A 288,358-nucleotide genomic window follows, 5' to 3' on the forward strand; every position below is an offset into this window, starting at 1 on the left:
ACACACACACACACACACACACACATATAAAGAAAAGATGCTCTCTGCCCCTTTTCACTCTCTCCCTCAGGGATTCTCGTCACCCCAAACCGTAAATCAGTTTGTCTCACTCACATCAGTCTCCTTGGCTACGACTCGCTGTCCATTCTAACAAGCCCTTCAGGGCTTTCTTAGTGTAACACTGACACAGTTTAGCTAGGGACATTCAAACGAATCAGGTCTTTCTTCTTTGATATATAAAAAAAAGACATGAAAAGAAGCAGGAAAAACACAGTCAAGCCGTGTTACATCGAGTTGGTCTTCAACACTCTACAGTGAAGCTTCACAGAGAATTACTGCCTGTTGAAGGTTAGGCACTTGGAAAGAAAATTTTTGATTTTATATTTATGGATATGTTTTGACAACTTAAGAAGACAGTAGCGCTGATTTAGCAAGAGCTGTGAGTAATATGAGAACAAGGTTACAAGCTTACAGTATATCCAAAGATAAAAATGTATGAGGCATAAACTATCTTCTATGCATGAATTTGAGATAAATGTAAATGAACGGAGCATAAATTCAACATCTCATACATTTTCGAAGACATAGGGTGTCTTGTGATACTGAGAAGTGGACTATGGAGTATTTCTTCAGCAACACTTTTCACAGCTTGGTTATTGGTGAGAGGTTGAGAGAATAAGTGCATGGTGTGTGTGTGTGTGTGTGTGTGTGTGTGTGTGTGTGTGTGTGTGTGTGTGTGTGTGTGTGTGTGTGTGTGTGTGTGTGTGTGTGTATGTGTGTGTGTCAATACATGTCAACGTCAACACATGGTGTAAAGTTCAGGCTGAAAATCTGTGTTTCACTGCCCTCTTTGTTTTAAAGTCTGTTGCACACAGGCGTTTGCCCAGCGTTTGCCCTAATTGTACATGCATTGAGAAGCTACTGTACCAAATAATTAAGAAACTCAGCAAACCAACACCCACCAAAACACCAGCACAGTAACCTTTAGTATACTGTGCACTGCGGATTTCACGTCAGAGTTCAGCAGTTTCCCTTTACACAAAAAAAAATAATAATAATATAATTATAATAAATATAATTGTGCAACACAATGTCACCTGTTACAACCTCTACAAAAAGATTAAAGAAAACTGGGACAAAAATTCAATTCAATTTGAATTTTGATATGATCCTACACGTTCCTACTATTATCGCTAATATACGTTTGAGGCACTATTCAGATGTGCCTATTTTGTTTTTCAAACCATTTGTTTGCTACTGGTCACTTTTCACCACATTTGTGCCCTCTGTATTTCTTGGATAGGCCTACTCACCAGCAACAATAAAAAAGGGAGGCTTTCGAGAAATACCTCATACATAGTCTCACATTGACAGACCTACCTCGAAAGCGCTGTGTCAGCGAATGAGTATGGTCTGGCTACATCGCCTATCTATTCGGGGATAGGAGAAAAAAACGCTCTTACTTGTTCGTATTTCTTTAAACTAATTAACAGCCTTCCTGGGCGGCGCTAAGCCCAGATAGCAGAGATAGCAAGAGAGGAGGAACATCCGGCTTTCGAGAGACTCGTTCGGATGTCAGGCTGTATCCCAGCAATGTACTTACATCTGTTGAGTCAGACTACCTTATGCAAGGTCATTCTCATTTACATCAGCAGTGATGTCTAGCACTTTTCATAACCAATCATGAGCCTTTAATGTTGTAAATGTTTTGTAAAGCAAAAAGCTCCGGAAATGTTTCTCATCATACAATAAGAAATGACTTTGAAATTGTAAAGATGTGTTTTATTTTCTAAAGTAATCTTTTTTGACATGACATTTCAGGAGAATCTGGTGTGTCTCTTCCTTTGCCTTTATGTGTCCTTTAAGTGTTTGATGTAAATACAAACAGAACGCCAAGGACAGAAGACAAATTAAGAGAGAGAGAGCCCATTACTTTACTTCCCAACTACTTATTATTAAGTGTGAAATGATGGTTAATTGATCACAGAGAATTAATAGAAGGTTTCAGGATTCACTGTGAGAATGAATCCAAACAGAGAAACATAGAACGCTCAAGCACACAGCCTTAAACTTAAGCATCTTAAACTGTAGTAGTTTACACACATTATTGAGACAAATCTTGGAGTTTTTCACAGTGACTGAATAAAATCCTCGGCTTTCACTTCTTGGCGAAACTCACCTTATGAGCACAGACACCCCCACGTCCTCGCAGTTCTTGTAGACGTGCCCCCACGTGTCCTGGATGATCTCCCTCTCGGTGTCGGACAGCGGCTCGGCACGCTCCGGACGATCCTCCTCTCCTCTCTGCACTCCCAGCAGCTGCGGAGCTAGAGGTGGGGAGGGCGGCGGCGGAGACTCCCTACGAGACATCCTCCTGCGGCGCAGCAGCCCGGAGGCTCCCAGCAGCACCCGGGGGAGGTAGGGAGCAAGGGAGGGGGGGAGGGAGATGGAGAGCTGAGACCCCACGGCGGGAGCTGGGAGAAGAGAGTCGGGATGAGAAGAGGAGGAATGGGAGGGGGGGAAGGGGGGGAGGGGGAGAAGGAGAAGAGGTGGCAAGTGGCGCTCACAACCAAAAAAAGAAAAGGGAAAATAGATCTCCCAATCCCCCCACTGCCACCCACCAAGCTCTCACACTCCAAACTCTCCCTCGCTTGTCCTCCTTCCAACTGAAAACTTATTTCTCTCACTGGTTTGCTCTCTCCCCTTTTCTTTTCTCCTCACTTTTTCCACTTCTCCTCTCCCCACCTCTCTCTCTCTCTCTTTCTCCCTCTCTCCCACAGTGAGGGAGATGCTTGTCAGTGATGCTGCTGTTCTCCCGTCACTACTCTCCCTCTCTCTGATCCTCTCGCTCTGGTGGAGGAGATGAGGTGTTCGGAGTGTGGTGTGTGTGTTGTGAGGACCTGATGGAATGAGAGCAGAGTGGGGAGGAAAACAGAGAGAGAGAGAGAGAGAGAGAGGCGTGGAGAAATCGAGAGATAAAGAGGGGGAGACAGAGAGAGAGAGCATCAAGGGTCTCTGACAACACCTCCCCAACGCACACAACTACATTGTCTCTGCACGTCTGACACACATCCAGTGAGTAAGAATGTGTTTGTCTATTTCTCTGTCTGTTTAAGAGACACATATCAACATCAAAATAGATATATAAAGCACTTATAATAACATTCCCTCTGCATGTGTCCAAAAAACGTTTTAAGAATTTGACGTAAATATTTTTAATAATGTATAGATGACAATAATTTCTTCACGATCAAAGAGTCACAGAATCTAAATGTCTTGGAAATCTGGCTTGATAAGAAATGTAAATTTATTGTAGCAAACCTTGTTGGCAGAAACTGTAACAGATGCTTGGCCTATTGTCGGAAACAGAAGCAGCTTCCCTCTGACTTGTAAAAATAAGATTGTTGCACCAGTTTTCCTTTTAGTTCTGGATTATGTCAAATATCGACATGCTGCTGCCTCCGCTCTGAAGCCCCTAGATTTCATTTACCACTCTGCCTTCAGGTTCAATACTGGTGATAACAACACTCACCACTGCTTTCTATCTCATCTTTGGTGCTCTGGCATTCCATATTATTCCAGTGACTGGTTTAATGCTCCAGGAGCCCTGAACCAGAACTGGAGACCAGACTGCCGCTGCCAGCGGTCTCATGGAATAAAATAAAAATCCAATCACTTCTCTGTAACATCAATAACATACTCAATCTCTACCTGCCTGTGATTGATTTGACTGAGCCTGCACCTTGTTTTTTTTGCCAGTTTTCTGTTTTTTTTTACTTTGTCTGTTCTTTCTATTTTGTTTCTGTTGTTCTATTAAACTGTTGTTGACATAAAAGCTCAGCCAACCTACCCTGTATACATAAAGGTTACATAAATAAATAAAAATAAAACATCAATGTTTTGAAAAAACTATTTCAGGCTTTATGACCCTGCTAGATTATGAAAAACGTCCTTCTTTGTTTAGCTAAAACAGAAACAGTGTAGGACTAGCAGCTCAGATCATTGCCTGCAGACCATTACCACAGACAGATGACTAATAACCAGTGGACAGACATGAAACTGTCTTTAATGACGTATAATATGTGTAATGTATAAAATGACCACACATGGAGCTTCTGACGTGACAGTATTTGTATAATCAAACTGCAGGGACATATTAAGAACATTACAAAAGATGGATACCCAAAATACTGTACATACAGATCTTTTTTAATCTTCACTTATATAACTGCTTCATATTATAATTTCCATTGCTTTTTTATTATTTTTCTCTATCCACTATATTCCATTATATGCCATGGAAACATATATCTGTTTACATGACGTGCCAAAAAAATGCACATTTAAATTTGGAAGAGGGGAATTATAGCTACTTCTGCTGAAGAGGTGCACCTGCAATGGTCAGGGCACAGGCTGAGAAATAAAGATGTGTGTGAGCAGGTTCTGCTTCTCCACAAACTCTCTCTGGACATTGCAGCGGACAGTTTGTCGGGTAAAGAGGAAACTAACCGGGGGTAAGAGAGGAAATAGATCAGAATTGCATTACTGTCAATGCACTGGCTGCTACATAATCACAATATTTCATTGCTTTTTTAATCACTCCCGTTTTACTCAATACCCGTTGTTGATAACATATTCAAAACGAAATTTCTTCAAAAGCTCTAATTAACCAGTACTTTTGAATCTGATGTTGTACCCAGGATTTTAGAAATACTGAAGTCATGAGTCCAATTAATCACTGCTAACACCCAATGTTCTCAAGACAGCGAAAGTCAAGTCTCTGTTAAAATGATGTGGCTTTTTCATTTTTTTTTAAATTAATTTAATTAACTGTTCAATTATATTTCTCTTACTTGGATCTCCTCACATGATACAATCTCAATCCTATAGGGTTGCAAAATTCCAGAAATAAGGTGGAAACTTTCCATTGGAATTTGTGGGAATTAACTGGAAATAAAGGGGTTATTTGCTCAGGCTGTATTTACCATGTCATGTGCGGATAGAAAGAAAGCTTTTACCAAATCATAAGAAGATATAATCCATTCATTTGCCAAAAAAACTCAATTAACTTGTCAAATACATACAATTTGAAATGTGCCATGTGGTGAGTTAGCTACATGTAGCTAACAAGTGAACTAATGGGGAAAGGTACTTTGACATTTTGAGCCAACATTGTAGGCTGTGTGCAAACTTAAGGGTTTAAAGTGAACAACTAATTTATCAAATAAATGATTTACAATAAAAAGAATGAATGGAAATAGATTCGTTAAAAACTCTTCAAATAGCAGGCTCAATCAAGCTACATCCCACATGACATTAACCCTTCACAACTCAATCCTGTCAGGAATATAACAGTCTGGAAAAACACTGGAATCAGTAAAACAATAACCATAAAGTATAATGTAATGTAATGTAACGTAAAGTGTAAAGTGTAAACTGACTTTTTCCAGGATGCTTAAAATGCCCAAATTCCATGGAAAGTACTGTGGACAGACAGTTAAGTGTCCTTCACTAATAGCTATTACCCTATTTTATTGAGTCCTAAAAGGAATAAAAACATCTAAATATGGGTTCAGACTATTTCACCTGTTTCCAATAGACATTTGCTTGCTTTGAGAACTAAAAATGACCATAACAAAAGGACAGACCAACAAATACAATTAAGAGGAATGACACTTAAGCAAGATGATTTGTTTTGGAAATAGGTTAAATCATTTCACCCCACTGAAGAAAATATGATTTTTAGAACTCAATGATAGACAAATTACTTATTAAGATGGAGATTTTTGCAGCAAGCAAGCTCAAAGACAGCACATCAATCTATAACTTGTGCAGAAAACTGAAGAGAGTGCCCAAGGAGGTCAAACATGTATCTTTATCCAATCTGGCACTTTGGTATTGAAAATGTCACATTTGACATTCCTTATCTGTGCTTGCAAAAAAAAAGATGGAGATGTTTGATAAACTGCTGTCCAGACAAAAGTAGGAGAGGGATGGTGGAGGACGATGCTGATGACAGGTCTATTATGCCACAGAGGCGACTGGAGAAGCCAACAATTGAGAGATGGAGCTGTCACAGCATTTTGCAAAATGCACCACACCAAAGGGTGTCACTCTGTCACTCGTCAAGACAAGATGAAATAACTCACTCAGACATCTTGCATCTGTCACTCTAGCTATGCCAGTGCTCAGTATGTGACATCAAATTTAGAAAGAAATATACTCAGTGATACTATTTTGTGATGCTGTAAGTGAACATAGAGGAAGAGTATGAGGACAAATGGACAGAAAATACGATCAGTTACTTGACAGACAGTTTGACTATAATAAGTTTGAACACTGAATGAATTATAGTTTTACTGTGTTACATACAGTGTGTATGTCATACTGTATGAGTAAATATGTGATAAACAAATGCCTAAGACAGCTGTTCAGTAACCTCAACTGGATCTCTGGTAAGCTAGAGGTCTGCAAAGCTTTACCTTTACTGTTGCTGCCCTCTACTGTCTGCTGCACGTCATATAACATAAGGCAATCTTGTGTTGTCAAATAATTTGAGTAATAGGGGCATGTAAGGTGAAATGGTATGATGACTGCTTTTAGGAGGCTCATACTAAGGTGTGCAAGTTGCCATTTTCAGTAGTAACTCATTTTAAAATTGTCTCTTTGTAATGATGTCATTTTTGAATGCACAGACCACGTAGCTGCAAAGCATAATATGCATATTTAAGGAAAGAAATATAGTAACGGACACTCAGAATCAAGAGGGAGCTAAGCTAAAGCGTCAGTTAGGTCTGAAGACTACAAGTTAGTAAATGAAAAAGACAAAGCTAAGGAAGTACACCTCAAAATGTTACATAACATATACTCTACTAATCACCTTGTTGCTAAATTTGCCGACATTGACTCTTCCTGTACATTTTGTAAACAGAATATTGAAACAATATCTCACCTTTTTTTTAATTGTGAAATATCCAAAAGATTTTGGACAGATTTGGAGTCTTACTTTTTGAACCCACCAACTTTGTCTACTCCTTTAATCTTAAAGATATCATCTGTTTCTATGATAATTCAGGAAATGATGCTCTTAAGTATCTAATCAATTTCATCATTCTGTATGCCAAATTTTATATTCAAGCAGACATTTTCTAATTAATCACCTAATTTTGTTCCTTTTCTTGTAGAATTTAAATCTCTACTGAAGTCACTTAGATCGTTGGATAACAAGAAAAGTATTGAAATTGTGGAAACTGTAGAGCTTTTTTCCCCTGAAACCTCTGACTAATTGTAAATTTATGTTTACATGTACCTCATTTTATTTTTTCTATGTAATTATTCTGTTATTTCATCATTTGTATTGCTTCGTATGTTTTTTATTTTTATCTTCATAAGTTTGTGCACTTGATGTATATGTGCTATTGTTTACCTGATTCTTTGTATACTACATTTTGTCAATAAAAAATAATAAAACAAAATGTTGTGTTGTGTTGTGTGTGGAGTACGGTTGTAAAATAAGAACGGTCTGCAGAGTTATAACAGAGTGAGCTTACCAGACCTCTGCAGCCCGCTCATATCTGCTGCAGGCTAGCAGCTGGAGGCTACATTAGCTGCTACTAGCATCACACACCCAACTCTCAGACTTTTGTCCCCAGTGGCGTTGCATTGTGGGTAATGCAGGCACCAGGTTTAAACAAGAAAGAAGAATGTGTGGAATAAAGCAAACATGATACCTCTGGTTCAATAGATATAGTGTAATAAGACCACTGTACATGTAACTTACTGACTCAAAAAAGTGGATTTAGTGTCAAGCTCTTTTGACGGGGACAAAATGTTTAATTTAATAAAGTGGAAAAAAATACACAATCTTGCCGAGCCCAATTTTTTTAATTTATTGGCCAAGTTCCAGTAACGTACTTACTGGATGATGACTCAATAACAAGCTGCAACACTTTTCACACTTTTGTTCATAAATTCATCCTGTCTGTGTTGCCAGTCACCTAGGGACAACAACACAGTTGCTTGGCGGTCATTCTCTGCGAAAATTTGAAATTAACTAATATAAATCACTATGGGAGATATGAAACGGAAAGGAACTTAAACTACACTCTTTCAGTGTTTTGGTAAGCCTGCCCCTGAAGCTATAGTGCCGCTTTGGGTGACACTGCATGCAGACATTAACGTTACAGAAACTACAGAAAATGAGCCAGATGAGGCTGATGCTATACACGGTATTGTTGCAAAAAAGTATGGGGTTGTCATTTTGGGATGCGTCGCTCTGGGACAGTATGAAGCTGGGAGGGAAAAATAACAGTATACTCACTACAAAAAACAAGAGTACACCACTGGGTCTCCCAACATCTAAGAATCTCTTCACCAGCCACTGATTTTCTAGCTTGCTTCTTGGCATTACACACTGGGCATTTAGCCTAGCATAAAGTTAGCTAATCTAGCTTGTGTTCGTCAGCAGACCTAGTTAAGTCACCATTAGCCCAAGTCTGTGCCTCTTATGTATTAGCACAGTGGTTTCCAAACTTTTCATAACAAGGGCATCTTAAATGACACAAATAAGACCACATATCCCTTTTTAAAAGATCTTGTCCTAGGGTCCCCCATCTGATATTTTATTACAGATAGTGTATGCAACCCATGACCAAAATAGTCATACATTCTGTCATTGTGTTACTTATGAATGGAATTATAGTGAAAATAAATGATTCCCCTTTTTGCTGGGGATCCCGGAACCCCCTCAAGGACCCCTGGGGGTCCCCGGACCACACTTTGAAAACCACTGTATTAGCATACATTCCGGTCACATAGGAAACGATCAGTTTCTCAAAAAGACCGACAATGTTGGAAAAACCTGGTACGTTGTTTAACTGAAGCTAAATTACAATTTCATAACGTTAATTTACCTGGATGATTTAAGATCTTCATAAGCATCACAATGAATAACGTTAGTTTCATTTCCCACATGTACTTTGAATTAAATCATGTTTTATCAAGTGATAATATCCCAAAAAAATAATTTTGTAATGTAAAGCAATCTGCCAGGGTGTCCTCACCATGGCAACTGCTTCACTTCTGTCACTGAACAGCGGCTCTCTGGCTCTATCTTGTGGCCAGTCAGAGTTAACGCAATTTAAAGAGAAGAGGTACATTAGTCCTTTTTTCAAATGTGGACATGTGTGGTCACATCAAATTATTATTATATATATTTCTTTTGGCGCTACAATGCCATTTAATAACGTAATTATAGCCACATTCACTAACTTGCATCATCAAAGACTGTTCTCACCCCAACCACAGCCTGTTCACCCTACTCCACGTCCGGGAGGCGTTTCACGTCTCTCCGCACCCGTACCAGCAGGTTCAGAGGAAGCTTCTTCCCTGCGGCTGTCACCCTACTGAACTCTAACTCTGCATCCCGGTGATAATTAACCCACCAACCCCCTATATCTATATTATTCTTACTACTAGTATAATGTCACTGCTACTACATTGCACATATCTGTACATGTTGTTCATACACTGTTCATATTACATAGCCATATTTATTCTGCTCTTATAACACTGCAATATATTTCTTGTCCTACCTATGCACCACTTGTCTATACTTGAATATCGCATTGCACTTTTCTGCTTTATTTTATTTTTTTGCACTTCTGGTTGGACGCAAACTGCATTTCGCTGTTTCGCCATTACTTACTCACATAGCATTTTTTTTGCTGCTATATTAATGTCCTAAAATAAGGGTAACAAAAATGGAAACAAGTCAGACAATTTTTGTTTAGACAAGACAGATTTTCCCCCTTGGTTTAAGAAAAAAAAATGTCGTGAAGGTTAAATCTGAGACGAATTGACTTGTTAAAACTGATGGTTTTTTTTGCAGTGATAAAGTAGCCTATGTAGTTGAGCTGAATGCAAGTTCAGTAACTCCAGTTTAATAAGCGCACATACTGTATGTAGAGAATGCAATAAACGTTGATTAAGTTTCAGTCAGTTACAATAATTGATTTTAGTGCCAGAGAAACAAACCTTCCTCTACACTCTTGTTTTGTTTAGTTTATTCGGACATCAACTAACAAAATAACTTATTGCTCTTTTACAGCCCTCATCATCAATCTATTTTACACGGAGGCACATGGTCAGTATTAGTAATGTCTGTCTTTATGCAACAGAGGGCACTATTTCAACACAATTAAAAAAAGCAAAGTATAACCAAATATAAAATACATAATTAGTGCCTGTGTTTGCAGGATATGTTAGATTCCTGGGTGTTGGCTGCATGGTGACAAAGGTTGACTGAGCTTTTGCAATTAAAGCTCCCAGGATCTGAAACACTATTGCCATTTCTTTCTTTTAAGTCCCTTCTTTACATTTTTTCTAATAAGACATTTTTTGTAAAATACCTAATATGGTTCTTGTGGTTTACCTTTCCATATATTGCAGTCTTCTCTTCTTTCACTTTTTAGTTGTATCCTCCTGTATCTGTTGATCTCATGGTTTGTTATGATCTCATAGTATTGATAATATTTGCATTTTCCCTTTTAAATTATATGCAATGTTTGCTTTTTTCTTTTTCCTGTAAAAACTTTACAACTTTGGTAAGACAAGTGCTATACAAATAAAAAATAATTTAATATATAGTAGGCCTATACTATACTATATTATTTAAAATTAGAAAAAAATTATTAGATAAGATATACAAAAGTCATATACAATTAAACTAAGATAACACGTTATTAATCCCCAGGGGAGAAATTGGATGTTGCAGCATAACAAAGATACAAAAAGGATAAAAACAGAGATAAAACAAAATAGAACCGCACAATACATCTAAATGTAATTAAAGTTAATTTAATTATAATTTAATTAGAAGATGAGAGTGAACCGTAAGTAGAACAAACAGCAAGAAATGAAATAGTACAATAAGATAAAGTGTGTATTCAGTCTTTTATTTGTGTCTATATGAAAATGACAAATACAAATATGGTCCGACTATTCAGACGTTGACTATAATATGATTGCTTTGAATGCCCTACAACCATGTAAAGCCGCAGCAGCATCCATCGGTCTGCAGGTGTTGACATCTTGGGCGGCAGTCGTCAATTATCAAAGTTTTGGGATGGAAATTATTTCGGACCAATTGCGGTTAGGCATCAGACTCTGAGAGCCAATCACATTCCAGATTTGTATTGTGGGTGTGTCCCACAAAGAGTGCGGCGGTGCGGTGCAACCTCCCTGGCCGGCGAGAGTTCGGTTGAGAGGGTGCTGGATGGTGAGTACCACTGATGAGAGAGCGGGCAAAAGAAGAGACTATTTTAGCACGCATTACAGGACTATTACATTTATCTACTGGATACTGCTAAGCACCTGGGCAGAGTTTCTTCATCTACTGCGTGTGGTAAGTTAAGCAGAAAAGACAGGGCCGTTCATTGTGGTGAGGATGTAAGTGGTTAGCAACAGTAACGTTAGCTAGCGGATTATTGTTCCATGACTTTTCAATGATGGAGGACCATCAGCTTTGCTAGTAGCCAGCGCCGCAGAGCCAATGTGCTTTTTGTATCAGTCTATATAGTTTTCTATCTAGTCTTGAATTAACATTTGTGATGTATGTATCTGTTTTAGAAGTGTACTCTTTAGGAGCTACCGTAAAACGGAGTGGTCATTGTCCGCTTGCTTTTATCCCCACCCAGCCGTCTTTGAGACACCCACACCCATGATGGGATTTTGCGTCATCCCTAAAACTCTTATTTTAATAGAAATGAGACTATTTTGGATTTGTGTTCACCTTCTACATGCTTTAAAGTCAACAAAACCGCCAGCATAGACCCACAGTTGTGTTTGGTTGGTTAACCAGAGCTTTGGAGTCCCTGCAGGCATCATTTCGAGCGGGTGGAATATAAAGCACAGCACGCCAACTTTGAGCTAACGTTAGCAGGCTAACCTAGCCGATGCAGCGGTTTGGCCCAGCCGGTGTATGTCGTGCTGCATTTAATTGGTGCCAGAATAATCGGGAAAATGAATTCCTGTCTGGGAAATTAACGTTACTGGTGCAGCTAAACGTCTGAGACAAAATCACTAATATAGAGCTTCAAACTGGAAATAAATACTGGAAACGGGTATTGTTTAAACGCTCTGAGCAATGACATAAAACACATTCTTTGTAGCATCCATGTTTTTCCCCCCACATTACGAATTAAAGCTCATGAACATACACAGAAACTCGGGAAATGGGACCATCCAAAGACCACGTGAATGCAGCATTAGTCCCTAACGAGCAATTTCACAGCTAATTATTGGCCCTCTGTTGGAATATCCTACCAGAGGTGTAGTGTGCTATATATTCCAGTGGTGTAGAGCTGAATGAGGAGTAGAAGTGTACAACTGTTTTCCAACTCCAAGTGAGTGGATGCAGTGACATGGCAGCCAGCGGCCACACTGATCCCCGGTCTCTTGCCCTGACCTAGATTCGTGTCTAATCAGCGCCTGATTTAAGTATTGGACTTGATTTTAGGTTAAATATCTCTGATCATTCGTCAGCTGATGTCTCAGATTAATTAGAAGCATGCAGGGTTGGTGCTTTCAGTCATGGCTAACATTCAGACTGGTCTGTGTATCAGCTGTTGAGGGCATCAAGTGCCAGATTTTACTGAGTTGACGCTTCTGTCTTTTTTTAGCTCAGTTTATGGAAGTAGGCCTATATGCATTTATTATTGATAGTGTATTTCTATCTTCATTTGGATGATATAGTGAGCATAAAACCACTCAGTCTTTTGTATTATATGCAGGACTGCAGCTAATGATTATTTTCATTATTACAGCAGTTATTATAGAGTATTTTCTTGATTACTTATTTGGGCAATGTCCAAAAATGCCCTCACTGTTTCTTTAAGCCCAAGGAGATATCGTCAAATTATTTTCCACTACTAATCTGCCAAATTGTTTTTCCGAAGAAGAATAGTTTGCCCTGTAAAATGTCAGATGATCTTAAAAAAAATAAACTAGTCACATTTACACCTTATTGCATAACACAGTCAGGGTTTGACTTGGCTTCAAATGGTGAAGTTACTGTACATGTGGGTTGGTTTTGTATAGGGATGGAGGTGTAAAGGCTTGAGCACACAAGTCTGTGTGGGCCAAACAAGTCCTTCTGGAAAAATTGCAAAGTAATGACAGCAAATGAATCCAACTAAAAGACAGAATACACATAATTCACATTACATTTGATTTGGTATATTTCTGAAAAAATAAATGTGCTTTTATTAAAAGAGGAACCTAAGGAGTTTGTAAGGGGGGGGGGGGGGTCTTCCAGGTACTCCCTCTCATTCGGTCACTGTTTATAAGAGATGCTTTAGAAGGCTCTGCTGTAAATGCTGATTGAGACTCTAGTTTCGGTGTATTTTATACTCACTCGCCTTTTTCTCCACACAATACATACTTACTGTATATACGCACAAGTACACAGTATGGAGCTAATGTTTTCGGATGACCACCATTTTTCCACTATCCATCCATCTTCAACCGCTTATCCGGGGTCGGGTCGCGGGGGTAGCAGCTCCAGCAGGGGACCCCAAACTTCCCTTTCCCGGGCCACATTAACCAGCTCCGACTGGGGGATCCCGAGGCGTTCCCAGGCCAGGTTAGAGATATAATCCCTCCACCTAGTCCTGGGTCTCCCCCGAGGCCTCCTCCCAGCTGGACATGCCTGGAACACCTCCCTAGGGAGGCGCCCAGGGGGCATCCTTACCAGATGCCCGAACCACCTCAACTGGCTCCTTTCCACTAGTAGTACTTTAATATAAGGTTACAAGTCCCTGCTGAGTTATGACAGGCAAGGAGCAACTACCATGGGGGACTGTGATAAGCTGTAACACTTGACAATTAACATTAGACATGCCCTTAAATATACTTAAACCTGGTGTTCAAAATTGTCATCAAGCAAGCAAACAGCATTAGCCATTGAAAGCCTGACTTGTTATTTGAAAGATTCTAGTCATTTAAATTAAAATACAAGTTTTTTTGGAGCCAGCATTTAGCAGCCATTAGAGAAGCTGCATCATCTTTAAAGCACTTAACCATCAGCTTCAACATTCAGCTGCTTCGATTGCAGCTTGGTTGAATTGTCTTACCTGAAAGGGTCAAAATGTTTGTCATGGTGCTACCACGGTTGGCATTAACAAAATTATATAATTGGCTGTTGTGGTCAATTTAGAAATTCGATGAGCAGGACTGCTTTATGGCAAGATTGGAATTTTTTTTTTTTTATTTTATTTTTTACACTGTAGTTTATTGAATTTTCAGTACATTATAACTGAACACAGTCACCTCAATTATTGAGTGATATGGAAAAAAACTGTCAACTCTGGAGTCAAACTTCAAAACATTTCATTCTGGGTACAACCCTACACCTAACACACAATGAAATGATTGCTGTAACACAGATAGGCCTTTTGTCACAGAAGACATTTTGACATTTCACAGCAGGAAAAGCACAGGTGTTATGCTAAAGTCTTAATTCCATTTAGCTGCTTCAGTTTTCAGGGTCCTGGTATTGTGCATGCCTGTCACAGATAGATGAGGCTTGGACCCAAATGCAGAGTTAGTAGTTTATTAATGAAGAGAAATTCCAAAAACGAAGAGGATAGCAGGGCAAAAAAAACTTACAAACGAGAAGTCCAAAATGCACGCAGGCCAGGAAGCCAGGAATAAGCAGGTCCACACAGTACACCACTCAAAAAACAACTCGAGCAAAACCAAACACAGAACAACAACACATGCCGCACACAGAACAAAACATAATGATCCCACAAGATACAAGGGAAACACAGAGACTAAATACACAGGGTAATGAGGAAACAAGGGACAGGTGACACTAGGGCTGGGGAACAGGTGAAACACATCAGACAATCACAAGGGCAGGAAAACCAAAAGACAGGAAGTAAAACCAGACAAGACTAGGGAGAAAAGACAGACTTCAAAATAAAACAGGAAATGGGAAAACCAACAGAAAACATGAAACCAACTAAACAAAGAAACTTGACACAGGGACTAGACATGACAGCCTGTGCTTTTCCTACTATGACAAGTCAAAATATCCACAGTAAAAAAAGCCTATTTAAAGTACCAACAGTCTTGAGTCACAGTGGTCACATCTGTGCTCTATAAGGTAAACGGTGTGACATTAGTCAGCTGCATGGGTTTTAAATGTAGCATATTTTTTTTGTTGGTCAGGTTAACATTACACTTTCTCTCCTTCCCCCAGGTGGCGTAGTGTGTTCTGCTTCTGGTTTCTAGCAGAAATGTCACAGAGGAGTGGGCAGGAGGACCCGGAGCGGTACCTCTTTGTGGACCGTGCCGTGGTCTACAACCCGGCCGCACAGGCCGACTGGACTGCCAAGAGGCTAGTATGGATCCCATCAGAACGCAATGGCTTTGAGGCTGCCAGTGTTCGTGAGGAGCGTGGAGATGAGGTGGTGGTGGAGCTGGCAGAGAATGGGAAGAAGGCGGTGGTCAACAAGGATGACATCCAGAAGATGAACCCGCCAAAGTTCAGCAAAGTAGAGGACATGGCGGAACTCACCTGCCTAAATGAAGCCTCTGTGCTTTACAACCTCAAAGACCGCTACTACTCTGGCCTCATCTATGTAAGTATTTGTCATTCACTCATAACAACTACCTGTAACCTCTACAAATACTAACTTTGTTATAAATGTATTTCTTTTTTGTCAGACTTGATTTACATTTAGTAATCTCAGTGTACAGTAATGCCTTGGAAAGCCAAGTCAATGGTAGGGTTGTGTACCGAAATCGGTACTTTTGTGGACTGTACCGACCGGATTGTGTCGGTACAACTGAGGACCGATTCACGTTAAATCAATCAGTGCGGCGGGCACTTCGACAACCACACACACACACACACACACACACACACACACACACACACACACACACAGAGCTGAGCGAAACTAGGTTGACTCAGCAGTTTTTTAAAGTCACAGTGAGTCACGGCAATGCCGGTTAAGCGGTTGCAAGTGTCGTTACACTTTTCAAATATAATAATGGCGAGCCAAAAGCAGTCGCGGTGCAGTTACACTTTCTCTGGGAAAGGCAGGCACACCACTGTTCTCTATGCCCTGCCAAGAATAATAGTTACAGTGCAGTGTGAGGAATTAATAATTATTTGTTTTAATAGGTTGTAGGGAGGGCAGGGGGAGGTGTGTTATTTTTGTGTGGATTGTAAAATCTTCTAAATAAATAAGAAAATGTTCTAAGTAAATAGGATAAATAGGTTTAGACTTATTTTTACAACTGAAATTAATGTTTTTAATTTTGAGCTTGAGCCCCCTCTTTCACTGAAGTGTGTGAAAGTGTGGAAGTATTTTGGATTTCCAGTGAGTTAGGTTGACAACGTTCGCGTTGTCGACAAAACAGCCACAGTTTGCAAGCTCTGCTATGTGCGTGTACCATATTCTGTGTGTTTACCATTGCACATTAGCCTAGCAGCTAGCGGATATTCCTTCTTTTTATAGCTTTATCCCAACAAAACCGCAAGGTTGAATTTTAGCCTGCATGCACGTTTTGTAACCTAAATAGAGCAGCTTATATTGGTTATATTAGAGAGAGCAACAAGTTAGCGGACTGCCAAGTCGCCCTCTTTGCTATCGGTCTGCTCAGCTGCTGTGCTGGCTCGATGGTGTTTTAAGCCCCCAACTAAGCCTTCAAGGCAGTGCTGCGACCGTCGTCTTCAACCATAACCATTGCCTAATCCTCATGCCTTCCAGGCAGCGCTGTCTGGAAGACGACGTTGGGGGCTTAAACACCATCACCAAAGCGTCTGCCCTCAGGATTGTCAGTAAACTTTTTTTTTTCGGTAGCACTTCAAATTACGGCTCGGTAATAAGATGGTAATAGTGAGGTAACAGTGTGATAATAAAGAGGTAATATATAGGTAATAACATGTAATTACCAAAGTAATAACTGGGTAATACATCACGGTAATAATATGTAATACTGGGGTAATAAGGTGATAAGAAGGTAACAGATGTAATAACATGCAATTACCAATGTAATAAGTAGGAAAAGGTTCAATAATAACATATGTATATCTGGGTAATGGTAATATAGTTATATTAATATTGTAATAACATGGTAATAATTGGGTAATATATGTTGATGTTTTCACAGTATTATAGGCTACTATCAGCGTAATACCTTCCAAATTAGATAAACTTCTTGGAATTTAAAATATAATAAAATAAATAATAAAATTATAATGCTGAAATGCATCCACCCTTTATGTTCCAAACATTTCGCTTTTGTTTCAAGGTAATACTTTACAAATTATATGTTTAATCTTGTGACTTCTTACCTGGAAACACATCTGGTAGTTTCTTTGTAATAACCATGAATCACTGCTGCAAAATGTAAAACTGCCTGTTTCTATTGTATTACATGGTAATATTAGAATAACAGAGGTGTCGAGATGACCTGGAAATGCTTCTGGTAGTTTCTGTGTAACAACCATAAATCAGTCTTTTGTATATATACTTTTGTATATCCTTTTTTAGAAAAAGCAACATTTTTTATTGCCAAAAACCAATTTTCCCTTAAAAAAAAGTACATTTTTGGTGGCCCAAATGTTAATATTTTTCACCCCTTTCCCCTTCTTGCCTCTGGCTCTTTGCACTGGATATGCAAAAGAGCTGTTCACTAACCAGAGGGTAAATGTGACTGTACAAAGCTTACAGCAGGGGGTATTCAACTACACTGTTCTGGGGGACACATTTTCACAATACACAGCGAGGAGAAAGAATAAAGAATGCAGACATCACCGGCATGATGACGTCATTCACGTGCATATTAAGTGGCCATGCTGGGAGGAGGAGCCGGTTTGTCTCCAGCAGAAGCTAAGTTTCCAAAGATTAGTTGCAAACTAATAAACAGACTACAAACTGACAGCTTTCGTTTTAGCTTGTTGGTAAAACATCGCTATTTGCAGAGTAGCATGCTGTAGCCTAGTTGTGTAAAACAGCGCGGTGGACGATAGCAGCAGACGTTAGTTAGCTATCTTGTGTCGGGTTCGCTCCATGGAATGGATGAGTAGACTGCATGTTTTCTACAGAGACAATGTAGCAGCATGTTTGCAGCTTAAAATTATCCCAAACTTTCTGTCGTTTTCTCTCGCCTGTCTTTTCTCTTAGACCCTCGCTATTTTCGTCTTCCTTCATTTGTAATCTGGGCCGTCAGTCTTGTGTCCACAGAAGAGCCAATGTGTTGTGCGCTAGTAATAATCCTCTGTGCGGAAACACAGTGAGCCGTACAACCTTAATTACGTTGATTTAACGAAACTTCGAGGCAAAGAATTTTGCTTCGAGGATTTTTTGTAATCGAATTATTCGAGTTATTCGAAGAATCGTTTCAGTCCTAGCTGATAGTAGTCTATAATACTGTGAAAACATATATTACCCCATTATTACCATGTTATTACAATATTAATATAACTATATTATCATTACCCAGATATACATATGGTTATTATTGAACCCTTTCCTACTTATTACATTGGTAATTGCATGTTATTACATCTGTTACCTTCTTATCACCTTATTACCCCAGTTTAACATCTTATTACTGTGATGTATTACCCAGTTATTAATTTGGTAATTAGATGTTATTACCTATATATTACCTCTTTATTATCACACTGTTACCCCACTATTACCATCTTATTACCAAGCCTTTTTTTCTTTTTACTTTATTGACAAATTGTCAAGTTTCAAATTGACTGAAGATATGTTATTGTTACATTATGTTGTTAATAAATGTTTTAAATTTGACAATGTAATGTAGTACATTACAAACAGGTCCGATATTATACAAGTCAGGTCAGATATCTAAGTCTAGTCTAAAAATGGCATAGCAACCTGTGCTTTAAAAAAAAGAAATTTAAAAATCGAGAATCGAATCGAACCATGACCTTAAAATTGAAAATGTAATCGAACAGAGGATTTGGAGAATCGTGACACTCCTAGCATTATACCATATTACTGAATCCCCCCAGGATTCCTTTATTCATATAGTCTAAAATCTGAAGCAAGTAACCTTCATTGTCTTAAAATCAACAATTCATCTACAAATCTTATCCATTACATTTCATACTTGATTCTCTAAATTCAAGAGACTAAAAAACACATTTCCTTTTAATGAACATGCCAGCATGTCCTACATAAGCTGCCGATTTCCCCTGTGATTATGACCCATTTAGTGACATGCATTCCTGGAATAGCCCTGACACAGAGCTTGTGGGCCACCTGAAACTCTTGGCGAGGCAGGGGCTGAGAAGTTCACACTCAGAGGCCCGGGCACAAAGACAGAAATGAGCTTTGCTAAACTAGATTTTACTTGGGGCATATTGTGAAAATTATGGTTTGTTTCCTTATCCAGTCATATTGGTTGATTACTTAGTAGAGCTGGGCAATATATCGATATTATATCGATATTGTGATATGAGACTAGATGTCGTCTTAGATTTTGGATATCGTAATATTGTAATATGGCATAAGTGGTGTCTTTTCCTGGTTTTAAAGGCTGCATTACAGTAAAGTTATGTAATTTTCTGAACTTACCAGACTGTTCTATGTAACTGTTCTATTATTTGCCTTACCCACTTAGTCATTATATCCATATTACTGATGATTATTTATCAAAAATCTCATTGTGTAAATATTTTGTGAAAACACCAATAGTCAACAATACAATATCGTTGCGGTATCGATATCGAGGTATTTGGTCAAAAACATTGTGATATATATATAGCCCTATTACTTAGTTTGTAGATGATTAGGATTTACACTGCAGAACATCTCTCCACTCAGTAATAGGGGTGTCACGATTCTCCAAATCCTCGATTCAATTATATTATAAGGTCACGGTTCGATTCGATTCTCGATTTTTTTTTTAAAGCACAGGTTGCTATAACATTTTAGACTTGTATGCAATATAATATCTGACCTTTGTTTCAAATGTACGACATTACATTGTCAAATTTAAAACATTTATTAACAACATAATATAACAATAACATATCTTCAGTCAATTGGAAACTTGACAATTTGTCAATAAAGTAAAAAGAAAAAAAAGGTTTACCGACAATCCTGGGTTTGGTGTTTGAAGCCCCCAACGTCGTCTTCCAGGCAGCGCTGCCTGCAAACTTGTTGCTCTCTCTAATATAACCAATATAAGCTGCTCTGTTTAGGTTACAAAACGTGCATGCAGGCTAAAATTCAACCTTGCAGTTTTGTTGGAACAAAGCTATAAGCAGAAGGAATATCCACTAGCTGCTAGGCTAATGTGCAATGGTAAACACACAGAATATGGTACACGCTAGGGGTGGAACAGTACATGTATTCGTATTGAACCGAAACGGTACGGGCGTCTCGGTTCGGTACATGAATTTACACGGAGAATACACGGTATAAAAATAAATAAAACTTGTGTGCAAATTAATTAATGTAATGCGGAACGACTGTTAGATACGCATTTCTTTAGGGACACCTAAAGAAGCCCCCCCTTAGCTCTGAAGCTCCCGAGCTCCGCCTACAATACATCCATGCCTACCTACATGTCGAGTCGGTCCAGTGAATCCACACACCATGGGCCACATGAGGCAAACTAGTCCCTTCCAAACAAAAATGGACGTAGCTGTATCCCTTCTTGCCTCGACCACAAATGGCCTTCAGGCCCGTTTGCTTCGCTATTTGCTCCGCTGTTAGCTGTTAGCTCCCCCGTTAGCTGTTAGCTCCACTGTTAGCTCCACTGTTAGCTCCGCTGTTTGCTGTTAGCTCGGCTGTTAAGCTAATGCCAAAACTCGTCAACTGCTCTGTGTAACCGAAGCTGCTTTTTTAACATCCCTGCTCTGTGCATTCACATATGAGAGCAGCGCTTGTCTAGTTAGCTGATGGAGTCTGGAGATGATGTGGGGTACTTACTGTTTACATCTTACTTGATACACTCAGGCTGTTGCAGCTAGCTCAGGGGATAGACTGTATGACACTAGGTGGTACAGCCTGAGACATGCACAATAAAATAAATTGCCTTCTGCGTTTTTGTTTTGCTTTTCCCTCCATTGTACCGAACCGTGATGTCTGAACCGAGGTATGAACTGAACCGTGACTTCTGTGTACCGTTCCACCCCTAGTACACGCACATAGCAGATCTTGCAAACTGTGGCTTTTTTGTCGACAACGTGAACGTTGTCAACATAACTCACTGGAAATCCAAAATACTTCCACACTTTCACACACTTCAGTGAAAGAGGAGGGGACTCAAGTTCTGTTGATGGGTCTCCAGCATCTGCAGTTGCCATGCTAACTTTTGACTGGCTCTAGCTAAGTTACAGGAGGTTGACTGCCTCGCAGCACTTTAACACGTGTGTTTTTTTTCTGCTTGACAAGCCAACTGGACGTGACATGGGGGCATGGCATGGGGGCGTGGCAGTATCGACGATTCCATTTTTTAATTCAAAATTCAAGATTGTGACTTCATTTCGGTCGATTTCGATCGTGACACCCTTACTCAGTAAGAGATTTACATTAAATAATATCAGACACAAATGGTTACAGCTGGGATTGTCTGAAATCATTTACATCCTACATGTACAGCTTTTCAAAACAATCTTTCCCTTTAGGTCAGGGGATTATTCATCAGTTGTTCCAATTACATTAGTTTTTAAGGGAAATGACCTGCCATTGAAAGTACATTTGTGGTTTTCTGCACTTAGCCATTCAGGGCTCAACGCTAACTTTTTAAAGTGGTTGCCGGCTTGGCAACCGGGCATCAGCTTTGGTTGCCGAAATTGACATTACGGTTGCCATGTTTTAAACTGCCTGTATTTGGAGCAATTCATTTCTTATGTAACTATACCACACATTTTAATAATGTTGGAATATAATTTCCCATCCCTCTCAAATAGGAGTGCAACGGATCACAAAACTCACGGATCGGATCACCGTTTTGAGTCACGGATCGGATCAATTTTTGGATCAGCACAAAAAAGGGGGGAATTTAAACGATGATTAAAAATGTAATAACAATAATTACTTATTTCGCCAGTAAATTGCTGTTAATAGACAAAAACAGGTGAGAAAAGGGTATTATACAATAACTTTGAATGCACCAGGAGGTTTACCAATTTACCAGTAAACGCAGCATTTAGTCCCGTCCTAGTGCTAGTTTGTGTCTTTAAGCTCATAATTTTAGCGGCAGACTGTTGTACGTCCCGCTGTTGGAATCCTCTACAGTGAAATACAGTCACACTTTATTTTACTGTCAGCATTTTAACCGTGTTTGATCCAGTTACTGCTGTAGCTAATGGTAGGCTAACGTTACCTGCTGCCAAGCAAAACGTGTTATTAGTGTTTTCTAGCGTGATGTGTATGTGTATGCAGCGATATTTCTGTTGCCTGTAACGTTTGTTTCGGATCATCAGAGAGCAGTGCAGACATTTAGGTGGCACCGTAATGAGGCACCGAAAACCGCGTTGCTATTCCCTCCGGTAGATACCGGGCACCAGTGCCATATTAGCACCGGATTTTAACATGCAGCGTTAACGTGAACAGAAAATTGCGTTGCCTGTATCTTTTCACGGCAAATGCGCGTGTGGAAAGAAGTCGCACAACAGCTGAAATGTTGTGTTGCACACAAACGTAGTGTTTAAACTTTACGGAGACTCCTTTTATATATATAAAAAAACACAAATATTGAACAAGTGGTTGCCAAAGGGGGCAACCAGAGGCCACGAAACGGTTGCCAATTGACTCAATCTCAACCATTACTGTCGAGTTTGGAGGCTTTATGGATGAAGTCGTGACATTTGAAATCTTAATGAAGACACTATGTATTTTTTGTGTTGATGAGGCATAATTACATAATTGTCATCATTTAGTAGATTACCTGCCAAACCACCAGCATTATGGCATTATCTTCCTCAGTGGAATAATCACAGGAAAGAATTTGCAGGTATTTTTTACTCTGTTGGGATTCGAACGGTCTGTGATATTCCAAGAGCTATTTGGCATTAGTGTATGCACTTTATTATTATTTTTTATTTATTTTTTTATGAACTTTGTTTATTGGTTTTTTTTTTACACAAATTGACAATACAGTCACAGTGCTTGTGAGTGACAGTGCAATTTTATATGATAAAATAAAACCACATCAAAATAAATAAATAATAGTAAGACAGACAAACAAAACAATCAACAGCTAAAGCTGCAAGTTACTAAGAATGTCTTTTATCCACAAAGCGTGAGATGGTGGTCTTGATGATTTCCATCTCAATAATACTAATGTCTAGCCAGCAATGTTACAAAAACTATCAGCTCTGCTTGTAGCTTAGATAAAGGTAACCGAGAGATGCCAAAAAGAGCATTAATAGCATCTGGCTCGATAAGTGAATGTGGTTTGCTGATGTCTTTTGACATTTTTCACAGGGGGTGTCATTACATTTTTGAAGGTCTAACTTTGGTCCAATAAGTGCGATGAATAACTTTGCATTGGATCTACCCATGTTTGGCGCAAACAGATGAAGTACACACCCGTTTAAGAATATCCCCCCCAAACTTTGTCTGATATGGCCTCCCCTAAATCCTTTTAGAGTTAAGAGAAGTTGAAGATAACCCTAGACCATATAGAAAATGCACCATTCAATAAAGAAGGTGGAAAAACATGGTTCGGAGCTGAGGTAGAAAAAGACTGTAAACCAAAAAAAACTGTTAATTGGTTCCACATTCTTCAGGAGGTTTCTACCATTATATTTCTAGCATATGGGGAGATGGGGCAGTTGATGGGAGAGTGGACAAGAGATATCAACGACACTGGTTTAGAGGAGAAGGACTCCATAGCCAGCCATGCAGGAAGAGGATCAAATGTGATTTTCTACTTTTCCTGGATGTTTTTTTGACAACTCTTAGTATATCTTATGGATCAGTGTAGGTAGGGCTACAACTGATAATTATTTTCATAATTGATAAATATGAAATATATGGTCTATAGAATGTCAGACAATGGTAAAAAAAAAATGTTGATAATAGTCCAAGGTGATGTCATTCAGTTTACCATACAGAGAACAGAAGACTATGAGAATCAGCAAATATTCCTATATAAGAAGCTGGAACCAGTAAATGTGTAATTTTTAAATTTTTGCTTTAAAAATTCCTTATTGATTATCAACACTGTTGCAGTATGTGACAAATGATAAAGTATCTAATTTATCTAAATCTATTTGTAAAGAGCTTCACAACGCACAAATGTGACAAAGTAATGAGAATGGCATCCTCCAACATGACAGAATCAAAACTAAAATCTAATACCCTCATTTAATGTTTGGGATACTTGTTTCTGATATTCTACTGTATTTTAGCTAAATATAACATTTAACCACTATATAATTAATGTAGCGAAGGGGTGGATGTTGTGATGATGTGACCAGGCAAGGTGTACCAGTGTGAGCTCAGCTATGTGGTTACTGTCTACTGATGGTCCATGCCAAGAGACTGCTTGCAGTCCGTTTGTATTACTTGAGAGCAGAAGTTGTTTGCCACCGTATTAGAACAATGATGTCCTTACTGAGCACCACCTTACAAGAATTTTCAAAGAATATTTAGTAACATAAATCATAGGTAATCTCTGTTGACAAAAGTTAATAATTTGTTCCAGGTTCTAATTCTTCATGAGCTGTAACAAAACGTTCCCTTCTTCCTACTCAAGCTGCAACAGCGTACATGTAGTCATCAAATTCACTTTGTTTTTATTTCAATTGAAAATTCAGCCAAAGTATAAAGAACATCTTTGTATTTTTCTGTATTTTTAGAGGGCTTAAGGGAAAAAGAAGTGACTCCAGCCCTATCTCTTAGCTCAGGGAAGCCTGTGCTGAGTCACACTGTAACCAAACCGCCCTAACAGAGTTCTTTTTGTTCCCTGATAAGCAACAGCTGTCTGCTCAAATAACTTTTTATTCTTCAGTTTTCTGTCAGAAAACCAATGTGTAATTAACAGCCAATCCATGTCAACTTTTGAATGTTTTTGCTGTTCTGCAGTGTTACAGACATGTCTTTCCTCTGATACACATGCTTAGTGAACTTTTGTGCTGCTAATTGATCATCTTTTTTATTTCTCTTCAATGCCAGAGGCCCCAAATGTGAAGCTAATGAACAAGGAGTTTTAAGAGATTTGAGTTGCATTGCATGCAGGTCTCTGCTGGTCATTTGCATTAGCATTCCTGACTCTGCATGTTTTCCTGTCCTGTTTTTGAGGATGGTGTGACCTTTTAAGTCAGACCAGCATAGCATAGCGCTGACATAAACCACTTTGATTGTTTCTGTCCACACAGCAGGCAGTAGATGTATAGGTGATAATCATTAGGGGTGCACGATTCAGAAAATGTCACGATTCGATTCAATATCGATTTTTAGGCTCAAGATTCGATTCAAAATCGATTCTCGATTCAAAAACGATTCTCGATTTAAAAAAAAAAAAACGATTCACAGTATGTAAATGTAGTTACTTTTCACATGTGATTGCAGCAGACACAATTAAAAAAATTTTATGAATCGATTTTGAATCGGTAGAGCTTGAATCGCGATACGAATGTGAATCGATTTTTTTGCACACCCCTAATAATCATGCTTCAAACTTTGTTGACCTTAGATCATAAAAGAGAAAATAATTAAGAAGGACTTTATGGAAATTGATATACCATGTCATGCCTGGCTTTGCTGATTGAACAAATAGTGTTTAACCCAGTAGCTCAGGAGCATGAAGGACTGTATATAGTAATGCCACTGGGATGTATTATTGAATGCCACTATTTGCTCATCCTTTGTTGCATTGGTGGTGCAGAGTGCACATGAAGAGGATGGTTGGCAGCTCCAGGCTGAGAGCTTTATGTGGATACTTGTATGCAGGCTGTCTCTCTGTTAATTAAGCCTGCCTCTTACTGGAGCATGGGTGTCTTTGTTCACAACTGAAACTGGGACACAAAATCTTATTTCTCCTGAATGTCTTCATCAAGAAAATTAACATCAGGCCTGTCAAAGATTAAAAATGTTTTGTCCACATCATGACAATGTTATAAGTTGTTATTTTCACATTCGCTGGTCTCCATTCACATCTAGACCATGATGCTGCACAATGCACAGCCACAGAATTAGAAATCACCTTTAATTGTAATTACATCTCTATTTCATCCATAATTAAAATGTGTTGTTTGAGGGTCGCCATGGTAGCTCACCTGGTTGAGCGTGCGTGTACTAAGGCTCAGTCCTTACCGCAGCAGCCTGGGTTTGAGTCCAACCCGCGGCTGCATGTCATTTCCCCTCTCTCTCCCCTGTTTCCTTTCAACTGTCCTGTCAAATAAAGGCCAAACATGCCCAACAAATAATCATTTTTTAATTTCCCTGGGAAGACACTTGCATGCTTTTTGGGATTTACAAAACAGGGTAAAGCAGGCCAGTTAGCCCAGTTATGTCAGAATGGAGGCCACTGATTCATGCAAAAGCAGAGACCCCAGAAAATGTTTCCCCTTTTTCCATTGAGAGAGGCTGAGGCCCTGTTGCTAAGCACTGCTTGGTTCACAGACATTTACTTGGACATTTCCGGAGGGCTGGGAACCCTTTCAACTGTGTCAGAGTCCCCCTCTGTTCACCATAGTTTCCCTGGGTTGTGGGCTCAAGAAGATTCATATGTAGTTCAGCTATTAGCATATGCGTATTGTTGATAGTACTTTCAACAATAGAAGATACTTTCTTTCCAGAGAGTACACATTCTTTTGTGCAAACTCTGCATTTTGAGAACTGTTGACCACAACATGCTGGCTGGCTGTCTTGTTATGCCTGGTTGTGTAGGTGTCCAACCCCTTGCCCTCAGAGCCCCACTAATCCTTCAAATACCCCCTGGGGTACACCGTCGAGGACAGCCAGCTGAGTCATCTCTCTCCCCACTGCCTGTGACCCATGCTGGTCAGGAGCGCTGATCTGTCTGCCTGGCGCTGTGCCCACCATGGGGGGCTTGAGAAGGGGTTATTATTGTGAGGGCCCTATAGTACATCCTGAGCTGCATGAAGTTTATGTTTTTACAGGCAATTCCAGTTAGCATGGTGTGAGTACTGGCCTCAGTAATGTAGTTCAGGGTTGCTGCTGGTGATTCCAGAGTAACAAATCTCCATGTGGCCAGGTTGTTACACAGAGCTGTGACCAACATCACCAGAGATACCTGTGTGTTACTCTTGTATATGCATGTCTGAGATGGTTTCAATTTTAGCCCCATTTAAGCAACTTTGGGCTCCATTGCTAGCAGCGTTAATTAGAATCTTTTTTTAATGAATTTAAATGAAGGTTTGGACAATATTGAATACTTTATTATTATAATAATCATTCTGTTGATATTTAGCCTCTATCTATATATATATATATATATATATATATATATATATATATATATATATATATATAAAAATGGTTTGCCAGAATCACAATGCAATATTAGGCTCCACAGTATCAGACTACAGATATGTAGTGTGTGTATGTGTGGTGTGAACCTTCAGCCAGGTGACAGTTATCATGTTTTTGTCAGAGGTCTTTCTCCACACACACACACACACACACACACACACACACACTGGCCGTCAGAGACAACATCATTTAAAGGATGTGGTTTTGTTTCCCAGCCAAACACAAAAATCCAAACGGTGAAAAAAGAGTGAGGGATGCAGCATGAAGGAATAAAAAGCACAAGAAAAGTTGGTACAACTACTAGACGATAGTCAGCAGAGGGAGGATAAACACCCTCTTGCCATCTTAATTTAAAGCCTGATCATGACTGGATAGATGGCTGCAATTTATCCACCAAAAAAGTTTGTATTGGCGTTACGTATCGAGACATTTGATCCCAGTCATTGATGCGTGATTTAAAAAGCCATAATCCGACAGTGTCTACTGTATACTGTGTACCCCATGCGCTCTTGAGATAATGGAGTGCTCCAGCAGCAGACATGTCAGGGATTAACCCTATCCTGTCTGTCTGTCTGCATTGTACAGCTGTGGGACCTATATGCTGTTGTGGATTAAAATCTCCACCTCTCGCATCTGATTTCTGGAGTCAGTCAAAGAATGTTGGGGTGAAATTGCCACCGGTTTAATGAATAGAAAAAGTATGAGGAATTGCCACATATAAGGATAATAAGTGAGTGGAGCAATTTAAATACTGTAGGATGCTTGGCAGTGTGCCAGCAAGCTGCAGTTGTGCACAGTTTTCTGGCATGATCTGTGAATTCATAATTTGCACAACACATTTGTTCTCATGCAAGAACCACTTGCAAGTGGCAGGTAGTGAACTAGTGATATAAGAGAATCTGTGTCATTCACCAAGTTTGTTGTACTCTGAATTTTCTGTGTGGTAGTGGTCCAGACCTGTTGTACAAGTTATGTAAAGACTGGCTGCCTTTCTCCACAGGGCAAAAAACACAAATTTACCTGAAATCATAATGCTTTAATCTGAATGAATTTGGAGTTTAAATATGATACCGAAATTTACAAAAATGAACTGAAAAACACTTTAGTTTTTTAGTTTAGAAAGGTTTAGATTTTTAGTATGTTTTTTTAGCATACTGTATTTTCTAATTGTTTTGGATCCTCTAATACCTCCACTGACTATGTTTTGTCTAATGATTTCAGAAAGCTGGGCTTGAAACTCTGCAGTGTTTACTCTTACTTGTTTACTTGTGAACTTGGTAACATTTTAAGCCCATTTCCTTAATGAAAAGGTGGCATTTATCAGGCTGAAACAGGTGATTAACGACAAGTTTGGTGAATCTGGCTTGGAACAGCTTATAGGAACAAGTCTCTCAGAAAAAAAGTAACAAGTTCAGGATAAAAGTACGAAAATGTTCTTAAATAAGGCCCATTGGGGTTTTTGTGAACAGAAAAAACAAAGCATGATGATAGCATTGATAATAGGACACACATGTACTGTACTTCGATTTGTTGATAACCAATGCATACAAAAAATACTATAACATATTAACTGTGACATAATGGTGATGTAAGGGCTGCTGTGTGTGATGAAATAACATCAACCATGATTTCATTTCTTTTTTTTTATAGACATACTCTGGTCTCTTCTGTGTGGTCATAAATCCCTACAAAAACCTGCCCATCTACTCAGAGAACATCATTGAGATGTACAGGGGCAAAAAGAGGCATGAAATCCCCCCTCACATCTATGCTATCTCAGAGTCTGCATACAGATGTATGCTGCAAGGTAAGTCTGAGTGTTAAAGTATATGGTTGCCACCACTCAACGTACATTAAAATGCCATTTAATGTCAATGTATTGGCTTCAAAGGTTTTGTGGGAAATTATGGCTTGTTTAAATTATCACATCCTGCCTGGGTCACCTTTTAAAGGTCACATCTATTTCTACTAATCATCCTATTTTCTATGTCAAATTAGCCATGATGTGATTATCACTCTCGCCAAAGTTTTTTCTGTGCGTGTCATGTTACGTGGAAATGTCACAGCCAATTTACAAGGGTGTCTCTTTCTACTTTCTATTAAGAGCTGATTGTTCTTGGACTGTCTGTGCTGCAGTGTCTGAAAAGTGTTCAAAAAGTTACTCCCTAAATGGGTTTTATTCCCCAAAATACATCTTTTCAGTTAATTTGTCAATGCTACCTGGACTTTTAGAAGACCGAGAACCTAATGTCTTCGTAGCATTTTGGTGGCACATTTCTGTTTTCCACATCAGCATTGTGATTTTGCTAGTAATTTGAGGAATGCACAGAACAGGGGCCCAAAATATGCAGAGAAAAGCTAGACATGTGGGTACAACATGAATTCACCTACAGAAAAAGCGTACAGTTGAAGTCTCTTGGATAACAAAACCATGAAAATGTAGCCACAATATTCAGATTTTTTCAAATTCAATTCAGGCCTTCATACAGTCAAAGTTATGTATCACAGTTATTTTCAAGCATCTGTCTCTATTAATCGATACAAATATGACTAGTGTTTTAGCTCTGTCTTTCAACTTTTTTTGCATATGTTTCCAAGTTAATTATTTAAGTTGCATCTTTTGGAGTAAAAGTGACCCTCTAACATGCATATGTTCAATTTAAGTGCATGACACTGTTGTCATCTGTGGCATCCAGTCTGCCCTAGTTGTCACGTTAACAATTCATTAGGAACGTACAATCTTGTAAGTGAAGACAGTCAACTCAGAACGATGTCTTCAAAGATCCTTGCCTGGTGGTTGGCGAGCTTCCAGGCTCTTTGAGCAGTGACTGACTGGGATCAGAACAGCAAGAACAGAGAGGGTGACCCCATTGTGCTCAACAATAGGTCCTTTGTGTGATTGCGAGGGCCGACCAGTGGGGGTAGTGACAAACTGGACAGTTCCGTCAGTCCTTTTACGATTTGCTTTCCCCACGTTGGTACACAGGAGAAGTTTCATTAGTGTCATTAAGAAGCTTGATGATAGCTTTGCCCTCTTTAAACAAAAAAATCCCTGTTTTACCCCCTGCTTTTTTTTATCAAAAATGTTCAGATTTGTCACACAGTTTTCTTGTAGTTGTGTTTTCTAAGCTTTGGTCTAAAGATGCTTGTTGTGATGTTGATTAATAGGTAATTTCTCTTCACAGCTGATGATGTACAAGCACAGGAATACAGTTTCAGTTGAAGCTCCACTGTAGCTGTTGTTGAACTCTGTCAGCTCGTCATTTAGTCCATCTAGTTTCTTGTTGTCACCTCCTCTTCTTTTCTTCACACCCTCTATTCTCTACACACTGCGTTTCTACATGGATGGACATAGGGGGCAGGGCTGGGAGACCTGTCAGTTAGTAACACGTTCAACATATTTGTGCGTTTTACTTATTTCTTGAAGCAATGACCTCAAGCTTTTCAACATGCTGCATGTATTTACTGTATTTCTCAGAGTACACAAGCCTGATTTGTAATTTGTAATGCATTCCTACTCCAACCCATTTTCAGTTGTTGTTGTTGTAACGGAATTAACAGTGTTGTTGTTCAAAAGGAGGTTTTTAGGTTGGAGATTAGTGGAGGCCAGCTGCTATTCAGCTGTAGCCCTGAGCATTTCAGCAACCTGGTTAACATTATATTATCCAGCTGTATAGATTAGCACTAGTGTTTTTTTTCTTCTTCTCTTTTCTCCAAGTGGCCAATAAAGACCCTGGAAAAGCAAACACCATCCATCCATCCATCCATCTTCAGATATGGATGACATTGTCTATCAGGGTATATATAATTGTCTATTGCTGTAATTATATACACTGTGATGTAGTAAGGTTTCTGGAAAAATAACATTAAAATTTTTTTATAGAAAGTTTTATAGATAAAACAACCATACAGGGAAGTTGCTGTTTTTGTCTCATTCAGCAAATGAAATAACTAACAAGTGACGATGCTTCATCACTTTGATGCAGGAATTGTAGAAATATCCAATACAGCCATAAAACAGTCTTGCAACATTGTCTACAGTGGTCCAGTATAATGCTGAAACAATTTATTCTTCAGGTCGATCTCCAGAAAACTGTCAGCAATTTGGATAAAAATCAATTAACATTTAAGTCATTTTCCACTTATCAAATATGAGGATCATTGCAAATTGCATATCTTGGGTTTGGGTGGGACGAAACAAGTAATGTTTAAGATGTCCCTTTGAGTTGTTAAAATTATAATCACCATTTTTCACACACATTTATAGAATAAACAATTAATTGATAAATCTTAAAATGAATAAATAGATTAATCCAAAAAAATTTAATAATCGTTAGTTATAGCCCTAGTCTAATACAACCAAATATATTAAAGAGATGACTACCAGGGTGTAAATGGTCTGGCAACATTTTTAACAAACTTGTATCTTCTCACATTATAATTAATCATATTGCCCAACCCAGTCCCTGTTAACGCAGAATGTTTCATTAAATTTCAGTGATTAATGACAGATCTTTCACACATCATGTTTAGATTTTGCAGTCAGTTGCCATCTGAACAAGAAAGAACACTTGAGACAAATAATTTGTTGTCTCTAATTTATGAGCTTTGGAGCTGAACAGATTGGCCAATCATATTTACGGCTAAAGGTCTAAATCTCACAGGGATCTGTTAATTACCTCAGCGTTGCTGTGAAGCCAGTCAGTATTCAGATGGGAGGTTAAATGAGGTGTTACCTAACCGTGACAGGGTGTGTAAGCAGACCTCTAGAACTTACTGCACATCTGTCATTGATTAGCGGTCCAGATACTTTACATAATTGCCCTCGCTGCTCAGCCGAGGTGAACTCACTGACATACAAGAAGCTAATTTTATCATATCTGGAAATGTACTGCAAGAAAATGCTGATGCTTGCTTGAATGAAAACATTTGTTGAAGGACTGCTCGTGTCAGCAGCTGCGATGGTTTTCAAGAGTGGACATGCATCAACAGCACTGTAGATGTCTCTAGGTGGGGTTTTGAAACAGGGGGTCTTTGTTTTTGTGGAAATGGTGAAACACCCCCCTTCTCAAGTCTCTCCCTGGTGTCTAATCAGGGCGTTAGGTCAAGTCCAGCTAGATCCATCTTAGCTTAGTGAGGTTTTTCTCAAAGCACAGCTCTCTGATTTTTCTCATAAAGTTCAATTTTATTATGAACAAAGCACTTCTCATCTCACATGGCAGCAGCATTACTGATATTGATAAAAGATTAAATTAATTGTTTGAAGAATGCAACGCATGTTCCATGAAGTTTTCAGTCACGTGCAAAGTGTAATCTATATTGTCAGTGTTGGGATTTTAACCCTGTGAATGCTGGATGGTGTGTGTTAACTGCTTCAGGGCTCCTATCAGAGAGCACGAGTCACCAGGTGGAGTTCAACCTTTTACTTGGTAGTGCATTACAGGCAGTCACAAACTGTACATTGTTGCATGTATGAAGGAAGTTTCTGAAATAACCCCAAAAAGGTACATTAATGTCACAGCTGTTATAACTACTATTATCTGACATAACAGTGGGTTATTAATCACTTAGTAACAAGTGCTGAAATAAAATGTACAATTATCACACTGTGCAAGTAAAATGAAAATCCTACCCAGCACAGTAACAATTATAGCCCCAAAAAACAGATCACACACTAGCTAGTAACATGTGTGATGTACAGTGAAAAGTTAGCAAGCTAGCAAAATACAGATAAACTAGCAGCTTCATATCACAGGGTAAAATTATGTAAAAAATCACAGTACATTCAGTACTCATTTCAGACTGAAACAACTCAGGAATAGCTTACTCTGCTGCCACAATAGCTAAATATAAAGAGTACCAACTTACATCGTCTCTGACTTCTGTACAGGCAACCGCCGTAATGAAAAGAAACGGCGATCTCAGGGATTTCTTACGTAACTTACATAATTAGCGTACGTAACTAATGTAGCCGTAACTACACACACTCTAACCTACACAGTCTCCGTAGCGTGAGGAATTTACAATAGTCAGGAATGTTTGATAAAATGAGCTCAGGAATGTTTATAATGGTAGAGTGTACACTCTCTGCTAGTCTCGCTTTGCCAGACCATCCACACGGAGCGGAGGAGGGTCTGGTTAGTCGACATAGCATTCCAGGATGGGAGAAAAATGTGCTCTGGTTTATTGCTGTTTCTTTTCTTTAGGATTATTTTTTTTGGGGCATTTTTAGGCCTTTATTTGACAGGACAGCTGAAGACATGAAAGGGGAGAGAGGGGGAAATGACATGCAGCAAAGGGCCACAGGTCAGAGTTGAACCTGGGCCTGCTGCGTTGAGGAGTAAACCTCTATATATGTGTGCCAGCTCTACCAACTGAGCTATCCGGGGACCCCGTAGTGGTGTTTCTTTAAACCAATCACAATCGTCATGGGTGGCGCAAAGCTCCGCACTGAGCCGCTGTAAAATGGTTGTGCGAGAGAAAACTCAGATTTGACAGATGGTCTAGCTAGCTGTCTCAATTTTCCATGCAGAGATCTGAGGAGCAGTCAACCACAGTCCTCGTAAATCCCCCGGAGTTTTAAATTCCAACACAAAGAAAACAGAAGGAAACTGACATCGGCGAAAATACATGCATCTGCCGATATTTCCTGCGGCACCGGAGCAATCCCGGAAGTGGAACATCAAGGATATAGACTAACTCTCAGCAATCACTGGCCCACCTGGCACAAATGAGGTCTATAGCAAACCATAATGGCTTAGATGGCCTTTTGAACTGAGGCTTGATGCCAGGCTCATTCAACCTCAAACCCCCTCCTGGGCACACCAGAGCATGTTTAACATATACAGGACATTTTTGCTAATCTTTTGAAAAAGCGATCCACAACATTTCAAAAATATGCTGCAAGTTGCTGTGAGTGAGTGACAGGTTTGTTTGTTTTGTTAAGTTTTTTGGGGGGCTTTTCTTTATTAGCTAGTAAGGACAGATAGAAAGGGGGGAGAGAGAGGGGATGACATGCAGCAAAGGGCTGCAGGTTGGATTTGAACCTGGGCCGCTGCAATGGACTTAGCTTACATGGGGTGCACACTCTACCGGGGGAGCTAGAGGTCGCACTGTGAGTGATTGATATTTTTCTCCCAGTAGGGCTGGACGATATGATCACAATTAATTGGAACATTTTACCTTGATTACGATTAATCAACAATTATTTTTTTTGTTTGTTTTTGCCCTCATAGTTCACTGACAAGGTTTGTATTGTTAATATTACAGGTGGGATTTTTATTTTAATTTTTTTTATAAAAGAGTACATATCTTATCTTTGTGATTTTTAAATAATTGAAGGAAACACACAGATAAACTATTTATGGTTAGTTATTGAATATTTGAACAATTGAAATGAAAGCACACATTGCTTAAAAAGAAAATGTCTTATGAAAAAAGTCACATTTTAGTTTTTATGTAAAAAGCAAGTTTCTTAAAATTCTTTGCAAACAAAATAAATGATTTTAAATATTGCCATGTCAAATGTGAGACGCGGCTTTCAAGTGGGGGAGCGGAGTTGGTGTTGGTGTCCCAGAAAAGTTAACACGAGACTTTCACTTTAAGGGGACCAGGGTTTTAACCCAAACCACAATCTTTTTTTCTAATCTTAACTAGTTGTTTTGATCTAACTTTATTTTCGTCGCTGCATGACGGTCACCTTTTATCAGCTTAGTGTTTCTTTACAGTGTTTCCCATACAAATGAATCAATGTATGGGAAACACTGTCTTGCTTGTAAAGTTCACCTGGTGGCTATTTTCTTTACATCAGCTACTGGAAGGGAGACAGCTTATCGGATCAATATTCCATGGTACAATATTATGAGCCAAAGTAGATTTATTTCTGCTTTGTCTTTTTCCTCTTGTCAATATTAAATATATAACCTTCAGTATGTCTTAATTTGCCTTTCACATTCAATGATTTTCCAGCTTCTTCACTCCAGCTGCCTCTTTTTGGCTGCCACACTACCTGTCACCACTGATTTATTTTGCACCTAATGTAGATATTAATCACATTTTCTGGACTAGTTTCGAAACTTCAGTTTGCCTTGAATACAAATCAAAATCCTGTTGTCAGTGTTTCTCAACCACAGTTAATCTCCCTATTAGATTTCATTACAGATTTTCCTTCTCATAAATGCTCCACATAGGAAACCAAATACTTTGGACCTCCATTGCATTTATTTCCATCTGTAAGTCCTGGGCTGAAGCATCAGTCCCAGTTCTGCCCACACCAGAGATCTTTGCCATTATAGCTTAAAACGGATGGCTTGAAATGATTGACTTTGCTGTGACTTTTAAAACCATATTGACAGACACCTCTGTGTCAAGGGGTAGTCCACTCCCTTTGGACCAATAGTAAATGGTTTTCTTTTATTTGGAAGGTGCAGTAAGATGACCAAGTAGTGGTTCATGCCACTGCAAACACAACCGTAACCTTCTTTTAATAGGCTGTCATAAGTGTAACTGCTCTGAGGTGTTAAACTAATAAACAATCACAAGCCCCTCTGTGTTATGAGATAGCTTTTTCCATTCCAGGACACTACAGACACCCAGAATTCTTCAAAATCAGCAATGCTTAACATTTCTGTTATAGTTAAGTTTCATGCCAACACTCCATCCAAGTGTGCTTCGAAGCAAATCCCATAATTGCCACATGAGATACATAACCCACTACTTTATTTTACTTGGAAAATCAAATATATGTGGTAGGCCATGCATAGTCATTATGCATTATGCAGTAGTTTTTTTTTTTTTGTCATTGATATTGGTCATCACAGCCTTAAACCAGCGTTGTGTCATAGGATGTATGGCTAGATTTGCAGGATTGCACTTGTTTTTTAGATTATCACTTAAAAATATATGGCATTGAAATATCATGACAGTAGTTATAATTTACTACAGACCTTGCAGCTCACGCATTGCAATATTTCCTGACATTTGCCTTGTTGCCGGTGCGCTTTGGGTTCGACTTTCGTGGACTTCGCGGGTCGTGGGGGGCGACTTGCGCCGGGGAGGCTTGGCTTCCTTCATAACTGCTTGCATTCTCTAGTTTAAAATGAAATTAAAGCTGAGTTTTCTGTGGATTTGGTGGATTTGATTGTGGCGTAAAGGTTAAAAACCCTGAATTGTGACCAAAAGGTTGGTGGTTGCTACCCAGGTTTATAAAAAACAATGTTGGCAGAAAATAATGTTTTAAATAAGTTGAGTCAGAGTCAGTGGCAGTTTTAAACCCTCAACACCTATACAGATGTTTTTTATAATTATGTTGCCTGATAAGACCTTCTCAGGACATTGCTGGTGTGTACAAACTGTTCTTGATTGACATCTCCCTGGCACCATTCTTATTGGCCCATACTAGTGCAGTCCCCGTTCAAAACGTGCCTGTTTGGAACAGGCCGATTGCTTGGCCTGTGGTATTGCTGCTTGTACAGTAGCTTTCTCCAGAACCATTGTGCCCCAAAATAACTTACTGAAGGCCCCCAAAGCAATCCAACTGTGTACTGTACTCCTGATGTACTGTGTACTTCTACTTCAGAGGAAAACATTATACTACTACATTTATCTGACAGAGAAATGTTAATGTTACATTGCAGATTCAGATTTTACATACAAAATATCACAATTAAAATATGATGCATTATTATTCAATAAACTATCCAGCATTAAATTAGAGTTGAAAGTTCCACCTTAAACAGGCGTTCAGTAAATGTAAGTACATTGTGCTGATATAATGCCTCTCTTTTACTTGAAGTAAACATTTTAATGCGGGACTTGTACTGTGCGGAATCAATACCAACATTCCCGGTTAGAGAAATGGTGAAAAGTAAAGTAAGAAGTTGTTTGCCTGGGGGTCCCAAATCATTATATTATTATATTAAACATTTAAGTCAATCTAGTCTCACCAAAAACTAATAATTTTGTAATTTTAGTCGAACTGATTTCACATAAGATTTTATCTGATATATCTTATCATGATCTGATGAAAAACACAGGTGCCTATCCACAACATCATCTGGAGAGAGAGTGATCGAGAGGGGAAGAAAAGGTGGGAGGCAATGAAAATAAAGAGTTTTTAACAATTGAGCAGAGGTATTAATTTCCAAACAGGCTTATTGGCTTGACGGCGCTGTTCCTGTAGGCTATCCGCTTGTGACTCCAGGAAAGTATAGAAAAGTTTGGTTTGTATACAGCAATCATGTAACTTGGTAGCAGCAAAAAGTGAACCACAGCTATGCTATTGCTGCACAGTTCATTGCTGATTTGTAATTAGAATTTAGGTCTAGACATAAGAATAACATTTTGTGTAATGGTGTGTTTGTTGTAGATATTTACTGTAGGAGAAAGGACTAAGTAAGCCATGGACAGCCCTGGATGGTACTGAAGAGGAAATTAGTTGTTTTTTTTTAAAGATTTTTTCTTTTGGGGCATTTTTCAGCCTTTATTTCGATAGGACAGCTGAAGACATGAAAGGGGAGAGAGAAAGAGAGGGGGGAAGCACATGCAGCAAAGGGCTGCAGGTCGGAGCGAACCCTGGTCCGCTGCGTTGAGGAGTAAACCTCTATATATGGGCGCCCGCTCTATCGGGTGAGCTATCCAGGTGCCCGAGGTCTTTGATTTTAATTTCATACTTGAGTGGATGCTCATATACTGAAAACACTTTTACAGCTACCAGTTGATTGCAGTATATTATACTTATCTGTAGCTAAGCAAACGTCATTATTAACTTATAGCTCCCTTTTTCTTCACAGACAGCACATAGGCAAAGCTCTACTGTATATCCTCCTCTTAATGAGACAGCATCATAGTGCTCATCGATTTGTCTTCATTATCATGAACATTCAGCTAATGTGTTGTACTATTTACATCACTGTGGTTTTGTGGAAGTTTTTGTCTCGCTGTGACACTTAAGGAACAGCTAGATCAGAGTGCAGGACTGGTTCCTGAGGTGAGTGTTTGCACTTCAAATACAGGCATCAGCCATCAGTGGCAGACACTAGCCCAGGCCCAGCGTGCCACAGCCTCACAATGAGCTCACTGTCGTGAGATCAGCTTTCCCTCTGCCCCATCCCCTCCTCCTCTCTCCTTAGCGGGAGAAATGCCACATGCAGAGCCGCTGTGTTTATGTCAAAGCTGCAAGACATCCTCAAATTTTTCACTGTCACCAATTTTTAAGACCATTGCCACAGTCTTTTTCTCTCTGAGGGCTACTTTTATCGACCTCTCTGTAGCCTGTGACAAGTGACTAAATGTCAGTTATGTTTTTGCCCTTAAAGTCTGGATTCAGTATTTAAAATTATATTCAAACTTCAGAGCTTTCACTGAACTAAAAATGTTCTATACCCTGAGGGAATCTTCACTGACTACCCAACATAATGGAGTCACGTGAAGCTGGCAAGAGTTTTACCAATCACGCGAAATGCACAAAACAGTCCTTATGACCATCAAGTAATGTAACGGAAATAACAGCCCCTGTTAGTTCTCATCTGCACAGAGCCACAGTCCTCTGCCAGTAATCAGCGCTTTACAGTCTGGAGAGGTTGTTAAGGTTGCAGCAGTGCTGGCAAATTGGTGAATGGAAGTGAGAGGTCTCACAATGACTGGATCACATCTTTCCACTGTCTGCAGCCAGTCTGATAAAGGAGACACTAACTTTCTGAGGGGTGTTGTTTCGGTCTGATTCAGATTGGGATGAGAAATAGGTGGGGGCTAATGATGGATTGTGTTTGCATGTGTGCTGTCATTTAGGTCAGTTTATTTACACAAAGATATACAGTACATATAATAGATTAAAAAAAAAAAAAGAAAGAAGCAATTTCAGTGCAGGAGATGAAAGAAGCCTAAAAGGCTTATTCAGAGTCCTCCCCTTATACAAAAGAGGACATGATAATTCCTAATAATAAAGCAAGTAAAAAGACAAACAGAAATACAAACCATAGAGTCAGACAATAAATGCAACCAACAGAATTATCCCAACATAAGGTTTAAGATGAAATGAGAAACTTAACTGTGACCTAAGGGCTGGAAAGGAAGTTAAATGTTTTTAGTGATCCGTTCAATGAATTCCATAGCAGTAGACCTCTATATCTAAAAAATGTATGTCTTGTTGTACGACAAATAGGCAACTGGAAATCATTTTTTTGCCTAGTTGAATGTGAGTGAATATCTGAAGCGTGTGTGTGTGTGTGTGTGTGTGTGTGTGTGTGTGTGTGTGTGTGTGTGTGTGTGTGTGTGTGTGTGTGTGTGTGTGTGTGTGTGTGTGTGTGTGAGACCAATTTCCTTGTTACATTACTTAACTGCAGGAAGTTCCTGGTCAAAGCCAGGAAACCCAGGTTGTCCCTGATGAGCCATTCAGCTGTGTCCTTATTCAAATAACGTTCCATCACTTTAGCCCAAAAGAGCACAGTCAGCACTTCAGTCCAGGAAACCTTCACCTCTGGCAGAACGGTCCAGCCTGGGACTCAGCATGTACAAAATGAGTTGAAATAATCACAGCATGTTTTAGAGCACTGGTTCCTAAACATTTTGGCTTTACCTGACCCCATTAAAATTAAGCAATGTTTACTTGTGACCTCTCATCACATGTTAAGGCCTTTGAGTGCCAACTTGGGTTGTGAGCAGTTCAGCCAGAGTGTGGTTTTTCTTAAGTTATGTTAATTTATATAATTTTAGAGGCCTGTTTTTCGATCGATTGTCCCTTAAATCCTTATATTACCCCTCAGATTAATCTTGGGACTCCTGGGGCGGTTCTCGATCTGCAGATTGTATACATTTGAGGCTCCCTACATATTTTTAAAATAATGTGAAAGTTTGAATACAAAATGTGAGTCTTCCTTCCTCTTTCATGGCGATTAGATCAAGGAGCCATCAGACTAACCAGCTGAACCGAATTAGATCACAATCTAGGATTGGACCATTTGCATCTCTGGTGCTCCGCATTGTTAAATGATCAGCTCGCTTCCATCCATCTCTACTTCTTGGATTTTAATATCTTGTTAGCTTGTTGCTGGAATGGCAGAGAAACCCATCCACAACAGCGGGAACTATCATTCCTTTGCCATGGATCTTATTTGTATGCTGACATAGAGTGGGTTGCATCCACTGAATCAGGAACAGATAAATTATATGTAATCACTGCATTGCATTTTTTTGGTAACACTTCAGATCCAAAGTAAATTAACTTGCAAGCTCTTGTTGCCCTGCAACCATTTGCCCAGGGCAAACTTGAACAGGCATTTTTCAGGCTGTTGGTAAGCTACTGGATGAATTTTAGAAACCTAAAAAGACATCTTTAGATAAATGTGTTAAACCTAAAGTTGGATTGTTCAGTCATACAGCTATACATAAAGCTTACAGTCCGTAAAAGATTAGGGCTGCACGATATGAGGAAAATATCTAATTGCGATTATTTTGACTGATATTGCGATATGATTCAAGATATTAGAGGGAATGATCATTTTTGTATCGTTATTCTCATTTTCATAGAAAAGTGTTACAAAAATTAAATTAAAATGATTATAGTGTGATTTTTAGCGAGGATCTATACAAAACAAAGAAATTTTCTTTAGTCTGTACAATTTGTAGTTTGACACATATTTTGCCTTTAACAAAAATTCCCTGCAATTTGGATATTGCACTAGTCCATATTGCGATTTCGATAAAATTGCGATTAATTGTGCAGCCCTAGAAAAGACAGGCTTACCTCTCCCAAGTCAATCTACTAATGTACCAATGCCAATCACCAATTACCGGTAACTCCGTCAATTAGCAAAAGTGTTGACTTTGCAATACAGTTACAGTATTAATGGCCTCTGAGATCAGCCCCCTTGATGAACAGGCACTTACTCATCAATTACAGGAAACTGTCTTAGCTAGAATGAAATGAGATGGATGCCAACCTGCAAATATAGTGTACCTGCAATTTGTATTTGGGGATAAATCCATATAATTTGATTTCATGTTCTGTTAACATCATTATAATTAAAAAGAATTGTATATTTACATTTTTAAGATGACGTTTAAAAAAACAAAAAAACATTTGAAACAAATTTCATTCAGATATGTAAACGTAATGAGATTGAAGGCAGTCAATTTAAAATGTTCAAGTACAATACAACTGTCTCCAAATATGAATGGATAATCTTGACAACTAAAGGCTGTTACACACAGGGGGGCGTGATAAATAAACAACACGAAAATGCGAAATAATCAAAACTATTCATACCGGCAGCGATGCAAATTTGCGACAGTTTTCAATAAAGGTTTTGAATATTCGCGCCAGCTCATCTACCATGTCGGTGGGACAGTTTGAGGTCCTCTGGGGACGCTGACGAAGTGAGAGAGAAAGTGACAGGAGATGCGGTGGCGAGGAGAGTTAACGTTTACCGGTGAAGATTTCACATGAATGTACAGTAGCTAGAGTATGCAGTTTGAGCATAAATAAATGCTGCAGCTCCTCAAAACGAGGTGTCCTGTCTTGTTTCCCCGGCTGCTGAGTGGAGTGATGGGGAATCGATCCGGAGACTCCAGCCCTATCTCCCCCTGTGCTTTCTGACCACGGTCAGGAAGCTGAAGCAGGGAAAAGCTAACACTAAGTTACTGTAAGCTATTTGAGTTTCCTTTTAGCGAAATATTTCCCTCTGGTAAATACTATGCAGTGTAGGTTATATGTCTAAGGCTTTTATTGTGAAAGGTAAGAACGAAAAGATGAGCTGGTAACTGCTCATCTTTTCATAAAGTTTGCCATCTACAGTCTATCGTTAGGACAGCAGCCTCCGTGTTGTTGTATTATGATCCTCATAAGCCAACAACACAACATGATTGGTTGATGTCTTTATTCGTGGTGCGAAAGCTCAGAAAAATCGACCTTGTTTCGGAAAAAAATTGCATTGCTTTATCGCTGCGTAATATTCGCGTTCTGTGTGAAGTACACTTGACAAAAAGTTGTTCGAAAAAATATATATGGACGTGCAAATTAATCTAATGAAAAAAACGTCCCAGGTGTGTAAAGACCTTAATCCTGATCTCAATATTAACTTAATAATGATATAGCTTCTGTTCTTACTGAATGAATCGAGCCAAAGTGTTAGCTCTGTATGAACAGTGCAACATAAGGTCATTAGAGTGAAGGGAGTCTGATAACTTTTATCTAATCTTTGGACTTCTTGCTGCTCAGCCAGCCATGTGACTTGACAGGAGGCCATATCCATGTGGGGGGCATTGACTGGAAGACAAAGTACTGCTTTCTCATGACATCATCAACTTATTTTACCCTATTGGGTCTCTAGATGACTCCGATTTGCTTCACTCCAAGCTCACAAGACACACTAAACTGGAATACCCCGGAGGTTAATTGAGATGCATTAGATGTCATATTTTATTGCCACATGACCACAGTGCAAATTGCCCTCAGCACAGCACACATTAACATTTTTCGACAAGAAAATAATTGGATCACTCTTTGTGTCACACTTTGGGTCATGCTGTGAATGATTGAGGCAATGTCTAGTCAAACTTGTGCACATTATTATAATTTCATTCTTTCATTATAATAGTCAACATTTTGAATATCCCGAACACATGACTTCTTTAACCTAATTCAAATCTGGTAGATAGTTTAGACTTTCTGCCAAGTATGGCCCAGGGGGACACTTGGGGACGTAAGAATGTTCTTATTTGTGTAGATAACAAATGAGCACTGTTGGTCTAAATGTGTGTAATGGGGCTGGATGCAGAGTTGATCCATGTGGGCCCTGCCTTTTACACTTATGGCCATAGAGGTGAAAAGTCTATTACCTTGATTTGGATTCAACAGTTATACTAGATTTACCAAGGCTTGAAATGCAAAGAGGGATGGAGGAAAGTGATAGTGTAGGCATGTCAAATTTGATCAGGCACTCTGTTGTGTAAGGGGTTGCATTCTGCAAGATAAGAATAAGACTGCAGTTGTTACTATCAACAGAGGAAACGCCAAGTTGTCCTGATATGTCAAATATGAAATGAAAAACAGACTATAGACAGACTACAGAGGGTAGTCAAGCAACTCATCCTATTAAATCTTTCAAAGCTGACCAAATGGTCATCATTCTAACAGTCATACTAGATAAACCTGCCATCATACAGACACAACAATTGTTATATTATACAGGTACAAATACAAATATTATTCAACTATTTGTTCCTTTTTTCCTCAGGTATTCAGTATCAATATCTTTAATAAAACTGCCAGATTTTTGAACGTGGTTTCGGCAGGACGTTCAGGGTGAAGACGTTCATGTAATAAAATAAACAAACCAAGTTAGCCCTCCTAGCTAATGAGTGCTAACTACTGTAGCGTAGTAAAATAAAAACACGGAGGCTCTGTAATTTGAACTAGCATGACCCAAGACGATCAACACACTTTTATTAACTCCCATATTGACCAAGGCAGCGCAATTGCTACAGCTTCACTTCTACCGTTTTTACCTTTCACAATAATAGCCCAACTTAAATCCACTCAGAGCTCAAGCCAGAAAGTTGCTGTTAGCTGTAAGTTCACCACTTCTAAGGAGAAGACAGAAGATAACATTATCTCAGGGCCTGACAAGGCAAGGCCTCTCTTCCTCCGGGCAGCTGCCTCAGTCTCACTTAGACTCACTTATGTTTTTTAAAAAGTACTCTCGCCAGATATCTGGATCGGTCAGGCTTCAGCAGTGAAGAATGTGTGTGTGTGTGTGTGTGTGTGTGTGTGTGTGTGTGTGTGTGTGTGTGTTGTAATGTAATAGATTTGTGTGTGAAATAAAGTTCCCCCACAGCAGTTTTGTAAAAATAATATATATTTTTTTAAATTAAGTAATCTGTACTGGCCCTCGTCCAAGTCTCAACTATACTCGGAGTTAGCACCCTCTATTTAAAAATGTAAAGCTGACATTACTGTTGCCTTATCTCTTCCATGCAGTGATTTGACTTTACAGTGCTGCTTCTCTGCATTTCTGACATTGCACTCCAGGGAATACTGTGGTGAAATGTTGTGAAGCCTTAGCCTACTGAAAAATACGCCCTACAAAAATTGGCTGTGAAAACATGATATTTAAAACATTTGATGGCACATGCATACGCTAAGCTTGACTTCAACCTTCAAATCCACAATGTGATGAAAAGACTTTACTTTGGGTGGATGGTGTTTTGGTGATAAGGTTGTCAATCAAACCTTGTGAAAGCACAGTGGAGACTGAATCAAAGACAGACTGCTGAGGTTTGACTTTTTCTTCTCCTCCTCCCCCTTTCCCCCTCTTCTCGTCTCCCACAGATCGAGAGGACCAATCCATTCTTTGCACGTGAGTATACAGGCTCATTCCACCACTGTATTAACTCTATTTTATATTTTCAATTTCATATTGAACTAACTATAAAAAAATAACTGTTGTTATTTCAGCATATTAAAGTTATTGTTGATAAAACAATTTTTAGGTACCCAGGGCCCATACTTGCCTCTGTGTCTTATATTGCTCTGATAAACTGAGCCCTTTGTCCTAAATTAATAGCATAAGGTTCATGGTTGATTCATTACCCTCACGCATGTCTCTTTTCCCCTTTATATTCACGGAAATAACATCACGTGGTGCAGTATATTTCCCTGTGGCATTTTTTTGGTCTGAATTAAATAATGTGACAATAATGCATTTGATGGTAATTACACAGTTCAGGAGCAGTACAAGTGAACCAGCTGCCCAGGGGCCTTCACAATCATTTTAAATTGTGTTTCTCAGTGACACTGACCAGACTGTCACTACTTGAGAGAAACATGGGACATGTGGGTCTAAGAAATGCCTGACATTTCTGCTACACAGCCCCTTGGCGTCTTTTCAGTGACAAGTGTCAACAGATGACAGGAATGTCACCAAAGAAAATACCAGAGAGGGTATCAAGACATAAACCATGCAACAGCCCTTTTACTCATGCAAGGTGAATAGTGAGGTGTTCATGTTGTATGTCCCTTCTATATACACACAGGGGGTCGAAATAACTTGAATTGCACACCTTCCAAAATACTTCACTGTACTACAACATCACCAAACACAAAGCTGAAGACATATTGTAGGGCAGTCACTTAAAAAAAATCCAGTTTGAACAAATTAGAGCTAAGACGTAAATCAAAAGAATTCAAATTCAACCCAGGTAACAGTAATCCTTAAACAATGATGTAAAATTGACATTCATTCCCTTCATTGATGGTGTCTCTGCTGCCCTAAAATACGGTTAAAGTACCAAAAAGCTAGGTAGTGGACTTTAATTTGAAAAAGACATTAATTTGTAACACATCTGTGAATTTGAACAGATCGTTACAGATCTAATATTTCTTTTTCTATTTTTGAATGGTGGTTCGTATTTAAAATAAAAAGTATCAGCCCTGACATACTCTCTAGACAGTTAGAAATATTGTACTCGGTTTTATTGGATTGAATTGTATTGTTGTGTTAAACAAAATATGGATATAGTCATGCTTGCACACTCTTACTGTATACACACAGACATTACAATATAGATTATGCACATCATCAAGGGCTTTGGCACTGATATACACAAACTGCTAAAAGTATGACACACTAAAACACTAAATCATGATTAAGTCAGCACTACCTGTTAATATGGCATGAGTTTAGGACTCTAACACCCAGCAGTCCAAGGGCAACAACAGAGACATTGTCATGATTACCTTCCGTTCACAGTAGCCAAAAAGATTGACATTTGCACACCACTCTCCCAGTCTTCACTCTCAGTCACATCCCACTCTGAAAGCAAAACAATATTTTGTGCATACTTGGTGTATGCAAATTTGCACTTACTGTAAAACCTCAGGTATGCTCTAAATCTCAACGGCTCCCTCAACGTTTGTGCCTGGCTTGGAGATTTCGTCCCTGTTTTTCTATGCCATGGTCACTGTATGACAGAGCAGGGATAAGCAGGCTGCACATCAACACGCCAGCAACCACAGGCCTAAACTTGACTGACACTGAAAAAATATCGCAGAGAAAGACACACAAGATCAGATACACACCAGAATTTTGTTTTAGTCAGATTATATTTGTGCATTTTCTTTGTCGTGGAAAGGAGGACAGGGATTGTGTTCTGTCCTCGCCCACAAGCACCTGCAAATCTGTAAAGCTAAAGGAGGACAGTGCGTCTGAGCTTTATTGATTTATTGATAGTTTAAAGGGTTCATTCTAAAGAGTTTAGTGTTTCACACATACTATTCTGAGGATGTCTGTTTTGGTGTGCATTGTCATCTTTTGTCCCACAGAGGTGAGTCAGGAGCTGGCAAGACGGAAAACACAAAAAAGGTCATTCAGTACCTGGCACACGTTGCCTCCTCCCACAAAGGAAGAAAAGACCACAACATTCCTGTGAGTATTCTCCTTTCTCATCTCTCTCAGGTTAGCAATGCCTGCTCGAAGCCTAAATCTGAACTGAATGAGTCCATAAAAATGTGTTAAAATACTATAGTTAATGTTGGAGTTGTATAAAAAATGAATCACTACCACTATGCCCCATCATGTCTTTGTATGCCCCCCGTAACCCCTTAAGACCAGGTATTGACCTTATATAACACTGTAATTAAGTATTAAGTAAGGATTAGAAATAACTAATGAGTATAGTTTGGCTGAGGTGGGATTGTTGTGGTATAAGTATAGATACCAATACGTGTAGTAGGCAACATGGCTTTGTGCACTAAATGTTTGTACACAATCTAACAATTTGCATTTGTTTATCTGTAACAAACAGCCAGAATCACCCAAACCAGTGAAACTACAGGCAAGTATTTCTGCTTTCATATACACCATGTTCATGTGCGTTCTACACTAACACTTTCTTCTCAAACAAACTTACTTTGTCTAAAATGGGCTCATAGAATATCTGTTTGACATGAGCTCATGAAATGGTGTAAATAAGTTCAAAGCCAGTTGACACTTAGTGTGCTGTATTTAGTTAAAATATCTTAAAACAGCATATTGTAAAAATAAACATTGTCTCTCTCTGGCAGGCACAACATGCTGTTGTAAGTACATTTAAAAACTTTTATATTATTCAGACTCCCTTTAGTGTGTGTTTTTGTGACTTTGTTCAGATGTGCCACACTGTAAAGTTGCTTGTCATTATTGTGATTCACACTCAGGGTAAACATAGTCACATGCATTTGTGGTAGCCACATGTTGAGCCTCGGCTGTCATCCTTGCTGTATGAAACTGAGCAATGTCAACGGCAAAAAAAATAGTTACAATGCTATGTGCTTCTATTATAGCAAGTTATATATCTTATCTGTGTTTTAGACGGTTGTAAGTTAAGATCAGTCCTGGCCTGCAGATAGTCCAACCTGTGACTGAATTACAGCATGCCTGAGATGCACAGTACAAACCATTAGCTGTTAACCTAGAACACCAGCAGTAATCTGGGTTTTGAAGACCAGGATTACACTGAGCTATAATAAAAATACCTGTTGTTAATTCCATCCATAGACTGCTGCAGGTTGTACTTAGTTTCAGACACTAAGGCATCATTAAAATGTTTATCCTGAACTTCAGGTTAATTTGTATCTGTGACATTAATGCAATTTATTATTTTCAATAATAACAATTGAATCTCCCCATTCCTACAGAGTGGACCCCTGTTTTATGTGAGTAGTATGTAGTTTCTCACCTATCTCACCTCACTTATAATATAAAAGGGGTGCTTTACCTGCTCTGTTGCCACCTCCTCTTTAGCTTTAAATCTAACTAACTATTTTATGTTGCCTGATACTGGGCTGTAGATGTTTTTCATCCACCTTAATCCACCTGCCGTGGTTTTGATTTAACTTTTTTGCATTGCATGATCTGCACTTCCTGTCCTCACTGAATTAATAACATGTACAGTACTTACAGTGTGAGGACAGCTCTTCCCATAGAAATCAGTCATTGCTTTAATTTTCATTTATTAACTAATGGGCTACCATGAAGCTGATTATTTGCCTGCATAATGAAGCACTCTACTGTTTAATATGTTCCACTCTGTCTCACTAAAAAAACTTGTTGAGCCGATGCAGAACCACTTTCGACCTTTCTTTCATTACCTTCGATTCAGCCTAAAAGCTCTATCAGCCCAGATTAGTTCTCCACGTTGGCTTGTTCCTGTCCACATTTAAATACTTTTTGCCATTTCCAAAGCGCTGTTCTCCTTTTTCTTGCTGATGAAAAGAGCGACTTGTAATGTTTATCTTGCCTCGTGACCTCTGGAGCAGATGTTGAGCAGCGAGTACTCATCCAGGCCTCATAAGATTTATTGGAACAGTTTTGACTGATCCTCTTTGAATCCACTCAATCTGTCCTAAAGTACTGCTTCATGGCCTGCCAAACAACCTCCACTCAGATGAGAGACACGCTTGTAGCTATGACCTGTAAATGTTTTCTATAAAGGCAGAAACAATTACTTTGAAGGCAATGATAAGGATTCTTTCTATTTTTAGTTAGAAAGTTACTGGGTGAATGTGTAGTGACTGATAATGTGTCTCTCAGTAGTTTTGAAGCGTCTCAGGTTGCTTAAATTGTATCCCTGCTACAAAACAATTGGCCAGCTCATCTTTGCAACAGGAATGTGGGTCAACTTCTAAATGCTGCTAAATTGGACCCCCACCGGTGTTTGTAATCTGCTCTTTGTTTTTATGTGCGTACAGCAGACTACACAGATGGGTAGAGGATGCCAATGAACAATTTCAGCTACCAAGTTGCACCACAGGCCTATGTTTATATAGAAACAAAGGCTTTTGGTTTGAATTCTCTGCCCTCTGTGGGCTCTGCCATCGCTCCAATAGCTGGAAAAGGATCAGGTTTATCCAGTTCAGCTCTGCTTTATTCCAGCTGCTCAAAAACTCAATTAAAAGCAGCCCATCATGCTCTACTGCCAAAGATCACATTACATGTCTCACATCCTGAGTGCAATGCTGATTCCTCATCCCACAGAGTGCCCTTTTGTGGAAAATGGCCTCCTCCTCAGTGTGTGCAGCTATTTTTGACGTAATGGGAAAATATTCCACTCAGCCACAAGAAGAGAAGTAACATTCTAGAAGAAATAGTTTTTCTCTCAGCCATTGTGGATTCTCTGGTCATGACAAAGCTCACAATGTGGCTTAGATGAAAACACAGTCACCACCTGTCCAAACATCTGCATAAATCACTTATTTATTTATTCAGCCTTTAAAAAAAATAAAATAATCAAAAGTGTTTCTTTTGTGTGTTGTGGACACATTTGTCCTGACATGATAAAGTAGCTGACTGGCTTTTCTCGAAACAAAAGGCCCAATTTTTCCCCAGAAGTGTTCTTCCAATCACGATCAACTTTAAAAGAAAAATACTCCTGCAAATTGAATTAACCAGGTTATGAAAGATTTTATGATTACCGGATTAGTTTATATTTTATGTGCTTTACAAAAGTCCTACAGCCCCAAGTCAACGGCCAAGAACTAATGGTTTCAGCATTTAGATTTCTTAAATAGTTTTTGCTTGTTAAATGACTTACACGAATAATCGTTTATCAGAATAGTTGGTGATTCATATTTTGTCAAACGACTAATAGTTTCATCACAGATCAGTTCAGAATTTTTAACTGATCTACAAACAAGGATTTCATTAACATTTGAATTTATTTTGATGATTGAGAAGTGATACAGTATGATGATCTTGCGACCAAGCTTTTACTAACTGGAGTAAGGTGTCTTTTTGTCATTTGAATCTTCTATCACATAAAGATGTTACCTTCTTATGCTGGTTTTCAAATGGTGTGGTTAAATAGTTTCTGCTTGGTCTTGCTTTGGATGAACATTTGTTAGTAAAAAGCTCTCAATTCAAACACTAATTTAACATTGTGAACAACTGCAAAACATTTCAAAACATAAGAACCGCTGTACAAAGGTAAACTTTGTACGATAAAGGTTTTTTAGGAGTATGACTGTCACACTTGCTGTCACCATCTTCTCTCTGGTTTTGTTTGCTGAGTTGACCAACACAGGGATAATGTATGTGAGGTCTGTCTGTATAAAACACTTGTGAAATGTCTTCTTGTTCTGCTGTCTTTGTCTGCATGTTTATGTTCGGGTTCAGTTAACCGTGATTCACAGTTCATTTCTCAACCTTTTTTGTTTGTTGGCTCATGTGGTGACAAAGGACTGCTGCAACATCCCTCCGTTTGTTTGCAGGGTGAATTGGAACGTCAGCTTTTACAAGCCAACCCCATCCTTGAATCTTTTGGGAATGCTAAGACAGTGAAAAATGACAACTCATCACGTTTTGTAAGTACAGAACAGTGCTATTCATGTAGACGGGCTGCATTTTTAATGTGCATCTCACAAAGTCTACTACAACATCACAGCACCAACTGGGCTGATCCTATTTCGGCACCTAAATCAGATTTAGATGATGTGTTTGTATTGTTTGTATCGTCTACTCTAGAATGTTCTTTTTTGTTGTTGAGAATAAGCAGAGGTAAAACTGATGAAAGTAATTTAATTATCCTACTCTTCCTGTAAGCAATTACACAGGTCATATAGCCAGACACAGGCGCCTGCTAGTCATTAATGATGCCTTTGATGTACTGGGTCCTTTCAGACTCGAGGCAACTCTTCTTTATAGCGACGTACAACAGGACTTGGCTTAAGCATTACTGTGGTGAATGAATCTGTCAAATGTAAGGGGCATTATTATCTAATTACGAAACTACTGTGTTGCCACATAAAAGGACCCTCGTAAAACTTTTTTCAGATGTCACGTTCTGTATGGCTCAGGTCCTGTATCCAAAAATACTTAAAGTAAAATTTATTGGTGCTAATGTGAGTCCAGTGTGTCAAAATAAAGTTATGTTGTAAATATAATGAATATCATTTTGTAATTTTAATTAGTTTTTTTTTAAATATTGCTTTGTACTGTATAACATGTGGTATAATGTAGATGATCTGTATTCAGTGTTCATGTTTATGGAGGATTCATCCTGACTCTTATTATGGTTCTGTAAACATCAAATTTATCAGATGCTACAGCAGAGTCATTATGTTAGCGATTGATTTCTGTATATCTCGTCTTGTGCACTTCCTGAGCATTTATCTTATGTTCATCTCTGCAGGGGAAATTCATCCGGATCAACTTTGATGTCATAGGATACATTGTTGGAGCCAATATTGAAACCTGTATCCTGTTTTGAAACGATTGACTAGAACAGAGTAGCATTCTGCATATTATCACTAACGGTGGATGAGATATTTACAAAGAGGCTAGCCAGGGTTGTTTATCGGAAGCACACACACACACACACACACACACACACACACACATCATTTTTATCATAGAATGCTTTAGAATTTGTTGGCAATTGAAACAACTTTATTATTTTTGAAATAAAAATGATCTCTAAACCAAACAAGAACTGAAGTTTTAGGTTTTGATTCCATATCAAAATGACCCACCAAAAAGATTTTTCTTTGACCATTCTGTGTCAGACTTACTGGAGAAATCCAGAGCTATTCGTCAAGCCAAAGATGAGCGCACCTTTCACATTTTCTACCAGCTGCTGGCTGGAGCTGGAGAGCACCTCAAATGTAAGTAGACAAAGCTTTTATTCTACCAGGGTATTTCTTATCCTCTGAGACTGTGGACCTCCTCAGACCAAGCTTGGAAAAAAGCACCCCCTTAACTTGACTTCAGACTACACCAAATACATAAAAAATGTCTGTCCAAAGGCTTTTATCAGTTTTCCGACGGGAAAAACAGTAAAATTCCCCCAAACTACTGTATCTCTGAGCTATCTCTTTAACCAAATCGCACACATTTAGGCTATGTTTTTTCACTTTCATTCACTGAGCCTCCTCTGAAACGGTTTGGAGCCCCCCAGGGGCGGCTCGCCTCCCACTTTGAAAACCTCTGCTCTAGGCCATAGCTGATTTTGGCAGCTTAACTAGGTAAAAAATAAGTTTTGTTAGGCAACAGTATAAACTCTAACATTATATATTTCATTTTCAATTCATATTCTTACTAGGAGTTGCCAACAATTCCACTAAAACCCAGTCCACAAAAAAAAACAAAAAACATTTCTCTCCACAGCGGACCTGCTTTTGGAAGGATTCAACAGCTACCGTTTCCTGTCTAACGGTAACATCACAATCCCAGGTCAGCAGGACAAAGACAACTTCCAGGAGACCATGGAGGCCATGCACATCATGAGCTTTGGCCATGAGGAGATTCTGGGTATGTTATTAATAACAGCAAAATGAAACCTACATAAACATAATGCGTTTATCAAGGAGGTTGCTTTCACTTGTTCGATTTTAGATTACTTTAGAAGGCTATTACCCTGATTTTATGGTTTTAGAAATTGAAATCACAGTGAAATGACATTATATTCTGTAATGTGACATCTCTCAGAATTAACAGCAGTGTGTCTTTTCAGAAGGGATTTGATCAAAATCGGGCATGATGTAAAACAGAACATATGGAGCTGTAGAGGACTGTTGGCCTCCACACGAGAGACGGGGGAGAAATTAATATATTAGACCCCAACCATCCTCTTTTGGAAATGTAAATACAATACAACCCACAAGTTAACAGTTAAGGATGGTTTTATATGATGGGTGGGGTTAGCTAGTAGCGCCAAATCACATTGAATTGGATGAATGTATGCATGAATTTATCTACTTAGGGACGGTTCGTTATTTATTTAAGGGGCCACCGGAGGAGTTTTGGGACCTTTAGGCTAAAAAGATTTGACCCTCCCCTCACCAGTAATAATTTTTCTATGACCCTCCAAAATGATTTGAAAAAGAGGCATAACCCTCCCCTTATGTGCTAGTTTGCGCTTAGAAAGATATACAGATGCCATTTGATTTTTTACAGCCATGACATACACAAGTTAACCTCTACATTCTCATCTTACACATCACACTCCTCTGTTATGGTGTGGTGGCCATTTCAGTAGATTTACTCACTAACATTGTTGTGAAAACACAATAAGCACGGAAACTAAATGCACACTTCTTGCATTACTGCATTACTTCAAATACTAAGTTACTCCTCTAGTAAACTAGTATTCATATGAAATAAAACAATAAAACATTGAGACCATTCAGCAAAGGACACTGGGAAATAATCAATTCAACACTGGTTGCTATGGACTCGTCACTAGGCTTCCTCAGTCATTGTATATTTTAGCACTAAGGTAAAGCTGCTGAAGCTCAACATTATATTCCAAAACATATATGTTTATTTTTAAAGCAGATTTTAAATTACATTGTAACAATTTAACAATTCGCCCTTATGAAATCCAATCGCGGCACGGCTGTCTTGGAACGCAACAGACAGACGGTGGCAGAATGCCCCGACACTTAAATTCAACTAAAATGTAACAGTGAATCAAGTGTTGGACCTACAGTCTGTTGAGATGCCTCTCCAAACGCAGAAACCAAGCGCAGTCACACCATAAAACGTTAAGACACGCCATAATCCAGTGACACGAAAAAAAAGTAATCCACAGCGATCAGCAGATCCACAAAAAGGTAAATGACACGGTGTATCCAGCAAGGCCTATACAAGCGTCACATTCACCAGCCAGCTCCGAACAGGTGAACGAGGCCTCTCCACTTTGCCGTTTAAACAAAGTGGAATAAACGTATAAAAGTCCAAATCTACACAAAACCCGCAATCAATTAGTAAGCTGACATCACATTTATATACATGGCATTTAGGAAACCTTTATTGCAACGTTGGCACGGCAAGATGTCCAGACTAGTGCCACAGTAACTGTCGTTTTTTGCGTCCTGCTGCTCCCATCGTCAGCCAGGTAATACAGTATATGTAATCTGATTTATTATCTACCACCATTTAGTTGTTTTGTGTTATTTAAGATATTTATAAAATATCTGGTCATGCCAGATATAATTAATTATTCCACTCATTTTTTAAACAATGCAATTACCGGTACCCGTTTCAACCACCTATGCCCCCCAGCAAACTCATGGATCAGGGCAGGAGGGAAGGAGGGCAGAGACTAAGAGCTACATGAAAAAATATGCACCAAACAAGCCACTTTGAAACGTTGCTTTTTTCATGAATACAAAAGTTGGGTGACCCACCCCTCAACAAAGAATCAAAAGACATGACCCTTCCCTATTTTCCTCCGGTGGTCCATTCCTTAAATACTGAACGGTCCCTTATGAGTGCAGCACGAGTCTTCAAAATGTCTTAATATTTTACAGGAAGATAAAAGAGGGTTTTTGATATTAAAATATTCAAATTATTGTTGCACATTTTTTATTATTTAACACAGGACACAGGATTTGAATTTGGAAAATGTATTTTGTATTTCTCTAGGTGTTAAACATTTGTTAGAAAGTACTAATTGTGTTTCTTTTAATTGATAATCTCCAATGAGATTAAGCTTTAATCACGGTCCCCTCTTAATACACATGACCATGAAACCAACCTGTTTTTGTCAGTTTCACTGCTTAAACACATGCATGTAATGCCAAAGTGATGTCTTAATATTGTTTTTTTTTCTCTCTTTATATCTGTAGCCATGTTGAAGGTGGTGTCCTCAGTTCTTCAGTTTGGTAACATTAACTTTAAGAAGGAGAGGAACTCTGACCAAGCTTCTATGCCTGATAATACTGGTAGGTATCACACACACACACACACACACACACACACACACACACACACACACACACACACACACACACACACACACACACACACACCTGTATCTCAAAATCAGCGATCTTCTGCCTGAGTTCAGCCATGGCAGCCATGCTGTCTGCTTCCCTCAGTCTCACCGCCATCACCTCCTCTGTACTCTACATGTATGAGGGGAGAGAGAAGATTTCTTGCTTAAGCTTATCACACACACACACACACACACACTGCAATCTTTTTACATCTGCTTCATAACCTTGTAGCTTGGAGCGCTCAGGTCAAGACATTATTCTCCTCCTTTTCCTCTCCCCATATATACTTCAACTCCTTTCCTCCCCTTCTCCTCACACTGCATATTTGGTTCACACTGCGTCCTCATCCACAGAACAGAGGAACTGGTGATTTATGTCCTTTCTCTCCCTGAGCCTTGTCAACCTGCCATTAAGCTACATTATTATGAGGATTTACTCCTGAAGGAAATGGGGCACAGTCTTCCAGTTTCTCCACGTGGCACTGCATATTTGGCAATTAAATGAGGGAGACAGGGAAAGAGAATGAGTCTAATGCCAGTAATGCAGCTCGGCCAAATATTCCCAAATGCGACAAGCAGAATCCATGACTGAAGCAGATGGGTTTTTTTTAGTAGTGAGACTTGGCTGATTGAGACCAAATTCTGCCTTTTCTAATTTTCCACAATCTCCAGCCATGTAAAATAGGATATTTTCCCTGTTCTTCATAAGAAAACAACTTTGAAAGATTTGTGATAAATCTTAATATAATCAGTAATAGGCAAATATACGAATTCTGTTTTCTATGGTTTATTAGAGAGCTTTGTAATAATTGATTAAATTATTTAATTGTCAAAATAATACTAGGAAAGATCCTCATCTCTATTAAATCACACTTGAAAAACAAAAAAAATTTAATAATAATAATCATAATTTCTCTAATCAGTTTATTTCTTGTCTTGACAAGACAATTAAACATACATGTATATACTGTATATTGTTTGAAATATATTGTGGCCTCCTTTTATTCTCATTTAAATAAACTTTTTTTTCCCCATTGTGTGTTTTTTCCATCTCTGTTTCCCAGCTGCTCAGAAGCTGTGTCATCTACTGGGTTTGAATGTAATGGAGTTTACCAGAGCCATCCTGTCCCCAAGAATCAAAGTGGGAAGAGACTACGTCCAGAAAGCACAGACTAAAGAGCAGGTCAGTTAGCTATCACCATGTATATCCTCTTTTGTTGCTAGCGGAAATCCTTAATAACACTAATTTTGTAGTCAGTAGGTCTTTTTTAGTGCTAGGTTAATTTCATTGTGGAGTAATAGAGTTGCATAGTTGGAGGAGTTATATTTCTGGCATCCAGGGTTCCAGTAGTAAGAGTCTGTTTTGTTTTCAGCTTTGATGGGCATAAACTCCCTCATTTAAATCTTCAGTACACATTAACAGCAAGCAACTGCATTAGAAAATACATTGTTCTTTCATTTAAAAAAAGCCTGTGGACATAAAAGCATGGGAAGAGGAGTTGATCACCAATCACAGTTTTTAAATTTTTAAATTTTGAAAACTGGTATCACAATCTGCATTTTAAATTAATTAACTTCTGAGTCAGTTTTGGTTTAAAATCTGTATTTATGGCGTGTTGTTTTGTTCCCACTTGCAACAACAAAGTTTTTTGGATTCTCTATAGCTCAGTTTCGAGTCTCTGACTGGATTCTTCTTCAGACAATAGTGGCTGAGCTCCATAGGGATTGTTGTGTTAAGAGCTATCAGTAAATACATACTCTAAATAATTTCAAAAACTGATGGCCATAACATTGAAGATGTGCTGTCAAAAACCGATATCTTGCTTTGTTTCACATTGTACTGGGCACAAGGAAAGGTTAGTTTTACCTTCTGTGAAAACACTCCAAAGTATGTCTCCTGTTTATGAATCAGTGCAGTATTCTTGTAGGCTCCTGATCATTATGGCTACAGCTCAATGGATACACTTTTGCCTCAACTGTTTTAGATATTAATACAAGTCTGACTCAGAAAACATGTGGAACATTAACGGTATACAGTCTTGCCAAGATGTGTGAGTCCATTTGTCCATTGAAAATCTGGAAGCGTTTCTGAATTCTACTGACTCAAGCTCTGACCTGCCTGTGCTCGCTCTCTGCCATGTCAGCTCTCTATTTCCTTATGTTGTCTCACCATTCTTTTCCCTCTCCCCTCTTCTCTCTCTCCTGCCAGGCTGACTTTGCTGTCGAGGCCTTGGCCAAAGCGACATATGAGCGTCTGTTCCGCTGGCTGGTCCATCGCATTAACAAAGCTCTGGACAGAACCAAACGGCAGGGTGCCTCCTTCATCGGCATCCTGGACATTGCGGGTTTTGAAATTTTCCAGGTTTGGATTAAAATCTTTTCAATCTTTTAAAGCTTTAGTGCGCAACTTTTTGAAATTAATGAACGTCCGTTACATTCAAGCCTTTGACAAATGAGTTGCTACAAAGCTAATAAGACTACACAGTAGATCAGCTACACACAACTCTCTCTGTATTTCTCAGTATGGCTATGTTCAGAAGATTGTGGCGTCCGGATACTTTCCTGCGTAGAAGCTTGAGTGAAAATAATTACTTCTTTTGAGGAGACAATCATGTTCCTCCGTGTCCTCCTTGGCTACTAGCAACTGTGTGGAGGAGGGGTGGGGGTGCGTGCGCGATCACATAAGGCTTGTATCATGTGGTTGTTGTCATTACTATAATTTTTCATTGGGATGACAGAAACTACGCCCTATAGCTTTAATCTTTAAAGAAGACAATTTGTCCAGTTGTGGCTAGATGAAATGTTCTGGTTTTGTACAGTTGATGAAAATGTTTGTTTTGGTTGCTGTTGTTGTCTTATGAGCTATCTACATTTGAGGTTTTGAGTCATCTACACACATTTTTTGTAAAAGTATTGTTCTTCCTTGTATTTCTCCCCAACTACAGTTGAACTCATTTGAGCAGATGTGTATCAACTACACCAATGAGAAGCTGCAGCAGCTCTTCAACCACACCATGTTCATCCTGGAGCAGGAGGAGTACCAGAGGGAGGGCATCGAGTGGAGCTTCATCGACTTCGGCCTCGACCTGCAGCCCTGCATCGACCTCATTGAGAGGCCGGTCAGTGTGAATGATTAAATAGTATCAATAAGATGAATATTATGTTTAAAACAAAATCCTACTTAAACTCTTATTTTGTACTTATTCTTGAATTATTCAGCTATGCTGACAAACGATTTAGCAACTAAATAATATTCACTCAACATTTCTTTTAAACCACGTGCTACATGTTTCGCCTAAATTGGAAAGGAAAAGTTACTTATGCCTTTACTCGCTTACTAACATCTGCATTGAGAAAAAGTTGTTGTTATGGCATCCTGGTGGCCTAGAATACGGGTTTAAGATGCTAACCACAATGCTCCTATCTCATATCACATAAAAAATACTTGTGGTTGTTGTCTTGCTGGGGTAGTACAGTTCACTCCCTCTGAAGTCTAGTTCTGTCCTGTGTTGATATTCCTTCAGGCAAACCCTCCAGGAGTGTTGGCTCTTCTGGATGAAGAGTGCTGGTTCCCCAAGGCCACGGACAAGACCTTCGTAGACAAGCTGATCCAGGAGCAGGGCACACACACTAAGTTCCAGAAGCCCCGCCAGCTCAAAGATAAGGCTGACTTCTGCATCATCCACTACGCTGGCAAAGTAAGCTCGTTTTTAACTTTTTTAGAATCACACTCAGCAGGTGTCTGTCGCTGCTTAAATACACGGTTGATGTGTGTTTCTTTTCACACTGGAACTCCACTCCTAGTGGGTCTTAAACAACAACAAAAAAAATAATAATAATAATGGGTTTTTCATTTAAAATGACTTGCTTGCTTAAGGATAAATCTTTCATTTTATGGAGCTTGTTTTTATAGCATAGGTCAGGCTCTCTTCTAAAAAGCACTCACCAAGACAGACACAACAAAAAGGTAATTATTGGTATCTGTTACATCGGATACTACTAAAGCCATCATACTAATGTTGCATTGCTTCTGTACAAACGTTTGGTTGCTTTAAATTAGCTTACATTTCTAAGGTACTTCAACACATGCCTTTTAAATTAAGGCAGTTCCTGGAAGGCTGGTGCGTACTGAAATGAATGTTCTGTTTTACATCCATATTATTTAGAAATATATGTGATATATACTGTATATCTCTCCCTTGCTTCTTATTGTACTGTAGTTCTGGGTCAGACCAGCTGCTTTATTTCTGTCACATTCATATTTTCCTATATATCTCTTTTCCTCCCTGATGTTCTTCTGCAAATGTTAAACAGCAAATGAAAAGTTGCAGCCGGTTAGCACTCAGATAAAACAATGACGCAAGGTTCTCCTGTGGTGGGAATACTGAGTCCTGGTCTGATTTATATGCCATTGTATTGGAGTGGATTTGGATGTTGTGAGTGGTGTTATGCAACAGAACTCAGTCTGCAGGGAGACCTGCTAAGTAGAACATCTGTTTACCATTATGTGGACTGTGTCGTTTTACACCTCAAAAACTCAGTGATTTAATTGATATTTGAGAGTTAAAAATTTTTTTTATCTTCACATATATATGCCAATATTCTTCTCTTTCTTTTTTTTTTTTACAGAATTACATAACATAAACAAACTTTTTTTGGTAATGATTTTCATAAAATTCCTTAATTCTTTTTATTTATTTATTTTTTTAAAGAATATGTGACCAGTTCAAAAAGCTAATGTTTACTTGAAGAATTTAATCCTTACTTCATCCAAATCCTTAAACCTACTGTAGGTGCGGATGATCAGTATTATTGTCTCTCTCTCTCCATTAAATATAATTACAAAATGTTCATATTGAGAAATTTTATTTGCAGCTCTCCTGTGTAAATAAGTAATACATTACATTTTACCAAAATCTGTCAAAGATTGATATCTTAAATAAATACTCAAGAACACATATTTTTAAAAGCTTTGTGGGACTAACTTAATTTTACGTTTTACCAGGTTATTGCCAGGTTATAAGGACACAACATTTTACATAATGTGGCCCTTGATAAATAGGCCGCCCCCGTAAATCAGCCAATAATAGCCTATCAAAGATATTATATTAGTATCTGCTGTGGGGCCAACATATATGACATACATGCTCCACGTTTATATGCTATACTTATCGGTGTATACATCATATGACAATTACAAAAATGTAAGTACAATATGCTAAAGACATGCTTTAGATCCTACTCACAATTCTTTAAAAACAAAAACAAATATAAGGGGTTTTTAATTTAAAAAAAAAAAAACTGTTAATGTAAAAAAAAAAGGTGTATTATTATTGGATTTATTCAGAATCATTTTGTATTGCCTTAAAAAAAAATCCAGAATTAGACAGCCAATACTTGTGGTATTAGTTTTGTCCATATAGCTGAGTTCTTTGTTATTACAGGTGGACTATAAGGCAGATGAGTGGCTAATGAAGAACATGGACCCCCTGAATGACAATGTGGCCACACTTCTGCATCAGTCAACTGACAAATTTGTGGGTGAACTTTGGAAAGATGGTAAGCTGCCACCTTCTTATCTCTAAACATTTGAAATTGTACTAGATACTAGAAGGACTCAGTTTTAGTAACTCATCATTTTAGCTTCATTATCTATGTACTTGTTTGCTTATTCAGTTAACAAGCACGTTGATATGTCTCTCACTCAAGCCTACTAACAACAGCTGTCTGCCTTGTTGACCCAGGCCTATACATATATCATTTCTAAGAATACATTTAACATCACCCTCCCCTCCCTGTCTTTTTCTCTGTGTTGTAGAGATTCAGACCATTCAAAGGGCTTCATTCTATGACAATGTCACTAGTCTGGATGAGCCGGCAGGTGAATGACTGGGTCGTGCTGTAGCAGACCTGGGCCAAAATAATAATGAAAGAGTTTTGGCTTGTGAAACCAAGCTGCTCAAGGTGCTTGATAGGCTAAATGTAAGAACTTTCCCAGCAGGTTAACTTCTTGAAAGTGTACTGGTATATTTTGCCCAGATCTGGCTGTATGTTTCATGCTTGAGCCAGTGCTGTGTCTTTCATAGCTACAATGGCTCCCATTTGCTTCCAGGCTGCATGGCTCCTTTGTCTCAGCCAAAAGCATTAGTGCCAAATTCCTTAATAAGCTAAAGTAGAATATAGTCAAGTGCTTCCTCTAGTCAAACTAGTGTGCTTTAATTTGTGTCAATAGCCCTGAAGCAAGCGTTAAGGATCTAATGCAGCTTTTTGGAGTCTTCATAGCCTTTTTCTCTTTTTGTCCCCCCTCTGTGATGTGATACATCCATGAGCAAATTAAGGATTAGTAGCTTGACTGAAGAGAATTTTCTAACATTAATTTCCCGCCTTCCTCCTTTCTTGATAGGGTCACAGTAGCTTGGAATTGAAAGCAGATGTTAGTATTTGTTTTGGCTCTGAGCTCAGAGGTCAGTGTAAAGGGTCCAGACAGCAGGCCATACATCATCACCCCAGTATAAACTCCAGCACCCTGTGACTCGCTACATACTTGTAACTTTAATTTAGTCAGTTGGACATTAATCAATGTATATTTAATTGAGTGTGGCTTAATAGTTCCCAACATTCACACACATTTAAAAAAAGAAAAACCCACTAAACAGTACATTTCCCAGCTGTTTAAGCTACGGTAATTATTTACTTTGACATCTCTCCATTTGTGCATGTATAGTTCGTGAGCATGTGTATGTATTTCAGGCCTGTGTGTTACTAACAACAGAGTGGAAAAAATAATAATTTCCCTTGCGGGGAAATTGATAAAGTATGTTTAAAAAAAAAATATATATAATCGTAGTTAGTAGAGTAGGACTAACCATGACTAGTCAACTGATCTTCATGGGTAAAATTGCAGTAGTGCTCCTTTAATATAGGTCATGAACAGTTATATTGTAATATTTTTTGCATCCAGTATTTGCAACCCCTTAAATGTTAACATGTTAAGAGGAGATGATTTTTACTGGCAATAGGTTGATGCAGGTTTTGTGTCATAAGCAGTAAAATATAGAAAAACTTTCATGTATCTGCCATCAAGCATCTTATCGCATCCAATAGGACCAGAGAAGAACATTTTAGATCTTGCAATTAAATTTTGTTAATGCTTAGTGAGTGAATCATATCAAAAATGGTGCTTCTCTCCAAGGTAACAGTACATATAGAGCCCTGTATGTACAGACCCTTAGGAATAGATAGGCTACGCGCTCCATTTCTATCTGCAGAAGCTAGTGGTAGTTCTAGTGTTTGAATGCTACTTTGTTAGACTGCCGTTGTTTGACTGTAGTGTGTAATGTTTTTTTCGTCCATCTGCACTGTAGCTACATTATGTCACTGTGTGGCTGCTGCTGTTTTTTCTCTGCTCCCCATCCATGAAGTCTTCTCGCTCTTACCAGTTCTCCCCATCTCCCCACCAGTCGACCGTATCGTTGGCCTGGACCAGGTGGCAGGGATGAACGAGACAGCCTTTGGCGCCACCTACAAAACGAAAAAAGGCATGTTTCGTACTGTTGGACAGCTCTACAAGGAGTCGCTTACCAAGCTCATGGCCACACTGAGGAACACCAACCCCAACTTTGTCCGATGCATCATTCCCAACCACGAAAAAAGAGTAAATAAATAATCTAATCTAAATGTATTAGAAGCTGAGTGTCAAGCAGTGGAAAGGGGACCTATAACTCTTTTTATTATATTATGATTGATTATCCCTGTTGCATGTTGTATCTACTGTCACTTGATTCTCCCAGTATATAGTGTTCATTGCAATGAAATCCAGTAATGCTAACCTGTAGACCAAAAAGAAAAGAAAATGAATTTCAGAGTTTTTGCCGTAATTGTACGATTGAAATCTAGAAGTATACAAATACTTGTTTCTGGTCTTAATGGTGTATTTGTTTTTTCTTTAGGCTGGTAAACTGGAGCCTCATCTGGTTCTGGACCAGCTAAGGTGTAATGGAGTCCTAGAGGGGATTCGCATCTGCAGACAGGGCTTCCCCAACCGCATCGTCTTCCAGGAGTTCAGACAGAGGTGACAAACAACAAAGATACCCTTTGAGCTATGTAATTTCTTTTTACACAGAGGAAAAGTTTATATTAATGTTCTTTTTGTTCACAGATATGAGATCCTGACACCTAACGCTATCCCCAAGGGATTCATGGATGGGAAACAAGCCTGTGAGAGAATGGTAGTGCTTTTTTCTTTGTTGCTATATTTCTGTTTTAAAACTGCTTAATATGTGACCGTCATAAAAATCTGAATATTAAGTTTTTTTTACTATAATTTAATTGTTTTGTTCTTTGCACCCCAGCTCACTCTTATTCACACCCTAGCTCGCTAAACTGCAGCAAAATGCAGGTTTAGTTCCTCTAAGGGTTCGTGGTCCCCTGGGAAAGTTCCTGCGGTGGAAACACCCTACACAAATACTTACTTGCAATATGAAAACTGTTTTCCAGTAAGTAAATTCTTAATAACTGTTTATGTGCCCTTTATAGATCCAAGCCCTGGAGTTGGACCCCAACCTGTTCCGTATTGGTCAGAGTAAGATCTTCTTCAGAACTGGTGTTCTGGCTCACCTGGAAGAGGAGAGGGATCTGAAGATCACTGACATCATCATCTACTTCCAGTCTGTTTGCCGTGGATACTTGGCACGCAAGTACGTTTCAGATTTCTTTTAATTCAAATTTCTCACATATGAACATATATTTGCGTTTGGATACCCAAGATGCATTTACGGATAGTGATCCAATTGATCAAACCCCCAGAGGTGGTCTGAGACACAAAGCATTCAGATGTTTGACAAGTGTTAATGCATCTGTCATGTCAAGTCACATGTGTATGCTAGAAGCTCTTCCCAGTAGTTCACATAAATAAACAAATCACAAGTACTGAAGTGCATGTCGTGATTAACATTTAAGCAGCACAATAAGGGAAAAGACTGTTTGTACGTCTGGTGCATTTATAGCGCATCTGTACACTTAATGCAGCCCAACCTTGGTCTTCAAAAAAACGGAACACTTTAAAAACCCTGCTATACCCAAACATTGATTTTCCACCTGTTATTGTACCATTTCTTCCCTTAGGGCCTTTGCTAAGAAGCAGCAGCAGTTGAGTGCCCTAAAGGTCCTCCAGAGGAACTGTGCTGCCTATTTGAAGCTGCGACACTGGCAGTGGTGGAGGCTCTTCACCAAGGTCAGAACTCTTGACAGCTACGTATTCCAACAAAGTAGTTAATGTGCTACGCAGATGATACACAGCTCTATATCTCTGCTTCACCTGACGATCTGAGCATTTTTTAGAAATTAGTAAGTAATTAGTAATTTCTTTCTTATTAGTAGTAATTGGATGCCTGACAAATGTCTTCAATTAAATAAGGACTAAACAGACAATAGAGAATACTAAAAATCTATCCTTTAGACTTCATCAGAGTTTATTCTTGCCAAGTTTCACTGGGCTTATTAGCCTTGAAAAGTCTTAACAAACCTAAACCTTTCCTAAAGAAATAGGCCTTAGAAGGTATTAAAAATCTTATATAGAGCTGTAAAAATTCCAAATTTTGCTGTACAATTAATTGTCTCAGAAATAATTGCGATTAACAATATAATCGTCTCTTTCAGGCAAATTTAAAAATATTTATTTATTTATCACTTTTTTTTATATTAAAGTTTTGAATAAATCGCAGGATACATATTATGGCTATATCACTGTTATGTGACCCAGATAATGTAATAAAACAAATACACAGCCTATGAAGCAAACAATGCCTCTTCATTATCATAAAACATTTCAAGTGCCAACAACACTGCAGAAACCCCTAAGAGGTTCTCTCTCTCTCTCTGTCTCTCTCTCTCTCTCTCTCTCTCTCTCTCTCTCTCTCTCTCTCTCTCTCTCTCTCTCTCTCTCTCTCTGTCTCTCTTTTTCTTTCTCAATTTCAATTTTCAATTTGCTTTATTGGCATGAGGAAATTAATCAATTTGTGTTGCCAAAGCATAGAAACAAACAAACAACAACAAGGAGTAATTACATGAACAAGTTTAATTTATCTCTCTCTGTCAGGTGAAGCCTCTACTGCAGGTCACCAGGCAGGAGGAAGAGCTGCAAGCCAAAGATGAGGAGCTGGTAAAGGTGAAGGAGAGACAGCTCAAGGTGGAGAATGAGCTCGTGGAGATGGAGAGGAAACATCAACAGGTAAACATGCTATACCTCAGCTAAGTTATGGAAAGTAAATATTTTTTACCTCCTATAAGCTGATATAATTGTGGCCCCAATAAAGGCTTAGGGAACTTTATTTTTCAAAAATTGTGATAAGTTTATCATTGTTACATGCTTTTATTTCTGTAGTAGTGTTTGTATTTACTGTGCTCTATCGATTATTGATAACATTTGAAGAAAGCAATATTGCAGCTAAGAAGGCTGGATATATTTTGATACATGTATGTATATATATATATATATAAACTGTTCCCTTTCTCCAGCTCGTAGAGGAGAAGAATATTCTAGCAGAACAACTCCACGCGGAGACAGAGCTCTTTGCCGAGGCCGAAGAGATGAGAGTTCGTCTGCTTTCTAGGAAGCAAGAGCTGGAGGAGATCCTTCATGACCTGGAGTCTAGAGTGGAGGAGGAGGAGGAGAGGAACCAGAGCCTGCAGAATGAGAAGAAAAAGATGCAGTCACACATCCAGGTTCATATCTTCACCTATTTAACTTGTACTTACAGAAACCTGTCTCCTATTTTTGTTTTGATGTGCTGACATCCACATTGTTAGTACTTGCCTTTCAAGAACATTACACACTATCATAATTGTCCTCATTTGAACATTTAAAGGGTCTTTCTGTCATGTATATAGAGGTTGAAGAGAGTCCACAGCCTTGTCTTAACAAATCTGATCAAACTACACTAATGAAGCCGTTCACCTTAAAGTGTTAAACTCTTAAGTAATAACTTAAAATGTTTTTTGTTTTTTTTACTTTGATCATTGCTTATTTATATTGTTAATGTTGTAGAGTAATACTTTTACGATTTAAAGCCAAGTGTTGATGTGCTTTAAAGAGTTTCATTTGTCAAACTCCCATCACTTTGAGCCACACCGGGCGGCTGTGGCTCAGTGGTTGCCTGCCGAAGGTTGGTGGTTCGATCCCTGGCCCTGCAGTCCCATGTTGAAGTGTCCTTGGGCAAGACACTGAACCTGAGTTACCCCTGATGCTGCGCCTGTGTGTGTGTATGTTTATCTGAAGAGCAGGTGGCACCTTGTACAGCAGTCTTGGCCACAGTGTATGAATGTGTGTGAATGGTTCCTGTACAATGTAAAAGCGCTTTGAGTAGTCGTTAAGACTAGAAAAGCGCTATATAAAAACAGTCCATTTACTTTATAATAACTTCATTGTTCCGCCTTCAGCATTAGATTGGTTATGAATCGTTATCTGTGTGTGTTTCCCTCTCCATAGGACCTGGAGGAGCAGCTTGATGAGGAGGAAGCTGCGAGACAGAAGCTGCAGCTAGATAAAGTGACAGCTGAAGCGAAGATCAAGAAAATGGAGGAGGATATTCTCCTGTTGGAGGACCAAAACTCCAAGTTCCTTAAGGTGAGAGGATTAGATCTGCAAATGATGTGTCAAACAAGAACATGAAAGCAGAAAAGGTAAAACATAAATAAAATAAGGTGATGGATATTGGTGCGTAATACAAAAATAGTGTATTTTGACCTTTTCACCTCCATATAGTAGTCGTGTGTCTTAAAGCTTCCAGTCTAACCCACACTTGGATTTCATCCAACAGGAGAAAAAGCTGCTGGAGGACAGGATCGGCGAGATGACCTCCCAGCTGACAGAGGAGGAGGAGAAAGCAAAGAACCTCGGCAAGATCAAGAACAAACAGGAGATGATGATGGTTGACCTGGAGGGTAAGGGACTCTGACTCCCAGCAAGCTTCTGTTACTGGCTCCATTTACACAGCAATTTGATTTTAATATGGCTTCATCTGCGTTAATTGAGTGCAGGGTTGCTACAGACCCGAGGAATGTTGGAATGTTTGAAAAAAACACCTGTGCATTTAAGCAAAGCAACTAATGGGATTACAGTTAGTTGTGTCAGGCTGTTAGTAATTAGGTGTTTGCGGTTTCTCACTTTCTGTGACCTCGTTATGCCTCATATGAACCCTCTGTAACTCGTAACTCGTTTATGAATCTTGTTTCTGAGACATGTGATTGTGCCTCCCTTTAGAGCGTTTAAAGAAGGAAGAGAAAACGCGCCAGGAGCTGGAGAAGGCCAAACGCAAACTGGATGCTGAGACGACGGACCTGCAGGACCAGATTGTTGAGCTTCAGGCCCAGATAGAGGAGCTGAAGTTCCAACTGACCAAGAAGGAGGAGGAGCTGCAGGCTGCTCTGGCCAGGTCAGTGGTAGACACCTGCAAAATATTAAACACTGATCAACTAAATCCAAACATCAGAATCAGAAAGGGTTTTATTGCCAAGTATGTTTTTTAACACATACAAGGAATTTGTTTTGGTGTTGTTGGTCACACATTCTCTAGATGGAATATTAAACAATATAAGTATAGGTATAAACAATATAAGTATAAGTATATGTACACAGTATGTATTAAATAAAAAATAAAGAATAAATAAAGATATAAATAAAAAAGAGCAAAGAGCATTACAGCAGAGAGAGACCAGTGGCATGAAGAGTCAGGGGTGGAGAGTCAGGGTGGTTTCCGGGCCTTGTTAATAAGGCTAGTGGCGGAGGGGGAAAAGCTGTTCATGTGACGTGAGGTTTTGGTCCTGATGGACCTCAGCCTCCTGCCAGAGGGGAGTGTCTCAAAGAGTTTGTGTCCGGGGTGGGAGGGGTCGGCCTTTCCAGCACGCTTCAGAGTCCTGGTGGCATACAGGTCCTGGAGCGGCGGCAGATTGCAGCCAATCACCTTCTCTGCTGACCGAATGACACGCTGCAGTCTACCCTTGTCCTTGGCAGTGGCAGCAGCATACATGATGGGGATGGACGATGTGAGGATGGACTCGATGATGGCTGTGTAGAAGTGCACCATCATTGTCTTTGGCAGGTTGAATTTCTTCAGCTGCCGCAGAAAGTACATCCTCTGTTGTGCTTTCTTGACGGGGGAGCAGATGTTCAGCTCCCACTTGAGATCTTGGGAGATGGTAGTTCCCAGGAAGCCGAAAGACTCCACAATGTCAATTGTGGAGCCAAAGAGGGTGATGGGGGCAGGTGGGGCAACCAACTCCACTGTCTTTAGAGCGTTGAGCTCTAGATTGTTTTGCTTGCACCAGGTCACCAGGTGGTCAGCCTATCCTAAATTTCTAAACATAATGTTACAATTACTGAAAAAAGGAAGCGAAGATACAAAAAAAAAGAAAATTGGAATTAAATAATGGAATGTATTAGATCATATGACCCTAGTGCAATAAATAAATCTGTCTTCTTGACAATAATGAAGCCAATGCTATACTCGAAGTCCAAAGATAGCTGTCATGTGGCAATTCACAATGATACAGATATTGTCTTAGCTGAAGAAAGCACATTAATTATTTTGTATGAAATCAAAAGCCTGTATTTTTGCAGCTACTACCGGCTACCGACTCCTCTGAACTCGCACCACTACGAACCTAAACTGGTGTGATAAAATATCACTAGTCCATCAATGTATTTTTATGTGCATTTGGAAGTATCACATTAGAAAATGTTGATGGAAATGACAAATCTTGAACAAAAATTCAAAATTCAAATTCGCAAAAAAGTTTTTACGCTCGCTTGAGATGGTTTTTGCCTTTTTTGGAAAAAGAGTTAATGCGCAAAATGGGAGCTAGAAACAGGTTTGTCGAATAAGTTGTGACGTAGCGAACATGTATCTCACATGACTATAGTCCCGGTATCCATCAGATGGGGGGAAGGATCGGGATATGGGTCCCATCCAGTGTGCCGTACACTTGTGGCACAAGGTGCGTAGTGGAGTTGCGGTGCGCTATAGCCTGTTCCTCAGCCACGTCGTGTAAATTGACAAAGTGGTTCAACAGCTTGAACCGTATGGCCCTGCACACCGCATATACACAGCGGTGAACGGTTGTCTTACTGACACCAAATGTCTCTGCCACAACTCTGTATTATGCACAGGTGGCCAACTTGTACAAATGCTACCTTGCTCCATTTAGCCAAAGAACTTAGCTTCTAAACACTTTGATTTAGCAAGCCGGTTTGCAATCTACAACCATGTGTAATGTCAACTTGTGACGAAACTACGCTTTTGCGTAGTCTAGTTTATTCGCTCTAAACCAGTTGATGGAAACACTTTTAATTTGCATTTTCTTTTTTTCTTTTTTTTTGCGACATTTTAAGGTTCGCTTAAAATTCGCTTGACAATTAGATGGAAACCTGACTACCGTTAGTGGTATTACTCATTTTCAGTATGTAATATACAACCTCACACACATCCTCTCGCTAGTGCAGTACATCCTATTTCCATGACAACTGCACTCCAAGGAAGACCTAAAATAGACGCTACAACACAAACGAACACTGAGTCAACTATGAACTTAAAGCAGCTAACATCCCCTTCAGCTGCTGCAGTTGGTGTTTCAGCACAAATACACACTTTGTATCTATCTCTTCTTTCTATCTATCACTTACCTCAGTCCCTGTCTATTTTCCTCTGCAGCTCCCAGCTGCAGTTTTTCTGTTTGCCTTCAGCGACACTGGCTGAGACCTTTCATCTTGGAGGCAGCCGTGTCTGATTACAGGCAAATTGATGTTGACTGATGCTCTCTGTCCTGGGCTTTGCAGTAGTTTTTCCAAATGAAGCAATAAAGAGCTGGGCTAAATCAGGCTGTCATTTCACAGTGGAGGAGAAACCGTTAACAAACCTGTTTTTACCATCAGAAGATTTTTGTTTTTATTGTGCAGAGTGTGAAAAACGTTGCCAGCTATTGCTTAGACGACCTGCGTCTTACCACTCTATCCCCACAACAAAATATTTTCTTAATATAGCTCACTCCTCTGTTAATCTGGATTTTCCACAAAATTATTCATGTTTGGTGTTAAATTTAATTATATTCCTATTTAGCCGTCACGAGACTGCATGCAGATGAGGTAAACAGCTGTGGAGGTCGTTGCTCTGGAGGTCAGCTCAGATTATTTGAATGAGTCTTCTCATCAGTTTCCTCCTTACAGCAGACCAATAGTCCAGACAACAGGGGTCATTGGTTAATGTCTGTCTGACTAATTTCACACACAGAGATCATCAGTTTAGTCACAGCTCCAGATAATTAAGCTTTCATTAAACTTGATGTGCCCCATTTTAAATGCAGAAGCTATTCTGAGAGCAATTGTATTATTATTTCTTTTTTTTTGGAAAATGGCGAATTACTTTTATATGGTAGTCATTAGTGCCTTTAATCAACGCTGTGGCGTTGTGTTAATGATGAATCATTACATTCGGTGGGTTTAATCATTGGGTTTCTTCAAAAGTGAGGATTGTTATGGGAGTGTTGGGAGCTAGCATGAATTTGACTTGGGCCCTTACTTGCAGCAGCAAACATTTCAACAGTCTCATTAACATGTTCATCTTCTCACAGTATGTGGAAAGCTTCAGCCGTTTACAGTTCACCACACTGCCACCCTGTGTGCACTGGTGGCCTCATTTCAGTTTTAAAAATGACATTACTGACTTGCCTTTTCTTTAATGTTCATATCATTACAGACAAAAGTTAATACATTTACATCACTGCATTCTTGCACTTGTGCTGTCATTTTGAGGACCAAAATATTTCTCATAGATTTCTGGGGTAAAACTAAAATATTGAAACGGCAAAGTAAGTAGGGAAAAAAAGCTAAGTTTTCTGAATAGAATTTATTTTTGCTCACTGCTAAAAATATTCAATTGAAACTAAAAACACTGAAAAACGTTAAAGTGGCAGTTAAAATGTGGAAGAACATGAAAAATTAAAAAGTGCTGACAGAAGATGAAAAGTTGTAGTGTCCATTTAAGTGTGAACACTGAGTGAGGTTGAAGTGAATGTGCTGAAAGGAGTTGAAGTTTCAGTGAATGTTAAAGCACTAAAAGGAGTTAAAAATAAATAGTGTAAACACTCAAAGCAGTTGAAGTGTATTAACAGTGGAAGTTGTGGAACTTTAAGGGGCTGTAGAAGGTTTTTTTGTTTGTTTAAAAGTGAAGATCTGAGGACTGAAAGGGGTTGAAGTGTTGCAGTGTAAACATTAAAAGGAGTTAAAGTGTACAAGAACATACTCTATATTCTTGTGCTTGTCCTGTTATTTTGAGGACCAACATATTCTTATATATTCTTATGGTAAAACTAAAATATTAAATTTAAAAAACTAAGATTTTGATTTGGTGTAGAAGAAATTGTTTTAAATTATTATTAAGGTAATTATAAATTCTGATCCTCAGCTTAGGTTAGCCTAAACAGATGTTTTCACTGTTTTCAATACAAGGAAGACTAAGTTGTAGGATAAGGATCTACTCTGAAAAACTGACTTGTGTTCTTTTGTGTTGCCAACCAGGAGTGATGAGGAGACGCTCCAGAAGAACAACGCCTTGAAGCAGGTTCGGGAGCTACAGGCCCACCTAGCTGAGCTTCAGGAGGACCTGGAGTCGGAGAAGATGTGTCGAAGTAAAGCTGAAAAACTTAAAAGGGACCTGAGTGAGGAGCTTGAGGCCCTGAAGACGGAGCTGGAGGACACTCTGGATACCACCGCTGCCCAGCAGGAGCTCCGGTGCTTATTTAAAGCTGGTTTATCAATGATAATTACGGGGAACTCCACCGATTTTACACATCAAAGTCTGTTTGCAGGTTTTGGGGAGTAGAGCTGCATATGTGAAAAAAAAGTTGAAACCTCCTTGTGGCTCCAGAGGGAGCTGATCGAAATCTGATCAATTGATTCAGCGTCAGTTGGGGCTGACAACTACGAGTTCTAAAAACAACTAGCAAAACACATCTGAATTTCCAACCGAACTATTGAGGGTCGCGTTGCATTATAGATAATGTAGGCGCTAGCTTTTGACAAAGAAGAAAAGCCAAAATCACTGGTTCTGCCCATTGTGAGTCCGACAATGTTTTGTCAGTGCAATATTAAATCGGTGGAGCACTCTTTTAAGTCATGATGGTTTTCATACTGGTGTTGTTTAAGAACTGCAGGGTTTGACAATAGCATAACTTTTTGTGAACATATTCATTTACACATCATTCAAGACACGCTGTGTTTGATATTTTCCACTAATATGCTGCAAACGTGCAGAATTTATTTTAGTTCCAACCTCGAAACATTTTTGTATAGTTTTTCACCCTCTTTCACACGTCAGTTACCTCCTACAATATAACATGCTCGTTCCTTAGTGGACATTCATTGGGATTTTATTAAGACGACCCTGTGTATTAGAATGTTTTTGTATTGTATCTTAGAATGTCCGCTCCTCTTAACCCTCTCCCTTGTGTCCGAAACTCCAGGTCCAAGCGAGAGCAAGAGGTGGCAGAGCTGAAGAAGGCCATAGATGAGGAGACCAAAAACCACGAGGCTCAGATCCAGGAAATGAGACAGAGGCAAGCCACAGCGCTGGAAGAACTGTCCGAACAGCTGGAACAGGCCAAGAGGGTGAGTGGGTCATACCTAGTTACACTCGCAGGGCTTGTACACATCAGTCTATATCAGTTGTATGATATGCAGATAGAAAATTAAATAAAATTTGCAATTAACAGACAGGATCCCAGAATCAACTGCCAATTTAGATAATATGGCTATGAAACCATAAAACATTGTTATTATTTCTCTGTGCAGTTCAAGTCCAACTTGGAGAAGAATAAGCAGAGTCTGGAGAATGAAAACAAAGAGTTGTCCTGTGATGTGAAGACTCTGCAGCAGGCAAAGACAGAGTCCGAACATAAGAGGAAAAAACTGGAGGCCCAGCTGCAGGAGTTTATGGCCAGGGCCACCGAGGCTGAGAGGACCAAGGGAGAGCTGGCTGAACGCTCACACAAACTCCAGGTGAACACAAAGCAGCAAATATTTGGAGCATCTTTGCTATGAAATGAAGGGATATAGCCGGGAAACTCTAGAAACCAAACGTATATTTTAAGAGGGAATATTCATGCAACGCTTTGGATTTGTTTATTGTGCTTTCCTCATAATCCCATCTTCGTTAGACGGAGCTGGACAATGCGTGCACTATGCTTGAGGGGGCAGAGAAGAAGGGCCTCAAACTGGCCAAGGAAGTCGACAAACTGAACAGCAAACTGCAAGACTCAGAGGTATGAAAGACAGCATCAACATCAGCCAAATTAAAGCTACAGGAAACTTAATCTAGAATCAATTTTCAACCGTGTGTGTGTGTGTGTGTGTGTGTGTGTGTGAGAGAGACAATGCTTCTTACCTGCATTGTTAGGTATTGAAAAAAATGTGTTCTTGTTCTGTGATCACACCTCACTAATCAGCCCATAACAGTCATAAAAGTTATAACAGGTACATCTCCCTGATTTTTTTTTTTTTGTTTGTCTGATCCTCATTTCTGGTGTGTAGGAGTTGCGACAGGAGGAGACGCGTCAGAAGCTGAACCTAAGCACCCAAATCCGCCAGCTGGAGGTGGATAGGAACACCTTGCTGGAGCAGCAGGAGGAGGAGGAGGAGGCACGACGCAACCTGGAGAAACAGCTGCAGATGGTACAATCTCAGGTACAGTCATTCATTTTAACAAATGTTATTGGGTTTCATAAACATGTACAGCACATAAAGACACATTTACTTAGATATTTGTACACATACACATCGGAAGGTGTCACAAACATATGAGGCAGGCACACTTTTCAGGTACCTCTGATACCCGACAGAGTGCCAAGAGAAGGGCCAGGCCAAAGTTTCCAGCTGTTTACCAGCTGTGAACACCTGCCATTGATGTGCAGTGCGGCATGCGGACAGCTGTAAAGCAGCAAATTAAAGACCACATGAAGTGAAGATCTGTTTGACTGGAGGTAGATGATTCAGTAGGGAACTGAAATGTTACAGATACACTTCTGTTAAACAGTGAAATATGTATTATATCAGTAGCTAAGATTGCTGTTAGGACAAATCACACAGCTCATTATTTCTAATAAGCCCCATCTTTTCAGCTGTGTTACCACCGACTTTGCACATAGCGCTGCTGATCATTTCGCCAGCACACACCGGTGTGACACTAAAGGCCAAAATGACCACAAGAAGCAAAATGATCACTTGTTGAAATGTTGTATTATCTTTATGTATTCACTGATCTAAAAAAAATGGCCTTCCTTTAGATGTTTGAGACAAAGAAGAAGCTAGAGGAGGACATGGGATCAATGGAGGGCCTGGAGGAGGTGAAGAGAAAACTCCAGAAGGACGTGGAGCTGACCAGCCAGTGTCTGGAGGAGAAGACCATGGCCATGGACAAGATGGAGAAGACCAAGAACAGACTGCAGCAGGAGCTGGATGACCTGATGGTGGACCTGGACCACCAGCGACAGATAGTCTCAAACCTTGAAAAAAAACAAAAGAAGTTCGACCAGGTACGCTGGGCCGCCAAAATGTTTTAGAAATGATAGATTGAGGTCAGATGTATGTCGGTGTATTGAAGGCCATTGTTTGTTTGTCTACGCCAGCTGCTCGCCGAAGAGAAGACCATCTCAGCTCAGTACGCTGAGGAGCGTGACCGTGCGGAGGCCGAAGCCAGAGAGAAGGACACCAAAGCTCTGTCTATGGCCAGAGCTCTGGAGGAGGCCTTGGAGGCCAAAGAGGAACTGGAGAGGTTTAACAAGCAGCTCCGTGCTGAAATGGAGGACCTGATGAGCTCCAAGGATGACGTTGGGAAGAATGTGAGTGACCTTTGACCTCTTAAATGACACTGCTGAATGAAATCTTTATAAGTAAAGAAAAATTTTTTTTTAAAAACATATTTACACCTGGTACTTCGCAGCAGATAGACGTGTCCAGATTACGGCTACATCCACACTACTACGTTTTCGTTTTGAAACGCATAACTTTTGCTTCGTTTACGCCTCGCGTCCACACCACTAGAACCGCTCGTGAGGACGGAGATCGTTTAAACGCCAGTTTAAAACTAAAACGTAGTAGTGTGGCTATAGCCTAAATCTATCTGGATTTTATTTACAGCTGAAATGAAATTATAGCTTCTAGGTCTGGCTTTGCCGTACCATACAGATGATGCTTATTAGATATGATTTATTTTCATCTTTTTTAGTATCCGTCTGATCAGCCAGGATAGTTTCATTGTTAAGTACACAAATCACTCAAATCTCAAAATCAAAATCCACACAGGGTTTTCCGTGGACCTTTGATCTGGCTCCGTACAGCCTGTTTTGCTGACGTTATGGTTTCTCCCGATGCTGCGTACAGGTCCATGAACTGGAGAAGTCCAAGCGAACATTGGAGCAACAGGTGGAGGAGATGAGAGTTCAGCTGGAGGAGCTGGAGGATGAGCTGCAGGCCACGGAGGACGCCAAGCTGCGTCTGGAGGTCAACATGCAGGCCATGAAGGCCCAGTTTGACCGAGACCTGCAGGCCAGAGATGAGCAGGGAGAGGAGAAGAAGAGGTCGCTTGTCAAACAGGTACATATGTTTTTATTGTTATTATTATTCTTAAAATACGAAACTTTGACCTGAAAAATTCTGCTCGTGCAATATACACATTTTCTTTCACAGCTCTGTTTTCATTGTAGAATGACAACATTTGTATTGAGTGCTGAAACATTTGGGGTAACCTGACATGCTGTGTGTTGTTTTACTCCACCAGGTGCGTGAGATGGAGGCAGAGTTGGAGGACGAGAGGAAGCAGAGAACTCTGGCTGTTGCCTCTAAGAAGAAGCTGGAGATGGACCTGAACGAGCTGGAGGGACAGATCGAAGCCGCCAACAAAGGCAGGGACGAGGCTGTTAAACAACTCCGAAAACTACAGGTACACACTCAACACACACACACACACACACACACACCTGTTCAGTTCAGTGCTTCTAGAAGCCTTTAAAGCTGCTTTTTAAAGGTTAACAGGTTTTCTGTATTTATTACACAGACTTGTTGAATACTTGAGTCGGCATTCTGCAGTCTGTTTTTCTTTCTAACAGACCGTTGCTAAGTATAACAGGCCATTGCCATGGACGGAGTTTTGATCACAGACTCTGGTGGACCATTTTTGAATTAATAAAATAGTTTTTTAAATACATATTTGTGCTCATACGGAGCTCATACCGCTGATCAGCGGATCAAAGGGAGAGAGAGGGTGGAGGAAACGGGGATTGCTAGCAGCGTTATTGGCAACAGTGCAGCTCCATGGTTAGCTCAGTTACCGGGGCGACCTGGCATCCGCCGAAGAGCCATGCTCATCAGCGGTAAAGTTACCGTCCCAACCAAGACTCAGGCAGGTAACCTCTGTATGAGTAGCCATGTAATAAGCCGTGTAATAAGCGGGATAACTTAGAGCGAGCCGGTCATTATTACTAATGAAACCCCTTCAGGCTGATTCAAGACCTGCATCACCGTGTCAGGGTTCTAATTCGCGATAATGACCAGCTACATTGTCCCTTACATGAATGGACAGAGTAGAGTCAGATCAGTTTTCCAGGAATCTAAGAACATTATTGGTTAGACCATGCTGTTAACACAATATTGATGGTGCAGCAGGGAAAATGTTATTTTTTGTCTTACTTCTGTTTGGGGGACAATCATGCTCTTAAGTTTTAGAACTACAGCTCGCATGATGCTTTGGGGGATATAAACATTGTATACAAATTTTGGCAAATTGGCACCATTGTTGCAACTGCTGACCGTGTTGATAAGCTGACCAAATCAATGGTCCCAACTAACTTTATTATTTTCGCTGGCATGCACCTGCACATCTCACAGTTTGAAAACACCTGGCCTGAGTGGTCTCTTTTATGCTGTGTCAGCCTTTGACTTGGTCCACTTTGTCTCTGTTCTGTTAGGCTCAGATGAAGGACTATCAGAGGGAGCTGGAGGAGGCCAGAGCCTCCAGGGATGAGATCTTCACCCAGTCCAAGGAGAACGAGAAGAAACTCAAGGGCCTAGAAGCTGAAATCCTACAGCTACAGGAGGTCAAATTCCAGATTTTATTTTAAATTGAAAATTGCTTTTAATTAGAGATCAGCTAATTGTCTGATATGAGCCATTAATATGCCTTTTATTTATGACAAGCAAAGTGACTTTAAGAAAAAGATTGAATATCAACTTTTTATCAGACTTGTGGCCCGCTCAAACCAGATGGTCATGCTGATCCTAATGTGTTGTTTGTGTAGGACCACGCAGCGTCCGAGAGGGCCCGTCGACATGCTGAACAGGAGAGGGATGAGCTTGCAGATGAGATCTCCAACAGTGCTTCTGGAAAGTCAGTGTCATCTTGTTTATACTGATTATTTTTAGGCATTTTAGGCCTTTATTTATATAGGACAGCTGAAGACATGAAAGGGGAGAGAGAGTGGGGGAATGGCATGCAGCAAACGGCCGCAGGTCGGAGTAGAACCTGCGGCCGCTGCGTGGAGGAGTAAACCTCTATACATGGGCGCCTGCTCTACCAGGTGAGCTACCCAGGCGCCCTGTATACTGAGATTTTAAAAATATTTGCCCACCTTAATATTCGACCAACAGGTCCTTTTCCACACTTGGTCATCTTTTGCAAAAGTAGATAGTAGTAGTAGATAGCTTTAGTGAAAACTGGTGAAGAAGTCACTCTGGACCTTGATCCGAATTTTTTTTGTTTGTTCATTTAAATTAGGAATTCAGCAGTCAGTGTAAATCAGTAGATTGGTAAAGTGTGTGTGTGTGTCTCAGGTCATCACTGCTGGAAGAGAAGAGGAGGCTGGAGGCTCGTATCGCCCAGCTGGAAGAGGAGCTGGAGGAGGAGCAGGGCAACATGGAGCTGCTCAATGACCGTTTCAGAAAGACCAACATCCAGGTAAACTGACTGGAAATGAGATAAAAGTCATGAACTCGTTTCCAAAATGCTAGAGTGCTTCCATTAATGTTACGCAAGACAATGAACACACTCAAACACTCTCGCCGTCATCTCTTTTCCTCAGGTGGACAACCTGAACACAGAGTTGGCCGGAGAACGCAGCACTGCACAGAAGAGTGAGAACGCTCGGCAACAGATGGAGAGGCAGAACAAGGTCTTGTACACATTAGCATATATGATATACGTGCTCATATGCATACAGAGTTTGGCTTTGTATACATGTCAAATGTTGGCCTTAAAAAACACCTCAACTATGTGAAAGGAAGTCAATTTCAACATGTTTCACCTCTACAGTTAGTAAATATATATATATATATATTTTATAAAATGCTTATGATCCTGACAGTTACATATTATAAACGCAGGATTTGAAAGCCAAGCTGGCAGAGCTGGAGGGGACTGTCAAGTCAAAGTTTAAGGCGTCCATCGCTGCCCTGGAGGCAAAGATCCTGCAGCTGGAGGATCAGCTGGAGCAGGAAGCAAAGTAAGTGACTAAATAAATCATCATGACATATACTTTTTTTCCCTCAGTTTAGTTTATTTTGAACATGTTAAAAAAATGTTTTTTTTAAAAAAAAAATAGATAAATAAGAACATGTACATTTCAGCACAATCTTCCAATTTTTTTGTAAATGATTCAAATAAGGAATTCCCATGTTCAGAAAGGAGTAGGAAGAAGTTAAAAAATACTTTTCTGGTCCTACCCACTTTTTCTATTTTTATACTTTAGTTAAATACAAAACAATTTGTTGCTTCACTTATTTATATACAGTATGTATACATACACCTATGTATATATACATGTACAGTATATCTTTTACACGCACATATACACATGCATACACACATACATATACAAATTTTTTTTCTTTTCCATCTAACTACTTCTTTCCCTTCTATCTCCCTTCAAACCGAATAATAAGAGATTAATGGTGGTAGATGGTGCTAGTGAGAGTCGTGTGAAAGATGTATCTGCTTTTGTTACATAAAGTTGGACTAAGCAGTAAATGCAGATAGTAATGAGCTACTGTCTTACCCATTTCTGTTTTAAACTTGCAGGGAGAGAGCAGCAGCCAACAAGATCGTCCGTCGGACAGAGAAGAAGCTGAAGGAGGTGATGATGCAGGTGGAGGATGAGCGTCGTCATGCTGACCAGTACAAGGAGCAGGTATTGACTCATGAGAAGCAAAGTGACACTTACTTTACTCAGGATGGTTATCCAGCCAAGCACCCACGACCTCTCACTGTCTCCGTCTGTGTCCCCATGTGTCCGCCCTCCCGTCAGATGGAGAAAGCCAACTCTCGTATGAAGCAGCTGAAGCGTCAGCTGGAGGAGGCGGAGGAGGAGGCCACCAGGGCCAACGCCACCCGCAGGAAGCTGCAGAGGGAGCTGGACGACGCCACCGAGGCCAGCGAGGGTCTCACCCGGGAGGTCAGCTCCCTCAAGAACCGCCTCAGGTACGTGTTAGAGATTCCCTGTGTACTTCCACCAAAACGCTTCAAGAAAAATAAACTGTAGTAAGCACAAGGTAATATTTAAAAAAAATATATATTAATATGTGATCTCTGCATGACGCAATCATACAGTATTGTGTATTTTCTGTAAGGTGTCAAGCTATTTTAGTGGCATTGGTTTCCAGTAATGTAATTCTTATATCTTAGTATTGATGTCTTTAGCTTATTGGCAATGCTAATCTAACAGTTGTTTGATTAAAGGAATAGTTTGACATTTTTGGGAAACATTCCTATTAGTTTTCTTGGCAGAAGTTAGATGAGGAGATCGACTCATGTCTGAACGCTAAATATGGTGCTAGAGCCACGAGGTGGTTAGCTTAGCATAAAGACTGGAAACAGCTAGCCGGACTCAGTCCAAAGTAAAAACGTGTGTACCAACATCTTTAATGTTCACTAATTAAGAGGCATCCAGTTTGTGTAATCTGTACACAAACAGAAATGTAAAGTTCTGGTTTTACAGGGAGTTACGTGCTGCAACTATTTCACTGCGTCTGGCTGCCGATCGTCGGAAAACAGTTCCAGAATTTGTACATTGTCCGTTTGTTTACGGATTACGCAAGCAGGATTTACCAGAATGCAAATCAGTGAGCTCTGGGAGGTGCTGGTAGGCATATTTTATTTTTACTTTGAGTCAGGCTAGCGGTTTCCCCCTGCTTCCAGTCTTTATGCTAATCTGAGCTAACGCTGATCTTCTCATCACACTCAGCAAATTTCTCAAAAATATTGAATTACTCCTTAAAGTAGCAGTGGTTTAAGTTGTTTTGTCGTTTTGTTCCAACCAGGCGTGGTGGTCCGGTCAGCAGCTTCTCCTCCAGCCGTTCAGGCCGCCGCAACCTGAATCTGGACGGTGCCTCCGGCGATATGTCAGACGACGACGCCGACAGCCGTGCCGGCGACTTCAACGAGACTCAAACTGCCAACGCCGAGTAAACACAGAGACCCTCTCATTCCTCATTCTTCCCCTCCCCTCGTCACTACCCACCTGTGACCTGCGCCCGGTTTTTCCCTTTTTAAAAAAACAAAAGAATAATATGATCCTAGGCGTCACCATCGTCTATATTCATTTCAAACCACTGACTGGACAGAAGATTGGAGCGATGAGCGTTTTTGGTAATGCTGGCCAGGTGCGCCTCACAGCCCTTTTTATATCGGTTAACACTGCAGGGAAAATCCACCGCCCTCCCTGAAGCCAAGCCTAAAGTACTGGAGAGCCACAGGGGCAAACGGACTATTCTGCCTTACTCTGTTCTCCTCCGGCAAGCTGCTAGTCCTGGCTCGTCTCTCGGCCATGTTTCATCTCATCACCCTGACGTAACACTCTCCCTCCTCCCATCAGGCGTAAAGTTATCTGCTCAGCTTATTGAGAAAGTATGCATAGGTGCAAAGTGCTTTTTATACATATGAAACTGTAGGTGGTGGCTGTGAAGTGTACACACATCAAGTAACGTATGTGAACGCGCCCCATACTGGAAATGCAGGACTACAAGGAAACGTGTTTCAGTCTTGTGTTGTTATAAGTGTTCTGCTCACTAGTTGTGTAAAAGCCATCTCATACCCAACACACTCCCTTCTCTCAAAACCAGGGTCACTGTGGCCTTCGGACCGCCACACCGGCTGCTTTTGTTGCATGAGTCTCCTTCAGATGTACAAACTGTTTGTCAGCTTCTACACTACAGCACTCCAGGAACAACTAACATCGCGGGACATGCAATAGAACACAGACTCTGAATTGAAAGTGCTTTACTGTGGGAAAAACAGAAGGTATAATTTTCTCTGTTCTCTGCTTCATCTCAACATTTAATGAAGGAAAGCCTCGCTGGGTTTTAACTAGAAATCTCTTGGCTCACAAGGTTAACGTTTTGTATTGTTGACTATTTATCCTCTACTGTGTATTGGCGTGAGCTGTGAACGATGACGCTGGAACATGCACAAAACTGCACAGCAAGGTGTGTGAATTTTTAACTTGAAACCAACGGGGGGAAAAGCTCTTACTTGAAGCACTAAAGTGACGCTCAGTCCATGTTTTCAATGTGACACTAAATGGTTAAACATGTTATTTAATTAGAAATGCAGGCAGATTGAAAATAGTCATATTCTCACTACACTTGTTTGTTCCAAGCCCCCATTTGCATTATCACTACATTTGAGTCACAGCGATGAAGCACCAGTTTTTCTGAAAAATCCAGCCGACCTATAAGAAACAATTTTATTTTTTGAAATCTGGCTGAAACAAATAATATGCCGTTTGTCGCACAATAAAAAAAGAGGTTTTAACTTTTAAGGACTTCTCATCCATGCTGGCTGATCATCCATGAACACTGTTTTTAACTAATTTCACAAGTTACAACTCTATTTCCTAATTCATAATGGGAGACAACATTAAACTAAAATTGTAATTTTTTTCTTATTTGTTCATATTCATGTCACATTTTGTTTTATATTTTCATAAATTAAAACCATGGTAATTTTCTTGTGAAGTACAAAATAGGCATGGAGATTTCCACATTTCCGGTTACCTGGATAGGAATCTGGTTAAACAAAAATCCAAACAATCTCACCACAAGGTCCAACAAGAGTACTGGAGCTGCATGTTACAATGTTACAGGAGTACTCCACAAATGTAGCGTTTATTTGAAGGACTTCTCATCCACGCTAGCTAAAAGAACTGGATCATAATTTGCGCAAACAAAAATTTTTCACCAGACGGTTAGAAGTGTCGTTGGGATTTTAGAAATATCTTCAGAAGAGCTGTTAAGGTGTTTTTCAGAGATCGCTCTATTAATTTTTCAGCAAAAACTCTTAGCTCTGAGACTCAAATGTAACAGTAAGATGATAGTGAACACACTGGGGCTGGTTTCTGAGTTAGAGCCTGACTCTTCAGTCTACTGACAGACCTGGTTAAGCACTTAGTATTCACAGGTAACGGGTTATCTGAAAATAAGGTTTGGTTCTGTCCTTGCAATTTTAGCCCAAGTTCCTTTCATAGTGTTTTTAGCAAAAGTGAAGTAAGGTTCTGTTTGGAAAAACAGCAGCCACCTTAAAAGTTAAACCACTACAGTGTGAAAACGACATGCCAGGGTGCTCATAGCAATCCTATCAACTTGGTGGGTCATGGTCTGCAGATTGGGATGGTTGTCTACAGCAGATTTATTTGGGTTAGGGTTACCCTTCTCCTAAATGTAAAATGGTATGTTTCTTTAAAAGTGCCTTAGACACTATATAAGAACATAAGCAGCCAATGACTTCATTACAGATGTGAAAAAGAGATGAAACGGTACACCAAGGAGATATTCAACACGTTATCTTTATTTTTCCCTTTTGTATTATTGCTGTGCTTCATATCATATCAGCTCTGTACCTCCGTGTTCATAATAACCTAGCTAGAGTGTTGGGTCAAAATCAGTATTCCATTATTTTAACTCGGCTACAAGCGGAGCCCTCTGCAGCTGCATTTCCCAAAATTATTTTTGTAGTAAGATGTATCTGTGTAACCACTCACAGGTGAAGCTTTGTACTGAATTTATTTTGGGAAAAGATGCTGTGCACGGGATTTCATTTGGTTGGAAGCTTTAACATCACAAGTAGTTAACTCATATTATTCATCTGTCTGTGGACAACAAGGCATTCAACTGCAAATACTCCCATCATATAATTTCTTGTATAGACCTACCTGTATTTCTAGACAGTAATTTTTTGTTTTGTTTGTTTTTGTAAAAGGAAAATAAAAGCATATTCGTTGTAGCTGTGGCCATTTTGGTTTGTTTTCGGGGGGGGGAGCAGAGCTGCAGTACTGGAGTTGGGTCTTTTATTTTTTTAATTCCAAAAACTCAGACTTGTCTCTCTAGTACAGGGATCTTCAACAGGTGGTACGGGACCCTTAAGGTGTCCTCTGAGTCAATGCAGGGGGGCCTCAAAATTATTAATTTTTCAAAAAAAAGTTTGTTTCAAAAATTGAAAAGTCTTTACATGAATCCAACATATTATTAGCAAATATAAATCCCCACTGTTTACTGGCCTATAGGTGAGGTGGTCACTAAGGTAGCCACCCACAGATACAGTTAATAAGGATTCACTGTGCCACATGTATCTGTAACATTAAAACATGATTTATAAAATCATGCCAACAATTATTAATTTAATAGCTTAGTATTCTATGCACTAAAAAGGTATGTATAAAGGCTTTAGGCTGCACAGACATTATCGTAGGCCCAGTTTAATATGCAACATGTTATACAATATTAGTAGTAGGGGGTCCCTGCTCAGTCTCTCTTTTAGTTAAGGGGTCCTTGGCTTAAAAAAACAAACATTGAAGACTAGTGTTTTAGTCTTTGGTCTCAACAGGGTCCCGTTCTTTTTTTTTTTGCCACTCTGCTGTCAGTCTGATATTAAACTTTCATAGTTTGTAACATTGTGCAGTTTCATTTTTTATATATAATATTTTTTTTCTCAAGAGTTATAATCATGATTTAGCAAATAATGACCATTTAGGGAAATTATTATTTTTTTTTTACTGTAGAGCTGCAATGATTAGTCGACAGAAAATCAAGCGACGCCTCTCAAAGATTGTTTTGCTGTTCTTTATTTTCTATCATTTTAAATTGTTGGTCAGAAAAAAAAAAAAACGGGCATATTAAGAGGTCACCTTGGACGGTCAGAAAATAAGACATTTTCTCACTATTATCGGACATTTCAAGGACTAATTGATTAATCGAGAAAATAATCTGAGGATTAATCAATACTGAAAATAATCGTTAGCTGCATATCCAGTTTCCTGTTCTTGTCACTTATTTTTAAATCCAAAGGGTTATCATTCTTACAGCAATTCCAGTGAAACGACCAAAACCAGTAAATTGATTCTACCAAGTATTGTCTTTCCAAGAACACACAAGGAGCCTTGCTGTTTGCACTGTCCAGCTGCTGTAAATACTCACTGGAGCGCCAAACGTATTAATGTGAAAACACAAACCAAACAATTGCCCCATTTACTGCAGACTGAGTAACGTTTGCGAAAAACTACAGTGACCAGCCGTTTTAAGAAATTTTCAGCCTTTTTTTCAAATTTAAATCTTTGTTGTGGCCTTAACTGGTTGGTGACGATACTCGATGAGCGTGCTGCTGCTCCGATTTTCGCTGTTTCCACGACAGGCCAAGCAGAGAAACTGCATCTCCATGTCAGCGTTGAAGGTTTAGGAGTTTGATCCTTTTCTTTAGAAACCAAAATGACACCACAGAGGCATCAGTTATAAAACTGCGCGTAGAATCCCAACTGAATGTTTGAGTACGTACAAATCTGCGCAACTTCCCAGTATAAATCCCAAATCAACTGGAATTGTGCGCACGTGGATCAGCCTCACATCCTGCCCTCTACACACCCACAGTCAACCATTTAATGGTTAATGTAAAGCACCTTATGCATGTTGATGCATATACACTCACCTAAAGGATTATTAGGAACACCATACTAATACCGTGTTTGACCCCCTTTCGCCTTCAGAACTGCCTTAATTCAACAAGGTGCTGGAAGCATTCTTTTGAAATGTTGGCCCACATTGATAGGATAGCATCCCCCACACCATTACACCAGCACCACCACCAGCCTGCCCAGTGGTAACAAGGCATGACGGATCCAGGTTCTCATTCTGTTTACGCCAAATTCTGACTCTTACCATCTGAATGTCTCAACAGAAATCAAGACTCATCAGACCAGGCAACATTTTTCCAGTCTTTAACTGTCCAATTTTGGTGAGCTCGTGCAAATTGTAGCCTCATTTTCCTATTTTTAGTGGAGATGAGTGGTAGCCGGTGGGGTCTTCTGCTGGTGTAGCCCATCCACCTCAAGGTTGTGCGTGTTGTGACTTCACAAATGCTTTGCTGCATACCTCGGTTGTAACGAGTGGTTATTTGAGTCAAAGTTGATCTTCTATCAGCTTGAATCACTCGGCCCATAACGTTCTCCTCTGACCTCTAGCATCAAAAAGGCATTTTCGCTCACAGGACTGCTGCATACTGGATGTTTTTCCTTTTTCAGACCATTCTTTGCAAACCCTAGAAATGGTTGTGCATGAAAATCCCAGTAACTGAGCAGACTTTAAAATACTTAGACCAGCCCGTCTGGCACCAATAACCATGCCACGCTCAACGTTGCTTAGATCACCGTTCTTTCCCATTCTGACATTCAGTTTGGAGTTCAGGAGATTGTCTTGACCAGGACCACACCCCTAAATGCATTGAAGCAGCTGCCATGTGATTGGTTGATTAGATAATTGCATTAACGAGAAATTTAACCGGTGTTCCTAATAATCCTTTAGGTGAGTGTACACGAGCCTGCTGATCGATGTATTTCTTTAACAGTAAATTGGAAGACACAGAAAACGAGTTGCTTAGACCCTAGACCATTGTCCTGTGCACGCTTCGAATTTGTAACTTTAAAAGATGGAGAAAGAAACAAGTTTGTTTGAAGGAAAAAAAAGTCTAGAAGAGTCTTCATGAAAACCACCTGTTTTGTTTAATTTCATATTTGACACACAAAAATAATCTACAAAAAGACCAAATAAGTAACCAGTTAACCACGTAATGTCATTTTTATCCTTCCCAAACCCCAAAGAAAGCACAATTTATAAGATGTCACCCACTGCTCCAGTCACAAGACTTCACAATGACATCCTGAAGGACCGCACATCGACACTCGGGTTTACATTTTGGGGGGAGATGTCAGAATAATCCCGTACACACGCACGCACACACACACACACACCAGCAACACCCCATCTAAATGAGCTAACGTTAAAGAACAATCTTTGGCGCCGTTCTCGGTGCAGCTGGTCAGTCAGACACACATGGAACTAGTTGGGGAAGGACAGCGAGAGACTCAGGAAGAACGGTTTTGTTAACGGAGGTATTCAGCCGAGGAAAGGTAATGTGATCTCTACAGGTGTGTTCAGACAGACAATGTAACGTTACTGACTGTACAACAGTAGTTGAACTAGCTAGCAACGGACGTAACCGTTTCTAAGGGAGTGTGGCTTTGTTTGTGTTCAGCTCGGCCTCTGAACTCACCAGAAACTATTTTTTGTCATTTCGCTCTAGTCCCTGTATGTTTATTCAGTAGATGCATAAACACACACCCGAAAAAAATAAGTCTTGAGTGACATACATAGACTGTAAAAATAGTAGACGAAGCTTCTGGGCCTGAAAAGTGAAGCCAATGCGGAACTGCATTTATCTAATTTCCTGCAAGCGGTGACTCCACTGGTTGCAAAAAGAAGTCCATTTCTATAAAAGTCTATGGGAAAAGGACCCTACTTCTCACTTGTTTTATTACTTCAGTAAACATTTTCATAATAAGTTTATGGCCTAAATTGCTACTTTCAAGTCTTCAATACATCATGATGTTCATTTTGTAAATTATTTATTTGAAAATTGAAACATCAGGGGATGCTCTACACGCCGACCTGTCAATCATGGTAGAGGCTTAGCAATGCATATCGATGGCCCTGTGTACATTAAAATAGCCATGAACTTGTTTTTGGGTGCTCTTCGTGTTTTCATCTTAAACTTTGACCCTCTCACTTTGTGTTTTCACTTCATTAAATTTAAAAGGTGCTGTAGGTAGGATTGTGAAGATCCAGGACTTAGCCAAAAGATTTGAACATCGACAACTTCTCAGTCCCTCCCCCCTTTCCACTAAAGCCCAAAACGGTCTCCTAAGCCCCTCCCCCCACAAGGGAGAATGAATGTGTGTGCATGAGCAGTGATTGACACGCAGTTAGACACCCCCGGCTCTGATTGGTGCATCTCAACAGGGAGCGATGGATTTTTGCAAATGGCACTACAGGCTGTAGGTGGTGCTAGAGGATTTTTTTTATTATTTTTTTTATTACCTGCTTCATGTAGTTCTACTGGAACATAGGGTCAGTTTCAGCAAATATGACAGAAAGGTAGTTTTATAAGTCTTACCTACTGCATCTTTAATTGGAACATTTGGTCGCCTAAAAGTGTCTTGTTCAGCGTTATGCCAACTAAGCTAGCTAGCTACCCCTAGCTGATAACTTAAGGGAAAGTTTGCCAATTTTCTGTACTGACGTACGGGGAGATAAATGGCGGCAGTACATGGAGGTCCGCGTTTACCCGTGGGTAAATCTCCACTGCATGATTTGCTTCAGAAGGGTTGAAAATCGGCACCTTTCCCTGTTTAGTATTTAGCGCAGCGCCATTGCAACCATAAACACTGGCTTGGCCGCGTCATTTCCCCCAGACCCACCCTCCCGTCAAAAATAGTCACATCCGGTTGCAAAAAAAACAAGACGGTGACGCCTGTATTGCCAAACTTGAAGCTTCAAAACGGCAGTCCACAAACCAATGGGTAACATCATGGATGCTACGTCTTCTATTTTTACAGTCTATGGTGACAGAACATCTACAAACATTCACAACTCCAGAAATGCGTTGACAAGTGGAGTAGAGGTTGAAAGCCAAGCAACGACTTGCACTTTTGCATTGAGCGTTTTACAGTCCTGCATAGATCTTTTTCATACTTTTTCAATACAAACTAAGGCGTTGTGTTATATTAAGTTGGTTTGAGTTATATTAAGTTGGTTTGAGTCAATAAGCAGAAAACGAAAATAAAAAATCTTAACTCACATAAAAAAACTAAAACAATTCAAGTAGGCTACAATCTTGACGATTCTCCCCTCTCTCACAGCTGACTCGCCTCTTCAGAAGAGGAGCCCAAAACTTTTTCGATTCAAGTCTTTTTTCCAGAAAAGGTCCAGTGTGATTTAACAGCACCAAAAACACACTGAGCAAGAGAGGGGCATCAAACTTACACTCGCTCATTATTGTGAATAGGGGATATACGGCTTTACCCATTCATACAGAATAATCTGGAAAGATTAACAGTATAATGTGTTTTTTTTTTTATGTACATACACACATTCAAAACAACCTACACACACACATTCAAAACAACCTACACACGCATTCAAAACCACACACACACACACACACACACACACACACACACACACACCCCTGTGTAAATTACAAATAATTTATCAATATTAATTTAAGCTACTACTTAACAGTCATTTGTGGGAGCAGAGGTGACCAACAATACAATTTCTATGGACACAACGATTCCCAAAAAGACAGAAAAATAAAAATTCATAACTCTGTCTGTTTTTTTCTTCTTTTTGTACTGCAAGAACAAGAGTCCTGTTATTCCACAATAGCTTAAATACAAATTATATTACGTAGCGTACTACTACTCTCATCTGTACCACCACCTCGCTCACACTCATTCCACAGTGATCAAGGTCAGTCATATGTAAACATGTTGACAAAAAATAAAAATAAGCTGAACAAAAATAAAAGTGTTCTCGTCATTCACTCAGTCTTGTTCTCATACCCGGTTCATTAGAAAATACAGTTAAATTAATTCATCATTGCCACTTGTAGCGAGGATAAACGGATTCTTCTTTAGGTCCATTTTAAAAGAGGCAGTGGAGCCCCGCTCCCTCATACCACATCACTGTGTCAGTCAATCAATCAGAGTGAAGATTCCTGTTGGTAGATGTGTCCAGGAGGCTGTGATGTCACCCTGCTGGTGTCGGCCTCCTGCGCCTTTATTGGTCAGTGGGATTTCCTCTTCATGTCTCCACCCTGGCTTTGGTTTGCATCTGAGATGAGAGGATGGGAGATTTTTTAACAACTCTGGCATCAGATAGTAAATGCCATAAACATTCCTTGGAAATCTTTACAATCATTCCCTGAAATAACAAAGAAGGCCTGCCTTATTGCACGATCCAAATTTTCTTCAAAACATGTCATTTTCAGAGTGTGGCTTGCTAGCTCGAAGTTTGTTGTTTGCGTGAGATTTTGAGAACGGCAACACATAGAAAGCGGAAGGTGAGGAGTGAAGCCTGACATCGGGCGTGTGGCACATGTGCGTGATATCAGGCTTTATCCTGGAAATGTACTTTCTTTGATCCAGACTATTCATTATGTAATATTTATAATGTATATAACGTACACTGAAAGCCTCCACCTCAAAGTTTAACAAGCTCTGGCAACCTTATTTCCATGTGGAAAAGCTTTCTTCTTGTACAATCTGCATAATACAGTAGCCCTGAGAGGCAAGTGAGAATAAATAATACATGTTGAGAGAGGTCCGGCAATGAGAGACTTCATCACACAGTGAGCTGTAGAACAAGATAAGCTGTGTTTGAGTTTGTGTCTCCTGGTTTAGATTTTCAGATGGTTCTTTGACTTGAGTGAGACTGAACTGAACTCAGCCACAGATGAAGCTACATACATTCATGGTGGACAGAATTCAAACCACATGTCACTGAGACATCAACTACCAAATGTTTTGAATTTTTCATTATTATGCCAAATCACGCAATGCAGTTTCACATGTTAATCAGACTGCTGCTCTCAAATCAAAGAACCATCTGTACATCACAGGAAAAAAAACTGAATCATCACTATGTATTCTGCAAACTACTGAAACAACAATATATCCCCGAATAACATCAGTAGCTTTACTACATGAGTCTATTTTGCTACAACTACAGGGGACAAACCTGTTGCATGCTAAACACCAAATATACTGAAGCAAGCAGGTAGTTACAGAGCAATCAACACAGCAGCCGAGGAGAGGACGACAGGTCGTCTTGACACAGACAGATGGAGGATGAAGAGGAGGAGTAGGAATGCAGATTACCTGAGAAAGCAAGCTGCAAGTGAGGAGGTAGGGCTGCCTGCGACCCTGACTGGAGACTCTTATACAGATCTGAGGAGAGATGGAGGAAGGTGAGAGGGAAAAAGGCAACAACGACAATCAGGGGGAACATGGAAAATATGACGGGGGGGGACCAGCACCAAGAGAGAGGAGAGGATCAAAGTGAGGCAGCGAGGTACAAAAGGTTGAGATGATGGACGGACACAAAAGATGGAGAGAACAAAGGAGGGAGACGGTGGTTTATAAAACAAAATGGAGACCGGGCGAGAGGGTCACAGCGAGAGATGTGGAGCACAGCAGGCACAGTGGAGGTGCTGCTGGTACACTTTAGTATGAGCGCACACACATAAACCTACACAAGGCTGGAATAAAACGCCTATGAATATGTAAATGGTTCCCATTTAATATCACTTTCTTACATCTATCCTGCTTTATATACCGTACACATCCTCTTCTGCTTCATATAGAGCTGAACGAGTTGAGGAAAATAATTATTTCTATTGTTCTGACAAATGTTGCGGTTATGATTTAAATTGCAATTTTAAACTTCAGCCCTGTATAGTTTTAAACCAAGTTTGTACCAATCATAGTCAAATTTATTTCTCTATGAAAAGAAGAAAAAAAAACAACATAAAAATGATGAATTGCTTGTAATGGGTTTCTTTTTGGGTGTACATTTGAAAAAAAACTAACAACAATTTACAGATAATTTAAATTGTTAAACTGCTTAACTACAGCTGACTAAATGTGCGGGCTCTTTGCAGACGGCACAGTCGAAGTGACGTCAACTGCATTCTTTTAAATTGCAATTTTGATACAAAAACCATTATTCCTTACAGCCTTCATCTGTATAATCACAGCTGCAAGTATATTCATGAGGCTAATCATTAAAACAAAAACAATAAAATCAGGGTTAAAATGTTTTTTGAAACTATAAAAAAAGGTCAAGAAATTTAATAGGAGGTGATATTCTATATTTTGCTTTTTGTCAACAAATCCCATGAAAAGACAATAAACAATGATGAATTGATTCAACAAGTATTGTCTGTGTATCCAAAACCTGACATGGCTTAATATTCTGTGCCATAGAGCTGCACTGTCCAAAAACTATTAAAAACACATCTATGAGTTCCTTTTTAAAATGATGGTACATCACCAATATTATCCTTTAAAACAATAAAGCCAAGAAGTTTTACTATTACCGTTCAACTGTGTCTGTTTTGTGTCCCTTAATGTTGATGTGCTTCCCCCTGAATTATTTTGTCTAAAATCAGAAATAGAACTCCCTTTTTTCTCTTAATCAATGCTAAGCAACAAATCTGAAAAAAAAAATGCTTTCACAAGTTGTGTGCCAACTCACCCATTAGGTCGCTCTGTGCTAGGGTGTATCCTGAGTTGGAGCTGGGGACTGAGCCCATGCCAGCGGCCCCTGGGGCTCCAGGTGAGCTGAAATTGAGCAACGAGGGGAACTGAAAGGGCAGCGAGACGGGCACCAGGCCTCCCAACATCCCAAAGCCCAAGGGCAGAGCTGAGGGGCTGCCCAGGAGGGAAGTGCCTGCTGTTGATACCTGCGGAAACAAGATGCAATGAAAAGGGAGATACAAAATGCTTCCTTTTATTGAGAAATGTAACTCCATTGTCCAATAAAATGTTTTTGTTCAATATTCTTGTTCCTAAAGGAACTAACCTGTGAGAGGTGTGACGTTGTGGAGGACGTGGCCAAAGTTCCTGAAGCCGCCCAACCGTTTCCGGTCTTTGAGCTTTGAGCCCCGCCCACCACCCGCTGCCTCTGCCCGTGGTTGGCTGAGACTGAAGATGCAGAAGACAGGGGAGTTTTGTCTGGGCGACTGCAGAGAGCTGATATCACTCCCTTGTTGTTGATGGAGTTGTTGTTGATGCTGCTGTTGCTCGTCGTGGACTGAGCTTTCTGGCCTCCGGCAAAGCTGAAGCTGCCCTGCGTCTGCTTCACCTGCCCGCCACCCGATACACTGAAGGGGGGCCGAAAAGGTTTGGGAGTTTTGGGGGAGTACTGGTGTTGTTGCTGTTGGCTAGGGATCATCTGATGGGAGAGCGCGTGTGAGGGCGAGGATGACGGGGAGGGTGAGGGAGGTGGGGTGGGTGCAGGAGGCCGAGGGGTGAGCTTGATGATGGGAGAGGAGTTGCTGCTGTGGGAGGACTTGGTAAGGGTGGCCTGCATGGGCGTGATGAAGTTGGCCTGGTGGTGGTGGTGGTGGTGGTGTGTGTGGGATTTACCTTGAGAGGAGTGCGACGTATGGGAGGTGGGGGATGGCGAGGAGGCCACCGGGGAGGGAGGGCAGAAGGACTGCAGGCCAGGGTGGGTGGTAGAGTTGGAGCGGGACAGTGAGGAGGGGGAGGAACAAGGTGTGATGCTGCTGCTCATGCTGCCATTGCTGTTGATGCCACTGCCTTTGGCACTGTTCTTGGCCAGTCCTTGAGGGGCTCCCATAGCTCCCAGCATGCCCACCGGGTTAACAAAGCCCTTCTGATGGGGGGGCAGCAGAGGAGAAGCTGTGGGAGGAGGCCGCTGCTTCGGAGGCGACGGGGATGGGTGCGGATGCATCTTGCCACTCCCACACATGACCAAGCTTGGCCTGTGATTGGATGATGCCATGGTAACAATTCTCTGAGTCTGGGTTTGGCCCATGGTGCCAGATGCTTTAATCAGGCTGTAGGGGCCACCTGCAGTCCTGGAGGCCAGCGACAGGCCTGCTGCCTGCACACGAGCCAAGGAGGAAACAGTGGGAGACGAGGAAGAGGAGGTAGAAGAGGAGGTTGGTAGCGTTGTGGTTGGCAAGTTCCCAGCAGATGCAGCCGACAGCGGAGTGCTCTCCACCTTAGACGACAGGGAATGTTGCTGCGTTGTGGATGCGATCGAGGCAGAGAGCTGAGAGGCTGAGGGATAGTGAGGGGTGACGGGGGGAGGTGAGGAGGTGGGCATTTGCAGGGGTGGGGGCGACAAGGGACTGTCTGAGAGGCTTATGCCCTTAGATGCATTGTTGAGGAGGGCCAGAGCGTGGGAGATGGAGTCCAGAGAGGGAGCAGTCAGATCCTCATCCAGTGAGTCCGACAGACAGATGGGCTCTGGGGGCGAAGAGGAGAAGGGGGGCTGGCGGTTGGAGGTCAGAGCTACTGCGGAGGTGGGCAGAGACGGAGTGGAGGTCATGGTGAGAGGTGATTTGTGGATCCAAACACCCTCCTAGAGAACAGAAGACTCGTGATCAGTGTCAGAACTTCAGAGCCAGAGAGGACCGGGCCTTTCTTTTTTTTATTCCCCCTGTTCCCCCAATGCAAACTCAAAACAGACTACAATTATGAAAGACTCAAAATGGCAACATGCAAATAAGTAAATCCTTCAACAGTACTGTATATAAGGATGGAAAAATTGTGAATGAATTTCACAAACGAAGAAACTATTTATAATTATGAAACATTATTTCTGTTAAAAGAGTGAAACTCGGAACTGCAGAGTGGAGAGTATAACAGGACTCTAAATTCACCATGTGAGCTGTGGTAGTTTTTTTTTTTTTTTTTTACCTGGCCTTTATTTGTTAATGTTGGCTAAGCCCCTGCTATTGTTTGAATACCAGCAGCTTTTATACGACAGTAACAAAGACAAAAACATGGTAATAATAAAATATGACACTTCAGACGTCAAATACTGTAGATCTTTTTTAGTTTTATCAGTCATACAAAATGAAATTTATATTAAATAACAATTCTGTCTTCAGAAATGAGCAAATATGATACTAGCAGCCAGGACACATTATGAGGTAGTGAGTACAGTATATTATATTGTTGCCTCATGATAGAATGCTGTTCGGAAAATGATTTCAGATTTAATTATCACTGTGGGTTTAAAAAACGAATTCAGCTAGCTATTTTTTAGAAACAATGTAGAGTACATGATCTGAGCGGTCACTCACCTTGGCTTTGGCCTTGGGCCCAGGCACCATTCTCCTCTTGACTCTGTATGGAAAAACGCAGGCAAATATTCAGCCTCTTCCATTTACATTTTGCATTCAAGCCCGATCTTGGAGAAACCCCTGAGTTGTTATTGAGGAAACATGACCTTTGTGAGATAAAGAAAATACTTACAGGTTTCCAGTGAGGTGACTGTGAACAGAAAGACTCTCCTTGAGCAGAATCCTGAGCAGAGGAAACACAGCGGTAAGAAACACACAGCCAGAAGATAAGAATGGCTGGATTAATGTTGGGTTACATTTCTCAAGTGAGTTTATATGCACAAGTTCGCAGAGTTTAAAGAACATCACTGTAACTGGATGTCATAGAGGCAAAGATTTGAGAACTAACACAACATTACTGATTTAAGTTAACAAGTAGGGAAAAACATGCGACACCTGTGAAAAAAACGTAATTCTAGTTTTAAGGTGAACTCCCTTGTTCTAACCCTGAACATGTTTCAGTAATTGTCTTATCACCATGAAGGAATTTGTTCTTCAGCTGTTATATAAATATAAAGGCTATGTAAGCACAAGAACACAGAAACACAAAGACACACACAGACCTGGCCTGCATCCAGCCCTTGGGCCATAGTGGTTTGACCTCATTATCTAAGAAGGCCTTGAGGTAGTCCTCCACAGACAGAGAACACTGGTTTTCCATCTCGTAGCAGCTCAGCTTCACTCGCACCAAGCCGCACAGCAGGTTCCTGCACAAACACAAATGTTCAATCAACACGGAACACGGAATCTAAATTTGGCTGAAGGTGTTGCGCACATAATGACTGAGGAGACTGTTTTTGGCAATTATGACCTCCTGAAAATGTGGAAACTGTTATGAAAACAAATGATTTAAAAGCAGCGGTGAGTCAGTCCCAAGGTTTTTGTAATTCCATTAGGACACCAACTCTTTACTCATGGTTTTCCCAATTTTGCAGGCACAAAATTCAGGGCCTTCCTCGGTAATTTTAAAGGGGAACCAATTTTACACATCAAACGTCTGTTTACAGGTCTTGGGGAGTACTATTGCATATGTGAAAAAAGTTTTCCAAAGCCTTTTGTGGCTCCAGAGGGAGCTGTGCAAAGTTTTGCCTAAAGTGATGTCACTTGAGTCAGCGATGAGTGGCATTGGGGGTAATGTAAGCACCAGGTTTTGACAAAGAAGAAGAACGAGTAGAAGACTAAGAGGATATCTGGTTCTGTTGCATTCATTTTGAGTGCAATGCTAAGTCTGTGGAATACTCTTTTAAAGGTGTATACATTACTTATATTTAAGGCCAAAAATCACATCTAAAAATCACAAACTAATTTTATTGCATGATTAAGTGAAGAGAGTGACATTAGACACCAACAGTGGAAAGCAAGAGAATAGATGCAACAATGAATACAATGGACAGGGTAGGAGAAAATGAGTGAGGATACAAAGTCAAACCTGCAGCATCACAAACACGTAGCACACCATCCAGCCAGCTATTCCAGCAGGACAGTCCTGGATCTTTACCTGAGCTTGTCATCCCAGATAAACTTCTTCCGTGGGCCCATCACCCTTTTCCCAGGCTTTTCCTCATCTTCTTCCTCTGAGCCGTTCTTATCCCCCTCTTCCGACTGCTGCCTGCAGGACACACACATACAGTCAGTAATATGTAAATTAACATGCATACATTTACAAACAAACAGCTTAAATTAACACTATTGTATAATCTTAGCAATAATTACTACATTCGTGTAGGTTTATGGTGTGTGTTCAGTTACAAGGGCTTTAGTTCACCTGTTTGTTTCTAACTTGCCTGTTTTCTGAAACAAAACAAAAAAAATGTACTTACTTTGCAACCTTGGCCATGCAGTCCATGTTGTATCTGGCTATTTGCTCTGGCATCACACTACACACTGCCAGCTTCAGCTTTAACAGCGGCGTCCGTAGGCGATCATCCTGTGAGAGAGAGAAAGGGTGGTTGTGTTAAGGACAGAGGAAGACCGAGACAACGGGAGAACAAAAGGAATGAAAAGTGGGGGGAACAAAAAAGTTTGAGGGAGAGAAAAAAAAAAAAAAAAGAGAAGAAGCAGGGGTATCAAGAGGAAGAGTCAAAGGGGGAGAGAGTGAGGGAGTATGTTGATGTATTTTGTCAACAATGCAACTTTAATACAACTGCAACTAAAAGACATTTAAAAACCCATTTTCAGTGGCAGCCCTCATTGAACTAGATCCCTGCATATTATCAACTGAAGCAGTGACGATGGTGGAGGATTAAAAGCTATATGAAAAGGCACAAATAATGTGGAAAAAGTAGTGGATCAGCAAGAGCTGAACAAAGCAGCTCAAATGCTCAGAAATATCGCTGAAAATCAGACAGTTTGAAGGAAAAACTTGGAATATGTTGTTGCTTCCCTGATTTGTTTGTTATGAAAAATCCCCAAATAATCTTGTGTTCACAGATGAGCACCAGTGGGTGGCCAAATAAGCCACAAGGGACCATAACAAATCACTGGTATGATGCAAAACCAATAAAAACACAAATAGAAAGTAGTTAAATGAGTAGAAAAACAAGGTACAGATCTTGTACAACCTCAAAGTCCATTTACTGCAAAGATGTACAGAGGATTGTGAGAGATACTACTAGAAGATTCATAGTTTCTGTCGTCTTAGATCATTTTCATCCGAAATTGAATAGGTACTTGAATTTTTCCCAGCACAGTTTCACTTCTAATTCATCTACACAATAGTTTTATATATATATATATATATATATAAAAAAGTTTGAATATATTTAATGAACCTTGACTATATACTGTATATAAATGAAAGTCTGAATATATTGAATGGAAATCAGAATATATTGAATGGATGTCTGAATATATTGAATGGATGTCTGAATATATTGAATGGAAGTTGAAATGGAATCTGATGTCATTGTCTGCCACCATCTTGTGTTTTCATTGTGATTAATCCTAACTGAAGTGTGACACTATGAGTGAATCAGCAAGAAATCTACTGTCAGCAATTTTGAGCAATGAAGAGATTATTAAAACACTGGCGAATGCATGTACGGGCCAAAACACTGTTTACGGTAACCATATCCAGTACCGTTCTCCCCAAAGAAGTAGTTTATTCACTTTTTCATCATGTAAGACCGAATGAAAAGGAACCTCTCTTGTCAGGCAGGTCCCTTTCATCAGGCTAACATCAACACGCCTTTCATTCAATATATTCATACTTTCATTCACTATATTCAGACTTTCATTCAATATTCAGACTTTCATTCAATATATTCAGACTTTCAATATATTCAAGGTTCATTCAATATATTCGAGGTTCATTGAATATATATTTAAGGTTCATTCAATATATTCAGACTTTCATTCAATATATTCAAACTTCACATATATATAATAATTTCCTAAACGGCATGCCATAATAAATAAATAAATAAATATAAATTACAGGCTGCACTTATGATGTCAACCAATGACAATTTGTTATAGTCTTATTTCTTGCATGACACAATGTTCTTTATTATAAATTTAAAAAAACAATAGCTGTGCGCTTTATGTTCAACAGAGTTCAGGTATTCATTACAAGGTTATAGCCTGCACTTGTATCAGGTTGACTCTTTGTTATTATTAATAGAAGTTGCTGTAATAAATTATAACGTTATAACTGTTGTTATAACTTTCTGTAAACAACAATCCAACTATACACCTACTTCACGCAGCAATTGGCCAGGTGTGCAGAGGTGTGAAAGTATGCAGGATCTAAACTACTCGCATCCTCCTTTTTCATTCTTCACACAACCACCACAACCATCACTTTTCATGTCTTCAACTGAGTGAAACAGTTTCAATGCCTTGAAGGAGACTGTCCATGTCCACAAGGTGTGCACCATCATCCCCTTTCAGACAATTATGTCTCACCCCTCTCTACGACAGCCGCGTTTGCCTTCAGATGTGGTTGGACGACTTTGATACAAACTAGTTCTTTGAAGAATCCTAAATCCTGAAGTGCAGTTATTGTTGTGATTGCAATTTTTAGATGGTCATGATGAGTGTTTTCAACTGAGAACAGGTTTTACAAAAAAATATTTTGTGATTAGGTTTGATACTGCACATGTACAGAAGAGTCTTTCTGAATCTGGCTTTTAATGACCACAGAGGAATCAAAAAGGTGAATCAGATTCTAGACCGAGGGGATTTCTCACTTCCTCCACAGATATGCCTCACTCACCTGGATGTTGAGACTGAGCTTCTTCAGGCGCTTGAGGAGGGCTTCTTTGTTGCACGGCACAAATGCCTCCATGTGCGAGTAGATGCCTGATCGCACCTCAGGAGGTTGCTCCTGGACCTGCAGCTCAATGCTGAGAGGAGGAAGAGGAGGGAGAAATAGTCATGATTGTGAAATACAGAAGAAGTCGAAAGATCAAGAAGATGGACAGTTATGGCGGTGAAGTTAGAAAAACATGGTGGGATATAGAGAGACAGAACAAACATGAGATGGTAGATCAATGCAAAAGAATAAAGAGCAGTTGCACAGAATGAAAGGCGGGTGAACATAAAGTTGATGAAACAAGAGAGGAATGGAAATGAGAAGAATGCCACTAACACAGACAATGAGAGACAGAGAGAAAGCAAAACACTTAAAGACAGCAGGAGAGGTGTCAAGGGAAATCTGCTGAAAATGAGTGAGAAACACTGAAAGGGAGGAGGAAAGTGAGCTGGGATTTGGCTGACAGTGATTTAAAAGCTGTCCTACTCACTCCAGGAGAATGTTATTCATGTCCAAGGTGAAAAATTTCTTCCTCCCCTCTTGATCAAACTGCCGCGAGGCCTGTGTGAGAAAAGACTGAGTCAGCATACCAGCTGCACTGTTCCATACAGTACAAAATACATATATCTGTGATGTGGTGCTTTGAGGACTTTGTACCAACAGAAACATTTCCTCCTCTACTTGAAACGGACCTTCACCTGACTCTAATTTTATCCATACATTTCTAAGGATGCTTTTTTTTTGGCTGGTGTGAAAGCGGTCAATTGAACTCAGAATAACAACCAGATATTTCAGGAGGCAGTAATTTTAGCATGAATTAAAAATAAACTACTGTTAAATCCACCTGTTGATCACAGGAACCATCAAGGATCTTCTGGTCTGTGTAAGTGAACGTCATGTAGTAATAAGCATGGTTTAAACAACATTAAAAAGTGAGTGCACAAAAGTGTTTTTACTGGCCTGATCATTTAGAAAGTATGAGCTTATTACAACAGCAAGTCTTGTGTTTCTGTCCTGCTCTGTATTTTGAAATTTCCCTCAAAAAAGAAATATAACAGCCACACAATAACTATCCTCTCGTAATAGTCAGGTACAAAATGCCTCTTTTCTGTTGTTTACCTGTCCATTTATAACATATAAGCAGTTACAGTCTTGATGAACATTGCTCATGATTAACTATTTCTTTGCAAGCGTGTGTGACGACGAGCTAAGAAAAATAAACCAAAAAAAACGGAAATAAACTAAAAGGTCACAATGAACATTTTTATCTCGGGCCAGACCAAATAATTTAAACTACAGGTCAAGTGACCTAAGTGACACTTCCTTTAATGAATTTCCTATAAGAAAATACTCTTTACTAATGTTGAATCTCTGAAGCTTTATCCATATCTTTAAAAGCAACAACAAAATCTATTTCTTTATTCATTTTTCTGCCTCCCTCCTCCTCACTCTTCTCTTCTTCACCTCTGTATACTTCACTTGAGTCATAGTTTTCAATTGCCTCTCTTTACATTGTTACCAAAAGAACAATTCTCTGCTACGGATGGACTCTGTGGCTGCAAAATATAAAAGCAACAAGAAAATAAGAACTTCTTTAAAAAGGCAGTGATGCCAACCCTGCTGTTTTAGTTCCATAAAAAGCTTCAGGGTTCAGCTTGGAGCCATGTTTCTCCAATGCTTGAAAAGAGACTATTCTCGTTGGACTAAAAAATAATAATAAACATTTTGTGCCACTTCCTGAGCTGATGGGCATTTGTGGTTAACTTAAGTAAAGAATCTTCACATGTAACTACAGCCGCCACATACATACAGAGGCTACAGCTGACTCACCGCCCGCAGGTCCTCGATGCGTTTAATAAGAGGAGCAGGCAGTCCATCAGGCAGCGGAGGCGGAGAAAACAGTCCGCTGGAAGAACCCAGGCCTCGCCCTTGGCCACCTCCACCTGCTGCTGCTTTAGGGGCCGGAACACCTACTCCCAGAATGCCATTCTCCCTGGCCGCCACCATGACGTGCTGCTGGTCAGTGTCCAACACGCTAAAGTCCAGGTCGCCTAGGAGATCCTGCAGCTCCTTCTCATTGGCCGAGCCCAGCAGTGACATTACAGCGGGGTCAGAGGTGAGGTCTGCCAGTGAGAAGTCGTTGCTGGCTGTGTTGCCTTGTGAGTGGGTGGAGTTAGAGGCTAACGGGTGGTTCGTTGAGTTGGCGGAGTGGGGCTTGTTAGCCACACCTCCTACCAGGCCGGGGTGAGCCATGTTCGGGTGTTGTTTCCTCATCTCCTCCTTCTCCCGGGTGAAGCGGCGGAGCATGGCCGCCAGGTACAGAGAGTCCTTCATCAGCTTCTTCCTCTTCTTCTTCTCTGGCCGGTGGAGATTGAGGGCTGTCGCTCTGTTGGAGGAAAGTACAGCAATGCCTTGTTCTTAGCAAAATGCTTTGATGTTTTGAATGAAAGGCAATACAATGCCTCCGACTGACTCAGCATTTAGTTTCACTTCATTCATTCAGCCTGACATTGAGTATGCGTACATAAACTTTAGCATCCAAGTTATTGATTATTATTTGATTATTCAGGATATTACGTTTACATGGAACGTGAGAAACCCAGTTAGCAATTTCTGATAATCTGTGAGCAGTTGTGTCTTGATGTGTCAACATCTCAGTCCCTATGTTCTGTACCAACAGAGAATGATCAGAAACCTTGATAAACTGTTTACATCTCACAGTGTCCCGGTACCTGGGGCCCATTTCAGGAAGGAGGTTTAACAAACTGAGTCTAAGCCTGAACTCTGAGTTGATTTACCCTGAGATGGGAAACAACCACAAACAAAGTGGTCGGTGGAAATACTCCACGGTAGAAATATGCGCACATACAGCGAGTTTGAACATACATTTCGTTAAAAAAAAGCAACACAGCGGCTGCTGCAAAACAGAGAGAATTTGCATGGGAGAAAATTGCTGCTAGAGTCAATGCGTAAGTTCCAATGTAGTGTATTCATTTCATATTTAATCACAAGTATAATACTACTGGTGAAAAGGTATTATTTTTACCTATAATCTATTTCATTTAGGCCTAGGTACAATCCTGCAGGCGAAAACGTCCTAGGCCTACTAATCCCATTCTGAGGCTGCAGCATTATCATTAACAGAATTATAATTCATCATTCACCTGCAACCTTGTGGAACTCATTTTTAATGGCTCTTACTACCATTGTAACTGTCTCTGAGGTTAAGTTACCTCTCTTTCTGAAATGGGCTGGAATTACCCCTCTCTCTCTCTCAGGTTTGATTAACCTCTCTTTCTGAAACAGAAAACCCAGAGTTTCCCTCATTTCAGGGTTAACAAAGTCAGAGTTTTCACCAAACATGCTTTCTGAAACCGGTCTCTGGAATACTCCAGGTATGCTACATTGTTATTTTGGTGTTCGTTTTTTACATTGATCACATAAATATGTCCATTTAAGAGTATCAAGTATTTGTAAAATTCGACTTAAAGCAACAGCTGTGTCAATCGCATCCACGCTTCTTGCCATTTTTCTATTACTGTTTTTCATTAATGGAGTTAGCTAGCTATGTTGGAAGAGGATATCCCCATTATTAGTCCTGCCCACTAAGCTCTAATTGGTTGACTGACATGACCATAAATGGGCACAACAAAAGACCTTTTTGAATCGCTGAACAAATCTGAGATAGACATCCTAAAAACAAACAACAAAGACCATTTCGGTTCCATTTAAGAGGAACCGAAAAGTGGAAAGTTGGAGGTAAAAAAGCCCAAGATGAAGAATAAATAAAACCCATGCTACAAATAGAAGACATTTTCACTGGCAAACTGAGGTATCAACACACACTAAAGAAGACGACTGAGAATTGTGGGAGGAGGAACTGTGGGGGTTAACTTGCAGTATGTTCTGAAAGATCTGACACACATACAAACACATAAACATAATCTGTTTTATAATGGCACAATGGCAATAGCAGCTTGTTAAAGTATTGGGCGTATCAGATCGTGGATCATGGAGTGTTTCCTGGAAGGTGGTTGGCTTGTCACACCAACTAAGAGCAATTCACAGTCAGCATCCCTGCCTCATGATAGATGTATAAGAGGATCCGCAGAAAAGCACAGGAGTATAATGTCACACAGGGTGGTGGATTATAAGCACTGTAAAGAGTGGACAAATGAGTCATCACATATTCACAGTGGCCCAATTGGTGTCTAAAAGGTTAACTTTTCAACCACAGTAGAGAAACATGTCCATTTACATAACAGTGTCTGTGCGACACATTTTTTTAAATAGCTTGGCTTAACGGTAATGAATAATTTGATGAAGTGGGAGATTGTTATAGGTTTAGTTTACAGATCCGTGGAAAGTAATGGCCTCCTGACGAGAGATAAGGCAGCTTGCTAGCTACTCAGGAGCCATTTACTTGTATTTAGCTTTTAATTAACATAAACCTAAAAATCCTTCACATGAACCAACTTAGACAAGACAACCACAAAAATAAACACAGACAGTAATATTATACTGCCATGATTCTCACCCTTGTTGAGGTCCTCTGTTCTTCTTCGCGTTCTTCTCTTCCAGATTGTTCACTTCCTTCTTTTTCCTCTTCTTAATCACCTGTTCCTTGTTGTCATTCAGCTTCTGAAACGAGCATAAACATAAACTCCTTAACTCAAATAAGCAGAAGTGAAAATCGATGGAACACACACTGTGCTTCTGTGTGTGTGTGTGTGTGTGTGTGTGTGTGTGTGTGTGTGTGTGTGAGCGTGCACGCTTGATGTGGTGACAGATAACGTCTACATCATGAATCACTAAAACTAATGAAAATCAAGCTCCTGTTGGGAGGACATTCATGTGCCTGTTGAGATCCTGCTGTGTCATATGTTGCACAAACAAAGGGACAAGCACAATTCTAGTAATATTTACCAAAATATATACATGTCACACAACTCTTCTCCAGGAAACCTTACTACTGAATAAAGCATGGTTTGGTATCACACTTCTTAAAGTCAAATTAAAACATAATTTATAACTTCTACTATGACACATTACAATTGTCTAGACTGCCATTTGTCCACAGTGTCCAACTGTGTTTTGCCTCACTGAACTTGACACAGGCTGATCAAGAATTTTTTTTTATCAGCAGTACTATAAAAACAAGACATGAGCAGCTCTGTGAGGCTGTACTAACACACATGGGTGTATTAAGCTAAATACTAACGTCAGCATGCAAACATGCGCACAGTGACAATGCCAACATGCTGATGTTAATTAGATAGAATGTTTACTATGGTCACCATCTTTGTTTAGCATGTTAGCATGCTAACGTCTGCCAATTAGCAAAGGCAGGAAAAGTCAGGGGATCACCAAAATCATTGGGATTTATCTTCCAATGCACCATGAATGTCTGTAAAAACGTTGTGCCAAACCATCCAATAGTTGCTGAGATATTTCAGTCTGGACCAATTGACATTGCCACCCCTAGATCCAGGCCACTTGCATGGCCTAGAAAGACATATCTTTATTTTTTCTTTATATTTCCAACATTGATACTTGATCCTTTAGGTTTGGTAGTGCAAATGATTGGAATAAGTTACCTTTGCATATCAAAATATAAGCAGCTATTAATTACAGAATAGCAACAATTTGAAGGTATAAGCTTATCATCCTAGTTTTTGTTATTGTATGTAATTTATTTTCTGAGGTTTTGACTTGGAGTGATTTTAATGGTGATAACATAAGTATGTAATGTATTGGCTTGTTGGTAGTATAATGTTGCTAGGCCACCTGCATTCCTGCAGCTTTGCTAGTTTTACATCAAGAATTATAATGGCAATAAGTCTTGGACTTTGTGTCATCCACATCATAATTTTTTGTTAGTATGTAATTTCATGCACTTTTTCACAATGTCAAATAAACTCATAACCCATTTCTGAGGCCTGAAAGTGATTTTGATATAACAATAATTTCTTCATGTTCCGTTATGAACGTGTTATGGTATTCTCACCTTGTCCTCCTCGCCCTCGGAGTCGGAGGTCGCTCTGAACTGCAGCGTGCCAGTGTTGATGTAAAATCCCCCGAGCTTTGTAGTTAAAGAGGCAGGAACCAGCTCATCATACTGAGAAACATAACAAAAGAAAAGAGTGTGTGCTATAACTTCAGATAAAACAGTAAATCCTCTTACACAACAAAAGTGGATTTTGTGATAATGTTTCTTGGTAACATTTTACAAATAAGCCTGGCCTCTCATGTTGGTCAGTGAAAACGGATGACGTGTTGTGCATCAAAATAAATAAATAAAAATCACAAAAAAAAAAATGAATCCCTCCAGGCCACAGATGAAAAACTTTTCCATCACGGAGCATGTCAAAACAAAAGGAAAAAAGGGTCAAACAGGCGCTGACAATTTGTGAGTGCAGAGAGGACAGCTATCAAAACAACAAAAGAAATATATATTGGCAGAGACTCCATAAAAAGAGCGTAAGTCTAGCAATTACAGTCAGACAGAGAGTGATACCCTCTGAATACTGAGCAACCATCAGTATCAAACAAAAACAATGACATGTCCCTGTGTGGACACAAGCAGCACGTACGTCGTATGCATGAGTCATGAGGATGATTTTAGACCGTAGTCTCAGGTTGGTTTTAAAAAGGGATAAGCGTCTATCTTTAGAAGTGCCGCTGAATGCACAGATTGAAACATCAAGCCAGGAAATAAATATTTAACCACAGAGGAATAAAGTCTACCTCAACAAAACACAAGAACAGCAGTTCAGGAATGTGACGATGACAGCAAATTGATCAGCAGATAATAAGGGAGAAGAGAACCATGTGCAATGTTATTATAAAGACTAAAAGGGAGACAAAATGAAAGTGACATCCTCGAAAAAACAATAACCGTAGGTGAAAAATCACCTCATTATTAATAAAGGGACACTCACAGCTTCTGAGTTGTCAATAAAGGGGTCTGTCTCGTCGTAGCCAAAGCCTATATCAATCAAATCTTGCATTCTGTCCTTCTTCTTCTTCTTCTCTGCGTTACCCTGAAAAATAATTTAAAAATATTACATAATATTAAGTTTTAATTTTGATTCACATGAAAAATCCTCACGTTTATTCTAACCTTAATCTTAAAATGTTTAGAGTAAGGATTTACAAAATGTCCTCACTTTCTCCACGTGGCTGTTTTATGGGCATTATGGGCAACTACAGCCTGACTGATTAACTCGACCATGTTTCTTACAGATATATTCTTATTGGCAATTATGTTGGCCAATAAGAAGAAATAAATTGCACTACAGAAAAGCCAAAGATGTGTTCAGGTCATTCAGAAACATTTTCTCCATTACATAATCTGTCCACTGGAGCGCAATGACTAGGTTATTAACTGTAAAATGTCACTCAGTACAGATCTCAGCCACCAGTCTTTAAAAACAAAACAACAAAAAAGGGAACTCCATTAAAAAATGTTTATGGTCTGCGTTAATGTAAAAACAATAAGCCATTGCAATGTTATTGGATACTTTAAATTCTCAAATATCGGCCTCAAATATCCCATTTCAGTCAAGCTATAGCAACAGTCAATAAGTGACTAAAAATATTACTAAACATTATGCACAACTGTCTCTGTCGCTCCTGAGGTTTGTCCCTTAGTCCCTCTTTCCCACAGATCTAAGGATAAAGGGTGTCACCTGTTGTTCTACTTGGAATATATATATATATATATATATATATATATATATATATATATATATATATATAAACTAAATTTACTTGACTTTACCAAGTCAGTTACTTAACAAACCAATAGATAGAACCGTCAGCATGCAAACATGCGCACAGTTACAACCAAGATAGATAGATAGATATATATGATATAGATATAGATATATATATATATATATATATATATATATATATATATATATGGTAATTTTTGTGTCACCATTACATTGATCGTCTCCCAGAGAGCACGCACAAATTGATTTTTTTAACTGTAAAATGTCCAGCTCATGTTTGTTTATGTTTTGTGTTCATCGGGTGCTATATCATTGTGGGATTTTTGAAACTCAAATATCAATATTGGTATTGGCCTCAAAAATCCCGTATCGGTCAGGCTATAATTCTAAGATGACCAAATTAGAAACACTTCAAATGAAAAACTCACATATTTATTTTCAAACTTTTTTGCCAGGGCCTCAATGTGGAGCCGCTCTCTCTCGTCATCGTCGAAGGGGTCGTTGGGATTGTGGGCTGAAGTCAGACTTGGAGGATTATTCTTTGCCTGGAACAAATGGTGATAAACATTCATATTAAAGATAATGAACAGGAATAATCAGATGTCAGAGCTTTGGTTAGACCGTTTTTTATGCCTCGGGCCCTCACACTGGAACACAACCTGACTATGTTCAAACCTAGAATAAAAGTCAAAATCGGTCAAATATAAATAGTTTACATTATCCCAATATTCGCAGCAAACTGTAAATAATTTAATCCAAAACAAAAACGAACAAATAAAGGGCTAAACATGGTGCTGGCAAGGCCACCGTTTGTACTAAAATAAGACATATTTAATTATACTGTAGTTTGCAAACTTCATCCCCGCAATGTACCACTCATGTAAAACATAATAGCAAAAACTGGATTGCCCCAAACTGCACAGTATCAAAATGAGGCGAGCTTATCTCTCAGCTTTGACATTTGCCTTGTTCCCATGCTACATCCTGGTACTTCCATCAGCAATGCTCTATCATCTATCACCCACAGCCAGAGGGCCAAACTGCATGTGGCATTTCCAAGTGCTGTAATGGCTGTGTGGCTGGGCTGTTGCTGGGCAAGCCTGCGTGAACAGGACACAGGTAGCAAGCAGCACGAGATAAGCTTTCTCTCTACATGTTTAAAAAGAGGAGGTCCCTCGAAAAAAAAAGCTAACGTTACACTTTGATAGAGCGCAACTGAAGTTGCAAAGCACAGAGTGGACTGGCTGGCTGCGTGGTAAAAAAACTGCTGCTGTCTTTTGTGTTGAGTCGTACTAATGGTCAGTTTCAACCACGCCAGTCCACGGAAGGACAAGGTGCACTTCCCCCTCTTACTTAGCAATGACAAGTCCACACAAACACTTGCAAGAGCAAATAAAATGAACTCCATGACCACACTCACCCGGCATGGAAATGTTAAGTCAAACTGGGACATCCTACCTGGAGGTTTTGGATGATTTCGCCGTAATTAAACTCGGCGGAGGAGCGGTCGTCAGGCTCGGGTAGGGACAGGTTGAGCCGCACCGTCGCCCTCTTCTCAGCTACAGCCGTGTCCCTGTCGCCGGTTTTGCCGAGACGACCGTTGCTGGCAGCAGCCCCTGCCCCGGTCGCTGCCTCGACCTCCCCGGCTCCACCGAAGTTGAAGTCGGCCTCATCCTCCAGCCGGCGTTTCCTAGACTCCGTGGCTGCTCCAGCTGCGAAGGCCGAGAGGGTGACAAATTGCACTTTTCTCGGTTCGGCCATTTGGATGAGCTGCCTGAACCTCTCTCCGGACAGACAGCGAGGAGAAGAGCTAACGTTACTTCGCGAAACTACTCCAAATTGGTGGATTGAAGAAGGTTTCGCGAAGCTCCGACGGCTGCTCAATGCCTAGACGGATGTTAGGGCCTCCTCCGCACCATACGAATTGAACTCCAGGGGATGCGACGGTCGGGGAAAAGTTGTATTTACGACAGCTACTTGCATCCTCAATTTGCTATGGGACCGAGACATTCACAGGAGCCATCTTGGGTTTCGGGAGTAAATAAAATATCAGAACAGAGGGGTCGCTGCGCCTGCGCGTACGCACAAAACTGAAGCATCGTGACACAGGGGGCTCGTCACATCCAATCACCGCGTGCCCCGATCCTAAACCCGCCTCTGTCACAACAGGCGATAATAACAACACTGCTAGTTCTATTATGACCTTTATATAGTGTCTGAGTGAAGGACAGGCTGTGGGATACATACACCACACGCTGTGTATCCAGATATCGATAATCGACAGCTTTCAGTTGAAGCCTTTCTTTATGTCTATTCAGGAAAATGCTGAATTGTGCATTTTTCTACAATGGCACCAGCACACACTCAATGTACAATGTAACGTTACTTACAGCAAATCCCAAACGGAAGAAAGCAAGCCAGATGGTTGGCTGTTTGTGAGCCAGCCTAACACATTGATTTAGTTACAGGCACTACTGACCACCTGTTGATATTCAATTTAAGTGTAGCAGCTCCTTATTACAAGAAACTTTGTGAACTCATTTAAATTTGACATTGATGCTTGTATTGTCTGTACTTCTGTGATAGAAACCATAGCTGGATTAACCTGTTAGAAAGACGCAGAGCAAAGTTTGGTTTTGGGCCCCTATCCCCCACCTACCGCCCTGTGTGCAATGTAGCCAGTTCTGCCAAGTTGCCAAATTTGCAATTGAAAGAGCACTTCACAGATTTTGGCAACAATGATCAGTTTAATCATGAGGAGTAAAACTTAGAATACTAAAGTGGCTACATTTTCAAATAGCATTTAAGTGTTTAAACGATTTGCGTCCACCTACAGTATAGCCAGAGATATACTTGCTGTTAACTACAGGTACGTGAAAACATGATGGCTGCCTTACGTATCCTGCGTCCATTTGGAGCGCTGGTTGTGTACGTACTATACAGTATACGTATATCAGGCTTCCACATTAGCGTTTCCAGGTCGTTTTTGTGGAGACCTCTGTCACAATAAAACAATATAAAAAGGCTAAATATCCACCTCTTTGTCCTATTTTCAGTTGGTCAACAACATAACTGCATCATAGCCAACATCTGGTAAAGAGTGGGATAAAATTCTTATTTTATAATTGTGAGGTCTTCTGACAAAATCAACATAAATATAGGTTAATGACAATAGCTCTGGTCTGTATTTTGCTGTATTCAAATTTAAAATGAACGATTAAGGTTGTCTTCCGAACTTTACTGGCACTGTGGCACTTTAGTATTCTTAATTCAGTTACTTTTTACCGCTGTCAATACACTACATACTCAACTCCTGCTTACAGTTATGTAGAATATAAATGGTTCACAGGTCACATGTAGCAGCCATGCTTCTAATTATATTAAACTGTGTGAAGAAATTTAGGTTGCGGATGAACCCTTTTATTTTATTTTATTTTATTCTTTAATATAAACTTTTGAGCATGCTCCTTTATACATACACATGCATTTTGGAAAGATGTACAGAACTTGGTGTCCTGATACTCACTCGCTGGATTTGATTAATTTTTTAATTTCACTGGGCAAATATCACATTCACAGAAGCATCTTTTATTTCTACTTGCTTTGTTATCATTTCATTCATATAAATAAATAAATAAATATATATATATATATATTGTCTTGCTCCCGTTTCTTTTTTTTCCTGCCTTTACAGTATACACTCATATCTTGTGCCTAATTTCTTTATCTTTATTGTTCTGTTCTTTCTTGTTCTGCTAATAGTTTTTGTATTTTGTATTGCTTGAAAAAAGCTGAGAAAAAACTGTGTGAGGTAAATTACTGTACTGAATTTCATAGAAATCATTTAAAAGGCATTTAAAAAGTTGTTTAGTCGTTTAATAATAAAAATACAGTCCCATTTTAATACAAATATACGAGTATATAGAGAATTGCAATTCAAAACTTACATATTTTAACAACAGTGTGGCAGAAATAACAGCTCCATATTTCTTCTTTGGGGGGGAAAAGATTTCATAAATATGATTTAATCAAGTGAAATGACCAAATGCACTATGACTGATGATGTCTGCATAATGTAGCTACTCTTGATGTAGTGAGCTGAAGTTCAGTGCCCAAAGTTGTCATGAGAGGAGGACTCTGTTGTCTTTGGCCCACTTCCTCAGAACTCGGATGATGTATTCAACCTGGGGGTTTCCTGAATTTCGCAGCAGAGACAACACCTCTTTAAGTGTCTCCCTAGAACACAAACAGGATGCATGAGGAAACGAGATTAGATCAAGAATGCACCATCTCTCATGTTTTTATTTATTTATACATCACACCAAAACAAACAGACCACAGAAGTCCAGATGTTAATACGTTTTACTGGTTAATGACAGGGATCTCTTTGACATGTGATGTTTTGCATAAACTTTCTCTTTCCTCGAGACTACAGAGGGTGGGGGATGGGAGAGGGTTTTTGTTCTTGTTCAATTTGTGTTCATCTGTTCTATGCACCACTTGACTTAACCTGGTACATATTGTGGAATTTGTTTTGTAAGTCTGTATGATAAATGGTTCTAAAAAATAATAAAAAATTGATCCCAAAAAAAACAACAAAACAACTAGACAACATTGTTAAATGTGTGATGTGAACACATTATTGCAGAGGAAATCTCTTGTTTCTAAAATGTAGCACTTGAAGCAGCTTTGCTTTTGCTTATATGATGAATTGTATGTACTCGCATGACTCTTGCAATTTTTGGGTGGTATCTTGATGGTTGAATGCACTTATTGTAAGTTGCTTTGGATAGAAGCGGCAGCTAAATGAATGTAATGTAATGAAACAAATCATACTTGGACTCCTTGTTTGCTAGTATGAGCTGGAAGATGCCAACACATGCCCCTCTCTTGCCCTCCCAGTAGTTGGATCCTGGGTCCAGTTTCTCCAGTGCATCAAATGCTTTAGCTGCATAGTAGAACTGGCCCATCTGGAACAACAGGCTGTGATCATGAGCACTGGTATTCAACATATTGACTTCCCATGCACAGATTAAATCACCTCTTTACCAAATAAGCCTTTTGTCTTAGATTAAAGAATTTATCCAGAACAAAGTTAGATGCGGAGATAAAAAAAAAAGTATGTTCGCTGCTTGTGCACTCTCATGAATAGGCATAGTTGGTGCGATATTCTACTGCACACCTGGTGGCTTGGTGTGAAGTGCAGCCTTTCACGAGATAATATGGTGCGTAGTTCTTGGAAAACCTGTTTCTTTTAGTGTATTTATCTTGTTAAAGAAAATTATACCAATCACATTGAAAAATGCATTATTTGTGATTAAAATAATAGTTGTTGGCACTGTATTAGCGACCCCTACATAGGTTTGATTTTACTGCTTTCATGAGAGCTCGGACCTCACTGCTGCTCACACTTTCGGTTGCATTTCAAAGATATGGTGAGAAAACTGAGGGTATTTTGATAGACAACACCTCTAACAACATACACTAACCACAGCTTAGCTAAAAAGTGCTTATGCAAGTTGTGACAATTATGACAGAGATAAAACTTGAATAAGACAAAAGCAGGCAGGTAGAGAATGAAATGTTCAATTTCTCCATTTAAAGGTGCCATTTGGAATCATGCTTAAATATACAAAGGACATATTTGAGTTCAGGAAACGGTAATTTGTTGCATTGAAGTACCCTGGCCTTTAGCAATAAATGATTGTATTCTAATAAAGAAACAGCCAGAAGAAGACATTAAATAGAGCTTAAACAATTAGTCAATTGACAGAAAAGTAACCAGCAACAATTTGGAAATACAATACAATGAAACAGTAGCTGGAACCAGAGTGTTTGGCATTTTTGCTTGAAAAATGACTGAAACAATTAATTGATTATCAAAAAGTTGGCAATTCATTTTCTGTCGATCCACTAAGCAATTCATTGACTAATTGTTTCAGCAATAGTTCATACATTTACGCATGTATTCCCATTTGAGTGGTCATCACAGATCATACATGAGGCAGAAAACAGAGGATGATGTCACCTTGTAGCAGTCGTTGGCAATGAGCTGCAGCAGACTAAAGGAATCGGAGGAAGTGCCCATCTTCAGATAGAGCTCCCAGGCAAGCCGACCCCTCTGGTTCATTATGTCTGACAAGAACAAGACGAGTGTTCAATAATCCATCATTAATAGGCAGTTTCAGCAACTTTTATAGATGAAGATTTGGAAAATATCAAACGCCTGTGGGCAGGTTTTATTGATGTGGATTAAGCCAAGGAAGGGGAGAAAAATCTTTTAATGGAGAAATCCATTTCTTAGAGCTGTTGAGAGTGACAGCGTCTAGGTGCAGGAGTTCAGTTCAGGAGTGAACCTGAATTCTTTACAAACCTAAGGCTAGAAATCTGGCATTGATGTTGAATTCAGATCTCAGCCTCAGTGAACAAGTATAAAGCCTTCCTCAGTCTTTCTCCAACTTAAGATCTCTGAGAGTATTCTTCATGCTTTATCTCATCAGGTGTAGCCTACTGCAACTTTTTTCATGTCTACCTAAAAAGGCCTCTCCTTTCTGCAGCTGGTGCCAAATGCAGCAAGCATGTTGGCGAACACTGATGGACTAGAAGATATTGCTCTGGTTTTGGTAATTACATGCTAGTTAACAATCAATCGATCAGTCACCAGTAATTAGTGAACTACTGTTATTTTTACTGCCTTCTAATGTTCTTTTAGTTTGTATTTATGTCTGTATTCACTCTTTTAAAGTGTTTACAATTCCTTTTAAAGTTGAAATGTATGTTAAATTGAAAGAGATGTGTAAGAATTGTTCTACATGAATGAATTTGACCTACAGAAATATTTTTGTAATTAAATATACAATCATCGGTACGACTACTATACATACAGCATCGTGCCAGCCAGCTGAGGTAGACATAGTCATTCTTGATCTTTTCACTCTGAATCAGCAGAAAAATCTGAAAGAAATATTGAGTCCAAAACAATTTGTCAGCAACTAATCAGAAGTGATCAAAGTCTATAAAAAGCAGTTGTGTAGATGTACGATGAAGTAAGGTACCTCTTCTGCTTCTTTGTAGTTGCCAAGGGCTGCTTTAGCTTGAGCATAGTTGAAGTTGAACGTATCATCATTATAGAAGTAACCCTGAGAAAAAAAGCACACTTATGCCTACCCAAAAGTGTCCACATGTTCAAAAGAAAAGTGCATACAAAAGTCCATACACCTGAATAAATGTACTGCATCTGTAAAGCACCACTTGTAATCTGAAGTGACACTTGTCACCCAGTGTGTGGGAGTCTTTTTTAAACATCTTACATACTAATATCACAGTAAAGTCATCTCACTGCGATTCTTCACCGCTTTTGTGAGCCTTGTACTGAGCAACACTAACCTTGACTGAGTTTAGATATATGAGAACATCTTCAAACAGTCTCAAGAGGAAGAAGCAGGAGGCCATGCACTGCCTGCCAGGAATAGTGTCTGAAAGGGAGAACAATATTACACACATTCTCACACAGTTTTGCTATAAAAGCTCATATTGATCAAATGTCTACTCAATGTACCACACTCGCTGGCCGAGCCTCCAACTAACTGAAAGAACTGCTGAGCAATTTTCAGATGATCCCTCTGAAAGAGAAAAGCGCAAACATATTTGTCTCTTAGACTCACTCTTATCACATTTGATTGAGTGTGACTATATTTATTTAACAAAAATACTCACTGATCCAATTTCTTGTCCCAACGCCGCATTTACCACTCCTTTCAAAATATACTCCTGAGAAAGTGAATCATCAAAGTTTAAATATATATATACACACATATGGTCAAAGAACTCAAAAAGGGAGAAAGGCAACACTGATTATCTTGAAAAAAGGCATATAAAGACTTACAAGCAATAATTCACTTTCTGGTAAAACATAAACAAGTTTATAAATAAAGAGTTTATCAATCATTTGATATATTTTCTATTATTATCATTGCTGCTTCAAACCCTCATCAAAATCCACTTTAACAAGTACAAAAATGCATAAAAGAGATACAAAAGCCAGCTTCACAGGCTTTTAGATCCAGGCCACATTGAAGTGCTTTACATAAAAGAAAAGGCTCTCCAGGAACTCTTAAATGGAGCGAGGACAGGAGGTTTATTAACAGGCTTCGTTTAATCTGGCACGATTCTGGTTTTCATTGTACATTTTCTTTCCTGTAAAAAAAGTGTAACCTTGAATGCAAACAAGTCAAGATTAGCACTAGTGGTAGCTAAACACAGCTACTGTATTATTTTTCATTATTTTGAAGTTTCTTTTTGAGACCAAATAGTTGCATCGCGCTTTAAAGAATGAGTGTGATATCACATGAAAACCCAATGTCACTTCAAATCATTACCTGAGGTGTTGTGGGCACCAAATCTTGGATGAGGTTGTAGGCTTCCTGGACATCATCTGGAAGTATGAAATGCATGTGAATCCATGAGCTAGGGTAGGTGTTCTCTGAAATCTGAGACTTAAAACAACTACAGCAACATTTAATTAACAGCAACGTGACAACGGCGATGATGCATTTACTTTGCATGTCACATGATATAATGAAGAAGGGAGTTATCTTAGGTTTTCTATATTTATATATTTCGTAACTATATTAAATAAAGCTAAGTATTACATAGGAAAGTGATCTCATTGTGTTGTATATCATTACATTGTTTTCAGATTACATAAAAATGATGAGAGAGTACAGTTAATAGAAATATGTTCTTGCATTGTATTTGTGTATAAACATTTGTTGCATTTAAATAGAAATATGTTGTTGTTGTTCCAGAAAACTGCAATGCCATGGCTACACACCTTGTCTGAGATAGTAGATGACCAGGTTGAGTCTGGCCTCGGGGATCACATCGATCAGAGGAGGCAGCACCTGCAACGCCCCCTCCCCACCGCGGAACACCACCTGCAATACACAGGAGAGAGATTCAGAGTGTGGAAAAGTAGCATGTAAGTCACTAGTGTATGAACACACACTCACACACACACTGGCACACACCTACACTACATACTCACAGATAGAGTTTGTGAAGAGCTTACCAGGTTGTGTCGGATAAGCTCCTTAGCAAACTCAAAGGAGCAGGAGGAGATGTCGATTAGGTTCTTCAACTCAGCCTAAGAGGGAGAGAGAGCACACAGAAGTTAAACCATCCACTAGCTACTCTCCCCAAAGAAAACTGGTGCAACTGTAATGGTGCATGCATGGCTAATACATAAATTAAATGTTTAAAAAAAACAACTAACACCACTAAAAATATATTAAATTAGTTCCTTCTTACTAAAAGTTACAGTACTGCTAGCTGTTGCTTTGTATTATTTGTTGGAGTTTTTATGTTAACCTATTGGTGCATGTTGACAGAACCACAGACCTGGATGGAGATTTAAAAAAATAAAAATGCTTTTCATTTATTAACCTTTTGGACAATCTATATTTACACAGATAGCGACAGTCTTCACAGACCGAACAAAACCTAATAATGTATGTATGAAAATGTGAAAACACATATGAAGAACAACAACATATGCAGCAATCAAACACTGAGTACCTCAGCTGCCTTGCCATTGTAGAGTCTGAAGTGGTTGCAGGCCTTGAGGTTGAGGGCAATAGTGGAGTCTGGCATGCTCTGCAGGTACACAGCCAACACCTCCTGGGACACATCGTAGTAGTCCAGCTTGTAGTAACACAGAGCCACGTAAACTTTCAGGGCGAGGTAATCTCTGAAAGACAAGATGCAATGAGGGTGTGAAACTAGCTTTCAGAAGTATTACTTGTAGCTGGACACATTATATTGTGTTTTTTTAATTAACATATGATGTTTAGAACAGTACATTTTGTAATTGTTGTTCACTATGATCTTATATTGCTTGACATACTAGTGAGTATACAGATTTAATTTAATTATTACTCAAATTAGATAAGTAAATCAGGAATTCCTTCCAATTCATGGCCGAGTAAAAGTGGTTGGTGATTTGACCGCATTGACTCAAATATGATCCGTTTTAAGTATATATATATGTTGTTAATAATATCTACAATCTATTAACAACATAAATGTTTCTTTTATAGTCAACATGGCATTTCAGCAAATAACAGATCTTATTATTATTGTATATTAGGATAACAAATATCTTTATAAATTGACATATTTTCTTTATAGATTTTTAATGAACGAAAAAGTCAAAAAAGTCAAAAAGTCAGAGACAAGAAGTTATCACAGGAACAAACAAGGGAACACCTGAATGCCAGAAAAGAGTTTAAAAGGAATGGATATTTGCAAGTTATCAAACACAAGGAACATCAAGCCAAAATGGGCTGGTACTCTGGGTTTTTCTGCAATCTTTGCATAGAGCTATTTTGATATTTTTGCATTTTTCTGTCAGCATTTGGAAGAAGTAGTAGGCATGCAACTAAAAGGCCAAGGGGCATCTGAGGTTTTCTTACTAGGTTGACAGCAGAGCCTAGTAAAAAAAACCTCAGATGCACCTTGGCCTACAGATGCCACAAAGCCAACAATAGATCTCTGAGAAGTGGCACTATGAAATCAAAGTCTTTCATTTTCTTACCCTTGCTACTTCAGATATTATCAGTGTTAGAGGAAGCTAGCTCAGCAGACCAGCTGCACTGACACTTATTATTATCTTTATGGTTCCATAAGGCATGAAGCTCAAATTAACAACTCACACCTGTCAAGGTGGCGTGAGGATGGCACAGGACTGTGAAACTAATGTAAGAGAGTGGAAAAGAACGAACCTGTTCTGCAGTAGAAGGCGTTTATAGATGTCTATAGCCTCCTGGTAGTGGGAGCGCATGTAGTGGATGGATGCCAGGCTCAGCTGGTCCTCTGTCACATCCTCCAGGTTCTGGTGGAAACCCATCAGCTTCTTCTCATCATTGAACTGAAGATAACAGGCAATGAAGGAATACATCATTCAGAAATGTGATCACGATGACGCAAAAAACTAAAAAGACTGGGGGGGGGGCAAGATGATATGAATCACCCAAGGAATAAAAAGTCATGAGAAGTTTAAATACTCAACTCTATTACACTAGAAATGCCACCAAGTTTTCCTCATTGTTGAGCTCAGATGACACAAGATGGAATTAACTATAACATCAGTATTATATGACATGAATACAGACCTGTATGTTTCTTTCATATTTTACACTTAAACCTGTATCTACGGTGCAGGGCAGCTCAGCAGTGAATTGTTAGTGTGTAAGTGAAGGCACAGAGGAAAAGTAAACATAATATAATAAAATAATATAGTAGTGTTCTAACCTTGTGAGCCAAGTGGAAGAGTAATCGATTTTGGAGGGGGGACATTGGCGCTACAGACAGCAAAAGAAAGCAAATTTAGTTAGATGCAAAATGTATTAATATCATAAACGTTCTCTCAACAATTACATAACTGACTGAACAGCACTGTATGTGATATGGCAAAAAAAAAACATTTCTTTGTGTTTCTCAAGCTGCAAAAAAGTCTTCACAATAAAATCCTGCAGACTTCTTGAATACAACCTGGTGCACAATAACTATTTTAATTGAAGGTTGTCCAAGTATGTGGACAACCCTATGCACAAAAATGGCGGGCTTTCATAATTAGTGATGTTTGGATTATGTTTTGGTGAGCTACAAAATAAAAAAAATCCAAAATGACTTTGTATCTGGTAAATATGATTTTTCACTGAAATAATATGAATGAGAAACATAATTGAAAAATAAACCAATAATTATTGATAATTAGAACTCACAGCATCTTTACACCAATTTGCTACAATTCAATAGCAAAAATGTTTCGCCTTATTAAAAAAAACTTCAAAGTGAAAATATAAGTTTAATAATGTCGACTGGCTGTCATAGCGGATATGCATATACCATATTTTGTTCATATTTTGATAATGTTTTGATGAGCTAGAGACAATCAAATACTTAATAGTGCGAGGGTTGCATGCCGTGGTTAGCATACAGTACAAAAAAGGAATTTACTAATGTAACAGCTGGAAAACCTACCCTTAGATGCAGCCTCCTCAGCCTCTTTATAGAGCCCCAGAAAAAACAGTGCACAGGCCAGAAAGACCCACACCTGAGCAGGACATTCAGGCTTCATGGTCAGAGACTTGTACTCCTGTCACAACATGATGAGGAAATATTGCAAATGTGATCAGACTCTACGAAAAATAGTCAGTCGCATCCTTGCATTTATCCGACAGGTATTCAGTATTATTGGTTATTTAAATTATTGCATCTGGGGTACTATTTTTGCACCAAACTACACACACTTATTCAGACATATATACAACAAAAAATACCTCCATAGCTCTCTTGTAATCACCCAAGTGAAAGGCGCAGTAGCCAATCCATTGGTCCGTATGCTCCTCTTTCTCGCCGATACTTCTTTGAAACTAGAGATGACACAGCAACAAATTATCAGCAGCAGCAGCAGCAGCACTCAGTAATAAAGAGAGGTCTGTAGCAGAGATGTGGGAGTTTCAGGCCATGACACAGGATAAACTGCAAGAGGCATTGCAGTAGAACAAACAGATCTCTCAACTGAATCATCACATTTGGATATTTTGTATTATAGGATATATTGCTGCTTAATTCCTAACTTTTGAAAAAGCATGGTCAAATCGATCACAGGCAGGCACAAGACAGTAACTAACAGACCACTTACTTTAAAAATCCAATAACGATATGACAAACAATCTTGATATTATGGACCCTTAGATTTTGTTTTGATTTCTGTGTGACCACAACAATACATACTAAGCAGGATATTTTACAGTTGAAAAATAAAGATATTGGTCAGCTGCAGTACAGCACACAATTAATTCAATTGATTCCATTAATTGTGGTCCATGAATGCATGTCAGCATGGAAACACTAAACCTTTCCCCTCTAGTGAAGGATGGTCCTTATACCCAAAAGCCTTATTAGCAAGCAATTATTATATATTATATATATTATCTTTATTAACTCATGTGTTATGTGTTTAAGTACCTCTAACAGTGTCAAAGCCCCAAGGTAGTCTCTCTGTTGCAGGTATTCCTCCAAGTTAGGAACTTTTGTCTTGTTTTTCCTCTTTTTCTCACTGATGCTCAACGTTGTCTCTCCTCCCACGGCTGGCTTCACGCGAGAAAGGATCTGCCAAGGTACACAATTTGGATTTCCAAAGTTATCACAGACTTGAGTTGGTTGGGGCCAACATGTACGACCATTTCAGAGATATATTAGCTAAGTTATGATGAGACAGCATTAATAATGGTCCTGGCATAAGGTATAAAAAATGATAACTCACCATGTCGACGAGTCTTTCTAGAGGCACCTAACGTTAGCGCTAGCTAGCTAAGATTTGTTTATCTCTAACCTAGGTAACGTTGGGTGTTTCTATCAACGAAAACACCAATTGTTAACGTTAGCTTTTACCTGTAACGCACGATTCCTAACGTTTTAGCAATCTAGCTAGTTTCATCTTTCATTGAAATCAGCCAGATAACGCTACCAACGTAAACTGAATTCCCTGACGACTAACAGGGCATTGATAAAATTACAGTTAAAGTTAACACGTTTTTAGACTGGAGAATAATGTACAATCCTCCTGGTTAACGTTAGCTAGCTGATGCTGATAATTTAAAGATTGCATAGATTAATTTTTCCGCTCTCAAACTTTCAAATTAAAGGCAAAAGCAAAGGACCTGACAATGTAGTGAGGCAATTAAACACATATTAAAGTTAAATCGTTGATGTTATCTAGCTATTCATGGCCCTTATCTAAAAACCTCGGACAGGGCTGAACCCCAGGTTGGAGATGACAACTGAAGGAAACGTTGGGACATTGCAACCGTTTTAGAATACAGCGCTCGAATGACATTTATTTTGTAGTCAAACAGAGTTTAGGGCTCAACAGGAAACAGCTCGACCCTTCAGTGTTGAACTTGATTAAGTGGTTTGTTCGTTGTTGCCTAGCAACGGAACACGACGGATTTTTAATTTTGACAAAAATATATGTATCATACAAGACCATGTAAAAGATTCTGCCATAAAATCCATCCATAAATCAAGTATGTTCATCAACATGTATATCACTTTTCATTAGAAATAATGTATTCTGCGTTGATACACTGTAGTTGCCCCAGTGGCCTAATGGATAAGGCACTGGCCTCCTAAGCCAGGGATTGTGGGTTCGAGTCCCATCTGGGGTGGACTGTTTTAAATCAATCATCCTCAAATTACTCTTGTTCCCAATTATTCATTGAATTTCATCTAAATGACTCACACAAGGCATACGTGCATATTCATATCTATGTATAATGACTGTATCTTGCTCTCAATATCAAGTTCTTCAGTTTCTAATAGGATATGTGTATTACTTGATCACTCATTCTGAATCTCAACCGGCACATCAAACTTGCAATGCAGTGGATAAATCTTATCCACAGAACTCTATTAATGGTGGCAGTAACAAATAATTGATAAAAGCAGGGCAGTAAAAATGCATGCGATTTAAAAAGTTATCAATTATCAAGGGATTTGATTTAAGCAGTCGTGATATCATCGGTCATGATTCATAATTTCCCGTCTTACCTTCATCATTCACAACACAAAATTGCCATTAATCATTTAACATGCATTTAATGGCGGAAGCAACAAAGTAAAGTGAAATGATGAAAATGCATGTGAAAAATTAAGCAGTAATTTAACAAAGTGATGATTAACTTGATTGACATTTTATTTTAAAGTGTTGCTCTGATAATCAACTGGGCTGTGTTACGGTCTACTAGTAATAATTCACAATACCCAACTGACATTTATAGCCATATATCTATGGTTTACACATGGCTGTATAAGTGCATTTTCATTACCTCTATTTTCAATTATTTTGTTACGTCCACCCCTCATAGAACTCAACATGGATAATTAATTGGATCATTTTAAATTATACATTTAAGGAGGAATTATTGATGTAGTCATGAAAGACCAGGCTCTTTTTAATATGTTTGATCGTATTCCCCCATACGGACCTAAGTATGTATGTGGATTGGTAGCTGGCGAGATGGCATGTCAGTTCACCTCCTGGGCACTGCCAAGGTGCTCTTGAGCAAGGCACCATACCCCATCCAGCCACTCAGGGCGCTGGTCCAGCACTGGCAGCCCACTCACTCTGACATCTCTCCATCTGTGCATGAGCATGTGTGTGTATTTCAGGCCTGTGTTGTGATTTCTAACAAGAGCGTAAATTGTAACTTCCCCCCCTGAGAATCAATAAATAGTATAAATTAAATAAATTTCAAACGCGTCATTTGCATTTCGTATGCGTTTTCCTGTTGGGTTTTGTCCTTAAGAAAACAGGTGGCAGGTGTCGCACATAAGCTCTATTAATACTGTAGTATATGGCATTGAACCATGCATGTACCATGTACTTTTATCTAAATATTTTAGAAGTTACCATTATATTATGCATGTGCAAACATTATGCATATATTCAATAAAGTCAAGTAAAAAAAAAAAAACAAGTTGTATGAAAAACCAGCCAACTTTATTGATTTCTCAGCTCAGTGCTTTGCCTTTCGTGTGTTTTGATGGACATGACTTTGGATCAGTCAGAGCTAGCACCGTCCCAGTCGGAGGCCTGTGCTGTGGGAGTTGCAGACCAGTCTTCAGTGGCAGTTTGGGCACTCCAGTCCTCTGAGGAAACTGAGTGAGAAATGTGTCATTAATATGCATTCTGTTTAACTGTTTTTACATTCCTCCACCGACAGCTGCCGAAGATCAACCCGACAATTTCCTGTACAAGATGGTAGGATCCTACAACTCAGTCCAAGATAAATCCTAAGTGAAAGGTGGAAAAATTCTATACATTCACACTAAAAACTACATACAAATTGTCAGTAGTAAAGAAATCATGTCATAACGCCACCCAAAAATGTTCCTCCTTGGCAAGTGCCTTTTCAGCTGCCAACAATTCTTCTCTTAATCTAAGACAGGAATTATCCGCCCAACAAAAGAATAGCTCTTCAGTCTGTAAAATCTCCGTTTTTGATGATGAAAAACTATACAGTGCAACGACAGCCCCAGCATCTGTTTATGTCATTTTACACCACTCACCTCCTCTGGGTCTCTGTAGAACTAGAGATCAGGCATAACTTCCCAGGGGAGCTACCTGGAGATTTTTCACAACAGCCCCTGGGGCAAAGGATGACATCGTCCTCAACTGTAGTTTCTGCACCCCTCATCCTTTTTCCTGTGAAAGACACCAGCAAAAGCTCACAGATAACAGCCTAACAATGTGCCTGCACATGGGTCTAATCCTGTCACTGAAGAATGTGCCGATTCATTGAAGCAGAATACAATTGAAGTAACCTGAGGCAGTGCTTTGTGGTTCCCAAATGGAAATGGGCTGCCATTTGCTTTGAAGAAACAAGGCAACAAATACTGCAAAGGTTATAACATTTAGGGCGTACGCACACTCACATGCAGCTAAACAGTGCCCGAGCACATTTGACCCTAAAGTCCAATTCGCTTGACTAGTGTGATCACTCCATACCCGCTTGAAAGAGGTGGGCCAGGGCAGGGTTCGATTGGACTCGGGCACGGGACGCATCAGTGCGATCGCTAAACGTGCCCGGTACTTAACCTACAGATGAACATGAATTGTAGTCGGTGAGTCCCGTAACGTAATGACGTAAGCTTGCTCTGGCCCTGAATGAGTTATTCCAGTGTGAGTGCGGGGCAGTGGGGAGGTTCAAGGCAACCGGGCCAAGTGTGAGTACGCCGTTAGAGTGAGTGAGTGAGTCTGCAGAAGGTACCCAGTTAGTAGAGGATGAGAGGAATAAAAAAGGAACTTTAGTATACAATGTTCAAATGTGGCCCAGGTCACTATCAAACCCCAGTCATGGGACAGCAGTCCTAATGGTGTTAGCGAAAACCCAGCCAAATCACTCTGGCACACTTCCGACACCTAAACACAGACGAGATCAGTGCCAGGCTTTAATGGTGTGCTGCATGTTTAGCGAAATGTTATAAGCTTAAAATAAAAATACATTCCATCTATTTTAATGCCAACATTTGCTGAGCAGTGACCATAAGTGCCACTTAGACGATATTGGTAAATGATAAAAATGCAACAATAGTACAAATAGCTCAAGAGGAAAAGAAAGCCGGCAAACTGACTCCGTAATATCTGTCGTACAGGAGAGTTTGCCAACATTAGCCACCATAAACTAGTGGTCATACCAGACCAAATGAGGCTGCAGCAGAAGTACAGAGTTAAGCATTTTAATGCTTATGTTTCCAACTTTTAAATTTGGAAGACTGAGAAAGTGTTTTTTTGTTTTCTTTAAGAGTGAGTCTTGCTTTACCAGAACATCTCATCGAGACCAAACTGATGGAATATTCTATGTAGAATCACTTAGTAGCTAAAGTTGCTTTGTCTATAAAAACAGACCTGTCCTGTATTCCTGGAGGAGATACACCAACGTCGCCTGGATTCTCGATGGCAACAATGGCCTTGGCTGCTACCAGGTCGTTCTCATGTTAATAATGTACACACCTGGAGAGGGAAAGACAAAAAGGAAGTCACATGACCTGCCACACTCATGTCCCAGACATCTGAATCAATGCAGTTCGGTCAAGGTCCTGTGATCTGACGGTCAAGCCTGTTCTAATACTGTGAACAGTGTCCACTGGCAGCAGAAAATAAAACCGCTAAAACCAGAATCTGTTTAAAACTACAGAATACATTGCAATGTTTAAGTTTTTTTTGCACTAACAACCTATTTCTACCAACAAATTTCAGGTTGGATGTGTAGGAACCATTTTGTATGTGCATGTATGAAGTAATGTCTTCACTTTTTTTAATTCACCTTTTTGCACAGTAGGTGGGGTATGTGGAGTACAGGGAAAGCACAAATGGATAAAACAGTAATCACTAGGTGTGCAGGATTCAGAAAATGTCACGATTCAATATCGATTTTTAGGCTCAAGATTTGATTCAAAAATCGATTTGATATATTAAAAAAAAAAAAAAAAAAACACGATTCACAGTATGTAAATATAGTTACTTTTCCCATGTGTTTGCAGTAGACATACAATTATAAAACATTTTAAATAAATAAAAAAAAAAAAAAAAAAAAAAAAAAAAACCCCGAGGTCAGTGACTCGAGTCTGTTCGGTGTGTTCCGTGCCGTCGTCAGAGGAGCCATCGGCATTCATTTGGGCCGATTTGACATGTTGACTCGGCCAGTCGGACTCAATGACCAATTACCAGAAGTGACGAGCAGGATGAGCGTGACAAACGTCTCTCAAAAGCTGACGAAAAATCTTTTTAAAAACTGACCTTTGTAGATCTGAAATAAAGACAGATTCAGCAACTGCATGGCCTGTTTCTCGCTTAAAAATGTTTTCAGAAACACGTTTAGGTGAACTATTTCTGTAAAATAGGAGATCGTATTCCGAACGGGCTGCCATTATGGTCTGGCTTTGAAATTCGGGAGAAGCCAGACCCACGTGACACGTTCGTCCAATCAGCTGCTGGTTTTCACTTTTTTGGGCGACAACACAGATTAGCGCCGCCTGCTGTTATGGAGACGTATTACGTCTCGCGCACGCATAGAACGTACGCTCAAATCAGTGTCGCTTCGGTGTGTTCCGAGGCACTTTTTTGACCAGTTCGGGGAGACCGATCAGTCCTTTTCTGCGGGTTGGGGAGTCAGAGCCTTAAGGTATATTTAGCAGGGGATCTGTCATTTGCCTTTTACAAAAACTTGGGTATGAAGGCCACAATACACAAGATATAGTTTTTGGCAGCTTAACATAACTCCTTTAAACTACCCTAAACAAACAACAAAGGATCCAGGGTTGTATAAACAAGCAAAAGTAGATATACTGTATATAAATTGATGACACTAAAATCATAAATTTTTTATTTAATAGTTTCACATGTAACTTGACATTAATGCTATGATCTCAAAAGCTTGGACCACTACAGCTACCAAATAAAATCATTCATCTGAAGAGTCATCGTGTGATAATTTGTTTAAGAGACACAATTTGGATGTGACACTTTCATCTGAGGTCATATTAATAGAGACATGCAAGAACATTTCAGCTGGTGACTGAATTTGGTCTTAGTGTCAGATGCATCAGAGGCTTTTACACAGAGGCGAATAGGAAGAATAGAAAAACACAATTTCATTAAACTAAGAATGTGGCCCAGGTCACTATCAAACCCCAGTCATGGGACAGCAGTCCTAATGGTGTTAGCGAAAACCCAGCCAAATCACTCTGGCACACTTCCGACACCTAAACACAGACGAGATCAGTGCCAGGCTTTAATGGTGTGCTGCATGTTTAGTGTAATGGAAAAAAGCTTTAAATAAAAAAATAAAATAGGCATTACATTTATTTTAATGCTAACTTTTGCTGAGCGGTGACCATAAGTGCCACTTACATGATATTGGTAAATGACAACAGTGCAACAATAGTACAAAAAGCTCAAAAGGAAAAGAAAGCCGGCAAACTGACTCAGTAATAGCCGTTGTATGGGAGTGTTTGCCAACATTAGCCACCTTAAACCAGTGGCCAAATGAGGCTGTAGCAGTGAGTCAGTAAAGGACAGTTAGACTATGATGAGTGTTTCCAGGCACAGCCATGAATCCACAAGGATACAAATTCTCATAACTGTACCTACAACAGAAATGGACATAAAGACTCAATTAGTTTAGAAAAGATGAAACCAAAAAAAGTCCAACTTACAGTCAGTCTTCCTCTTGCAGACACTGCTCTACCTGGAAGTACAGGTTGGTTCCTGCGGCAAAGAACTCCAGCACATCCTCCTCCTCCTCGATCTGCAGCACATCTGGACATCTTATGTGTTATGAGTTTAGCGGAAGAGCTAGAAGAGGAGAAGACAACATTTACAGTCAGATAGCAGCGAGCAGACCACAACTGTACAATCATTTTTGGCTGCTGATATGACCAATAAATCTAAAGGTTTTAAAAAAAATAAAAATCAAGAGAACCTCCAGGGAACGTTCTGTGATGGTTCTCTGAAGAAAATGAAAAAATAACCTGGAGGTTATTCAAAAGACTGTTCCCAGAAGGTTCTCTTAATATTTATTAAAAATAATATTTACTGTTAATTGTTTGTAGTAAATAAGTAAAGTATTAAGTAAAGTTTATTTCTCATTGAAACACAGCTGGAGGTTTATGTTGATTCATTGGTTTTATAATCTCTAAAAAAAAAAACAAAAAAAAAAAAATCAACACAGCAGGTACGCACGGACAACCGTCGAAACTCCAGGACCCATATAATTTAATCAGGAAGTTAGAACAAAGAGTATAGAAGTACCAAGAGTACACAGAGGTAGTAGAAGGTACTTATACTCTTTGGTTAGAACATACACTCAGGCAAAGATGGCAGCATAGACTAGTCAACAGGGTCCGCTGTCAATTTAAAATGAATATTTGGTGCACAAACATTTCACTTTTCATATCATACTATGATTGTGTGTAAACTATGGAGAGATGAAAAGCTAAACTTTTCTTTAGGTCACTTATTTTTATATTTGGAATTATTTAAAGCCGTCCAAATTGCATATTTACCCACGGAGACCAACATACTGCAGATGACATGTTAGTTTTCTTATTTAATTGAAATGCAGTGACTAGCCCAATGCGTCACAGTGTAACGTTAACGTCACAGAGCAGACACACCGCAGCACGAGCATGTACCTATTCCTAATATTGAGTCCTTTACACCGGTTGTAATAACGTATTTAATTAATGTAGCCCTGCAGCATAGTGGCAGCTTTACTAACATATAAGTCCTCATAATGTAAGGATAATAATGAGACAATAGTATCAGATTTGTATCTCACCACGTGAATATCCGCCGTATGAAGACACCTCGCGGTCAAAAAAGACCGGAAAAGGGAAGTGTCGTCAAATTTATAGTGAGATTTACTTCCGTTTATGTAGGCAAATTAAAGCACCGAGTCTTGCCTGTCAGGTACGCTGCGCACAGTATGGATTTATCGATTATAAGTAAAAAAAAAATAAATAAATACATCCATGGGAGGCATTCTCTTAATACATAAATGATGGGATGTATTAGAACGTCATGGATGTATTAAGAAAAGGTACAAACATGAGTACAAAGCCTGAGCGGCTGAATTCAGGAAGAAAGAGACCATACTGACCAGAGGTCTCGCATAGACAGCACCTATTTTATATATATATATATATATATATATATATATATACACACACACACACACACACACACACACACACACAGCCTCCCTAAAAGTTAAACCATAAAATTCTTAGAAAAGTCTTACTTAAAATCCACTTACTTGCCTTTGCTAGAGTTTTTAACTGCATCTCATGATCTTCTATAGCATGCCGGTCTTTTGGTTTATGTGAATCACCCTCATGCATGAGTCATACATCAATAATAGCCTCAATTTACTTATCATCCATGACGATGAAGTTACAGAAAAATAGAAATGCATGGCAAGAATAGCATATTGTCAATATTTTAGAGAACATCCATAGTTTCACAAATCATGTTGCAAAACGTTCTATGAAAATGGGAGGAGGCTTTACTAACTTCAGATGATGAATTGCAAACCACTGTCATTCTATATTTTACTTCTGGCAGTCAAGCACGGCTACAGCCTTTGTGTGGCCTCTACTGAACATTGTATGGACGGGTCCTCTTCAGTTAGACAACTATATTTCCAGTTATATGGAGCTGGGCCATTGTGTCACTTTGTAAAACATTTGACACACAGTGCATCTGTCTGGTCCATCATCCAATTTTACTTTTGCATTTTTTTGGGGTATTTAATTTGTTCCTAACAGGAAACATTGGGCGAGAGGGGGTTAACAAGCATCAAAGAATTAAACCAAGGATGTTGCAAACACATGGTCTGTCTCTTAACAACTAGGCTTTCAGGACACGCCAGATTTAATTTTGCATAATCTCACATGTATGAAAACAAGCAGTAGGCATTCACTGACTTCAATGAAGAGGCAACAGAAATCTGAAACGCTTCACCTTGAACTCTTTGTTCTCATCTCTACAATTATCTGTAAACTTGTTTTGGAAAATGCTCTTCATTGTAAGTGTGTCAGGGCAGTATGGAAAGCATGTTTATGTGCCAAATGCCTACACATGGCCTGAGGCTCAACAGCACTGCAGACAGACACTGATCTGTCCCCCAGCACTAAACTGTTAGTTGAAGAGAGACTGAAAAATGCAACAATTAATGTTAAAGGCCCCTTGTGGATCGGTCTCCACATCGAGGCAACACAGTGGAGATGGTCAGGAGGTAATGCAACAAATATATCTTGGGCTGCGACCCAACCAAATTACATTGTGAATGAGAGGGTTGCTTGTGTTTGTTGGCACAACTGTAATTGGAATGGATGGCACGATGCCAGCTCATCTCTGCATCTGCCCTTCCTCTGTTTCAACCTGATCGTGGTGGAGTACAAGAGGTGCTGGGAGCAGGCGATGCGGTACTGCAAACAGAGCCACAAGCCTGGCCTCTGAGTCCGAGCACCTTCTGGCCCTGAGCAAGATCCAAAAAGTTGGCATCACTGAGCGGGTGTGGATCGGCCTGCGTTACCTGGAGGACCGCTGAACAGTGACCCTCTGGAGTATGAGGCCTGGCCCAAAGGAGGAGATCAAGACCACCAGCGTCCAATACGGAACCGCTGTGGAGCTTTAACCAAAGAGGGACTGTGGGAGAACTGGAACTGTGAGGACAAACTCAACTTTATCTGCTATTAAATCTCATTCATGTTATGAAAGTTTTCAACAGCTCACTCTTGCTGGAGGTAACATTTTAGATTTAGTTTGAAAGTGCTTAGTCCAAATGTAATTAAAATTGGTGGTTGTAATGGCTGGTTTTGGCTGTGCAACAGTCATATCTCATGGCTCTCTTACAATGTTTAGTTGCAACATGCAAATGTAACTTCAATAAATCAACAATAAAGCATAGTCCACTTCTTAATTTCCAATACAGAAAAAAAGTCAAAATCATTTTTAAAAAACAGGAAGATTTATTGACATTAAAACCCGGCAGGCACGGCGTCTGTCTGAGCAAACACATGCACAGACCAAATATCTACGAACAATAACAATGACCGTAAACAAAATAGTCACAACAGAGAATCAATGGAGATAATCAACGAGGTCAAACCTCCATATGTGAATCACGGCACATTTAGATACAGTTTGTGTTACACAGCAAACACTGAAATCAACTCTTGTCATTAAACATCTCTTTTTGCTACACCACCTTCTCTGTTACATCACACTGGACATTAGTGACCTTGCTGTCACAACTTTCAAAATTCTTCCGTGTGTTTACACTTTGGGTGTGTAATGATCCTTTTTGTTCAGTCTTTCAATCTCCTCCATTAATGAGATCTTCTATTTGGCATTATTTCTATAAACACTTTCCTCACTCAATTTACGTATATCATCTCTTTTTCATATCACTAATAAATAACATTTATAGCTATGGGCAGATTGAACAATGAACATAAAAATACAGCCTTCATTTGTTACAACCAATAATTCTAAATTTGTGGAATAAAATGTTAATATTTACATCCGTCCAGCGCTGATAAGGATTCTGTATAACTTTTATAAACACAGTGGCACAATGATTAAGCAATGCTTCACTTGCAAGCTTAATGTTCTGAAAATATGCTCACAGGAGGTGATTGACAACAAAATCCAAAGATTGCAAATACACCCAGTCATTAAAATATTTACTTAAAGGTACATTATGCAGGATTTATGGATTGGTGTTCGTAATCACACAGAGTAATTAGCCAGAGAGAGAGAGAGAGAGAGAGAGAGAGAGAGAGAGAGACTCTGCAGGAAGGTGCTGCATTTGCATTGCCTGAATGTATTTAAATGCAGAGCTTCATCCTGTCGCTGCATGTGTGTCTGTGTCTGTCGAACAGACGCAGCACAAGCACACAGGGACAGCGATCACAATGACATGTGAATGTCATTGGCTGGGTGTTACACACCCACCTGGGGCCCAAAGACTATAGTTGATGCCCAGATTCATCTCGAACACAGCAAAATAAGAAGAATATGGGGCCGACATCGCCACACACTTCTTGTGGGTCGTTATTGATAGGGATTACTTTTATATTGGTCTATACATTGTGTTTTTAGGGCAATCCTGCATATAATACCTTTAATGTGTAGGGAAAAAAACTAATTATACGAAAGTGTTAAATTAAACACAGGAATTGCAAATTGCATTGCTGTTTTTATCCTAAAAAATAAGAATTAAGCATTTCAATTACAAAACCTATAAACTGACTGAAATGATATTACAGGTCTGAATATTTTTAAACCCAGATGTGACAGACCTTCATTACTTCTTTAAAAAGCACATCTGGTTTCACTATGCTGAGTCACAAAATGCATCACAGTGGCAACAAAGGCTTTCTTTGGACTTTCTTCCCATAATGCAGCTGTGTGAGTACTTGTGATTGTCTGAGCCTGAAACAAATTAGATATAGAAGCAGATAAAGTATGCTTGTTATTGGCAAGTAAGAAGCATTGCTCAATCTTAGGCAAGTTTTGTAAATATGGCGGAAGCCAGAGCTCCTCTCTCTGCAGTGCTTTGCTTTTGGTTACCTCAGCAGATGTACGGAACACCAGCTTGCTGAGAGTCCCGTTTGTATTGACAGCATTTTGAAACTCCATGTCAAAGGCAACAATGCTGCCCAGCACAGTCACAGACCCTCGGCAGCCAGACCTCAGGGTGTCCAAAGATAAATAGTCACAGGAGGAGTAAGTTCACTTCACCGCAGGGAGTGTCACTTCAGACTTACAGACACAAACTGGCACATTTTCATAAACATTTAAATATCTCACACACACACACACACACACACACACACACACGGAAGTGTTAAACCTTTCTCATATTTGCTTAATGTGATGGTGTTAAAGGCGGCTTCAGTTAAAAAGACAACACCAACAAAACAAAGGGTGGTAATGCTTATGTAAGCTGAAAGACAGTACGTGGATTGGTGCTGGAGAACAAACACCCTCACGGATTACGGACTACATACATGCAACAACAGGCAAAATAACACACACACACACACACACACACACACACACACACCTGGTTCCTCTTCTCAAAATCTTGGTAGTGTTGGTTCACAGCTCCTCGGCTCCCTTTTCTTCTTTCATGGGGCTTTCAGTGAGAAGAAAATGTACATCCTAATACCCTCATATTTCATTATTGTGGTTCAACCCTGATGCTCTTCAGGATTTGAGGCCCATTCTTGCCATCAGCTGTTCGTAGACAGTCCAAGCCATGGCAGCCATCAGAGTGCGTCTCAGAGACCTGGGTACAGCCCCACGGAAAAACCCGCCCATGCCATGCTCCTGGGGGAGAGGACAGAGCAGGAAAGTTCTGAATGAAATGTTACTGATGTAGTTGCCATGCTACAACCTAGCCAGCAAGAATGAGCTGCTTCTCCCTGAAAATGGCATGCGCATGCAGCAAGAGAAAAACTGACAGCTGTGATTAAATGAGCACACACCATGTAGATGTAGCGGACAGCATCTCTCGTGCTCCAGTGGGATGGGCTGATTTGAATATGGGTCTTCACGACGTCCGCTGGCTGTGTGGCCAGCGACGCCATGACACCTGCCACCACCCCACAGCTAAAGTTCACCAGCGGAGCATAGGGCGACGAAGTTACCTCTGAGAGAAGAGAAACCAGGGATCAGGAGAAAGTAGAAGAACATGTTTCAATAAAGAGTGGAGCTCTTTGTTGTTGTACTCATTGAAAGAAATACAAACAGCAGTTTCTATCCAAATTTAGCACAAATATCCACACAATTTTCAGAAAAACTGGCAAAAGAAAATGCAAAATAATGTGCGTGCCCATCCACTACTGCTATGCAAATATTAGGAGTTGGGCACATTCAGATAAACAGGGCGCGATGAGATGGCTCCAGTCAAATCTCAAATAATAGAAAACTGTGTGAAAAACACAACACAATATTGAATTTATTTTAATGTATTTGAGAAATGTTCCTGTCTTCATGTCGATCCCCACAGATCTGATGTTTTCATCTGCCACAATTTTTCGTCTCTCCAGTGACGAGTGCCATTTAAGTTCATGTACATTATGATTTAGTTTTAAGCATTTAGTTTTTAATCGATATACCAACTTTTTCACCTCAGCTAAGCCTTTTTGGCATTTAGTACATAAAAACAGGTGGATGAAAATGCACTTTATGTTGTTGGCCATCTGGGGGCATCAAAAAAACCTTTAGGTTTAAGGCATACAGTACAAGCAGGTAAAAGCCACCTTTGGAGGCCAAATATTCAAAAAGCACTAAACCTTTCATTAAACACTTAACTGATTTTCCTGCTGCTCATAGCGTCTATAGAAAACATTGGTTCACATTTTAATGACCTCCATTTTAATTTGCTGATGCCGTGTGGCTCTCACCTTGAGACATCGCCTTCTTGGCCTGGCTGTAGAACATGACGTAGATGCCGGAGAACGGAGCGTCTCGGAGCAGCGTGGCAGTCAGCCCTGAGAACAGGGCCCTGATTCCCTCCGTCTCATACACACTCCTCAGAGCCCCTGCCACACTCACATAGTTGTAGCAGCCACTCTAAAACAACATATGAACATGGAAAAGGAATATGGTTTATTTACACCGTTGCTTTACAGCAGTGATACAGATGGCCGCTGTGGACTATGAGTTGTGGAATTTGGTAATTCATTTATGGATCCTAGGTGTTATGGTCATTCATTGGGTACAATGTCTCACAGATACTTCATGGTTCATTCATTGGTCACCATATTTGTTATGCTCAGCTATGCAGTGTCATGTCAGTCAATGAGTGCTATAACTAAGCAGAACACCTGATTAATGAATATGATGAAGGTGGACATATCATTAAGGGACATTCTCACTTTTTGTTGAATATCATAAATCAATAGCAAAATTGAGAAGAGGATTAAGAATGGGAAAGTCATATTTCTGTGTCATAACCAGAAAAATAGCGACATCTTACCGGATGTAATTTTAAATTTTTTTTAATGAAAACTGTACTTTTTTTCTAGGTCTTTATTATTTATTAAAGGAAGACTCCATACACAAGTATTACTAGACTCCTCCAACACAAAAAGTAGCTTCTAGCTTCTTTCCTGTCGCTTGAGTGTTCATAAAATACTTTTGTTGGTTCAATACTTTTAGATTTTTGTCGCCTATTTCAAACATCTGTCTGCTAAAGGCCTTTTATTCCAGGATTAAATCTCAGCAGAAAAAAAGTGTCTCAAACCAAAATACCCGAAACAGGTCAAAAACAGATTACAAAGACAAATCATTGCCTAAATGCAATCATACATTAACAACTGTCTTGCATTGTAAACTGCCCAGTTAACAATTCAAAAACGCCAATTAAACTTGACTGTGAGATCAAGTTTAATTGAGATGATCAGAAAAGTAGTAACGTCCACAAATCATATAGCACATCTCAGGTCATATGGGCTCTGAGCAGAGGTCGCGTTAACCAAATATTTTCTGTCATTGACAACGACGGAAAAATCTGAAGGCTGTTTGTCATTTTGACAGATGAGAATACTGAGGGCGATCTACCATAACTGTCAAGCTGGCTTTAGCCATCAAACTGTAAAATGTCACGGCAGCTGAGTGTCCAAAGAGTCTTTAAAAAGCTCAATAATTGTGATAGCGATAACAAACTAGGTGAAAAAAAAGAGGGATTGATGCGGTGGAGGATGAAGGACAAGCAAGTTATACTGATAATGTTTATTAGACAGCAGCAGCTAATGTAAAATTAAATCATGTCAATCATAAATGAAATATGTCTTATCATTAAAAAAATATTTATTAATGATTAATTATGACAGAATATTTACAAAATGACGGCAGCGAGAAAGTCTAACACAACTTCTGGCTCTGATGTCTCTCAGTATGTAAAGAAACTGCTGCTCACCTCGAAGCGTGTCTTGATGACTGTGAATGGCAGCATGCAGACGCCAGCCACAGTTCTGGCACCCGCTCCAAGCAGAACAGCCTCGCCAGCGTTGGGTGCCCGCTCTAGGAAGTAATGCTGCTTTAGGGAGTAGAAGGTGCTGAAGTAGATGCCCACCCCAGGGATGCAGCGCACAAATGACTGCCAAAGAGAAACGGAAGTCTTAAACCTTTCTCATGTTTGCTTAATGTGATGGTGTTAAAGGCGGCTTTAGCTAAAAAGACAACACCAACCAAACAAAACAGAGTGTCTGTCTGGTTCTTAGAGCTAGACAGAGAGGTAATGCTTATGTCAGCTGAAAGACAGAAAGACTGTACGTGGATTGGTGCTGGAGAACAAACACCCTCACGGACTACTGACTACATACATACGTGCAACAACAGGCAAAATAACTGCAGGAACTCTTGTAAATGTTGAAAAAGATAAACAGGTTCACTAACTCACTGGTGACACTCCCTTCCACAGACTGAAGAAATTCTCTGTCCTGATAACGTTGATTAAAACGTTGAACATCCCCACCTTTGGTGCACTGCAGGATGAAATTTAGTAATGGTCACAGACACATTCGAAGGTGCAAAAATGTAACAAAACAAAGACACTCAAAGACAGACAAAAGATAACCAGTTTGGATTTTCATAGTGTGAACAATAAACCGTAGAACAATAATTAAATACAGAAAGTATCTGCTGGAAATTGGTACTAAGGCCTCCTCCACCTGTGGATTGTTGTTTAAAATGAAATTCCACTTTTAGCCGTTACCATCTCCTGGTCCTGTTTTCAGTTGGGGGCAATTGTAACCTAGCAGCCTGACAGTATGATTACATAGTGCTGGTGTGACTAATTGCCCTATATGGGTCATAACAGCAGATTCAGGCTGGCACTGCTTGCAAATTGTGTCCTGCCATGCTGTGTATGTATGTGTTGTTTTGTGTCTGGAGAGCATGTTGTGTGTGTGAGTAACTCGGTAAGTCTGAGAGAGAAAAAACAAAAGCAGAGCAAAAGAAAGGGGGACATGCATGTACATGCGTCTAATGGCGTTTGGAGGCAAAATGTGTAGTGGGTGTCTTTCCATGTTCATACACATGAGATGTGTATGAACACACACACACACCCCAGTTTGGCATTGTTCTGTAGGGTCTGCAGCCGTGTCTTGACCAGATCCAGAGGCTGGAAGAGTAGTGTAGAGCAGGTGCCGCTGAGAGAGCCACACAAAAAGGCTTTGAGAGCTGGATGAGCCTGAGGATGAGGACAGAGGGATGGAAAGAAAGAGAGGATGGGGGAATGGCAAAGAGAGGAGGACATAAGGGAGAGAAGTGACGAGAGAAAGAAATGGCAGACAGAGAGTAGACCAGGAGAGAAGGAGAAGGGATTAGTCACAGTGTAAAAAGCATAATGTGGAAATGTACCATTCAACATCTTTCTCGGCATTGATCACCTCTTGTTGAATGCCACAGATTCTCTCGAAAAGGGCAGGAAGATATTATCCAAACAAATATCTGCATTAACAAATCCTGACACGACAGAAATGTGTCACCAAGTAATGAACATTATCTTATATACATATAAAGGACTTACATTTTAACATAAATATGTTTGTATGACATTTCCGTTACAAAAAACAAGCCTGTAGCTCAGAGCAGAGGCCAGGTTCCCACAGAGTGAAGATGATGGAGATGTGCAGAGACAGTCCACACACGCACAAACACACACACGCAAACACACACACACACACACACACACACACACACACACACACACACAGACTGTTGGGTAGAATTAAACATGGACAGACACTAAATGTAGCTGCATTTGAACAGTTACACAGAAAAAACATGTAAAAACAGAAAAGAAAATGCTTATAATAAGGTAATAACCACATTTATAGCAACAAATACAAAATAAAATGTCTGCACCATACATAAGCTGTCTGCAGTACACACAAAATTCAATACATACCATATGTAGCTTCTACATACATACATACATACATATATATACACATACGTGCCACTTTAATGCACACATTACGCACAAACACACACTCCTACCTTCCTGCCTGGGGCTCGGCTCGGAGAATCCTGTTTTTCCTGCATTTTGCCCTCTTTCACCTCCCTCTCTCTGTGATGCTGCTATTACATATTATAAAATAAACGTCCATCTCTCTTACAAACCTTACTCACACCCCCATCTGTCTCCCCCCCAATGGCGTTGTGCTGCTTCTTGTGCTCCCTCCCCTGTTTTACAGCCAAATAAGAAGCTTAATCCAGCCTGCGTTTTTCTATGGGCTCCTATATTATCTTTCAGAGACACACTTACACATCTGTATTCCCCCCCTCTGCAAAGCTCACTGCTAAATTGCATCTTTGTCAAACAGCATGAGTCATGAAGTGGCTGTGTGTGTGTGAGTGTGTGTTAGGTGGTTTCAGGCACTTTCACTAAATCTACAGCAGCCATTTCAAAATAAAGCACATGGCTTTCTCATTACAATGGGCGGGAAGATAAGTCATGTTGTTCTGGATAGGCAACTCTCAACAATTTATCTTAATATATATAGATATCATGAAATAAAATCTCACACACACACACACACACACACACACACACACTGTAACAGAGGATTTTCTATCAGTATTTGCCGACATGTAGTTGTAACTGCTGAGCCATTTTCAATCATTAATCAACCACTAGTAACTTAGTTGGACAATCAAATGGTTAACGGTGAAAATGTGTAACTGCGTAACAGAATAGCAGAATGTTAAAATATGTAATATAAATGCTACATTTCAAATGTTTAGAATCACTAGATTGACTCATGATTATAGTGTATGATTATTTTAGGAATTGTAATGCATGATTGATATTTTTGTAATTAACTAAATCTCACGTACCCCCTGCAGTACTCAAAGTACACCTATTTGAGAAACACGATAGATATAAATACCAAAATACTGCTCTAACTGACAGACGGAGTAGCCTACACTGGCTGTATGATGACCACAATAAACAGAGGCAGTAGCCTACAGGTGCACTCACCGATGTGAACTCCATCTTTGACCTGGATGCGGAGTCCAGTTTCTCCCCTGGTGTTGCCGTCTTGAAGCTGGTTAATTTTAGCCAACGTTACTAAAAATCAGATGGCAGCCATGAGTAACATTTCAAAACAATAAGGTCGTTTGCAAAGTCTCTATGAAGCCTGTAGCAGCAAGCTAGTTTAGCTAATTAGCTAGCTAGTTGTCAGAGTAGGTAGCGGGTAACGTTAGTATGACATCAGCCTCTCAGGAGGACAGGTTACTTCCAAGTCAGATACAGCGACACATTCCGCTAACGTTACTTTGAAGGCAAACGCCGTAAAACCTGCCAGCTATGACAGCCAGTTTGTTTTAAAAAAAAGATCGCCAAAGCTTCGACATAGATAGCTATCTAGCTATGAGCTTCACTCGGCCAGATAACGTTAACTTAACACTACTTGACTAGCTAGCTAGACTTAGCATGCCAGCATCTCTTACCTGCCTTTGAAGTGCGTTAAGGAGTGATGAAGGTGATAGTCACACGTGCCAGCTTCAGGAACACCATGTTTAGTATTTACTGTGACGATCTGTGAACGTTTCTTAAGAGAAATAATGGTAGTAACTTTAGACACTGATATTGCCGGGATGAATACAGAACTTTCTGGCAATGCCCGTCAGCTAGCTAACGTTAGTTAACTCACTCTCGTTAAGTTATTTAACTTTAGTCTGGCTCTCTTCTGCTGTTAGTGTCCCGACGTGGGTCGTGTCCCAAAAGATGTTTTTCTTAGAACATTTTTAACTGCAGTAATAACTCTTATACAACAGTGACTGGCGTAATCGCGACTTGCTGTGCTGCTGCGACTGTTAGCATCTGGCTAGCAAAGTTCACCTCCAGTGTCAACACCCATCATCTCACTGCTACACACTTACAAAGTAGCTAACTTACCACAACATTCCACAGGGTGCATTGGTTGGTTTAGTCAGTGATGAAAATTGTGTTCGTGTGCGAGATCTGCATTATAAGGCACACACATATGTATAATATGGAGTTTACATTCTGCAGTTTTAGTTAGAATGTTTTGGAAAACAAGCCAGGGTGACGATGTGATTCAATGCAGTGACCTAAGGGTGTCGCTGTTGTTCCGTTTGTAGGTATAAAAATGTATCTTTCAACCAGTTATTCAGTGTATTATGCGAGTGTTGTTTGAAGACACACTCGAAAAAAAATATCTACCCATCCTTTAAACCAACAACTTAACATGAAGTAACACACAAGACACAAGGAAGTCAAATGCATTTGATAATTTCAATTTATTGCATTAAAGGCATTTGATAAAATATAGATTAGCCTTAAAATGTTGGCAGCATTTTGTCTGACAATACAGTGTTAAGGTATCATACTAATCATCTAAAATATGCATGAAAACATTCAGAGGATGTGCTAATAGAAACCACCTAAGCTGTGCAAAGCATATACCATAGTACAGTGAGAGCAACTACATGATGACCCACCACCAACAATCAATAATTATGAAAACCAGTAAACAATTAAACATCAACCAAGCTATCATAGATGGTACAAAATTTGTACCAACATTTTCACCAATATTACTGCATTTCGACTACACCATCTATGATGAACTGAACAATTTCCATTCTTGTGTCTGTTTTGTCTGTGTTGGCATTGTGCAAAATTGGTTGAGGTAATAACATTAAAAGGATGACAGTGAGAGGAAAAGCATACAGTACAGATTTATACTGACACTAGCAAATATGAACCACAGCTTGTAACTGCATCAAAACTCCCAAAAAGACTGTTTGTGTGAAGCAAGCATAAAATGTCCAGTGGTTTTCCCAAGAATGGTACAGTAATAAACCTCAAGCACAAATAAAATTGCAATGGCTTGTAACAAGCGCAATATTTTATGATATGATATACCTAATAAGTAGAAAAATAGACCAAGAAAAATGTAAAGCCATAGAAAAACACCACTCACATTCACTGAGACGAAGATGATTCTTTGGCCAAAAAATATAAATGTATTTTATGGAAAGTAATGATAAGGCTATAAGATGAATGTCAAGGGAAACAAGGCTAAAACCTCTCAGAAAAAGTCTTACTTAATAGCTTGCATGGCTTTTTTTAAATTTTTTTTAAATTTTTTTTTTTTTTACACTATATCTGCATGTTGACTGTGGTCATTGTTTTATTTCCTCTTGGCTCTCCTCCGTTCACTCAGCTGCAGGCTCAGGTGCCTCAGTCTTCACATCCACATCCTCATCGCTGTCCAGGCCAGAGCGATTCATGGTACGCGTTACATTGAAAGGCATGTCCCGTCTTTAAAACAAACAATGGTTTAAACACAGCCAGGTGCTGCACACAAGTATAAAACATGAGACACACAGTATTAATGAATATATATTAAAGACTAAAAATGAAGAGTATAATAAAAAAATTGAAGCCTAAACAAATATGCAAATTCAGCAAATCAGACTTCACACAGCTGTTGTTTTTTCGATAGACCTTCCCTGCCTACGTTTTTTTTTATTTTTTAAATTCATATGCCCAGCATGCATTGCAGGCTTTCCATGCATGAGAACCCTGCTTACATCACTCCGGTTTAGGGATGTTAATGATTAATCGTTAACTGACAATAAGAGTTTTGACTAATTAATACTATCCATTAAAACAATAAACAGTTTTTTTAAGTAATTACAAAAGTTTGTTGCATTGTAAAAGAAATAAGGCTATACAATCTTTCTTAATTTGCTAGTACAATCTTTGCACTAGCAAGTCGGTTTTAAGCTGTTAACGACCGACTGCTGAAAGGAGCTCACAATGGCCAGCTACGTGACACATGCCACTATATCGATGAGGACTAGCGGGTTAAATCGGCCGTCCTAAACACACTACACGCACTGAGTATGCCAGGCAGACACCCGGCTGACAACCTTGCAGCTAAACTCGGTGCGGTGGAGACAGGACTTGTACCGGTTGCACGGACTAGGAAAGTGGCTGAATGTGTCCACGACAATGCACGCAACATCATGGCTGCGCAACCGGTGGTACAAGTACACAGTGGTCTGCGGATGCTGAATGCAGAAAGTATGTCCGAGCTTCCCGGGCAGGTGAACTGGGACTCAGTTGCCTGCTTGGTTTATGGTTAATGATCCGTTAATGGAGGGTCAGTTCTGGGTCAAAGATAAAAAAATTAGCATTCCTACTCAGGTTATTTTCTCAGACTTGACAGAGCTCCAACGTTATCCACAGAAGACTGAGTTTTACAGTCATGACAAGTCAACCGATCTCCATGTGTAAAACTGATCCTTTTTCAACTTTGACATGAAAAGTATTACGCACTCAGAGGAAGGCCCTTTGGGTACACAAATGTTGAAAGCCTCTACCTGAGCTTGCTCTTCAGAGTGCTGACTTCACGGTTCATAAGGTCTGCTGACTCAGCGGCATCATCCAGCTCCCTCTGCAGCTTTCTACGGTAGGCGTTGGCTCGCGTCACCTCCTCCTCTGCCTCCTCTAGCTGACGCTTTAACTGACGCATTCGGGTGTTCGTCTTCTCCACCTGCAGAGAGAGAGAGAGTTCACTTAGTGTGGAGAGCACCAATAGAGGTACAAGTGGCAAAAAAACTAACACAACAAACTACACAACAAGATTCCTCTTGCTTCCCTTTAATAATCTGGAAAAAGTAAAAAAGGAGATTAGTGCTGAAGTTTACCTGGTCTTTGAATTGCTCTGTGTTGCGCCTCTCGTCATCAACCTGTAGCATCACCTCTTTTAGCTTCTTCTCTGTTCGCTTGTTCAACCTACAGGCCTGTTGGCGCTCCCTGAAGTGAGTAGGAAAAGCAAATTCAGTGAGGAAACGCAACACAGTCTCAGGGCTTTATTGATTAACTCACTAGACATATGTCTGTACTGAAACAGGAATAAAGAAACAATTACTGAAACTTTTTTGGATCTAGGGATTTGTAACACCAAACAAATGAAGAAAATAATCTCTTGTTAAACAATTATAGCTACAATTAATGGTGGTAAAGAAGAAATGGAGTGTTCATGACACAGAAAAACTGTTTTGGTTTTCCTTGATAACTATTGGAGTTGGTCGGTAAACCACTCACTTTGACTCTAGGTCGAGCTGTTCTTCCAGCTGAGCTATCTTGGCCTCCAGGGAGGTGATGGAGAATTTATACTTTGACTTGATGGCCCCCTCGAGCTCCTGCAGCTTCAGTTTCATCTCCTTGTTCTGGCGATCCAGCTGGGAACGAGCCCCCTCCAGCCGCTGGGAGCTGCTGCGCTCTGCAGCCACCTCTGTGGTCAGCTGCTCCGTCTAGTCAGAAACATACAGCGGAGAGGCATTGTTAAAGACTTCAGTCACCCTGTGTTCCTTTTTTCTTCACTGCAACCCTCAGAGTCCACCTGACATTAACTGAAAAGTATTTTTCCAACGATTTTATCAATTTTTTTATCTATTCAACCGTGATGTCATTACTGATGCCAAAAATGTAAACTCATTTCTTTCTTCCCGCTGAACACTAAACGTTTCCTCCTACATCAAACAAAAAGATAAAATCATCAGCTGCTATGATCAACATATCGGAGATGCTGTGTGTCTGTACCTGCAGTGCCATTCTCTTCAGTCGATCATTGACCATCTCAGTGTTAAGATGCTCTTCCTCCAGCTCCTCCTCCAGCTGGGTGATACGAGCCTCCAGCCTCCTCTTCTCATCTGCCAGCTGAGAACTGAAAACAACGAGTTAGGGAGAGGCGCGACAGTTAATGTTGGAGACAAACTTGTAGATTTCCTTTGTTGCTGTGGATTGCATTTGGTTGCACATGTATCTATATTAATGGGTGCATCTTAAGTTAATTTACTGGAATACTATCTTTTGGTGCATACTTTTTCGTGTTGTTGCTGCTAATCTGTTCCTGGAGCTCGTCTCTCTCACTCTGAGCCTGTCTCTTAAATCTCTCTGCAGTGGCCAGATCCTGGAGGAAGCAGAAGACATAACTATATGAAGTATTTCAAAGTATTTCAAAAGACATAGAAACAATGTAGCAATTTGAGCTAATTTAATTACATTCAGTGGACATGGTCCTAACAAAAAAAATGTTAAAACAATGGTATTCCAGTGAAATCCATTGTGCTGAATTACGTATGTCAGTGTCATAAGCAAACACAGTTGTACAGATGGTTTATTAGATATTATTTTTTGTACAATTACCATCCTATAATATTCTATGTAACATACCTAATCTATACAGTAATATCTAGTTGAGTCTAAGAAATTGTCCAGCCATTTTGAGTTGTTAGTTGTCCTTAATTACTTTCATACCTCCTGGATGTGTAGGGCGTCTGCCTCCATGGCCTTGAGCTTCTTCTCGGTCTCCTTGGCCCCGTTGATAACTTCGTCTCTGGACAAACGCAGATCGTCCAGCTCTTTCATCTGCTCTTTCATTAGGGACTGGACAGTAGACACGCAGACAACAGTGCTGCAGTAAGTATTTTTCCAACGATTTTAGACTTAGTATTATAAGAACTGTCAAATAATTTGGAAGTCATGATGCTCATTTTTTTTGTTTTAATTACTAATGAGTGAGTGAGTGAGTGAGCATGGAGGACTATTTTACCTGGATTTTTTTCAGCTGTTTAAGGGCTTCATCACGGCCCTTGTTGGCAGCATCGATCTGGAGTCCAAGCTCTCCCAGGTCCATCTCCAGTTTCTTCTTGGACGAGAGAGCCTGAGAACGCTGCCTACGTTCATCTTCCAGCTCAACCTCCATCTCACGCACCTGAAGTAGAGCAAAATATCTTTACTTCATTTGCGATTTAGTCAAACTATAATTCATTCTTGCAAGCGACTGTATGCAATAATTGAACCTAAAACTGTGCAATGCTTTGTGGAAAACTTCAACTTAGGATACCTGTTTAACCAGCTGTTTCCTCTTCTCCTCTCCCTGCTCATCTCTGGCCTGCAGGTCTCGGTCAAACTGGGCCTTCATGGCCTGCATGTTGACCTCCAGACGCAGTTTGGCGTCCTCCGTGGCCTGCAGCTCATCCTCCAGCTCCTCCAGCTGAACTCTCATCTCCTCCAGCTGCTGCTCCATGGCACGCTTTGACCTCTCCAGCTCATGAACCTGCAGACAAGGAGGTTACACATTCAGTGTGACAGTGAAGAGGGTCAATGCTGCCAATGATTACAACAATCTTCTCTCATTTTAACTGCTAAGAGAAATAATGCAATCTTTATTGCTTTGATAAACAAATGAAATGTTGACACTTTTAGCTAAACCAATGTCTGACCTAATCCAGACTCAGTTCTCTCATCCCAGCCCTTTTTTCTTACACTCTTGCCAACATCATCCTTGGACGAGACCAAGCCTTCCATCTCCGCTTTGAGCAGCTTATTGGCCCGGTCCAACTCGTTTTTAAGGTCTGACATGGTCTCCAACTCGCGGGCCAGTGTCAGTGCTCGCGTTTCCTTCTCCCTGGCCTCAGCCTCGGCCTTGTCACGCTCCTCTGCGTACTTAGTAGAAATTGTTTTCTCTTCGGCCAGCATCTAGGGAAATCAAGAGACCAGGAGAGGCAGTTAGGGGTCTACATCACACAAAAAAATGTTTAAGACCAAATGCCGCTTAATTAAGGGGACTTTTTGTGGTGAAATGAACAGTGCATCGAAGATTGTTTGAGGAAATCATCTTTGTTCATTCTAATATCATCTTTGTTCTGTGCACAAAATAAACTGTTGACATGATACCTGGTCAAACTTCTTTTGCTTCTTCTCCAGGTTGGAGACAGTCTGCCTCAGGTTATCCTGGTCCCTGATGAGGTCATCCAGCTCCTGCTGTAAACGGATTTTTGTCTTGTCCAGTTTGTCATAGGCTGCAGTCTTCTCCTCCAGCTGCTGCATCACACTGTCAAATTCCCTCTGGATTCGCTTGCGCCCCTCCTCTGCCCCCTCCAGGGACGAGGCCTCCTGTTCCAGCTTCTTTTTTATGTCTGCCAGCTGAAGACCGAAGAAAAGAGAGGGGAATAGGTGAGAATTGAATGTGTGCAAGTTGGGGGACATTGTGGACTCATAATGAATGAGTCAAGGCTATGGTAGTCCTTTTTCTCTATTACTGATCTAACGTCCCTTTTTAAAAGGCAACTCTCTTGAATGATAAAGATCTGAGAATACAGCACAATTTCAGTGCACAGATAGAGCCTGACACCGTGCACCAACCTGGGTCTGCAGAGTGGTGAGCTGCTTCTCTACGTTCTTCTTGTTCTCTTCCTCTTCCTCCAGCATCTCCCGCATGTTGTGCTGCTCATCCTCCAGCTGCCTCAGGCGGCTGGAGAGGGCGAGCTTCTGACGGGTCTCCTCTTGGAGCAATGCCTGGAGGTAAGAAAAGGAAAAGAAAAAAAACGTCAGAAAAACATGCTATAAACTTCTTTTTTGCTCAGATTTTATTCCATGTATTTTGTTTTTTTGCCTATATTTGTTAACATATTTGGACATTTGCACTATGAAAACTCATGCTGAAGTAGCTCGACAGGTCCTATTTGCAATGTCACCATTAATGTGCAGAAACACTCACTGGATTACATTTAACAGTTAAGAAAGTGTTCAAGTGTGATCATTATCAGGAACGTTATAACACTGACACTGGGGATAATGATAACCTTGAAAAGTGTGAGTCAAACTGCATCTACAAACGTGAATCACTTCTGTGTTCTGTGTTTGACTGAGAAAAAGGTGTGATGTTCGATGCATGGGAGCTGTGTGGCAAATACCGTGTTGCTCGTACGCCTATATAGGGCGAAACAATTTTCAAAACAATTAATCAATCAAGTACTTGTTTCAGCTTTATTTGAGTTTAGAAGACAGACAAGGGTGCATTAGACAAACATGTATGCATTTGTGTTTGTACCTGTGCATCCTGCAAATGAGACTCTGTAGAAGAAAGGTCTTTGCTGAATTTGATGTTCTTGCCCTCTGCTTTACTCAGGAGGCTGTTCACATTGTCTAGCTCCGACTAGATAGAAAGAAAATGAATAATGGACACAATCAATCAAACAAACCAATCAGCCACTCCGCCAGACATATCACCACAAACTGTCTTCCTTTCAACCACCAACTCCTTTACTTCCCGTTCACTCAGTCCCCCACCCTATAAATCACTGACCATACTGTACCTGCATCTTGACTATCTTGTCAGCCACCTCCTGCCGATGTCGTTCACTTTCTGCATATTTGACCTGCAGTTCTTGAACCTGGGCTTCGGCCTTCTTGCGACGGTGTTCAGAGTCCCCTTTGCCTTGTGTCAGAGTCTTCATCTCTATCTGCAACTCGTTCAGCTCGCTCTCCAGGGCCTGCTTGGTTTTCTCCACCGACACCTTGTTCTGCAGGAGCAGCACACATGACGCATGTTACTGGTGTTCTTCAAATGCTTGTTAAGCATTGAGCATTTTTCTCTTCCTACCACCCTGTTCATTACCCTCTTGGCCTGTTCCAGCTGTTCGTTGAGCTCTTCGAATGCCTGGTTGTGTTTTTGTCTCATGTCAGCCATCTGCTGCTCGTGGATCTTGGCCTCTTCGTCCAGACTCTTCTTCAGTTGGGTGACCTCCGTCTCACGCTTGGACCTTGAGAGACAGAATGAGGAAGTAAATTAACAAACGAGACATGACAAGAACAAAAGAGAAATGTATACTGTCTTTGCAAATCGTGTTCTCAGAGCCTTCCACATAAACACTTTAACCTGTCCATCTAACACTTTTTCCACACAACCCCCCCCCACAAAACACACTTCTGGCAGCAAGACTACATAAGTTTGACTGTTACCTCAGCTCCTGCTGTGCTGCGGTGGAATCCAAAGTGTCCTCCAGCTCGGTCTTGAGGGCCTCCAGCTCCTCTCCCAGGTCCCTGCGGTGTTTCTCAGCCTTGGCACGTGCCTGCCTCTCCAGCTCTAGATCCTCCTGCAGCTCCGAGATCTGAGCCTCCAGCTCCCTGATCGTCTTCTGGGCCGCGTTCTTGGCTGCAGCCTCCTCCTCGATCCTGAAGGTGAAATAAAAAGGGATGAGATCAACATACAGGTACTCGGTTTGTTCTCACTTCAAATAACCTTCACACCGAGTGCATCTAAAGCTAAAACTGATCCTTTTAGGTAGACTATGACAATAGGTCAGCAATCACAATCTTTTTTGTTGTTTTTAAAATATTTTTTATTTTTTTAAACCTGGCCAATGCAGCGTGGAGTTCCTCCTCCTTCTTAGCCAGCTGAGCTCGGAGCTCAGCGATCTGAGCCTGGAGGTCTGCAATCTGGTCATTGAGTTCAGATGAGTCTCCCTCAAGTTTACGACGGTTCTTCTCCAACTCTTGACGCACTTTCTCCTCTTTTCTTAGACGATCTGTGTACGAGAAGGCCGAGAAACCCAAATTCGTTACTTACCTTGTAATTATTTGCAAAAGGTAAAAGGATTTAAAAATCTGGACACAGAGCTGCACATCAATTAAAATTTGCTTTCTTGATTTAATATTGTTTTTGGCGTGACACATCGGATTTCCATCTCTGTCTCTCACACCACCCAAACAAAAAAAAAAGAAGCAACAAAGCCACTCCTTGATGAAAAATACACAGTAGTTAGCTGTATGTAGGTGACCTGCATCCATGCCCCCCCCACGATAATGTTCAGAAACATCCCTATTTCTGAACATCATCAGTAAGCCTGGGAGTGCGAATCTTCTGTCAAAAATTAGCAAACAATGTCAAATTAAGAGCACTTATTTAAATCGTATGCACAAATTAGGTTTTTTCCCCCCCTCCTTCTCCATGACACCTTCCTGGCTCAGTAAAAAGGAATTGTGATGGTAAGGTTAAAAAGGACAACATTAATTATGAAACAACAAATACTTGCCCTCCAAATCTGTGATCATGGCTTCATGTTTATTCTTGAGTTTCTGCAGGCTCTTGGACTTCTCTTCCTCCTCAGCCAAGTTGGTGGTGAACTCGGAGATCCTCTCCTCAAACTGTTTCTTCTCCTGAGGTTAAAAAAAAGAAAGAAAATTAATGGTTAACCTAGATGTAATGGTTTTGTTTTATTTATGCTGCATTTGTCCTTCATACATTGCATGGTGACTGGAATATTGGTTGTATAATGATCAGTACTGAAATCCACTTGGCTAAGTTAACACACAGTTGTAGGAGACCTTGTTGAGCTTGCTGTTCTGGTCTTCTAGCACCATGACGTCCTCCTCTAGCTTCTTCAGCTTGGCGTCCGTCGTGACCTTTTCCATCTGGAGCTTCTGTCTGGCTGCTTCCTCCTCGTCCAGCTGCTGCTCCAGGTCCTAGATGAACAAAAAAAACAAAACAAAATTTTTTTTTGCTATGTTCTCTCTAATAAATTGGGGAACGTACATACATACATACGTACGTATGTGTCTTTGAAATATCCCATGAACCGTTCATCCGATCTACTTCACACTTAGTTTCCTGGGTACCCAATGCACTTGGGGTTTGGAATTTGGAACAGTTTGGACAGTACTGGATATAAATAAAATGTGAATTAAACTAAACGACCGAAAAATAAAGGTTGAGGAAAAAATGGTGAGAAAGATGCTGCCTCTTCACAATAAAAGCCCAACTTAAATTCACTCAGAGCATTTCGCTAAGAGGAGTTGCTGTGAGCTGGAAATTCACCACTTCTAAGCACACAACAGAACATAACTTTGTATCAGAGCTGATGGGCAAAGAGAGCAGTCTTCCTCATGCAGACTCACCCTGGGTCCGGTTGTTTAAGTGTGGCGTTAACTTAGGCTATAACACTAATAACATTATTATCGGCAAAATACCCCGCGAATCAAATCCATACTTCAATGTCAAGCCACTTAGCCTGTTTGGAAATGAACACCTCTGCTTAAGTGTTAAATTCGTTAACAATAATAATGACAAGACAGCACCGCCGTCATTAAACGCTGACTGTCTAGTGTCTACATACAATATTGTTGACGAAAAAGAAGACAGTAAAATGTTGTTAAACTAAAACTCTTTATTTGCATTGCCTTCCACCTTATCTCCCCCCTTCTCTCTCAAGCAACACAATCACACTCCCGTCTTTATTAGTTTGTTTCTGTAGGCTACTCTGTTCAGTTCTGGCGGTTAATTAACGCGTTTTTTTTGGGGCTCTCATAACGGGCCAGATTGGGTGGCCAGGAGTCCATGAGGCAAATGTCTGGGATTACTCCACATTTTAATTGAGATATTTTGTTAATAAAATCTGAATCTGCAATGTTCTCTGTCAGGTGAATGTAGTACAATTTTCCTCTGGATACAGACTAAGTCAGTAGCAGGATATACAGTGTGGTTGCATATTAATTGCTTTGGGGTCCTTTGGAACAAGTTCATTTTGGGGTAGGCCTACAATGGTTCTAGAGAAAGCTACAAGCAGCAATGCCACAGGCCAAGCTATCGGCCCGTTCCAAACGGGCACATTTTGAACGGGCACTGTACTAGTGCATTTAAAAACAAAAAAAGTTTTTCCTCATGTTACATTCTGTATCCCGCAGGACTTAACTGACCGTGATGTTCTGCTGCATCTTTTTTTTCTCTGTATGCATCTGAGTGACCCTCTCTTCTTCCTCCTCCAGGCGAGATTCCAGGTCATGCAAGATCTCCTCCAGCTCCTGCTTCTTGGTGGCCAGACGGGATCTCATCTCCTCAGCCTCGGCACACAGCTCCGTCTCTGCCTGGAGCTGCTCTTGAAGAGCCAACTTCTCAGCGTTCAGCTACAGTGGGGAGTCAAAGTAAGACTGGATAATAACATCTCCGAGCTGCATCATTCAGAAGTAAGACTACTTACGACCTAATGCAGATCTACAAATTAATTAACCCACTTCAGATTTTTTTTAGCTTAATCTTACTCCAGTGTTATTTTGGAGACTTTACCTGTTGCTGCTTGGACTCAAATTCTTTGAGCTGCTCTTCAGCCAGCTGTTGCCTCTCCTTCACCTTGACCAGCTCCTCTTCTCTGGCCAGCATGTCCTCCTCCTGCCGAGTCACTTGCAGCAGAGGCTTTACCTGAAATAAAAATTGACCCTAACTTATTAAAACAGATAGTGATATTTGGACTTTCTTGGGGTGGATGAAATGGCACTCTCATGAGAAACCGTGAAGACTGAGCAAAAATCCTTCAGTCAAATTAATTTATTTTGCATTTTCTTATTTACCATTAGAGCAGCTACAGTACAATAAAAAGTTGAGCGTTCCACAGACAGTCGATAGTTGTCAATATTTCTCAAATGACATCAAGGTAGGTAGTCAAAAAGACTTGAATGGAGAAGCGAAAATGAGAACTTGCAACTCTAATTGAACATGTCTCCAATAGTTTCCTTATTTATGTGCTTATTAAAAAAGGACCTCTCTTTAGTTCTTATAAAATATTGAAGATTAGTATTATTGTATTTTGCAGGAAGCACCATTTAGCTGCCACCCAAGTAATCCATGGTTTGATTGACAGCACAGAAATCACTGCTCAGCTTTATCCCAGATTCATAATATTCCAAGAATAATTTATGAAATAAAAAAAAATAAAAAGTCTGCGGAGCAAGTGATATAGAACAGGACTATCAGCATGTTTAAATACGTATACAAGTAAAAACAGGGTGCCATGTATTAATATGGCTACCATTATTTATATATTTTATTTTTAATAGTTATAATAGTAACCATGGAAACAGCATGGTTTAACTACTGCTTTCCTGTTATTGGGTTGTCTAAACCTTTTAGTGACACAATGATAAAAAGCAACTTCATTGCCTCCAACCTTGGTGAAAAGCCTCCACCACTGCCAGTTCTTGAGTTTGAGGTAAGCAACACAGTTCCTCTGGATTACTTTCATGGCGGTCAGCTGCTGCTGTCTCTTAGTAAAGGCTCTGAAGTAAAAACAAAAACAACGTAAATAACATATTTGCCATTTTGTCTAGACGTGTGCATGTTAGGTTACATTTATTCATATGCAGAAAAAGTAAAAATATTTGTTAATATAGGTTAATCCTAATCTTACTTGCGGGCCACATATCCTCTGCACCAGGCCTGGAAGCTGATGATCACATCAGTTATCTTTATGTCTCTCTCCTCCTCCAGGTGGGCCAGGACACCAGCTCTAAAGAACACTTTACTTTGACCGATGCGGAACAGGTTTGAGTCCAGCTCCAGAGCTTTGATCTGACATGAAGAAGACATGAACACATGAAGTCCTAAAGCTTGATATGCAGAACAATGAGCATTTTTTTCTTCTTGATGAACTGCTTACTTCTAAAACTGATTAATTATTCTTACCATGAGCACGCAGGCTTGCTTGCCATCCATAAAGCCCTTTGGGATGGCATTTGGAGTCAGGATTTCATACCTGACAGACAGACAAGAATTAAATTACTCAAGTTTACATTTGTTTTTGGAATTAAAATGTGCCATTTCTTTTGTGTAATGACTTGCTTTAGTAGTTGTACAACACTTAAAGCACGTTGGTCAACCGTTTTTAAACGTGCTTTATAAATAAATTTAGATTGGATTATAGGCACATTCACTGTTGAGGATGTAAGTCTTATGTGTTTACATTATCTCTTTCATGGTCCAATTTGTTTTTCAAAAACGTCTGTAGGTTTCCAAATAGCCATTATTTGGATAAACTGATACCATATTGAGAATCTAAACGGTTACTTTCTTGCCTGGAAAATTATTTAACTAAAAAAAAAGCTTTTTCGCAAGGATAATAAAGCTGGCAACATGAAGCAAAGTAATCGCACTTCTGCTCTAAAACAGAAGTAAGATTACAAAACGATGCAACATGGACATGCTCCAGTTCAGGCAAAGAATAAGGTCATGTTTGGTCTAAAAATGCTCTGGTGGGAGGATGATTACTTTAGAGGGGAGAACATATGTAGGGGGAGGGGAGGGGAATTATGTTGCGGAATTAGTCTTAGTATTATACTTTCTAAAATTAAGGGACATATTGAAAAAAAAGAATGAAGTTCATAAGTTTGCTATTTGTCACCTCTGTCTGAACTCCTGGAAGACGATGCGGTTGGGAAAGCCCTGTCTGCAGATGCGAATCCCCTCTAGGACTCCATTACACCTCAGCTGGTCCAGAACCAGATGAGGCTCCAGTTTACCAGCCTGAAGAAGAAACAAATACATAAAGCACCATTGTGTGTTTCTTTCTTTTTTACCATAATTTATCATCAACTCAAAATCTAGCAATTGTCTATAAATGTTTTATTGTGGAGTTTTTTCATATCTGAATCAAGCATCAAAAGATAGAGGGTGTCATACGTTATATGATATTAGGCCGTATAAATACAACTTGTCTAATCTCCTGTCTAATACACCATGTGTCAGATTTGTCTTTTACTGGTGGATCCCCACGTTAAGTAAAGCAGAACACTTTTATTCCCCAGCATTCAAAGTTCATTAATCTCTCGTTCTTTTCTTCTTTGTTATAGTTGAAGTTGGGTCTTATACAGGCACCAGCATGCCAGTGCACATTAGTAGTTCATTATATTTAAATGTGCCAGGATTGCGTCCTTTGTTCTGTACCTTCTTCTCGTGGTTGGGGATGATGCAGCGGACAAAGTTCGGGTTGGTGTTCCTGAGTGTGGTCATGAGGTTACCCAGCTGCTCCTTGTACAGCTGGCCCACAGTGCGGAACATACCTTTACGGGTTTTGAACGCACCGTGCATGGAGTCCGCCATTCCTGCCACCTTATCCAAGCCGACAATATGGTCCACTGTGAGGACACAGAGAAAGTGGAAAGCAATTTTATCAGTGTGTTTTATAACACGGAAATGTATCATTATTTGTCATAATGAAACGTGTTTGTCACATCTTTTACATGTGGATAACGAATAACTATCAGCTCCTTTGACAAAACACCAGAAGGAGCTAACCGCATGTGCCATTGTGTGACTCTTCCACTATTGCTTCACTTCAGTGTGTGTGTGTGTGTATATATATATATATTTATATTTTATTTCAGTTAGCCTAATAGCTGGTTTGATTTGCATTGAGAGATGATTTTATGGAAAGTACCCCATGCCAATCTCTAGGTATGGTGAAGGGGATGTGATGATGTGGGGCTATTTTAATTCCAAAGGCCAAGGGAACTTTATCAGGATGCATAGTATCCTGGATCCATGAAATAACTGGCCTTTAAAAATAAAAATCTGCCTGCCTCTATGGGAATTTAACATAGGGGTGTACTATTAATTATTATTTTGAGGAAAAACATTTATTTACGCTACATTATTCATTCACAAATTTGGTGTCCTTAAAGATTGGATTTTTCCTCTTATTAATTAAGGCATTAAGATCAATTTCCAAAAGATGATTTTTTTTTTTATTCCTCTTTTTAGTCAACTTTAGCATGGGTGTCCTAATTTTTTCACATGACTGTATGTATGTCACACACACAAGTTTTGCCTGAAATGTTTGTCATTTTTTTAAACTGGTGCATTTCTAATACCTTTTGTACCAACAGTAACTTACAGCAGTAAACATTATGAGATTTTGGATCAATTCAGTTACACCACTTACTGTCTCTCCACAAGTCAGCAGTAAATTTGTCTGTTGACTGGTTGAACAAAGTGGCCACACACTCATTCAGAGGATCCATGTTCTTCATCAGCCACTCGTCTGCTTTGTAGTCCACCTGCAACAGAGGACAGCCACATTTGTAATGAAGAACTGCAGTTGAGGTCACACCCAAACCATTGTTACTTTAAAAAGGAGCTGTACTCAATATTCAGAAAAAAGTGGTGATCTCGGATTAACTCCACGCGGCTCTTACAGACCGTTCCAAATCGCCAAATAGCGACACTTTGTCACGGCCCTCTGCGTCTGATACCAGCACACAAGACACTGACATGCACATGGGCCGGACTGGCTTTCAAAACAAAGAACAGAGAAGCTCAGATTGCAACAGAGCACACCGAGATTGGGACTTCATTCTCTGCTCAGGACACCATTACTCCACTATATCTTTACATAGCAAATAGTTGTTTGCTGCTATATCAATGTACAGCCCATTGAAGTTAATGATACTCAATGCCCCATTTTATTCTGAAGCACAGTGCAAGTATTTATGAGATTTATAAACAGTGTAATTAGCAAAGAAGTTCCTCTTCAAGCCAAACTTTGTGTAATCAGAATTGAGCCAGAGGACTAGTTGTTACTTTGCAGCCATCTAGAGGTGGAAAGCAACGAAGTACATTTACTCAAGTAAAATTTTCTGCTACTTTTTACTTCTACTTCACTACATTTAAGGAAGAAAATATACTTTTTACTCGTTGTATACATTTATGACAGATGTAAATTATTAGTTAAACTAACTCTTTGATTCTTCAAATAAAAGTATATCAGTTAAGAAAATATGATTTCTTATATATCAAACTAACAGTATACAAAGCAGCTAATATTTGTCCCCCCTCCACCAACTACAACTTTGAAATACTACCTTCATGTTAATGCATCAATAATAATCCACTATAATAATACAGAGGCCATTCTGCATGAGTGATGTGACTTTAACTACACTTTGCTGATACTATTACTGTATTAAAAAAAAAAGTGACAAATCCAACAAAACAAACAAAGTATTCATCAATGACCTTTCCAGCATAGTGCATAATGCAGAAATCAGCGTTGTCCTTGAGTTTCTTGGGTCTCTGGTACTTGGGGTGTGTTCCCTGCTCCTGATGCACTTTCTCCACAAAGCTCTTGTCTGTGGCTTTAGGGAACCAGCACTCCTCATCCAGCAGAGCCAGGATGCCTGGAGGGCCGGCCTGTGAAGAACAGCGGGGGGAAAAACACAAACACAGATGATTAAATTAGCTTTTGAACTGCAGACTGACCTATGTGCAGTTGACATGTCTCGCTTGTGTTACACACCTGTTCTGCAGACAATACAGCCATTGACTTCTGCAGAAGTCTTGTAAACGACCCTTCATCTCAAGTGTTACTTCAGGCTAAGACAAGTACTGTGAGTTGTTATTTGTAGGAGGAATAGTAACTAGGAGACGTCTTACAGGTTTTTCAATGAGGTCGATGCAGGGCTGCAGGTCAAGGCCGAAGTCTATGAAGCTCCACTCGATGCCCTCCCTCTGGTACTCCTCCTGCTCCAGGATGAACATGGTGTGGTTGAAGAGCTGCTGCAGCTTCTCATTGGTGTAGTTGATACACAGCTGCTCAAATGAGTTCAACTGTAAGAGAGAATTAAAGAAACAATTAAATTGAAGAAAATGTAATCTGCAACTTTATTCAGAAACCCTTGATGCCTGGAGAGCAATGGGGCTGCAGACATCAAGTTTTACCTGCTGTATATTTCCGGGCTTCTCCAGAGTCTAACAGTCCAGTGACACTGTTAAATACCCTACCAACACAGTACATATTTTGCATAATTGGACCTCCTCTTTAGGTGCAGTCCCACTGGATGTTGCTGCCCCTTTATTTCTATGAGGAATTGGGTAATATGTATTCACCTCTGGTTGTGAATTAAACCTGCATCTTTTAATCAGATTGAACTTTGTCAGCAATACAGGAGTCATGCTATAGAGTGGTGTCAAACACACAGAGTGGCTGAGCCAATAGAGCCCCATCAGTGCGTCCTGTGTGATCACAGAACTAGAGGTACGATGAATAACTATCAATCTGTCAAGCTCCAACACCTCACCTCAAAGATCTCAAATCCAGCGATATCAAGGATGCCAATGAAGGAGGCTCCCTGTCTCTTGGTCTTGTCCAGGGCCTTATTGATCCTCATGACCAGCCAGCGGAACATCCTCTCATAAGAGGCTTTAGCCAGAGCCTCAACAGCAAACTCAGCCTGTTCCTGGGTCTGTGCCTTCTGGACATAGTCCCTGCCAACCTGCAAAAAGAAATAGTCCACTGTCATCCTGCGATACTAAAATTATCAATACACAAGAAGCTGGCTAATTGAAAAACAACAGGTGACACACAATGAGGTCCACATTTTCTATTATTGATGTCAATGAAACAAATAATGTTTTGACTGGTATGCAGACCTTGATTCTGGGGGACAGGATGGCTCGTATAAAGTCGGTCACATTAATGCTCAGCAGGTGACACGCTTTCTGGGCAGCTGGGGGTGAAACATGGGGGTCAGATTGGAGGATGTAAAAGTTGGATTAATTGGAAAGGTTTAAACAAATGGCAGTGAAACAAATAGCATGCACAGAGGAAATTATGATGATGATGATGATGATGATGATGATGATGATGATGAGTCTGTGTAAATGTGTGTACCAGTGTCGTCGGGCATGGAGGCCTGGTCAGAGTGACGCTCCTTCTTGAAGGTCATGTTCCCTAACTGCAGCACTGCCGACATCACCTTCAACAGACCTGCCAAACAGACAGAATAAGTCACTCTGTGCTGCAGTCAGAGGAAATAATCACATGAAGAATAATAAGTGCCATCTAACCATATGTTTGATAATCTCACTATTAAAAAAAACTCCCCTGGAAACTCTATTATAATAGAATTTAAAAAACTCTTCAAATGTTGTGTCACCTGTGTGTGTGCATGTATCGTCCTCCACGAGATAAACAAAACGGAGGACCAACTCTTAGTAATACAGGTCTAAAACTCCACAGGGAACTTTTAATCGATAATGAAAATAATCCTTTTAAAACCTATAAACAAGTTAAAAAAACAAGATGATATGTACCAATTCTTTCATCTTCTGGGATGCTCATGATCTGAAAGGCATCCATGGTCTCAGTAAACATGTCTGTGTCCTGCTGGCCAGGTATCGTCACTTTTCCATTGGACAGGAAACGGTACTTGCTGTAATCCTCCAGACACAACTCGGCTAGATGGTGAAAAAGAGGAGAGAAATTACCATTTTAATAGACTTGTTCAGCTGAGAGGGATCTGGCAGTACGTTTTCATTGTGCTGCTAAACTCTTTGGCTTATATGCATACGACAGCACTATTGTATTGCACAAATAACTAAACTGAGAAATGGGAAGCTCAGTTTCCAATATTGGTGGACTTCCTGTGTAGGTGAGTGCTTAACAAATGTCTTGGCTCTTGAACTGCAAGTCCACACATTTACTTTGCTACTCTGCAACTTTCATTCACGTAGCTCAATTTGATGCATTTACGCTGTAATAAAATTGTCTTACAGCGCAGCTTGTCCCCTGCTCCTGTCAGCATGTAGTAGAAGATGTGGAAGCTCCTCTCATCTTTTGCTTGTCGGATGGCTCGAGACTTCTCCAGCAGATCTGGTAACATTTCAGTCAAGGACAAACAAATGCAAACGCAGCGGGAAAACAGCATCTTTAAAATGTACAAAAGCAAAGCTGGTCAAAACCACAGGCTATTTTTGTGGTACTTTGTAATGTGCTGGTAATATGCACTAAAGTAGAATTAAACTGAAAGGAACCTAATGTTGCTCTTGCAGCTGCATTTTTACCCAACCTTGTGGCCTAGTCTTAAAGTTAATTTTTAGGCCTTTATTTGAAAGGACAGCTTAGACTTTAAAGGGGAGAGAGAGGGAATGACATGCTGAAAAGGGTCGCAGGTTGGAATTGAACCCGCGGCCACTGCGGCGAGGACCTAGCCTCTGTACATGGGGCGCATGCTCTACCAGGTGACCTACCCAGGCATCCCAGAATGCCATTTTTATAGTTTTTATTAATGCCTTTGCCCGGGTCTAATTTTTCCCGCAAAGTCAAAATAATTTACAGCATGCAGACCGGCTCCACAGTAACACATTCTGAAGGGTCATAGATTTCAGTGTAACACCAGAAAAGCCTGTGTTCTAGTGAGTATCCAGCCAGGTAAAAGGTAGCAGGAGATGTCTTTATACAGGCCTAATGTATTTTAAATTTAAATTTAGAAGTTGGCTGATACTGGGGCAGGACCATCACAGAAAAAAGGAAATTAAACAACTAAAAGCTAAAAGGGAGAGTGACAGACATCCATCAGTCTTTCAACAGACGGAGACAATTACGTTATTGTAAAGGATTCAAAACCGACCCTGAATTGGCCCCCTTTCTCCTAGACAGGTATATAATGTCTATTTCAGTCATAAAATTTGCTACAATAAACTCTTGCTAATGCTCGTGACACAGTTACAGTGACACCCGGTTTAGCTCACGATACATCCAAAGCAGGCCAAGTTACCATATGCAACACTTGAAATGCAACAGAGAACGGTAACTTATTCTCTCATTTGAAATTAATGCTTTTCTATCCAAGCAAAACATCGCAACTATATGACCTACCGGAAACGCTAACCAGTAATACAGTAGGTAGTACATGCTTTCCTCCCGTGGACATTACATTACGGCACGCGCTAGAAAAGATGTTTACAACAGCAGGTGTGGTAAAAACACTACCGCTTTTGTCCAACGGGGCTAGAATCAACACAAACTGAAAGTTCCTCATAGCCACTTTAAACAAATTTGCTGAGTCAAATTATGAAACTAATTACAGCATGGACATTTTGACTGGTTTCTGTCACCCTTGGAAAAATGGGGTTGGGTAAGCTTATTTTTGCCTTGGAGCCACCTAGCAAGTTAATCCCTTTACAGAACAATTTAGTAATAAAGCATATTTCTAAAAAAGGATGCAAGTTTCAATGTTGGCTCCAACGATGTATCCATTGACGTCAAAGTTGATCCTGATGAATTTTCCCTACAAGAGAAAACAAATCAAACCATTTTCATATGTAGCACTAAACACTGTAATGTTTAAGTTTGAATGTGATACATTTAAAAACTTCCTCCTGAAAACCTGTTTTCTAAGTGGGCAGCACGAGTTGTTAAACTCATAATATCTAATGAAGTTTATCACACCTTTATTTTGATTGGTGCTTAGACATTAATGTTATGTTACATGAATGTTAAGGAAAAAAAGTAAGCTTTCAGGTGCATCAAGTCGGTCTTACGAATCTTGAGGAGTTGTCGTTCTTGACGGTCTTTGCGTTGCCAAAGGCCTCCAGGATGGGGTTTGCTTGCAGCAGCTGTTTCTCTAGTTCCCCCTGACAAAGAGAAGACACAGTTTCAGAAACTACAGACTTCAATAACACTGTATCATGACTCTAAGCTGCACATTAGTCAGGCGAACACAGCTTTAAATCATGCATTTTTCTTAAAGCGCTGCAGAACTTTCATTGGCTAATACAAACATAAGATCTGTGCAACAAAAACACAATTATTCCAAAGGTTTACCTCAGGGGATGTTATCATTGCCCAATCAACCACACACACAAGCCAATACTGAATCATGCACATTCCAACACACATACCAGCAAGCTCACTCAAGCACAAAACCCCTGTAAGACCATCCCTGTCCATGCAGGCACAAACAAGAGAACACAGGAAGCACACAGGCTGGTTAGCCAAGATCGCCCAAGGAAATGCAGGAGTGCACCTTAACACCCCCAAACATATTCATTACTACTACATAACAATGACAAAATCAGGAATGACCAGATTGAGGAAAAATAGCTGCTGGGTGAAGTAGATTACCAATACGGCATTTAAACTACAGGCACACACCGAGGCATATTTTAGCATTTGAGACAAACCTCAGATAATGTTACTGCTCAACTGGTCTTCTGTGTCACAAGCGAAATAATCGTTGAGCAATCATGTCTCTTGATCCTTTAAACCCATACCAGACTCTTGTTTTTAAATTGTTGTTTTTTTTTTGTTTTTTTTTGCTTTTTAAAAGAAAATCTAAAATGTATCTAAAACATATGAGGGATAAATCTTTGTAACATTGTAGTTTTTTTGCTCATTTTTTCTTATATTTAAAAAAGGTAGTTTGACATTTTGGGAAATCCACTTCTTTGCTTTTGTGCCAAGAGTATGATGAGAGGATTGATAATACTTTTATATTTGTATGGTCAATTTGAAGCTAGCACCAGTCGCCAGAAGCTGCTTGGTTTAAAGACAGGGGGAAACAGCTAGCCTTTGTCTAGTCTTTGGTCAATGGTAACTACCTCCACCTTCCAGCTCCTCTAAAGCTCACAAATTAACAAGTTATATGTTGTTTGTTTGTCTTTAACCATGTATTGTCAGGTTCATTTTGTTATTTTAGCCAGGCTAGCTGTTTCCTCTCCAGGAACCATCACCTTATCATGGTGGAGAGGTTTGTGCATGAACCTGAGGGCTACCTTGACTGGAAGAAGCCCGGGGCCCCCGTCTTGAGCCAGGCCCAGACGGAGGGGCTCGTCAGCGAGCGCCTGGTGGCTGGGTTTGCCGTGGAGCCCAAACATCAAGTTGTGATTTAAGGTGCTAGCCGTTTCCAGGCTTTCTGTTGAGCTAAGCTAACCAGCTGCAGATGGCCAGTCATATTTAACAAACATGAACAAAAATGATCTTCTCGTCCAACTCTCGTTAAGAAAATGAGTAAACATATTTCTTAAAATGTCAAACTATTCCTAAAAAGCCATAGACCTTAATTATTTGAATGCATTCCTTCAAAACCCAGACAAAGACAATAAAACATTTCCCAAGAGTAGAGTGCATGTGCATAAACAGACACCATGCATGGAGTCAGAGAGATTAACTCACATGTGACAAAGCTGCAATTCCCTGTAAGAGGTGAAAAAGGAGTGAGTTCAACACATTTGATACCAACTTCAGCACACAAACTAGATAACTGCAGAGGAAACCTGGTGTCACCTGATGAATCATGAAGTGATTTATCAAACATTTCCTGTAAAAACTTGTGAAATGACCGCCATATAAAGAATACAAGTACACACACACTGCAAGTAAAAAGGTGAGGCCAGCACGTCGAGGCCTGAAAGAGGAATGTGCAATAGTTGCCACATCGTTCAGGTAGACTACATTATAGAGATGGACTAATCAGGGGAAGAACTATCCATTTATACATCATGGAGAAGAACACAGAGGCAGTAACGATTATGGAACATTAGAGCAGATATCTTCAACAGGGAGTCCGGGGCCTCTAGAGGGCCCTCAAAGTTACTGAATTGGCCTACCATGAATCCAACATATTATTAGCAAATGTAAATCTGCCTATTTGATAATAGGCTTACTGGCCCCTAAGTAAGGTAGTCACTAAGGCCATCCACAGTTATTTCAAAGGATTCACTGTGCCACATGTATGTTTAACATCAAAACATGATTTATGAAATCATGCCAACAATTATTATTTTAATAGCTTAGTATTGTATGCAAAGAAAGGTATGTATAAAAAAGGTGTTAGGCTGCCTTACAGGTTACTGTAGGCCCAGATTAATTGTATACAATTATGTAGTAGGGGTTCCATCAAGGAAATAAAAAGTTTAAAGTTTTTACTGACCTGGTCTTTCTTGGACTTGAAAGAGGATGCAACATGGGCAAGATACTGAATGACTTTCTTGGTATTTTCTGTTTTCCCTGCTCCTGATTCCCCACTGCAGAGAAAGACGCAGTACATGGAAATATTTAGACACCATATGTACTAATTAGGGGGTTAGTATACTGAACGTCATGATCCTAAGGCATTAAAAGCAACACATCACACAACAATTAAAAAGGTGGAGTCTGTGATTCTAATGCAATACATGTTTTTTGTCAAAATTAAGGGAACATCTCTTCATGGTCCACTAGCTGTCCGTTGTGTAGCGCTGAAAAATTATCTGGTGTTCATTAACAGCCCTAGCTCTTTAAATGGGGAAACAAAATGGCTCTGACCGAGCCACACATCGCAATTCTGTTCGTGGTCATGCAGAGGACAGGGTCATTGTGTTTTTGTGTTGCAAAAACACACAACTACTTTCGGGCACTCCAGTGCTGCGTGCGACCCAGCAGCTTGCCCATCCATCGCTTTCTTTTTTACTTTCTTATCGTTTATTGAGTGTCTATTGAGGAGGTTAATGTTTATCCGTGAATGAAAGCACCAGTGACCCAGAGATGCGGCTTCTAAGGACTTTCGATCAACTGTTCGCAATATTTATTGTGATAACGCTACTGCTGGAATTCTCCACCTGCCACGGTTGGGAGTACGGAGTACTTGGAAAGTTATTTCACAGCCGAGAGTTTCTGATCTCCCCTACGAACATTGTCTGCCGGTATTATACCAGATATTCAGGGCGGAGCTGTGCCGATTGCATGCATGGAGCAAACATCGGAGGGATGCAGAGGGAGAAGAGGAGGCCTGCATTGGAGACTTAAAAATCTCAAGCTCGACAACCGCCATAGGCTACCCCCACTCCCCACAATCCTGCTGTCAAACGTTCAGTCATTGAGACACAAAACAGATGAGCTGGAAGCTAGGATCAGGTGCAAACCCGGAATAAAAGACACTTTTTCTTCTCGCCTTTTTCGGAAACATGGCTGAGGGAGTCAGACCGACAAGGACTTAATCATAAGTGGGTTTGGAAGCCCAATTCACCTGGACCGAGACCCAAATACAACTGGGATAAGTCGGGAGGAGTGTGCCTCTACGTAAATAAAAAAGGTACTGTAATACTGTCGTAGTGAGAGATAGAATATGCACTTCGGACATCGAACTGTTGACTGTGTCTCTCCGGCCGTTTCTATTGACCTCGAGAATTCCAACAGCTGTTTTATACGCATGTGTATATACAATGCTTCAATCGCAGCGCAGTGATCGCTGACGTCACTAATAGACTGGATTCCATTTGCCCAGAGGCTCCCAAGTTTTTTTATGGGAGATTTTAATCACTGCATCTTAGACAAGACCCTAAGATCATATGAACAGTATATAACTTGCTCTACAATGCAGAGGAATACCACCTTAGATCTCTGCTATGGCTCAATAAATGGGGCCTATAGATCCATGCCCATGCCGCCCCTGGTGCCTCCTACCACAATAGTATATATCTGATGCCTGTGTACAAGCCCGCTTTCAGACGCCTTGAGCGTGAGGAGAAAACCATAAAACTCTGGACAGAAGACAGTATTTCCTGCATCCTTGCTTTTTATATTATACACTGACAACTGCAGGTCTTCTTGGGAGAACTGCTACTCGTGAAGTTTTCAGATGACTTAGCCCCGTTGTCCCTTCTCCAGGGCAACCAATCTGATCATAACAGTGCCCTTAGGGAATTTGTCAGATGGTGTCTGGGACGACAGCTTCTTGATTTAAATGCGTCTAAAACTAAATAATTAATTATAGACTTTAGAAGGCACAGTGATGAACCAAAACTGGTGTAATACACAATGAAAATGTTCAAATAGTCCAAACATATAAGTACTTAGGCACAGTGTTTGACTCACAACTGAAATTCAGTGAGAACACGGATAGCATTATTAAGCGAGCAAACCAAAGAATATACCTACTGAGGAAGCTTAACTCTTTAAAAGAATTCTATACATATTTTATCAAGCCTTCATTGAGAGCCTATTAACATTTTCTTTCTTATGTTGGTTTAATGGACTATTCATGAAAGACAAAAAAGAGGTTGAGCGACATTGTAAGGTATGCTCAAAAATCACTGGTACCCAGTTAAAAGATCACTGTTCTCTCTGGGAAACACGAGTGGTCCAGAAAGCAGACAGAATATTGTGCCAACCAGATCATGTACTCAGTAATGGATTTGTTATCATGCAGTCAGGTTGGCGGTACTATGTGCCAATACGGAAAACTAACCGCTATGCCAACTCATTCATTCCCTCTGCTATAAGACTGTTAAATGAACAACATACAAGACTGTTAAATGAAAACACATAACTATAACAAAACTGGTTCTTGCACTCCGCTGCTCTGTTCTGTCACTGGCAGGTGAATGTGAAAATGTGTGTGTGTGTGTGGGGTGTGTGGGTGTGGGTGTGGGTGTGTGGGTGGGTGTGGGTGGGTGTAATGATTGGGTCATGTGTAAATGTGTGGATGTTAGAGGAGAGAGAGAAGCATCTGTATACAGGGGGATGTATGACTGCTGCAGTACTATTTATTGTTTATTTGAAATTATTTTATTATAACATTACATTATATACATTGCGTGCTAATGCACTTTTAAAGTTTAACCCTTAATGGATGGGTTGGCTGTAAAACTGAATTGCCCCCTTAGGGACTAATAAAAGTTATCTGAATTAATGTATATAGAGAAAGGCAGCGGGAGCGAGAGGGACAGTAAATCTGACTGATGGGAGGGGTGTATTTGTTCAGGTGTTGAGTTCAAATATCAACAATCTTTCTCCAGAATCACAGATTCCACCTTTAAGACAAGGTTTCCAATAAATGGAAGAGTTTGACCTCTTTTCACATATAACTATAAAAAAAAAGAAAAATGCTTCTACGGAGAATCAAGAATGAACCCAATTTTTTAGTTTGTTCACAAAACAATAACTTCTACAGTTCCTGGCAAATGTAAACTACTGATTAAGATCATATGATATGTTCAAAAGCTTGCGGACTGCAACTAAATAAAGCTTGAAGTGAGACCGTTGTTAAATTTTGCTCAATTACAATTTAATTTTGACTTAAGTCTATACAGTCTTGAGAAGAACAATCAATTCAAGCTTGATCCTACAACCAACAGATACCATCTGTATGAATCTGTGCAAAAGAAAGACTGATTACTGAAGAAAAGACTGTACACTGTTCTAAACCAAGTTATTATGAAGATACTAAGAGGACAGAGTAACCTACGTGCAGAGGATGGACTGGTCCTCACGATCTGAGAGGAAGAGAAAGAGGAAAAATCTTAAAATCGGGGGGGGGGAGTCGACATAACATACACAAGCAGCTGAAGTGAAGCTCAGCAATAACACAGCATGCGATTGATTGTTCAACTCCGTAGCTTTAATGTCGGGCTGAAACGACTGGTTGGTTAATCAATTGATGAATCAATTCTCTGGATCCAGCTGCTCAAATGTGAAGATTTGTTTACATCATTGTGAATTAAATATCATTTTTTTCCTGATGGTGAAACAAAACAAATGCAATTTAAAGTCACTTTGGGCTTTAGGGAAAATTGTGATTAATTATTATCCTAGATAGAGCCTAAATTATGTACATTTATTTGGTGTCCATGTGTGATGCACATATCAGTGGCAAAAAATACTTCTCATTTCTGTACTGTATATATCCTGTAGCAAAAACTGTTTTCCTTAACAAACATAACTGTAGTACCCTGCATCATGCTCCTGTAGGCCGTGTCTGTGATAGCGTAGATGTGAGGGGGCATCTCATGTCTCTTCTTGCCCTTGTACATGTTCACTATGTCCTCAGAGTAGATGGGCAAGTTTTTGTACGGGTTGACCACCACACAGAAGAGACCAGAGTACGTCTGGGTAAGATAGAGGATGGTTACTGTCAGAGAGGAGTGTCAGGAGTGCACACAAAAGAAATAAAAAAACATTTGCCATGAAGACAGATCTGTAACATGAGATTGTATCGAAATGTGTATCCAGCCAAACTCACATAGATGAGTCCAGAGTAGTATCTCTCTTTGAGGTTGTGCAGCACGGAGGCCTCGTTCAGGCAGGTGAGCTCCGCCATGTCCTCCACCTTGCTGAACTTAGGTGGGTTCATCTTTTGAATGTCATCCTTGTTTATCTTCACCTGAGATTTCAAGAGACAAGACACCTGTCAGAAGGGTGCCCTGAACAACAACAGATAGCAGAAACCTATTACAAGCACATTTTAACATCAATAATCAAATGGAAATGCTGGTTGGTTGCTTGTAAAAGGACGGTGTTCAACAACTTAAAAAAAAAAAAAAAAAACAACAGACAAACAAATTACTCAAAAGAGAATGTTTTCACTTTCACCTTCTTGCCAGAGTCCGTCAACTCCACCACACACTCGTCTCCCTGCTCCTCCTTGACGGAGCCAGCCTCGAAGCCCAGCTTCTCCGAGGGGACCCACACCAGCTTCTTGGTGGACCAGTCGGCCTGGGCCAGAGGGTTGCACGCCCCACTGCGGTCCCCATACAGGAACTTGTCTGCGTCCGTCATGTTAGCTTTAGGACAGAGCAAGAGAACATTTTAAACCAAAATGAAGCCATTTTGAGGAGTCTGACCTTTGAAAGAGACCTAGCATCAAAACATGTCCAATAATTTATTTTTTACTGTGAACATTATTGGTTTACTGAAGAGAAGCTTCACTGTGTGAACTAAATATTTTGGTGTGAAGGAGAGGAACATTTTTCACTGTAGGCCATCAATATATGCCACGCTCATTTCGGATTTAGATTTTCTACCATTTTGCATTCTTTGTACAACAGTTTTTTCACCGACAAATTAAATGTATTCTTCATCAAAAGGTTCAATTTATGAATCCATAAAATAATGGAATATTAGAATAATGATGACTGAATGACAGGGCTCCCATCCCACCAAACACTAATCACCAAAACACAGAACACAAACAAACATCCATAAAACCAAAGATAAAAACACAAAATAAGACTCTTTTGTCCTGAAATTGAATTTCCTCTCCAAATTTGGCAACATATTTAGATGAACCAGAAAAAAAGATATTCACTAGTTTGATATTCTATATCATTTTGAACTAACGGTTTACCAATATTGTTGTAGTGGTCGACAAGCCTCGACATAAACTGCCTTAAGTTTTGAATTATAAACTTCAAAATGGTGCAAAAGCATCATGAAGAATTCCAATGGAAGAAACCCCTTTCATTCTTAAGAATCAGGAATAAGGTATTCTTTGAAAACCAATGACACAAACAGCAAATTATCATTACGGTATTACTGTGTACTTTGATGCAGATCAACATTAAACATGGGGTGTGTCCATGGGGTGAGGCCAGTCCTCCCTCTTTCCTCGTTTCTCTAAATGCCCCAAAACATATTCACACAAAAAAATTTTTTGTCTTTTGAACAATTAAAAACAGTAGCTTACGTCGAGCTCTTTATAGTGCTGGTGTTGTACTGGCCTCCATTGAATTGAGAACAGTTTGCCCACCCTCCAATTACATGCAGAAGGGAGACACAAAACTATAAACATTATTTAATGTAACATTCAACTATGTACAACACGAGACGTAAAGTGCACTTTGCATTCGCTGCTCGCATGAGTGTGGGATTATAAGCCTATGTTGAGTTTGTAGAATGACTTTAAACTTTGATATGCGAATTAAACTTCTCACATAAATATTTAGAACCGATATGAACTCCTCAAGGCGATAAAATATACTGCTGTCAGAAGGTAACAGGAGGTATAGCACAGGTTTGGTCACATTATCATAACAACAGTCATTTCATGTTGTTTCACTGTATTATTATTATTATTATTATTATTATTATTATTATTATTATTATAATAACCTCTTTACCGATGACCTAAAGCTAAATGTGCACTAAAGTGCTTCAAAACAGACATGTACAGATAATGGTAAAACCTACAGTAGCAATATGTCACTTATCAGTGAAAAAAAATCCCATAAAGTTATACATGGGTCATTTCAGTCCTTGCCAGTGTTTTCATTAATTGAGGCTCAAAACAGTCAGACAAAACAATTAGCCGCTTTTCACCTGAGCTCTACAGTAGGACTCTTGCTTTCTACATTTCCACTTGTCCATCCTTCAGTCCCTGTCTGACTCACATTCTTTCCTCACCAGCTCATTACACAGCATTCCACAGATTCCCGAATCCTTTTCCCACTCCTCATTACCCCCAACCCTCTCTTTAGACCTGCAATTTCCGCCATAGGTGATAAATGTGCAGTGATTACATATTCGGCTTCAGGACATTGAGACTCTAAGCATTTAAAGCCTTTAGCAGTGTAAGGTCGGTGGAGGGGATACTTTGCAGTCAGAGAGGCAGAGAAGAATGTCGGGAGCAAGTCTGGGCAGAGACAGACATTGCCATTATTTCCCAACCACACCCTGGAGTAGAATCACAAAAAATGAAAAAAAACCAAAAAAAAAACAGATAAGATCCATCACCTTCAATCTGCTTTCACTACCCCTTGAGATGCAAATTCTCATTTTCAAGAAGGTCCTACAAATGATTGTTTAATCAAATACATTCACAGAAAAATGCAAAAAAAAACAAAAGCAAAAAAAAAAAAATATATATATATATTCCAAATCAATGGGAGCCTTACAGAAAAGTTTTTTTTAATATATATTTTTATATATTAAAAGTGTTTCTCTTCTCAAACAATAGGCTACATTAATTATACAAATACTCGCATAAATGTTTTCAATAGGAATGTTTTTACAGGAGCAGCTGCCTCCTCTCAGGTAGAGGACAGATGATTAAAAAAACAGCTGAGTATGTGTGTGTGTGTGTGTGTGTGTGTGTGTAGAGAGGGATAAAGACAGTGTGTTGTGTGTGTTTATAGAGTGAGGGATAAAGCGATCAGTGCACAAGGTGTCATCCGTATCTCTTTTAAGTTCATTATGTGCTCAGACTCTAACATCAGTGGGGGAGGAGGAAGAGGAACACAGTCACATTTCTTATCATACAGCACTAAAATCAAAACTGCAGCACAGGTCAGAGAAAACTAAGAGCATCACGTATTTACAGTAAGTACACAAGGTCCTGAATGCATCAGCCATTCTCAGACTGAAACCACAAAAGCATTAAAACACAAAGCCCACACAAAACTTGTGACATTCACATGTATGGCTTCACTGTTAAAGCCATCCATGGGCTAACTTCCTCAGGAAGTTGCACACACTCAGCCTCTGCACATTTCAAAACGAACTGCTTCAATCTTCACGCCCACTTTTCTGTATCAATTCTTGTCTTTAGATTCAGAGTACCCAACACATGCCTAACCTCAGGATGACGAATTAAGTCTTAGTGTCTGACTGGAAGGGTTTTCCCACAAGACTATTTAACCATGTCTGGAAACAGAATCACCTTGTTAACCTTACAACTCCTATTGTCTGCATGGACCCGTTTAATCTGCATCTCCTGTGTTCTTTGCACGCTTCTCTCATCATCGCCACGCCCCTGCTCTCTCCTGTTCTTGGCTGCCAGTCAATCCCTGCTTTATCCAGGCTTCCATGGCTCTTACCTCAGAGAGAGCCAGGCCCGGCCATCTGCAGCCAGGCTGCTGGTACGAGGCCGGTGGGGTGAGGGACTCATAAGATATCAACAATGTTGAGGCACCGACGTAAGGGATTAATCAAAGTATGAGTACAGTGAATGAGAAGATGCATTTAAATGGACAGGGGTAGATACCTGTTAAGTATGCAAGCTGAAGACATCAAAAAAGTGGAGAAAGGTCTGCATTTTCAGCGCAACAAGAGGTCTGCATTTGACTTTATGTATAAAAGGTGATGAGAGCAGAATTAAGAGGGCTGAGAGGGTTCCAGATGTGGCAAAGCTGTTTCTTTTTCAAGCAGTTTATTTTTCAAGCTGAACCACTACATTTTGATCTGCAAACTATTTCTACAAGTCATGAGTATAATTATGCCCCAGCTGAAACAGTCTTATCTTGTCAGACACACTTCATCATCCCCACAAAGCCAAGTCCTCTTGTGACTGCTTGTCAATTTTGTTGTATATTTTGTACACCCACTGGTTTGTGGAATGCCATTTTAAGTTTGCATTCAGGGTGTCGGCATCTTGGTATTTTGGAGCCAGAAGTGAGCATCTTTAGACAAGAAGGCGGAGCTAAGGGGGGAGCTTGCCGCAGGTAAGCCAGTGTCATCAGAGGTGGTTTAGGACCAGGGACGTCCTGCGATATTTTTTTTTCCTACTATGGCCACACCAAGACCCACCCTTCAATAGCATTCACACACTACTATTGGCCAGGCGTCCATGCTTACGCAACCGGCTATCCTAACGTTAACCACTCAAAGTCAATGCCGAACCCCAAACAATCGAGCTGCTATTGAAGGGCGGGTCTTGGCGTGGCCATAGTAGAAAAAAAAAATGTTTACTGAGGTAATAAAATCAAGTGAGAAGTACAGTCATTTCCTTATGCAATGGGACTTCTTTTTGCAACCAGTGGAGTCGCCCTCTGCTGGAAATTAGATAGAATGCAGTTTTATAAAAGGCACTTCCGCATTGCCTCCACTTGACAGACCTGAAGTTTCTGCTTGGTAGACAAGCAGCAGCAGCAGCAGCAGCAGCAGCGTGTGTGCAGTTTGTTTTATGAAAAAAAAAAAAAAAGATCATCTCATGTTTACCTGAACAAAACAAAAGTACACCGCAGGATCCAAACGGTAAATATAACAGACATAAGCTAAAGTCCAAACAGTAAACACCTTTATGCTATTTGTGTCACAGTGCATATTATTATTATTATTACCTGGTAAATAAAGAAAACATGCAATCAGTCTTTACATGTCAAATTCAAAGTAGTGTGTCCATACAGGTATACTAAACTATGAATTTAACTTTTAATTTACAATTAAAGAGTTTATCAAACAAGCTATCTTTATATACATTTATGTAGGAAATATAAGTGGTTGAGGTCTGTAGGCTACATATGGTTATACTGGGAGTCTTTAGTCTTGTGAGCATCACAAGGAGAAGTGACTTCGTGAGCTGTAAATGAATGTCACAACAGTCTTGACTCAGCAAAAGTCCCATAGAAAGGTTTAGCACACTAACGCACAACTTATAATACAAATAAATCAATATTCAAAGACAAGCCGCTGAAGATTGAGCATGCGCGGGTTTAAAAGACTCCTCTGTGTCGCCTGATGAGTTCACCTGGGCATCTTGAGTAAAACAAATACATTCCTACTTGTCTTTCTTAAACTAAAAGTCTTTTTTTCTTCATTACCCTTTAAAATGTCAAGTTAATAACAATTCCCATCTGCTGAAGACACAGTTAATACCACCCAGCTCTATATAAAAACGACAACACACCTGGTTTTCAGCTGCAGGCACTGTAGGTGAGCTCAGTTCGTCTGTTTGTGTCCTTGTTTCGACGATACTTTCTTCAAAAGAAGCCACTCAGTGAAAAAGCCTCTTCTGTATTCAGCCGCGTCTCACCTCTCTGTCATGCGGTCCAGCTGCTCAGGCGTGTCTCTGCGTATGGAACCTGCGAGGACGGACGGTCTTCACCTTTAATCCGCCCAGTTTTATTTTTCGCAGGTAAATTAAAACGCCCCGCCCACCTCCCTCCCTCCCCGCGGTACATGCTGCGTTCAAGAGCTCACCAGCAAACGTGGAGGTATGAGTAGTGCCTGCAAAGTACCTCTGAATCAAAAAGTAGACCCTTAATAAAAAGGCATTCTTTTCTTGGCTCTAGTTTGAAAATCAAACGGCACAAGAAGAAGATGATTTTGATATCATGTATCATCCAGGAAACAGTCTCAACACTTTGTTAGATGTGTCATGCTTATATATATATTATATTATATAATATAATGAATAATAAAATAACAATTACATATGTATCAATAACAATAAAATAGCAAATAGCTGTGGCACCATTTTGAATACACATATACACTTAAAAATGTTTCATATTCGTATTTTTACTTTCAGATATATCTGGAAACCTAGTGTACACTTTTTTTCAAATAAAAATATGCACCTTGATCCCACCATCACAAAGCAATCAATATATAGACACAAACACATTCATCACTCGGGTGATTGTGATTGTGCATGATTGAAAGTCAATCTACTCTCAAGTTGGTCCAATCAGAGCAGAGCTGAACAACACTGTCTGATACTACCAGACAGTAATGGTGATATGACAATGCCTTAGTCTGATACTTTGACCGAGCGTTTTGGATGTGAGTAGCCTACACCCTGTTTGTCTACTGTTGAGAGAGAGCCAGTGATTATCTTTTTACGATTGGAGCAACTGGGCAGATTGTGTGTGTGTGTGTGTGTGTGTGTGTGTGTGTGTGTGTGTGTGTGTGTGTTTGTGTGTGTGTGTGTCTCGTCTGTACCTGCAGGGGTGTGGCACTGCTGATGTGTCCAACGTGGAAATATGACACAAAAAACATAACGCTTGTGGAGAGAGGAAGCAAATGTAAAGGGGGCAAACCAACATGCAAGAGTGTATTCATATATTTATGTTTATTAGTAGAGAGAAGGCAATGGGTCTGTCAGCCATGTCAGTGCAAGCATGTACATGCAGTACAGTGCAGTATACTCTCAGTAGGTCTTTGCACTTCTGGTATTGTATCTCTCTGTAAAAACAAATTAAAGAGTAACTAATATTTACTTGACAACAAAACATAAATGAAGGAAAAATGATTTTACTATAACACATCCCAAACAAGGGAAATGTCTACCTGCACATTGTCTCCCATGTACCAATGAGCTTTTGGTTTCATTTCCTACCATATATGGTCAGAGAGAGGAGACAGAGAAAGAAAAAGATCTCCAAAAAGAGCAGAGAAGTGGAGGGAGGTGTGGTCTATTGTTGTGTTTTTGCTGTGTGTGGTGTAAAGTTTCTTTTCAACCCCTGTCATTACCCCAAGCTCCGGTCCTCCTGCTGTTTCAAATCTGTCCCACATCAAAGATGGGCTGATAGAAATGTAGTGGCAGCATGTTGCAGCATGAATGAAACAGAGCAAGGACTCACACACTGTTGGTATTACAAGGTGTGTACATACACTATTTTTTATGACTGTAGGCAATAAAATAAAACAGTAATACACATGAACTTTAGATTAATGTTGATTCAGTCCAAGTTCTGATGCAGTTACTTGTTTCAGGGAGAGATTAAAACAATCTTGTTCGAATAACAATAATAATAGATTCACATTATATTAAAACTGTCATTAAACAATACTTGCATGGCCACAGGTACAGTACATTATACTAAAACACTAAATATTGTCTATGGAGAGAATGATAATAAAATCTACCTTGTACGGAAAGGAGGAATGATTTTATCAACCAATACTGCTTTCAATGTACATATGGGCGTGTGAGTATTGTTTTCAGACAGAATTGAAAAAGCAATTCATTTTTTAGCCTCCGTCCATCCTGATTGGGCTCAGTGGCGCCCCCAGAAATATTTTTCATAGATCCAAAACAAAAAGCCATAACTAAATTTCATTATTACGCTGTTGTAGTATATAGGCTAGTTGAAAACTTTGTCAATATGAGAGTTAAGGAAATGCTTACTGATATACTTTGATTTCATAATTTAACTGTGAAAACAAAGTGTCTATCCAGAGCTGATTGTGTTCTTTCGCTCAGTCATCATCCTGTCGGTTCATTTCTGCAGCCACAGGTCACTGTCTGTTGTTACACCACTTCACATATAAGGCAGCTTCCTGCAGCTTGCTTTAGGGCAGCAAACTGTCTCACACACCTCATAATGGCCTCAGTGTAAAATTATCGTATTTGTTTCTGCGTAATACACACATTAATAGTGTAGATACCTTAAAAAAAGTGTTTCAAGTTAGTTAACACAGTTAAAATATGTATCATCTGTTTCTGTGCATGCTTTCAACGAGGAGCAACATCAGTCATGTCAAGTCATGTAGGTATTTGTGGTAAATTTCACTGACGGGCAAAGTGCAGAAACCGTAGCAGGAAGAGAGGGAGAGATCTGCATGGAAGTTTATTCTGACATGTTTGAGCACATCGGCCTGCCTGTGTTTGGTGGATAGAAGGGAGATACGACCTACAATGAGTTAAATTTATTTTAGACGAATTTCAGGCGAGAAGTTCAGTGACACTCACAAACACAATACTGCGACTCCAAATCCACTCCATTGATCACACCTGCTGGCCCACTAAAATACCTCAAGGATTATTTAAAACACAGTGACAGAAGTTTGGATAAGTCAGATTTATTGTTATGGAGGGATTCGTTATTTCTCATACATTCTTTTCCTCTCTCTATATGTGTGTTATGGCATTGCTACACCCACCAGAAGTCATCAGTCTCTGAATGAATAGTGCACCCTGCTGTGGACAGAACTGTAAATTGCAAGGTGAAGTATGTCCGCATTTGGAGAATTTTTGAGCTGCATGTTTAGTGTTTTAGTAATGCCAACCATTTTGTGAGAATATTGGCTATACTCTGAAATAAGGGGGGGGCTTCAGATTTTACGTGAAGTTTATATCGGTTTATTTTTTAAGAGGAGTGCTATACAGCTTGTGAAAACAGTTAAATAATTAATTTATCATCTATTTTACAGTCAGCATTCTCCTAAAAATAATTTAATGTGAATCAAATTTAAGGCAGTAAAGCACAGTGCTCTTTGTGGTAAAGATGGAAATACAACATGTATCTAAGTATAAAGTCTCTGAAAACTAAATGTAAGTTTAAGTTTAAGGTTAAAATGACTTCAAATGTACAAGGATACCAACATTTTGGAGAGAAGTGAGGTGGTTGCCTTGATTGGTTATGACTTGGAGCTTTCACTTCTTCAGTGTATTTTGGCAGCACAGCTAAAGTGGATGTTGCAAGGAACAACCATAATGCTAAATTGGTTTAACACTCTTATATATCAAGAAAGACTATTCATACATTTTGGATTTATAAGGACATCCCTGCACAATTGGTATAAGGAGGTACTGAGAATACTCCCTCTAGAAAAGCTGCCCTACACAATTCATAACAATGTCGAGGGATTTATTAAGATATGGCAACCAGCCTGCGACGCAGTTGACCCCTCTGATTTGAAGGTAATTTTATGTTTATCTGTGTTTTAAGCCCCCAATGTCTCCTTCCAGGCAGCGCTGTCTGGAATGCACTAGGATTAGGCAATGGTTATGGTTAGGGTTAAGGTTAGGTGACTTGAAGTCAACGGTTGCTGCGCTGCCTGGAAGGCGACGTGGGGAGTTAAAACACCATCAAGCTAATTATGTCAGCCTAGTAGTGTGTGTGTTATTTCTTTTCTTTTTGTAGCGTGTTTGTAAAATTCTTAAAGTTTAAAACTTTGAAAAAAAGTGGTTTTGTACATATTCAGAACTGGAAGTATATGTAATTCTTGCCAGAACCCCAATAAAAATAAAATAAAAAACAAGAAACCCAATTTACACAGCATTTCTATTTTATTTATTAGACTACCATTAATTTATATCCATCCATCCATCCATCCATCCATACATACATCCAGTACATACTGGGGAGCTGGGAAAAAAAATGCCACCATGACAGAGTTTTCATTTATTTATTTATTTGATTTTTAAGTGTTTTATTGTTTTTTTTTTCTCCAAAAAAATCCTGAGGTATTCACAATATAATGGCATTTATTCTGTTTGAAATGAGACTGGGGGCAGGGGGGGATAGAATACAGCCAAAAAAAAAAAGAAGAAGAAAGGAAACTGCAGTAAAGCTAAATCCAAGACAAATCCATGGTGTTGTACATACAAGATGCCTTTGAACAGTGGAGACTGAAATCAATCTTCCCCCCACCCTGCAAACTAGCAAAGTCATGCAATCTAGACTGCATTCAGAAAAACCAAGCAACAAACCTCAATGATATTTAAAAGCAAGCGTGTCCCTCCTCGCTAACAGGGAGTGCATGTTAATAACAAGCCAATCAGTTCACTTTCATAGTAGTTATCATCAGCTGGAATACCTTAAACTTAAAAAACACAAATCCTGTCTGCTTTGTAGCTGGCATTCAGAATAAAAACCATCCAAGTTTCAAACAATACAAGCTTTAACTGTGAGTTATTAGCAAAGCACTAGAGTCCAAATACACCATGCCGTGGCTACTTTAAACCATTAGCCGTTTGTTTGTTGGAGCCTTCTGAGAGGGTAAACAGTAAACAAAATAAGTCTGACAGTCACAGTAAAGCCAGAAACAGTGCACCTTACTGTGCTGTAGGTTTCTATTTTAGCCGGTTAATCTGTTACTTTATAGACTGTACGTTAGTGTGATGGTTGAATACAATATTTAGCTTTCTGTACACAATGTAAAACGCCAATGAGAGACTACTGCTCTACCTTGAGTCCCGTTATCCCTCCACAAAAAAGCAATACACATAAAAACAAAATAAAACAAAAAAAACATACAAATGACCAATAAATAAATATCAGTGAAATAAATACACTGTTGAATCATTTTCGTGCTCTGTGTCACAGATCTATGATTGATCAAATAACTGCTGTGACGAAGAAAATAAGGAAAACACCCGATATTCTCCTCTCTGCACAACAATCCCAAATCTGCAACGCAAAACCAAACCAAAATAAAACCCATCACAAGTGCAACATCAGTCAAGACAGTATCAGCATTAGGAAGAAGAAAACCTCTGGTATTTGCCTAATCAGCTCACTACTACAGCATCAGACAAACCAGAAAGAATTAAAAATAATAATCATGAAATAGAATAAAAAACAAAATCCAAAAGCAATGGGCAGGGATGAGGGGGGGGGGACAAAGAAATTAAATAACAGCACACAATTTATGACCCTAACCAGGGTAACAAGAAATAAATTGATCATGATACCTGATCAAAGAAAACAACATAAAATAATAATAATAAAAAAATACTATTAGACTTTCAGTTCAGAGGTTATCTTTATGTGGCGGTTTAAATAAGGTGGACAGACACTACAGCGTAACGATGAGAAAAATGATTGCTCCCCCTCGCCGGTAAAAGAAACCTTCAGAAAGACGGACAACACTGTCCTGCTCTCAGCACTGTGTGGGATCACCCATTTATTTCTTTGTTCAATTTGGTGTCATCTTTGCCCTGAATAATGGTAATAATAACGAACAACAACAAAATAATAATAAAACAGTAATCATAGTTATCATAATAATAAAAAACAATGGACAAAAATAAAAGCTCATAATAATCACCATCAATAAAGACTTTTGGTAGACGAATAAACATCACACACACTCCGCTCGCGCACACAGCTAACTTTAAGAAAGACACACGGCACATGAATGAGGGGAAACAGGACGTTTTCTAACAAACACTGTCTGCTAATAATGATACAGCTCGTTCTCGACGACGAGTCCAAAGTGGAAAAAATATATTGCAAAGTTGAAAGAACATTTTTCTTTTTAAAAAGGCAAAAACAAGTGTGTCTTTTCCTAAGTACGCAATAATTCAACATTTTCAAAACAAAAACAAACATACAGACTATATCGTGTAAAAATTATAAATAAGGATAAAGTTTTGTGCATCCCCGCCCCAACCAACCGTCGTCTTGGAAGAAAAAAACAAAAAACAAAAAACAAAACAATGGCAGTTACAAACGTGACAATAACATGCAATTGATATACTTTACAGCATTGATCTGTATCTCTCCCAAAATACAAACCCCGGTCTAGCCCCGTGTCCCTCCCTGACCCCAATACAATCCTTAAATATTTGTCAGCTCATTCAAAACATATCTCTTGCTCTCTCTCTCCTCTCTGTGAACTAGCTGAAGGCGGTGATGTTTAATCACACTAGGAGGGGGGATCGTAAATAAAAACACACTGTCGCCAACTCCAGTTTATCCGTAAATCTGTGTATGCACAAGATGCTTCCCCCCCCCCCCCTATCAAAGCAAGCTGACATGGTTTGAATGACTGCATAGAGAAAATGATATTTGGTTTAATTACAGATGGGTTTAACACACACACACACACACACACACACACACACACACGGTTCCCCTCGGTGCCAAGGCACGGCGCAGGTACACGCTATGAACTAGCTGTTTTTATACACCCGTTTGCAACTGGCAAAGCTAATACACACATGAAGCCACTATTGGCAGTAGCCAGCATTGCTGTGTAGAATTGAAACTTTATACATTTGCTGTGTGTAGATCAGTAATCAGAGGTTTTGTTTACACGCACGATTGGTTTCACGGAGGCGTAGCGTGGCACCGTCACCCAATCAGGACTTGGGATGAAAATGCACACAAACAGCACAGCCGAGCGAGTGTGTGTTTGTAAAATACACATCAGCTCAATAACGGAGAACCTCGACAGTGGGAGACTGAGCACAGCTTTGTGTTCAGACACACACACACACACACACACACAAACACACAGTTTGAACAGTGAATGTTGTAGTGAGAGTGGGTTGCCCCATCTCTTATTGAAACTGCACCAATGAGTAGTTCACACCTCAGGCTGCACTGGCAGTGCAGTACAGCTGCTGGATACTAAGCACCAGATCCACGTCTTTATACAAGAGTTTTAACAGGGAGGTTGAGGAGATCCGTCATGATCAGTTCTGAATCCTGTCATCTGCAGGGTTTACAAGAGCAGGACGACCAACAAAAAAAAAGTCCCTGTCTACTGTTGGAAGCTAAATCAGTTTCAGGTCTTCGGATCAAAACCTGACAGAAGCTGAGCTGACGGAGCTATGCCAGCTCACCGCCACATCTGCTTAGGGGCCTGCATCATGAAGTGACATGAGCCGTCTTTGGGCTAAACTCAGGTTTACTGGTATCACAAAGCTGGCTCGCGTTTAACCAGGGTAGATCCCCATGGTAAGCTCTACAGCAGGTTAACTTCAGAAGATCCAAACCTGCCAAAAGATCGACCTACTGACCAATCAGATCACTGGAAACATGGAGTCATCATTCAGAAAAGATAGTACAGAGTTCACATTAAAGTAAGAAGTAATTAAGAGACAGGCATACATAGTGTCTTAATGTATCAATAGAGTTACTTTGATTTCCATGATAAGTTTGGAGTTTGTTTTTACACAACCATTCAGTCTCCACTGTGGGTTTAAAACGGGGCAGTTGAAGAGATTTAAATGACCACACTAAACAGCCTTATGAATGACCATTATAGCTTCATATTAATACTGTTACACCTGACAGTGTAGATAACTTTCACACACTTTATCCACAATAGCACTTAAAGTGACACCTTACACAGAAAGTTTAGTCTACTCATCAGTTGTATTATGCCTTCTGTGGTACAGTACTGGTGGGAGCGTCCTAAGTTGGAGAAAAAAATTGCCCTGATTATAATCAAGGTTATTTTCATGGGAAATGTAGTAGAGCAGGACTAGTAAATTGGACAGACTGCTTATTTCAGATCTGTGTATATGTTGGTAGATAAGTAACAAGATTTGAGGTAATTGAGAAACAGTGTCACTTTTACATAGTTTGCCAACCAGAGAGCACTGACATGTTGATTATTTTAACTGTAAGATGTCCCGCTCAGTGTGTATCTTGGTTACTTAGGGACCTAAAGAAAAAAAACGATTACAATCAAAGCAGCAGAGGCCCAGATTTCCTAATTTGTCTGAAATATCCCTTTAAAAATACCTTGTACACTTATATTAAGCCTTATTCTACTCTAGGTATGTAAGGATTTTATATTTCACTTGAATCACATCAATGTTTGCTGCTGCACTAACCTCTGCTCATGGGTTTGATGATGTTACATTTGATTGACTTGCGATTAAGAGCTCTTTCACATGAGCACCCTCATGGCTGGATTGGAGTTGATAAGCAGCTGTGTGACACCAGTTAACCAGGATCGCTCATGTTCAGTGGCTCAGTGAAGCCCAGACACAGCCAGACTAAGTTGGATTTACTTCCTGATGCAGGCCCAAAGTAAGTCAATTCACTGAGTAGAAGGATGAGCCAGCTGGTTTTAATGCTTGGCCCCTGTCTTGTGTTAGTGCACCAGTCTCCCCCTGTACAGTATATGACACACACACATGGCACTGCTATAGTACAGCGTCCCCCTCCCGTCACCCTCTCCCACTAGCTATAGAGAGATTTCATATATATCATAGCTGAGAGTAATCAATTATAAGGTCATAAACAATAGTCATAACAATAACATCACTCTTTTTGTATTTATGTTGAGTTGTGGACACCTTTGGTGGGAACTGTCAAGGTTGTCAAGCTTGCAGGCGACCTGTGGACAGATGGAGGGATTGATGGACGGAGTGAAGGATGGATGTGACAAAAAGCATCTGGACAGACATTCCCTCTAATCATATCTACACTGTACAGTTTAATGTGACGTCAGGATATAAATGATTAACTACTTCCATTACACATAGAGCTACATTTGAGGTGAGGTGTGTTTATATTTTGTGTTAGTTAGAACTTTTTGTGAAGCCAACCTCCCTGCACCTTCTCTTCTAATCCATCTCTCACTTGCTTTTGCACTCTTCAGACTTGCTCTGTATTTGGTAATACGTGTGGACATTGCATTATTTCACTTATTTGGCTTAAAAAAAGAAAAAAAGTATTTGACCTTTGGGGAAAAGAAGTGACAGCAGCGTCTAAAGCAATAAAAAGTAGCAGCAGCAGTAGCAATGCAAATAAATAACATTGTTTGAACAGAACAGTAAACATCATAAACACAACACACTAACTCACTCGCTAAAATCATAATTGGTAAGTTGGTGTAACACCATGAAAGCTTTTTACACCAGCTAGCCTCAGAGCTCAGCACTCTTGTAAAACTCAGGCGGATGTTTTCCTTCCATTTTAAATCTCTCCTCCTTACTCAAACACTTACTTCTTGTCATCGAACTCCAGTTTGTCTCTGACTTTTCTTTAACTTCCAATCACACCTTCTTAATACTCCCTGTCTTCCTTCTCACCTCACTCCGTATTCTCCTCTCATTTTCCTGACATTTGATTTTCACTCATCTTTTCTGCCATCTTGACAACATTCCTGGATCTCTCTCTCACTCTCTGACACTTAACAGTTTCCTCTCTCTATCGTTGCCATTTCTCAGTTCTCTGTGTCTAGCAGTGATTTGGTTTGGTGCGTGTCGGGGTGTGGGAGGTTTGAGTCGGCACATCTAGCAGGCTTTGGCTGTGGCCCGTCAAGAGGGGTGGGGCAGTAGGACTCTAGTCAGTCCGTCTCTAAAGACCTGCGCTGATAACGTATATCTACACATCACAGTTTAAAACACACTGACCAGTTCAGGTTTGCCTCGTTTATCAAGCCTGACACACTTCATTTTATCTTAACAATCCTCTAGCTCAGGGGTCTCAAATTCAAATTACCTGGGCCCCCACTGGCCAGGCAGGTTTTCCTAGTTCACTGCTTAAACACTTACCCTAATGCTGCTTCAGATTGTATGCCCAGAGAACGACAGCGTTGTCCTTAGATGACTGATAAATCTGCCACATTGAAAACCAATAAGAAAAACAGTCAATTGTTCAGGTCTCTTGAAACTGTCTGCGCTCCAAGTCAACCTTTCTTTTGGGGTTTGAAAGAGACAATTAGGTGTCAATTGTGCTAGGCTAAATATGACTGCTGTTGGTCTTAGCTTATGGTAGGTAGGTAGGTATTATTATTTATTATTTGATTAATCAATTAGTCGATTGATGAGAAAATTAATCTACAATTTTGATAATCTATAAAGTGTTTTTTTCAAGCATAACTGCCCAAAAAAAAAAAAATCAATGGTTTCAGTATTTCAAATGTGCAGATTTGCTGCTATTCTTCGTCTTAAACGATGCAAACTGAAAATCATTTTGGAAAGCAATTATGACCCTGACCCTTGGAAACATTTTTCTGACTGAATGATTCATTGAGAAAATAATTAGGAGATGATTAGCGATTGAGAGATATTGAAATTGTTAGTTAAAGACTATAAAGACTCAGAACCTTCACTGATCAGACAAAGTCAGTTCAAGAATCAATTCTAAACATGGGCCAGATGTGACCTTAGGCTAGTAGTTTGAGACCCCTGCTCTAGGTTCTTAAAACACACAAAGAAAACGTGCTTTACCAAGACGCGTCTGTGAGGTTTCTTAATTTTTGCAGGAGCAGGTCTAAATCTCTTGGCCTCCACGAACAACAACCTACACGCAGCCTTTGGTCTGGAACACTGTGGAGCACTAGATCACACTAAACAGAAGAGGCAGACAGAGAGGAGGACAAAGAGGAAGAGGTAGACCAACCGAGAGTAAAGAAATGCTCCACAGGTAATAAGATCTACCCCACTCATATTTTTAGATAAGCTCCTGTTCTTGGCCTTCTCAATGAAAAAACACTCTGCTCCCATTTGTACCTGCAAGCTCTCTCTCATTTCTCACACTTGTAACAGTTATTCAAGCTTCCAAATCGCCATCGAGAGTACAACTCCCTTCTTCTACTTTCTCTGCTTTTCTCTCCTACACCTCGAAAAAATCTCCTTCTCCTTTCAAACTTATCTCTTCTTAGTATCCCTCCATCTCTTTTAGTTTATCTAAGTCATTCTGATCACACAAAAACCACTCATTTTCTAAAAAGCTAAAATGCAACACTATTTTTTTTGTAAGTCTTTTTCATTGTTTTTCCAATTGTGCAGCTGCTAAATACAATGACGGATATTCAAAAGTTAATAAGAGTTACTATCCTTACATATTAAAAATGAAGCACAGCTAACAGATTAATTCATTGTGGTTTGTGTGTTACAGCTGTAGTGTGAAGGTGAAAATGGCGAGCGCACACACACACACACACACACACACACACACACACACACACACACACACACACACACACACACACACACACACACACACACACACACACACACACACACACACACACACACACACACACAGCCTGAGAATGTGTGATAATAGAAACACCTGAAGAATCATAACTGCACCGGACATTGCTGTGCCCTCCAGAACGTTTATGTACAATAAGAGATTCAGGTTTGCTAATGTAGCAGATGTTTTAATCCAGTGTGTAGTGACTACTCTGTTGACTTCTCCAACGGCTTGGATCAATGCTGGAGACAGACATGTAGGTGAGAAACTAATGACAAGTGGACAAAATGTAGAAACACATACAAGATACACACACAGTTTGTATGTGAGTGTGTGTGGCTGTTACACACAGTGATGTGACGTGATATGATAGTGTGACGAGACGCAACAGTGTGTAAACAAATGAAGCTAACTGCAGTGTGCACCTTTTTCTCTGCCCCTCCTTCCCATGTCTGCCTGTCCAGATTCAACACACTGATAAACAGAACCACCTGTGTCATCCATCCATCCATCCATCCATCAGTCCACGTCTCCGTCCATCCCTCCATCAAGTCTCCGTCTCTCCCCCTCCTCCCTGGGCTCTTCAGGTTCTCCGGTGGACAGATGGACAGGCGGGCTGGGTTTAACGCTACGCTTAGCTGCTAACGCTGGGCTTGACTAGGACAGACTGTCTGGGCTTGGCAAAGCTAAAGCTAGGCAAGACTAGCGTCTGGCTAAGCTAACGCCGGGCTGGGCTAGGCTACCTACTGAAGAGCGAGTGGAGCTGGTGCTGATGGCTGTAACACTGGCTGCTGCGAGGCGACTCGGTGCGATCCATCACCGTCTGGAACCAACCGGCCACGTCCACCTCCAACACCTCATAACGGCGGATGAAATTATGCTCCTGGATGAGGGAGACGGGCAAAGAGATACAGAGGAAGGGAGACAGTTTAGTTACATTTGACCATTAGGTAATTCTGGTGAATCTCAACCAAATGTTTGTTCATCATTATGACTGTTGTCTTACCAGCAGCGTGTGGTATTTTGGCCTTTTTCTGTGATCCTTTGTGAGGCTGTGAATTTTAAAAGATACATTTTAAGGCAGGTTAAGACAATTTGATTCATATTTGCACATTTCATTACATGGAAATTAAACTCTCTTTATATGAAAGTGCATATAGCAACAGTGACATTACTAAAATAAATAAAATACAAGAGGGGGGCGCTGCACAGTCACAGAAGGCTTGTATCATGTGGACGCGCCGACAGTTTTGTTGTCATTACTTAGAATTCCTCATGGGGGCGACAGAAACTACGCACTATAGCTTCAAAGGAATTGAATAGAAGGTATTAAGTGCTTTTTTGGTGAAACGTGAACCCGTCATGCACAGAAGATCTATTTAATCACCAGATTATCACAGGATTAGTGTCACCAAGTCAGCATCCGACAAATGTCTCCTCTTCTGTTCCTGAGTTTTGGCGCTGAATAATGGCCAGTAAAGCGTTTTTGCAGAACATTATGATGCCACAATGAAGTTGACCTTCATTTAATTTAATTCTATTAAGATTAATGATCCCGCAAGGGGAAATTACATTTTTGTCCCTCTGTTGTTAGTTATTACACACCGGTTATTATTAGACATTTGTGTAAAAAGTTAATTAGTGTATGAATTGAGTTATGGTCAAAAACGTGTTTTGTGAGGTCACAGTGACCTAGACCTTTAACTACCAAAATCGAATTAGTTGAAGAGATTTCCACTGGAAAGAAGAAATTCTTTCCAGTGGGTCCTGAGGTATCCATTCACAAGAACGGGACAGACAGTTGGACGGACAACCGGGAAACACAATGGCTCTGCCGGCGCTTTGTTTTAACAATGCTCGCTCACTTCAGTCACTCTCTGGGTCGCTCGACCATATACTGTGCTTGCTGGTGCTTGTTGAGCCTCCGGGCAACTTTTCCCAGTAACATTCTAAAATCGGTTTCGTTGCGAATCTTTGAAGCTTTTAATAAATCTTTTTAAAGTGGGTAAATAAATCCAACCACCCCATGACAAATTTAAGTTTCACTTTCCATGATCTGTGACCGACAGGTCGACCCCACCCACATCAACGATCAGTCGATAAGACTTCTGATTCGACTATGAAAATTCTTAGTCGGCGACACACCTAGTTGATATTCTCTACCAGTGTGCTTTTTAATCCATGCGTGTAAATTGAAAAGATATTCAGATGATGGCGCTCAACACACACAGCGGTACACAGCCCATATATTATTCATTACACAGACTATAAGGTCTGCATAAAAGAAACCAAAAAAACAAACACCGGGACATTTACACACACCCTACCCGTATCAAGATGATGGATGATAGATGGAGGGATTGATGGACGGAGTGAAGGATGGATGTGACAAAAAGCATCTGGACAGACATTCCCTCTAATCATATCTACCCTGTACAGTTTAATGTGACGTCAGGATATAAATGATTAACTACTTCCATTACACATAGAGCTACATTTGAGGTGAGGTGTGTTTATATTTTGTGTTAGTTAGAACTTTTTGTGAAGCCAACCTCCCTGCACCTTCTCATCTAATCCATCTCTCACTTGCTTTTGCACTCTTCAGACTTGCTCTGTATTTGGTATACGATGTGGACATTGCATTATTTCACTTATTTGGCTTAAAAAAAGAAAAAAAAGTATTTGACCTTTGGGGGAAAAGAAGTGACAGCAGCATCTAAAGCAATAAAAAGTAGCAGCAGCAGTAGCAATGCAAATAAATAACATTGTTTGAACAGAACAGTAAACATCATAAACACAACACACTAACTCACTCGCTAAAATCATAATTGGTAAGTTGGTGTAACACCATGAAAGCTTTTTACACCAGCTAGCCTCAGAGCTCAGCACTCTTGTAAAACTCAGGCGGATGTTTTCCTTCCCTTTTAAATCTCTCCTCCTTACTCAAACACTTACTTCTTGTCATCGAACTCCAGTTTGTCTCTGACTTTTCTTTAACTTCCAATCACACCTTCTTAATACTCCCTGTCTTCCTTCTCACCTCACTCCGTATTCTCCTCTCATTTTCCTGACATTTGATTTTCACTCATCTTTTCTGCCATCTTGACAACATTCCTGGATCTCTCTCTCACTCTCTGACACTTAACAGTTTCCTCTCTCTATCGTTGCCATTTCTCAGTTCTCTGTGTCTAGCAGTGATTTGGTTTGGTGCGTGTCGGGGTGTGGGAGGTTTGAGTCGGCACATCTAGCAGGCTTTGGCTGTGGCCCGTCAAGAGGGGTGGGGCAGTAGGACTCTAGTCAGTCCGTCTCTAAAGACCTGCGCTGATAACGTATATCTACACATCACAGTTTAAAACACACTGACCAGTTCAGGTTTGCCTCGTTTATCAAGCCTGACACACTTCATTTTATCTTAACAATCCTCTAGCTCAGGGGTCTCAAATTCAAATTACCTGGGCCCCCCACTGGCCAGGCAGGTTTTCCTAGTTCACTGCTTAAACACTTACCCTAATGCTGCTTCAGATTGTATGCCCAGAGAACGACAGCGTTGTCCTTAGATGACTGATAAATCTGCAGATTTCAGATGTTTGTTCCAGAGAACAGGACCGAAGTAGCTAAAAGCACCTTCATCAGAACTGAATCTTACTCTATGTCCAGTTAGAAAACCACCATGTGATGACCTGAGAGCTCGGACTGGATCAGTTTTAGAGTGAGATTAGCACTCACCAGTCTTTGACGAAGGACTGGAAGTCGAGGGAGAAACCCATGCCGAGGGGCAGCAGAGGAGGATCTTCCTGCAGCACTTTGGTCAGAACCTCAAAGTCTGTCTTGCAGTTCTTGTAGGGAAACTGTCCCGTGGCCAACTCCACCTAGAGGACACAAGGACACATTAACCCATCCACTGTCAATAAAGCAGCACCACCACCTCCTATATGCTTTTAATGAATTGTGCATAGGGCCATGTATTCCCCCAGGCGGCCTATGCTGCTGCCCATGGATTTCTTTTTTACCCAAACATAATAGTAATAATAACCGCCAACCAGGAAGTTTTTTTTTGTTTTTTTTACTAACAAGGAAGAAAACTAGTAATTCATAATAATGTTTCTTGTCAGTGTTTTTATCCATCTATGTTCAGTGCATGTTCTGTGAGTTCCCTTCTCTAACTTGAACGTGTTATCAGATAACCACTCTTGGTTCACAGCTGCAGAATAATGGATGAAGCTACAACTGGAATTCCAGATGAGGCAAAAAAATCCCTGACTTCAACAATCATTATGGCTTTCAAACTTTCAAACAAACATGATAAGCTAGCAAGCTCCGGTTGTGAACGCTGGTCTGAGGTCAGCACATCAGAGCACTGTGATGACAGTTAAAGACTATATGCTAATGTCATACAAAAAATGTTGAGCTGACCTTAAGTTTTTAGGCCATGGCCCTCCGTCATTACTCTCCACAAAATGTTATCCATCACCTCATCACGCTGTGCATTACAACAACTGTTTTAATATGCATGATTTTGAGATGCGTTGCATATTTCTTCCATTTTGACACTTTTGAAAATGTTTTGTAAACATAAATACAATGTATATATAAATAATGCAATTTTCTTACTGCAATGAGATGTAATAAACAAATGCTCAAATGTTACGGTGCTTACCAGTTCTTATGGCACCCCAGGATTGCCCAGCACCTACTTTAAAAACAAGTACACTTATTTTATGGTAATAAAATGAAAGCCGTTTTACCAGAGAGATGCCAAGGCTCCACACGTCTGCTCGGATGTCATAGTCAGGTTTGGTGGGATCTGGAGGGTCTATTCTCTCAGGCTGAAAGGATTCAAGAATAGGAAACACTGTTCAGGGAATCAGTGTGTGTTATACGTCTTTTTTTGTATTGTGTTAGACAGGAGGTGGTAACTTTGTGTGAGATACTTGGAGATTTTTGAGTGTAGACTGTGTGGATTTTCACTCACCGCCATGTAGGCAGCACAGCCGGCGCTGCGGGTCTTGGCCTTGGAGTCAACGAGGCGTCCGCTGATGCCAAAGTCGCACAGTTTGATCTGACCTTTAGCGTCCAGGAGGATGTTGGAGGGTTTGACGTCTCGGTGGATGACACCGTGTTTATCTTTCAGGTACAGCAACGCCTTCACTATCTGGAGCAGAAACATACACACAGTAAGAATATGACAACAACACAATCAAGTGAGCAGTGTTACACTTTCCCATCTGTGTGTTTCTCCCACTTACTGCCACTGTCATCTTTCCAAGGATTCGCTCTGGGATGGGGCCCTGGATTCTCTTCTTCAGCTTCTCAGCACACGTTCCCATCAGCTCCATGGCAATGAATACATCCGTCTGTACACGAATACAACACACATATTCATCCAGACTTTAGCAGTTAAGGTCAGGGGTAGGGCTGTGTATTGGCAGGAATCTGGCAATACGATGCGTATCGTGATACAGGGGTTACAGTCATGGTTATGACTCAATATATTACAATATAATATTTTATAATAATAATATTTTTAATAGTGAGGTCAAGGTCAAAAATTGGTCTCAATACAATGAAATGGCTACTATGGGGACTAACATAATCACACATGAATACAATTAAGCTCATTAAATCCACAAGAGTCTCAGCTTTCCAGTAATACCCAATTTATGCAACTCAAAGACTGTTTAGGGGCTGCAGTATGCAGAACACATTTGTACTGCATGAGAAAAACTCCAAAGTGCATGTGTAGCGGTGTTAATAATTCCACATGCCATTAAAAAGTAACTTTTCATTTGCCTAGTAGTTTCCATATGAGACAGCCCTACTATTTTGTTGTTAAGAATACAAACGGTAATGTACTTTGGGGACACTCACGTTGGTAACTATGGCGCCATAGCACTGGATGATGTAAGGGCAGTCATGACTCTTCAGCACCACATCCAGGTCCATCAGGATCCTCTTGTTCTCATCCTTGTTTCCTGTACGACGCATTTGCTGGTGAGAGACACAGACCCAGACACACACAGACACACAGATTACTGACAGCATTTGAATGCATAAAACACGCACACAATGCTGGGTGTGTCTCCTCTCACTCCTCTGGTGTGCGGATTGACTGCCTGGTTGTTTAACAGCTTGGACCTCTACAATTAAGTCATCTCTTAAATAGGTGGGTTGTTATGTGGTGTTATTACTGCCACTGTGTTGGTACACTAGTCACAATTAAAGCAGAACAGAAACTGAAAATTTAGAGAGCTAAGTTGGGGTTAGCATCAAGCTCCTGCTGTATTTTGATCATGTTGACTAATGTTTAAGAGGTTATGTCTTCGTGATCCCTGCAGGGAACTCCTTTCTTTTATTTTAAAAATAAGCCATAAAATTACCAGCCAACATATCACAATTTGTTCCGATCATCAATTTTACAGAACACAGTGATCGTATCAAGGAGACTTATAGCAGTTCAAATGATCCTGGCTTCCTGTCAAAAACAAACGTTGTCTAAGTGCTGCTGTTGTTTATCAGGAACCCATCTTCTCAATTATTTTTAGCACAGCTTAAACATACTAGCCACAAACACCAGCAGCTTACAAGGAATGCTAACAACTAATCATGCCAATTAATTCATTAATGTAAATTATGTCTTCCCAAACCTAAAACAAATGATCGGAAACGCACTGTTCTGTACAGTCTCCTCTGATTGAAGCTGTTACCAACTCCCATCAAATACATTACTAATAGAAAGAGGTTTAAACTAGTAGTAAGTAACATATAGTTTAGGCAATATGGTAATATTTCTTGGGCTTGTCTCTTATCTCGTCCTGGGTTATGTACCAATTCTGTTCTGTTTTAAAGTAACTGTGCTATCAAATATTACATTTTTGATGCATTTCATAGTCCTCGTGTTATCATCTTCTTTCTTTCTATGTGTTGTGTGAACGGTGAACAGGTAAGTGCATAAGGGTCTTACTTTGACAGCGATGACATGGCCAGTCTTCTTGAATCGCACCTTAAAGACCTGTCCACAGGTCCCGCTGCCGATCTCCCCCTCACTGATCAGGTCTGTCACCTCCGCTGGATACCGCTGTGGACGGACAAGGAGGCACAACCACAGACAGACTTTAGATCATTCTCAAAATATTTGTATTACTGGTTAAAATGTTAGTTGTTTTGATGCAAACTCTCCAAGCTGAAAATAGATGAGAGGCCAGGTCTGATTTTCTGCTTTGTAAGAAGTAATAACCCCCCAGTAAACCCCTCAGGGCCACTTAGTTATAAACATTTTGATGTGTAATTAAGCTGCTCCCCCATTGGCCATGTCTGAGAATACCAGCACACAGTGGGGCGATGCATTGTTTCCCTGCTTCGTTAAAATGTAATCACCAGTGACTGAGATGCGGTGAGTGATGTCTGATTGAGTGCTTGATGTAGCAACCTCTCTGGGCTAATGAGAGGAAGTAGAAACTATCTGGAGTACAGCAATGAGTCAAATCATTTTCCCCAGCATTCAAACCTTGGATGGCTTAGGATGCGATACTGGACCAGAGGGCTATAGGAGGGAGGAAAAACAAACAAAATGAAGCCAACCCATTCTCAATCTCGATTTTATCTTGGTAGACAAAAACAACACACATCTCACTGTTTTTGAGTTGTTATAATATTCTGTTTATTGCCAAAGAGAAAACAACGGCAGAGAGGGCGGTTGTTTTACTTGATAGAGATTCTCTGCTCAAGGACACTTGTGGTAGTGGTGTGGATGTTTGCTTTCATAGGGTTTTAACAATGGTCTCCCTTACTATACCAGCCGACCTGCTTTTTCATCGTAGTGAAATCGATTCTTTCTGAATACTGAGGAGAACCAACAATTGTTAAAAATACTTATGTGTTAAGAAACTCATTTAGAACTAAGATAGGGATAAATCTGGCTTATTTAATATTTTTCATATTGTCAATAAGTCGCAAGAAAAGGCAAAAGACCAACAATGTGTTACTTCCCTATTTTCGTACTCCATCTATGAAGCAACTGGAACAGTAGTTTAAAGCAAATGTTACTCAAACAGGAGGAAATCGTACATTTGTTGGGGACTATATATCAGACTATATCAGAACATGTTAGTTGGTTTTGGTCTTTTGACCATAAGAAAAGTATCAAATATGGCCTGCCTGATGACCTCTCACCCTGGTTTAAGTTATGTAATTTATGACATGTAGGAGATTCACATTTCCAGACTAGAGAAACTCAACATGTATCACATCTCACCTGACCATCGATCTTCAGGTAACCCGTCTGTTTCATAATCTCTTGCAATTTCTGGTCAATCTCTGCACTGTGGGTACAAAACACACACACAATAACATACAAAGTGAGGGAGGGCAATGCTACATGAAGTATGTTTTAGTGTGAATGTCCATAGCAAGATAAGAGTGGATGCATTTGTGTGCACACACATACACACACACACGTCCACATACTTCTCTAAGCTCTTCTGCAGGCCGTACGGAGGCGTGGGCAGGGTGAGCATGTGTCGCGGGCGGCTGGGGTAGGGGTGGTGCTGAGGGGAGCTCTCTGAAGATGATGAACGGCTGCCTCCATCATTGGCCAGTGGCAGCTGGAGCGCTGGGGTGGGGGGGGGGGGGACATGACACGTTAGAAACAGACAGGAGAACAGAACCAATGGTACAGTGCATTTTGCACCCGAGGCCAGCATGCCAGAAGGTGTAAAATGACTGTGTTTATTCATGCATTCGCTGACTCATCATTTTAGTGGTTTAAAGCTGTTGTGCACCATTAGAGAATATGACAATACGTATATTATTATTTGTGATTTATTAGCTTTCTTTAACAAATTTCTCTTTGACTTTGCATTTCCTTGTTAAAATATTTTTTATACAAATCAAAGTGTCTGATGAGAAAAGAATGTGCTCTATCATATCCTGTTTAGTACAGACTGAAAATGATTTCCCATGAGACACAAAGAGAAACTAGCCTCAAAGAGTTCTTTCACTAGAGCCCTGCTAAGTATTTAACCACCATATGAACTTGTTTTTATTTCCCCAAAGTCACAGCTTTGTTTTTGTTTTGCTGATGTCCCGACCTAATGTTAAAACAAACAGGACGGTTATCTCAAAGCAAAAGCAACACAATTCTCAGGCAGGGAGGGACAGCACAGGGTTAGCCTGCAGACTGGGAGGTACAGTTTAGGGATGTAGAGATCCACAGTTTGTTCTTAAAGGAAAACTACGGTTTATAAACATTTGGGTTTTCTATTATTAGCTGCAGCCATTAGTTGTATTAGTTATGGCAGCATTGTACACACTAAAATGACTGCTGGGATCTCAGAATGCACATTACACAAAACATACAATACAAAAGTACAATCAGTTGATCACACAGGTTAACTTATAAACAACCCAACTGTTTATTTGGAGGAAAAACCAAAAGTGAGAGCACATGTGATGTTGTTATTAATCCCTCATTGTACAGGACAACTGGGAGTGTTCACAACCACGGAAAACAATTGTTTAAAGTTGAACCAGAGAGTCAATCTGGGAAATGTAATGGATGTTAACAGACAGTTTGAGTAATAATTTTACGATTAACTTTTGTTTTCTCTATTCAAATAAGTGTGGCTAAGTTGGGTATGTTTACAACCCGTATGATCATTTAACTGCTTGCTTGTGCATCTTTAGCAATGTCACCATGTTCCAAGATGTCCGAGATGCATTTTGGTGAGTAGTACAATGTTATCATAACTGACAGAACTGATGGCCGAAATAATGAAAATAAAGCCCAAGTTGTAATAAACCGTAATTTGACATTAAATATTATCCACACAAAAGAGACTCAGCCTGATTGATAGCCCTAAATGGCTTTATAACCCTGGATGCCGACTGAGTGGCTGTTGCAACATGCTTCTAGCCCCGTAGGTCTAAATCGTGCATTCAAAGACATGTTCAAACTCAGCTGACCTTGAAATAGCAGGTGTACATGCTGGCAAGCACTGACTAATTTTCAAATGGAGATGTTATAGAATTTCAGGAGAACAATCTAAAGTAGTATTAGCACAAACCTGTCATGCAACCAAATGCTCAGACTATGACTATGAACACTAAGTGTGGCTTCAGAAGAGTTTAAGTTTAGTTTAGTTTTTTTTTTTTTATGTTCGAAACCAGTTTGCAAAACATTTAGAGGACCATGCAGCGGTTAATGTTATCATTAACATTATTATAGTTTTTGTAGCAGAAGGCTGGCAGCTCTTCTGAGAGTGCCAGCAGGTGTTTGTATCCACGAGTCACCTGTGGATGGATCGGCCTGTAAGGGGAGAATCAATTAGTGAAGGGGAGGAGGTGTTAGTATGGAGAGGAAGAAGGACTCAGGCAGTCTCTGGCACAGATTGCATCTCCATAGTTCGGCTGGCTCCAGATGGACGGATGTGAGCATAAACGGGCAGAGAGAGCGAGGTGATGGGGAGACACATAAACACACACACACACACACACACAACATACTCGCAGGCACTGCTGCACCGCCTCCAGCTCACACAGTGCTGCTGCAAAAGGAAGGGGGAGCGGGGGGGATGCCAGAAGATGAATAACAGAGAAACAACATCAAACAGAAAGAGAGAGAGAACGAGAGGAGAATTTCAGCCAAAACTGCATAGCAGAGTAAGCTGGAAGTCAGACAGTCAGTCAGTCAGACTCGGACAGGAAGTCCTCAGTCGCCACACAGAGAAAACAGAAAGGGAAAGAGCAGCCCGAGTGTTCACAGCACTCCTGCAGACGGACCAGTGGGGATGCTGGATTAGAGACTGTGTCGGACAAAACACAACCCAAAACATCGTATCGTGCAGAAAAGCCACATGCACCGCGATTCTCTGCCTACAGCAAAACGAAGGTTAATCATCTGACACACATACACACACACACATACACACACACACACACACACACACACACACACACACAGTGAACAACAGTGAACATCAACACACACCAACACTGCCCTGCCACTGGCACAGACAGAGAGAGGAGTCAGAATGGAAAGATGGAGAGAGGATGTGATTTGAGGGGAGGTGTAAATAACTGCTGGGAGAAAATAACAGAACTGTTCAACGACTGGTTTCACAGACATGGACTTCTACCCCTCAGTGGAGGTTGTTCTTCAGAAATTTAGTGTGTGAGAGAAAGTATGGGTGTGAAAGTGTTTTTTTCTGGCATGTTAAATGTTGTGGTTAACCCGTGGCTCTAAAACCAACCTTGTCAACAATAACAACAAAAGTTACTTCTTATATGTTACTTAAAAGACCATTTAGTTGATCTGGCTGAAATACAATGTGCCCCTGTATTTGCTGGAGAGAGTAAACTGACTTTTACAGCGACAGTCTGTCCTTTTTAGACTATTATTACACTGGATGTAAAAAACATGGATAAAAGTGTTAAAGATAAACATGAGTAATTACAGTAAGTGAAGTAGCAGCATTGAGAGCCTATTAGGCTCTACTGGCAGGAGTAAAAAAAAAGGAAAGTTATCTAGTGAAAATGTAGGGAACTGCCTGTGTTTTTGTCTGATAGGATTAAAAAATAAGAAGGACAACTATGAGAGAGGAGGGGATAGAAGGTGAAACAGGGTATACAGGTGTTGGAGGGGGGGGGGGGAGAAAGAGAGGTGCAGTGGCAGAGAGAGCGATGGATTGAATGATACCTGCACGCTGGGAAGGGGCTGGAGCAGGACTGAGCTGGATCACGATGACTAGACAGAGGAAAGAAAATATACACACACACGCACATTACTGCACTGTTCTACTGAGATGATCACACACGCACACACACGCACGCTCCATCATATCATCACAGATAGAATAAAGTTTTTTCAGCAATGTGCTAGTCCATCTTTCAACACTTTCCGACTTCCAAACCAGCACCAAGTCCACTGGTTGCTACTGAAGTCATAAATCTTTAAAAACAGGTCACAAATATATAATTTCATAAATAAATTTAAAAAGTGGGATACACCTACTAGAAACTCAGAGTATCTGCTGATAAATAGTACCGACCCGCTAACACAGGTCTCTTTTTCCCCAAAAATTGATTTGTATAACTCAGTGTGTGGAACTTTTTGGGATCACTTAATGTAAGCTAACTAAAGGGATGGGATTGCTGGTGAAAGAGAAATGGCCCACTGACCACCATTTAATGATGATGGAAAAGACTGAATTGTATAATAACATTAAGACAGAAACTGTATTTAATGGGGTTTGGTAATATCATGGTTATAACCCGATCAACTTAATCAGGTCAGTGTCGGATTGGAGCGTTACTAGATATTGGTCTACGTCACAGAGGAATAAACCAGGCTTTGGATACACAGTCAAAACATTGTTTTGGTCTTTTCATGAGATTTGTTGACAATAATTTAAAAAAAAATACAGCACCAGCCTTTCCTTTAACTAATTCACAATACAGACAGCTGGCGTAACCTCATGAAACGTTTTAAAAAGAACAGAAAAGGAAAAGAAGCAGGTTTGTGGTCAATGTCTCTCAAAGCTCATATGAACAGACAAGTGATGAGCTGTAGGAAAGAATGATCTTTGAACAGTCAGTGAGTGAATAGGGTTTCTTATATTGTTGGCTAACAGTTTTAAAAGCCCACCATGTTAACCTGGTAAGATAATAAAGAGCTTTCTGTCGCCACCACAGTGTTTATTTCGGTGTTACATATCAGTCAGCACAGGCATGTTGCAGACTCTCCTGTTGAACTAGCTGTTCTGTTTGTTTGAGAGTTTTCTCCTGCAGACAGTTCAAGTGCCCAAACGTTACTGTTTCACCAGTTCTTACAACACTCACTTCATATTCACTGAAAACTGTGAAGGACTTAATTGGAACTCCCTGCCTGAGGATCTCAGACTGGCAATCACAGTGTCTTCCTTTAAGTCCCTTTTTAAGACTCACTGCAATCTTTTCAACAAAGCTTCTATTATCAAGCTTTTTCTTAACAGATGGTATTTGTTGTAACTATTTATATTCCTGTATATTGTTATATCTTAAGTTCTGGATCTTATTTACCTCTATCTTTTATTGTAAAACAATTTGTAACTTTGTTTTTAAAAATGCTATATAAATAAAGCTATTATTGTTTATGTCAATAAGTCAGCAGCAGACTGGAATTGAACCATTATATGTTAAGTATAAGTTTCTATCTATCTTGCAATCTTATTTTTATTGTATTTATTAAAATGTTAACTGCTTGTTTTTATTTGTATCCTACTATGTAAAGCGTCTTTGGGGACTTCTAAAAGCGCTATATAAATCTGGTGTATTATTAAGTAGTAACGTTAGTTTATATAGTTAGCATAACAACATAAGGGTTGGTAACGCTAGCTAGATCTAATTGCTTCCACATATTAGCGTCTGTTTCGTCCAGGGTCAAATCTGGCAGTGAAAACTGACTTTGCCGCAGGAGTCACGCAAGCAAACACATTGATTAACACTTATGTGGAACTATAGCTAAGCTGGGGATAAATGGCACCTCCATATGATTTTAGGCTTAGGCTGAACACTATATCAAATGTTTAGATTGACGCTGGGCCTGCCACCGACTATCACTCAGATTGTGTTAGCTTAGCTAGCTAGCTGGTTTGACAGAATCAGAGCAGATTTCGGGACGTGCCTGCCAGCTAGACATTTCATGACAGCGCTGAATTTTTTTGGGTTTTTTTCCTTTACTAACTTTAGAAATTGTCCCACTTGTTAAGTTAGTGTTTTACAGTAAAATCAACCGAGCAAGCTGAGTCGGTGTTTGTTTATGTAGCTAGCCTGTTAGCATGTCGTAGCACGGAGCAGCAAAACACCGCCACTCCGTCCCTCCTCCCTCCGCCTCTCCGATCTTTCCCCCTGCTATTCTGCCTGTTACCGACTCCCCGGTCCTCCCGGGTGGACACTCACTTGGCCTCGGACGTGGTCGCTGCGGACTCATGTCGATGTTAAGGTCGATTCTCCGGCGAGCGTCTTCATTTTCCTGCTTTAGTTTCTCCTCGATTCGCGACAGCCTCTGCTCCAACGACGACATCTTGAAAAATTGAGCACCATGTAGTTCCCAGCAGAGCTCTCGACTCCCCTCTCTGGCAGGCAGGCTGGACCAGCAAACACACACACCCACCCACACCCACACACACACACACACACACACACACACACACACACACACACACACACACACACACACACACACACACACACACACACACACACACACACACACACACACACACACACACAGGGTTAGGCGTTCAGTCATAATCCCGCAGATGATAGTTTTGGGACACTCAGTTTTTGGAAAATAATTTGGGACACTAAACTGCACGTATACGAGTGGTTATTATTGTGGGCCAGGGTCTGAAGAGGAACATTGTAAAATCCACGTAAATTGATTTCTATGGAAACAAGCAGTAGACTTACTTGTTCTGGCGCTTTGGACCATTTATCACAAGGTCTTCAACAGCAGAGATGGTTTGCTTAGTTTGAATGGACTGTAGATGTTTAAACAAAATAATCTTAGCTTTTAACATCTCCAGTGACAACTGTAAGTACTTTAATATGATGCACTGCGGCCATGGGCAAGTACATGTTTAAGTCCAATAAAGCTGAAACGATTAGACAATCATTTAGCCTAGTCAATTGATGAAAAATAATCTGCAACTTTTTTCATAATTAGCCAAACATTATCTGGTTCCAGCCTCTGAAATAATTGCCGTTTTTCTCAGTTTTATATCATAAGCCTTTTTTTTTTTTACTTTAGACATTTTGACAAGCACAGGTGTAATAATAAAATTAAATATGGCTGAATTCCATTTAGCTGCTTCAGTTTCAGGGTCTTCAGGGTATTGCTCGTTTACTGGGACACCATCGTCAATGTTATTAGTAAGTTATACTTAAATATCTTTGGGGTTTTGTAATCTAGCAATTTGGGATGCTTGTGATGGATATTTTTTTTCTAATACTCTGACATTTTATAAAATTAAGTAATTAGTATAAAGTAAGAGATAATGAAAATATTTGTTAGTTGCAGCCTCATTACAAACCATCCTTAAATAAAAAAAAAAAATGTAATCAATGGTGTCCAGTAGCCGAGTCCATCTCTGCTGTCACTGTGATTTGATAATACCTGAATAGTAGAGGGACATTTGAACACTCACATATAAAAACACATTTTCCTCATGTATTAAAAATCTGTTGTCTTATGTTCTCCCCTATTACGTTTTGGTACCATTTTCTCTGATGTATGTATTTTGCTGGTGGTAGCAGACATTTAACTTCAGGTGATCTCTGAAATGTAATCGCTGAAGTAATATGTGTTGCTTTCACTGACTGTATACACACTATGTTGTAAATGACATTCAGCACAGTGTGTACTTGCAGAGAATGCATGTGGGTGTTGCACATTATTAAAGAGAGGTTTCAATAGTTTTACATACCATCACTGCAGTTATCACTCTCTTGTGTTTTCCCATGAAACAGACAGATTGGAACTGGCCTGTTTTACTTATTTTGGCTATACATACAGGTGACGTGACATGTTAAATAAATACTATGAATTAATGAACCAGAAGTTGTTTTTCCACGAGTGATGTTTGCTCCTTTACAGGAGGTAAATGGCCAGGATGCAGAGCAGCAAACGTGGAGCTGGTTTAGGGATTCAGATCTGACACTTGAGCAGATGATGCAGTAAAGCTCTCTGACCTCGGGGTCACAGTCCTGAAACCCAAAGGAACCCAAGTAAACTGATGTTTTTGTGTTTAAATTAGGGCGATATCAGTATCACAATTTTATTTTTTCTCTCCAATATTTCTAAATCACATTAAACAAGCTGATGTTCAACATAAATGTGTTCCACTGTTATGAATAGACCTCAACAGTCCTGCCCACAGCCGGTTCCGGAAGTAAGGATACAATACAGTTTCTCCATTGACAATTGGAGTATAAGCCATAAAATTGTAACTGTCGATGGTAGACTTAAAACCAGCTACGACATGACTAAGCGATTAGTCTAGCTTTGCCAGACGTTCCTCCACAGCGCTGCGGAGGAGGGATGGGAGAACAACGTGCTCTGGTTTATTGGCATTTCTTTAAACCAATCACAATCGCCATGGGCGGCGCTAAGCTCCGCAATGGATCCGCTGCAAAATATCCTCAGGAAGGAACTTGTTTTGGTGGAACATGTACATTCAAATGTTGTTTTAGTCGTGCGAGAGAAAACTCAGATTGGACAGATAGTCTAGCTAGCTGTCTCAATTAACCCTGCAGAGATCTCAGGAGCAGTTAACCATAGTCCTCATAAATCGAGTTTAGAATTCCAACAAAAAGAAACTGGAAGGAACGGACATCGGCGAAAAAACATGCATCCGGCGGAATTTCCTGTGGCCGGAAGTGGAACGTCGTGGATATAGACTACATGATTATAGAGCTGAAAGATTAGTTGATTAGTTATGAATAGAAAATTAATCAGCAACAATTTAGATAACTGATTTATCAGTTAGTACTTTAATGAGCAGAAATGACTCCCTGTTTTTTTTTTTCCCTATCAATGTGAGGATTTCCTAGCCTGGGAAAACCCTGATGAACTTCCGGCAAATTTGAGATGTGCTCTGCAAGTCCGTCTGGCCAAGAGCCCATTCAAGCCCATTTCCAATTTTTCCAAATCGAGGCACCAATCACAACCGTTGAGGCGGGCTTTACACGACGATAGCGCAGCGACGGCAAGCAGTTTTTTTGTTTACATTCAACATGATGGCCACCGAAGCGCAGCATCCCGTTGATGCCGCTACGTCACCCGGATCGTTGGTCTGATTGGTTAAAGGACTATCCAATTCCGCCCAGAGGTATTTGAGCGGCGTCTGTTGGAAATGGGCTGTGAATGAACCTTCCCCAGACCCTTCTCCGTTACAACTGAGAAGGGTCTGGCGTCAACCAGGCTAAGGATTTGTAGCCGTTTTATGTAATTTTAAATCTATTATATTTGGGCCTTGGACTTTTGGTTGGACAAAACAAGCAAGAGACGCCTGGTTCTGGCAAGTTTTGATGAACAATAATATACATCTTTTTGACTAAACAATGAATTGCTTGATCGAAAAAAATATTAAAATATTCATCTATAATGAAAGTAATCCATAATCTTTAAATTATTGTAACATTCACAACTTTGTAAAAAGATGACTGACATGAACGGCGGCCTCTAGCTCACCCAGTAAGAGCGAGTGTGCGCCCAACTTGCGGCCCTTTGCTGCGTGTCATTCCCTCTCTCTCTCTCCCCCCATTTCCTGTCTATCCACTGTCACTATCGAATAAAGGGAAAAGCCCCAAAAATTCTCTTTAAAAAAGATAAATAAATGAAATGACATGAACATATCGTCACGACAATTCCACTGAAAGTTGATAAACAATATTTAATTATTGCAAACCGAAATTTAAAACCAAAACAGGTCAGTGACCAATTAGGATCCTGACCCATTCATTACATTTAGTCACAAATATGACTACTTATACACTATATGTTTTTACTGCGATGCATTTGACATGTTATTGCCTCTTTTTTTTGACTTGCCTTTCTGGTATCTGTACTTGAGCCTTTCTTTGGTTTGAATGAACACGCCCATACACTTAACAATACACAGATGGAATATTCACTCCAGGTTTTCTTTATAAAATAAGTCATCTCATACTGTCGCATGGTTTTGTATTGTCATACACATGATGAGTAAGATCCACACCATCATACATACTGCTTCACAACAAACCCAGAATTGGTAAAGTGTTTACCACTGGCTCATATTTTCCAACATTTATCATTGTGTTTCAAATGAACAAATGTATGCTGGGATATAAGGCAGCACTCACTGCAGCAAGCTCTTCTGTGGAAAAGTGGCTAATGAGGTTAGTTTTGCTTGTGGAACCACCCAGCTTTTCCAAAATCACTAAGATATCAATCGGTTTTGGCTAAAACAGATGATTTTATCACTACCTATATAATGGAAACCAAACATTGCAATGAACACAACGGATAGTTTTGAAACTAGAACAACAGTTCGAGCCGGTGTTTGTTGAGTTTAAAGTCAGATATAATCGTCTTGGAGGGAAATGACTTTCTTCATGTTCACAAAACTCTGGTAGCATATAGATAACTGAATTAATGTGTCTCAACCCCAAAATGGACAGACTCCATAATTTTACTTTAACATCAAGTCTTAGTGTTCACATTTTTCTTTTTCAATTAAAAATAATTGCTGCTTTACCTGTTAATATCACACTGTGTATAATACCCAAATATCAAATTTAAAAGTATCTGGTGGGTATTGAATAATGTCAACTGTCATAAAATATGACTTCTTTACAAAACGTTTGTGGCAAAAATTAAAATCCAAGCAGCACATATTTTGAAAACTAGTTGGTAGAAGTCTAAACAAAAGTAAGAAAGTGGTTCTTTACCCCGTAGTTAATTCATAATTCGCTTAGCGTCGGCCAGCATGACTGAGGGTCATCATCATACGACTGCTGGGAAAGCTTTGAGTACAGAGTCACTCTGAACGTCACCATTTCCACTCTCACAAGCAAAACCTCTTTTTTTCTTTTCTGCAGCACATCTGACCACTGTTCCTGCTGCTGTATACAAAGGGCCACAAAATAAAAACAAAATGCTTTTCTGTGGATCAAATACAAGTACAAATGTAAGGCATTGGTTTGAGAGACCATTAAACAACCCCCCAAACAGTCAACAGCTCCTCCTCTTACAGCTGCACAGGTGACTACACTGACACACAAGAGGATGGGAGGAGGCATTTTAAAGGCTAATGTTGGTAAAGATTCACAAGTCACTGGTGTGTTGTACAATGATTTGAGAGGGGGCCTTCCAACATTTTACCTCATCAGCTATCCGTCCTAGCTTTTATTTTCTCAGTCCTCCATCTTTAAAACCCTGCATACACACAAAACACAGACGACTGGCTCCGGTCTCTCCACATTCATTCACAGTGTAATTAATGGCAGACAAACAGTCAGCGGATAGTCAGTTGAGACAGTCGGTCTGCTCAGATGAAACCGTCGTGAAGCCTTCACAATCAAACATTCCTCTAGGCCTGTGAGCCCCCGGTCCATTAGCAGAGGTCAGAGACGTAGTCAAAGTCCCGGAAGCTGTCCTGGTCTTTGCGGGAGAGCACGCGAGGCTCACGTGGAGGCGTGAGCGTCGGCGCTTCGGTGGTGAACTCCTCGTCGAAATTGCTGACGTCTTCCTTGCCCACAATGGAGGGCACAAAGGGAGGGGCCACTTTCCTATGCAGCAATGCCTCCCAGTCCACATTCTGGTGGGAGACGGAGAAAAAGAGACGAGAAATAATTACAAAGTTGAATTAGTTTTACATATATTTCCTCCAAAGTGTCAAGGACCAGTAAAGCGGTGATGCCACGGGCCAGGGATAGTCGGCTTTAATAGCGCCAGGGTTCAGCCCGTTTTAGCCTTATCTGCTGCTACTGGTGCAAACTCAATATTTCCTGCCGCCGCTTCACATTAAGAGACATCTAAACAGCAAGAAATGGACATACTGTATTCAGTGCTATTTGGTCGGCAGATGAGCAACATTGCAGGAGGAATAATATAAGCAGCCAAAGTGAGCTGCTGGATGACAAGCTGCAGGTGACAGGTTCACATCTTCCAATGTTGCGTATTAGGCTCTGTCAATTCTCTATTAGATACAGGGGAGCACAGCTATGCAACAGTTATATCAACACTGCATTTCAGTCAACTTCTATCAAAAATTATAAAATGAGGCTTAAGACCTGTCTGATGAACCAATCTTAACGGTCTTTATTGTTCTGAACTATTCATATCTGATTTTGTCTGGCCTTCCTGTCTCTCATAACTACTCACACATAAGTCCATATATTCTCATTTTATCTATATTCTTATAATTTATTTTATGCGTTTGTTGTTTATGTAGCCAACCTTATGCTTGTTTTTGAAATTCAGTGCTTACTTGCGTTCAATTTGTTGTTTGTTTAGGACTCTTGTAATTGCTTATTATATATTTTATTCTTCTCTTCCTTCTATTATTATAATAATAAATTCACATCATCAAGGTAAACAGTTTATTCAATCTCATCATGTGGAAAAACACTTGAATGGTCGCGACTCCACCCCCCATCCATTAAAAAACAGTACTTACTCGGAAAAATGGCTGCTTCTTCACCTCTTCTGCGTCCTTTTCACCAGATCCTAGTCTTCTCTCTGGGTTCCTCCTCAACAGCTACACACCCACACACACCCACACACACCCACACACACCCACCCACACCCACCCACCCACACCCACACCCACCCACACACATAGAGTAAGTGTTTCATGTGTATGTGCAACATTTGTCACATGTTGTTCATGGGTCATACAGTCAGCAAGAGAAGGAGAAAGAGTGTCTTTATGTGTGTGTGTACTCTCACCCTTCTCATGATGCCGATAGCCTCAGTGGACAGGAAGCGTGGATAGCGGACTTCATCATTCACAATGCTGTCAAACACCTCCTCTTCATCATCTCCTGGGAATGGAGACTACAAACACACACGCAAAAGGAGGACGCACAAAAGCCCACTTTATTCCATACAATCCATTTTACAGATTTAAAATTCACAAAACAAGGCGTTAATCACAATGAACCATAACCCTGGATGTAAACATCCAGTTCTCTTTGTAAACAGTGAGTAGGAATATAAATAAAGCATCGAACACTGAAGAAATTCAGTCCACTTGAAATACGCCTAATTCACAGATTTTAAGTTCACATTTTCAAATCCATTTATTAATATGAAATCATATACTTTTACTCTTGGCTAGTGTTGGCGATGATATATGATGTTATGGGACAGTGCAAAGCAAAGGAAACATATGGAGATGGTGGGATGACAACAACTAAGGCTCCCTGGTCAGATCTGAACGAGAGACACTGCAGTTACATGATACCCCCCCTCTTCTCACCTCTCCCACCAACATTTCATAGATGAGGACACCCAGTCCCCACCAGTCCACTGCCCTGGTGTAGGATGTATCCGTTAGGACCTCTGGGGCCAAAAACTCTGGAGTCCCACAGAATGTGCTGGTCCGGTCCCCGAAGCCCATTCCTACAGACAGAGGCAGGAAGATGAAACTCTTTGTGACTAAAAGCTTTTAGAAAGTAAAAATAAAAAGAGCCCATCTGTCAGAAACATCGAAATCCACCTTCTTTACACAGTCCAAAGTCAGCAATCTTCACATAACCATCGGTGTCTAGCAGCAGGTTGTCCAGCTTGAGGTCTCTGGAAGAGAGGGAAGATAAAAGAAGTCGCTGAGAATATTCACAGTATTTCACCAAGTACAGCTGAGCGTAGACAGACAGATAGATATTTTAGTTTTTTTACATCCCAACTATCATGTGAGGAAACTAGCTAGTAACTCACCTGTACACAATCTTATGGTCATGGAGAAACTGAAGTCCAAGAACTACGCAGGCTGCATAAAACCTGAAGTCAAACCAAAAAAACATTATTACTAACCTGCAATAAAATAAATGTAAAGCTCATAATGAGTACAAAACTGAGAACACACCACTACCACCACCCACTACTACTGTACATAGTAAATACATATCTGTGAAAGTTGTCAAGTGTAAAAGTTGTAGGCTTTTGGTTTTGGTCATGTTTACTGACTGACAATGCATGAACTGATAGATGTTTTGGATACCATGGAAATGTGATAAAAACTGGTTTAAAGGCCAGGGGTTTCCAGGCTTTATTTCCTTAAAGTCCTGCACTCACGGACAGAATAACTGAACACCTGTGGGGTACTATGAGAAATAATCTCTTTACAGCCAGTATGGACAAGATGAACAATTACAGCAACAGTGCTTTCAATATACATAAGGGTATGTATAAGTATTGTTTTAAGACAGACTTGGAAAAAAATGTGGCTCCTTTAACTACTGCCATTAAAATGACCATAACAGTAGGACTTATTGGGGCCATTTAGCATTTTCTCTTCTCAAAACACACACACACACACACACACACACACACACACACGTTACATACACGGCTCGTGGCTCTGTGAAGACGTCTGTGTGGATGTGCATCATCAGGTCGCCTCCTGCTGTGTACTCCATAACAAAACACACATGCTCTGGAGTCTGGAAGCAGGCAAACAGGTTGACGAGGAACGGATGGTGTGACAGGTTCACAACCTCAAAGATGCGCTTTTCGCACATTAGACTGCAGGAGTAAAGAGAGAAAAAGTGGAGAGGAGGAGGAGAGCAAGGTTGGAGGGGAGAGAGACGAACAGGAAGTGTCGGGATGTAGAAACGTGGAGGAAGAGGTGGAAAGCAGAGAAGGATGGCAGGATGCAGAGGATGATTTTGGATTATGTGGAGGAAAAATGAGAGGCATTTACACATAATTAGAGAGAGTTTATTTTGGTTGATGAGACACCCACACTCATCCTACAGATAAAATGTAATCATGGTGATTCAGGGCACAGCCGTACAGATAAAACAGAGACATGTATTATTGAAGCTCAAAGATCCAGGCTAAAAAAAAAACTAAACAGCAACCGATCACACAAACACAGGAATATGGAGAGTAATACACATCAACGCAAACCTCTCCACTTCATCCCGAGCTACAATATCTCCTTTCTTCAGGGCTTTGATGGCGTACATCGTGCCCGTCTTCTTGTATTCTGACAACAACACCTGGAGACAAACACATGCAGCAACAACTCAGTTTGTTCCAAAACAAACAAAAGTACAACACCTGTACAAAGTGAACTAATGGCTTCTTGATATTCATGAGAAAGAGAAATGAAAACTCTCTTAAATCCATAAAGATATTACAATAAGTTCTGATTTACAGGATATAAACTTGTAAGTTGAAGTCACTTCCTGTTTACGTTACTGCTGCTTGAAACTTTCAGCGAGTGTTTTTTCTTGAATGAACATCATCAATCAGATTAGGTTTGTAACTTCCTTCAGCCATGCCATTTTGCATGTGACGTTAAACATTTGACAAAGAAAAAAAAGAAGGGTGCCATTAAATGCAAGTGAAAAAAATGTACTCAATACATACACAAACACAGGCACTTGTTGGCATAGGCTTTTTACAAGTTGTCTTGAATGTATGGCTTTCGGGTTGTGATGTAATTATCACGTCACTTTGTTTTTTCCTTATTATTTCCGTGTTTCTTGTGCCATTTGGTGCATACATTTGTGCACATATTGAGCTCATTAAATATAAACTCCCTTCTTCTGTTTTTTTGTGTTATTACTGACCTGTTTGATAAACCTTTTTTCCACAGTTCCAAGTTAACAAAACAAAACAGGCCATTCATCAAACTGTACCTTCCCAAAGTGTCCCCTGCCCAACACAGCAATCAGCCTGAAGTCCTGGAGAGACAGAGGACCTTTCCTCTGCTTACTGGAGAGACCGATGCACAGTCAGCAGGAACATTTATAGTGGATACCAAAATACAAAAAATAAAATATTAAATAAATTCATATAAACTGCTCAGACTGCATGACAGCATAATTTGTCATGGCAGACATGGGAACTGTGAGCGTGGGTAGAGTGGTAGCCATCATTCATTTTTATTATTCACAGCTGTGCTTTCATGTCAAAATGTCTTCAGTAAAAAAGGCCAATTAGGAAACGTATACAGACAAGAATAGAATATAAAGAAGAATATAAACTGAAGAAATATTGATAAGGTAAAAAAAAAGAAGAAAGAATGCATAAGGATGCAGTGTTTATGTGTGTATACCTGCCGACAGATGGGGTTTGGACAGGGCATTCAGGGGTGAGGTCTGGGGGGGAGAAGGGCTCGATGATTGGCAGTCGGTCCTGTCGGGGGACATGCCATGAAAGAGACACAAAGGAAGAGACAGAGGGAGACATACAGAGACAGAGAGATATTGAAAGTCAAGGGACACATGGTTTCATGAGGGACGTGGCATACAGCCTTCCAGTGGGCAGGATTCACTTGTTGTTCCTGCTCTGTTGCTTCATTTTTCTTAGAAAGTGACCAAGTGCATGCCTGAAGGGGACTCTACATGGCTGTGTTTTTGTGTCATGTTTGACTTCTGTCTCTTCTTTGTCTCACAGAACGAAAATGTTTTCAATTGATCAAGCGTAACAATCCACATTGCCTCTGAGAGATGTCGCTATGCAACCCACGTTTTCTTACCCTCCATGTCTATTTTATATTTCTTAAACATAATCTCCACAGGCAGCCATTCAAATCACTAAAATCACCTGCCTTCTATATGTCGTGATCATATTAACTTGACTGCATAATGATTGAGGGCCCCTTTTCAGTATGAGCTTTCTGGATTCACTGTGGTCCTACGAAGCTCGGGTGGGAGATGAAAAAACTACTTCGGCTGAGATGAGGCGTCCATATTTGTTATGATTTTAGGCCCTTATATATTATTCATTTATCAGAGCTTTCAAAAAAATTCACAGTCGTAATCCCTACACCGATGCTGACATGAACACAATTTACAAGTTGAAAACGGGTCATTACAATAACTCTGATATGACACAGCTGTTTTCAAGCACATCTAATGATTTCTTCAAAGACATTTCAGCAATGTGACTTTAGGTCAAAAATGAAAGGTTTTGTTCACTCTTGTTAGCTTCAAACAAGTCCAAACCTGACCTAAATTGTAATTGTCCTGACCCGGGTTATGTATTATGACATTATTCACTTATCAAAGTGGCAAAATGTTAGATATTGATGTGTTGATGTATCCCATATCCTAGTGGGTTACACTTTACTTGAAGTTTTCTACATAAGAGTGACATGACACTGTCATGAACGTGTCATAAAACATTATAAACAAGTCATAAACGTTTATGACATAACGCTTTTTTAGTAAGTGTCATTTGGTTTTGTCATGACAAGTTACGGTTAGGGTTCATGACTGTGTTCATGACAGTGTCATGTCACTCTTATGTAGAAAACTTCAACTAAAGTGTTACCTCTTAGTGCTTAATGCAGAACAGTTACTTTAGTCTTACTTGTGTGTGTATGGGCCATTAATTCCATGTTAAATAGAGAGATTCCCTTCATCCCACAGCAAACAGAGTGGATTTACTACAGTAGACCCACACACACACCTCCCCCATTTCCCGGGCTTCTTCTCTCTCGGTCTGTCTCACCGGGGTATGTGCGTCCATGTCTCTCTTGTAATCGCCTCTTATCGGAGAGTCGCTGTCCAGACTCAACTTCTCCACAGACACCTCCCTGAAAAATGTACACAGACACAAACAAACAGACCAACACAGCGATGCAGACAGACAAATGGACAGAGACAAACACAAAAGGGTTGTTAGACGGGGGGGCAGAGAAAGCATCACATGCTTTATACTTTGCCAGGAAACACAAGGAAAAAGGTTCAAGGAATGCTGCTGCATTTGATAGTAAAGTCTGATTGATGGCCATCAAACATCACACGTAGACGCTGCGTGTCTAGTACAATGAAGTGGCGTGCATGCATCTGTGTGGCTTATGCATTGTTTGCGTTTCTCACCCAGAGTTGAGTGTCAGGCTGTGTGCACTGGGACTGTAGGTTCCTGAGTTGTTGACAGTAGGAATGGCGTTTCGAAGCAGCCTCACCCAGGTCCCAATATCCACATTCATCTGACGAGCCCGAAGGAATGCCTTGCCTGGAAACACACGTACATACACACATCTAGAGTCAATGATGTATGTCTCGCAGAGCAGCTCATCAAGATTTTTGAATTTCTTTTTTGTGAAGGTCATGAGGCTTCTGGGTATTCTTCTATGCTTATGCAGAACCTGGGGGATGGGGCCTGCACAGCCCTCAAAAAGACATGGGAAAGGGATTGGAGTATTACACAGGATGATGAGGAGTGGGACAGAATCTTTGGTAATATTAAAACCATGTTACGCAAGGGTGCGCCTCATTCAGTTCAAGATTATGTATCACTTCTATTGGACTCCCTCCAGATTGTTTAGAATTGGTCTGAAAGACACACCAAATTGTTGGAAATGTAAGACGGAGGACGGCCAATTACTTCATGTCCTATGGTCCTGTGATAAGGTCCAGGAATTTTGGACCGGGATACATGATAACCTATGTCAGATTGTAGGGACCCAGGTTCCATTCAGACCAATATTATTTATTCTGGGAGATGGATCAATCCTAAGCGGGATGGATAAGCACATAAGAAGCTAGGTCCAGCTCGGATGGCGTTGTTTGAAAAAAATGTCATAAACTGTTTGCCAGGTTGGATGTCTATACTTGAAAATGGGGAAAGTACCGGAGCTTTCTGGAGGGCTCTTAAGAAGCTTTGTGCTGGGGAGAGACGTGTACGGTGGGCTTATGGTGTTGTCTTTTATACATGTGTATTTGGTTAATTGTCTATTTTGTTACTATTTTGTTGAATGTCTTAAATATTATAGTTACTGTGTCATCTTTTCTTGATTTCTGTCTGGGTGGGTGGAGATGACGAAGGGTAGGGTGGGTGGATGTGTGTTCATGTTGCGAGTTGTATGTTAAAAAATAAAAAAAACTTGTTAATCACACACAAAAAAAATCTGTTTGTAGATATTTGCTTTTCTGTATTAGCTCTGATCAAATTTGAATTTAATTTCTATTTTTCCTGACTAATTAGGCACTCTTTCTTTAACCTAAAATTGTAACGTGAAGCCTTCACATCGGTCTCTATGCGTTTCATTAACGCACATCTTTTGGACTATTATGTTTGTACATTGCACGTATTCTCTAAACGTCATACTGTGAACTTTTGCACATTCCCTGGTCAATATTTTGCATATCCCTGCACAAAACAGTTATATTGTACATATTTTTATTTGTTTTTTTAAACATTTTTCTATATTATATTAATGTTTTTGTCTTTTGCAGTAATTGGCTTTTACTTTAATTATTTGAGTATGCTTTAATTCCTTGTATGTGAAAACCTACTTGGCATAAATGAAAAAAATAATTCAGATTTTTGTATCTTCAGGGTGTATTCTTTGTTTTTTTTAGACAGTAGAAATCTTAAAGGGGTGAGTGTAGGGATGTAATAATAAATGAACACATAAATGAATATACATTTCAAATGATATTCCAAAACCTCCTTGCTAACTGGAAAGAGAGGGACTAGGCTTTCTCATTAGTAATCAAAGACCTTTCCAAGTTTTGGCTCAATTGTTTATTATGTGGATTTTCTGCTAGATTTTAATATCTCTGTTACATTTTGTTTAAATTAAGTATTTCCTATCTTTGTTTTTGGTCAGTTGTTGTCATCATCATGAAGCAACAAGATGATTTACTCACCACTAGATGGTGGTGTTGTCTAAATGAAAATAGTGTACTGAATAGCAGTAGTGTTTCTTCCCGTCCTGGTTATGTTTTGACATTAAAAAGTGCAGTAGGTAAGACTTATAAAACTAACTTTGTCATATTTGCTGAAACTGACCCTATGTTCGAAAAGAAATCTGGCTCCTCTAGCACCACCTACAGCCTTTAGCGCGACCGCTCCCTGTTCAGATGCACCAATCAGGGCCAGGGGCGGTGTCTAACTGCGTGTCAATCACTGCTCATGCACACGCATTCATTCCCCCTTGTGGGGGGAAGGGAGGGCTTAGGAGACCGTTTTGGGCTTTAGTGGAAAGGGCGGAGAGACTGAGATGTTGTCGATGTTCAAATTTTTTGGCTAAGTCCTGGATCTTCACAATCCTACTTACAGCACCTTTAAGAGAAAGCCAGTTTCAGCACAACTGATGTTTGTTAATTTCAAAAGGTCATCTATGTAAACTGTACTGACACTGTAATTATTCCCAAGATCAGAATATTTTTCCTTTATTTAATTTATTTTCCTCTCCGTCTCTTCCTCACCTTGCTGCTTAGAGAAGACCTTCTTCTGCCTCTGGAGGCGAGGAACTCTCTCAATGACCGGGTTGAAGAAGGTCACCTGGAACACACACACACACACACACACACACACACACACACACACACACACACACACACACACACACACACACACACACACACACACACACACACACACACACACACACACACACACTTTGTTTTCAGACATCACACTCAGATGATTGAACCTTTTAAGTATGACATATCAAAGCAGTGTTGTTCAGCACAGGCACATGTGTGTGTGACAGCTTGTGCGTCTGTGTGTGGGCAGGTGTACAGGGGCACATTTGAATATCTGTGTGTATTTATAGCACTTCCATAGACAGGTGTCATGCATGCAAGGCTCTGCATCTGTGTCCACCTTTGTGTGGCTGTCCCTTTTCCCATTTTTTGATGTAGTGTGTCAGTTTATGTCAAGGTTTGTGTTTGTGTGCATGTGTGTGTATGTGCGTGTACCTCGGCCAGCAGCAGGCCCTGAGGCTCAAGCTCCAGCTGAATTCTGTGTTTCTGGTTGTCCAGGAACTCCTCCAGCTTCAGGTACTTCAAAGCACACAACGAGCGATAGTCCTTCCAGTAGACTGCAATCTCCATCTCCCTCGACTAAAACACACACACAGTCACCCAACAGTAGTAACTACTGCAACTACTAAAAGGATAATTAAACAAACTTGATGTGTTAATGTGTGTGTGTACACGTACTGACCCTTTCCAACTCCACAGTGAAGGTCTGGTCCCAAGCCTGTTCTCCCACAGTCCTCCAAGGGGTCTGGCCCACCACACTGTTGTCCAGCTTTAGCACGGCACTCACCTCAGCTACACACACACACACACACACACACACACACACACACACACACACACACACACACACACACACACACACACACACACACACACACACACACACACACACACACACACACACACACACACACACACACACACACACACACTTGATTTCCTCCATAGGTGACATTCCTATACAGAACGTGGCACTTTAGCTCTGACCACTATGAAAATAAAAGCTACTGCATGCTCACGTTCCAATAATACCATTTACAATAATACAATTTAAGTATTGATTAATGATTGTCATTAATTTCCTTGGAGACACTGCAGAAAGGGAAATACCTAAAAAAGCTGTTTGTGAATTGTTTGCTCAGGGTACTGAGGCAATTCAGCTAAATTTGCTGATGTTGCTGACTGTGCCATTATGTGTGAGCACTGACCCACAGTACCTAATCAACCTAAAGTGACGGTAAGTCTTAATATACTGTAGATTTGCTACTTAGCTATTTTGCGCTGAAAGTGACAGTATGTGTTACACCGTTTGTGATGAAAAAAATCCAAAATCAAAAGAGCGTGTTCATTTTTAAACCATTTGAACTAAATTGTATATTAGGGAGTATTCATTAGCATGGAATGTTCCTAAAAAATTAAACCAAACACGACACACACAGACACACACTTACAGGAGAGCTCATCTGTCTTGCTGGGCGTCTTCCCGCTGACTGAGCCGCTCCGTCCATAGAGTCCCTTGCTGCCTCTCATGAAGGACCTGGTGTCTCCAGGACTGTAGCAGGGCAACATGACAGCTGTCCCTTTATTGCGACCTGGGACCACCTCCAACAACCCCCCACAGCCCAGCACCTGCACCTGTAAGGTACCTGAAGACAGAGGGGAGGTCACATGAACAAATCTGTGTAAATTCAAAACTAATCTCTGTGAAGACAAACATAGATATGCAGATTTACAAAGATCACTTGCACCTGGAAAAGCCTAACACCTTCTTCCTACAAATAGCCATTATTGGTTGGACATAAACAGAAATCAGCATCGTTGGCCTGAAAATCAATAAACAGCCATAACAAAACCATCACACATGATCATATGGGATAATAGAACAGAACACACATTATATTCTTACACTATATATACTTAATGGCCACCATTTGAATCATATTCACTCACACTAGAATAAAAATGTCTTTTAATTTCCTTATTCGTATGTCTTCTTTTTGCCACATGAATATATTTCCCTCTGTAAAGGCAATTAAATGCCTGATGCACAATAACTCTTCTTCTACTGTTGTGTGTATGAAAAGACTAAAATAATCCGTGCTTACTACTGCGGTGTTTTGTCACTGCAATTTACTTAATAGTGTTGTCAATACCAAATGCATGTCTTTGGAACAAAAGCCAGTCAGAGTGTATACAAAATCACAGTGTAAACAAACTAGTGTGTGTAGTATTATCCATATTATAACCAGAATTTAAACACAGCAAGACATCATTTTGAAACAAAGAAAAATTAACCATTTGTCAAAAGTCTCCGTGAATGTCTTCATTTAAAATAGCAGGAGAGAAAACCTCACCATCCTAACTCAATTAATAAGATGGCACCCCAAAGACACAAACTAGGGTCTTCAATGACACTTCTTTGTAGTTTCCACAGTGGCAGCGTGTTGTATGTCAACACCAATGTCTTTTACCGTAGGCTCTTATGCTCATCTACACAGTGCTTTACATCTTGTCATAAATATGCATTTGGTGGTGTGTGTATCGATGCTGACTTCTCGTGGTGCGAGCTTGCTTGACTTTGTCCTGTGTAGCTTTGTTTGTTGCATTACGTACCAGTGAGAGGAGAGGGCTTGCTGAGGGTGCTGTACTGGTTGTGGTGATAGGGGGCGCCATGGCGAGAGCTGAAGACAGGGGAGGAGGCCAGGACTAGCTCCTCTTTGATGACACTGGCCTTGGGATGGTCCTCAGGCAGCTCTGCCAGACGCTGGTCCAGAGAGTCCCTCAGCAGGTCTAACCGCTGAGAAGCTTCGCTCAGACGAGACTGCGCCTACAGAGCATCAACACAGAGCAGCTTTAATTCACATTTACATCCACTGGGTGACATTAAGTAAACTATTGCCTCATTTTCACAATAACAAATATTGGTGTAATAATGTCCAGTAAAGAGGCTCTATACCACAATATACTGCACAAAAATACACTACGACTTTGATATTTGCTTTTTAGCCTTTGCATTTGAAATAGTTTTTGACATTTTCTTGTAACACCATGCTTCATGACTGTAAAAATGGGGTGTGTGTGGTTAAGGGGGTTCAAAAACCCTTCGAACACCAGCACAGACACATGCTATATAATGTATGGTTATTTGGAGTTGTTAGGCCATATACGATTTTGCAGCTGCTGTTGTGAAGATGTGTCTCAAATGTTATTTTGAAAAGAGAGCGTACAGTAATTGAAGCTGCTCTGTGAAATATCAGACTTGAGAGGAAATTACTTTATAGTGCTACATCGCCTCTGGTATCTTCTCTCTATTGTTGGATCCATAAAGAGAAAGCTTTTCACATTCAGACACCTTATAATGCAATGATGGTGTAAAAACATTAAAAAAAATAAATAAAAAAAAAAACATTAAACATAATAATAATAATTTATGTTGAACATAAAAGTATGATGGTGTACAGGGTGGAGAAAAGAACAGAACATAGGAGTTAAAATGGGTTAGTCTAGAGGTAGAGATAGAATGAAAGAAGTTTTTCGCAGCTTTGCATTAAAGTTTTTTGTTTGAGGAAGGGTTTGTGGTTGCAGGATGTGTGTGTGTGTGTGTGTGTGTGTGTGTGTGTGTGTGTGTGTGTGTGTGTGTGTGTCCAGTCCTACCTCAGACAGGGCTTTCTTGTCCTGGACCTTGTTGGCCCCCAGGAGCCTGAGCACATTTTTGGCCCCCTCAGCAACAGCATGCTCCACCCTGTAGTGATGCCTCAGCTCTTCAATACGGAGCTCCATCCCACAGAGGTCCTGGTTACCTGCAATGTTAGTAGAGACAAATCACATTACTGTGCATCAGAGTAGAGGATTTTACACAATGCAACGGAGGCTGTAATATCATAGCAACTTTCATTCAGTTATAGTTCGATCTTGGCAGGTGCACGTTAAGACTTCAGACTTGTTTTGGCAGTGGTGTGATCTAAGGAACTCCCTTGGGCATACTAAGTTAGGTTAATGCCTTAATGCATGTCATGCATTACACAAGAGTCAGACAAAGAAAACATTAGCAGCGCCCAGAGGGAGGTGAGCAGCCTCTGAGTGCTCCCTAGTAAACAACATTAACTTCAGTTCCAACCTCTGTTTCCAAATAGCTTTCTCAATCCCATATTTAGAAGTCCATTTTATCTTGAATGTTTAATGTTTTTGTGAGATTTGATGTTGAGATTTAAATAAAATCATATTGCCATTAAGTAATGAGTTTGTTAAGCCACAGAGAAAAACAAATTAGCGATATCTCAAATAAAAAATACGATTTCATATGATTTTATGGTAATAATAACAACAGATTGTTGTCCGGTATGAAATATCATTTTAATATTTCCCGTTGTTGCCACGGGTTACAGCTACCCCTAATTAGATAGAGGTTTTGAATGGAAAATGTATGATATAATAATAATAATAATAATATTATAACACGAATAAGGTGTGGAAAATTCCACTTATCTGATCATGATGTGACAAAGACCTGCTTACGTGCTTTAGGAGGAGAGACATTAGATATGAAAGGTCAGTGCAGAAATTATATGAATACCTTTTAACACTTTCATATTTCCAGTCACTCACCACTGTAGACTAACAGCCACCTCAAAATACAACCAACACCACTGATAAAATACTGACAATCTGTTATTTCACTCCTTAAATGGATAGGGCTGGTAACGGTAGCTAGATCAAAGCAGAAAATGAGGTGCAATGCTATCAGTCAAAAGGAAAAAACATACTCAAGCTCCCTCACTCAGAAAAAATGGGGTCAGCCTCAGAGTAACACCCGTGAAGCTCAATTACAGCCGAGTGGTTAGCTTAATGGCACAGTAGCGGCCTCTCACAGTGGGCAACAAACACAGATATGGGGGAGAGGAGGCATGATATAAGGAAAAGGACAACAGGATAAATCATATTCAAAAAGGATGCATTTGACTTTCAAATACCAGGTTAGTAAAGAGGAAGGACAAAAGGACACAGAGGAGTGATTCAATTTTTTGGGGGGATTTTTATGACTTATGAGTTGTTCAAAGCACTGCACAAGACAGGAGGCGAAAGAAAGGAAAAGGGGGAGGTAGGGGTGGAGATGGATGTGGATGTTTTTATCTCCTAATAAGGTGTTCTGCCTGGAGCTCAGACCCTGCTAGATGACCCCTTTACCGGGTGTGGTGCCTGGAGACTGTCTGTCTGTGTACACTATACACACAACCTGTGTGTGTGTGTGGTAAAGAAAGAGAGGGAGAGCGAGCGAGCGAGAGAGAGCGAGAGAGAGAGATCCAGAGACTACAGTATGTTAATAGTTATATTACAGGCAATAAAAAAACAAAATACCTACAGAAAAAGTGTAGAAAGGCATATACTCTATATATACAGTATTTGTACATAATAGAGGTTTTGGAGAACTTTATTCTTTATTAAACCAGAACTCCACAGATTTAGCATTGCACTGCCTAAAACACTAAATAACATCAGGAATCAAAAACGATGCAGCAGAACCAGAGATCGTCTTTTTTATTCCACGCATTCTTCTTTCTTTGTCAAAACCTGGCACCTACATTACCCACGTCATGCTAGTAGCAGCTAATGCCGGTAGCCTCAAGCACACCCCCAAATTCTTTTCTTTTTCAAAACGTGTAGACTTTAGCCCCAACCGACGCTCACTTGAAGCAATTTATCAGATTCACATGACTTTTTCCACATTTTCAGCAGTACTCTGCACGACCTCTAAACAAACTTTGATGTGTAAAATCAGTGGAGTTCCCCTTTGCGTACAAAATCATAGCTGCCCAGTCTGGTCATTAACATCTATAATAATATTGTTATTACGTGAAGGGACCTTCAAATCATTTAAATCCAGTAGGTTTTCCACATAGAGGACACAGAGGGATAAAGTATGGCCCTTAAATAATCCTTCCAAATGGCCATTATCTTCTTTGCCTTAAAAGCCCACTTCCCAAATAGCCATTGGCTGCTGCAGTCTGACATGAGCCGAAACCAATATATAGCTCCAAAGGGAATACACCATCCTTAAAATGTGTATTTTACTTCTACCCCCTCTCATTGCTCTCTCCCTCTCCCTCTCTCATGATCAATTGGCCCATTTCCCCAGCAAAGGTGCCATAATGGTCCACAGCACTCACTGCCACACAGAAACTCATCCACCTGCCCTGAAACGACGTAGATCACTCTGCCACAAGATAATGTGAGTGAGTGTGTCAGGTCTGCTGCAACTCAGTTCTTTTAAATCAAGGCTGAAGACCTATCTTTTTGATGTTGCCTTTCTTTAAATAACTGTTCATTTCTTATACTGAAGCTGCATTGTTGACACTGTATAACAATCTATATAAGCATATACAGAGAAATTCCTAAAACAAATAATAGAATTGAATTTATGATTATTCCGGTGACATTCTTTTGCAGAAACGGACATATCTCTGATTATTTCTCTGATGCAGGCATGACAATAGTTGACAGAAGAGACAGACGTTGGGCTGGTCACAATGGTCGAAGTAACTAACTAATTTAGGCAGAAGGCCTAAAAAGAAGAAAAAAAAAAAAAAAAAGTCTATCAACACTCTGAGCGAGTTCTTGACTATTTAGAGACAGACTGCAGAAAAAATAAAATAGTTAAAGAACACGTTCTTGGCTATTAAAAGAGTTTTGTCTGAAGGGCTGTACCGGGTTTTACAAGGTTTGTCGAAAAAGAACTAAGCTTTGCGGTGACGACCACATCGAAAATGATAAGAGTATACTCAAGAAAAGCTTCTGTAAATATGGGGAATGAAACCTCAAAGCCGTGCAACGCATCTGGACCCATAGTGGGTGAGATGGTTAGAAAGTATGGACCAGACTACTTGAGATATCTGTCATATTGGTCAAAAAGCTTTGGCTTTCCAAAAAATGGATCACTGAGTCCTGGAAAGTTATTTTATCTGCTTTTATATATTTAACTGTTTTAACTGCTCTTCAATGTTTAATTTCTTATACTGCACTGTAACTTTTTTTCTCGTATTTTTTCTGTTTTTAATTTTTTAATCTGTTTTCATGTAAATCGGTTTTTAATTTTTTAATCTGTTGTCATGTAAAGCACTTTGAATTGCCCTGTTGCTGAAATGTGCTATACAAATAAAGCTGCCTTGCCTTGTGTCAGAAAGAAGAGAAAGTGAATGGGAGATCACATTTGTTTGTTTGATTGGACCTTGAAGTGCACAACCACACTTATGCACATTTAACACATGCAATCATCTGCTCAGACAATGTTTGTGCTCTGCCTCTACACACAGCAACAAAATACTGTACTGTAGTTATATGGCGCTTTTCTAGTCTTAACGACTACTCAAAGCGCTTTTACACAGTAGGCACCATTCACCATTCGTACATACACACATTCATACACTGGTGGCCGGGGCTCCCATACAAGGTGCCACCTGCTCATCAGATAAACATTCACACACATTCACACTCCGATGGTGCAGGACACTTCACCTACTGGAGGGCCTGGGATCGAACCACCAACCTTCCGATTGGTAGGCGCTCTACCACCTGAGCCATAGCAGTCCTAAGTGAGCGAGCATTTGTGTGTGAAAGAGACTTTTTATCTACCGGTCCTTTTGTTGGAGGGTTGGATTTTGTTGTTGTTGAGTGCATCTGTGTGTGAATTTGATTGATTGTGGTAATGAGCCAGGTGGGCCATTTCACAGGCTTTGTATCACACGCTCACAATATTTGCCCATCCCACACACACACTTGCACTACACAGTCCACACTGTGTTTCAATCCTTACTATCCTCTACATTTTCTTCCCCACAATACTAAGGCGGAGTGAAAACACTGAGCCGGCTCTTTATTGATCTGTTTATGCTAATGTGTGTCTGCTGTGTGGAGCTGCTGCTCAGCACAGAGTGTATGACATGCTGCATGCAGAGAAAATTAAAACATGAAGATAGAGAGATAAAAAGCATCATGTCAGTGCCACCTGACCATTGTCATAAACCAGAAAGTTATACTTGAGAATACAACACAGAGCAATCATAGACAGCATCTGAAATGAACAGTTAAACTCATTTAAATCTCCAAAATGTCCAAGCCAAGGTGAGTAACCCTTATTGATTTATTGGAACTTGGAGGGTGCCAAAAGTGTGTTTTGCATTACTGGTACTGCATTTTAAACTATGTCAGCCATACTTTGTATACAGTAATTTAGCCAGCTAATCAAACTTACCCTGTGTGTCATCATTGTGCTCGGTGGCCTGCACAGCCTTGCGGATTTGCATGCGGATGATGTCAATTTTGGTCTTACTATCCTGCTGCATCTGCTGGGCCGTCTGAAGCATCTTCTTATCCTGATTGGAACAGAGTCAAGACAGGGAGAAAATCATATGATAGGGAGCATGAAGGTAAATAGAAATCTTTGAGCAATAGTGAGGCATCCTTAATCTCTTTTTTCTCTTTCTGTTGAATGAATGTTGCTGTTGATGCAATAGATTTGTATCTTAAAGTAGTGAAATAGAAAGGAAAGTGCAGGTTTGAAAGCGAGGTCAAACAGATGCTGAATAAAAGAGGGGATGAGGTGTGTGCATAAGGGAAGGGATATTGTGTGTTACAGGTCCTACGAATTTAGAGATCATTATCTGAGTCAGCAGATTGCAAGGTTGTGGATCATGAAGATGCACACACACCCACCACACCCACCCACCCACCCCCTCATCAGCCAGTTGGAGGAACGGTATAATGTGTACTATACCCTACAAAATGCTCTTTATATTAATGTGTGTCTGTATTAATACACTTCTGCACCCTTGTGTGTTGTCAATGGTATATGCCCTGTATACACTGTTCTGTTGAGCTGTGTTCAGGTGTGTGAATGTGTATGTATGGATTAAGCCAAAGTCCTGTACCTTGGTGGATCCATTAGCGTAGATGGGGATCATGTTTTCAACTCCCTGTTTGACTTTGAGCTCGATGTTGAGCTGTCTCTCCAGGGCAGCAATGCGATCCTTGTGGGCTGACGTACGACTCTCAGCCCCTGGAGACTGAGGACACTCATCTGTGGAGAGAAGGAAGAGGTTGGCGATGATATAAAAAGAAACAAGATGAGGGTTCACACGGTGCGTTCTAAAGTGAAAATACTCTTGGGGGAATTTCATGTAATGTCAAATAACATGTCTCTTGACTATTAGTCTTGTTGCCATGGACACACATGAAATATTGATAAAATAATGGTATCTAGTGGATTTAATTAAAAACAAAATAAACTGCGGGCGCCCGGGTAGCTCAGTTGGTAAAGCGCGCGCCCATATATAGAGGTTTACTCCTTGACGCAGCGGCTGCGGGTTCGACCTGTGGCCCTTTGCTGCATGTCTTTTCCCTCTCTCTCCCCTTTCATATCTTCAGCTGTCCTGTCAAAATAGAAGGCATAAATGCCCCAAAAGAAATATAAAAAAAGAAAGAAAAAAAAAAAAATCAGTTCTGCTCAATAATCTGAAACTTTTTTGGTTATAGAAGGAACCAAATGAGCAGGTGTATTTGACAAAAGGGCTGTCAGTTTTTTTTACATACATACCTTTATTTTCATCTCCTCCCTTCACAACAATGTGAGCATCTAGTTGTTGCAGCTGAGCATGTAGGTTGTCCAGCTTGCGGTTAGAAGAACGCAACTGGCTGTCCACCTGTAGGCATGAGCGAATACAATACAAACATTATTTCTGGTTACGGAACTTTGGACAATGGACATAGACATCATCAATACGCACAAGAATATGAGAGGCTAGAGAGCAGACTTTCAACTTTGAACAAGTTCTACAAGACATTTGTACTTCAATATTGTACTTTATATACCAATAAATCTGCTTAATTATTAAGGTGTTGCTATAATGTTTCCTATTTTGATGTTGACTTTTTGTCTTAATCGTGTTCAATGCACTTGATGCAGGCATAATGCCTTAAGCAGGCAACATATACCTGTCAAACTAAATAAAACCAATTGAACCCTTGTTATCTGTTGATTAGTGACAGAAACTATTTGCTTAAAAGGTGTTCACTTACTCTTACCAAACAGGTGTAATTACTTCTGAGTGAACTATTGTGCCTTACCTTTGAAAAATCCTCTTTAAAACGCTTTATGCAAACATATGCCTGAAACTGTCCGACTAAAGGCATCTTTTTTCCCCCCCCATTCTTATTCAGTGAACTGTTTCTTCAATCTTTAAGTTACAATTCCAGATTGCCAGCAGTGTTCAGAATATACTTCTTAGCAACAACATCAGGTAAGTAACTTGCATATATTTTAAAAGGGTGCAGCTGTGTTAATTTTACCAGTTAGATCACCCACAATGAGGGAAAAAAGTGAGTAGGAAGGTAAATGTCTCATTCATGCTCCTTCAACTTTTCATCAACTTTTGTCCCACCAAAAATAGAAATGAATCCTTGGATACATACTGTTAGGTTAAAAATGATATAAAAAAACAACAACTATTAAAGCCTACAAAAGAATATAAGGTGTATTATAGAGGTGCAACGATTAATCCATGAATCGATTAGTTGTCAACTATTAAATTAATCGGCAACTATTTTGATAATCGATTAATCAGTTTGAGTCATTTGTTTTATTAAAAAAAAAAAAAAAAAAGATTTCTCTGATTCCAGCTTCTTAAATGTAAATATTTTCTAGTTTCTTCTCTCCTCTGTGACAGTAAACTGAATATCTTTGAGTTTTGGACAAAACAAGACATTTGAGGACGTCGTCTTAGGCTTTGGGAAACACTGATCCACATTTTTCACCATGTTTTGACATTTTTATAGATCAAACAACTAATCGATTAATCGAGAAAATAATCGACGGATTAATCGACTATAAATATAATTGTTAGTTGCAGCCCTAGTGTATTATTACTTGTCCAAAGCAGAGAAAGATGCTTTAACAGAGTTTGGTATTGATGCCACAGAGGAGATCATTTTCATTTTTTGCCCTACTCCTTGACTCAACAGGGGTTGAATGTGCATACGACACTATCATAATTTTTTGCTTTAAAAAGACTCATCCCTCCATTAATACTTACAATTGTTCGCGAGCAATGCATTTAACTCTCCAACTGCTTGAGTATTCACGCTCACTTCTAGCAACAGACAGAGATGGTGCAGCTATACTGGGCAGCCCCGGGAAGTAAATGTGAGAGCCTGTGTGGCATTCCTGCTCTGCCTTACGATGTGAAAATATGTGCTCAGTGAGCTTACTACTGAGTAAATAAAGATCATAACATTGGTCACATGAGGCTTTAAAAAAGAGCCAGATCCTTGAGAGAGTCTTAGCTTTCTGTAAGGACAAACAGGACAACAACCTAACACATCCTGTGAACTGATTCACCAGCCACTGTTAACCACTTTCCAACTTAAAAATCAGAGCGCTTCCGTGACCATCATTTTATTCCTGCCTTGTTACTGTGTTTTGATGTTTTGTCAATGGAAGATGCGTTCTCATATAAAGTATAGTGCTGTCAAACAATTAAAAGATTTAATCGCGATTAATCGCATTATGTCATAGTTAACTCGCAATTAATCACACATTTTTATCTATTCTAAATGTCCCTAGATTTCTTTTTGTCCAATTATTTTTTCTCATTTTATTGCTCTTATCAACCTGGAAAAGTGGATCGGCTTGCTTTGTGCTGAGAATTTGGATCAGCTGTGTGCTTGGCCATCAAGTGGTATTTCAGACTGGACGTGCTGCGATGATAGCTCAGTTCACAACGACAAAAACACACAGATCATTTTGGTCTTGTCAATGGAACCATTTGGCAACTTTTTAAAAGTAAACTTTCCATTCAGAATCTTACTGGCATCCATTTCGGCGTCTCGCACTCGCCATCCACTCAAAACGTAACGGTAGCCTACTACTCTTTGGCCGGCTCGCAAGCCCAAACAAGTGTGTGCGGCGTGCCTGTTTTGTTTCCGGTCTAACTAGATCCGGTGTGGTGTTGTAGTTTTTCTAACGTTACTAGTTGCTGCAACAGCATGTGAAAAAAACTACAAAGTTTGCTTGGCCAAAAAGAAGGTTAATCTCGCGATAAATAATTGACGCCGTTAAAATGGGTTTGTGTTAACGCCGTTAATAACGCATTTAACTGACAGCACTAATTAAGTATCCTTGTAAAGTGTCCTTTGACCAAATCCTTGACTTTCGCTTTGCTCTGTCAGATCATTCACATTTGACTGGTATGACCAGCAAAAAAAACTTTTTTTGGAAACTTCTGGACTCTTACAGGTCCTGGTGGGTAAAGGCTTTGAGAGGATCTGAAGGCAACTGGCTAACCTGTTGTACGTTCCTCTTGTCTGTCGTTGCCCTCCGTAAGTTCTCAGCTCCCTCCTTGATTTTCAGCTCCTTACGAATCTCTCTACGGATCCTTTCGCGCTGCTCGTCTAGTAGCTGCTGCACACTGGAATCGGAGAAATCCGAATTCTGGTCCAGGCCGAGCTGCTCCAGAACAGACAGCCCATCTGGGTCACTCTGGACGGGTGAATGGAGAGGGAAAGGAAAAAGGATAAAGAAATAAGGCAATGTGGTTATGAACAAAATAAAAAGTATTTGTCATGACAATACAATGCTTAATTCACAACATAGTCAGCCTTGTAAGAGGAGGTGTTGAGAGTGAGGTAGACAGAAGAGGAAGAGATGGTCAGCAGGATAAGGCAGTAATGGGAGGAAAGAGATAGAGAGGGAGAGATGATAATGGTTGGGGGGGGGGGTGGAAAAAGGGCAAAGTTGGGGAAAAATGAAAATGCTAGAAAAGCACGCAGGAAGAGCAGTGAGGAATGACAAATCTTGTTCAGCCAGTGCTTATAATATTTCAAAACAAATCTCCAAAGTCCAACCTGCTTACGAGAAAAGCTTTAGAGTCACTACAGTTCCGGAGTCATTAGGAATGCCATTTGCTAGATAGTCTGCCTGCCAAATGGGCTAAAACTCAAGACTAAACAAACATCAAAGTGAATTACAAATCTGTCCCATGAAACGCGCTGTCCATTGTCCTCTTTCAGCCTTTTCTCATGAAGCAGTCCGTCTCTACTGGCTGAGAAATGCCATGAACATCTCAATTTATATGACAATTTAAAATTGTGAAAACGCAATTTGGGACCCAGTAGATAATTGGTCCCCACAAGTTTCTACTCACTTCCTGTGTCTTTTTAAACATTTCTATCACTTCTAGCAGAGATCTGGAGACTCAACAAGCCAGACACACAATCAGGAACTAGCAGAGTGTTAATCACTAGAAATCACCGCCACTCACCCACTATTACAGGAACACACAAATCAAACAAACAAGCCAACAACACTTCACCTCCGAGCTGTCCTCATCCTCCTCGTCACCATGCCAACACATAGTTCACTCAGATATGATGAACCCCAAAAAATACAGAGGAACATAAATCTTTGGTACGCTCCTGAGCTCGGCCAAACAGCTAATGCCACACAGAGAGCAAAATGGGTTAGGGGGGAGGATTACGATAAAAAGAGATGGAGAGGGAGAGTTAAGTGAGGGAGGAGGGGGAACGCCTCCGAAAGAGGATATCCGTCCCAACACCAAGCTGCTCAGGCCTTTCCTGTTTCCTCTGAGATTTTCCGCTGTCAGTAGAGAGTGAGGCACAGAAAAGAAGGACAGATATTCTGTACATCAAGGACACATTCTCACTCTCAGTTCTGTAAGTCATTCCTGGATCTGTGGCAGTAGGCCTGTACAATGCCAAGTCTTCTCAGATGCTTATGTACACAGATTAATCAGATCTGGCTTTAAGTGAATTTGTGACAGTTTTCTTTTTTTTTTGCTCTCACTTGGGTCAGTGATATGATCTTGAGAGCGGAAACAAGAGAAGGATGCGTTTTCTAAGTATTGGATAAAAGCCAAACGGTAAGATTTGGACGCATTTCTGCTGCTTGCTTGACCTCTAGTTTCCTTTGGGCTCCACATCTACTATACAAACCACAGTGGTGATTCTCCTTCCCCTATAGAAAGACAAGACTTACAGTCACAGCCTTATCTGAAAACAGCGGTGGGTGGAGTTAGCGCCCTAAATCTAGCCACCAACATCATCCTTCAAATTGGAAAATGAGCATACAGTTTAAGGCCCCTTTACACTGCACAATAACAGTGATCTTACAGGTTCATTTTAGTGCTGTCAAACGATTAAAAGATTTAATCGCGATTAATCCCATTAATGTCATAGTTGACTCGCAATTAATCACACATTTTTATCTATTCTAAATGTCCCTAGATTTCTTTTTGTCCAATTATTTTTTCTCATTTTATTGCTCTTATCAACCTGGAAGAGTGGATCGGCTTGCTTTGTGCTGAGAATTCGCATCAGCTGTGTGCTTGGCCATCAAGTGGTATTTCAGACTGGACGTGCTGCGATGATAGCTCAGTTCACGACGACAAAACACACAGATCATTTTGATCTTGTCAATGGAACCATTTGGCAACTTTTTAAAAGTAAACTTTCCATTCAGAATCTTACTGGCATCCATTTCGGCGTCTCACGCTCACCATCCACTCAAAACGTAACGTTAGCCTACTACTCTTTGGCAGGCTCGCAAGCCCAAACAAGTGTGTGCGGCGTGCCTGTTTTGTTTCTGGTCTAACTAGATCCGGTGTGGTGTTGTAGTTTTTCTAACGTTACTAGTTGTTGCAACAGCATGTGAAAAAAACTACAAAGTTTGCTTGGCCAAAAAGAACGTTTATCTCGCGATAAATAAATTGACACCGCTAAAATGGGTTTGCGTTAACACCGTTAATAACGCGTTTAACTGACAGCACTAATTTATTTTATGTCACATTGTGCCAGATAGGTGTAATCAAATACTGGCCGCAATCTGTGTTTTGAGGCATGTTAGATTATGGAATGAGTGCCTGGTGATATGCAACAATAGGATGTCAATAGAAAACTAAGTATGCAACAGAGACACAACACACATACAGTTAATCATAAACATGTGCAACTCGTTTTAAGAATGGGCTATTATTGCTTTTTTCTTATTTAAAAAAATAAAATAAAAAAGTATTCCAATTTGGCTCTTACAGTAGTCATAACCTTAAATTGGCCAGTGTATTATGTCCCATTTTATGCTGTATTATGATTTCTGTTACGACCCACATCTACAAACCAAAGAGCCACATTGTTTAAATTTGGTCAAAAAATTAACAAACTGTCAGCATTTTGACACAGGCAATCTATTGGCTGTCAGTGGACACGACTATGGTATATCATGTGATTTTTGATCTACTGCTGAATTAAAAGATTCAAATTATTAAAGGATAATTAAGGATGCTAACAAAATTGTTAAATAATTAATAAAATAATGATTACAAAACTTAAACTATGAAGTTCATAACCCACGATTGGTGCGGCACTACCCTCAAGACGACACTTTGACATGAAACAATAAATCCTCTCCACCCACAACACCTCCCTGTGCAAAGTGTCCACACATGCCACTGGAAGAAACACTGATGAAATGTTTGTTTGCCATTACAGCATTGGTCACAAAGGGAGTTACTGCTGTTGCCCAAAAGAGGTCAGACTGTTTTCAGTGTTGCTGCTGGGCTACAGACAGAGCAAAGATAGGGTGTGTGAGATGGTGAACTGATTGTGAAACTGAACTGGAAAGATGTTGTTTGAGTTCTTCTTATGCTGACTTATACAGAGTAACTCCTCACAACAAAGTAAGAATTCAATTTAGTATGACTAATTCTAGGTCAAGTATTTACTGATATTTTCTTTACTATTCTTATGACAAGTGTTCAGTGTTGACAGATTGGGTGGTTTTCAGCACAACTGGGCTACTTATTTTGGATGGCTTGTGATAATTTGGGCTACTTTTTAGCCATGTTAAAATTAAACAAAATTTAAATTGGTCTAATAATTTGGTTTATGACAAATTACCTACAAAACGAATGATGACATTCCCATCAGCCTTAGCGGTACTTTGTGTATAGTGCTAATATAAATATTAGTTTGTTAACAACAATTACCTAACATGGTGAACACTGTAAACAATAGACCTGCTTAGCAACTGCATGTTAGCATGGTGACATTATTATGAGCTCAAAGCACCGCTGTACAGCCTCACAGAGCTGCAAACACAGCTGTAGACTCTGTCTTGTAATATTTAGGCTGTTTCAACGCTACATGCTAAATTCCAATGAATTAGAATATACTGTGATTGACAGGGACACTATTGCTGTGTAGTCTGGCGTAACTTTAAAAAGAACATATTGACAATTCACTACAATTGGGCTAAAATGATCTTTCTTTAAGTTATATCAAGTTCTTCAGCCATTACCCCGATATGAAAGCTATGTAAAAGCTTACAAGTACATTATTTCATATACAAGTATATTGGACCAACAACAAAACCTACTCCAATACTTTTTAATTCATTTTGGACACCTTTAGTTTGAGGCTCAGATTGGGCTATTTGGCATCAATGCTAGTGTTCTTTTTGCAACAGGAGGAACTTGAATGCACTCTTATCACATCTATATAAAAAACCTTAACCTCCATTTTAAGATATTTCATACTTTGCAGCCAATTGCCAAGTCACACTCACTGTAGGAGTCACATATTGTATGTTGTTTATGGTCTCGTTTATGTCGTTTGTTGATTATTGTGTTGTGCACTGATATTGTAGGTGGTGGGCGTTTTTAATCGTGGTTTGAGCGGAAGTGATAATCTATTTGTTTGCTTCACCTGTGCGCCTGGGTTTTTTGACAGAGAGGGGGTGAGCCTGGGAGCGAACACTTTCGTGAACACTTTCACTTTGCGTGTGGAAGAAGAAGAATCAAATCAATGCAATACAATCTGGAGCGCGTTTAACCCCTGGCGGCAGCACTTCTTTGGACTGCTTACAGCTGCCTTACTCACCCTTCAAGATGTGTCATTTGTTGGTGAGTGTCACGTCAACATGTCTCCTGTCGCTTCCAACACAACATGTGTTAAAGGCGTGTTAATGGCAGCAGTTGTTGACATGATATGTTCTGACAAATCACTGTATCACTGCATGTAGCGTAGGACAGCGACACTAGATGCGTCGTCACAAACGAGTCCCACAAGGACACAAGTCTCTTTAAAAAGGTCCGGACACACCAAGAAGACCGTTCTGACCCGTCTGCCTGGTGTGTCAGGGCCTTTATAACGAACTGACCCGACTGAGTTAAAGAGAGGACAGATGATAAAATCACAACACTCAATTTTATCTTTCAGTTTCTGACCCGGTGTAACACTACAAAGATGGCAACAGCTAACGGGCATGAATGACTCATCCCATGCAGCTTGTTAGTAAATTAGCCCAGGGAGGAACATTCAGCAGCGCCGTTTAGGGAATTAATGACGGGCTAATTCAGTAGATAACAGCGGCAAGCGAGGCTAGCTCAATCAGACTGTGTGAGCAGCGTAGAGGAGGCTGGTCTGGACGTAGAGGGACAGGACAGAGCATGGGTGAAGTGCAATTTTGTGTGTGTGTTTGAGTGAGTGAGTGAGTGAGTGAATGAGAGAGTGTGTTAGCATGTGCTCCACTGTGAGGACAATGCCTGGAGTTTTCCTACTGAGTGATAATGACCACTCAGTACAGGGATAGTATAACACAGAGGTCATGGAAAGGCGTGGTCATGCAAGCGTACATTACATGGACAAAAATAGGAAGACAGATAGTCACTTTTAATGAATGCACACACTGACACACACAAAAACATGAGGACATGTCTCTTGGGGAGTGAGGCCACAGAGCTCACTACATTTCTGACTGAAGCCTGTGTTGTTATAGAGGGTGTGATCTGTGTACTCTTACGGCTCCAGTACACTCCCTCCAAAATTGGTGTTAAATATGAAACTAGGTGAAAGTGCCATTATAACTGTGACTGGACCCTTGTTCTACCATGAGAGAAGGAAGGACGGACGAGCTCTGGCTGTGCTCAAAGTCACGCATAACAATAGAGAGGAACAAGAAAGAAAAGCTTTTTTACAGCAACAAATCATGACAATAAGACACCAATATTGGTAATTTCCTCTCTATACTCAACAAGGAGACGCATAGTATGGGTGTTAATCACAAGTTTTATCACAATGCAATATTATATTGATTCTTTGGACAACGATATGATATTTGCTCATATCACAAAGTCGGCCACGTTACAATTTTGATCTGCGCTCAATATGAGACGGTATCATATGCCCATTTAAGTCACATTTATATCAACATTCATATCAACTCACAAAAAGCAACTAAAATATGATTTGACAATTTTATCAATTTTTAACTCTTCAAGACATTTAAATGTAAAAGTAACTATATTTAATAAAATCCTCTCTGAAAAACTCTGAGAATAAGACCCAGCTTGATAAAATGATCAAGCTGGATCATAGATCAAAGATTCAGCCTTGCACTTGTATAACATTGTCAGACTCACAAATCAACATCAGCAGAACCAGAGATATCATCTTCTTTATTCCAAGCATTCTGCTTCCACGTGGTGCCAACATTAACCACAATGCAACTCAACTGCCGACAGTTCAGAGATTCACGTCTGACATAGTAGTAAAGCTAGTGGTGGCAGAGGTAGACTTGAGCCACTAGCCTCGAACAGAGATGACAGCATGCTACAGAGGTCTGGTAATGTTTTCATTTTCAAGCGTGTAGTCTTCAGCCCCAACAGACGCTGACTTAAGTGACATCACTTCAGGCAATTTATCAGACTCCACACAAAAGGCTTTTTACAACTTATTTCACATAAGCAGGAGTACTACCCATGACCTTTTGAAGACTTTGGTGTGTAAAATCTGTGGAGTTCCCCTTTAACTACAACATATCATTAAGACATGCAAGTCAGAAACAAACGACATAGGATTGGCTAACTGAATAAATATATGTTGTGAAAATTTGTTCTTCTTGCCTGGCTGAACAGGCTGTGGCGAAAAAAAGACCATTTGGTACTTAGGAAAACACATGTGCATACCTATCAGGTAGGGCTGCAACTAACGATTATTTTCATGTCGATTAATCTGTTGATTTTTTTTCTGGATTAAACTGGTTAGTTGTTTGGTCTATAAAAAGGGTGAAAAATGTGGATCAGTGTTTCTCAAAGCCCAAGATGACGTCCTCAACTCAAAGATATTCAGTTTACTTTCACAGAGGAGAGAAGAAACTAGAAGATATTCACATTTAAGAAGCTGGAATCAAAGAATTTTTACTTTTGTCTTAAAAAATGACTCAAACCGACTAATCGATTATCAAAATAGTTGGCGATTAATTTAATAGTTGACAACTAATCGATTAATCAATTAATCTTTGCAACTCTACTATCAGGACACACACACACACACAAATAGATTTACAGTAGAAAATTCACAATTCAACAACAAAGGCAGGGCTTGCAGAGATGGATGTAAACAGGGGCACCTTTAATCATCTAACTGTTTCAGCTCTACACAATACATGTTACCAGCATTTGACCTTTAACCCCTTTGGTCTTTCTAATCAACCTCCAGCCTTCTATCCTCTGCATCTCCCCTCTCTACTTCCTTCCACAATAACCATCAACTAAAAAACTGAAATGCATGCAAAACAAGTGGTCTGGCAAAGCTTTTCTCTAATGGACTTACAGTAACTTGCACATCACTTCCTGTAGATGTCTTTCGTATGGGCCACTTTTTATTATTCTGCTAAAAAGACAAAATTCCAGGGAAATACAACTTCCTATTCGTGTCAAACTGACTGACAGCATGATAGCAGAGAGGCATAGAGAGGAACAGAGTTGATGAGGAGGAAGAGGGATATAAAAAGCAAACCACACATTACAGTGTTCTTCAAAGGAAAGGTTGGTTTAACACAGGCCTTTATGTGAAAGAAAGTAAATACTCTGACCTTAGATGAAAAGTATTGAAAATACACAGTTAAGTTCAAGAACACAATATATTTGAGGATACAGAACAAGTCTAATGCTATCAGCGCAGTAATATTCATATACAAATGGACAATCATCAACAACTGGACCATCTGCAACAGAGCCTGGAAAAAACACACTGGTAAGAGCAAAAGACTTTTGTCCAGTCATGCTCATGATGCAAAAGGCTGAGAGAGAAGTGGTTAGCGAAGTGCTGAAAGAGAGATACAGACAGACGAGACAAAGAGAGCAGCATGGGGACAGGAAGAGAGGGAGGAGAGAGACAGATGATGCATGGCTGAGAGGGTCACAGGGTTTAAGCAGACAAAAAAAGCAGACAGAGAAAGAAGATAAAAATGGGGCAAAGAACAGCAACCACACTCCAACTACAATGTGCCACAACTGTGCCAGTCAAGTGTGCTAGTCAAAACAGCTCATGAATGACCAAAAAAAAAGTGGTCACTGACTGAATTCTTTATACGTTTATAGCAACAAACAGCATTTTTTTGTAGTTTTCCAGTCTCTCATACATCACATACTTACTATATACATATTTTACTCGACTATAATTTTTCACATAAGCACCAGAAACAAGAGGGTAATGGAGACTCATGAGAATATATGACAGAATAGCAAATCAGGGCTGCAACTAATGATTTGACTCCAAACTTCTCTCCTCTGCATCTCCCCTCTCTATTTCCTTCCACAATAACCACCAACTAAAAACTGAAATACATGCAAAACAAGTGGCACTTTTGGCTAAACTTTCTAATTCGAGAATGTCCCTTGCCTCTGTTATGGTAGTTGGATCTGTCATTTTTAATAGCACAGTATTCATAAACTTGACTGAACCTGGCAGCCATTGTTTTCACCACCTATTGGCCACTTCACTTCTTCGATTCAGGTCCACATGAGCCTGACAGCTTGGCAGGTGTGGAGGAAACCTTACTCTTTGAGCTGCGTCCAACTCTTTAGTGACACATACAGGATAAACACGATTGCCAAACTCATCCATCTTGCACAAACAAATAAAAATGGGGCTGACGTGCAACACACATCTGCCATGTCCATTCATGTTGTTTCGTCATGTAGCACACACTGGACGCACCATACGGACCAGAAGAAGTAGTCAGGAGACAACAGCTGAAATTGCTGCTTTTCTGAAGTGTTGACTCTAGAGCTGTAACAATTCCAATTGCGATTAACAATATAATTGTCTCTTTCAGGCAAATTTAAAAATATTTATCTATTTATTAATCACTAAATATTAAAGTTTTGAATAAATCCCAGGATACATATTTTGGCTATATCACTGTTATGTGACCCAGATAATGGAATAGCACAAATACACAGCCTATTAAGAAAACAATTTTTTTCTAACTGTATCACCCATGTCATTTTTCTTGCTATGAACGTGAAGTGCCAACAACTAAATTGAAATAATAATAAAAATATATAGTCCAATAATCACTTATATAATTACAATTTGGCATATCTAAACAAAAGCAACAATTAAATCAATACTTATATGCCTAAAGACCTTAGCCAACGTAAGCAATGAACTGCGGTTAGACAAAGAAACCACGATTACCGGTATGTAAAAAATAATAATTGACATTTAGACAATTATGTAATAATTGTTACAGGCCTAGTTGACTCATGTTGAAGCTGGGAAATTGGACAGTGGCGTAAACCCCTAATGTGGCACATGAAGGTGCTGTGTTCATGTGCATCATTATCTCTGGCCTAAGGTGAGGCTTTGTTTCAAAATCCCTTCCCTCATCTCCCTTATCTCTTTCCCTCCCTCTCCTGACATGTGTTGAACCGCGCGTCAGGAAGCTGCCGTTTTGTTATGCAAACCTTGGGAGGAGTACTCGATGCACACACACAAACAAAGCCAGTACAGAAATTCATCACAGAGTGTGCAGTATCAGGTGCAAAACATCCCAGAAAAAAATATTTATCAGATTGACTTTATAATCGTATAACCTTATAATATTATTGATCTTAGTTTAACAAACTCTCAAACAAACCCCAGAAACATTTTTAGCATCTGCGCTCCCATAATCCTGACCCTCATCTGGGTCCAATCATTATCAAACTTTGTATTTTCATTGAAAACAATAAAATGTGCTGCACACAATTGCTGATTCCACTTTAAGTCTGCACACTGACCAGACATCATCAATGCAAACTGGAACATCTTCTCTATTAGTTGAGGTCATTTGCCCCGGCCATGCCTCCATAGCCAGGATCTCGTAAATTTGGTTATTAAAAGAATTATGGATGTGTACAGAGTGGGAAATTTTACGGTTGACGATAAACACGTTTCAGTTCTCTTTGGTGGAAAAACTATGATACATCCACAGTTTCTAAATAACCTCAAACATTTGAGAATACACAAATAAATCTAGCGCAAACAAACATGGTAATACTGGCTGCAATAAACTAATATTGGCCGCTATATTGATCTCTCTACTGCGTAGTATCAAAGAGAGAGAGAGAGAGAGAGAGAGAGAGAGAGAGAGAGAGAGAGAGAGAGAGAGAGAGAGAGAGAGACGGAAGTAAAGGAAAGGAACAAACAGCTACTCTGCTGCAAACACACACACAGGCATTAATCTTCCTCATCAGCAGGGGGAGGCCCCTTAGCTCTGCAGGCCATCTGTCAATCACTATGTGTTCCAGACATGCTCAGTGAGCGGTACAGACACCCATCAATCATTGTCCAATCGCTGCCCTGCTGAGTCGGTGAGGATGCCCCTACAGCTGTCAATCATCCTCCGGCTAGTACACAACATGCTTACAAAAAACCCCCAAAAAAACTGTTTTCATGAGTAGAGAGAACACAGATGTAACCTTTTTTAGTAATAGTTTGAAATTAATCCAGGTTGGAATGTAAACACACACCGGCTTCAAGTAAAAAGATAAAGTATGCAGTTTCTCAGAAACTTCCTGTTTCTCGTAACACTGGTTCTTAACACACACCTCTGTAAGCCGATGAACACCAGAAGAGCATAGAGAAAAGAAAATCAGCTGTAGTTGCAGTCAAACATTGATACTGTGTTAGAAAGATGAAGCAGGTTTATTCATTCTGGTCATGATACTGTAGCTGTTGGTGAAAATGGTACATCTTGTATGTTGTTTAAATCAGGAAAGGACCATGAAGAAAGGCTGAAGACATACACATCTGCAATATTTTATATGAACTATTAAAAGGTGCTGCAAACCCACAGTCTTGAGGAGGTCTAATCAGCTAAAATAATTAAAATGACCTGTGTGGGATTACCATGGGTTTGCAGGCACTTTGTCTTGAAGGTAAAAACTAAAGCCATGGACATCAAGTGAAAAGAGGACATGCAACATTTCTGAGAATTGAAGTACCCAATATTATCACAAATGTTTTTGATTTTGGACGAGGAGCAAAAAACGACACACTGACCTATGAGGTCAATTAAAAAAACAGAAGGGTATTTATATCTTTAGATCAGGAAAATTAAACTACCAAGTCTTTCCAGCACCACGTCAGCCCCGCTACTTTGCTGATGCACTCTTGCAGGCTAACAGCGTGCAGATAAAGAGTGTGATAAGTCTTGTAGAGTTTATGGTTCGGGGGTTGAATAACAAAGGTTTATTCAATGACGAAATATGACAGATGTTGATGTCCATGTGAACGATTAAATATTATTCAAAATGAAAAAGATAAATCACAAGTTAGAGATGTATAAATTAGTTGGAGATCACATGCTCTTTGGTGCTGTACTCATTTCTGTGAGAAGTCTGAATGCACTGTACGTGTGCTATTAGACTATATGAGTGTCTATGTGAAAGCAACCCGAGTAGAGATGTCTGGGTAATTGCATTGACGGGTCTGGGGTATCTGATGAGCTGCGTGGAAAGACAGCCCTGCAGAGCTGCACGAACAACACTGATATTACTGTATTTTACTACTGTGTGTGCGTGTGTTAACTCTAAAGTAAAGAAATAGAAATGGGTCTGCATGGCTGATTCGCAGTGAAGCACGGATCTGTTGTCAGTTTGGGTTTGTTGCTCCTCATGAAAATCATGGGAATAGAAGGAGACATGAGCTGTTCCTGGATCTGTTCACTGCGAAGGGATTTCAGTGCAGAGGTTAGAGACAGACTTCCACCTGAAGTCAAAACAATGTCTGCTTCTAGCCGTTTAAGTGCACAAGAAAGGAAATGTGTCCAAGTGTGTGTGTGTGTGTAGCTGAGTCATATAAAGACAACATCTGGAGGCAATCCTGAGATGCCTGAGTGGTGACAACAGCCAACCTGGCAGGAAAGACGAGGAGGAGAGAGGAAGGGAGGTAGGGAGGGATGAAGGGAAAGGTAAACGAAGAGCAGGGAGAGACGTGGAGAGGCAGTAAAGCGATAAAGTCACTGGGCGTAAACTTGTTTCACTGCACTCCCTACAGTATGTCCCCACCTAATCAGTCTCCATTTATTTGTATTATAATTAAATACCATATGGATGAGACTGAACCTATTTAAAATGTTGTCAGGTGGAAAACTCATATCTTCAGAGAGTAATGTGTTTTAGTAACAAGACTTAAGGGCCCTTCACATCTACCTTGTGGGGTTCAGACTATCGGACTTTTCAGTTTTATCAGAAGCAGAATTACAGTTGTAGCACATTGGGACAGAAGGTGACCAAATGTTTAATTGACATTTGTTCAAACGACTTTATTAAGAGTCAGTTGGAAATAACTCAATCAACCCAATCAATAGCAAGTTTAGAGACGCAGCTCCCGTAGGCGATGACGACAGGACGTAGGTATGTCATGTATAGTTCTTTAGTGCGCTGCATAATTGCAATGTGAAACCAAAACTAACCGGATTAAATGTATACAATGTAACAAAAGCTCAAACGTTGGTTCGGACTTTCATGTTATAAGAGTCTACAGCCATGTTAGCTACTCTGTAAGGTTGTACTTAGGCACAGCGGTGCATTGAGCTAAATGCTAACATCAACATGCTAACATGCTATTAATGATAATGCTAGCATGTTGATGTTTAGCAGGTGTGATGTTCACCATGTTCACCGTTTTAGTTGAGCATGTTAGCATGCTAACATTTACTAATTAGCTAAAACCCAAAATACAGCCTGATTTACAGCCAGGCACTGATGGGAATGTCATTAGTTTTGAAGGTATTTGGTCATAAACCAGTATTGGACAAATCAACATTTTTATTCCTGATGGTGAAGTCAGAACATCACCATTATTACAATTCATCCTGAGGGCCACATGAATGATAGATGAGGATTGTAGAGAATGATCTGCTTGTGGTAAATGGTCAGGTTTCTTTTCTGTTGATAGAAGGCATGGGATAACAAGGTATTTTCTATAAATGGAAAAACACATAGGTTTTTATTATCTTTTCACTTGTCGTACCAGTTCCCCTTACATTGCAGTCCTTGTTACTGCTAACTCACACTGTTGGCCTGGAAACGGAGTAGACCGCCAGTTAAGAAAAATATACTGTATAACTTTAGAGCTGAAACTAACAATTATAATTGTTTTAAAAATGATTAAACTGTCTAACATGCTTTACACACACAACTTATACAAATATACATAATTTATGTGAAGTTAATGTTACAAGTCGCTGAATTATTGTACTACTAAATACTGTTTTAACTCAATTTACTTGAACTAAAACTACCGTTTTTCAGCATGACTTGGGGAGACCCTTGATAAGCCTTTTAGGCGTTTGGCCTCTGTTGGCTATTCTGTTATTATTAATATTGCTCTGTTAATGTTCTTTTTATATGCCCTATTAAATAAATGAAAATGATAAATGAAATGTAGTCAATTTTAGCATTAAATAATTATCAAGATAATATAGTACATCATGATAACTTAGGTTTGGATGATTCTACTGCAAAATAATCACATCAGAACCCAGATAAATACACAACTCAGTTCCTTTACACTGCACTCGGTGTGCTCCTCCCACCGATAATACTAAAACTGCCTTTGGGAGGGAAATTTTGCCCATTTAGTTTCACTGCACCCCACCTCCTCCTTTTCATCTCTTTCTCTACAAGCAGAGGGAGGGATGAGACTGCATGGGAAAAGGAGAAGAGAGACACCACCCTTGTCCATGAGACAAAAGCCAAGAAAGCCAGAAAAAGAAAGACAGGAGGGAGAAGAAGAGAGGGAGGGAGAGACGGGTGAAAGAAAGATGGTCAGCCAAAAACTGGTAAAGAAGCAGGTGGAGGAGAAAGGGGGGGGTGGTCAACCCACAGTGCCAGAGGCAACTGATGGATCAAAAGAGCATGTGAGAGCCTGCTGGGAGGCCAGACTCACTTCCAAACACACAGACATCAGACACATGAGGGGAAGGAGAAAGATGAGAGAGGGAGATTGTGTTCATGGGTAGGAAGAGTTCATTGAGAGCACATTTGGCAGAGTGCTAGTGCTGTAAACTATTCTAACACACACAATACAGGGGTGCACACTAAATCAATTTCCCAAAAAACAAAATCAGTTTCCAATTCAAGTGCTGGGGTTTTATTTTCTTGCACCCCCAAACAGTTTTTGACCATTTTTGAAGACTTAAGTCATCTTTCTAACATGCATCTCGCAATTCATTATCACAATCATAACGTTTAATCACACTTATGACTTATGCCTCCAGACATCCTGCATCTAAGGCAAAAGCAAGTCACACTGTGTATGTGTTGGAAAGCAGGGGTGAGTGTGATGGCCAGGGAGGAAACAAGGGAGAGGGAGGAAGGGATGAAGCCCTGAGAGGAGGAAAAAGGAGGAAAAGAAGGAGGCCAGGGGTTCACAGTTTAGTTAAACAGCAGTACGCAAGAGGCATTTGTGTTGGATATTAAGCTGGCTGTGGAGCTTCAGGTCAGTGTTGCCTTTGTACAGTTTACATTCTAATTGGAAAATAGAAATACAAATATTACAAAGTGGCCTTAAGGGGTAAAAACACTATATAATAAATGCATGCAAATTACAACTATCCAACTTAAATTCTGGTATGCATGTCAATGATTTTTGTAATTTGGGTGGCTATTTGGCATTCCCAATTTACACAGTTTAAATGGATCAACCATGTTTAAATGGCATGGGGAAGTAAATGACTGTGTGTGTGTGTGTGTGTGTGTGTGTGTGTGTGTGTGTGTATAGTGTATGTGTGTGTATGTATGTGTGTGTGTGTGTGTGTGTAAGAGTGCACTTCTGATTGTGAAGTGGTGCTGAAGAGATTAACACTCTAGCTGTCTGAAGGCCAGTCACACTTGGTCTTCCTAATAAATACCAAGTGCAAATCATGTGACAAGCTGTCCTGATATACATTGTCTGATGTATATCTTCAGAGGATTTTGTTCTTCATCTGTAGCCTTCAGTTTCTGTGTGCAACGGAAAGTCTGTCTTGTATAGTGTCACACGCATGTGTGATTTCTCCTTTTTCTACACTATACTGTAGGGCTGGGCAATATATCGAAATTATATTGATATCGTGATATGAGACTGGATGTCGTTTTAGATTTTGGATATCGTGATATGACACAAGTGTTATCTGTCCCTGGTTTTAATGGCTGGATTACAGTGAAGTGATGTAATTTTTTTAATTTACCAGACTGTTCTAGCTTTTCTATTATTTGCCTTTACCCACTTAATTATTATATACACATTGATGATGATTATTTATCAAAAATCTCATTCTGTAAATATTTTTTTGTAAGCACCAATTGTCAACCCTACAATATCGCCGCAATATCGATATTGAGGTATTTGGTCAACAATATCGTGATATTAGATTTTTTCCATATCGCCCAGCTCTACTATACTGTGTAGATATCAGTGAAGTGAGACGTGACAGTCTGGGACTAGGTGAGATTTGTAGCTGATCGTCACCGAGACTCATTGTGAAACTGCCGCGTCATCTCCCAAAAGAACGTCTTCCATTATTCCATTCCAAGTACGATTAGAAAAACAAAGATTCTTCAGTTGTGTGGAAGATGGTGTTTTAATTCTTCGAAAAAAGTGTTTTTCTGCCAATTAACTTGGTTCAGCTGAGCCATGACTAACAGCTGACTGCGAGCAAGTCACGCCTGTAAGTTACAATGTGTGTATTTGCCACAGTGTGTGTGTGTGTGTGTGTGTGTGTGTGAAAAACCGGCTATAGCCGAGTGTGTGAGCATGTGGGTAGAGAGACAGAAACTGGCTACAAGCATCACATTTTCACCCATGGGAGACTGCGTGGCTGTACACGGTGAATCTAACAGAGAAAGACGGAGCGTGGAAGTGCACATTAATATGCCTCAAGAGCACCCTGGGGATTCACTGCCTGCCTGTGTGTGTGTCACAGCATTAGTAGTTATGACAGTTGTGTTCAGATGTGGCAGCAGCAGCGCAGCAGGTCTGTGGCTGTATGTGTGTGTGTGTGTGTGTGTGTGTGTGTGTGTGTGTGTGTTTACAGGACCTGCAGAAACAAGTTCAGCTCACCAACAGTGATTATGTCGTTGCACTTGGAGGGACATTACTGACTCAGAATTACAAGTTAGTTGTTTTTGGTGTAATCCATACAGTACATGCTGAACACTTCTGCATTGAGTCATAAATCAAAAGAAATTGTGGGATTTCTTTGGAAGAATTTCTATATTTTTTGCCTTTAGATTAAAAACTGGAACATAAATTATATTAAGGTATTGAATCAGAGTTAGGTAGCAAAAAGATACTAGCTACAAACTAAATGGTCTGGTAATGTCCAAGTTGGCAAAAGTAATACAGTTTTAGTGAATGAATTAGACTTTGTTCTATAATTTACCATATAGGCTAACTTAATTCAGCATGTCATCTATGTTGTGCAAAAGCAGTTTTGGGTACAATAAACAAGCAGCTGTTAACTTTAACCTGTTACATACTTTTGGTTAATCCGTTAAGTCTTTCAACATTACCATGTTTGTTTATATATATATATATTTATATATATATTGTTGATATAAATGGTGTTCGGAGGAGCGCTTTGTCTCATCAACATTTTGTATATGAATACCAAATTAACCTTAACCTTATTAAGTTACCATTAACTCTAAATAAGGAGTACTTCCTAAAAAAAGACAACCACCTTGCTGGAAATAGTCATATGTGTGTGTGTGTGTGTGTGTGTGTGTGTGTGTGTGTGTGTGTAAAAATCGTTAGGTAGAAAAACTATGATCTCATCCTGTTGCCAGCTGTTTCTATGATAGCACAGCCTCTAGGTAACACACCAGGAGACACCTGTCCCCTCCTCTTCTTCAGCTATCTATTTGTCTAACGATCCCTTTGCGTTGAAGCTTGCATGAATGAAGGCAAAGCCGGATGTCATACTGACTGAGTGTTAAACAACTCAAGTGACCCGTGCTATGGGAGCTTTGGCTGGAAAGAAGTCAACTCACAGTCCAGACAAACTGAAAGTGATGGTAACTCAAGACAAAGCCAAAATACAAAACAATAGAAAAGTACTAACTCACAAGTTTGTGTTCTGGCAATGGCTTCATGGAGTTCATTTATTTACACTGTAAGCCGGTGGGAGTGCATATGAGGAACCGTAACACTGCACTTTCTTGCATCTGCAAACATGTTCTATTCAAACAAGCCTGACTAAAATCGGGTAAATTGACGAATTGGTTCAACAGCTTGAACCGTATGGCCCTGCACACCGCGTATACACAGCGGTGAACGGTTGTCTTACGGACACCAAATGTCTCTGCCACAACCCTGTATTATGCACAGGTAAGCGTGTACAGCTTGTAGCCTGTACAAGCTTGTACAATGCTACCTCTCTCTAGTTAGCCAAAGAACTTAGCTTCTAAACTCTTTGACTTAGTAAGCCGGTTTGCAATCTACAACCATGCGTAACGTCAACTTGTGACTTAACTACGCGTTGCGTAATTTAGTTTATTCACTCCAAACCAGTTGATGGAAACACTTCAAATTCAAGGTTTTCTTTTCTTTTTGACATTTTAAAAGTTTGCTTAAAATTTGCTTGACAATTAGATGGAAACATGACTTATGACACCAGATGCAGATAGATATACTGCTATATTCAAAAGTAGCTTGTCACAGATAAGAGCTTGGAGCTCGGATATCAATTTCAAAATGTACCATTACAACAGTAAAAGTTGGAAAGTGTAAACAAAACATTTTTTTTTTTTTTTTATCTGGGGTTTGGTTCACTTCTCAATTATTGTTTTTTTCTTGTAAGAGGAGTTCAACATATCCAGTATAATATGATTGACTATGACTATAGTAAATAAATAATAATGTATTTTTATGTACTTTTAACATTTTTAACTGATTTAATTCAAAAGGATTTGACTGCAACTCCACCCAGCTACCCAAACATCCATCCAGGCCTGAGCTGGTGAACCTCCCAGTGGGCCGCATGTTATCAGTGTAACTCGATCTCCAACCCATTCTAATGAGCGGGATTGTTTGTGTGGAGACTTTAATAACTCCCATAGCCTATTTATATCTTATAACTCACACCCTGTGTGTATGACACACAAACCCCACACACATCAACTTTGTAGGAAGACTATCTGATTCTGTACGGCTATAGATGATCTTTTCAAAATCATATATATATATATATATATATATATATATATATATATATATATATATATATATATATATATATATATATATATATATATATATATATATACAAAACACACACACACAGCAACAACATCACTTTTCCTTCTAATTATCCCCAGTGGAAGACGGCTCTTGAGGTCCATACGGGAAAACAAGAAGGAAGGCTGCAGAGGGAGGAGGAGGAGGGGAGCAGCTGGTGCGTAGCCTAGACAGGAGGGAGGGAGGGAGGGATAGCAGGAGAGGGTAAAAGACAAGAAAAAAAGGGGGGGGGCAAGATAACAGAAGGGCAACATGGTCAATCACTTTATACTCGTGACTGTTGCTGGTCCAGAACCATTCATCACAGGGAGTCTGGTCAGGCTGCACTACACAGGCCAGAAAAGGTTTCCTTAGAAAAACTATGACTAGTGAAAGGTAGTGGCAGCATCTTTAACACTAATGTACAACAGTAGGGCCTACTACAATGTCTGGCAAGTGTTATGTTATGTATGTATGTATGTATATGTGTAAATGTATCCCCCACCCCACCCCTACAGGGCTTGACGGGAGAAACTGCCCTGTTGCCCCTGGTAACTATACTTGACTTGGACCATTGTAACCACTTCCCTCGGTGGTACCCCTGCTGGCAACCACTTTTCATGTTAGAAACATACTCTGACTCTCTCTCGGTGTGAAATCTTCTCCTTGAGTGAGTGAACTACCGTCACCAGAAAGCTTCAGCAGCATCACATAAAATAGCCCACAAGATAGCAGAACTCATACAGAGTGTCAAATCTGACTGAAACAGAAGTAGGAAAGCCATTGACCATTCAGAGATGAAGCAGGGCTTCATCGTGAACCTAAAAAAATCATGACAAGGAAGAGAAGCAGGTGGACTAGAGCTAGAGCAAACTTATTGTGGTTATATCGGTATCTGTGTATGTCAGCCAAAGTAACAAGGAATTACAGTAGAGAAATTCCAACCTAGGTTTGAGATCATTTAGAAACAATGTCACAATTATATAGCCTGTCCAGAGATTTTTTTAAACTGCAAAACGCCTTACTTACTATGCATCAAATCAAAGCAATCCATGTCAAGATTAAACTACCAAATATCTGTATCGGCCTCAAATATCCAGTATCAGTCGGGCTATACAGTGTATAAGACACTGCTAAACATAAACACAGCAAATCTAGCTTTCCTTGAAGACCTTTTACAAAATGTTAAACTTATTCCAAAAACCAAGACACCTTGGCCTATGTTTTCTCCATTGCTCCATCGCCCAAACTGGCTTTAATCTGACCTGACCACACTTACACGTCCTTATTGCCTCCTAAACATTACTTTAAAAAATTCACCAAATCAAATTTAGTATGTGACATTGGTATTACAATTCAACTCTTTTTTTCCTCCCAAAATAGTAAAGCTAAATCAGCTAAAAGTTAAAGCTAGATACTTCTTAAAGTTATGTTACAGTATGCAGAATTTAAAGTGTAACAACAAATCTATACTTTTCACATTAACAAGACTGCAGGGGTCAGCGTGACGTAAATGTGGTCATTTACCCATAACTGCAAGAGTCTCACAGCAGCCCAAAACATACGACTGCGCAGACCATGTGTGTGAGCTGTACGCACTGACAAACAAGTGCAAACAGGTCTTTGTATGCAGACACCCAGCATAGTATTAAACACAACACCTGTGCACGTCCGCGTCCATTTTTAGTCTTTTTCAGTTTGATATTTTTTTGCTGCTTGTTTCCACCATTTCATTAAATGCACCAATGTTTAGCCATTTCAATTGGTCACCACATCCTGACACACTACATGGTTAAGCCACTACATTTCTAAAATTTGACAGACATTTTTTTGGAGCTCACAATATTGCATTGGGAAACGCCACCATCAGTCTGGGATCTTTTTATATGCTGCCACAGAAGACTGTAGAGCGTCATTTAACACTACAGACTTTCCCCACACAATTGTTTTTTTGACAAGCCCACATATTGACGTCAAGTCTTGCTAAGCCTGCCCAGTCCACCAGGGGCTTTCTGTGGTAAAAGTGACAGTGAGGTTGGTTTAACCTGGCAATGGAGAGTCAGCATATTATTTAGAGACTACTTTTGGCAACCTTCCTCAAACCCGGCAAGGAAAAAAAAACTGTATTCAAATTCCCTCTGAATCCATGGCGACATGGCAAGCAAGATACATTTCCCCCCCACTGTGCCGCACTAACTTACACAGTCTAAGACTGTACAGTTATTTTATAGAATAGAAAATGAACCTGAACTGAATTTATAGTTTATCACCTGTTAAATCAGATGGTAACGTAATAAAGCAACACATGCAAAATAAACCAGTAGTTGACTGGTGTCAAACAACGCATCCAAAACATGGTCAGATAAAAAACACTTTGATGAGCTCTACTTTAAGTTTAATATGGAGTAGGGCTGCTCGATTATGGCCAAAATGATAATCACGATTATTTTGATCAATATTGAGATCACGATTATTTGTTGATTTTAACCAAAACAAATTTTATTGTCACATAGGCTAATTATAACTGCTTTCACATCCATATTGTGCTACATTACTGCCAATACATCCATATTGTGCTACATTCCTCCTTTGTTGAAGGATACTATGAAGGAGTATGCCATTTCAGCTGTTGTGCGACCGCTTTCCACACATGTGCGTTTACCATGAAAAGATACAGGCAACGCAATTTTCTGTTCACTTTACGGCGCGTGTTAAAATCCGGTGCCAATATAGCTAAAGCTATAAGCTAAAAGACTCAAACTAGCACTGGTCACTGCTGTTGTCTGAAAAACAACACAGGACGGGACAAAATGTTGCGTTTACTGGTAAACTGGTAAACCTCGTGATGACTTATGACCGACTGCTGCTATCTGTTGTGGAATTTTTCACACGTTACTCTAAACTAAACTGCGCGGTGCAGGGAACAACTCTGATTGCCTCATGGAGGCACGTGATCAGAGAGTAGTTTACGGAGCTTTGGAGAAAAAGATACAGAGTGTTCTATGAATGGAATGAAGCATTTTAAATATCGCTCGATCACGTGAATTTGATCGTGGGAAACCAAAATCGTGATCGTGATTAAAATTCTAGTAATTGTGCAGCCCTAATATGGAGGGATCACCCTGACTGCCTGATGAGGTTTACACATATCAGCGCTTGTGTTTGTCGTTGCAGTGTGAGCTCTAGGGCAGAGCTTCTCAATCTTTTCTCAGCCTTATACCGGGGACCCCCTCATGTATGTCCCTTAAAATAATTTGGCGTAGCTAATTTTTTATACTTCTACAGTCTTTGTTATGTGATAAACAACACAAGAGAAATGTATTACAGAGATATAATACATAAAGTAAACATATTTGCAGATTCTGAGTGTTATGCTGTAGATTTGTTTGATTAGAAAGTAATCTATGAACTATTTTATATATTTTTTTAAATCAAAATATTATGCGTTGAACTATGAAGCCTTTCGTAAAAAACTATATACATATTTTATATCATCATAATTAAAATTAATTAATCTGGAAACTTTTACGGACCCCCTGGCATAGTGCCACGGACCCCACTTTGAGAACGACTGCTCTAGGGAACCATGCCTAGTTTATCCCATTAAGTTGGCCGATATTCTTTGTTCACAAACCGTTTACCAGCTGACCCCCTGCTGTGGGGGAAATCACCATGCGTGAATCACAGTCATGTGTGCAAAACGATGAGAACATTGTACACTTAAGGGGTGGCAGGTGGTCAAAACTTAAAGTACATTTAAACTATGGAGGGGAAAAAAAACTGTTGATGTGCCGCCAAGCCCTGCACATATTTTTCATCCACACCAGAAGCAATGAAAAACAGATGTATAAACTACATGATTAATACTAAATCCCTGGAAAAACATGCCGTTTCCTGATTTTTTTCTCCAGTAAGCTTGTTGTCACCATAGCTCTAATATTGCATCAGCTTGTATGTCCTCAAATATCTTGTCCTATTAGGGGAAGAGTACATTTCCCCAAAGTGAAAACCTTCCCAGAGATTATAATATAATGCTCTCTGTCGATATCTTTCTACTAAAAATACATCTTTGACCTTTAAATGCAACAACTGAAAGCATGTGACAGCTCAATGTTGGGTTTTACATGCACAGTATTTTGAGGCAGACTAAACTATTTCGTTTATTTGCTGGGAGGTTCACCAGAACAATAACTATCCATATATTCTTCATCCTGTATGTCTATTTTTTTAGTTAAAGAAAGGAACACGGTCACTACACTTTAAATCGTTTTTTCGACACATGCATTTTAAGCTGTCAATGTATGCAAAAAATCCTCCAGCAGCTCCAGAGATAGTTCACCGCGCCGTGTGGCTGTTTAAACAGCATGTCCACGCTGAGCGATAGGGCTGAGATCGATACATGTGGCCCTGGGCACTGCCATAATGAGGAGGGGTCAAGGTGTGTCAAAGTCCAAGGCTGGTGGTGTTGACCAACCATGTGAGAGGGAAAGTGATGATGTAATGCATGTTATAATTAAAACATCACATACTAAAACATAAAAAAAGGAGTGGTACCAAATTTGTTCTGATGCAGACATGAAGACACAACTTTAGCATCTGTAAACTATTCTGCCTCATAGGATGAACAGAACACTAGCTTCAGTGAGAAAGCTGGCGGGGTTCACTGGCCAAGGGTGATCGGTGATGTCATGACAGTGTGTGAACGCAGTGTTGCTGGCCTGTGTGTGTGTGTGTGTGTGTGTGTGTGTGTGTGTGTGTGTGTGTGTGTGTGTGTGTGGGGAGAGAGAAGGAGGGGTCCATTTGAAGCAGGAATACATTGCGATGAGGTCATGAGAATTATGGGATGTTTGCACAGAGGGAAGGCGAAATGTGAGAGATAAAGAAAACGGGCAAAAGCCATGCAGAGAAACATCAGCTTAGAACAGCTGCTGGGGCCAACTATGAAGCCCAAACACGGTTTAAATACACAAGGGATTTCAGTATTGCGCGAGGGTGTTCACCCTCAGCCTCCACCAACAAAAACAACCCGCACACCATTAACTAAGTAACCACACTTGATACATGGGGCTTTACTACCCAGTCTGAGGGTGGGCAGCAGGGTGGCTTGGTTGGTTGGTTAATGAGGGTGTGGTCACCAACATGCTCCAGCCAGGATAAGGAAAATGAACTCGCAGTGAACTGAATGTGATCTGGGCTGCTGGTGTCAGACAATACAACCTATTGTACTGCTGCGGCTGTAGCGCCTCATCATCAGCATAGTGCCCTTTAGACCTCCCCTTCCCTCAACCCTCCACCGTCGGGCCCAAGCAAAGCCTTACCCACATCTGAACTGCTCCCATCAGAGCAGCAATGATCCAGCTACAGCAGTAGGCATAATGCAGATATGCTTTAAGAAAGACATTATAGTCAATAATGGGCTGCACAACTGCATTTCACTAATGAAAAAATAAAAAGTTTCTGGGAAAGATGTTTGAACACGGCTAGTCAACAGGATTAAAAGTGTGTAGCCAAGTTTAAACTGTCAACAAACTTCCTCTTAAAACAAAAGTGGTGTTGTTGTTGCAAAACAATTCCACCATTAAGCTAATTCAGAAGCTGTTCAGGAGCTCTTGATCATATCCTACGGTCTTCCTAGACAGATGGAGGTGCCCAAGTGTCATGGAAATGTACATGTTCATATTTCCATTTTTATTAGCATCTTAAAGTGGCTCTAAAGGGGTCGCTGATAGTTCTAAACCAACAGAGAATTATCACCTACATCTGTAGCTCCCCATGGCTTTACGGCGCTTGACAGCAAGTTTCAGCTCATTGTTTAGCTGTCCAGCCCTCAACTTTACTGTTTTGGTTCACTCTCACTGCTCTCGTCGCATCGTTTTTGACAGCAGCAGCCAGCTGTTTTTAGAGGAAAAGCTCTGAAAAGCCCAGTATACACTACCTGCCGAGCACCAAGCGGCAGAACAACACAGTTAGAGACTAGCATGTGAACATAGTGGATTTAGCATTTAGCAGCATTTGTGGTTCATTTTGCAGATGACTGGATACATTATCTGCCACCAAGATATAAGATGTTAAGATAAGATTTTGTGTTTTATTTTGATATTTCTGTTGGTTTTTTTTACACGTTAGTCCTGAATAAACTACATTTAAGTTCAGCTTTATTTAATTTTTTAAAGTTGGAATGACAAAATAAACTTGAAACAAACACATCCATGATATCAACACTGAGTTGTCCCTTTGCAAGTACATACATAAGCCCTGTGCTGGAAAATGGCCACTGACTGACTGGGACACAGATGAGCTTCTGTAATGTGAACACCATATGGAGACACTGAATAGAGCCCATCAGAGGACAGTAGCCCAACTGTATCCAACACTCAAATACAACATATATTGTTCCTACAGCATTGGCTACTGTATGTAGAGAGCGGTTTTGGTCATGATCACATGAGAATTAAAAAAGAAAAAACATTTTCTCCTTGATTCCTCAATATGTTCAGTTGCTTTAATACTCCATTATACAGTGTTGGTAACTGTTATATAAATGCTGTAATTTCCATGAGGGTCAGACAACATAAAGCACACAGTCAGTCGAGCCAATGAGAGGTTATGATCATGTGTTACAAGCCTAAATATAGCATTATTCATGTGAGAAATGGTGTCATATGATAGGGAGTCCTGTTAGACTACATTATTTCATTAAACTGAGATGTATGACATAAAAATGAATGAGAATATTAGCCCTTTCTCCAAGTCTCCAGTTGCTCAACTGTTCCTTAGAGCATTGTTGTGAATTCTGTCTGCCTACATGGCCACAGGGCAGCGCTGAGAAAAGCCTACTTTGTGCACATAACTGTTTCCTTACGTCATGGTAAGGCTTATGGGAAGAACTCCTATGCATTCTCTGGAGTGTCTGACTCTTTATGTGTGTGTCAGCTGTTATAGCTGTGTGTTTGAGAGTGTGTGCTTTGTGAACATTTGTGCTCATGTACATTTTGTGAACTCACTAGTGTGTGTCTCAGTTGTCTAGGCTTTTCCAGTGAACATACAAAGTGCAAAACATGTCAAAAAAGCAGCAGCGACACATTTCCCCCCCTCCATTCCATTCTTGTCTCCCCTCTAGCCGTTATCAGGAAGTGTGACGCAGCTGGGTTCAGACTACTATTGGGGCTATTTAATATCGTCTTCCTATGGGGGGGAAATAAATGGCACGCCAAAGTAGGGGTACTGTGTAGATCTCCACTGCGTGCTTCATATCTACAATAATGGAAGCTTAAAGGTGAACTCTTTACACATCAAAGTCTGTTTACAGGTGTTGGGGAGTACTGTGAAAATGTTGTGTAAAGCCTTTTGTGTCTCCAGAAGGAGCTGCATGAAGTCTGGTAAACTGCCTCAACTGATGTCACTTGAGTCAGCGTCAACTGGGGCTGAAGACTACAAGTTTGAAAATGAAAAAAATGCTACATTAGCCGCTACTAGTATAACACAGAACACACCTGAATCTCCGACCAAACTGTCGGTTGTCTAGTTGCATTGCAGGTAATGTAGGCACCAGTTTTTGACAAAGAAGAAGATTGTGTAAAAAAATAAAGAAGACGATATCTCTGCATCGATTCTGATCGTTTTTTTTTTTAACTGTCCATTATGAGTCAGTCAATGTTATAGGAGTACAATGCTTAATCGGTAGAGATTCTTAAGAATGCATGGATAAACTCCAGTAATATCTAAGTTACAGTCCCATTGGGCAGTCTCCTTTCTACAGGTTCAGTCTGAAAATGTTGCTGAATGGATACTATGGCAGTTCCAGTACACGCCAAAGTTAAGTCTGGAGGTAAAATGCACCACTAGTCTGCCCACACCGAGCTTGCTTACAAATATGAAAACTATTTTAAAGCATTAATCTTGGTCTGTAGCTGTTAAAACATATAAAAGGAGACATCTAGAATCAAATCTGAATTATTGTTACCATAGAGCAGGACACAAAATATTCAGGTGGGTCCGCTCCACACACAGGAAGAGCTACATGGAGACGAACACGCAGCCCCACCTGTTGAGTCTGGGTCTTAAGTTAAGACTGATGTCACAGCATCTTTTTAACTTCATATAGCAAAAACAACTCATGCTTTAAAAAATTCAATTAAAAAAGTGTGGTGGTGTGATGATTCCGTACCAACCCTCACGGTCCCTCAGATCCACCTCAGCTGGTCTCCTCTGCATCCAAAAGTCCAACCTCTGCAGTTTTGGGGACAGAGCATTCTCCAGGGCAGCTCCCAGGCTCTGGAACTCCCTCCCCCAAGAGATCCGCACCTCTGAGTCCCTCACCATCTTCCAGTCTCGCCTCAAGACCCATCTCTTCACCACTGCCTATCCCTAGCCCCACGTCCCTCCCCTTTTCATCTGTGCCTGAATCTTGCTTTGTTTTGTTTTGTTTGTTTGTTTGTTTGTCTGTCTTATGATTAATTCCTTTTCTCTTGTTTCTGGACTAGCAACAAAAGGTTATGTGGACAAAAGGTGGAATAATGGTTTCCAGTGTTGTCAACATAGCAGCCACTGACACCCAAAGCACCCTCTCTTGTTTCCTGCTGTACATCAAAGACCAAAGGGAGACCTGGAGCTTTGTCCATCGCCATCTTTCCTTCTTTGAACACCTATTGTCTGTGAGCGTCATGAGGGCTTGGCCAAAACAAACAGAAGCAGCATTGCACATGAAGAAAAAAAAAATATATATATACACATGTCAGAACTGCTTTCAAGCACCTTGATACTGTTTGCCTGCTGATGGTCGCAGTTCTGTCGTGTTTTGGGGGAAAAGACATCACAAGTCAGCTGGCACAGAGAGAGAGAAAAGGAACTTTTACATCTGTTAAATAACTAAGCTGTCTAGCCTGGGGACATTAAGCTACAATTATACCTGGTTAGAGTGGCAAACTAACCCGGCACAAAGCTTTTGAAAGCAGTCAGATAACATGCTACACTTACAGTAAGCAGCCTAATTAAACACAGACTGTGGTTCATTTTACTACTGACACGTGCTGGAGTTCATGACTTCCTGTAGCTAATTAAAGAGGGAAAAAAATTATAAAAGGAACAGTCAGTGGAGACATTGCCCACGTGTATGGAGACATGTCAAAGAAAAATGTTATCAGGCTGTAACTAACGGTTTTATTAAATTACTTGCTAGTCTGCAGATTATTCTCTTTTGTAATCGATTAATTGTTTGACAAGCGATTCATCGCTTGTCAAAATAGCTGCCGATTCATTTTCTTAGTAACAGATTATTCGACTGATTATTTCAGCTCTAAGATGTTGAATTGCATACTGGACTGTGGAGCTGAGAACAGACCTGAGGACAAATACTTGAACCACAGACAATGGCTGATTTCCACCAACAATAAAAGTCTTGAGGATCCAAAACGAAAACCTACTTAACAACTAGTAAAATCCCGTGAGAACATAAATTATCACATGTGCCTGTATCAAAACATAATAAACTATAATATAATAATAAATCAGTGTTATTTATAATGCAATGGAGGGAAATGCCAAATATGGGAGAAATGGCTGATGGAAGGGAAGTGGGCAGTCAGTTTAGTCAGCATTTTATGACCCCACACACACACACACACACACACACACCTAATTATATTGTATATCAATGCTAAACTTGTCTCATGTTTCACTGCCTTCCTTCACAATTGACTGACAGAGATCCTAAATTACAAACAAGAATGTGTAATTGCAGAACAAACAGGTGAGGCCCATACACCTGCATGACATGGCTAGAACCTGCATTTCTAAACTCCACACTTGCAGGTCAAGTGATACATACATGACACTTGCTTAGACTAAAATGTCACAGTGTGACAAGCTCTACTGGAACAATGGCTCACTAAGTTCAGTGGTATGAATTTCGTAATGCTTATCTGCCTCTTCACACACTCTGTCCTAAACATCTAAAAAAAATTAGATGTTTTACTTGATAGTGTCACTTTAAGCTTTGTGACTCTTAAGAGCAAAGCAAAGATCAAATAACCTCTTGCCCACATGCTACATCAGGAAATAGTGGGGGTTTTACCTCGGCACAGCACTATTACCAGTAAAATGCAAAGCTAGCAGCCCTTCCTGCACACTAATGCTTTCATGAACAAGTAATGCCTAATTGGAGTTGGGAATGGGGTGTGTGTGTGTGTGTGTGTGTGTGTGTGTGTGTGTGTGTGTGTGTGTGTGTTGTGTTTTGTTTTAGCAAACACCACTATTTTGCTTGCCTTTACTCTCTGTATCTCCACACTAAACATTTTAAAAGGCACAAAGCTCGAGTTAGATAGACTTACATCGTGGCACATACAGTACAATCCACAGTACAACACCAAGGTGACTGAACGCTGCTGGAGCTCTCTGCACGAGCCCTCGCCAAAACCAGAAAGTGTCCCATCATACATTATTTACAAATGACAAACTATCCATTTCCAATTCAACTGAGTGGTTGGTGGTTCATCAAAGTGGGGTCCCAGGGCCACTAAAGATCCTTGAGAAGCCTCCAGGGAGCCCCCCAGCATATAGGGATATGTCACCCATCCACTTTAAATGCATTAGCTCTGTTAATGCATCTCATTATGGTGCTTTTCCCAAGTTGTTTGAATCTACCTACAGAGGTTACGTAACAGTATATTGTACAATATATATTTCAATGTACACCGTTCTCTAATTGATTTGTATTTGATCCATTTTGTGGTTTACGATTTAAACCAGTGGTTCCCAACTTAGGGGCTGGGACCCCAGATAAATGTCAGGGGTCACAAGATGATTGAGGGAGAAAAAAACATTACCGTTACATACATTGTTTCTTTTTTCCCCCTGATATTTCTCTATTTCATGCTTTTGCAATACTTTTACCCCTTCAGCCTATAATAATCTTTCAGATTAGTTGAACTGATCACAAGACAGGCCATGCTATGAGGGGGTCACCAGCAGTTGGTTCATTTTAAGGGGACACAAGTCACCCAAAACACACTGGGAGTGGCAACCACTGGTTTAAAGTATTCATTTGGGGTGGGGTGGTGTTCGACATAAAGAGGAAGAGTCAGAAGACCACCCAAGATCATGTTAAAAAAAAAAAAACGTTGCCGGTCAATAAAAATAGACCGTGCAAGCAGTTTGCAGGGCATCCAACTTCATCAACTTACTTGTATAGAGTCGTTCGCCATCGTTGTCCCTGTTGCTCTGTTGTCAGCCAGTTTGTAGTTGTCTCTTTTCCAAGACAATAAAATAAAATGACTATTAAAAAAGGACCGGGTATTAGTCCTGCGAGTGCTGTCTCAAACTTTATACGGTCTGTATGACACAAAGGCAAAACAATCAAGAGGTAATCCGCATTGTTTGCCTGCCTGGCCGCGCCTGAATTGATCCTCCCGTGCTGTGTTCAGTTTCACCAACGTTAGCTCTCACTTCACAAAAATAAAAATGCGTTTACTGTCTGCGCGTTTAAAAACAAAGCATTCACATAACAGCATCCAAACAAAACTATTAGGCTCAACAGTCATTGTTCATCTTGCCATTCAACAGCTAGCAAAAGCCCCATAAAATCCACCGGCGGCGCTCCTCCGTCATGTCCTGCTGAACCCAGACAGAGATAAAATCACATCCACAGGCAACATAAAATGAAAGAAAGCTCCTTCTTCCCTCTCTTCTTTTCCCGGTAACATCCGTGAAACACGAACACGCCTCAGTCTCTTGTCGCTATCACATGCCACACAAAAAGCCGCCTGTCAGTCCTTCACGAGCCACTCATACAGTCAAAACGAGGGACAATAGAAAGCTAATCTGTCCGTAAAATATCCCGCTGGATGAAGTAAAAAAACGCACATTAAAAATGGTTCTTCGTTACAGTAAATGGGATGAGTGAAGACAACACATCATCGCATTCAAACAGAGTAACTGACGGGAGAGAAGCACATACCACTTGTACGATAGACCCTGCTGCGCGCTCCCGACGCTCCAGCAATGCCGCCCGGGCGGCTATATTTTTTTTTGCAGGATGGTAGGGGAAGACTCATGAATATTCATTAGGGAACTCATCCCTGAATGGCTAGTACTCGCTGCCTGCTCTGGTTGGGTTGGTTAGGTTTAGGCAAGAGGAGAGGGATTGGTTATGGTTAGGGTAATATCAGGGCGAGCCAATCAGGCGTTCATTGCGGTTCATTGGTCCACGGCTGGGCGCCGGGGCGCGCCCGGATGTGTCATGGGACCTGCGTTAACTGTCGTTGTCAACTGTAACTTTTTATTTTGTAACATTAAATTTGTAAAACAAATAATAACTTACAAGTAAAAGTCCTGAATTCAAAACTGTATTTCAGTAAAGGTACATACATATGATCATCAAAATCTACTTTAATTACCAAAATAGTACTCACTATGCAGAAAATCTCAGTTTAGAGACAAATTGTAATTCAATGTTAGATTTTTATTAGTGTATTAACAGGTAATCAGCATTTTAATATGGGATGGAGCTAATTTGAACTGTTTAACATTGTGTTGTGTTGTCTTACCTATAGCAGAGTATATTAATTTACAAACTAATAAAGTTGTATGTAAAATATTAATTTGCAATTACAGGTATAGCCATCTGATAAATGTAGTGTAATCCAGAATTAGTTTACAGCCTCGTTAGCAGCTCTGAGGCTGTACTTATACTTAGTTACAGCTGTGCTTCGTACTAAATGCTAACATAAGCATGCCATGCTCACAATGACAATGTCCGGATGTTTAGCAGGTATAGTAATATATAGTAGTAATATTTTTTTTTTTAGCCATTGTGGACATTGTCAAAAGGATGGCATATTCTGAAAATAATCAATAAACAACTGAAATTGCATGTTAAATCTGACTCTAGTCCAAATCTAACTCCATACACAGTGTATTTTTGTTAAAAAAACACAAGACACAACTGAAGTTGATCTCATTTAACAGAAACAGTAATAATGTGTGTTGGTGTGAGAGAGAGAATATAGAAAGAGAGGTAGAGTAAAGCTCCTAATGGGATTAGGTGATGTTATGGTGGCGTGAGTGGGTGTCTTTTGTAGATTTGATAGAGAAGTTGAACTGGACACATTGCGTTTTGCATAACTGATTTGCATGATGAAAATTAGATGGCAGAAAGATAGGAAGGACACAACAGACAAACAGAGAGTAAACCCAATGCAGTTCTTTCCGACTGCTGTGGGCCTCATCAACAAGGCCAGAGACCCCCACTGACAGACTCTGACAGACTCTTAACCCCCCAACCAACGTCAATGCACGTTACATTAACACATTGACTATTGCGCATATTACTGTGAACTTTTGCACATCCAGATTAATATTCCGCACACCCTGCACAAAAACGTACAGCCATAGAACAGTCAGTTATATTGTACATATTTGTTATAGTGTCTTTTACATATTTGCTATTGTAATATTTCTATTCTATATATTTTGGTCTTAACTGTTGCAGTACTTTGCTCTATTGTTTATTACATTTTCATATGTTTATTGTATGCAGCAAACACACCAAGGCAAATTCCATGTGGGTGAAAACTTACTTTGGCAATACATCTGATTCTGATGCTCCAGGATACACCTCTATCTTATATGACATTGTTATTAGAAAGCAATAAGCTATTTGTTATACATGTTGACATGTTATTTGATACACAGATATATTTAAAGGTCTACAATGGCTATGTTAAAATGATAATTTTTGGTCTTTTTCCTCATTACTTTAGTATAATATTACATTCACATGCTATCATTATGTCAGGCAAGCAAGACTGAAAGACAAACAATACACACTAGCCTATTAATATTTTAGGTACAAGTTGGTTTGTGCAAAAATATGTTAAATTTACAATTATATAAAATAGAGAAAAGCAGCGAAACCTAACATTTGAGAAATTACTTTAGCGAGTAGCTAAGCTAGTTGTTGATTCTTTTCTGACGATAAATGGAGCTAGCATAATGGGTTCAGCTCTAACATAAAAAACGTTCAAAAAAAGTAATTTTGTTTAAAATATTTATGTTAATCTTTTTGTATTGTAGACCCCCAACAAAAGCAAACAATGAAAATAGTTGATTTATGTTTAATAATTCTTGCTGAGACCATTAACTTTAATCCGCAGTTTTGTTTTTAGAAAACGCAGCAAGATCAACCAGAAAGAGCGGCGACAGGCGACGGTAAAAAGAAGGTAACAGCAAATTAGATTAATCGCTAGATAAATTAATGTTAGCTCATCTGCTATTAAAATCAACAGACTGCAGCGTGATTAGATATTTAATAATCTTGTGGATTGATTAAGTCAAAACCCCAATTAGCCGACTGGTATACAGTCGTTATCCCAGGTTATTAATGTAAACGTGACTTTGCTAAAACTTGCGTGTATTGCTAGCATCGCGATAGTTAGCTAGCTCGCTAGCATTAAATGGGCTTTTACACCCGCCATCTCGAGTCTAGTCATTTTAGATGAGACGAAGGCGGCAGAGTTGACAGGTCATTCGGTGTATGACGGCTCTAAAATAATTAGTTAATGTGGCGTGTTATTTCCAACAGGTTTCCAAAGAAATACCAACTTATCTACAGCATAAAACATGACAGACATTGAAGTTCAGGTTGAGGTGCAGCCAAACTCACCGGAACAACATTCGTTTGGGGGCCTGCAGAGCGGTGAGAGGGATTCAGACTGCAGGGAGAGTCTTAACACTGGACAAGGAGGTCAAATATTAATGCTATTCCCAGCATGCTTTGAAAACATGGATGTGTCATTTAAAAAAAACTGATATTACTCAATTTAACTACTCTTATACCGTTGTTATTTGTTAAAACAACCAAAATAACCACTACTTTAAATTCACTTGGTAGTTATTTGTATTTTGAATTGCAAATAGGGGGGAAATGTGGAAATAGTCTATATGCTCTATATTCTACAGTATATGAGACCATTTTCTTTCTGTTGTGTCTTTTAAAATTCATTGGGGTTTCAGAGGTGGAGGAGCCACTGTCGTTGTTGGCTGTCGTTACTCTGGCTCCACCCTGTGGTGATCATACGGCCTGCAGCTGTGACTGTGAGGCCTGCAACTGTCTGGAGATGAGGTGGATTGAGAGACACCTCCAGTCCATTGAGCTGCAGCTCCAGTTCCTCATGAGCAAAGCAGATGACTTACACGACTGCCTTGTCGATGGGTAGGGTCCTGGCTAGCCATAATGCACTAATGTTACCTGGGTATATCTTCTATTTTAGGATTCTTTTTGTGTTTTTGTAGACAGGGTCATCTAGAGAGCGAGGCTCTTGCTGCTGCAGTGCCGAGTTTCCTGTACACCTGTCAGCCTTTCTTTAACCACCTGGAATCCACAAGCACCGTGTCTCAGCACACCCCGCTGCCTTTTGACATCTACACAAGGGTATGTGTTTTAAAGGGCTGATGCACCCACTCGTTAAAAGACATTTTCTCACCAGTGGTGATCGTTTTGCTTTCATTTGGTTTTGGAACTAACATTGGAATTACTTTTTACTGAAAAAAAAAAATAGTCTCTGCGAAATCCGAGATATGTGCATTAAAGAGTCAAGCATTAAGCATTAAGTAATGGAATTCTTTTTCTGGAAAGAGATGTTCCTGTTGAATTTATTTAAACGTCATGTCATAAAACCAAAACTGCTTGGCTAGACACCAGCTACCTACAGACAACATGCCTTACATTGATGTATGTTTATTTAAGATCGGAGTGAGTAATTCAGCAACTCTGTAAACAGCTTTTGTATCACAAGGGTGGGGAATGTGTGTTTCATGATCATATAAAAACTCCTGCAATGCAACGAGTGGGGCACACGCTGAACCTGTTCATTCACTGAATCGCTATCTGTTGCTGAATGAGACTGTGCACTGTGTAAAAACATTAACAGCTACAATTTGAGTTTAAGCTTACTGTGTGTGTGTGTGTGTGTGTGTGTGTGTGTGTCTGTGTGTGTAGCGCGTGCAGCTGTTGGACTTCTCTCAGCAGCTGTGTGACAGGTTGGAGCAGCTGGTGTTGACCTACGCCAGCTACAATGTCCTCTGTTTGGATGAGACCAAGCCTAACAGGTAGACACACACACACACACACACACACACTCAGAGGAACAACACATGTTTCTACCAATACATGTTTACTCATTTTAACATGTGGCAGTAGCACAAAAACAACATGAAAGAGCAGAAAGTCTGCATGGGATAGTAAGACATACTGTACATACAGTATATGCATTTAATTATCCCAAATTCAAACATTTAATTAACTCATGCAACATTTGGTTTCGTGTAAATTATCCACTTTTCCTCATTTGTCAAAAATCTTTCATCAACCTTTCCACTGAATACATTTCCTGAACAATATCAAACTATTGCTCTTTTCCTGTAGGATCTGCTTCATCATTATAGCTTATTGCCAGGTACCTGTCTCTTCCATGTATAGCTTCAGTGTTCTCTAGCTACCTCACAGCATAGTTGTGTTTACTAATTTCAGTCCCTACTGAGGTTAGAGTAACACCTTCAATTTATCAGGGAAGGTTGTAGAAGAGGAAACTCATGCTGTGCTTCATACTGTACATGTGTCAGTATGCTATGGAAACAGTTGATCCAGGCAGGATGACTTTTTATCTTTCTAACATTGGATTTCACCACAGGGACCAATCCATTTTCATATCCTCTTCCCCAATCTCCCGTTTGTTTCAAAGTGTGTCCCACTTCTGCATCGGTCAGAGCCAGCTCGGTCCACTGAGGGTGACCACGTTTCGCTACTGTAAGCCCACGCCGTACCTGGCCCGGGTCGACACGGGCCTGTACAAACGCATGCGCTGGAACGTGGAGAGACTCCGAGACGAGCAGCAGACAGATGAAGAGAGCGAGGCAGAAATAGTCGGCGACACAGTGTAGTGAGTCTGGATGATAGCTCCACCCTCTTATTTTTTTTTATTTTTTTTTTTACTTTCTCTGTTTCTACATTTTTGATAGACTGTTTTTCCTCTGATTGATACTAAGATATATGGCACACCCATCTTACTTAACCAATATACATCCTGTTATTAATCTTTTATTACCACCGTCCCAATCAGTTACTTCCTGTGCTACGAGGACATTCCTAATGTACACGCAGAGGCTAGCGGGGATAGCCAAGATGCCTCTGACGTGGTAAGGATGTGGTCCATCGGTCAGTGGGTGCAGGTGACCCCCGACACAGAGGACATCTATGACTGGTAATATACTGATTTACATTTCTTCATTCATTGCTCTCTAGCTGCTTTTAAGACAGTTTTCAATCACTCAGCGCCCTCTGGGGGAGTAACATGTAAACAATGAAAAAGATAAGTGACAGATCTAGCCAAAGACAAACATTCCTCACATTAAATAGTCAGATCTCAATAACTTTGCAACAGTCTTCTTAGGTCGCCTGATTCATATATATTTGTACGTGTTGCTGCTCGTTTCAGGATCATGTGCGAGGTTCCTCAGGCCGACTATCACAGGCTGTTGTTTCTGGGCAGCGAGGAGCCGTCTAGCTGCAGCGCTACAGACTACCTGCAGCAGCTGCTGCTGTCACACGAGACAACAGAGTGATTATATCAGTGGTGTGTATTGACACACACATGACATCTGTCTCTGGGATACACCATCCTTGATGGTTGGTACAGGGATAAACAGCTTGTGAAAAGAGACCGCACCGATTTAGATCACACAGGACGCTGCAGATAAATCCTCAAGATAGTTATTAAGCAGAATGTATCGTTGAGTTTATGGGAGATTCTGAGGTTGAACATCTGGTTTCACGTGTCTGGATGTCTGAGCAGAAACACCCGAGCTGTCACATGACTGTAAAATATGTGATACTTCAGCCTAAACGACTTGATGCATTCAGGACCTGTTGGGTTTTTTCACATTTAAAGCTGAAGAGGCTTCTGTTTTCATAATACACTGTGACCAGTGTTGGTTTCAAAAACAAAGTTCAATAGTCAAGTTATGTTAAAAAAAAAGATTGTTTTATGCTGTATACTGTGCTAAGTCCATTTAGTTCTTGTTTGCTGCACACTATTTTGTTCAGTGTGTTAATGTTTAAAAGATTTTATAAGAGATTGTAAATATAAAGTTTTACATTTTTTTACAACAGTTCACACTTTAACAGATTTTGTTATAAAAAAGTCCAGAAGCGTAATTAAAAAACATTTTATTTACATGAAACGTTTCATTGAATTCACAGATTTGTTTTTCAGAAAGCCCAGAATAAACAAGGAAAACTTTACATTTTAAAACAAGCTGCCATGATCCCACAAGCGAGAGTGCCCATTTACTTCATTTCAACAGGTTCCTCAAGCCATTTAAATTAGTACTCAAATGCCTCACTTCATTTTCAATAAATTAATATCTAAAATGTGAGATTTAATAACTTTGAGCCCAAGTAACACACTCCTACGTCAGCCTACTGTGTTCAGTTTGACCTTGTAGTCATGCAGCTCATCATTTCTGTTGACTGGACATAAGAAAGTAATTTACTTACAACAAATAAAATCTACCATTTACAACCAACATCCTTCATTCTCTATTCAATAAAAATCTATATATGACTCTTAAAAGGGCTACTATACTTCAAAATCTCTAAAGTACAAAAGTAAAGTGGAGTTTCCCTTCATTACAGTGAGCAGTCTTTTAAAACAATATACACATAAATGCTTACAAAAACACTACACAGACATGTAAGAAAGCACATTTAAAAAGTCCAGCTTGTCAAAAATGCAGTCAACATAATGTGTCCTACCTGGAGGACGGGAAAGCAGACATACATAAGCGTAAACACCTGCTTGCTTCTCTGTTGCTACACATAGGCTTTAATAAAGAGGACACATTAGTGGGTGATGGTAATGGCAATTTCTCTTGCTGGAATCAACAGTAGTAAAGGGCAGAATCTGCCTAAGAGTCAATTAAGGTGAAAGCACTGGATGCAGATTCCTACCTGGCTCACTGCTTTCAATTCAGTTATTAAACAAAAATCAGCCTATAAGCTATTTGACACTGGAGAGCAGGGCAGCAAGCCAAGAACTGACTGAATACAATAAAGAGATTCAAATGGACATGAGTGGAAATAAAGTTTTTCGATAGCATTTATGTTGTCCATTTAGATTTACAGTCCAAGAAACTGTCAGGAAACTACTGAACGTGTCCTAAAAATGTCAACATCGTTAAGCCTGTGACATTACAGTGAGGCTCAGTGACCGTCTTAAACACTGACTGACATCAATATACAGCACAGCTATGAAGATTTAAATCACACACACACTTCCATACCGTAGCTCATCGCAGTTTCAACAATAAACAGTGAATACCCAGAATAACCTGATATTGAATCCTCACTTCTACTAACCTTTCTCATGTCTCACAATAAAGTGAGCCCCGACCTTCACAGCAGTATCAGTTAAACCCCCGAGTTAGTCTTCTAGTGTAAAATCTGTGCACTGCACCAGTGTGGAAGTCCTTGTATAATAACCAGCTAGCATCTGCCTGTAGCCTGTGACTGAAATACCTCTATCTAAAATAGAAGCATTAAGACCTAAAGGAAGACTACACATATGGAAGAATTTAATATGTGGCTCCAGAACAGTGATCATAAAAAGGCATTTCCTGCAAAAACAAGTCTTCAAAACTATGCACATAAATGAATATAACTAAAACTTCATTAGTGACCGACTGCGTTTCAAATGGAAATGCTTACACGTCGTACTGACCATTGGTAAAGAACTGTAAGATCCAAACAGCTCAGACTGAGACCATGTAGTGAAATAGGATGATCCTCTTTTATCTCTAATCAATACATTTTTTTGATCTAATTTTGTAAATAAATAAGTTGAACTTCACTTTACCAGCCAGTGTCCAAGCCTCTATTATCAACCAGTTTAAATTGATACAAATTACAAGACTGAATTTGAATAAGCGCAATCTCAGAAACCTGGTAATCAGTGTTGTTTTATCACTATTCAGTAGTAAGACATCTCCAGTGTATTCTCATTTTTAAATAATGTGATAAGAACGAGCATCAACATGTATGAACAGTTATGGCTTCAATTAAAAGCACTGAAGGTGAAGAACACAGTAAAACAATCAAATCTATCAGTCAAACCTTCGATTGATAGTGGCCATTTGGCACCGTCGTGTGTGTGTTGTGTGTGTGTGTGTGTGTGTGTGTGTGTGTGTGTGTGTGTGTGTGTGTGTTCGGCCAGCCATGGCACAGAGATTTGGCATAATGAAAAGTGTCCAGTTCCAACTATTTAAATCAGTAGCAATGACGCATCATGGGATTCTGTCAGTAATCACATGGTTTCAGGTGTTTTAGGGATTAAAAAAAAAACCCGCAATATTATAATCAGTCTTCATTTTGTGTTTGCAGTGATGAAGGATATGGAGTGTGCGGTGAGAGAGGTGCCGAGTTTCAGTGTGGTGTCACGTTTTGTGTTTTTCTACTTGAGAGGAGATGCGGTTTCTTCACTGGCAGCACCGGGGACTTTCCTGCCCTCAGTACACACTCATTTTGTTTATGTCTTTACTGTACTGAGGCTGCATACGGAGAATTTGAATCCTAAAAGTGTAGAAAAGGCTTTAAAAACAGCATTTAGAACTTGGTGTTGGTAAATAAATGCGCCAAGCATTGGTATTAGCATTGTATGTGCTTGTTTCTAACAGTACAATTAGAGATCCCTGCCTCTCAGGAGGATCTTTAGCAGTGGTTCCCAACCTTTTAACCTTATGAACCCTTAAAGCAAAGCTCGGTCTATTTGTCACACGTTCCATCCATCTACAGGTTGTGACGAGATGGCCTAAAAAGTGTCCCCCCCCCCCCTTTTCAAGTCGCTGTATTCGAATACTTAAACTTTATTCAGTAGTTTAAAATAAGTCACTAGTTTAAAAGAAGGAAAAAAAAAAAAGAAGAAGCAATGATTAGCTAAAAGCTCGAAAAATTTACTGTGTAGCAGAAACGGGTTTCTTTTTTCTACCCTTCTATGTTGTGAGCCCGTGTGGTTGGGAACCACTGATCTACAGCACCACAAGTTTATACAGTAGCACTCCAGGGCTGGGCAGTATATTTATTTTACTTATTGTGCATCTTTTTGATTCTGTCACGGATTTTACTGTATTTCTCTCAGGTTCTCTTTCTGAAATGCTTTGGAATTTAAACAACCCTGTAGAAGTATGAGACATTGGGATGTATATCAATGTCGAAGATATTTTTTTTTTTCCCCCGCATTGCCCAGCCCAAATATTAACTTCAAGCTGTCTGTACAGCCGTTGTTCTGAAGTAAATATGAATTTATAGTGTTTATTAGGGGTGCACGATTCAGAAAATGTCACGATTCAATATCATATTATATGTTCGATTCAAACACGATTCGATAAAAAAAAAAAAAATTCAAAGTATGTAAATGTAGTTACTTTTCCCATGTGACTGCAGTAGACCTACAATTAAAAAAAAGGTAGCGATTTTTTGAATTCTATGAATCGGTTTTGAAATCAGTAGAGCTTAATCGCGATACGAATGTGAATTGATTTTTTGCACACCCCTAGTGTTTATAGTTAACAGTAGAGTAAATGTGGGCTGCTCCGCATACATAGTATGCTCTGCATACACGTATATCATATCTGTTGTGCGTTTGTGTGCATAAATAGACAGCACTTGTGTCATCTTCCCTGTACGCGTGTTGTTCATGTTTAACAGTACCACAGATGTTGTACTTAAGTGTGCGAGTCAAATCACACACACACACACACACACACACCCCCCTCAATGATGCGTCTCCAGCTCTACCACGGTCCACTCTCCCTGTGGGGAGCTCCCAGTGGGCTCTGGGGAGAAACTGCTAACAGAGGTGATGGTGGCAGACGGAGGCGTGAGTGGAGGCAGCAGGCTGGGCCACAGGCTGCTCTCCAGGGGGCTCAGTGTGCCTCCTGCACCCCCCGGCAACAGCAGCAGGGACGAGCAGCCGTCTCTGTTCAGCAGCAGGGTCTGATTGATCAGCTGCTGGACTATGTCCACTTTCTTCCCCCAGTCCAGGTCCAGGGGTGGAGGTCGCTCTGGAGACTCAGTAGGGCAAGGGGAGGAGCTATCTCCATCCTGGGAGGGGTTGCTGGATGACAGAGGGGAGTCTGGGAGAGGAGTGGGGCTCTCAGTGGACGGTGAAGAGTCTCGACATTTGTCTTTATCAGACGTCACCCTTTCACAGTTGGCCATCTCTTCATTGGGGTTGAGCCTCTTTATTCCCTCTTCTTCACCTTCAGCCTCATCTTCGTCACTATTCTCCAGGGCTTCATAGATGGTGCAGAGGCCAGAGGAAGGGGACAGCAGCACGGTCTGTCCTTTATTAGACTGTTGCAGCTCTTGTTGCCACTGCATGATCTGCTGTCTCTCCTTCAGTTCCTGTTGTTGCTGCTGTAGCTGAAGTTCAAGCTCTCTCCTCTGCTTGAGCTCCTCTTCCTTCCTCAATTTTTCCTCCTCTTCCTTCTTCGTCACCTCTGCCTGCTCTTGCATTCTCATTTCCAGCTCTTCTTCATTCCTCTTTATTTCTTCCTCAGCTTCCTCTTTCTTCTTCCTCTGCTCCTCTTCCTCCCTCCTCTTCCTCTCCTGCTCCGCCTCCTCCAGCGGCATGCTCTGTTGCTCCCTGCGTTGCTGCAGCTCCAGCAGCTGTCTCTGGTGTTGCTCCAGCCGGCGGAGCTGGGGGCTCAGCGCCTGCTGGCCGAGGCTCCTGGGTGGGAGGTCCGCACAGGTCAGCCTCGGCGGGGTGACGGCGGCAACGTGAGGTTTGACGATGTCGCAGTAGGTTCTGGGGTATGCCGAGAGATCGCGGCGGTGAGGATGTGCTAGTGCAGTGAAGCCTGTGTGAGAGGAAGCGGGAAGGAAGATTACAGTAGCGTGATGTTATAAAACAGGTCACAGGCAGCAGGACAGTGACAGCAGTGCAGTGTGAGTACAAGCAGAATGGTATAGAGGGAAGGGGGTGGCCTTCAGAGGCTCATACTTGCTGAAGGAATAGTGGAAGCATTGTAAAGCCAAGCCCAAAGGTCTGCCAGTAGCCTACAGCACCAAACTGGCCGGAAATTATTTGTGGTTTTGTACTTTGAACAAGTGACAGTGGGACATTGTTTGAAAGCTGTGCAGCAGTGACAGATACAGCCTATTAAGTATTCAGAGGGGTGGAGCCATAGTATTTGTGGAAAAAAAAATACTAGTATTTTATGCCATAATTATGGTAAGGTAACTGGGGGTGGTGGCTAGGGCAAGGGTAAAGAAATTTGTGCAGAGAGCAAATGTGCATACCTCTTTTTTTTCTCCAAATATATAATCTTAAAAATAAGACACCCAGAAAATTAATTTGTGTGCAAAAAAAATTAAATAAAAAGCAGCCAACTTCCTGTATATGCAATCACTATCAACTATGGTGAGACAAACAACCACAGAAAAGCTTTTTGCGAGCTACAATGTTCGTCACCCGTGAATGGAGTTTATAGTTAGTCAACCAGTTATACATGCAAAAGCTCACCATGCATTTATCCAGCATCACAAGAAATAAATCGCTTGGCTTTAGAAGGAATCATAGTACATCAAGTTCTAGAGCCAAGCCATTCGTCTGACCCTGAACAAACCAATCCAAAGTAACGTAATGAAAGTCAAGTCATTGTGCAACAGTGACATGCATGAGCACAAGTTGACATTAACAGTGTTGTAGAGTGTTGTAGAACAGTGCAGTAGACAAGTGCTAACACAGCAACACACCCAGAGTGGACTGGAGGGAAATTAAAGTAGCAGAATGAGGAGGGCTGGGTTCTCGAGGCTGGAAGATAAGATGTCAGACTTCTTTTGCTACTTGAGATGGCAAAGTTGATCCATGGATGAGAAGGTCTGGTGGTGTGGATGATCAACTCATGGCAGATTCATTCCAGTTATGTGGTTTGTGCTAGGGAATGAGTTCCACTGTTTATAGTGTCCAGTTTTCAAAGGAAAGGCCGCAATATATGCATGAGTGTCTGTGTGAGTGTATGGGTAAAGCAGTGATATGCTGAAGTGTCCGCAATATAATGAGATGTATAGAGCCACTAGTAAATGACTGGACGTTTGGAAGACCTTGAAATTAATCTCAGTGGTGTTTGAGGACTTGTCTCGCACACGGACCATAATTATGCCATTCCCAGAGCCCATTTCAATAAAACTGTACATTGAGAGTACATCATGGTAAAAATCTAATCTTTATTTAAAGTTGTAAAGGTTCATTACTCCAAAAAATGGATTAACACAAAAAAAGCTGGGGTACAATTTAAAGTGCAAGAAGAGATGAGGAGTGATCAGGTATAAGGAAGATTGCCTGTATCTTAAGGTAGGAGAGTGAATTCTAACAGGAATATACAATCAAAACTTAGTCAGTTATCAGTTTTGTTCAGTAAAAAGGATTAGGATAAATACACATGAAACATGTTAAACAGTTCATTCCACATTTCTTTTGTTATGCTTAATTTTTTTCATTTTTTTCTCTTGAAGAGCTGTAAACAGACAAGTCAAATCCATGCCAGTTCAGGGCAACCACATCATTATGTGTTAAATAAAACAGAAACCAAAACCCAGGCACGCTCACACATTAGGAGTAAATAGTAGTAGCTATTGCACATACAGGAATTTAAGCCATATACTCATTATTGAAATGTTATATCAGAGGGCCACTGCTGTCCTTTTTAATTTCTTCCTCTTTTTGCTCGGTTTCTTTTTTTGTTAAACTTTGATTACATCCACCCCCAGAGATTTCAGGACAAACACTGACGACAATAGCTACAACAGGGATATATTTCGGAGAGGCTGGACTGGGGCTGGAGGGAGTTAAGGGACATTACTTGGGCTGTTGGGAGATGATTAATTATACATTACCTGCAAAAGAGTTCTCAGTCTTTTCACAGATAGTAGAATAGTAGGGAGGCTGGATGTCATCTGGGTTTTCCTCTGGTTGCTGCAAAGTGCTCAGAGTTGATGAAGGGTCCAGGGCTTCCTCTGGCCCCGGCACTTCCTCCCCGACATGCTCATCAGACTCCGCTTCCTGCTTCCCACATTCGATGTACTGCTGCTCAGTGAGGCATGGCTGGGTGTGAGGCTGCGGGATCAGACAGGGCTCCTTGGCCTCCTCAGGAAGCTCCTCCAGGGAGAAGATGCCAGGGCTCTTGATGCAGCTCTCCCCTGTGGACTGGGCGTTGGAGTTTGAAGCTGTGGTCATCGTGTCAAAGCCGTAAGATGCCAACGATGTAGCCGAAGGTGGGGTGGTGTCTTCACCTGCACCGCCCTCCATGTCAGCCTCCTCTCCCTCTTCCACAGTGGACAGGCAGCGCTGGGCTGGAGGCTGATTGTCAAAGGTCATGTGGATGACCAATGGACTCTCCAAGGAATCCTCCAGCTGAGCCTCTCCCTCTGTGTCGCTGGCCTCATCTTCTGTAACAGAGGTCGAGGAGGGGTTGGAAGTGGGGGCAGTTGCAGGGCCTCCCAGGACTTCATCAGCAGGCAGGGTCTCAGCTTCCTCATCTCCTTCCCGGTCCATGTCCGGCTGTGGGGAAAGCACCGGGCCTTGCACATCTTGAGGCTGGAGCTTCCCGTCTCGATTGTAGTCACAGAGTTCCTCGGGTGTGCTGGTCTCACTGCTTAGGGTGCTTGACAGCGACATTGCTGGGGCAGAGACAAGAGTTGGGCCCAGGGTCTGAACTGGGGCTTGGCTGGACTGATCCATGTACATTTTAGCATCTAGATCTTGTGGCTCGTCTATGATTGAGGAATGATGGGGAGGTTCTTGGTTTTCAGGAACAAAAGGTGCAGAGCCTAGTTCTAGCCAAGCTTGGGTCTGAGTTGGGGTCTCAGAGTCTGCATGCCAGGGATCTGCCAAAGGGCGTGCTGCAGCCGCTCCTGCCACCTCTGGGGGCTGGGAGATGTGCTCAAGAACCTGCTGTGGCTGAAGAGGTTCTGACCAGGGATCAGCAAAGGGGTTTGGTTGGTCCCACTGAGCAGCTGGGGCGGAGGGCAGCTGAGGAGGGGGAGGTGGGGGCTCTACCACTCTGTTTAAGTTGTCCAGCCTTTCGTCTTCAGCAAAGTCATCCTCATCTGCATTCCCATAGCTTTCCAGCCCGCTCTCTGTCACCCCCTCACTAGCCATCTCCACATCTTCATCGTCCTCCTCCACATCATTGTCATGCCTGGGTCTCTGCGGTTCATCTGCCCGCTCTGAGCCCACATCCATGTCACACACCCGATCATCGTCATCCTCCTCATCCTCATCAAAGTCATTAACTGGTATGTCAGGAACCTTTTCAAAGTCAGGTGAACCTGCTGAGGCTCCTTCCATGTCAATGGCTCCTTTGAGACTGCCGTCTCCCAGATCATCCATGCTCTCTGTGCCCTCCAGGACACCAGGGGCACTCAGTTCAGACGCACCCTGCTGGCTTCCGCTTACCTCCTCAGAGTCCAGCTCAGAAAGCAAGGCGCCACCAGCCCTCCAAGCAGACCCTCCTACTTGTCCAGCCGACCCGGGACGAGACTCCTCTGTGGGCTGTGTGGTTCCACTCATTTCAGACACAGAAACCAGCTGGCTTCCCTCCCTCTCCTCTTCATCCTCCTCTTCCTCATTCTGATTGGTGGGGGAAACTATCAGAGGGATGGCATTTGTTGTTGCTGGGAGGGCTTTAGATGTGGAGGGGGTTTGGTTGGTTAACAGGTAAACGGGCTCCTCGGATAGATCTGGAGGACAGTCCACTGGTAGTAATGCAGGCTCAGCAGGGGCAGGGGTCTGCTCCTGCGCTGTTAGTAAGGGGGCACTGCTCTCTAGCTGCTCCTGGGGTGGAGACATTTGTTGTAAGGCTGTCCTGGCAGGGCTTTGTGGAGGAGAGGAAGCAGTTGCATGTCCTTGAGCAGTCTCTTGAGGTACCACCTCTGGTGTGGTATCCTGGGCCAGGACTGGGGGAGGGACCTCCTCTGGTGCAGAGGCAGCAAGGGATGATCCTTGTGGGAAGGACTGTGTAGCCTCCGTTTGCATTTCTGCTAGCACAGTTGCTGCTGCTGCGGCAGCTGCTACTGCTGCACCGGCAGCACTCTTTGGTGTGGTAGTATTTGAAACACCTGTCTTCTTGGCAGAATTGAAAGGTGTGACAGCCTGAGTGGGTTTGGTTCCACGTTTTGCCTGAGGGGTGCTGCCGTCTACAGGTTTGTGGGCTGGAGAGGCAGGTGGGGTTCGACCAAGGGGCTGTTTGTTTTGGGCAAGGGACCGAACAGCAGCTACAGGTTTCTTTGTGGGAGTAGATTTAACAGGTTGTTGAGTTTTGGACTGAGACACCTTGGGGTCGGCTGCCTTGGCTGTTGTGGACCATTTGGAGGCAGAGTTAAGCTTTACGGTGGCTGTTGGTCTAAAGGGTTCAGGTTTTTTGGTAGCAGCAGATGTTGTAGCCGTTGTAGGTTTCTTTGCCACTGCAGCAGAAGGTGGTCGACTGACATCTGGTGCAAACAGAAAAACAAGTGTCAATTCACCCAATCTGATAAAACATTTATTCCTGTGTGGCTAAAGTAAACCACTTCGTGGTTCTTTATTGTAGACCTTTTAGCCTGACAATTTCAAACCAAATCCATCAGATGAGTTTATGAAATCCAAATGTAAATGGAACATAGCTTTAGAAGAGGGTCTCTGAGTCAGAACAAGGCGCAACTCCTTACCATTCTTAGTAGCAACAGTTTTGGGAGGCTGTGCCGCTGTGGTCCTGCCAGTAGAGGGTGCTGTGGTAACTCTAGATGCAGCAGTTTTGGCAGTTGCAGTGGTGGACAGCTTGACTGAAGCTGTGGTGGGCCTGGATGTGGTGGATGCAGGGCGAGATGTTGAGGGACCTGTGGCAGGCCTGGAGGAAAAGAAACCGACATTCAGGTGACAAACACTGAAGAAATAGAAAACCAAAAAAACACAACAAAAAACACGTTTTTGCAGTTTTATTTTTGTGGTCCATTAACAAAATAAAATGTTAACTTTGTTGGCAAAGATCCAAATATGAAATCTGATACTCTGCCTCTACATGCATTTACAAGCATAAATGAGCCGTCCTAATGTAAACCACAAAAGCAATTTCAACAATGGGAACCCATTAACACAGCACCATCCATCTATTGCCACACTGTAATGCCTCCTTCATTTTCCAATCACTTCACAGAGGCGAGGACAGGGTGTAATGAGGAGGATGACAAAAAAAAAATATATAATAGAAAGATGGAATGGAAAACTTATATTGGGGAAGAATGACAAAGAAAATGGCTAATGTAGAGGAGAGGAGATGGCCAAACATAAGAAGAAGGAAATTGAGGACAGAGCAAGAATATGGTTAAAGAGGAGAGGGGGAGATAATAGCTAAGAACACATACGGCAGGTGGGGTAGGAAGGTAGAAAACGGTCATTAAATCAATCCCATTTTAAGCTCCTGGTCTACTACTCCGTTTAAAAAGGAGTTCTGACGTGACACACTCCACTCAATCACCACAACTGCAGCTACAACAAGCCAAAACTCCTTTCCCCACTTCCTCTCTTCTTCCATTAGGCTCCTCTCCTAGACAAGCAAAATGGTTCAATATGTGCTCTGCCCTTACAGACGCACAGACACACTGGACTACAGCCTTAAACACCCACATTATAACTTGACATTACGTTGGTTCACTTAGCAAATTTGAACCCATCTACATGTTCAACAGTGCTCTAAAATCACCATACTGCTTCTTGGAGACTCAATACATTAGGTTTAAAAATAAATAAATAAAGTTCTTGAATCAGCAAATTAGAGTTCCTAAAAACGGCCTAAAACTGAGACCTGAACCCAGCCAATTCCTGCATCTTTAACTCCATCCTTGACTGAATCTGATAAGTCCAAATTTGAGACCTGAACCTATCTCTGTATTTTGCCTTATTTCATAAATGACTGACTGGTCACCATGCCAATGTAAGCTTTGGCTATACTCTCTTTGCCAATTCAAACCTGCTTGTTACACGAGACACACATGGGTTCAGTTGAGATTGGCACAGGCAGAGAGAAAGAAAGTCCTTAGAAAACCACATCTGAAAATATCCAAACACAAACCCCATCCAAGCACTAAGCATTATGCAACAAAATGGCCTGAACCCGAAACTTTATACTTTTGCCTGGAGCCATCACGTTTGGGTCTAGAACCAGAACTGTAGGTCAAACCACATTCTCATGCCAGCAGTAGTGTTCGAGTAGGTTAGTTTAGCCATTACAATGACATTTGACTTAAAAGTCCCATGACATGGCTTTTATATAGACCTTAGTGGTCCCCTAATACTGTATCTGAAGTCTCTTTCCCGAAAGAGAGCCTTGGTGCAGAATTACTGCCACTAGAGCCAGTCCCACAATGAGCTTTACTTAGTATGTGCCATTTCTGTGTCTGTAGCTATTGCAGAGAGGGGGGGGGGGGGGGCAAGGTGGAGAGTGGGGATGTGGCTTGACCAACTGCCACTTTGCTTGTTTGAAAGCCATGATGCTTCTCTCTCATGGGTGGGCCAAGTTCTCTGGGCGGGCATAGCAGAGAAAGGGGAGGTAACCTTGCTCCTTATGACATCATAAGGAGCAAGATTCCAGATCGGCCCATCTGAGCTTTCATTTTCTCAAAAGCAGAGCAGGATCCTTTAAAATCTATTGCGCCCTGATGGAGTGTGTGGCTATGTCCACATATTTTCTTTTAACTAAAAGCAAATCAATATTTTGATTCTTGCAGCAGTCTTTTACTTGCTCCATCATTTGTCCATATGAGGCTCTGAGCAGATCAACTGACGCAAGCAATTATAACGCATTTCCACGTGTCACCCTTTTATAATATTTTTAAATTGATCCGTTAAAGTGATTTGTCAGTGACATCTGTGCAGTAACCTACACAAAAAAATAAATTTAAAAAAAACAACTAAATGTTGCTTATGCTGTGCTATAGTCTAGGCTCTGTGAAATCTCCACACAATACATTTGTCTTGTTAGGCTCCAAGAATTTGACGTAGTCTGTGCTGCAATGCACTGCTGCATTGCCTAACCTACAAACAAAGTCAGTCAGTTAAATGAGGGGGGAGTCAGCCGCAGGCAATACTAGCAATCATTTCTACACTTGAACCCTGGTGTGCAAAAACAATGCAAAACCTTAAGCACTGTACATAATTCACATGACATCTGTTTCTAATAAAAATGAGTAACTAACAACCAAGAGCTCCATAATCAAATGTAATTGCCTTAAGGAACTGTGTGACCCCCACCACCAATTACAACAATCTCCATTACATCTTCTTTTGGACTTAGTCTTGAACATGAACTGACAGAGACCCACCGACTTTGATGGCTTCCAGCAGCGCAGCGTGCCTGCACCCACATTACAATAACCATTACAATGACCACTTGTTTCCCCAAGATCATACGACCATTGCACAGACTGGACTCATGAGATATTGTAATTAGCTGCCATCAGACAGAAGATTTTAGTTGTAATGTGAAGTGCAGCCCAAACAGTGGGAAGTGTGTCAGACACAGATTCAAATCTGCCCTGAGTGAATGTTGGGTAATGATGAACGAGCAGAAAAACAATGGGGGAAAGGTAGGAAAAGGTGCATTAAATGAGGCTGTTTTCATATCTACTCCTGCATGCGAGCAAAATATGAATTGACAGTACCACTCAATTATAGCAGGAATCATGTTGGACATTAAGTGAATGACTTCTCCAAAGGAAGAGTGAGAGAGACTGAAGGATGAAATTAGACCGAGACAGAAATGAAGATAAGGGTTAAGGGATGGGAATAAAGGGTAAGGGGAGGTCACAGACAAAATATAACCCCAACCCCTCCCTCCATTGTTTCATGATGAGTTAAACTCATAAAAAGGTTTGATCCAGAGGGACCGCACAGAGAACAGACAGGCCCACTAAAGCCTGTATTCCAAACATTGTGGGTGGTGGCTGGTGGTCCTGTTGTTGGTGTATTAGTATGGATTACATTTCCTGCCAACAGAGGATTGAAATCAATACAAATCACAGTCCAAGGGGAGGATGGGGGGCACTACACAGCCATCTACAGGAGGTTAATGACCAAACACAAAGTCCTTTTAAAGGGCAAAGGTCAGCAAAAGGACAAGTCACAGATGCACTTTATGGACTCTGTTTTACAGACAATATTCACAAATGTTTACTACAGATGCAAACACACCGATAACGTACTGAGCAGCTGCAACATTTGGCCAAAAATCAAAAGTGTAAACATGAGCCAGGGGAGGTTTGTTGAAGTTGACCTACTACATCCATTCACCCATGATTCCCTCTTTCCTCTTGTTCCTTCTAAAAATACAGCTGGGAGGCTAGACTCCCTTGGCATACTCGCTCCTGTAGATTAAATTATTCAGTTTTAATCAAACCAAAGAGAAAGGAGAGGGCTTGGCCAGGAGATACTCTTTATCCCTGTTGCAGTAAGCTCATCCTACAAATAAAATGCAGTCAAAGTACAAATTTTTCTGTCCTTTTCCCCCCTCACATCAAGGGCCTCCTTCAAGAAAACAAATGGAAATGGAGCACCCTAACAATACCTTGTTTGGCTTGTAGGCTGTCCAAAACCAGCTGCTTTACTCCTTCCTGAGAGGAGCACACATTCCTAGGGTTTGTGTGGGCCTACAGTTATCTCCTTGACAATACAGAGTGGAGGCCTGAAATCAGCTCAGTGGAAAGTTGAGATGAAATGTTGCAGCCAAGCAATAACATGGCAGACAGTGTTGGCACTTATGGAGGACCTGGGCACCCGCTGTCACTGTGATAGATGCCATGGGCCTTTTTCTATTAGGACAGTAATCCTGCCCTCTACCAAGTCGGGGAGAAATGGCAGTTTTATCTCCAATAGGACAAGACAGAAGTAATTGGGAGATGTGACAGGGAGACAAACATAAAAAGACAGAACAAAAGTAAGAAGAAAGTGTGTGGCATAAAAACAAGCCATTCTTCTAAGGCCAGTGCAATGGTTTTGGTGTAATTTAGATAAATTCTCCATTACAGCCTATTATTTGAATAATAAAGGAACATTCTGTATCTGAGAGACCAAAAAGTACTATCCAGCATCAATTCTATCCATTTTCAATGGGGATCCTTTGAACATAAATCATCTCTTCAACATCATCACTGTCCTTCTCATGTTACACAACTACACTAATTTACAGTATCTGTATGCAGCTAACGATGACTGAGTTAGTAATGGGGACATTTTGATGGAAGTTAGGCTGTAAGGAGGGCTTGGGGAGATCCTGGCCAAATGCCCAGCACTGTACATGCACAGACGGCAGAAAAAAGGGATGAGGGGGGGGGGGAAGAGAAGGGAGACTGAAAGACGGGGTGGGGTGGACAAAGACGGATTGCTCAGTCAGTGCAAGGACACCATAACCCATCGGAGGAAAGAAGAGCAAAGCTGGTGCCAGATTTTACAACATTTAGCTTCTACTTCAGTTATCAAGTGTTCTCATCGGCCACTGAGACAGAGACATCCTCCTGACCCAAGGGTTGTTGGGGTTGGGTGGGAGGTGATGTTGTATATGTGTGAGGGGGAGGTAGGGGAGAAAGAGAGACGGGGATGCTACTGTGAATGTAATTGTATACAATTAAATAGAATTGCTGAAAAAATGCTGACATCCTCCTGTCATTCAGATGGATTGTATGCCGGATCCAGAATTTTACTTCATTTTGTACCATATCCTTCCATCAAATCTTATTCCCACTACACCTAAGCACAAATCCTATTTCCAGGAGCTCATAGCTGAACACAATGACCAAATCGTATTTGCTCTACATGAATGAGGCTCTGGTAAATGTAAAATCATCTAAAACCCAATACGTTTCCTTTCCTCCCTTTGGGCAAATTACTATGAATACTTCATGAGGGAGGCGGGTCTTTACACCGGCCACAGACGGTGTGTGATAACACACTTACAGGGGCATGTTGTCCTTACCGTCTACCTCAAAAGATCTACAAGAAAAGAGATTTACCTGCAGATACTTGACTTTAAAAATGTTTTTCGTTCCTGTGTGACAGCTTGGGCAACAATAACTGCTGTTGTCTCAGCAATATAAGAAACAATATGGCAGGAATGAAATTACGAAGAAGATGCTGCAAAAGTAAAAGGAAGAGGCTATGCATCAGCCACTGTGTTGCAGCTAAATAATCTCATTAGGTAGTTTGCCAAATCCTTTAACACCATTCAATTCTGTTGAATGCAGTGCTATGGACTGTTGGTGCTCTTGTTCTCAGTGTCATGACTTCTGCAAGTCAACACCCGAGCTGAGAGAAGGTCTGTTGGCATTACTGCCAGAGAGCCAGCACGAACACCAACACTGACTGAAAAGCACACCACTACTACTGTTGCAACACAAAAGGGTTCGACACGACACCAACTTTCACATGCAGGTGGCACAAACTGCAACATGCTTCATCTGTCACAAGGGTGAACACCTGCTGCTGTTCTCCTGTTGTCCTCTGTGTCGCACGCTGAGAGGCGAGTGCTTGATGTCAACGTCCCGGGGAACAAGCCAGGAAACAGTCACATAGGGATGACGTGCTACTGTAATCAGACTCCAACACTTGAAATGTCTCAATATTCAGGGGACACACACACCACCCCCTGTTGACAATGATACCATTGTCTTGTGGTGAAACGGTCATTCAATTAAGTAATTTATCAAGCGAAAACTACACAACCACTCTTTGGTTCAAGCTTCTCCAGTATGCAAATTTGCTGATGTTTTCTGTTTTATATAAATTGTTAACTGAATTTAAGAACTTGGCATGGGCATTTTAAAGACTACACAATCAGTTGATTTATAGAAAATAAAAGGAAATTGAGACTTCTATATCTACAATTTTAAGAGTTGAGGTATATAAATTGGTGCCGTTATATACAAATGGGCATTATATTATTTCTTATAGCAAAGAAAATGCAATTACCCTGTGCTGCTTCAGAAAACAGAATGATGCAGCACAGTGTTCCTTTATTTAATAAGAGGTCATTAAGAAGGAAGACAAGTGGAGAGAGAATGTAATCACATCATTTTACAAACATTTGAAGAAACCACTAGCTGATAATTATGTTTGGCAAAATATTATGAAAGCCTGCATTTCACTTGGATATCTTGAATTTCTTTCGAGTAAAAAAAGTCTTACGAATAAAAGCTTTCTAGTCGATAATAGCAGTAAATGACCGGATCTACTATGAAAACCGCCAAATGATCATTTGAGAGCAGCATTTTGAGCAAGTTTAGTTCAACCAAAGCCTTCTCTATCCAAACCACCAAATCAGTATGAGAGGGATTATGATCCAAGTCAATAGCCCTTTGCCCTGGAGAGGTGGGGCTGGTTTCTACCAGGGGGTCTGTTTGGTACAAAGTGGTAGTTCTTCAGTATCACTGCCTCTGTTAAGGCCCTCTGTCTCAGGTTATTTCTGCTAACATGACTCACTCGTGAAGTGAAATCTGACTCAATAACGGCCCAAAGACCACAATGGACATCATTCTCCACTGCTTGCTTTCAGGGCATAAATAGTCACCCTGTCATCCAGTTTGTAAGGGGGATTAAAAAGTTCAGATCTCAGAGAGAGGGGGAAGATGTGTGTGAATGACAGACAAACAACGCGGAGCAGGGAGAAAGAAAGCAGAGAAAGAGTGTTCTTGTCAGAAAAATAAAAAGAAGTTTCCCAACCGCATGACTATAAAGTTAACAATTTTTCTCATGTGAAGCACTGAGACTTTGTCTGTATACTGCTATATCCAATAAAAAGGTTTTAGTTTATTATTCAAATGCCTGTTTGAGTGCTCAATGGACACTGCACCATTGGACGTTCATATTACTTTATCACACTGCTGTCTGTGATAGACATGCGTACCTGGTGGTCTTTGAAGCGGTGGCACCACCAGCTTTACTTGTGGTGGAAGTGCTGGGTTTTGGGGCAGTGGACGCCGCTGCTCTGCCGGCAGTAGCTACAAAAAAAATGGAAGAACATACAAAATTAGCTTATATAGAAGAAAAAAAAAAAATGGAGAAAAAGCAAAAGATGTTTAAGCATAGGTTGTCAAAGAAAGAGAAAAGTGTCATGAATATATTCAGACACAACATGAAATAAGTATTCATTTTTACTTATCTCTCAGACTTACCTGTGGTTTTAGGTCTAGCTACATTAACAGTCTCAGCTACTGGTCTCTTCTTAGGAATGCCATTCACTGTTGTTGGTCTGGTACCATTTGTTGCTGTGGCAGCAGCGACTGAGGCAGTCCTGGCCGGTCCAACAGGCTTCTTGTCAGGCACTCTAGATTGGTTCCTGGCCGCGGAGGAAACGGCTGCTACACCCACCAGTCTTTTAGGTACAGCCCCCGCTGCTGATGCTGTAGCTGCGGTTTTCTTGACTGTAGCTGCAGAGACATTTTTAGAGGATTTGACGTAATTCGCCGCGCGGGGCGAGGCCGTCCCTGGCCGTGATCCGGAAGCCCCTGCAGATTTGGCTGTGGGCTGGATTTTGGTCGCAACAGCTCCTGCAGATTTGGCTGTGGACTGTATTTTAGTTGCAACAGCATTTGGTTTGACTTTGGGGTCTGCTTCCACTGGCTTGCCATTGGCCATCGGAGCAGCCCCGGGTGCTGCATCATTTGCAGCTTCCTCTGGTTGCGATGGGGCTTGCTCCGTTATGTTGTCCTGCGATGAGGAGGGCTCTGCTACTGCTGCAGAGTCAGTGGGCTCCGTGGTTTCCATGGTATCCCCATCCGGTTTCATTCCCTCCTTCTGAAGGTGTGGACGCCGAAGTTGCTGCTGACTTACAAGGTCCAGGGGATCACACTCGTCTTGATTGGCCAGTTACTCACACACTTTGTCCTATAGAAGAACAAAACACATCATCACAAGGACATCACGGATGTATTTTACTGTACACCCCATCTGACATGCATAATTGAAACACTATTGCACTACTTATGAAGTCATATGATAAACATGTCACTGTCAGCCAAAGGAAATGCTGTTTATGGCAAGGGGCCTCCAAGGAATTTGGGGGAGTCTGAAAAACAGGAAGTGAGCAGTGAGAGATGCCAACAAATCTGTTTTCTAAACCAGTCACTCCACTCCACCATCTAAAAGAACTACTAATAATGCATCCTAATCCGTGCGGTACCAAAATAAACTTAGGAATGACTATTAAAATACCACAATAAAAGGAATCGTGGATTGTTTTAACTGCACATTTTATGGGGTAGAAATATAAAAAAATAACTGATGACTTGTGACTGTGCTCCAAATGGCTTCCAGCGTCTTGAAATTGAAAAAGGGAAAAAGCTGTGGTATGGAGAGCCGAAAGCCAAGAGAGGCTTTACAATCTCCTGATATGACACAGCCCACAGAGGACGAGGAGAGGGAGGTGGTGGAAAACAAGCACCAAATGGCCCACTTGTCAGCCATTGTCTTCCTCTCTGTTGAGCAGATGCAGATGTTAATTGTCACATCATCCTGTGATCGCTCAGAGATTTGTGTGCTAGGAGAATCCTAATTGACAGCACTCATGGAAAGCTTGAAAACGGTGTAGAGCAGAGCATGTGAGCAGATGTCTTTTTTCAGTCCATCACCATTTTCCGTCAAGAATAGTCTTTTTTTGTTTTTGATTTGAGTGGAGCGGGGAAGAAACGGAGTTGAGCGCAGCGCCCTGGCGCGGCTTCAACAGGGGAGCAGAGAGAACAAACAGCTCAGCGAGGGAGGAGCAGAAATGATCACCACTCTACTCTGCTCACATGCTCTGATGTAGACTAGAAAAAGCTGTGGTGAGTTGGATGAAGAGGAAGGGGTGATATGTTAATGAGTGCAAGGCCTATATACGACTACTCACATACATCCTCCACATTAGCTCTCTCTCTCCCCCCCCCCCTCCTTTGGCCCACGAACCACAGTAGCTTCTCCCCACCCCCTCCCCATTACTCCTCTTTTTTCCTATAGCCACTTGTTCCAACCCTCCTCCCACTGCTAATGGATCAGCTTCCAGTAAATTGCTACACATATGGTCTAGCCAGTAGAAGCTCTGTATGGCTGAGGAAACAAGCTGTCTAAGATTGATTGAAGAGGAAACAAAAACAGATTGAGAGGGACAGAAAAAAAGCAAAGACATACTATAATATGACAAAGTAATGAAACAAAACAAAAGCCTTAGAAAAAGGGAGAGTAAAAGAGAATAGTTTTTTTTCTAGTAGGCAAGAAAGGCAGAAGTAGTAATAAGAATGAACAAACCATGACAGCAATTCAGAAAGAGACCAGACTCGGCCCTTCCAATGCAAACTAAAGGTCATGGCCGTAGACGATTTATGATATGCAAGCCATTAAGCCAGATAACTAAAAACATCTTGGAAAGATGACAAGTTCCAATGAGCAAACTTTTCCACCGACATGAGATACGTGGTGCTTTTATACAGCCTCAGAGTAGAATAATAACCAAATCTACAAACATTTGTCTTTAGGATGGAGTAAGCATCTGTATCACAAATTTAACAGAACTTTTAGAATTAAGTCTTCTGAAGAATCAGCACTTATTGTTGTCCAAAAGTTAGAAAACAGACTTTTCCTCGCCAGTTACACATCAACATCTGAGTTAACAATACTGTGGCCCCATTCTCCCAGATCCAAAAATGTTTCTTTGATTGCACTACTGTTCACGAGGGAAAAAACTTCTATGCAAGTCTTAACTCTTTTGTATCAATGTACTCGGGGTAAGCTGAGCAACAACAATGTTTCACAAATCAAAAGACAAATGCCTAAATAGACCATTTGTATCCAATTTTTTAATAACTTGTTTGGCCAGTTTAGAGCTTTTAACCACTGAATACACCTCCCCACAGACTCCACACCTGTACATACAGCCACTGAAACCCCCTAATGTCTCCTCAAACAATGAAGTCCTACCCTTTGGTTCAGCCATGGAAAAGTTAAAACCTGGGCTCAATGCTCGTTTTCCTCCTGATGCCTTCTTCCGTCTCTCGTTTTATTCTGGTCTCTATGGTTACAAATCTCAACACAGAAAGGAAGTGGTGGACAGTATCCTCTCTACCAACACAAAGTCTGGATTGTCCGTTCTTTCGTAAAATATAAAAGCATTAAAAGATAATCAATTAGCTAATGTGCAGAGCCTTTGGGTCAGTGTTGCGTAAATCATATCCATTGTCATTACTCAATTTATATGAATAGGAAGCCATTAGCAAATTGGGAACCTAGAGAAGTGCTTAGCAGGGTTGCTTCTCACTGGTCCTTCCGATTTTATTCCTGGTGGGTTTTAGGGCTGCATGATATGGAGAAAAAGTTATATTAGGATTGTGATTTACAATACTGCAATATAATGTTATCATTATTCTACTTGCTCGATTATCAAGGAAAATGCACAAAATACAAACATTTTGAAATGAGTATTTTTTCAACGTGAACATACAAAGTTAAAAACGAGCGAAGAAATACATGTGGAATACTTTTTACTTGCACTTTACTTTATACTTTTTTCAAATAAAAAAAATAAAAATATTTTCAAAGTAGACTTTTGCTTTGCTCAACAGCACAAATGAAACAAATAAACGAAACTTATAAACTGACGTTTAAGATGGGTGTAATATAATCAGTTGTTAATTTACAAAATATAATCTGTACAACCTCTTCTTAAAGTCTGCATGCTCCATACACGACCCGTGCTACTGCCTAAACAGACTGATTGCTCACATCTTTTGTGGACGTTGTTACGAGGGGCACGCTTAATACATCCATGGGGTAACGTAATTCAGAGGGCAGATTCAACGTAGATTCAACACAGAAGCATAAATCAGGCATTAGCGAGAATGGCAGGTATGTTGAGTGTGTGAAGTCGGTGTGCGAGTGGTGACGCAAGCGAGGAGCGCGACCAGTGAGTGGTGTCGGACTTAGTGTAGCGGCTGTGAGGGAAAAGCGAGACGAAAAAGAGATCGCAAAGCGAGTTAACAGTAAAACAATAAAAACACCAAGCTTCTTAAGACAGGGTGGCTTCATCTTGTTAATACTGTTGGTAAAGTAAAGGGAGACTGCAGTGCACACAGAGACTAGAGTGTCACGAACACAGCACAACGTTTTTATGGTTATGTAATTGCAATTACTTGATTAATCTTGCAGCCCTAGTGGTTGGCATGTTTGTGTATAAAAAAAAAGTATTTACATCAGGTCAAACTTGCTCTTTGAGGTGGTGGCTTTACTTGTCAATAAACCACCCAGTTTATTCAGACAGGAAGGAGCTGCTCCAAATGCAAAGAGCAGTGAGTAGGGTTGGGTACCGACATCCGGTGCCAATACGGCACCGGTGCCTTAACAACCGGTATCTACCGAATAGTAACGCAGAATTCGGTGCCTCATTTTGGTGCCGCTGAAATGCCAGCGCTGCACTCCGATGCTCCGAAACGGACGCTCAAAGCCGGCCTCGCCAGCCTCGTGGTGCATTCAAAGTTATTGTAAAATACCCTTTTTTCCCCCCCCATCTAGTGGTTTTTGTCGTTTACCATAATTTAAATTTTGACCATATGGCCTTAGCAATAAACAAGCCGTTCTTAAATGTCGCCGACTGTCGTTTTGTGCTCCTTTTTTCTTTTAAATATATACATATATATTTTTTTAAATCTTTTCAAAAGTATCGGTTCAGGCACTGTTTTAAAAAGGATTGTTTTAGCACCGGTATCGGGAAAAAACCCAAACGATACCCAACCCTAGCAGTGAGACAGGGAATTTGACTGGCACTGATGTGCATGACATAGTTTTGCCAGTCCAGCTACTAATGCCAGGGGCTTAGCAGAATGAATCACATTCCTCATGCGATGACCCCCTTCTGGGCAAGCAAAGGCATCATCTCTAACCAGCTGACACTATGTGACGCAGCGCAGCAAGGAAGTGAATGGATCATTAAAATCCCATGCGCGCGCGCACACACACACGGGATGTTTTACTAAATTACACTAGACTGCTCTGCAGAGCTGCCCGTTGCTTGTTTTTATATCCAGCAGAACACACACTTGGCATCAATACTACACCATTTAGGATTATTCAAGCGGTTGACACCTAGCTGAAAACATGTTCAGGGCTTATATGTTCAGAAAAATGACTGCACAACACCAGCAGCATTTTTAAAATGGTCTGCCTGGTCAATATGAACAGCCTCATGCATTTTGATTGAAATACAAGACAACCTCTATTGTCTGCCATTCTCTTGGTCTACATTTGCATTACAAATCCAAGTTCATTGAAGATTTAAAACCATATTCAGGACGCAGCATGCCTTCTTGCTAGCCAGCTCCACAAGGCTAATATCACAATTAGCTCAACACCCCTGGTGACAATTACAATGTGTTACAAGTATTGTGATGAAGACAAAGGCCCAAAGGCTGAAAAAAACTGCAGCAGTATGCGTTTAGTTCAAGCAGCCATCACTAAGCAAGATTGTTAGAGGGAGTCTGTCTAGACGGAGAAGGGGCCTTTAGTGGCATTTACATTCCACTTCTTCCAATAAAGAAATATGGCCTTGTGTGTCATTAAATCTTACTCCTGACCTCTGTCTTGAGGCAGTTTAATTACATCTGTTGTGCCCATCTCTCAAGTCTCTCGCTCTACTCGTCCAGACATTAGAAGTGGTGCCTGACAAAATGGGTCATTTGTAATACTGTGTCTAATACAAGCAGAGGGGGGATTAAGCGATGTTGAGAGCATGGCAGGGGTTTGGAATGCATTGTGCAGTCTGCTGGAGGTGGTGATGGATGAAGGGGATGTTGATACTGATGCTGGGGCGTAATGTCATTTGTAGATTTACCCCAGACTGCTGTCACAATGCTGTAATTACAAAACAGTAAAGCGACATTACACATTAGGAGTGTAACAGATCGATTGTGAGTATAAACAAGCCGGTGAAGGAAAGTTAGGAACATATTTTAGCAATTTCAAGGTCTACTTCTTAGGTGCCTTTTTGTATTAGAGCTGAATCAACAGATAAATCTCAAAACTATTTTGATACATCCTTTAAGTCAAAGCAAAAATCGCGATTCTCTCTAGAACGATTCGATTATCGATTCTGATAATTTTTTGTGTTGATTGACTGAAAAGTCTCCAGACAAGTACAAATCAGAAAACAGAGTGACTGAAAGATGATGGGATAATGGACAACAACTTAGAGTTTAGGCAAGAGTGCAGAAAAAAAAGAAAAATGGCCAAAAGGAAAAATGATCTAATAAGACATAACAAATACAACAAAATAATTAGGCAAAACACATAGGCTGTTCATCTACTTTATCACATTACATCTGACCACCTCATGTTTCACGTTCCAAGAAGCCAATTATCCACCTTTAAACATGACTGAGCCTCTGACATGGAAGATTACTGGGAGAGAAGGTGACTCAGTAGACAAAACATTTCATTAAAAAAAAAAAACCTTGTTTGACAAATACTGTACATGTCAAAATCTAAGCTTTGTCTAGCTGCTTTGTCTAGGAAGTGATTAGCAAACTCTGATTTCTATGTATATTTTTAAAAATCACACATGGAAATGTACATAAAAAGATAAAAAAAATAAAATTGTTGCATCAATAATCGGTTTAGAATCGAATCGTTGGCCTCTGAATCGGAAGGTGCCAATCGATTCCTGCCCCTAATAGTTTGCATCATGTATTTGTCTTAAGTACATAGCAAACTGAATATCTTTGGGGTTTTACAAAAGATATTTGAAGATATCACTTTAGGCTCTGATAAATTGTGACAGTGACTTTTCTGATCTGTTCATCCAAATGATTAATAGGTTTATCCAGAAAATATTGTCAGATGAATTGATAATGAAAATAATCTTTAGTTGCAGCCCTATTTTGGATATTAAACTAGCCACTGTAGTTGCCCGATGTTAAGTTTCTACTTTAAGATCCATGTCAATGCTGCATCTGCTCCAAGATGATTAATGGTAAGAGTGAATGCCTAAAGCAGCAGTGGTATCAAGAGCACATCTGACCCATCCACATTCCAGCTCTGCTGACTTCCTCAAGACTCCTCAGGGCTACACAGCGACAGCTGGCCGTGTGCGTTTGTATAGTAGTGTAGGAGTGAAAGGTCATAGGGAGTCCAATGAATGTGTGTGCACGGTGGGTACATCAGATGGGGCAGTGTGTGTGAGGAGAGTGAGTGAGCAAATAGTGTAGAATGAAAGTGTGCATGATGTGAAAATGTCTTTTGCACAAATTTACATGCAGAGGAAAAATAAAAAGTTGAAGCTGGAATTTAGTGTCCCGCCACTTCCTGCATTCTTTCAATTCTACAGGCACACTTGATTAATCTCTACGCTCCTACTAGAACCGCACCTCTAGACATTTAAAAACAAACAAAAGCTGGCCTGGTCAACTTCACCATAGTTACAGGTCTTGGATTGCAGTATGACAGTGTTTACAAATGAGATATGAATCAGTTTTGCTAACTAACTTTCCTTTTGTATGAGTTTGAGGCATTTACACAGGAAGAAACAGAGTGTAGACACAATGGTATGTGAATGAGTAGGCTAAGAGGAAGAAGATGGTCAGTTTATGCGGTGGAATGAAGAGCAAAACAAGGAGGTTTAAAATTGTGTTTGGGAAAGGAAGGGGTTTTCCCCTTTTGGGCTCAAGCTTCAGTTCAGAGCAACAGATCAGATGCAGTGAAAACTGCTCACTTTCACTCCAATCCCTGTCTAGGCTGCTACTACTACCACAATTTCAACAACCGATTAAGAATCTAAAAACAATTTTAATTAATTATTTTTTTTAAATTTTAAAAGTGGGACAGTAAACTGAGCAGCAGGCCTTTAAACACAGCCTCCTAATTCTCTGTCTGACCATACAAGGCAGTAGTGTCGCTTCTTCTGTTTCACCAAGTGAGTATTTAGTTCACACGCATACATAGTGATGGGAGAGAAAGAAAAGAACTCAAACTGCTGTTGGAACAGACACACTTACGTCTCAAAGCATGCTGAAAGGAAAGGCAGAGTGCACAAGAGCCAAGCATTTGTGAAATACAGCCCTACAAAGCACACTGCTGAATAGTTGCCTCCATCTCTGCATACCACAAGCTCTCTCGCGCCGACACACAAACACAAATATAGTACATCATGAGTCCTTGGAGGATATTTCACAGATAATATATTTTTTTAATTTCAACGTTTCTACCATATACCTCTCTTGACAAATCCCTTATACTGGAAGACATCGAACTAAAGACAATTGTTGCATTGGTGCAACATTATATGGTTACGACATTGACAAAAAAAAGCCAATGCCCATAGCAAAAAAAAAAACAAAAAAAACACTTTCATCAAAGGGGAGGTTGGGTTCGATGTTAAGCACGCAGCTTATTCTAAATCAATTCCATACGGGACACTAACATGTGCTAAGTGACTGTACACTACTCAATAAGGCCATTAAGAGCAGGTGGTTAAGTTAAATGGACTAAGCCAGTTAGCCTTTAAGGGAGTGGCAGTCAAAACGGGATGGACTAGAGGCTACTGGCAGCGGAGTGGCCTGAAAGGCTGCAGGGAAATGGGTTACAATCTGTTGCAAACCTGGCAGGGTTTTCAAAAAGCACCGGGCCAGGCCCTGCTGCCACCAGGACAAGCTGACAGCGGGGCGAGTAAAGTGGACAAAAACAACAACTTCCAATCATGATCATCTGAAGTGTTCGTGTGCATAACTGAGTATTATATTAGGGTACTATGAGGGGGGAGGGTGGGCAGACAAGCCCTATTGTCTTCACTGTGCACCATGTAACCCCCTCAAGCATGATGCAGAGGGGAGTGGGGGTAGGTTTTGAGTGGATTAACTAGTGCAACGGGACGGGGGAGCAGCTGGTGCAGGTACCGTCATCCAAAAGAACCCGGGGATATCGAATAGGCTGCAGGGTGAAAGAGGGAAGGATGGTGGACACCTTTCATACAGTAGATGTGTATATCACATGGATGAACTGAATGTAACGTCAAGCTAAATTAAACGGTTCATTAAGGACTGCTAGTCTGTCACAGGCTAATCTATACTTTCCATTCAGAGACCTACATCTGCAGCTGTAGTCCCATGCACGTCACTGCTAAATTATGGCATTACAGAGTTACACATTTCATGCTGTAAACACCAACATGAGCTTAAGTTTCAGGTCGGGCTTGCTTTTGCTCATTTGCTATCAGATCAGTGAAGTCTGTTAAATGTTAAATGACCAACAACAATTTATCATCCCTAATAGACACACCTGTTCACAAAACTCGTTTAAAAAAAAATAAATAAAAGAAAAAACAAGAAAAAGGATTTGTGGTAGAAATTAGTTGACAGGCTGCATTAGGATTGCTAAAAATGGTTGGAAATTAAGAGGTAGGGGAGGGAGTTATAGAATGAAGCCATGGCTATAAAATGGCATACTGCACTATCAAACTCATACCGGCTTCCTGCCAAAGGACCTTTGTCCCATGTCATCTCCCTCTATTTCCATTTCCTCTTGCTTTCCAATGTCAACTAACTAATAAAAGTAGGAGGGGGCTGGAGAAGAAAAGCTGAAACACTACTCCTTTTCACATCGTTTCATTATTTGTTTGATATTTTCAGTAACTTGAATTTAGCATAAAAATAAAAGAACCAAATGAAGAGATTCTGTCAAGCATGGTTGGCTGTAAAGATGCCAGAGCTGACATCAGTTTTACCGTATTAAAGCCAGCCAACTGGCTATAGACACATACAGGAAAATAGTCAATATAATGCTGGAGAGCCCGAGGGACAGATCAGTTACCATGCCTCTGACTGAGCAGGGTGAGCTGAGGCCAGATGGACAGTGATCCCACACCTTGCCTGCCTGCCTCTCTGACAGCCACTCACAGACAAATCCCTGTGCTGTGCGAACCACACGCATACATTACTGAATCCACAGGATTGTTTCTCTTGCCCATCAAGAAGCAGAGCAAAGGATGATAACAGGACATGGTGAGCCTGCTCAACACAAAAAGGGGCTAGTCTGCGTTCACATCACCAAAAGGAGATCCAGCGATTTTCCGCAGGGTGGTGCGGCGGTGCCACTAAAATGGCCCATTTGTGTGACGTACTATTGCGTTATTAAACCCCCCCCAACGCAGCACAATAGACTTTATTTCACAATTATTGTTTCCATCAGATCGTTTATAGATCTGATGTTTACGACCGCACTTGAAGGCAGCTTTTTTTTTCCCACGGATGAAGAAAGGAAAGAGACAGAGCGAATGAGAAGACAGTCTGCATTTACACAACCCCCCCCCTCCAATCCCTATATTGACAGCAGAATGTATTTGGGAAGGCATTCAAGGCTACCAAAGTAAGCTAACAAGCAGACTACGAAAGTGCTGAATTACTCTTTCAATAATTACAGTGCACTGACCCCAGCTTCAGAGTCCCAGACAGACTGAGTGCCTAAAAATGCAGTGCCAGCGTCCACCACTTTATCCTAATGGGCAGGAGAGGGACAGCCTCCAAACCACAGTGACGAGAGTTACAGCACCACACCGTCTCTCCATCCCACTGCTGAACAGCCAAATGCAACACAGGAGATGCACAATAAACCTTAAAGTTGATGTAATATAGTTTATCCTCAGATGTCATCCTAAACAGATTGTAGTAGAGTAGTAAAGCAGGCAGGAGATTGAATGGCCATGGGTGTGGGCCTGAGACTGACACTGGTTGCAGGCTGTGAAGCAGCTGACTTCTAAGCAGATGCAAAAGCTCTGGCTTGTACGAGTTGTGCTTTCCATTCAGCTGCTCTGATTTTTCGAGTGAGTTCTCCGGCGAGGTACGGCCTCAAAAGTGCCAATGTCCCTGTGGTACAGATGATAGCTTTGAGAAATTCACTACACCACCAATTTGTTTTTTTTTTGTTTTTTTTTTGAAGTACCAACATTTACTGGTTCTAGTTTTTCAAAGTGAATATTCGTAACATTTTTCTTAGTCCTGTGATAGTAAACTGAATATATTTGGGTTTTGGGATGGTTGGTCAAACACGACATCTAAAAAAAAAAAAAAAAAGGTGTGAACTTGAGCTCTTCGAAATTGTAGAGCAAACTATTAATTCATTCATTCGTGATGGGCATTTTATGAAACCAACGATTATTCGATAAAAATACATTTGTAGAATAAATTATAGTGAAAATAATAGTCAGATCCAGCCCTTAGTACATTTCAGGCAAATGTAGTAATTGTTTGCTTTTCTCAGCATGGGCTAGAGAAAGATCAGTTCACAGAATGCTGAACTGCCCTCGCTTTTCCCCTTTAAAAACAAAAGTAGTTTTTATTACCTCTTTTTAGCTTTAAAATCTTCTCACACTGTCAGATCATGGTGGAGAATAGATTTGAACCGCTGACCCCAACATCCATAAACGAATCATAACCTCTCACAGCTCTAATAAAAAGCCCAAATCAGCCCTTAGATCAAAGTTTCTGCAGATTTCACAAAGACAAATTGAAGACGTTCTGAGACCTTTTTAAGACTATTATGAACAAAATTTAAGACCTTTATTACAACATCAACTAAGTCCTAAATTCTGTTTTTTCAAGCCAAGTATCGCTAAACTTGTACTTCCCCATAGCTGAAGTATAAAAGCCGTTTTATGTCTGTGGTACAATCCGAAAGAGACCTTCGCCAATAACACGAAAGCTGATTGGCTGCAATATAAGTTGCATGTTGGTCTCATTTGTAGTCGTAATACAGCCAAATTATACAGTATTTGGAATAGCGAAAGAAAGAACTACAACACTACAAAAATAAAAAGAGAATTAGAGGTAGCGTTGCATGCACGTAGGAAAATTAAGACCGGTTTAAAATTATTTAAGACCTAGAACACAATACTTCAGTAAATGTAAGACTTTTTAAAGGCCTAACATTTTTAGACTTGTGGAAACCCTTTTGGATGCATTAACCCAACAGCATATCACCCCATTTAACAGAGTGAAGAAGACACTACAGAGACAGTTTTTGTTCACAGGCCCGTCATCTCGGATCAAATCAACTTTTGGGCAGGCAGGCTAAAGTTGCCAAAATCTGACATAGCTTTACAAGCTTGAGAACAGCTCTCAAGTTGTGGAGCAGAAAACATTCGGGGTGTGGAAGGTATTTCACTGAAGACACAAAACAAGTATTTCACTTACTCAGTCACAGAACCTCAGCCTTGATTTGATACCCAATGTGTGGCATTTTAGACAGTCACACCACCACAGATGTTGCAATGTCAACCACCTGTATTTCTCTCATGCCTGAAATATAAACAACTGCAGCCAACCTTATTAGGCACCACCGACCTGGCAAGGCAATTTTTAAACAACCGTATCCAATCCCTTTATACTTATCTCAAGGTTAAAGGATGCAGTGAAATGAGAACTATTTTGAACTCGTCTGGTTTGCTCTGGCCTTTAGGAAGAAAAAAGGTAAACAGAGGTGGTGACAGCAGAAGTGGCTGTGCAGAATAAAAACATGTGCCGTGTGCCAATGGAAATAACAGTCTAGCCTCAAAGAGACACCAAAACTAACAGTTAATTTGGATGGACTAAGATGCTTCCCTAAACCTTAATGTTCTGTTTAGGGTCCTGGAGACACTGAGCCCCTGTTTAAAAGCTCCAAAAGCATACTTTACATTGTTTCATCACCATGATACTTTTTAAAATCACTTTGGTTTCTTTTCCTAATTTTATGAGAATTGCTAATAAATATGATTTTG

At 40.3% G+C, this 288,358-nt stretch overlaps 10 protein-coding genes, 1 long non-coding RNA gene and 3 other non-coding genes across 27 annotated transcripts in view; 3 read left to right on the plus strand and 11 right to left on the minus strand.

Annotated features, from left to right (window-relative positions):
• The window catches only part of cygb2 (cytoglobin 2), a 14,317-nt gene extending 11,552 nt beyond the window's left edge, over window positions 1-2,765 (minus strand). The window contains exon 1 of the mRNA XM_078279741.1: window positions 2,180-2,765. Coding sequence (XP_078135867.1) covers window positions 2,180-2,370 — 191 coding nt within the window. The 5' untranslated portion in view covers window positions 2,371-2,765. The remainder of the gene's footprint in view (window positions 1-2,179) is intronic.
• Window positions 2,766-11,253: 8,488 nt separating this feature from the next.
• On the plus strand, window positions 11,254-83,569 carry myh10 (myosin, heavy chain 10, non-muscle). The gene is made up of 45 exons (XM_078279753.1): window positions 11,254-11,404; window positions 15,266-15,647; window positions 29,160-29,316; window positions 44,836-44,863; window positions 46,828-46,930; window positions 47,310-47,339; window positions 47,569-47,583; window positions 48,181-48,198; window positions 50,752-50,844; window positions 51,672-51,735; window positions 52,045-52,143; window positions 52,646-52,789; window positions 55,111-55,206; window positions 56,324-56,442; window positions 57,469-57,621; window positions 58,205-58,378; window positions 58,784-58,957; window positions 60,704-60,818; window positions 62,720-62,913; window positions 63,209-63,330; window positions 63,418-63,487; window positions 63,795-63,955; window positions 64,383-64,491; window positions 65,356-65,487; window positions 65,775-65,981; window positions 66,745-66,882; window positions 67,076-67,199; window positions 67,519-67,690; window positions 71,827-72,039; window positions 72,771-72,915; window positions 73,099-73,305; window positions 73,464-73,568; window positions 73,837-73,989; window positions 74,589-74,837; window positions 74,931-75,143; window positions 75,685-75,897; window positions 76,082-76,243; window positions 77,268-77,396; window positions 77,598-77,686; window positions 78,130-78,253; window positions 78,378-78,467; window positions 78,679-78,797; window positions 79,373-79,481; window positions 79,599-79,771; window positions 80,611-83,569. Exons 2-45 carry the CDS (start codon window positions 15,303-15,305, stop codon window positions 80,756-80,758), a joined length of 5,997 nt encoding a protein of 1,998 aa, XP_078135879.1. The 5' UTR covers window positions 11,254-11,404; window positions 15,266-15,302; the 3' UTR covers window positions 80,759-83,569.
• Window positions 83,570-88,115: 4,546 nt separating this feature from the next.
• Window positions 88,116-108,615, minus strand: ubn2a (ubinuclein 2a). 3 transcript variants are annotated; one of them, XM_078279764.1, is made up of 17 exons: window positions 108,005-108,613; window positions 106,975-107,091; window positions 105,749-105,850; window positions 104,815-104,925; window positions 103,345-103,448; window positions 100,638-101,193; window positions 99,298-99,368; window positions 98,769-98,898; window positions 96,373-96,479; window positions 96,051-96,161; window positions 95,116-95,259; window positions 94,686-94,736; window positions 94,514-94,556; window positions 92,257-93,786; window positions 91,930-92,137; window positions 90,552-90,620; window positions 88,116-89,505 (listed from the first exon to the last, which is right to left on the minus strand). In XM_078279764.1, the coding sequence occupies exons 1-17, from the start codon at window positions 108,305-108,307 to the stop codon at window positions 89,459-89,461; spliced, it is 3,804 nt and encodes a 1,267-aa protein (XP_078135890.1). In that variant the 5' UTR covers window positions 108,308-108,613; the 3' UTR covers window positions 88,116-89,458. The 3 variants fall into 3 exon arrangements, with proteins under 3 accessions (XP_078135890.1, XP_078135906.1, XP_078135900.1); XM_078279780.1 differs by lacking the exon at window positions 105,749-105,850 and having other exon boundaries at window positions 108,005-108,615; XM_078279774.1 differs by lacking the exon at window positions 90,552-90,620 and having other exon boundaries at window positions 108,005-108,614.
• A 1,792-nt stretch (window positions 108,616-110,407) lies between these two features.
• ift56 (intraflagellar transport 56) lies at window positions 110,408-120,224 on the minus strand. Its single transcript, XM_078279792.1, has 18 exons — window positions 119,877-120,224; window positions 119,579-119,722; window positions 118,888-118,980; window positions 118,589-118,703; window positions 117,857-117,906; window positions 117,328-117,473; window positions 116,123-116,294; window positions 115,617-115,691; window positions 115,380-115,482; window positions 114,925-114,980; window positions 114,263-114,316; window positions 114,105-114,168; window positions 113,933-114,021; window positions 113,602-113,685; window positions 113,431-113,500; window positions 112,575-112,681; window positions 111,383-111,516; window positions 110,408-110,782 (listed from the first exon to the last, which is right to left on the minus strand). The coding sequence occupies exons 1-18, from the start codon at window positions 119,877-119,879 to the stop codon at window positions 110,668-110,670; spliced, it is 1,674 nt and encodes a 557-aa protein (XP_078135918.1). The 5' UTR covers window positions 119,880-120,224; the 3' UTR covers window positions 110,408-110,667.
• Window positions 120,225-120,707: 483 nt separating this feature from the next.
• On the plus strand, window positions 120,708-120,780 carry trnar-ccu (transfer RNA arginine (anticodon CCU)). Its single transcript has one exon. It is a non-coding gene; the product is annotated as a tRNA-Arg (tRNA).
• A 1,312-nt stretch (window positions 120,781-122,092) lies between these two features.
• LOC144536585 (uncharacterized) lies at window positions 122,093-127,504 on the minus strand. Of its 2 annotated transcripts, XR_013503764.1 has the most exons (5): window positions 127,456-127,504; window positions 126,364-126,470; window positions 124,023-126,262; window positions 122,684-122,819; window positions 122,093-122,272 (listed from the first exon to the last, which is right to left on the minus strand). It is a non-coding gene; the product is annotated as an uncharacterized LOC144536585 (long non-coding RNA). The 2 variants fall into 2 exon arrangements; XR_013503763.1 differs by lacking the exon at window positions 124,023-126,262.
• Window positions 123,438-123,580, minus strand: LOC144512047 (small nucleolar RNA SNORA62/SNORA6 family). Its single transcript, XR_013500953.1, has one exon. It is a non-coding gene; the product is annotated as a small nucleolar RNA SNORA62/SNORA6 family (small nucleolar RNA).
• On the minus strand, window positions 125,780-125,922 carry LOC144512050 (small nucleolar RNA SNORA62/SNORA6 family). Its single transcript, XR_013500954.1, has one exon. It is a non-coding gene; the product is annotated as a small nucleolar RNA SNORA62/SNORA6 family (small nucleolar RNA).
• A 2,963-nt stretch (window positions 127,505-130,467) lies between the features above and the next one.
• LOC144536597 (mitochondrial glycine transporter B-like) lies at window positions 130,468-138,763 on the minus strand. Of its 8 annotated transcripts, none has more exons than XM_078279833.1 (9): window positions 138,607-138,763; window positions 138,159-138,259; window positions 137,686-137,775; window positions 135,764-135,888; window positions 135,097-135,181; window positions 134,614-134,793; window positions 133,097-133,265; window positions 132,176-132,339; window positions 130,468-132,017 (listed from the first exon to the last, which is right to left on the minus strand). In XM_078279833.1, the coding sequence occupies exons 3-9, from the start codon at window positions 137,698-137,700 to the stop codon at window positions 131,895-131,897; spliced, it is 861 nt and encodes a 286-aa protein (XP_078135959.1). In that variant the 5' UTR covers window positions 137,701-137,775; window positions 138,159-138,259; window positions 138,607-138,763; the 3' UTR covers window positions 130,468-131,894. The 8 variants fall into 8 exon arrangements, with proteins under 8 accessions (XP_078135959.1, XP_078136000.1, XP_078135968.1 ...); XM_078279874.1 differs by lacking the exon at window positions 138,607-138,763 and adding an exon at window positions 136,695-136,781 and having other exon boundaries at window positions 138,159-138,584; XM_078279842.1 differs by lacking the exon at window positions 138,607-138,763 and adding an exon at window positions 138,362-138,580.
• A 189-nt stretch (window positions 138,764-138,952) lies between these two features.
• LOC144536641 (myosin-9-like) lies at window positions 138,953-170,660 on the minus strand. The gene is made up of 43 exons (XM_078279888.1): window positions 170,458-170,660; window positions 165,429-165,619; window positions 165,079-165,219; window positions 164,788-164,944; window positions 164,305-164,332; window positions 161,011-161,104; window positions 160,254-160,274; window positions 158,621-158,713; window positions 158,307-158,367; window positions 156,852-156,953; window positions 156,392-156,535; window positions 155,970-156,065; window positions 155,729-155,805; window positions 155,377-155,571; window positions 154,733-154,906; window positions 154,316-154,489; window positions 153,243-153,357; window positions 152,246-152,436; window positions 151,704-151,825; window positions 150,989-151,058; window positions 150,714-150,874; window positions 150,474-150,582; window positions 149,597-149,728; window positions 149,230-149,436; window positions 147,862-147,999; window positions 147,570-147,693; window positions 146,891-147,062; window positions 146,497-146,709; window positions 146,153-146,297; window positions 145,851-146,057; window positions 145,586-145,690; window positions 144,898-145,050; window positions 144,430-144,678; window positions 144,019-144,231; window positions 143,597-143,809; window positions 143,303-143,464; window positions 143,008-143,136; window positions 142,572-142,660; window positions 142,291-142,414; window positions 141,793-142,001; window positions 141,393-141,501; window positions 141,066-141,238; window positions 138,953-139,998 (listed from the first exon to the last, which is right to left on the minus strand). Exons 2-43 carry the CDS (start codon window positions 165,612-165,614, stop codon window positions 139,893-139,895), a joined length of 5,883 nt encoding a protein of 1,960 aa, XP_078136014.1. The 5' UTR covers window positions 165,615-165,619; window positions 170,458-170,660; the 3' UTR covers window positions 138,953-139,892.
• Window positions 170,661-176,032: 5,372 nt separating this feature from the next.
• Window positions 176,033-196,078, minus strand: map2k7 (mitogen-activated protein kinase kinase 7). 3 transcript variants are annotated; one of them, XM_078279916.1, is made up of 13 exons: window positions 195,884-196,078; window positions 193,644-193,691; window positions 190,415-190,559; window positions 190,203-190,269; window positions 188,913-189,026; window positions 187,820-187,939; window positions 187,198-187,305; window positions 186,924-187,103; window positions 186,697-186,777; window positions 185,678-185,820; window positions 182,958-183,003; window positions 182,699-182,834; window positions 176,033-180,310 (listed from the first exon to the last, which is right to left on the minus strand). In XM_078279916.1, exons 1-13 carry the CDS (start codon window positions 196,005-196,007, stop codon window positions 180,192-180,194), a joined length of 1,431 nt encoding a protein of 476 aa, XP_078136042.1. In that variant the 5' UTR covers window positions 196,008-196,078; the 3' UTR covers window positions 176,033-180,191. The 3 variants fall into 3 exon arrangements, with proteins under 3 accessions (XP_078136042.1, XP_078136025.1, XP_078136034.1); XM_078279899.1 differs by lacking the exon at window positions 176,033-180,310 and having other exon boundaries at window positions 180,770-182,834; window positions 195,884-196,077; XM_078279908.1 differs by lacking the exons at window positions 176,033-180,310; window positions 193,644-193,691 and having other exon boundaries at window positions 180,770-182,834; window positions 195,884-196,077.
• Window positions 196,079-199,488: 3,410 nt separating this feature from the next.
• Window positions 199,489-252,541, minus strand: pkn1a (protein kinase N1a). 2 transcript variants are annotated; one of them, XM_078279936.1, is made up of 23 exons: window positions 251,704-252,541; window positions 222,261-222,455; window positions 219,516-219,621; window positions 218,851-218,999; window positions 218,175-218,295; window positions 213,584-213,729; window positions 212,543-212,756; window positions 211,381-211,575; window positions 210,612-210,721; window positions 210,365-210,508; window positions 209,870-209,945; window positions 207,533-207,668; window positions 207,162-207,246; window positions 205,762-205,841; window positions 205,343-205,418; window positions 204,606-204,697; window positions 204,042-204,218; window positions 203,412-203,474; window positions 203,194-203,270; window positions 202,954-203,096; window positions 202,422-202,529; window positions 202,150-202,230; window positions 199,489-201,288 (listed from the first exon to the last, which is right to left on the minus strand). In XM_078279936.1, exons 1-23 carry the CDS (start codon window positions 251,722-251,724, stop codon window positions 201,085-201,087), a joined length of 2,799 nt encoding a protein of 932 aa, XP_078136062.1. In that variant the 5' UTR covers window positions 251,725-252,541; the 3' UTR covers window positions 199,489-201,084. The 2 variants fall into 2 exon arrangements, with proteins under 2 accessions (XP_078136062.1, XP_078136056.1); XM_078279930.1 differs by lacking the exon at window positions 251,704-252,541 and adding an exon at window positions 223,288-223,423.
• Window positions 252,542-255,139: 2,598 nt separating this feature from the next.
• On the plus strand, window positions 255,140-258,139 carry c2h19orf67 (chromosome 2 C19orf67 homolog). The gene is made up of 7 exons (XM_078268835.1): window positions 255,140-255,263; window positions 255,533-255,731; window positions 255,812-255,950; window positions 256,518-256,627; window positions 257,260-257,457; window positions 257,638-257,778; window positions 258,013-258,139. Exons 1-7 carry the CDS (start codon window positions 255,140-255,142, stop codon window positions 258,137-258,139), a joined length of 1,038 nt encoding a protein of 345 aa, XP_078124961.1.
• A 6,641-nt stretch (window positions 258,140-264,780) lies between these two features.
• prr36a (proline rich 36a) lies at window positions 264,781-276,407 on the minus strand. Its single transcript, XM_078279947.1, has 4 exons — window positions 275,769-276,407; window positions 275,501-275,594; window positions 268,281-268,459; window positions 264,781-268,064 (listed from the first exon to the last, which is right to left on the minus strand). Exons 1-4 carry the CDS (start codon window positions 276,358-276,360, stop codon window positions 265,459-265,461), a joined length of 3,471 nt encoding a protein of 1,156 aa, XP_078136073.1. The 5' UTR covers window positions 276,361-276,407; the 3' UTR covers window positions 264,781-265,458.
• Between the last annotated feature and the right edge of the window lie 11,951 nt (window positions 276,408-288,358).

The sequence above is a fragment of the Sander vitreus genome, chromosome 2, assembly GCF_031162955.1.
Source record: "Sander vitreus isolate 19-12246 chromosome 2, sanVit1, whole genome shotgun sequence".
Lineage (NCBI taxonomy): Eukaryota > Metazoa > Chordata > Actinopteri > Perciformes > Percidae > Sander > Sander vitreus.

Coding starts and splice junctions, on each gene's coding strand:
- LOC144536641 (XM_078279888.1), bottom strand. CDS start 165,614: ATGACGGACGCAGACAAGTTCCTGTATGGGGACCGCAGTGGGGCGTGC. Junction 155,806..155,969: donor CTCCATGCCCGACGACACTG/GTACACACATTT, acceptor TTTCACCCCCAG/CTGCCCAGAAAGCGTGTCAC. Junction 150,583..150,713: donor AGAGGATATGTGGCCCGCAA/GTAAGATTAGGA, acceptor TTTTTACTTCAG/AGCCTTTACTAAGAGACAGC.
- LOC144536597 (XM_078279818.1), bottom strand. CDS start 136,080: ATGCCGAGAAAGATGTTGAATGGTACATTTCCACATTATGCTTTTTAC. Junction 135,182..135,763: donor CAGAACAATGCCAAACTGGG/GTGTGTGTGTGT, acceptor TTCATCCTGCAG/TGCACCAAAGGTGGGGATGT. Junction 134,794..135,096: donor TGTGGAAGGGAGTGTCACCA/GTGAGTTAGTGA, acceptor TCTCTTTGGCAG/TCATTTGTGCGCTGCATCCC.
- c2h19orf67 (XM_078268835.1), top strand. CDS start 255,140: ATGACAGACATTGAAGTTCAGGTTGAGGTGCAGCCAAACTCACCGGAA. Junction 255,732..255,811: donor CACGACTGCCTTGTCGATGG/GTAGGGTCCTGG, acceptor GTGTTTTTGTAG/ACAGGGTCATCTAGAGAGCG. Junction 257,458..257,637: donor ATAGTCGGCGACACAGTGTA/GTGAGTCTGGAT, acceptor CGTCCCAATCAG/TTACTTCCTGTGCTACGAGG.
- pkn1a (XM_078279930.1), bottom strand. CDS start 223,329: ATGTGTTGGCATGGTGACGAGGAGGATGAGGACAGCTCGGAG. Junction 219,622..222,260: donor ACAAGAGGAACGTACAACAG/GTTAGCCAGTTG, acceptor TCATGCCTACAG/GTGGACAGCCAGTTGCGTTC. Junction 213,730..218,174: donor GCACAATGATGACACACAGG/GTAAGTTTGATT, acceptor CTAACATTGCAG/GTAACCAGGACCTCTGTGGG.
- prr36a (XM_078279947.1), bottom strand. CDS start 276,360: ATGGAAACCACGGAGCCCACTGACTCTGCAGCAGTAGCAGAGCCCTCC. Junction 275,595..275,768: donor AGCTAGACCTAAAACCACAG/GTAAGTCTGAGA, acceptor TTTTTTTTGTAG/CTACTGCCGGCAGAGCAGCG. Junction 268,460..275,500: donor ACCGCTTCAAAGACCACCAG/GTACGCATGTCT, acceptor CTTTTCCTCCAG/GCCTGCCACAGGTCCCTCAA.
- map2k7 (XM_078279916.1), bottom strand. CDS start 196,007: ATGTCGTCGTTGGAGCAGAGGCTGTCGCGAATCGAGGAGAAACTAAAG. Junction 187,940..188,912: donor GCCATGTCATCGCTGTCAAA/GTAAGACCCTTA, acceptor GTCTCTCACCAG/CAAATGCGTCGTACAGGAAA. Junction 183,004..185,677: donor CAGTCCTTCGTCAAAGACTG/GTGAGTGCTAAT, acceptor TAAAATTCACAG/CCTCACAAAGGATCACAGAA.
- ubn2a (XM_078279764.1), bottom strand. CDS start 108,307: ATGGCCGAACCGAGAAAAGTGCAATTTGTCACCCTCTCGGCCTTCGCA. Junction 107,092..108,004: donor AAATCATCCAAAACCTCCAG/GTAGGATGTCCC, acceptor CATTTGTTCCAG/GCAAAGAATAATCCTCCAAG. Junction 101,194..103,344: donor AACAGAGGACCTCAACAAGG/GTGAGAATCATG, acceptor TTCCTCCAACAG/AGCGACAGCCCTCAATCTCC.
- myh10 (XM_078279753.1), top strand. CDS start 15,303: ATGTCACAGAGGAGTGGGCAGGAGGACCCGGAGCGGTACCTCTTTGTG. Junction 56,443..57,468: donor AAGCACAGACTAAAGAGCAG/GTCAGTTAGCTA, acceptor CTCTCCTGCCAG/GCTGACTTTGCTGTCGAGGC. Junction 74,838..74,930: donor AACAAAAGAAGTTCGACCAG/GTACGCTGGGCC, acceptor TGTCTACGCCAG/CTGCTCGCCGAAGAGAAGAC.
- ift56 (XM_078279792.1), bottom strand. Junction 118,704..118,887: donor ATTACAAGAGAGCTATGGAG/GTATTTTTTGTT, acceptor ATGTTGTGACAG/GAGTACAAGTCTCTGACCAT. Junction 111,517..112,574: donor TTGCCAACGACTGCTACAAG/GTGACATCATCC, acceptor CTGTTGTTCCAG/ATGGGCCAGTTCTACTATGC.